The following is a 278,880-nucleotide window of genomic DNA, read 5'->3' as shown; positions in this document are numbered from 1 at the left end:
CCTCTTAGGAGTTTCCTGTGCCCCGAGGGCAGGCGTGTCGGGAGCCATGCAGACCTGAAGAAGGCTTGGGTGCTGGACACCTTTCAGGAAGCCATGTACCCAGTGGAAATGCTGACCTGAGCCATTGAGACAGAACCCTGGAATTCACAGTATGAGCACTGTTTTAAAAACCTACCTAGGAGACTTCCCTGGTGGTCCAGTGGCTAAGACTCTTGGCTCCCAATGCAGGGGACCCAGGTTTGATCCCCGGTCAGGGAACTAGATCCTACATGCCACAACTAAGATTCTGCATGCTGCAACTAAGACCCAGCTCAGCCAAATAAATATTAAAAACAGAAAACAAAAAAAAACACCTACCTAGAAAAGACAAGAAGGCCTTCACCCATTGCCATTCTACTGTGGCAATGGGTGACACTTCTTTAATTCAAACTTTCTTTATGGGAAAGCGTTACTCTCAAACAAGATGTTTAATGACAGACGACTGTCCTTCCAGTGTTAACACCCATAGTCTGAGTTCCTGTTGACGGGAGTGCCAGGGGGCTAGGACCCACCTTTTAGCACAGGCTTGTGGGTGAGGATCTGGGTCAGAGTATGACAGAACCACCTCTTCAGAGTCTCTGCTGAAAGTATACTCTGGCACATGGGTCCACTGAACACACCGAACCTGTAGACACAGCAGAGGCACTCAGGGAAGGGACCTTCTAGGTTTCCACTGCCGGGCAGCGACACCTCACGCACAAGGAGCAGTTCATCTGAAAAGCAGCAGAGACCTGCAGGACCCCCACTCCAGACTCCTGGTTCGGGCTTATGGGCTGGCCTTGCCCACACCCTGCCACACTTCTCTGGCAGGCCTGCAGCCCGGCTTCCATGCTGCAGATGGAAATGGAATCTAGGGGGGCATTACTCTACAGGACAGGATGAAAGGTAACAGTCACTGTCACAGAGAGAAGCTGGCAGGTCAGACTGGGGGCATGGAGGGCCGCTCCTCGCAGCAGGTTTCCCAGGCCACAGGAACCACAGCCCCGCCCTAGACCACAAAGCTCTCAACCACACCCATGTTCCTCAAGCCAAAGACACCATCTCCTGACACGAGAGGGAAGGAAAGACGAGGGCGCAGAGCATCACCAAAAGGTGAGGAGTAACAGGGGCCAGGCCTGACAGTGGGGCGCCCCTTAGAGGAGAGAACCCAGGGTCCCAGATGCCATGTGACCTGCCTGTGTCCCGCATGCAGTGAGGAGGCTCTGGGTGGGAGACAGGGCAGAAGCCACCCAGATAGGGAGGGGCCTCTGAGTTCACTGATTTAACCAGGGAGGCCGTGATCGCACCGAGTCAGCACATGATGAACATGCACACACATACAACCCAGCTGTGTGCTGTAGCTGCTTAGGAAGTGCTGAACCACACAGCAGGCTGAGGACTCCTGATGTCATCGTGGGGAACAGGAACCCGGAGCAAGGTAATTAAGAAGGGGAAGGAGGAACAAAGCACAGAAGCCTCCCAGGCAAGAGCCACAGTCTGGGTGGCCTCAGCCCATGATCCCCTGAAGCAGGTTCAGTCCCCAGGAGCGTGGGGCACGCCCCCACAGAAGCACATACAGGTCCTGCTGGGGCAGCATGGTAGGGAAAGGCCACCCTGGCTTGGACCCTGAGGACCCAGGCCTGCCCCCTCCTCACACCCAGAGGGGCACAGTTCCCACAGGAAGGGCCCCATCTTCAGATGGTTCCTAGCACTTTGAGCTGTCACCACGATGGTGAAGGATCATGGAGCCTTCAGGAGGGAGAGCACAGATGGGACGCTCAGCCAGCAGGCCCACCCCAGGAACTTACCAGCAGCTCCCTGCCTTGTGTGCTGGGGACCCCTCCTGTAGGCCGGCTACCACGGCTTCAAGAATGGCTGAGGCAGAAAACAGACATCAGCATCATATCGTCACATCTGTCAGAAACAGCCTTGACCAAGTGCTTCTGGGAGTCAGGTCATGGACCCCCAACCCATAATCCCTTCAAGCTCCCATGCATCTTGGTGGCACCAGACTCAAGCTTTGAAAATCCACCTAAATACACAGTGCTTTCCTAACAGACGATTCAGCTGTTACCACTGCTCTGGAGACCAGACATGAAGCCAGCAAAGCTGGTCTCCAGAGGAGACTGGAATGAGTTGGTCAGTTTATACCCCATTACAGCCATCAGAGGGCCTCTGGGGGGCATGACTGAGCTGGAAAGGCAGGAGCCGCGGGAACCCCAACCAGCCCGGCCCACAGGGCCACTCACAGGCCAGCATCCGCTCAAGAACAGCAGTGGCGATCTGTGGGGACAGAACACTGCAGTCACCTGCGTGCAAGCAAACCCGCCATCACCCTAGATCCAATCTCCAGACCCCCTCAGGGGGTCTGCCCAGGACACCCTTCCCCCGTTCCCAAGAACTGGCCCAGAGTCTGGGCGCTTCAGAAACCAGAGACGTAGGGGAGAGACCACTGCCCAGGCCCACGCCCTCGCAGCTGGACTCGGGGAGTCCCCCTATACGGATCTGCACACCCAAGCCCCTCATCCTGTACCCGCTGCCCAGAGTCCTGCTCCACTCGCCTGGCACCCACCTGGGCCATCTGCGCTGGCGCCCCATCTCCCCTCATACCCTCGCTTTTCTGGAATCCCCTCGAAACAAACATTTGCACAAGATCTGAAAAGCACAAAAGCAAAGTGTTTTCATGCACTGTGGTCTCTGGGCAGACCACTAGCTTCAGAGAGGCTGGGAGGGCAGGGTCTGCACGAAGCTGGGACACTGGCTCCAGGCCCGCGGGGCCGACCAACTGCATCCACCAGACCCAGCCAAGCCTTCCCTAAGCCCACGGCACAGAAAGGGAGACATAGCCGGTCGGGTTTATGGAAGGATGTTCTCACTTAAATAAATTTCAAGAGGGTTTCACATGTCCTTTCCCTCCTACACCAACCACACTAGGATGCTTTTAGGGCCCGAAAGTGTTAAACTGTGGGGAACAGGGCAGGAGATGGACTCAGAGCTTCTGACAAGCTTACCATCAAGGGACTGAAATTAAACAGTTTAAGCTTCATCTGGGAACAGACTGCAGGATAACTCACATCAGCAGGACAGTTTTAGGAAGAAGGAATGCCCCCTCCGCAAAGGAAGACTGCACAAGCCCCACAGGGAACCCTCTCGTCCAGGCTTCCATTTACTCATGGGCCGCATTCCTCGGGGAGGATGGGTGACTGCAGACCTGCTGACCTGCTGACCCGAGAGGGGCGGGGGCCAGGTGTCTGAGCAAAGGGCCACAGCAGGCAGCCCTGCTTACCCAGAGTCCCCACATTCAGAGAAGCTGAGGTTCCCGCCCAGTTTCCACTCTGCTTCTCCGGGGCACCTTCTAAAATCACCACTTGGAGCCGGGCCTCGGAGAGGCATGGATACTGCACAAGTACTAGGAGCCTACTGTCTGCCCTTTCCTGCCCGCTCGGGGCCTGGAAGGGAGGACAGGTCATCCACGGAGCCCCTGCCTCTGTGCTCAGAAGGTCACCATGTGCCCGTCCTCAATATAGCAGCCGGCCCACCCAACAGGCCAAGAGGCTGTCAGCCCAGTTTTCACATGGTTCAAGGTCAGCACACACCCTTGAGGACAGGTGTGACTGCACTGACTTCTGTTGGATCTCCACACCCCAAGTGCAGCCCGCTGTGCTTCCCTGACCATCACTGCGGGAAGCACCTGCCCGCGCTGTGCACTCACCGGCAAGCATAGCCCTGGCGACCTCAACGTGCTGACAGGGTGCCTCTATCTGCTCACATAGCAGGCCCAGGTCCTTGCAGAGCCAGACCACCATGGCCTGGGTGTCAGCGTGGCTGAGGGCACAAGCACAGAATTCCGTTGTCTTTCACACTCACTCTACCAGGGAGCTGAGGCCACAGGCAGCAAGCCGGCACTGCTCAGCCTCCTGCCCCCACCACTGCAGGGCCAAGCCAAGTAAAAATCATCACTTTTTCCACATAGTATATTTACTTGGAGTGGCTTACTATTGTTGGGGGAAAAGAAAAATCTTAGTAACAGTAATGAGAGTAGTAATAATGGGCTCGGGCTCTGGACGCCAACAAGGGAGTATCTGGCAGAGCAATGCTGGTTCAGGGGCATCGCAGTGGGTGGGCAACACTCACTTGCCGGGTCTGTATTTCCCTGGTAACTAATGATGGTGAGCATCTTTTCATGTGCTTGGCTATTGGTGGATTTTTTAAAATTTATTTTTATTTATTTGGCTGTAGTAGGTCTTAGTTGTAGCCTGCAAACTCTTAGTTGTGGCATATGGAATCTAGTTCCCTGACCAGGGATTGAACCTGGGCCCCCTGCCTGAGGAGTGCAGAGTCTTAGCCACTGGACCACCAGGGAAGTCCCTATAGATCTTCTTTAGAGAAATGTCTATTGAAATCCTTTATCTGCTTTTTAATTGGATTGTTCCTCTTCTTATTGTTGGAGTAGAGGAATTATCTGACTTGTAAACAGTTTCCTGTGCACTCTTTTCATTGTCCTGATAGTCGCATGAACTTTAGGTGTCACGTCCGAGAAACACCTGCCTGGTCCAAGCTCATGAAGATTTACCCTTAGATCTTCTTCCAGGAGGTTTATGGTTTTAGCCCTTACGTTCAAGTCTCGGATGCACAGAGTTAACTGCTATCTGTAGTGGAGGTAGGGGTTCAACTCCATCCTTATACATGTAGATATCCAGTGGTCTGAGCCTCACTGCTGAAAAGACCATTTTCCCCCCCATAGATGGTCTTGGCACTGCTATCAAAAACAACTGACCATAAATGTATGAGTTTACTTCTGGACACTCAATCCTTGTTTTTCTGTATGTCAACTGTTATGCCAGGACCCCACTATCCTGATAATGACTGTTTTGTACTAAAAGTTCTGAAAACAGGATGTGTGGGAACTTCCCTGGTGGTCCAGTAGCTAGGATTATGTGCTTCCACTGCAGGGGGCATGGGTTCCACCGCTGCTGGTTGGGGAATCCCACATGCCGCATGGCAAGCAAGAACTCAAACAATCAATACAGGATGTGTGACTCCTTCAGGTTTTCCCCTCTTTCTGAACAATTTTTGGCTATTCAGGGTCCCTTGCATTTCCATATCAGCACTGGGACAAGCTTGTCAATGTCTGTGAGCAAAGCAGCTGAGGCCTGAAGGACGCATACTGGGTGCACAGGTAGTGTGGTGAGCAGTGCCATCTTGATAATATTATGTCTTCTGATCCAGGAGCCTGTAGCATCTATTTAGGTCTTAGTTTCTTTCAGCATATTTATAGCTTTCAGTGCACTAGCCTTGTTCTTTAACTTTTTCTTTTTGATGCACTATTAAAAGAAATTATTTCTTAGTTTCACCTTCAGGTTGTGTGTTGTTATCATATAAAAACAAAAGTGTGTTTGTGTATTGGCCTGGTACCTTGCAACCACAGAGAATTCATTTATTCACTCCAGAACTTTTGGTGTGGATTTCTGAGGATTTTCTATATGCAAGATGTCATCTTGCAGATGTCATCCGCAGACAGTTCCAGTTCTTCCATTCCAATCTGGACACCTTTTTATCCCACTTGCCTAATTCCCTGGCCAGAAAGTCTGGTGATATTGAACAGAAATGTTAAGAATGTTCCTGATCACACAGTCTGCAGTCTCAGTACGATGTGGGCTGTGGGTTTTTCTCAGATGACCTTTATCAGGTTGACACATTCCCTCTACTCCTAGCTTGCCGAGTGTTTATCATGAAATAGTATCAGATTTTGTCAACTGCTTTCTGCTTCTATTAAGATGATCACTCTTGTCCTTTATGCTATTAATATATATGGTAATTAACATTCAGATGTTAAACCAACCTTGCATTTTGGGGATAAATCTCCATTATTATGATGTTTAGACCTTTTTTGGTTGCTGGATTCAGTCTGTAAATATTTTGCTGAGTTTCTGCATCTATATTCATTAGAGACGCTGGTTGGTAGTTTCTTGTCCTGTTATCTCTTTGTCCAGCTTCCCTGTCAGGGTACTACCGGCCTCATGCAGTAAGGTGGGGAGTATTCCATCTTCTTTATTTTCTGGAAGAATTTATGAAGGGACACTGCATTTCCTCTTTAAATGCTGGGCAGAGTTCTCCAGAGGAGCCAGGGCCTGAGGGTTTCCTTGTGGGAAGCCTCTGTATTATTTAATAGTGACTTAGTTTCCTCTCCTGTTACAGGTCTATTCAGTGTAATCTTTTGTATCTTTCTGGAAATTCATCCATTTCATCTGTTTTCTTATTGGCATAACACTGTTCACAGTATTATCTTACAGTGCTTTTAATTTCTGTACGGTCAGCTGTAATAACCCCCCTTTCATCTTGATTTTGGCCTTCTTTTCTGGGTAAGTCTAGCTAAAGGCTTATCAATTTTGCTGACATTTTCAAAGACATCTTCATTGATTCTCTCTATTATGTTTCTCATTTCATAGATTTCTGCTCTAATGGTTATTATTTCCTTCCTCCTTCTTGCTCTGGGTTTGGTTTGCTTTTCTCTCTCTAGTTTCTTAAGGCCAAACTTTAAGTCACTGACTTCAGATTATTCTTCTTCTTCTTTTTTTTTTTTTTAATAAATTTATTTATTTTAGTTGGGGGCTAAGCTTTTGCAGCTATAAATTTCCTTATAAGCACTACTTCAGTGGCACCCAATATATGTTGGTATGTTATTCTCATTTCCTTTGTTACGCTATTTTCTAGTTTCCCTTGTGTTTTTTTCTAGCCAACCCATTGATTATTTAAGAGCGTGTGGCCTACTTCCCAAATACTGTGGATTTCCCAAATTGTCTTCTGTGGATTCTTTTCAGCTCCTCTGTGATTTGAGAACACACTTGTATGGATTCCACCCTTTTAAACTTATTCCCACTCTCTTTAGGGCCTGACCCGTGTGGCCCCTTCCTGCAGATGGTTCCACACTTGAGAGCCAGTGTGCTGCTACCACTGGGTGGGACATGCTGCAGGTGTCAGGTATGTTGGCTGGTCATCACCAGTCTGACCAGTGGATCGACCCAATACCGAAGGCTCCAATTATTATGGTTCAAAGTCCATCTCTCTCTTCATTACTGTCATGTTTTGCTTCATATATTTGGCACTCTGACATTAGGTATGTATGCTAGGAGATAATGGTTTTCATGTAGTCAAACTAACCAAACTTGCATAACTTCTGGATGCGACCCACACGTCATGAAACCACTGGCTTCAATATGGCATTTACCACTGTGCCTGACAGTCCCCCAGACTAGACACTCTGTGTTTCTTCTGACCAGAGAATAAACACCTAAACCTCCAGCCTTCTGTTGACCAGAAGGCTGCCTTGAGCAGGGACGGCCAACCACTAAGCCTCCTGACGCTTCTCAGATCTGGACAGGTGGCAGACAGTGTGCACGTCCAACTGGCTCCAGCTGGGCCACCTCTCCTTCAGCCCCTCCACCTCCTGCCCTTCCTCCCCTTGTCTCTCCCAACTATATAGGGTTGTTCCTTTTGTAAAACCCCCTTTCTGACTCTTGGTGGCATTTCAGGAGGTAAACAGTTGCACACATTTTACCAGTCATATTTACCTGAAAAAAATACTTTATCACATTATGTAACTCATAAAAAAAATTACCAAGTCTGTGCATGATGAAGATTTCAATTATAACAATGTTCTCTTTAAATAATAAAGCAACTGCTTCTCTGGGTGATTTTTGGTTTCACGTATACATGAGTCATATTAGACTAGATTACAAAAATTAAATCATGTAAAATCAACTTAACTTTATGTTACATAAATTTTTCATTTTAGCTTATTTTAATGCTAAATAATCACTGGTTTACCTTTCCAGCAGCTCTGGGACGCTTACAATGTTTTGAACATGAAGACGCCACACAGCTTCAAGCAGCAAAGGATTCTGAAGAAAGTGACAGAACTATGAGTCCTTCACTCACACATTTTCTTCCAAGACGTTCAACCTATATGCCTAATGACGTGCTTTCCCGAAAACCAAGCCTCCAACACTCACGTGACCACCTGCACCCCCATCCCCACCACGATCCTGCATTCAGGCCCAGGCTCCAGCTTAACCCACCTCCAGGCCTTTCTCCACTGTGGCCAGCACAAGACCCCACGGTGTAGCTGGTCACGCCAATTTCTCCTTTCTAGCACCCTCCAGTGGCTCCTCTCCACTTTCAAGACAAAGGCCCTCTGGTTGTAGCCGACACGTACCACCCTGTCAGACATGGTGCCCCAGTCTGTCTCGGGCTCCCACATCCAGTGTGCCCTTCTCTTCACCCAGGAATTCTGACTCAGGCCCCACCCCTGATGAGCTTCTTCCTGGAAGCCTTTCCTAACCACCCAATCAGACACCCTCCCCACTCTTCTCTGCTGCCTGCAAACACCTGGACCATCACAACCCACATGCATTCAGCTCATTATCAGCAGGTGCTGGGACCATAGTAAAGCCTGACAATCACCTGAACTCTAGATAAACGCTGGATAAAAGTGGGAAAAAAACATGAATGCATCACCACCCCTGGGTTTCTTCTTTGCTACATAACTGATCCCGTTTAGTAACTAAGCGATAACTTTCAGCTGTAAATCAACTATGTGTGTGTTCTGTCACTCAGTTGTCTCTGACTCTTTCCGACCCCATGGACTATTCTACCAGGCTTCTCTGTCCATGGAATTTCCCAGGCAAGAATACTGGAGTGGGTTGCCATTTCCTTCTTCAGGGGTTCTTCTCAACCCAGGGATTGAACCTGTGTTTCCTACGTCGGCAGTGGATTCTCTACCACTGCACCACCTGGGAAGCCCTGTCAATCAACTATACTCTGTAATAAAGTCTGTTTAAAAACCTGTAGGGCTACTGAATTCATAACTTTTCAAAAAACAACAGATAAGGGAATTCCCTGGTGGTCCAGTGGTTAGGGCTCGGCCCTGTAACAGCCTTGGCCTGGGTTCAATCCCTGTACCAGGAACTAAGATCCCATGAGCTGCGCAGTGTGGCCAATAAAAATAACTTTAAATTACGTTTTTCTAGTTTACTACACTGGGAAATTGTTCATCATAATACACCTGAGAAGGTATAACATGATGTTTCTGTGTATAGTCTATTCTAATAAATATGACTCATGATGGGAGAATACTGATAAATACGGTAATTGAGGGTCCTTCTCCCCCATCCACAGAGACACTTGCTGAAAGCTTGCCACTCCAGTCTCTGTGACACTTGCTGGAAATTCTAACAAAACCTGAGGATTCTATTGGCTCCACCAAAATGAATAAGATACTGCTTGAAAATCCTGGAATCAGAGTTACAATCTCAACTTTACCTGTGCTTTCCATAATTCTTGACAGAAGTAGAGACGGGAGAACATGCTCTGTGCTAATAAGTTCTGAGTGATTTCCAACAAGGACGACAATTTCTTCTGAAAAGAGATTAAATCCTTTCTAAGAAAGCATATTAAACGTCCAGTTTTCCCAGACAGCCAAACAGCAACAAGCACAGTCCCCTCACTCACACTGTATCTTACCCTCTGCTCTGTTGTCAGCAGCACCTTGAGAGGGGGCCTCGTGTCTACCTCACAGATCCGCATGAAGCCAGATGCCACCACCTGGCTGGACAGGACAGCCGCTGGAACGCCCAGCCGTGTGGCTTGATCCCGCAAAGCAGAGCCTTAAAGACAGGACAAAATATGGAGATACCCAACAAAATCTACTACTGAAGGAGACTGGTTAAATGCCTTCTCTTAAGCTCTAGCACTACAGAAAACTGCCTTTTGAAGGGGAGAAGAGACCTGGGGGACACAACATATAAAAGTAAGGCAATTTCAGTCTGGTTGAAGCATCTCACGATGGTCTGGGGCCCCTGAAGCCCAGGGCTGCATACACATACACACACGTCTGGACGTTATGGGCGACACAAACACGGCGCCTGGCAGATGGATTCTTTTTCTTTTAATTTTTGGCTGTGCTGGGTCTATAATAAATTACAGAAATTGAAAAAAGAAGTGGAGTCTGAAGATGTGACTGATTTGCTACAACCTCATGATCAAGTTTGAAGGATGAGGAGCTGCTTCTTGTGTTTGAGCCAAGAAAGTGGTTTCTTCAGATTGAATATGGTCCTTGGGAATATGCCGAGAAGACTGCTCAGATGACAACAAAGGATTTAGACTACTACAGAAACTTAGCTGATAAAGCAGCAGCAGGATTTGAAAAGACTGACTCCAACTTTGAAAGTTCTACTGTGGGTAAAATGGTATTACCAACCATTGCAGGCCATGGAGAGAGTCTGTGAAAGGAAGGCACAGCGGACTTCACTGTTATCTTAAGAAATGGCCACAGCCACCCCAGCCATCAGCAGCTTCCACCCTAATCAGTCAGCAGCCTCAACAGTGAGGGAGACTCTCTACCAATAACAGAGATTACGGCTCTCTGAGGGCTTAGACAATGGTTAACGTTTTTAGCAATAAAATCTTTTTTAAATTTTAGCAATAGAGCATTTTCTTACTCAGATATGCACACTGTTCTTTTAGACATAATGCTGTTGCACACTTAGTAGATTACAGTGTCATGTAAATGTAATATTTTTATGCACCAGGAAACAAAAAAATCTGTGGGACTCGCTTGCCTGCAACACTGGCTTCCCAGCGATGGCCCAGGGCAGCCTGCATCTTCCCCACCCAGCACCGCCTGTTCCTGCCACTTCCAGAAACGAGGACCATATTTCTGTCCCATCTTTCCAAGGGTCACTTAGGTTCCTACTGCGTCTGAGCCTGATGCACAGTCACTGTTTTTAAACAAAAGCCTCAAAACAAGCCCCAAGCAAGTCACAGAAACTTGTCGTTGGTGACCACACATGTAAGTAGAAAACCATTATCCAGGGGAATTTAAACACATCTGCGTGTTAGAAGCACATCAAAGTCACCTTACATACAGCTCTGCCATAACTCAATATATTAAGAAAACGAATCTATAACTCACCTATCAATGAACTGGAAAGGTTAGTGTGGGCCTCAGGACCATCACAATCAATCAACTGGCGGAGACACAGCTGGTCACAGGGAGGATCTTCTACCTAGAAACCAAACACCAAGAACTCCACTTTAAAATTCAAGCCGTGTCCTGAAGACAACCAAAGTGTGCTCAGTGCTTGTCTACTGTGTGATTCCCAAATAATCTGAGGTAAAAAAAAAAACTTTTAAGGTGAAACTTACTGACACCTTTGAGAATTACCAGACTCCTCTCTGGACTGTTCTACCTCCAAATAGATAAATGTTCCTGATTACTTTTCTCACCTGGACAGCATTTAGTGGATGCTCCTCCCAGATACTCACGAGACTTGCCAGGTGTCTCTTCATAAAGGTGATGCCTTTGAGAGGCTCAAAAACCTGCAACCCAAGTGTGCTTACAAAGGCGAAGCCAACTGCCTCTCACCTCCAGAATGAGGTCACTCAGGTTTAGGTGGCTTCTCAGGAGGCACACGGCTGACTCTCTCACCTTCTGCTCCCCTTCGGGACTCAGTTTCTGCCTCTCGACTCTTCCCTCTAGGGAAGAAAATCAGTTTCACAGAAATTACAGCACTCCTTAAAAACTCAGGCAAGGAAACACTGTGACACGCTGTACCCCTGGAGGTGATGCACCCTGCAACGTTATGTCCATGGGACTCCTGCCAAAAACCGCACAAGCTTAAGCTAATCCTAGGACATATCAGACACACCCAACAGAGGGACACTCCTTCAAATGCCCAGGTCAGGAAGACCCAGGAACTGTCACCCACGCAGGGACCAAGGAGACGGGAGTAACTGCCATGTGGGAGCCTGGACAGGAAAAGGACTTTACGGGAAAAACTGATGAAATCTGAGCAAAGTCTAGTTCAGCTGGTTAGAATCGTACCAACGCTAGTTTCTTGGGATTGATCCTTTCAAAGATGTTAAGGTGACTCGGGCTGAGCGGAGCTGAAAAATTACTGTCATCCAGGCTACTGGGGGGGTGGTGGTGCGGGGAGGTGAATCTTACGTCTCTACCTTCTGGAATCGCCCCTCGTGACCGCACGTAGGACAGAGTGGACAGAGGGCTGCCAGAATGGGAAGCTTGGGTGAGCGTGGGGGGACCAGGGCCCGGGGATCAGGATGAAGGGGGACGAGGATGGGCAGAAGGAGGTTCGGGGGGAAGGAGTCTTGGGGCCCGCGCCCACCTACCCAGCAGCTCGGCCCATGCTCTCCTGCGGACCCCAGGCCCCTGATCCGAGGCGGCCACCCGGTCCCCGGGGGCTGACATGTTGCGAAGAGAGCGCGGGGCTAGGGCTCTAGGGGGTCCTGCCCGCGAAGCCCTCTCATTGGCTGAGGACAGACCCGAGTACCCATTGGCTTCCAGCTGCCAGGCCACACCCACCTCGGGGGCGGAGACTCGGCGGCCATCTTGTCCGGGGCTGAGGTGGCCATCTTGAAGGTGGCGGAGATCGGGGTCATCCGACTCTGTGGTATATATTTAGGTCCGACTGAAGGCGGAGGTTAGCGTTGCTGAGTGAGACGGCACCACCGGGAGAAGACTGTGCCATCCCTTGTGCGTTATCTCTGTCGAGGTGACCAGAGCTGGGCGTGAGGAAACAACCGAAACCCCCAAATTTCGGAGACGCCAGAACCACGCCGCCTGTAGGGAACGGAGGAGAACGAGTCTGCGCTCAGTACCCCGCGGCCCGGCGGCGGTACTGAGGCTGCCCCTCCCTCCTCCCCAGACTTAAGCGAAGTGTCACCGCGAGGCCGCGCGCGCCGGAGTCGCACAACAGGGGTCTCCTACGTGAAGTCCATTTCCAGGCCCCAGCTCCTCTCAGGAGGATGTGGGGAGGAGTACTGGAAATCTGGGCTTGTAACCATGGTGACCAGCTCATGTCCCGGAAGGTCCTCTTGTTAGAGAGAAAGATGCTCCCAGTATTCAGCCCACTTAGGAATTTATAGGGATTCGATGGGCATGTGCCTGGACTGGGCGCAGACACTGACGTGCACCCCAGTCTCTGTGTCCAGGTTTTCACGCAATGTGGTTTCCTCGGCCGTAAAGACGGGGTGACAGATGCCCGGAGACAGCGCTCACTGCCACTTGCTGAACCTTTTCCAGGTGGCTGGAATGTGCGTGCAGGCCGTGACCACCTTGCACAACTGCTGCTGCCCTCGCCACGGGGGCTGTTGAACTTGAGTAAACAAGGGTCCGAAGGAGATGGGCCTTGTGGGTTGCAAAATGTGGCCAGGAGTCCTCCCCCTCTGTCGCTGTCCCTTCCATTTGGGCTGGTGATGACATGCAAGTGACATGATGCAAACAGGAGTTTGAGAGGAGCTCATGTTGAGAGTCAGGGAACCCTCCCAGGGACCCTCAAAAGAACAGCCTGAGCCAGCCCACCAAAGACCAGGCACATGGAAGAGAGGCAGCCGCTCAGCCAGCAGTCCCTTGGCCAGCTGCCTGCCCACTGCCAGAACCTGCAAATTAGGCCATCACAGGCCATCCACCTGCCAGTGACCTGTAAACGAGGCAACAAGGCTGGATGACACCAGAACTGCCACAGGCACATGATCAGGCGCTAAGCACACAGCTGAGGAGGGGAGCACCCACGTGGCCTTGTAAGTATTGAGAAGACCGAGAAGACCGTGCCTCCAGGCCCAGTGAGCAGAACCCTGGCAGGTGCATGTCCCAAGTTAGGCAGCTAGTTGAAAAGAGACTGTGGGGAGGCAAAGGCAGGGCACAGAGGTGGGTAAGATGGATTCAGGCCATCATTCGGCAGTGGAACAGGGGCTTGACCAGAGTGGTGGCCTTGAGGTGAAGAGAAGTGATGAAATAGATTCCTGCTTGAAAGGTTGATCCCCTAGGTGAGGAAGAAGTGCAGAGTTTTCTAACCCGAGCCAGTAGGAATGTGGAGATACACATACATTATACACACAAACATCACACACATGCACATCATACCATATACTTGTACATCATATATGTACACGTACATCATACACACAAACATCGTATGCATGCATGGATTGACACCATATGCACGTGTATGTATAACATACATCATATTCACGTACACCATACACATGTCATATTCACATACATCATATCATATACTTGTATATCATATGTATACATGTGTTGTACATACAAACACATCATGCATACATACATTGAGATGCCATATGCATACGTGTATACATCACACACACATATATCATATACACACATCACATACCTGCCCACATAGATCAGCTGAGAGGTGGCAACACTGGGAGGACGGTTGAGAGACAATAACAGGACAGGCTCAGAGTTCAAGTGTGAGTGTGTCAGATTCAAGATGACAGACACTGGGTGGGGCTGCCAGGGAAGTAGGTTGTAGGAGCCTCAATACACACATGCACACCCCCCACACACACACACACACCAGGGCTGCCCGTCACTGCCCGTCATGGCAGTCCTCACCCACCTGCTTCAAAGAACAGTGGAGAGCAGATACCCAGTCATTTGAAGCACGTCAAACATGCCGCTGTCGTGACCCATGTGTCCTCTGTGCTGAATGGACCTTCTGTGGGGAAGGGGCTATAACTAAGCATTCCCAAAACATCGTCAGAGCCTGTGCCTTCACAATGTCCGCTGATAGTCTACATTATTTAGGGGCAATTTTCCTTTGTATTTATTCCTTTTTTCCTTCTTCCTTCCTTCCATTTTTGGCTGCCTTTGGTCCTCATTGCTATGCACAGGCTTTCTGTAGTTGGCGGTACTTGGGCTTCTCATTGCAGTGGCTTCTTTTGTTACAGAGCAGAGGCTCGCCAAGTAATTGTGGCTCACAGGCTCTAGAGCGTGCAGACTTCAGTAGTTGTGGTGCAAAGGTGTAGTTGCCCCAAGGCATATGGGATCTTAGTTCCCAGACCCCCTGCATTGGGAGTGTGGAGTCTCAGTCATTGAACCACCAGGGAAGTCCCTGACTGCATTTTATTTATTTTTTAAATTAATTAATTAATTTAATTTTTGGTTGTTCTGGGTCTTTGTTGCTGCATGCAGACTTTCTCCGGAGAAGGCAATGGCACCCCACTCCAGTACTCTTGCCTGGAAAATCCCATGGACGGAGGAGCCTGGTAGGCTACAGTCCATGGGGTCGCTGAGAGTTGGACACGACTGAGCGACTTCACTTTCACTTTTCCCTTTCATGCACTGGAGAAGGAAATGGCAACCCACTCCAGTATTCTTGCCAGGAGAATCCCAGGGATGGTGGAGCCTGGTGGGCTGCCATCTATGGGGTCACACAGAGTCGGACACGACTGAGGCGATTTAGCAGCAGCAGCAGCAGCAGCAGCAGATTTTCTCTGGTTGTGACAAGTGTGGGCTACTCGTCTTTGCAGAGCTTGGGCTTCTCCTTGTGGTGACTTCTCTAGCTGTGGTGCACAGGCCCTAGGCCTGCAGGCTCAGTAGTTGAGGTGCATGGGCTTTAGTTGCTTCTCGCCATGTGGAATCTTCCCAGACCAGGAATTCAACCTGTGTCCCCTGCATTGGCAGGCAGATTCTTATCCACTGTACCACCAAGGAAGTTCTCCTGACTCCGTTTTAAATGAGGTTTCTGTTAATTTTCACAACGTAAAGAAGCCCCAAATTTTGCAAATGACTGCCAGTGTCACCAGTGGGAAGCAAACAGTGTTCTTGAGTATTTTCTCAGCTGCTGATCAGGAATCCAGAGAAAGCACTTCCGTAAGTGCCCCCTCCTTGTCCCCTCCTCAGCAGAACAGCCCTGTCTGCCTCCCCTCCATCGTAGTCTTGTGGGATTTCCTCTCACCACCTTGGTTTAGCTCTGGGTCCCCACTTCCTGCTAGTACTAGCCTAGAAATCTGCAGCCACGCCCAGCCTCAGTGCCCTTCCTCCTGAGCCGGAGCCGTGTTGGCTCCTTTTAGAGATCAAGCACAGCCTAGCTGAATCCAGCACCCCTGGGGATTCATGGCCTTTATCATTATCCCAAAATAAACCTAAAGCACAAACCACAGCCTCTCCAGTTTCAGCTTTTCCTCCCAGACCCCTGAGCCCTGCCTCTCTGCAAGGATAGTGACAGAGAAGGCATTCAGGGGCCTGGTTGCTCACAGCGTCCAGTGTGCACAGATCCCCTGGGAGAAGCCGACCTGTTTTTCAGGCTGAAGTGAAATTCAGTGCAAGCTGAGAGTCTCTGCTTCCCTCACAACAGGTGAAGTGGCTCTCCCTGTGTCTAGGGGAGTTAACTGGCCTTTCATCTCATGTTGTCTGACGTTTAACTAAGTTGCTTATATGCCTGACTCACTCTGACCTTTGTCTCTAAACTCTCAGCATGCTCTCATTGTGGCACCCTGGAGCCCTGCACTCTCCTCCTGGAGTCACACGTGTATTCCACACAGCACTTGGACTTCCGGCGCTAACTTAGCTTTTTGGTGTCCAGGGGCCAAACCAGGATCCTTTAGTTTCTATTCTGCTAAGATGCTCAGAGGTATAATTCCTGGAGATTTTAACCTCAGGCCAGTGGCAGTTATGAGTCACCCACCCCTCTGATTGCTCTGCCCTGGCACGGGCACTATCTGTAATTCCCTTAGAGCATCAGACACAGAGCATGGGAAAAGCAGACATAACCAGTGGGGTTATGTAGCCATCTGTCCATTTCCCACCTGCAGTGACGATGTTTCCTGTGGCTGTTTGCCCCTGAGGACTTGGGGGATTCTTAGGGGGACCTAGTCAGGTTTTTCAAACTGGTCTTCCCAGTCTTAAGACATGAACACCTAGTGCTCAGCAAATATGTGTGAATGAATAGCCTACACTATAAGATGAATATCTGGGGAGTGTGTTTGCAAGTCCAAGTACTGTGGATTAGTCACTGCACTAAAGGTTTCAGTTCTGACCCCAAGCACAGCCCATGGTGACTGACAGCCTTCCTCGTGTACTGGACATGAAGGGTGAAGGACGCAGCTTCAGGAGTGGGCTGTTGCTGATCCCTTCATTGTAGAAATGACCTGGATCCAACGCTTTCTAGGTTGGTTTCATGACTGATCCATCAGTTTTTGTTTCTCGTTGAGACTCTGAACAGCTGGAAATACACTAAATTTTCATTTCTAAAATCCAAGGGGCAACTTCAGGTTATGGAAGAACTAACATTTCTTTGACTCAGTTCTGTGTAGTGTTACTGGTGGACAAAGAGCTCCATGTTTTGACTTGTAAGCCACTTTCTGCTGGGATGAACCCCATTCCAATCTTAACCAGGCATTGTCTGCCCTCCCTCGGTGTGCAGTTACCCACACCAGTTTTTATTAAAGTATGGGCGGGGCTTGGCGCTCCACTCCAGGAAGGAAGTGATCACCTTGACTCTGACTTGTAACCATTGTGTGCCCACCAACCAGATCAGAACCTGCTGCATCTGGTTGATCAGTTTTGGTCTGGTGGAGTCACTTCATTGCCCTTTACTGACTTAGAAGCCACGCTTGCAGTCCCAGGCTACACCCCTGACACCCCTCTCACTGCCACCACCTGCAGGCTGCTGCTTCTTGCCTGTGTCCATTTCTAGAGCTTATCTGGGACTTTTTTGGGAGATGTGTGAAAAGTGACCTGGCAGGAAAAAAAAAATGGTTTCTAGGAGCATCTCAAGAGCTGACTGGTGCTTCTGTTTCATAATTTGCTATGGCTAGAGGGACAAACCTTTCAGATACTGAGATACGGAAGTAGAACTAACTTAAATTTTTTTTTTTTTTTTTAGTAAAACCCCAGTGTTGTAAATCTTGCTGGCTAAAGTGCACAGGGGTCCCTGAAAAAATGATTAATGACAAATCAGAAATGGTCTTGTACCTTACATGGGTGATTGCAGGGCCCCTGGATCAGGTAGACATGAGTCATCACTATGCCAAGTACAAATTGGCACAACAGGTCTTCAGGTAGTTATTTTCAGATTTTTATGAGCCCAATTCTTATATGTCCTCTTGTCTAGAAAAGCACTAAAAGCACTGTGACATCTGCTTGTGACTAGCACCAAGCCTCTAGCAAAATGTGTTCCTGACTGCACATCCCCCTTCACTAAAATCATGTACATACTGACCTTCCCTGCCTCTTTGGGGCAGTTCTGTACAGCTGTCTGATGCTGCCTCCTCTGTTATAGCCCTCATTATATTCCAGATAAACTTAACTCACAGCTCTCATGTTGTGCTTTTTTTTTTTTTTTTTCCAGTGAACAACTAGGTCCTTACCAAGGCCTGTGCTCATCAAACAAGACCCTCAGGGAAATTGAGGCCCTTTGAAGAAGTACCAACCAAGGTACTTTTGCTACAACCCAAGCACCTTCCAGTTAGAGTACTTGCCACTTTCTGCCCTAGGGCCTGGGTGCCCCTCGTGAGAGGCTCGTGCCAGCAGGAGGCAGGGGGGTGGCTCTGCCTAAGGTAGGAGCAGTGACCCTAACTTACAGTGAGTTGGTGGCGATCTGAATGGAAGACTTGACCTGCACTGAGTCTGAAAGCACTCCTTGTGTGGGGCCATGGGGAACAGCCACGTGGGGGAGGACAGCTCTGTGTCCTGTGAGTCTGGGCCTTGCCTCACCACCGTCTGGGAACTCCCCACTGTGGTAAGACACACCTGGAGGTTCTCCCTGACCTCTACTGACAACCATGGGTGGGGGTTCCTGTGGGTGAAGATTAGGCAGAAGATTGGGTCTTAGCTGTTATGCAGGATCTTTCCTTGCAGCACAGGGACTCTAGTGGTATGCAGGCTTCATTGCTCTGCATGTGGAATCTTAGTTCCCTGACCAGGGATCAAACCTGCATCCCCTGCATTGCAAAGTGGACTCTCAACCACCGGACCAGCAGGGAAGTCCCTAGGCGGGAAGATTAACTTGAGGCCAAGTGCTTGCAGTTCTTGGAGCCCCCAGGCTCCACCTTCTCCACAGTGGTGGCACTGCCTGGTTTCTGCCTGCATAAGCGCCAAGAACCAGGAAAGCTGTGAAAGTGCCCAGCTATTGGGCGCCAAAACTTGTACAATTGATTCATCTGTACAAACTCCTTTTTTTGGAAGATGAAAATGCCAGATGGGGTTATCTGAGAGTAGGGCCCTAGGGGCTGCCTACACCCACCCCAAGTCTTCAATGAGGTGACATTGCAACTCTGTTGTGATTTCTGTCTTCAGCTGTTGAGAATTCCCAGGAACTTTCCAAGTCCCAAGTTCCACTACAGACCTGAGAGAATCGCCAGCGTGGAGAAATTCAGGAATCTGTAGGCCATGTGCTGCCCAGAGTGGAGACCGTCGCCTTTCTTGCCTCACCTCCCAGTGCATTTTGGCCGTGTCAGTCGGACCCAGTGCAACCAGGGAGGAAGAGCCCGCGGGGGCGCCTTTGAGCCGGTGCCCCCGGCTACGGACGGAGCGCTGCGCCGCGTTCCACGGAGACGCCGGAGCTCTCAACACTGACGCGTGTCTCCACTGGAAAAGGGACACTTAAGTGCTTCCTACCGCGGGTCTTCCTGGCTCTCCTCACGGAGTGGTGACTCCCGAGGTGACTTGGCCAGCTGGCTCTGCAGCACCGCCTGCCCCTCCGGGAGTCACTGGCCTCCGGCTCCCCGGCAGTCATCGCGGTGGGGCTTGGGCGGGATGTTGGCCTGACGCGTGTGAGAGCCTGATGTGGGTTCGCGGGCCAGGCGGGGAGGACCGCGTTTCCGTAGGTGCCCCCACCCCGGGCGCCCCTCTGCGGGTCGACCCTGCGCACCCCTGCTCCCTCCCCCGGACTCTCCCCCGACCTCCTCCCGGCTCTGCGTCCCCTGACCACCCCAATCTCGGCCCGTCATCCCCGCCTCAGGCCCAGCTCCGGGCTCTCTCCCGCCTGCCCACCCGCTCTGCGGGACGCCCCTGCCTCCCCCTCTCCTACTCTCCTTCCCTCCGCCCTCCTCCCCTCCTCTTCCTCCCTGCTGCCCAACCCCTCTCCTGCCCTCCTCCCCTCCGCGGCTTCACCTGCGGCCTCTCGCGCTGGGCGGGGCCGGGCGATGACAAAGCAGCGGCCGGCGGCGCGGGATCCGCCCCCCGCGCTTCGCGGGCGCGCCGGCCCCGGCGCGGCTGTTATGGAAACCGGCCGGGCGCGCAGGCGGCGATGATGGGGCGGCCATGGCCCGGGCCGGCAGCTTCAGCGGCGACGCGGCCGCAGGCGAGCGGGCCGGGGGCGCGGGGCGTTCGGAGCCGTGGGAGCTGTCCCTGGAGGAGGTGCTGAAGGCGTACGAGCAGCCCATCAACGAGGAGCAGGCGTGGGCCGTGTGCTTCCAGTGCTGCCGCGGGCTGCGAGGCGCGCCGGGCGGCCGGCGGCGCATCCGGGACACGGCGGACATCCTCCTGCGCAGGGACGGCTCGGTCAGCGCGCGGCGGGAGTCCGGCGCGGCGGGTGAGGCCGGGAGCGGGGCCGCGGGGGGCGGGGGGCGGCGCCCGCGGCGAGGAGGGGCTGCGACCCTCCGTTCCTCCTTCTGCCGGACCTGTCCTCGGACCCGGCGCCCCCTTTGCCGCGCCTTCTCTCCGCGGGACCCGCCGACCTCTCCCACTTCCGCGCCCCCTCTGCCGCACTAGGGGCCCTCCGGCTTCTCTCTGTACCGGACTGGAAGGCCTTCCTCCTCCTCTCCCTTTTGTGGGTTGGGAGCCCCCAACCCTCCGCTGAAGCTCGGACCTCAGCCCTTCGGCCCTGCTTGTCCTCGCTCCCTCTCCCTGACATGAAAGTCATTCTCTCTTTCCTGGACTTCCTCCCACACACACACCTGAAACCTATCTTACCATTAGGGCCAGTGCTGGCTGGAGAGGAGAGGGACTTGGCTCCTTGGCCGAGGACGTTGCGCAGGGAGACCGGACTCTGCTTCTCCTGCCCGCTCTCCCTACCCAGTCTGCTTCCTTCTGCTCTGGGAGTCGGTCCCACCCAGTGACTGGTGGTGTGGATCCTTGTTGGACTGGTATTTAGACAAGAAAGGAAACGTGTTTTCCTTGGGCTGCTTTTTGTGGGTCTGCCGATTTAATAGAGAAAGGAAAATGTAAGATTTAGGGAACAGCTTGCTTAGTGTTCGACTCTTAACCATCAGCAATGTTCAACAATGAAGCCCTTGAAAGATACTTGAAATCTTCGGAGAATGATGAGTTTAAGTGACTTTTAGCCTCTTTAAGAAAAAAGTTTTCTTCCCTGGAGAACCAGAGTGCTGGTGCCGAGCATATGATGATACTACCCCTAAAAGGGATATCCGTGGGGAAGTGCACCTGCTGGCTGTGTGTGCTGGAGAGGTGGATTTGCAGAAATCCATGTGATGGGCCAGGCCAAAGTTAGCCAGAGGACAGTTCCTTTGATAACCAGGCGGTCTGCTCAATGCTTGCCACTCCTGGGACCCTCAGTATTCTTCCACAAGCTCCCATCTCATCTGTGTGCCTTGTTCCCACCTCCCTAACACTGCAGTTGGGTGACACTTCAGAGTTGCTCTATTTGCACAAAAAGCTCTAATATATTTGACAGGAGAAGATAATAAGAACTGGACTCAAATGGTACTGTTTCCATTCTGCGTGCAGGTAATCTGAGGTTCAGGCTTCCCTGTCACACAGGAAGGGTTAGGATCTGTGTTCAGCACAGATGCTCTCAGTGCCTGTGTACATCATCCTCACAGGTGGGCTCAGAACATGAGACAGGGTGGCCTCTTCTCACCTGTGGGCCCTGGAGTCTGTATGTTCACAAAGAGCTTTTCTCTCATGACTATATTTCCTCCTTAAAAGACCTTCCTTGTGCCCCTGCTCATCCCTGGAGACAAACAACATAACCTAGGGACTGGCTTCTGCCACTGCAGAACAGGACTGTAAGGGGCTGCCTGTTTTGACCCTCTGATTTAAAAGGTGAGGAACTGAGGCATAGAGTAGTAAGTGGTCTGCTGTCAGTCCTGGCAGGTGGTTAGAACTGAGGGCCTGTCTTTGTAGAGGAGTCAGTATTGTCCACATGGGCCACGGGGTGGTGGTCTTCGGAACCTGTCCACCTCTCCTGCCCACCCCCTCTTCAGCCCCTTCTTCCTGGTCCCTGCTGACCCAGAAGCACTGACTTGTACCTGGAGGTTCTAGCCTGTGACACAGGAGCCCAATTTCATTTTCCATTAGATACGATCTTTGGTTCTGTCCATAAGTATGTCTTGTAAAGGTGGATGAGGTTTGTGACTTGCTGCCTCTTTAAAAGTTGAAAAAAAGACTACCCCGAACTTTCTCTTCTGTCCTTGTCACACTTTTGTCAATCAGCTGAAACTTTAGGCCGGCTGTCTCCTGTAGGTAGCTAACCCAGCATTTCTCTGGGACTTGGGTGCTTAGTAGATTCACTGAAAGAAGTGTGCTGTAATAGCCATCAAGAAAAAGGTCACATGGGCCCTCAGTTCCCATTCCCCCTCATGAAGTTCTGGTAAAGCTAGGCATTAAGTCAGTGTTCAAGATAATGGTAAAGAAAGCAACAACCAGGTACTTTCCCAGGGGTCCAGTGGTTGAGACTCCAGGACTTCATTGCAAGGGGCACAGGTTTGATCCAAAAGAGAAAAAAGAAAAAATTCAACAACCAAACTAAACTTTACCTGGGGAAGATGAACAATATTATCTTAGAACATGAGCAGGAATACTTCTCACTTTCTGCTACTTGGGGAAAGCCGACTTGAGTAAACTTCCTAATCTCAACTTCTTCATAACTGCTTGGAAGCCTCCCTTCTTCAAGTGGGGAAAATAGAGAAACATGTTAAGTGAAGTTATTTTTGCTGCTGCTGCTGCTGCTGCTAAGTCGCTTCAGTCATGTCCGACTCTGTGCGACCCTATAGACGGCAGCCCACCAGGCTCCGCCGTCCCTAGGATTCTCCAGGCAAGAATACTGGAGTGGGTTGCCATTTCCTTCTCCAGTGCATGAAAGGGAAAAGTGAAAGTGAAGTCGCTCAGTCGTGTCCGACTCTTAGCGACCCCATGGACTACAGCCTACCAGGCTCCTCCGTCCATGGGATTTTCCAGGCAAGAGTACTGGAGTGGGGTGCCATTGCCTTCTCCGAAGTTATTTTTAGGAGGCTATTATTAAAACTTCCTGATAGGCAAAGGTTTTGGTTTTTCTTTAATTAAGGCAAGAAACTCCATCAGGCAGCACATGTGCTGACCATTCCCTGAGACAAAGCTCAATCCTTCCATGCAGTGTGGTCGTGGTCAGTGACCCTGGGACAGTTTCAGTGGCATTTGTCCACCTGATGCCTCCAGGACAGGCCCTGCAGGACACTGGCTGCTCCCAAAGTGATGCTTGGCTGCCTCCTTGCTTGAGACCTGCCAGCCCAGCTGACATCTGCAGGGGAAACAGACATACTTTTCTCTTTGCACAGGCTCTCCACCATGAAAGCCCCGGGCAGGTGGAGGGTGGATGCGGGGCTTTCACAGGGCTGTGCCTCCTTTCACCTCCAACCTTCTCTGTTCTTATATGAATCCACACACTGCCCTACTTTTCTGTGTGTTTTTTTTTTTTGTCAGATTTGATGCTAAAATTTTTCACAGGACCCATTCTTCACACCTGGGTGCCTCACATGACCCATCTACCAGGTCACACCTGCAACTGCAGCCTTCCCTCCTTTTCTGCCTGTAGTTCTGTGGCTCCTCTGCATCCCCCAGACACCGGCCACCTGTCCCCTTGCCGCCCACCGCTACTTGGAGGCAAGACCTTTCCAGTCTACCTCCTTGGCAGCCCTGTGTCATGACCTCTGTTCTTCACCTTTTTACCTCCAGCCCAGCAGCTGGAGTTAGGGTGAAGTTTAAGGGCCCCCTTTCCTCCCCCATAAACTGGGGTGAGAGTGGCACGTGCTGGGGGACAGGGGAGGACTAATGAGGAAATGTTAGCATGAAGCCCATGTCCATCCTGGGCCCAAGGACCTGTGCACACAACAGACACATGGACACACAGACACATGGATCCAGACACATGGACATGTGGACACGTGGTGCTGTTGCCCCCACTGCTGCTGCTTTTCTATGCTGCTGGCACTATGTGTATAAGTGGGGCTGTCTGTTCCCATGGGAGGCACCCTTTCACGTTTCTCCTGGCCCAGGGTATCCCCTCCCAGAAGCTGAAGTGGGACCCCTAGCATTCCGGGCAGCCTTGCGTGTCCTGTGGGCTCTGGGCCCTCATGATGGACTTGCTGGGCCTCACTGGCGGGTTGCCTCCTAAGTGACCAGGGTTGTCTGTATCTTTTAAACAGCCTTCCTCACGGGGGGTTGTGTAGTGATGTGGGGAGAGTTTGGGATGGCTGCAGAGCTGGGATGCTCCTCCTGGAAGACAGGACACATCCTGAACAGAGCAGCCAGGGCCTTCACATGTGGCTCTTGTCTCCCACTTCTTGGCCCTCTCTGAAGCTGCTGGTGCCACCCACCCTGGTTGTCCCCCAGCTCCCTGCCGCAGGCCCTTTGCTCCTGTGAGAGTCACCCAGGAAGACATGGTATAGGGTTGCAGTGGCTCCACCTCGCCATCGAGGGAGATGGGGCCTTGCTCTGCAGTGTGCAGCCCGCTGTCTTATTCACGCTTCTGACGGGGAGGCAGAGCTGTGCGCCCATCATGCAGATGAGGAAACTGAGGTTCAGGAAGGCAGAGTGGCCGTGCAGTCACCCGCGGGGAGACATGGGGGCGGGGCTGGGGAGTGGGCTTGGCCGGCTTGCGCCCACCCTGTGCCTGACCTTGGGAAATTACTTAGACCTCTGGGTGCTTCAGTTTCAGTCTCTGTGGAATGGGGCTTTGATAGCAGCTGCCCCAGAGGTCATGTGGGTGTCTGTGGAACCTTGGGACATGCTGGCCCGGGGAGGCGCTGCTCCCATGCCCTGTGTGCACCTCACCTAGGCATCAAGGAGGCTGTGCTGAGCCCAGGGCACCTGTGCACATAACTGCCTCAGCTCCACCAGGAATCCCCCTGTTCAGTTTGTGTCAGGTTTATGAGTGTCCACTTGAGCATTTTCCTTGGAGATTGGAGAATCCAAGCAAGTGGAGTGGTTTAAAAAATCGGAGCTACCAAGGGAGCAAGTTACACAAACTTACTGCTTAATACAAATTTACCCTTGTAAAGCCATGATAATCCCTTTGCCTTAAGGTCATCTGAGTAACAACTGAACCTCCGTCTGGACTGCAAGACAGAGCTCTGTCTTGGGTCTCCCTGGGGCTTGACTTGCTTCCTGGGCCTTGCTGCTGGATAGGAAACCACACCCATGGTGATGTGTGAGTTTATGGCAGAAACGAACTGGAGGAGGAAGGACACACCACAAACACAGGGCGCCTTTGACCCATGTGCTGAGCAGACAGCTTCCGGGTTTGGAGCAGGTGTCTCCTCTTGGCTTCAGGTGGCTAAGTGAAGAAGTGAGGAGTGGAGAGGGGAGTCCAAGGCTCCTTCCTGTGCTGACCCCAAGCCCAGAGGGTCGCCAGGAGGACATCCTCGGGCTGAGGATGTCATTAGCGGACAATCACCCCCACCTCCCTGCATCCTAGCAGGGCACTGCATCCACGTCCCCCTGTTCCTGCAGTCAGGGAGGCAGGACGCCAGGATCTTTACTCACCACAGTGCTCCTCACCCGCAGACCTGCAGAAGGGGGAGAGGCTGCTCGGCACCCCATCCCACCACCCCTTGCTGGGCACAGGGAGGCACTTTTCCAGGGATTCCAGACTGCCACGTCCTCACAGAATTCTCTCCCACAAACGAAACCTGTTTCCTGTACTACCACAGGGTCATCTCAAAGAAAAGGCCCTCACCTTTTGACTTTTTGTCTTTTATTGTTTCCCAGAAGAAACCAAAAGAACTTTCCACCCCAGCACATCTCGGGGAGAGTGTCCTTTTGGGTGTGGGGGGGTGAGGATGCCAGGGAAACCAGGTGGCTGCGTCTAGCTCCTGCCTCACCGTGCATCAGTAAAGCCTTGCGTCTATCTCAGTCTCTGTTCTTCCCCAGGGAGCAGTTGGTTTGTAAATAAGTATGAGCTAGTGTGCAGGATGCCAGGTGAGCAGCTTGTTATGTCAAGCTTATGTCAAAGTTATGTCTACTCCAGGTATTCCGGGGGCTCGGGAGGGTGTACCTGGAGTCTGGCTGTGCCTGGTGGGGCTCCCAGCGCCACCATTTCTTAGCTGTGTGGTCTTGGTAAACCCTCTGTCTCTAAGCTCCAGCTTCCTCATCTGTGCAGAGGGAGCCGTGGCCCTGAACTTTACAGCAAAGCGCTGGGCACGGGACCACTGCAGGGCTCCTTGCTCTGCACAGCCCAAAGGTTCCCCAAGTCTGTGCGACTTTAAATACAGTTGGGTTGGTGAACACTCACCTCCACACCATGCTGGGCTTGTAAAGAGTTCTGAAGGGTTGGCTGCCCCCTGCCCTTTTATAGCAAGGTAACTCGGGGCCCTGGCCCCTCCGTTTCTCCCACTTTCCACGGTCTCTGTCCTTCACAGCTACAGACTTTTACTGAACCCTCAATACAGGCCGAGGTATATACCCAGGTGCTCACTAGTCTGTCAGCGCCACTAATGTTGGGAGTGCAGTGTTTTAATGGAAAAGTGTTTTCATGGCTCAGCGCTATGCAAACTCCGTTTATCCCTGGCAATCTTCCTGTCTCTTGATGGCATTTGGAAAATATTTGCAGAGTTAGCAGGTTCACTCAGTGGAGAATGTTATGGTTTGTGTTTTTATCCACCTCAATTAAGGCAGCTGAAATTCATACCCTCCCACAGCTCTGTGTGCTTTATTCAAGCAAGGCTGTGGAAAGAGGTGGGTTTCCTGTCTTTCCAGCCTGGCCTCTTAGAAGGCTGGAGGGTGGCTCAGGCAGTGACTGGAGCATGGATTCTTGGGTCCCCCAGCCTGGCTGCAGCCAGCACCACCACTTACTAGCTGTGATACCTTGGGGCACATGAGCTCATCCTCTAGAGCCTCTGTTTCCTTATCTGTGAAATGGGTACCAGGACCATTGACCTCCCAGGCTGTACACTGGCTGTGTAAGTGCTTGTAAACATGCCAGCTCAGTGCCATGTTTAATAATAAAATACCCAGAGCCGAATTCAGCACCTGGGCACTCTGTATGTCTGGCTGAGGTGCTGACAGTCTGGGGAGAAATTCCCAGTGCCAGAGGTGCAGCCAGATGGCAACTCACCCCACATGGCTGCTGGGAACCCTGGAGCAGAGCCTGCCCTCCCCACCGTACCCGGCTTTCTCATCTGACTCTGGTTTGTGGGTGCGTTGCTCCCCACGGTGCCCAGGTTTCTCTTGTGACTCTGATTTGGGAGTGCATGGCTCCCCATGGCACCCAAGTTTCTCATCTGACTCTGAGTTGGGGGTGCATGGTTCCCCACTGCACCAGGGTTTCCCATCTGACTGAGCTGGGGGTATACTGCTTCCCACCTCCAGGCCTTTCTTCAGGCCTGGCTGACCCAAGCTGCCCCCTTGACCCTTCCTCTCCCCTTTCACTCTTGTCCCGTACCTGCTTCCCCAGGGGGCGGGATGGGCTTTGAGGCCCTGTAGGCTGCTCCTGTCTGAGTGGTCACTTTGGGGTGTGACCGCTGTGCAGGGCGGGACCATCTGCCCCAGGGCAGGGCCACATGGCTCGCCTGACGTCCGGTGCAGAGCTGGGTCTTATCAGTGTCCATCCAGCGACTGGTGGCTCAGCGCCCTGGTTTCTGGTGGAGATCTTGGGAGATGTTCTGTGTGTTCCTGAGGGCTAGGTGGGGGGCCGGCCCAGGGGACGCTGAAGCTTGTCTTGACTGCTTCTTCTCTCCTCTTACAGAGCCCACAACAATGGTGTCACCAGCCAGCTCGGAAGCCCAGGTACTTTAAAAACAAAGTTTAAATGTACTTGATCTGAAATAACAGTTAGGTGTTTTGTATACTGTAAATTAGAAGCACATACAGTTGTGCTTCTAGAAGGACCGGGAGATAGTGAAGCCTGATGTGCTATAGTCCATGGGGTTGCAAAGAGCTGGACATGACTGAGTGGCTGAACAACAACAGTTGTACAGTTGTTCCTCTGAGGCAAGATGTGGATAAGTGCTGAGTGGCTTAGTAGAAGGGCTTGTGGGGAGATGATAACTGAAAACAGGCAGGACGGGGGAGCCTGTACACACAGTAGGGTGGGGTGGACTCGGGGGATCTGAAACGTGGGGTCTCCCCTGTGACCCCCGGGCTCCTGGAGGTGCCTAGAGGGAAGAGGGAGCAAAGGTGATGTGGTCTCCCTGGTCAGAGCGTTGGGCAGGTGTGGGGCTGGGGGACAAACAGGAAAAGCAGCTCATCCCCCGTGTCCCTGAGCTCTCCCCAGTACCTCATCCCTAGGACCTTTATCTGTGTCTCCTGTCCCATCCTCCTGCCCCCACGTAGTTTGTCCTGAATTTGATGTTTATTCCACTACTTTATAAAAAATGGTTTTGTGTAAATACGTATTTATATGTTAAACAGTGTTATAGAAAGGAGGTGGGCACAGCTGTTGGTCTGCTGTGAAAGTGAAAGTCAGTCAGTCATGTCTGATTCTTTGCGACCCCGTGGACTATAGCCCACCAGACCCCTCTGTCCATGGGATTTCCCAGGCAAGAATACTGGAGTGGGTTGCCATGTCCCCCTCCAGGGGTTCTTCCTGACCCAGGGATCGAACCCAGTCTCCTGCATTGCAGGCAGATTCTTTACTGTCTGAGCCACAAGGGAAACCCATTGGTCTGTTGTGGAGGATTTTTAAAAACAATAATAAAACCATCCCAAAGTTTTCTGACTTTTCTAGTCACCGTATGCTGGCAATTCTTAATTGTGTCAGTGATTAAGTGCACCCTCTGGCCAGGTGGATGCCCTGCTGTTTACGCAACACAGGTTCCCAGGGGTTGCTGTGAGCTCTTGCTACACAGCGTCCTGGAACCTGAGTAAGAAAAGCCTAGCCCTGTTTTCAGGACACGTCCATCTCACTGCTGTGTGCGGCTCCTGCTGCCAGGCTGCCCTGTCCCACAGCCCCGAGTGAATTTGTGTTCCCCACCCCTGTTCCACTTGTGTTCCCTACTGTCATCAGTCTTGAAAACACTTACAAAGAACTTTGTATATCGGCTCGGGAATCGACGTGGGGGCCCCAGGAAGTCAGTCAGGGCAGCCTCCTGGCCTGTGTGCTGAGATTCTCACTCGGGCCCTTCAGTGGCTTGGGCTGGTCCCAGGGCCTCCGCTGCCTGGTGCCCACACTGCCAGAGGTAGGGGGGCTCGGGGTTCTGCCTAGACTTTTCCCTGGGGGGAAGCCAGTGGTCATTCCAGTGTCAGGCTGGGGCGGCTCTCAAGAGGCTTGCAGTGGAGTTAACCCTTTCACTGATCTGAGGCCAGCACAGGCCAGAGACCAGAACCAGGGGAGGCAGGCCCAGTAGGGGCGCTCTGTGTGCCCTGGAGCCAGGAAGCTTTGGTGCTGGGCCTTCTGCCTGCCTGGCCCGAGGGGCAGAGCGATCTCCTTCGGAGAACGAGGGTCACCCTGGGGTCAGCGGGGGCTGTGGGGCAAAGCTGGGGTGAGGTGGAGTTCACTCTGCTTTTTTGTAAAAATGATTTTATTCGTTTATTTTTGGCTGTGCTGGGTCTTTATTGATGTGTGGGCTTTTCTCTGGTTGTGGAGAACAGGAGCTACTCTTTGTTGTGGTTCATGGGCTTCTCGTTGCGGTGACTTCTCTTGTTGTGGAGCCTGGGCTCGAAAGCACAGGCTCAGTAGCTGTGCCACTTGGGCTTAGCTGCTCTGCAGCACATGGGATCTGCCCAGACCAGGGATCGAACCTGCCACGTCTCCTGCATTGGCAGGCAGATTCTTCACCCCTGAGCCACCAGGGAAGCTCCATCTCTCTTCTTCCTGCATCTACCTCTGGGCCAAGAAAGGACTGATGGGAACTTGTGTGAAGTGAGGGGCTGCCCCAGGGACTCCACCAGCCAGAGCAGGCCCTTCACTCACCTTTCAGGCCTGGTTGGCCTTCAGCCTTTTTGACTCCTGATTCTAGGGTATGACTTGTAGCCCAACTGGCGCTCGCCTCCTGAGGCAGAGATAAGGTGCCTCCAGGCTGGAGCATTATTGACTTTCACTGGAACTTTACTCCCACAGGGCCTCAGCCTCCCCAGGCATCCCTGAGCCAGGCAGACCTCCCCTAAGCCCCTCCAGACTCAGGGCATCTTAGGAGGCACTTCTGTGGACAGAGAAGGCCTGTTCTTGTGCCCTGCCCTCTTCCCAGCGCTGACTGTCACACTTCCCTTCAGCTCTGCTCTGACCCCTTCCCTTGGGGTCCAGGGGTGACATCACAGGAAACAGAGGAGAGACCAGAGGGGCCCAGAGGCTGGGTGACCTGCGCATGCCTGGTGAGGGTGTGGCTCCGTCCAGGGGCACGAGGTCACGGCACAGGTTGCAGGCTGACCCCACCCCCAGGCCAGCACGGCCCCTCTGCCTGAGGCAGATAGGTGACCAATGTTTGTCCCACCTGTGAGGGTCTTGAGACTAGTGGCAAGGTTAAGTGGCAAAGAGCTGTTGTCATTTTGGTGTGTGTGTATCTCTTGTACTGAGTCGTGAAAGGAAACCATTAACACCCTTTCAAACACAAACACATAGTGCTGTCAGCACTGGAAGCAGCTTCCTCGTTCTTCTTGCTGTGCGCCACTGGCTGGCATCGAACCGCTTCCCCGGCGCCTCCCTCGAGCAGACCCAAGGCTGTGGGGTCAGACAGTACACAACCCAGATCTGAAATGCTAATGGTGGTCCCTGAAAGCTCAATTCCCTAGGGGCTAAGTAACACCAAAATCGGCGTTAAGAGGTCTGGAGTGCAGGACTCATCTCTAATGTGCTAATCCGCTTTTTAAAACCTTGTTGTGGAGAAAGAATTTTGAGCTTATGCAAAGCCAGCAGAATAGCATGGTGGCCCCACACCAGGCTCCAACAGCAAAGGACTCACTATTCCCTGCAGCGCCCCCCCCCCACCTGCCTGCTGGTGACCCTCACCCCCTCTCCCTACACAGGTACAATTATTTTTTAGGTTCTCTCTTTCAGGTTAAATTCACATACAGTGAAATTTACATGCAGCTCAAAATACTTGAGGGGTCTCACTTTTTGAGTTCCAGTGTCAAGCTTTAAATGTGTAATTAAGCAATTACTCCAGCAGCATTTATTGAATAAGCTAGTCTTTCTCCTCTGATTTAAAACATACTGTCATTGCACATGAAAAGCTAATGCTTCCTTAGGTTGCCTCTCCGTCTTTTTCTAAACACTTTTGTTGGGGGTAAACTGTACATCTGGTGAGCTCTGACAGGTGTGTAAGCGATACCACACACACCTTTCCCAACATGCTTCCCCCAACCCCCCAGGAGCCAGGGGCCTGCCCTCTGTGGCTGTGGACTGCTTCTATCTTATCTAGAGCTCCAGAGTCCTGGCTCTGGGCGGTGCTGGGGGTTCAGGGCTGTGCATGGCAGACTAGTATCCCTCGGATCACTGCCCCACTCCCGACCGGACTTTTGTGGATTCACATAGAGGGATTTCTGGTTTTCCTCTCTCTTGGTTAACCCCCCCACCCCCCCACCTCCCAGAGGAGCTGCAGTCCAGCGGTATAGCGTGTCTTGATTATAAGAACCTGCCACTCAGTTTTCCACGATAGCTGTGCTGCTGGGGAGCACCGTGTTGCCCGGGTGGGGGCGGTGGTGCACCCCTCAGAGGACAGCTGCTGTCCCATTTCACCAGTAGAAGCCACGCGATGGTGACCTCCTGCGGCGGCTGGGACGCAGCCCTCCTCCATCCCACCCCCACCCCTGCCCTGTGTGCCCCCCCTGCCCTGGCCTAACAGCAGGGCCCTGGCCTAATAGCAGGGCCCTGTCCCGCAGGTGGTGCAGTCGCTGGGTTTTGCCATCTACCGCGCGCTAGACTGGGGGCTGGCAGAGCACGAGGAGCGCGAGCTCAGCCCGCAGCTGGAGCGGCTCATTGACCTCATGGCCAACAGCGACTGCGATGACGACGGTGGTGGCGGGGCGGCCGACGAAGGATACGGGGGCCCGGAGGAGGAGGAGGAGGCAGAGGGCGGCCCCCGCACCGTGCGAACCTTCGCGCAGGCCATGCGCCTGTGCGCCGCGCGCCTGACCGAGCCCCGGGGCGCGCAGACCCACTACCAGGCCGTGTGCCGCGCGCTCTTCGTGGAGACACTGGAGCTGCGCGCCTTCCTCGCCAGGGTCCGGGAGGCCAAGGAGGTGAGCCGAGGGAGCGGCCCAGGACGGAGGGCCAAGGATTTGCCCAGAGTCGAGGGTGGTGGGTGGGGCAGGCTGAGCGAGGGGTGGGGTCCTGGAGGTGCTTCCACCCGCAGAGGTGGGGCAGGTGGGCAGGGCCCGGCCCTCTCCCTGCCTAGTTCCTTCTGTCCCTCCGACTGTCCACAGTGGATGTCCACTCTGTGCCAGATGGTCCTGAACACTTTGTAGGTTTTAGCTTAATCTTCAGTGTCCTGCTTACCTGGCTTTGCACAGGAGGGGACGGAGGCTCAGAAATTCACAAACTGGTGCCTTTACCCATGACCTCACTCGTGTTGTCTCTAAGTCAGTCCTTAGCTTCTCTGGTCCTCATGTTTACATCTGCAAAAGGGACTGTGTCTCCAGGTCTCCTGCGCCAGAACTGGTTCCTTCTGAAAACAGGGAGCAGAGGTGCCAACATATTGGAGCTTTGGGGAGGTGGGCAGTTCAGTGAGAGGTCACTCGTCCAGCTGTTTGTCCCTGGGTGACAGTCCGACATTCCTCTCCACCCCTAACCACCACCCCCACACCCCCGCGGTGTTTTTCACCCATTTCCCAGTTGAGCAGCTGGAGGTGCTAAGAGGTCGTGTTCTCGCCCCAGGTCACAGCTAGTACGGAGCAGAAGGGCCTGACCGGCTCCCGGCTGGCATTCTCCCTACAGCTGTTCTGCTGCTTCATGGTCTCAAAGTCAGGAGGTGACAGTCTTTGCTCGACTCTCACAGCCTCTCCCTTGGAGGGACCTGAGGTGTTTTGTTGAAATGGGGGTCACAGCCCACAGGGACCCCTGCCTTCCACCAGCATTTCACAGATGAGGAGAAAAAATGGAGACTTTGGAGAGGTCAGGAGGTGCTTTTGAAATTAACCGATGCTGGTCCCTGATTTTACCCTGACCCTTTGTTGGTGTGTGTCTCCTTCCTGCCCAGCTTCCCTGGGCCTGGGCCTGGGCAGACTCTCAGGGTTGTTCTGACCAGGGGCCTGGGATCCAGCGCAGGACAGGTTGGATGCTGCTTGGGTCACTTGGCCTTGTCTGCAGCCCACTCGTAGCCCAAAGTGTGTGGTCCCTCTGCCCACCCGCTGCCCCCTAGCCCCATCCCCCGTCTTCCCTCCCACTCCTGCTCGGCATCTCAGAGATGTCCTTCCAGTGCTTTAATTGTGGCTGCCCCTAATGCTTGTCTGTTTTTTCTTTTGTTTTGATTGGACTCTAGAGGATGGGTGGGGACTATGTCTGAAACTTATACCCCACTAGGGAGATGTCCATTCTGATTTCCCTGGGACAGCCTGCAGAGCATTGTCGTCTTCTTGGAGCTGCTGCTCTTGCTGTAGCAGCCTCTTCAGGTCCACTGCCGAGTGGATCCTCCCTGGAAGACAAGTTCCTCTTCTTCTTGAGGACCCTCCTGTTTCCTGACTCTTCAGGGTCACTGTGTGGTTCCTCTTTGGAGAAAGATTTCTTCCTCTTGGGAGGACCTCCACAGCCAGCTGTTTCTTCAAGATCACCACTAACCGGCTCCTCCTTGGAAAACATTTCTTTTCCTTGAGTTTGAGAAGGAGACAGATGGCTCTTCCATTCCATTCTTCTGAGGAGCCTCTTGGGCTTCTGTGTTTTCCTTCTTTGGGTCTTTTACTTGTCTCCTCGCGCTCCTCTGAGGCACTAAGGGTCCTAATGATTTTCAGTTGCCTGGCTGTTGCTGAGGTCAGTTCCTTGGCCAGGTAATAAAAGCTCTTTCTTTAGGCGTAAACAGCTCTGGACTTCAAGCAGTTGACCCAGGAGAAGTCAGGGGACTGGAGGAGGCAGTGAGAAGCGGGCTACTGGCAGTGTGTGGCTGGGCTGGCATTGGGAGCAGAAACAGCCTGCTCAGGGGCAGTAGAGCTGCTCCAGAAAGGACAGGGGACCCACCTTCATGCCCTTTGTCCACAGAGACGCAGGTCACACCCAGCTCTATTTTTAGAACCACACACCTTGTGCTTCTCAGAGACTTGGCTGAGTTTTCTAGAGCATCCCAGGGCAGTTTGGCAAGTGGCTTGGGAGGGAAGCCGGGGTGACTGGTTCTGTTTGACGTGGGGGATGGGGTGGCAGAGGCTGTGTGCTAAAGGCAGATGTTCCTCCAGGGTGGAGGGCCAGTGAGAGCAGAGCCCCCACTGCTGCCAGGATCCAGGGCAGTGAACCTAGCAGCCTCTTAACAAATTCTTGGCAGAGAGCAGCTCCCTGAGCATTCCCAACATCCTTCCTGGGCCCTCACCTTGCTGGTGGCGTTTTTCCCAGTTCGTGAAATAGACCTCTGTGATGTTGGGGCCTGCTGAGTGACTCGCCCTCTTGCCCGTCCATCCAACTATCCACTTAATGATTCATTTATTCACTCAAACAATGCTTAAGACCTAGCATGTGTCACGCAGTGCTGGGAGCCAGATTTAAAACAACCGCAAAGGTGAAAACATGGTTCTGACCTCATGGAGCCAACCATTCAGAAAACAATCGAGGAAGCATACGACTCTAGACTCCAGATAGGATGACATGCAGAGAAGTGGTTGTGGTGTCCACGAGGTTTTCCACGAGGGTGGATGTGCCCTGTGAGCAGCAGTCTGGAGCCTTTCCCAGATGCGGGAGGGCCTCACGGCTGCACTGTGGAGGATGGGGGCCCTGTGGGGGAGTGCGGGTCAGCATAAGGAGGCCTCGGGTTCTGCTGCAGCCAAGGGTTGCTGCAAGGGTGCTTCCCCCCACCCTTGCGTGGGAGGAGTGGCCACCGATAGCCAGCAGGACACGAGTGTTTCCATGTGGTTCTAAGGCTGATGGCTTGGTTCTCGCAGATACCTTTCTGTGCCCCAAAGCCTTGTCCAAAATGCCCACATGGTACTGAAGCATCCCCAGGGGGCAGACCAGCAGGGCACACAGCCCCACCACTCCCGTTCTCCCATTTCTCCCGGACTTAACAGATGCTGCAGAGGCTCCGGGAGGATGAACCGCAGGCAGAGAAGCCCCTTATGGAGCTGGATAGCCTGAGGCGCACAGACTGGGTAAGACACGTGGCCCCCACCCCACTCCCACCAGGGCACAGATGGGCACAGGCCAGGAGCCCTGCCCAGGGCTAAGGGCCATTTCCATCTTCTCGTGGGCCTAGGCCCGACTCTGGGTCCAGCTCATGCGGGAGCTCCGCCATGGGGTGAAGCTGAAGAAGGTGCAGGAGCAGGAGTTCAACCCCCTGCCCACAGAGTTCCAGCTCACCCCCTTCGAGATGCTCATGCAGGATATCCGCGCCAGGAACTACAAACTGCGCAAGGTCATGGTAAGCCACTCACGGTCATGGCAGGCCGGGTTAAAGAGGGTACATGTTCAGGCCCCTCTGCCTACTGGAGCCCCTGCTTGGTGCGCTGGTCACTGAACCAGGGATTCCAGTAGGAACGGGCCATGTAGCCTCGAGTCATACACCTCATGGTTCTTTCAGGGACACAGTGTGACACTGGCAGGGAGAAGGGGACCAGGGGCAGGAGCTGAGGCTGTGGGATTGTCCCACTTAACACTCACAGGGCCTCGTGGTGTGCCAGCATCGCTCTGAGAATCTAAAGGTGTGAGTTAATCTCACTCTTATGAAGACCCTGTGAGGTAAAGCCACTGACCTGCGTTTCAACATAAAGAATCTGAGATGCAGGGAAAGCTGGTGGTCAGGTCTTGGAGGCCACAGCCACACAGCCACTGAGGGGGAGGCTGGGTGAACCCCTCTCATGGCTGCAGCCCGAGCAGATGGTCCCTTAGCCTTGCTGCCCTCCTTCTCTCCCACAGGTTGACGGGGACATTCCTCCCAGAGTGAAGAAAGATGCCCACGAACTCATCCTGGACTTCATCCGCTCCCGGCCTCCACTGAAGCAGGTACCAGCCCCTCGGGGCGTCCGGAAGGTTGGTTCTGGGACGCTACCTGCCAGAGCATGCAGGGCTTCCAGGGAGCTGGCCCCCCACCTGGTACCGCCACACCCCCTGCAGGTCTCAGAGAGAAGACTTCGCCCCTTACCCCAGAAACAGAGAACTCTGCATGAGAAGATCCTGGAGGAGATCAAGCAGGAACGCAGGCTACGCCCCGTGGAGAGCAGGCGCTGGGATGGCCGGGGCGAGCGGGGTGAGCATGGGACACCCCTCCCCTGCGCCTCGTCTCCCCCCACACTGTCCTGTCCATCCTGCCTCACCTCCTGCCTCCCCCAGGGTTTGGCTCTCTGCCCTGCATCCTCAACGCCTGCTCTGGGGATGTCAAGTCCACTTCCTGCATCAACCTGTCCATCACGAATGTTGGGAGCAGCGCCCAGCGCCCAAGGCCCCGGGTCCTGCTCAAGGCGCCTACGTTGGCTGAGATGGAAGAGATGAACACTTCTGAGGTCAGAGCCCAAAGGTTCCTGAAGAGAGACTGATGAAGAGGGGAAAGGGTGGGGGAGGGGAGGGGGAAGGGGTGGGGAGGGGAGGGGGAAGGGGTGGGGAGGGGAAGGAGGGGAGGGAAGGAGGTTCTGGGGAACTGAACACAGCCAGGGTGCAGCATCCAGCTGTGGGCCCTCTGCTTTGGGTCCTATCTGCACCCTGCTGTGAGGCTGTGTCCTGCTGTGGGGCTGGGTCTGCCCTGGGGACAAGCGTGGTGGGGCTCAGGGACCCTCTCCCGTCTTGGTCACTCACAAGGGTGACTGAGACAGTGGCCTAGAGCCACTGTTGCCTCAGCAGATAAAAGGATGAAATGGAGAGCCACGTCCTCCTGGACCGGGCAGCCGCACTTGGAGGTGCAAAGCCTACCAGTCCCAGCGTGACTCCCCACCCTGGCCGCATGGCCCTCTGACCCTGGAGACCGGGCTGGGGGGTGTCTCCACGTGACCCCACGTGACCCCAGGCCTGTCATCTCCAGGACTTTCCAGGGACTTCAGGCCAGGGGCTGGTTTCTGAGGAATGCATCTCCCCTGACCTGGGTAGTGCATAGCAGTCAGCTTGTGCACCCCACACCTTGGTCCAGGGACAGGCAGGAGGCACTGGGGCAGAGCAGTCACAGTGATGCTGGACTAGAGGGTGGACAGGGTGTTGCTGGGCTGATGTGTCCACAGGAGGAAGAGTCACCGTGCGGAGAGGGGACGCTGAAGCGAGATCGTTCTTTCTCCGAGCACGACCTGGCGCAGCTCCGGAGTGAGGTGACCTCTGGCCTGCAGCCGGCCCCTCAGCCCCCTGGAGGCCTAGAGCTGTCCCGGCCACGAGCAGGCAGCATGCAGTCCTGGAGGCCAAGCCCCCAGGAGCCGGGTATGTGCCCCCTCCCTCCCTGGACGCCTTCCTGCAGGTCCCGCTGCTCCAGAGGGAGCTTGCACTGCAGGAGGGACATTTATCACCTCAGGCAGCCATGCCCCACCTTTTAAAACTCCGCTAAAGTAGTAATCCATATCCAGTGTAAAACTTCAGAAAAATCCCCACATTTCTTTTACCTAGAGATAATTACCTTTGCCATATTGGTCTGTAGAAAGACACCTGGACCAATGGATGGATTGACAGACCATTCTAATCTTTTTCTTTCTGTCAGTGGAAACGGGCCCAGAGAGCACGCACACCACTCTGGACCGGACTAGTCCCCTGGGGTTTGTCACAGCTCCGTCCTTTCCCGTCCGTCAGCCAGCCACTCTAGGTTAGTTGGTCCCACCATGCTGAAGCCTGGGGTTGCTATCCCGCCCACTGCCTCTTCATGCCTAGCACAGCCCTGTGACACCAGAGCTGCTGTGGGTTGTCCTGACAGCCCTTGTCTCTTCCACCAGGTTCCCTCTCCGTCAGTGTCCAGTCTCAGCCTGACCCCAGCTCACTACCACGCAGTGACATGGGCTCAGTTGAGGACAGGCAGGGGGCCTCCGCGGCCCCAGATGCCAGTCACCTGTGGCTGGTGAGTGACAGAAGCATTGTGGTGCAGGGTGGCCAGGGTAGGGGGCAGCGAGAGGGGACGGGGAGTGCCCCTGTCCGGCTCAGGAGTGGTGGGGGCCTTCCCAGTGGATGTCTGGGGAGGTTGGTCTTTGCTGCCGCCTCCTGGGTCTTCTGGGCACTGCAGCCCAGGCCAGAGAAGGACCTTGCTAAGGGCACAGCCTAGTCCCATCTCTCAGGGTCAGGGCACATGAGAAGGCAGCATGGTGACACCGGACAACACTTTCTTGTGTCTCAACTCTGGCTCCGGGCCCTTCCCTCTCTGTGCCGCAGTTCCCTCACCTGTGAATTTTGTCTGACTTGTAATCGTGAAGAGTTAACAATTGCTGACATCTTGAGGCTCCCACTTGGACCTGAGCCGAATGTCTGCAGGGCCACAGGGCACCTTGCTGGCATGTGGAGGGAGGTCCAAAGGGTGGCTGTCGTTACTGCTTCATTGAGGTTTTACCAAGAGGCTCAAGTGAGAACAGATGTTCAAAGGCTTCGAAAAGTCAAGGTCATGTTACTGTAATACTCCCCAACTAAAAGGCATGCTTTACCCTCTGAGTCCTGTATTAGGTATCTGGCCACATAGAAAATCACCCCTCACTCAGCAGCTGCAACAGCACACAGTTACCGTCTCATCATCTCTCTGGGTCCAGAGCCCGGAAGTGGCCTCCATGGGGCTGCAGTTGCAGGGCTGCGTCTCACCTGGAGGCTTGACCTGGGCTGGAGGACCCTTTCTTAGGAAACTCCTCCCCCTGGCCCAGGCGGGGCCCCAGCTCATCCCAGGTGAAGCACCCTCATGAGGTGGCTCCCCTGAGTGAGCCATCTGAGAAGCAGAAGGAAGCCAGTGTCTTTATGATGCATTCTCAGGACTGACACTGTCATTTCCACCTTATCCATTCCATACAAGTCAGTCACTAAGTCCTACTTAGGGAACTAAATCTTATTTATTTATTTGGCTGTGTGGGGTCTTGGGTGCAGCCCCTGGGATCCTCCTTGCATTATGCAGAATCTTTCCTTGATGCACGTGGCCTCTCTAGTTGTGGGGCAGGCTCCAGAGCACAGTAGTGGGCCCAGTAGTAGTGATGTGAGGGCTTAGTTGCCCTGTGGCTTGTCTTCTTTTTTTAAAGATGGATTCTTTATTAAAGATGTTATTATTTTTTATTATTTATTTTTGGCTATACTGGGTCTTTGTTGCTGCACACCAGCTTTTTCTAGTTGCAGTGAGCAGGGGCTACTCTCTAGTTGTGGTGTAAGGGCTTCTCACTGCAGTGGCTTCTTATGCTATAGAGCGCAGGCTCTAGGTGCATGGGCTTCAGTAGTTGCACCAGATGGGCGTAGTGACTCTGTGGCATGTGGGATCTTCTTGGACCCGGGATCGAACCCTTGTTCCCTGCATTGGCAGGTGGATTCTTAACCTCTGGGCCACCAGGGAAGTCCCAGGACCACCTCTTGAAGGGAGGGATATCAAGCAATCAAGGGACATGCGTTTAATAGCAAGTCTCGTGAGTCTTTCTCCAGCTGAGATCTTGATAGCTTTCCAAGAGGCTTTGCTATCAAACCCCTGATCTCTGATGACCTTGCCTCAACCCAATCTGCTGAGCACCAAACTTGAGATCTCTTGGCAATGTGTACAGTGAGTGTAACATCTGTAAGGTTAGAGGGGAATTGTTCATATATAAACAGCACCACCAGGCTACAGGAAACACTAATCAGAAGCCAGGAGACCTGGATGCTTCAGGTGAGAAGAGAGAACACAAGTTCCCAGACTCACCCAGTGCCAGATAGTAGCAGCTGGCCAACAAATGTAAATAGAAAATCTGACTACAAACACCATCCAACTCCTACATCCTCTGGTGCCTCCCATGCCACCTTGTCTTGGTAGCTAACATTTTGATTCTGGTGCCAGACATGGCATCTTCTTAGTGGAGCTGAAATACCCTACTTTATAGAAGAGGAAGTGACCCTTTGAGAAGTCAAATTCTGTGCTAAGAACACAGGACTGTTCTCCTGGGGGCAGAACAGGGTATACTCACCGTGACAGCCCAAAGGGCCAGGTCAGAGAGCTACCTGTAGGAGTGTCCCAGGAGCAGTACAGCTTCAAGGCATGGGCGTTCTGGGGAGCTTGCCTAGACTGAAGCCAGGAAGGTGCCAAGTCCTCAGGGAAGTGGGGAACTTGTGGAGATGCCCTGAGAGCCTGAGACCAATGCCTCAGGCTTCCTGCCCCAGGAGTTCAGCCACCCCGTGGAAAGCCTGGCTCTGACAGTGGAGGAGGTGATGGACGTGCGTCGCGTGCTGGTGAAGGCAGAGATGGAGAAGTTCGTGCAGAACAAGGAGCTCTTCAGCAGCCTGAAGAAGGGGAAGGTGAGGAGCTGGGTAGGGGGTAGGTGCGGGCAGGACTGGGCCTGGCGAGTTTGGGACAACACTGGGCTCCAACCAGGCTTTCCTCACAGATTTGCTGCTGCTGCCGAACCAAGTTCCCACTGTTCTCATGGCCGCCCACCTGTCTCTTTTGCAAGAGGTGAGCCTTCTGTACACACCTTGGCTGTGAATTCACATGGGAAGGAGGTAGGAAGCCTCTCAGTTTCTGTCTAGTAGAGCTTCCTGTGATTTGGGGCATGTTCCATCAGGCACTGTGACCAGTGTAACCAAGGAACAAAATTTTTAATTTAACAACTGAGGGGCCCCCACTTTCAGCCAAGATTGGGTAACAGGAAGCAGAACAGGCATTTTCCATAGGAAATGGAAAAAAAAAAAAAAAGATGCAAAGGCATGAAACATTGATTCTCAAGAACCAATCAGGTATGAAGCAAGCACCAGGAAGCAGATAGGGTAAGCTCTGTCCTACGACTGCCTCAGCTCTGGACTCAAGCCTGTTCAGCTCCTGCAGTGGAGGAGGTACAGCTGAGAACAGGGGCACCCGGGCAGCTAGAGTTCACAGCACAGATATCTAGAGGGGAGAGGGTTCTCCAGGAAGCAGGTCTCAGATACCTGCACAAGGTCCCCCTTGCATATTCAGAGTTCTGATCAGCACATACATGAAGGAAGTTACTGAGGGTGTGGAAACCTGGCCCACTGCCTATTTTAGAAATAAAGTTTATTAGAACACAGTCACACCCACTTTGGAGAAGGCAATGGCAACCTACTCCAGTACTCTTGCCTGGAAAATCCGCTGGACGGAGGAACCTGGTAGGCTGCAGTCCATGGGGTCGTGAAGAGTTGGACACGACTGAGTGACTTCACTTTCACTTTTCACTTTCATGCGTTAGAGAAGGAAACGGCAACCTACTCCAGTACTCTTGCCTGGAGAATCCCAGGGACGGGGAGCCTGGTGGGCTGCCATCTATGGGGTCGCACAGAGTCAGACACGACTGAAGCAACTTAGCAGCAGCAGCAGCAGCACACTCACTTGTTTATTATTCATTTACCCACACCTAAAATGTTGACTGTCTGAGCTTTTAGAGGAAAAGTTTACTGATATTGTCATACAGATTTAAAGGAGCAGTACCAGGAATAGTGTCTGTTCCCACCAAACAAGGTGGCAAGTTGTGACTCACGGGCTGCTGAGTGAATCACAGAAAGGTCTTGCCTCACTACCAGGAATAAGTGCCCCTAGACTGAGTGCTGCTCCAGAACTAACGGATCACAAGGTCAGACCAGAAAAGACCAAACTATTCCCAAGTATCTTAATTGCTTCCCAGAATAAAACTCAAGTCTATGTGTCTATGTATATTCGCTCAGGCGTGTCTGACTCTTTGTGACCCCATGGACTATACATGGAATTCTCCAGGCCAGTACTGGAGTGGGTAGCCTTTCCCTTCTCCAGGGGATCTTCCCAATCCAGGGTTTGAACCCAGGTCTCCCGCATTGCAGGCGGATTCTTTACCAGCTGAGCCACAAGGGAAGCCCAAGAATACTGGAGTGGGTAGCCCATCCCTTCTCCAACAGATCTTCCCGACCCAGGAATTGAACTGGGGTCTCCTGCATTGCAGGTGGATTCTCTACCAACTGAGCTATCAGGGAAGCCCATAAAACTCAAGAATAGGAGTAAAAAAATACCCAGCATCCAGCCAGATAAAACACCTTGTCATCCAATTGCAGATTATCAGGCATGTCAAGAAGCAGGAAAACATGACCCATGGTGAGAAAAACCAATCAAATCATGGAGAACTGACCCAGATTATAGGATTAGCAGATAAGGACATTAAAAATTTTGAACTGCATTTTATACCTTGAAAAAGTTAAAGACATGGAAGATATAAAGAAGTGACAAATCAAACCTCTAGACATGAAATGTATGAGATGAAAAAAATTACACTGGATAATATATAGCAGATTAGACATTGAGAGTAATGTGCAGAAGAAAAGATTAGTTACTTGAAGACACAGCAGTAGAAACTATTTGAAACAAAACACACAGAAAAAAAAGAATTAAAAATGAAAGTGGCATTGGCAAGCTGAGAGGTAACATTAAGAAGCCTAATACAGCTGTGAATAAAGTCCCTAAAGATGTAGGGGCAGAAAAAGTATTTGAAGAAATAATGGCTAAAAAGGTTTTCCAAATTTGATGAAAAGTATAAACCCAAAAGAAACTCAGTGAACCCCGAGCACAAGAAATGTGAATAAAATCACACCAAGACACACAATCAAATTGATCAATGATAAAACCAGTGACAAAGAAAAATTCCTAAAAGAGAGAGAAATTGCTAACATCAGTCAGCAAATAAAAGACATGTTATGTACAGAGAAAGATAAAGAAGACTGCAGATTTCTTATCAAAACACTGCAAGCAGGACATCAGTGGAACAACATCTTTAAGGTACTGAAAGAAGAAAAAAGTGGTCAATCTAGAATTCTGTACAAGAATATTTGTGTGAAAAACAAAGGCAAAAGTAAAGACACTTTGAGAAATAACGAAAGCCACCAGCAGACCCATACTGGAACAAATGGTAAACGAGGCCTGCTGCATAAAATTAAAATGATGCCAGATGGAGAGCTGAATGTACACAAAGGAATAAGAGCACTAGAAACAGTAGCTACTAAGATGTAACTCTCCTAACATAAAAGATTCTCTTCTTATTGCCTCTTTAAAAGGTAAACCAGTGCTTCCTTGATGACTTACTGGTAAAGGATCTGCCTGCCAGTGCAGGAGACATGGGTTTGATCCCTGATCTGGGAGGATCCCATTTGCCACACAGCAACTAAGCCCATGTGCCACAACTATTGAGCCTGCACTCTAGAGCCTGGGAGCTGCAACTACTGAAGCCCATGCACCTAGAGCCTGGGCTCCGCAAGAACAGAAGCCACTGCAATGAAAAGCCTGTGCATCAAAACTAGAGTGAGCCCCCACCCTCTGCACTAGAGAAAAGCCCATGCAGCAACGAAGACTCAGCACAGCCAAAAATAAATAAATGAGAAAAAAAAAAACCAAATGGTAAGCCAATATCTAGCACCCAGCAAGGTAAAATTCAGTCTGCCATCCAAACAAAGTTTATTAGGAATGCAAAAAAGTAATAAAAAATGTATTTTGGAGCTTCTAACAGATGTATAAGTAAAAATATCCTAACTATCATTAAGACTGAAGGTGAGGATCAGAAATATGCTGTTGTAAGTTTTTTACACTGTACATTAGATGGTAAAATATTACTTGAAGGAAAACTGTGATAAGTTAAAGATGATCCTGTGAGCCCAAACACAACCGTTGGATTAGCCTGTAAGTCAAAAAGAATATACTGGATTGACTGAAAAGTTCATTTGGGTTTTTCCAAACAAACTTTTTGGCCAACCCAATAAAATGGAATCATAAAAAAATCAGAAAGCAGAAAAAGGAAAAAAGAACAAACATGACAAAAAAAAAAAATCCCAAGATGAGAGACTTAAACCCAACTGTATCAACAATTACATTAAACAATAAATGGCTTACACAATCCAATTAAAAGATAGAGTTTCCCGTATTGATTAAAGAGAGCAAGACAATCTGCTGTCTATAAGTCATGTATTTTATTTTCTATTTTTTGGCTGTGCCATGCAGCTTGTGGGATCTTGGTTCCCCTACCAGGAATCAAAGGCACACCCCCTGCGTTGGAAGTGTGGAGTCTTAACCTCTGGGCCACCAGAGAATTCCCATGACCTGTAGTTTAAATAAAAGACACAAATTGGTTGGAAGGAGAAGGATGGAGAAAGATACCCCATGCCAATAGTAGTCTAAAGAAAGCCTGAGTTGATATGTTAATACCATACAAAGTAGACTATGGAGCAAAGAATATTACCAGAGTTAAAGGAGTTCATTTCATGGTGATAAAGGGAGGAAATAATTCTGAACACCTTATGTACCTATCAAGAGATTCAAGATACATGAAACAAAATGTTGACAGACGGCAAGGAAAAATAGCTAAATCCATGGTTATAATTAGAGAAATGAAAAACTAAGGGTATAGGAGATTCGAATGACACCATCACCAACTTGATCTACATGATGTTTACAGAAACTTAGTCCTTACAGTGGGATGTACATTCTTGTCAAGTGCACATGGAACACTCACCAACATGACTGTATTCTGGGTCATAAAATAGGTCTCAGAAATGTGGAAGGATTCATATCATACAGAGTATGTTCCCTGACCACAGTGAAATCAAATCAAATGAATACAGAAGTTTGTTGATGACAGATTAAGTATGAGTATATGGTCCCTTGTTTTAAAAAATGAATTTGGACAGTTTGCACTGATGTGGAGAATAACCCTGATGTATCTTTATAGGATAGTACACAGGATACCCCATTCCATGTATTTTGCTCTTATTTTAAATGTATGTTTTTATTCGTTTATGCTTAGATCTGGAGCATGGAAAGTTTGCTAGTAGGGAGCATCTCCAGAATGGGCTATATAGGAGAGGACTCATGACTGAATTAAAATTCTCTATAGTGTCTGAATTTTTACAACAAAAAGGCATGTACTTTCGAAATCACATATGGATGGGAAATAAACATTACTCACTGCTTAAAGCTGGGCATGTCACCCAGCTGCGGTAGTGCTTATGTGTGGGGGATATCAGGCACCCTCCACTGAAGATCACATGCTCCCCAGAAAGAGCCTGGAAGGAAGGAATGTTTTGGGTGTGGAGCTAAGTAAAAAGAAAAGCAAGATTTGGGAGTAAAATGAGAGTAAACCACTGATGTAGCCAGGGGGCAAGCAGAAGGCGGCAATAGTCTGGCCTGACCCGGGTGCTAGACCCCTCGAGCTGACCCTATTAACCCTCTTCTTTCCTCTCCAGAGCCGTCTGCAACTCCTGTAGCATAAAGGTGAGGACCACCTGGGGTCAGCGAGGCCCCGTGTCCTGAGCGTCTTGCAGCCTGGCTGGGTTGTCCGGGAATGAGGTGGGGGGTGGACAGAAGCTCTGCTATCTCAAGTCTGATGACCCCCCTCACTAGTCACTTCTTTCATCTCCTTCCAGGAAGAACCTACTCCTACACTGCCCAAGACTGCAGTGTAAAGACCCTGTGGATGGTTCTTTTTTTAAAAAAATATTGTTTTAGTAGGCCAGTGCCAAGAAACCCTTCTCTAAAGTCTCCTTCCAACACCACAGTCCTCGAGTGTTTTTGGAATGGCTCGTTTTATATACAGCAGCTTGTGGTGTCTGTGTACATCTGGGGTGCAATTTGGGTGTCACTCCTTTACCTCTCCTTTATCCCGGAGATAGTCATCTCTTTGAGGGTTTTTTGCCACCATGATTTTCAAACCCTTGCCTTTTATGACCCCTCTTCAATGTTAAGTGATGGTTACATACAGGCCACTGGGCTACACCTGGCATGTTAAAAAGGCACACTTTGCTCTACAAAGCAAGGGAGCCATGCCTCCAGATGCCAGGTGTGAAGGGGTGTCCAGTGAACATGTGGGAGCAAGTGACCTCAGGCAGGGTCTTCCTCTGCTGGCCAGGCAGATGGCCTTTTGGGGGGAGCGGAGTGCCTGGAGTGTCTCTCTGTATTGCAGATGAAGATGCCTTCTAAGAAGTTTGCTCACATCCCCGTCTACACACTGGGCTTTGAGAGTCCTCAGAGGGTGTCAACTGCCAAAACCACGCCAACACAGAGAAGAGACACCTTCCAGTGCGTGCTGCCCTTGGTGATGTTCCTGGTGGGCTGGGAGCTGGGTGGGGTTTCTCCGCTGGGGAAGGCAGTGATGGGGGGCACTGAGTGGTCAGAGCCCAGACTCCCAGTTCTTCCCAAGGAAGGGCTTTTGTGGGGTGGACTTTGCTCTGCCTGGCATGGGTATGGGGGACACAGAGGCTTGGGCAGGGCCCCCTGACGGCTCTGTCCTGCCCCAGATCCCTGCAAGGGCTGCAGTGGCAGAGCGTGGAGGAGGAGTTCCCACACATGTATACCCACGGCTGTGTCATGAAGGACGTGTGCAGTGACTGCACCGGCTTCGTGGCGGATGTGGTGCACTCCAGCCGCAGGAGCGTGGATGCCCTCAACACGCCACGTCGTGCCCGCCAGACCCAGTCCCTGTATGTCCCGAACACCTGGACACTCGACCTCAAGTGATGACCCGTAGCCCCCGGGCTGCCTGGCAGACGCTTCTCAAGGTGCCCCCAGACAGCCATGCCTCCAGTGAGGAGCCGGGCTAGGCCTGGACCAGGCTGACACGTCTCCATCCTGGGACACAACAACACCCGCCCTCCTGATGTGCATGTACATATATACATACGTTTATATAATATATACACACAGCCTATATATTTATATTCATGTCCCTTGGCCCCCAGAGCTCACTCCAGGACCCTCCCTGGGGAGACTGTTCCTCTCGAGATTCCTTGGGCGGGGTGGAGGGGTGGGAGCAGGTCTCACTGAGACAAGGAGGGGCAGGTGGGTACAAGCAGAGCACACTCAGAGGTGCTGGGGTGGTGCTGGTCCGGGGGTCCTGGTGATGCTGGAGGTCCTGGTACGGGAAGGCACTCCGTAGATTGTACCCATGGCCACTCCTGGCCTAATAAAGGTGGTCTAATAAAGGTGGTCTCACAGTCTCCAGTGTGGGGTGTGAACTGAGCTCTCTAGTTGAAGCGGTGGGCCTGTGCTCCAAGGGCAGAGGCTAGGCTCTGAGGGGCGGGGGCCGTCATGACACGAGGGTGCTCAGGCTCACTCCATGACCTGGCCATCTTGGTCTTATGGCCAGCAGGGCCGCGTGTGTGACAGCCGCTCAGCCTGGTTTCTACCACCTGCCAGCCTGGGGGACCCTTCGGCCTCGTCCCCCAGATCTCTACTGCTGTTCTCTAGGCAGAGGGTTCGCTCAGGGCCAGCAGAGCTGGGGGGAATGTGCAGGTGGGCACCCAGGTGCTCTGCAGTGGGCTTCTGTGGTCACCCCATCTTACAGATGAGGAAGCTGAGGCTCAAAGAGGTGAGGGGACTGACCAAGATGCACCCAGCCAGGCCTGCTGGATGCCAGGCTCTAAGGCCCGAGGAGGCCCCAAGGGACAGAACATGCAGCAGACGGGCCTTCAGGTGAAGTGCTTTCTTTCCCCAGCTGGGATCCAGGGACACTGAGTGACACAGAGAGAGCAGCCAGTAACAACATCCAGTTCCCAGACTTGTTCCAAGCACTTCCTGTGCAGGGAGTATTATTCCCATTTTAAATTGAGAAAACTGGCACAGAGAGGGTAAGGAATTGCTCCCAGTCACACGGCCAGCAAGGAGAAAGCACCTCAAGGGTGATAACATCCCCAAGGGCAGATAATAGCGCAGATGAGGAAGCAGGCAGGGGACACATGCAGGTCCATGCTCCCAATAAGGAGAGACTTGGGTTCTAATCCTCACAGGGATACCGTGAAATGAAAGCCACCCTGGGACAGCTGGGCTAAGCCAGGAGGGCCCACATGGCTCCAAGGTGAGGTCAGGAGGGAGGGTCTAGGGTTCCCAGTGCTCCTACAGCCTGGCTGCTGTGGGTTCACCTCCTGCTGAACCCAGGGGAAGAAAGCTGTAGAGTCCACCCAGCAAACCTGCCCCACCTCCGCTCACCTAATTGTACCTCCTGACAGAGGGAGGGTGCTCGCTCTAGAACTGTTCACAACCAAGCTTCCAGCTCAGGCCAGGCCTTTGGGAATACTGGAAGAGACTCATGTTCAGAGTTGCCTGTTCAGGGAGGGCACCCCTCACAGTTACCAGACGGTCGACTTAAGGACAGCAGAGCAGGAAGCAGCTTTAGGTGACACCCGTACGTTTCCATCCACAGGTGAGGTGACAAGCCTGCATAAGCTAGTCACATCTGGGACTAGCCTGGCCCTGCACAGTCAGAATTTTCCTGAGGAGTGTGGCCTGGAGGTCCTGTCTGTGTGAGCTTAACTCTTGGTGGCTGGATTGGCGCCTGTGGGGGGTTGAGGCAGCAGCCACGTGCCAGCCATGGTGAAGGAGTTCCAGATCCCAGGGACTAGCATGCATGTCAGGCCAGCGGTGCGGGCACTGGTACACACACCTGCCTCCCTTCTGGGTCCTCGCAAGCATCCTTCCTCATCTGAACTCTGGAACCGCAGGCAAGAAGAAAGAAAGACTACATTCTACGTGGCCCAGTCCCCTTATCTATAAACGGATGGATATCGACCTTCTAGGGCGACGTAATAACTCAGTACAGGGATCGGCTTGGTGCCGCAGTTGGGAGTAGTCCAACTGACCGCGTCCCTTTGCTCTTCTCCGTCAGGGTGAGAAGACCCATATCCACGGCAGATCAAGATTATCTTGCCCTGCTCTGCAAGGCAGGGCTTCTTAAATCTGCCTGCACATTCTAGTCCCCTAAAGATCCCACGTCGGTACTTCTAGGGGTGAGTCGTCGACCTTTACTGTAAGCCGCCCCCCCACCCCCTCCCCGCGAGGTTATGACACACGGCCAGAGTGGCGAGCCTCCATGTTAGACCACGGATTCCCCCCATCCAGACGTGCGGAAGAATCACCAGAGACTCACTAATGACAAGGGCAAATTCCCAGGGCGGACCCTAAGGATCGGTTTCAGCCTGTCCGGGGAGGGGAGTCCAGAGGACCTTCATCTTCAACCTGTCCAGTCCGCAGCTTTGGGAAGCTCCTCAGCTTGGCTGCTGCTGCTAAGTCGCTTCAGTCGTGTCCGACTCTGTGTGACCCCACAGACAGCAGCCCACCAGGCTCCCCCGTCCCTGGGATTCTCCAGGCAAGAATACCGGAGTGGGTTGCCATTTCCTTCTCCAATGGACGAAAGTGAAAAGCGAAAGTGAAGTCCCTCACTCGTGTCCGACTCTTCGCGACCCCATGGACTGCAGCCTACCAGGCTCCTCCGTCCATGGGATTTTCCAGGCAAGAGTACTGGAGTGGGGTGCCATTGTCTTCTCCGCCTCAGCTTGAAGGCGCCTACTTTTAAGGAAGACAGGACGATCTCGCGGGCAGCCTCAGAGGCGCCCAGCACAGGATGGCCCCGCCCCCGGCCCGCCCAGCCGACCAGCACTTGGGGCTGGAGGCTCAGAGCCCCACCCCGCCCAGAAGACCCGGAGACACCGGCCCGTGGAGACTCCCAAGTCGCGCGAGAACTCGCCCGGAAGTGTCGGAGCCTTTTCTAATACTATCAACAACAGAGAGGAAGTTCCGCAAGGCAGCAGGGCGCAGACGCGACACGCCAGCCTCGCGCCACCTCGCCTTAAATGCGCAGGCGCGCCGGCCGCTCTCTTTTCTGCTCTTCCTTCTGTCTGTCTCCGGACGTCAGCGGCTGTTGGGTCCTATGTCGCGCCGGGCCCTCCGGAGGCTGAGGGGGGAACAGCGCGGCCAGGAGCCCCTCGGGCCCGGCGCCCTGCAGTTTGTCCTTCATGATGACGATGATGTGGAAGAAGAATGCCCAAAGCGGGGTCCAGGTGGCCGGCGCCCCCGGGGCTCAGGGAAGGAGGGAGTCCGAGTCAACAACCGGTTCGAGCTGGTGAGACGTGGGGCTACCTGGGGTGGGGGCAGCAGGTGGGGGCGGTGTGCGAGGCGGGTCCATGACGTCACGGGGCGGGGCAATGAGGGTCTGGGCTGCAGTGGGGAGGGCGGGGCGAAAGAAGTGGGCGGTGGCCTGAGGCCAGGGGGCGGGGCTACGTTGGGCTTGTGCCGCGGTGAGGGGAGGGGCCATAGCATTCAGGGGCGGAGTAAGTAGGTCCAGGCTGCCGCGGGATGGGCAGGGCCTGTCATGGGGGCGGGACCGCGGAGTGGGGGGCGGGGCTTCATTCCCATAGACTGGGGGCTCCAACTCTGATTTCACGGTTAAGTATCTCTCCCCGCGGTGCTGTCGCAGGGCCTTCGCAAATGTTCTCACAACCCAGAACTCTGTGCCTCTCCCTTGCTCGTCGCTTCATTTCCCACAGTAGGTGCCAGACACCGAGGAATAACGCCCCCACCCTGGGTTCCCCAAAGCTCTCGCTTCAGACTGTAATTTTATTTTTCCTTTTGGCTGCGTGGCTAGTGATATCTTAGTTCCCTGACCAGGGAGTGAACCTGTGCAATTGGCACTGAGAGCTTAGAATCCTAACCACTGGACTGCCAGGGAAGAACCAGCCGGGCCTGTAATTTTGCATGTGCTAGTTCTGGCTCTGCCGACTGCCCTGTGTGGCAGGTAGCGTGTCTGCTTCCTGTACCCAGCACACACCTGGGGCTCCACACTACTGCCGAGCAATTGGAGGAGTAGCAGTAGGTCTGAAGATCTGGGAGAAAACACTGGCTTTCAACTTCACAGGAAGATGGCTCGTTAGGACCTATCCTAAGACAATGGGGGAGTGTAGGCCGCCTGTCCCACACGGGGAGTTTGGTTTAGAGGTTGTCCATGTCTCTCTAAGGTGAGAAAGCCTCACTCCAGTTTCTGCTGGGGGTGGCATGAAAGCTGTCTTCAAAATCTCTGAACTCTCTGTCCACCTCTTCTGAGCCTCCCTGCACCCTTGTTTCTTGTTATTTCTTTCTTTGTAACTTTTTATTATGGAAGATTTCCAACATATGCAAAAACAGAGTGTTAGAAGTAACCTTCACGTTCCCCCTACCAAGCTTCCCTGGCTCCTCACACACAGCCACATCAGGTTGTTTACTCCAAGGCTCTCATCACATCATTTATCCCTAAATTTTGCAGTTACTTTTTGACTTGTCCCAAAACCCTCAGGGCTTCTTTTCATCCCACTTGTTCACAGTCTGAAATGGGTTTGTGCTGAAGTTGACCGTTTTCACGGATCTTCTGTCAGGGTACTTTCTCCTTATTCTGACATCCTCCAGGTTTAGTCTCTTGTTTCTTTTTCTTTAAGTCAAACAACAAGTTATTTGGAGAACATTCACACATCCCAGGCACTGCTGTGATGTTGTGTGCCTTACTGTCTGCCCAGGTTATGTTGTCTGTATTGTACAAATGAGGTAGTAAGTGACACCCACTGTGCAAATTCAGGCTTGATGACTTACAGTTGTACTCTTAACCATGCCCTGGTATTTGTCTCTGAGGCATAGTTAGTGTCCCTTCTGAAGAAGAATGGCAAGTAGATGGACGGTAGGCCAGGGTATGTGGGATAAATGGGGGAAAAGGCAGGATCTTCTCTGTGTGAACAGAGGGAAAGGATTCTTACGTGGAGCCCCATGAACTCAGGTCAGGGGACCAGCGGCTGCGCCTGTGTGTCTGTGCTGTGTGTGTTCCCTTGTGCTTTCTGGTAGGACACTGATGTGGCCGGCACAGACCTGCATCGTGGTCTCTGGATTCACACCTCACCTCCCATTGTCCCCTTTAGATGTTCTACAGACATCTCAGACTTGGTATGTCCAAGCTTCAGCTGCCTTCTGCCTCCTCCAGCCCTCCCTGACTATTGAGGGAGCGCCACTCTCCTGTCACTAAGGCCAGCGGCCTGGAAGCACCCATGACCTTTCTCTCTCACACACCACATGCAGAGCCTGGTAAGGCCTGGACGGCTCCAGGTGCAGCACCTGCTGGATGGCCATCGCCTCTGCCCAAATCATTCTGACCACTCCTGCTCATCCTCGTGTCCTCTGCAGCCTGTCTGTACGCAGTAGCCACAGGGATCCTGTCAGGCCCACATCTGCTGTCAACCCTGCTTCCTTACAACCCCCGAGGGCCTGGGTCATGTTGCTCATCTGCAGGAGCCACAGGCCTGAAACACAGGTCTCCCGCCATCCCCTCTGCCTGGACACGCTCTGTTCCCCCGTTGCTCGCTTCTTAGGCTTCGCTCAGATGTTGCCTTCTGAGTCTTGCTCATCCTTCCCAATTTAAAATTACACCCCCCTCCCACTCCCGTCCCCGTTCTTCTTGTCTTTGTTCTTTTCCCATGGAGCTTTATCACAGAGCAAACCAGCCAAGTTATCTCCATGTTCTTTTTATCTCATGCTGCTTGCCTCCCTCTGCCTTGTGAGAATGGAGACTTCATTGTTCCCTAGTGTGTCCCCATCCCCGGAGTGGCGTCTGCCCCTGTGGGTGTGCAGGGAGGTCCACTGTTGCAATCAGAAGGACCCAGATTTGCATCATGGTCCACCTGTCCTTACCTGTGAGAACTCGGACGGCATTCCTAATATATGTGAACATACATGTCGGCTCCCCTGCTTCCTGCCTCATGGGGTTGTCACAAGGGGTCAGTGAACTCCATGCTAGACACACAGCACTCAGCAGATGTTGGTATTAAATGATGTTAAAAACCAAGAAAGGGTGTAATAGAACTTAAGTGGTTCCCCCACCATCCTTGGGAGTGGGAAGATCTCCAGGGTGTCTGTGACTGGGGCTGTCCTCTTTTCTGGCTCTTGAGTGAGTTTCCTTGGCCTTAGATTAGAAATCATCTGTCCTACCTCATTCCAAGTGGTTTTTGAAAATCCATTTTATTGAAATATAATTTATATGATAAACATGCCCATTTTTAGGGTATAGTTTGAATTTTGCAGCATAACGGACTGCACAACTGTTAAATAGTGTTGTGAAATAGAACTTATTAGTGTTTTGAGGTCAGGGACTACTTTGACAATCTGATTAAAACTACAGAAACTTTTGAAAACTGTCAAGTTTTACTCTATATCATTGAAAAGTTTTAGCAAGAAGACCATTTTGTTCCAGAGAGTTGCATGAGTCTGTCTCTCTGTTTTCATGTGCAATGCAGTGACCAGTCTCTGAAAGAAACCTCAATTATAAAGAAAATCTAAATTATGTAATTAAGTAAAAACAAACTTCTTTCAAAATAAGCATCATTGTTCAGGTTGCTGTTGTTTGAATGGAGTAAGAACTTGACATTGTTCAGTGACCGCCGACTTGCCAATATGTGTCACTTTCATCTTTGATGTCCAGTTCAGGAGCAAAACACCTGGCTTCATATTCACAAATGTGTTTAATATCAGATGGTGTTAGAACCTCTGTAGCTTTTTTCACTGGTCAAGGGCATATTTGGATGAGGATTACCATAGTTTTCTAAGATTCTTCATATTAACCTCATGTCACATCAATTGCTTTATCCTTAAGTCTGTGAGAAAACCTTAGCAGAGATGGCCTCACTGATGCCAGTGTCTACCTACAGTAGACAGTAGATGTGCCTACAATAGACAGTAGATGAGGCTTTGTCCTCCTTGACTACATACCATAGGAGTATTCTGTCAGTTTTGCAGAGGTTTAATGTTTTCTCTCTTTAAATGGGAAAAAGAACTAAAATGAAAGGCTTTTTGTTTTTTTCGACCTGGAGGATCTTAGTTCCCTGATCAGTGATCAAACCCAGGCCCCTGCAGTGAAAGCACCAAACCCTAACCACTGGACCACCAGGAATTCCCCAAAAGGCTTATTTTTGTAGAGCCAAAAATAATCTCTCAATAAACCAAGCAGTGCATTAATAGAAACAAAAGTAAGATTTTTACTTCCAGCACTGGCAGAATAACTGGTACTGAAATAGCCCTCTTGCCCTAAACAACTGTAAGACCAGCAGAATACTGAACTAATTGTGTTCAGACATTAGACAACAAACATTGCAAGTTTCAGGTCCTCAAGTCCCCCGTGCCAGCTTTCTGCTTGGAGACACTCTCCAGAGATTAGTACAGGGAGGCTGTCCCAGTAGATCGTGGTGCTATCAGTGAGTCAGGGTGGGGGGGGGTGAGGGTAGACTAGATTTGCGGTCTGCAGAGGTGGCTTGAGTTAAGGGAGAGGGAGCTGGAAAGAGGGAGTTCTAGAAGCCTGCTTGGAGTCTTGGGCTCAATACCTGGCTGTTTGGACATAGAACAGCCAGTGAAGGAGGGACAACACCAGAGACTGACCACCACTTGAGCTCACGGGCTTGGGAAGACATTCACCTCTGACCGACCAGAGCAGAGAGGCCTCATAGAGAAGCCTGGTGAAGGGTGGAGGCTTCCGAAAGGCCTTGCTGTAGGAGTAGGGCACAGTTACCCTCCAATGAAGAATACTCTATGCCCATCCTGCTGCTGCTGCTAAGTCGCTTCAGTCGTGTCCGACTCTGCGACCCCATAGACAGCAGCCCACCAGGCTCCCCTGTCCCTGGGATTCTCCAGGCAAGAACACTGGAGTGGGTTGCCATTTCCTTCTCCAATGCATGAAAGTGAAAAGTCAAAGTGAAGTCACTCAGTCGTGTCCAACTCTTAGCGACCCCATGGACTGCAGCCTACCAGGCTCTTCCATCCATGGAATTTTCCAGGCAAGAGTACTGGAGTGGGTTGCAATTGCCTTCTCCAATGCCCATCCTAAGATGGCCTAAAAATAAAGTTTGGAGGAATTGTGCTAATCTGCAAGTAAATTTACTGCCTGCCTAAACAAATGTCAACGCTTTGTTAAGGAAAACTACAAAATCCAGTCACTTGGCAGTGTCACATCATGACAATCAGTGCCCACTAAAAAATTCCAAACACGTGAAGAAGCCGGAAGATGTGATTTGTAATCAGGAGAAAAAGCATTCAGTAGAAACAAACATGCTGATGACAGATGGTAAAATTATATACAAGCCTAAGATGAAATATAAATATGTTCAAGGATTTAAAGGAAATCATGAACACAATGAGGAAAAAAAATAGGGAATCTCATTATAGAAGTAGAAACTATAAAAGAGCAAATTCCAGATGGGAAAATATTTACTATCTAGAATGAATAACTAACTCAATGATCTGAGTAGCAGATTAGATAATTGAGAAGAAAAGATCAATGATCTTGAAGTAAGAGCAAAAAAAACCCATCCAATGATCCAGAAAGGGGGAACATGCTGGGAAAAATTAGTCTCAGTACTTTGTAGAGCAGTATCAGGTTGTTTAATATCTGTAATTGGAGGAGCAGAGCGGGAGGGGTTCTGCAGAAAAAGCCATCGATGAAATTGTGGTATAAAAAGTCTCAAATTTGACACAGAAGAAAACCCCATAGATCCAAAAGGTTCAACAGACTCCAAGTGAGATATGATTTAGCAACAGTTTAAATCATAATTGCTAAAAACCCATGGTGAAGAAAAGTCATAAAAGAAGCTGGAAGTAAGAGAGAGGTTGTCTATAGGAAAGCAATTACTGACTCTGACTCAGAGTGGGTCAGCATCCTTAAAGTGCATTCTATATCCAGTGAAATGTTTATCATTAATGATTGTGAAGTAAAGATACTTTCATAAACACAAAAACTGAGAAAAATCATTGCCATAAGGCCTACACTAAAAGAAATGTTAAAGGAAACTTCATTTTGAAGATAAATGATACCAACTGGTAATGTGGATGTATGTGGCGGAATGAGGAGTGCTGGATATGGTAAATATTAGGGTAAGTACACAATGTTTTTTAGTGTTAAAATCTCTTAAAAGTAATTGGCTGTTTGCCTCTTCTTACTCTTTATTTTACCTAATGGGGTTTTGATATTTTTTTATTTTTCTTTCTGTGAATGTTGTCATGAAGTTCTTTGTGCATTGAGCACGAGGACATGGGTTTGCTTCTTGGTCTAGGAAGATGCCACATGCCAAGGGTCATGTAAGCCCAGGCACCACAACTGCAGAAGCTCACTCACTGTAGAGCCCATTCTCCACAACAAAAGAAGCTCCAGCAATGAGAAGCTCAAGCACCATACCTAGAAAAAGCCCTCGTGCAGCAACGAAGAGCCAGCGCAGCCAAAAGTAAATAAATTTTTTAGAAAAAGAATGAGACGACCCTCAGAAGCCGTACAGTGTGGGACTAGACACAAGAAGACACTGACCTGTGGGTGCAGCGTCCTGGGACAGGCAAAGTCATAGTGGTGAAAAGCCTAGGATTCGGCGGCCTGAGCGGGAGAGCTAGCCGCCAGCCGGGGTGTACTGTGGCCCGTGTTTCTGGGGTCACGGAAGGGCCTTGTCTCTCAACCAGAGTTTGTATCACACACCTCCTCCAAAACTTGTCCTGTACGTTCATTTCAAGAGTTTTAATAAAAAGCTTCCTACTCCCAACAGAGATCCAGCCCCTCCCGCGTCCTCCCTATTAGTGTGCTTTGTGCCCTGTCGCACTGTGGACCCCAGAGTGCACACCAGCAGCAGACAAGAGCCTCTGGAAGTTGGCATTCATTTGGGACCTTGAAGCTGATGACCAACCCGGAGGCTTCTGGACAGCGAGTCAGACACATCAGGGTGCTGGACAGAGGTGCCGGGCCGGCACTGGCCAGTGTGGGTAGCAGTGAAGCTGCCGGTGTGCAGAGCCCTTGTGTCCTGCGTGCACAGTCAGAGATTTTCTTTCCAGGGAAGTTGACCTTGGCATGGAGCTTGTTATTAATTGAAATTTCTCAAAACTTTCTCAGAGCTTCCAAAGGGGGCTCAAAAATGAGGCTTTGTTTGAAGAAAGTGAGCAGGACTTAAAAGAACCAGTCCCTAACTTCCTGGAGGTGCAGAATCCTGGCCAAAATGTGCGGGCCATTCCTCCAGGACCCCTGCCACAGAGAAGAAATATCACAAGACCCTTCCTGTACTTCCTCCCTTTGTGGCGCTGTTGTGGGGAGCAGCCCTCCGCCCCCACCACTCCCTGTTTCCAGTCATTACAGAGGAAGAGCTGTGAATTTGAGGGACAGGCAGCCATCACACAGCCTCACACTTTGTCCCTGCCCCACAGGAACCTCTACTGCTGAAGACAGGAAACCAGGGCACCCAGACAGGCGTGTGTCCCTCCCTGAGACCTTCCTTGGGAGCGTGGGCCTGTGGGAGCAGGCAGTGCACGGTCGCTGAGGACGTTGTCCCAGTTTTGTTTTGAAATCATCTTAGGGCTCTGGGGTTAGAGTGGATTTTATTTTTTATTTTTTGAGCTTTATGTTTTTTGGATGTTCTGAATCAAATGTGGTTTCATTTCTCTACTTTTGGACCTCAGCAAAGCAACGTGGGCCCCTCAGATCTGGCTCGTGGAGCCTGGTTGCTGCTGCGTTGCCTCTGGCTTGTTGGTTTGTTTACTGGCTGGAGGGCCAGGGCCAGAACTTGTCCCATGACTTGTCCCCGCCCCTCTCGAGAGCGAGGGTGTGCGTCGGGTGTGCGTCTTCCGGGACCTACCGTCCAGCATCAGGTCCCTGAGGTTTGCATGCGTGTGTGCTTGTGGCTTATCCCTGTTCACTACCAACTGAGGTCCCAACCTTAACTCGCGCATGTCGCCCACCTTCTCCCCAGCACTGGTCCTGTCTGCCAGTGTAGACTGGTTGGCTGGAGTCCAGGTGGGAAAAGGGAGCAGTGAGGCGTTAGCTGAGCGAGTATGTTTGCAAACCGTCTCTCTGGAGTGGTGCTCAGAGGGGGAACACTTGTCACTGCTGAGCACAGATGACGTGGCCACATGGCATCCTAGCGTTCTCTAGGGACCCTAGGCCAGTGATGTTCATGGTCCTCCTCTTTGCAACCTCAGTGACCTGACATGCGCCCGCCCCTCCAAGACATGTGTGTCTCAGGTTCATCTTTGTAATTGGTGACTAAGACTCAGCCCTAACGCCCTTGCTCCCCAATCTGTGTTTCCAGATAAACATCGAGGACCTTGATGAGGCACCTGGGGTAAACGGGGAGAGGACGGACTGTCTGCTCGACGCTGTGGTGTCAGGGAACAAGAGGAGGGCCCAGAGCGGGCACTCAGAGTCCACCAGGGGTGGCAACGCGGCAGACATGGCGGTTCCCTCAGAGCAGGTGTGGCCCACCCTCCATCCCCCCGGCGTGCTCTGAGGGCTGGTCTGTGACTTGCCCGGCTGCCTGGATTGCCTTGGGAGCCATGATCAGACTTGCATGGACTCCTCGAGACTAGTGGTGGCTGGGGAAGGGCCACAAGCAGGGACCCCTAGGCACATCTCCCTGGCACAGGGCCTGCCTCCCGCTTTCTGGGTGTGTTGTTTGCGACTGGGTGGATGCTCCGTGAAGAAACACATAGGCTAGGTTAGGGTTGGACGAGAAGGGGTCCCCATAGGAGGCCCCTCATCATTCACCTGGCAAGTGCTCACTGCAGGCCCATCTGTGCCCTCGAGGGACCTCTGGTGCAGCTGGGCACCCGACGGGTCTTGGGGTGTTGGGGGGCATCCTTGAGGACCTTTGCACTGATGGAAAGTGGTGGCCAGGTGAAGGCACGAGAGATCTTGAGGCAGGGGGCCTGCAAATGGGGGGGCCTGCTGAACGCGGTGGGGAGTGGCTGACACAGTGAGGCACGGCAGCAGAGGGCAGGTGGGTGTGTGTGGTCCAGAGCCCATGAGTTGTCAGGAACACCTAAGAAAGGTGGGGTGTGACCCGAGTCAGGGAGACTGGGGGAGGGTCAGCTGCTGGAGAGAAGTGGGTGTGTTCCTAGGGGATTCAGAAGGTGGGCAGCTAGACGACAGGCCTGCTGCCATGTTCCCCTCAGCTGACTCCGCTCCAGCTAGTTCTTGGGTTTAAGATGTCCTCGTCCCTCTGCATTGAGTGAAATGTGCTTCTTTCGTTAGTCCAATGCAAGTAGCAAACTCCGCAAGAAGAAAAGAAAACAGAAAAATAAGAAAAACGCAGGAGAAACCTCGGTATGTACAGCTGGCAGATTTCCTCTCTGTTCTTTTCTGTTTCTTGAGGTGGTGTTGAAAACAGGCCAGTGTTACTTGATATTTTGTTGACTATTCAGAGGTTGGGGGAAATTAGCTAACTTGTTCACTTAGATCCCAGAGGCTTGGAGCCGTCTGTGCTGTCCATCAAACATCTGAATCAGTGCAGACTGAGTCCCTTCCTGGTCCATGGTTCTGACTGTCCATCTTACGACACACCTCTCCTTTTTCCTCACTGTAACTGCAGTACATGGTGTTCGGATTGGACTGTCTTTCAGGAAGGAGACACGATATAATACTTGCTTTTAGTGAGAGTAGATTTTGCCATTGATTGCTCCGTGTGGTGATGTGTGTCATTTGGGACTCTCAGGAGAATGGCCTGGAGGACATTGACCGCATCCTGGAGAGGATTGAGGATGCCAGCGGTGCCAGCCGCCCGGGCCCGCCCCCCCTGAGCACCAAGAAGCACGTCCTGTACGTGGAGCACAGGTGCGGCCTCGCCGAGTGAGGAGAGGAAATGGACGGTGCTGACCTGTCAGGACCTTTCTCTAGCTCTGTGTGCCTGGGAACATTCGGAGTATATGACCTCCTCAGCTCCTGTCCCTACTGCCAACTGTGGCCTCCTTCCTTCCTAAGGCAGGGAAGACCCTTCAATCTCATGCCCAGCAAGTGGTGGCCAGCTTGGTCACGGGCTGTGTGGTTGCAGAGAAGGCCAGCTGGCAGGGGAGCAATTTTTCCTGTTGAGTTCTCATGTGACTTTCTGACATTCCCAGGATTGTTGTCAGAGCACTCATCTTCATTTTTTTCTCTAAAATTTTCAATTCTCTAGACACTTGAATCCAGACACAGAACTGAAAAGATATTTTGGTGCCAGAGCCGTCCTTGGGGAACAGAGGTAAGACCACTGCTGTGTTCTCGCCGAGGAGGGAGGAGAGGGGCTTTAGAGCCACAGTGACAAGCGGAGTCCCAGGGCCTGAGGGGAGTTGGGGAGAAGTCATGCGGCCTTGCCCATGGGAGTCGGGCTCCGTCCCTCACCGCCGCTGCCCACCAGGGTCCTAGTTTTACAAAGCCTTGAAATCTCAGCCAGATGCATTTTTGCTTTGCAGTCGAGAGCAACTCTGACCTGGAGTTCGGGTTCTGACAGAAGTCTGATCTTTGTGAAGTGGGTTCTGTGGCCGCAGCTGTGTGTCCAAGGCTATGGGAGAGCCCAGAGCACTGCGATCCCAGGCTCCCATGGCAGGGGCTTTCCTGCCCGGCACTCCCTTGCAGGCCCAGCCCCAATTGAGGGAGCTTTCCCTCGGCCCAGGCTTTATCTTTTCAAGCGCATGTGTTTCTGATTGTAGGACTCAGTGCTTCTGTGCAAAATAGCCGCTTATTCCAGCAGCTCCAGGCCAGCTGTCTGCTGTGCGTCCTGGGCCTGCGGGTTCTGCTGTCTTTAATGTACCTGGTTTGCACGGCTGAGCCCTGGGCACCGTATACCAGGGCACGGATGCTGGGGTGTGTTTGACTGCAGCCCCTGCTGGCACTTGATGTGGGGGTGCCACCCGCTGCCCTCTTGAGAGTTGAACCCCCACCCCCCGTCTGGGTGTGGCTTCCTGCTCCCATCCATGGCAGGCATGGGAGGCTTTAAAGCCTGTCCTGATAACAAGATGAAAAATAGTCATATGTTGAGTTTTGTTGGTTTGGGTTTTCTTGGCCTTGTTGCTCACCATGAGGGATCTTGGTTCCCCAGCCAGGAGTCAAACCCATGACCCCTGCAGTGGAAGCACGGAATCTGAGCCATTGAGTTTCTCATTGTGTTTGCTTTATAATTTGCTTTTATTTTTGGTGTTCAGTTATTCAGGACACAGGGGTCTCTGACTTTGTCTTCTTTTTTGTAATATTAAGGAAGAACGTTTTTAACTCAAAATGTTCATCTTTTTCACTTGGGCTCCCCTGGGCTGGACCTTACACCCTGCTTCCTCGCGTCCTGTTTGCCATCTGCCTGGTCGTTCTGTACCACATCTTTACATGTTTGCCTGATCGTATTTCTGTGCAAATTACAGTTGTTAGTATACTAGTATTTAATAGCTCTGCATTTATGTTTTCAGTGGTAAACTAGTTTTTATCCCATTTACTTCTTTAAACACTTAAGTCCTGTGTACAGGCTCCCCTGAGAAGCTGTGGTCTCTCCTGGGCCCCTGACCCTTTGCATCTCTGGCCATCTCGGGACCTCCCTGTGCCCTGTGTGCCTCACCTTCTCTGCTGCTAGTGTCTGCCCCGCCTTGGTGCACCACCTCCCAGGGCAGCCTCTCCTGCCTGGCAGCCCCCTGCAGGGCTGGACCTTCCCTCGGATTCCTAGACAGTTCTGAGCATCTGGTTAATTCTCCTTTGTACACCTTACCAATCACCCAGAACCATCCCACATTTCAGTTTCCTCCAGGTTTTGACCACTGTTTTCTTAAAGAGTTGTGTTTTCTTCTGTAGTTTTTTACTTTCTTTTTTTTTTGGAGTAAGTGCAATTTTTAAAAATTTATTTGGCCACATTGGGTCTTAGTTGTGACATGCAGGATCTTCATTGTGGAATGCTGGCTCTTTGGTTGTAGACCATGGGCTCCAGAGCGGGGAAGCTCAGCAGTTGTGACATGCAGGCCTGGTTGTCCTGCGACATGTGGGATCTTAGTTCCCCGAGCAGGGATCAGACGCATCCCCTGCATTGGAAGGCAGATCCTGAACCACTGGACCACCAGGGAAGTCCCAGTTTTTTACTTCCCTGTTGGTAGAAGGGGCATACTTTTTCATCCCATTCCTCACCCAATCCAGATTCTTACTCATTTTTTTTTCTTGATGAAATAATTCAGATAATCAAAGAATTATACAGAGAAATATTGACGAGTCCACTAGGCCACTGCTGCTCAGTTCAGTCATAGAGGAGAAAGCCTTTGGTATGACCATGGCTGAGGGGAGGGGCTGCCGCCTGCAGCAGAGAACACCCCCTATAAGAGGTTGGGGAAAGGCTCAGGAGGGAACCGGGCCACGGCCCACTCGTGCTCATGTGTGTGTGCGTGCCTGGCTTTCTTTCTCCAGAAGTGTGCTGGTGTTCGAACACCGATGCCTCATCCTTCTGGGGTTTGTCGGTGGCCCCTGCTCAGCGGGTCGTCGTCCAGGGAGGCCAGCGCATCTGCAGGTTGTTGCAGGCTCCCTCTCTCCTTGTCGTCTTCACGTTAGATTCCACCTTGTGCTGCTTTTTTACCTTTCCTGCTGCTTCACTAGCCCGAGTTTCTTGTTTTTCTTAACCTCTCCATGTGTGGTTTGGTTTTTTGGATCACAGTCTGCAGTCCCATCTGGCAGCCTGACGGCTATTGTCCAGGCAGTTTATATGCTGTCCTTGCCCTCTGAGGTAAAGCCATGCCCTGTCCATTCTCCCCAGGCCGCGGCAGAGACAGCGCATGTACCCCAAGTGTACATGGCTGACCACCCCGAAGAGCACGTGGCCCCGGTACACCAAACCAGGTGAGGGAGTGGGGCCACTGTGTGTGCATGTGCCGCCGGGGGCTCCAGCGTCTGGGCTCACACCCCACCCACTGTCTGTCTTCTCAGCCGTGTAGTAATCTGCTTTTCTCCACCTTCTCCCTTTGTGCTGTGGGTCCTGCCCCACAGGAACCCAGCAAGATCATTCTTAAACTGTGCTGTTCTGTGTTCTGTTGCAAACTCTCAAGTGCACAGAATTCAAAGAACAGTAGCAGAGCAGAAAGGTTTGGATGTGGGGTAGTGCCCTGCTGGGGGCTTGGCTGTGTAGCGTGAAGGATGGGTGCACCCTGGGGCCTGGGGGGCCCTGCGAGACCCCTTGTGCCCAGTGAGGACCTGGTGGGTGCCTCATCCCCCTTGCCCTTCCCTCCCACATTCCCAACAGTGGCCCCTGAGTGTAGGCAGAGGGGTAGGCATTGCCATGGGGTCCTGTTGGGCTGGAGTAGACTGTCAGAGACTGTGGCTAAGGGCATCCTGAGACCCTGACAGGTCTCACAAAGGTGCTGAAGGAGATGAAGTTGTCAGGCTTCTCAGACCCTGGATCCGGCGCCCAGCGTCAGCATAGGAGCAGAGGGTGTCATGACTTAGCAGTCCCTGTTGCCTTGGGGGTCGCATCTGGATCCTGACTAAGCAGATCATGTCCGGGGCTGACTAGGTTGGGTGAGGCAGGCGGGCTCTGCATGTCCCCCTGTTGTCCACGTTCCTGAGGGGAGAAAGGGTAGAAGGCGCGTCGGAGGTTTGGCCTGAGCTGTGGGCAGTCAGCTCTGGGCATCCTAACGTGGGCAGCCCCCACCCCAGGTCTGTCGATGCGGCTGCTGGAGTCCAGAAAAGGCCGCTCGGCCTTCGCCTTTGAGCACAGCGAGGAGTACCAGCAGACGCAGCACAAGTTCCTGGCCGCCGTCGAGTCCATGGAGCCCAACAACATTGTGGTGCGTGGGTGCCCTGGTGTGGTCCTGGGGGCATCCAGAGGCCCAGGGCCTGCCTGGGTGTAATCTTGTCAGCGCGCACCCCCCCCCCCCCCCCGCACTGTAGGTTCTGCTGCAGTCGAGCCCCTACCACGTGGACTCGCTCCTGCAGCTCAGCGATGCATGCCGCTTTCAGGAGGACCAGGAGACGGCACGCGACCTCGTGGGTAAGGCCGGCCAGCAGCCAGCGCCTGCCTGCATATAGGTGGGGATGCTCTGTAAATACAGCTTTATGGATCTAGTGTACATACAACTGTTCAGCCACACCCCTGCTGATTCTGGATCATTCCCATGGGGTGACAAAGAACCTTGACCATTAGCTGTCACCTCCCCTACCCCACCCCGGCAACCACCAGTCCGCCCTCTGTCTCTGGACTGCCCTGTAAATAGAATCACGACCCCCATGTCTCCGTCTGGCTTCTTTCATTTATCACGATGTCCTCAAGGTTTACCTCTGTGAGCCCTATGTCAGCGTTTCATCCCTTCATTCATTCTCCCAGCCGGTTCCCACCCTGGCTCCTGGGAGTTGGTCCCTGGGGGTGCCTGGGTTTCTTGAGGGGTGTGGCCAGGTCATGCCTCCCTTTTGAGTGTGACTGACGCCCACTGTGTGTCTGTTGGCCGGCAGAGCGTGCGCTGTACAGCATGGAGTGTGCCTTCCACCCCTTGTTCAGCCTCACCAGCGGGACCTGCCGGCTGGACTACCGCAGGCCTGAGAACAGGTGAGCCGACCGCCCAGGTATTTGTGGGCCACACAGTGTTCCCTTGCAGGAGTCGTAGGCATCACGACATGAGGGCTGGACAGTCTGTGAGGGGCACCACTGGGATCCTAGGGTATCTCACTGTGTTTAAAGCTTGGATGCAGGAGGGCTGGGCCCAGGGATGAACAGAACCAGCCAGCCTGGGGTTGACACTTGTGGGCAATAGGACAGAAACCATCAGCCATCTCACCACATGGGACCTGCAGTCATACTTCCTCTTTTGTCTGGACTCAGGATCCTCTAGAACGCCTGTGGGCAGGCGTGCATGCCGGCACTGCGATCGCAGTCATCATGTTCACGTGCAGTGGTTGGTCACACGCGCATGTGGGACCCTCTTCCTGCAGGTGCCCCTCCCCCGAAGCCCCCGCTCAGCAGCGCGGCCTCCCTCCTGGGCCTCTGCCTCAGGCCCCAGCACACGTGGGCAGGCTCTACAACCCGGGCTCCTTCTCCACCCTCCTGTTGTGTCCTACATGGGCTGTGTCCCCCCAACTGGGGGCTGTGCTGGGCCCCAGAGCAGAGGGCCAGTCCTGAACTTTCTCCCTTGCATCTAGCTGTGTGAGCTCTCTCTCCAGTGAAACTCTCTGAGAACACTGACATTCTTGGCATTAGCAGGCATTAACAGGACAGTGGTAACAGATGAAATTTGAGGATAAATGAAGATGGTGATTACAGTAGGAGGTGTTAAGTCTCTTCCCTTAAACGAGAGTTATTTTTAAGAGAAAGCCTGAGAAGATGGAGGTCTCCACTAACATACCAGCTTGGTTTTCTGTCCGTGCTCCCACACGTGACTGCAGACAACAAGCAGAGTCACCTTCTCTGCAGACAGGACCCTGGCGAACATTGGCGCTGATTAGGCCACACGGGATATGCCAGCGAAGCCCGCGGGCAGAGGGTGGACACGGTGTCGGATGAGGTGCCGGGCGACGTGTGGTGCGGCCTGCTGCCGCGCTCATTCACGAGGAACTGTCTTGGGTCTAGGAGCTTCTACCTGGCCCTCTACAAGCAGATGAGCTTCCTGGAGAAGCGGGGCTGCCCACGCACGGCGCTGGAGTACTGCAAGCTCATCCTCAGGTAGGGGCTGCCGCTGCTCCCCGGCCCGGGTCTGTGGCCCGTGGACGTCTGCGCCAGCCCACTCTGGGTTTTGTCTCCCTCTGCCTGCCCTGCTCACCATGCTGCCTCCCCCCGGAAGCCTGGAGCCGGACGAGGACCCCCTGTGCATGCTGCTGCTGATAGACCACCTGGCCTTACGAGCGCGGAGCTACGAGTACTTGATCCGCCTGTTCCATGAGTGGGAGGTGGGTGTGAGCACAGGCCAGGTGGGGTGGAGCCTCCAGGGAGGCTCTGGGGCAGACCCTAGGGCTCCTGCCTCTCCCTGCCTCGCCACCTGCTTACAGGTGAGAGCAAGCGCAGAGAAGGCCTGGGGGAGGGGACGGCCATCGGACTCCTGGACACATTGGTGCCGGAGGGGTCTGAGACCCAGCAGGAGTGAGGACACCAGCAGTCCCATTGATAACCTTCACGGTGGTTTCACATGCAAGTGTTGCTGTGTTAGGTGTGCTAGGTTACATGTAAGGTTTTAGCATCAATTTCACCCGTTTTCTTTAATTTGCTGCTAGAAACTGTATACTGATGGTATGCTCCTGTTGGGTGGTGCTGTCTTGGGGGACACCTCGAGTCAGGAGTGGGTAGAGGCAGGAGGTGACAGCTGTTAGTGCTCTTTGAACTTCCTCATAGCACCTGTTGGTGTATAATTGAAGGCTAACTACATCGATCCTTTTGAACTCTGGGTCTGTGGTGTAGTTGGGCGAGGATCCCCGCCCATGGGGTCTATTTCACACAAGTTCCTGAGGTCACAGGAACGCAGCTGCAGGGGCTGCCCCTGAATGTTTGGGGTGAGACCGTGGCTTCATCCTCACAGAGCATCATACATCATGTGTGTTCTGCCATGTGCCCATGGGCAGGGCGGTGAGGGCCGGGAGGTCAGCAGCTGTGGAGGTGGGGGGCAGTTCCACTGCCCAGATGACCCTGAGCCTTGGGAAGGTGGACATCTGGCCTTTTCTCGCCTACCTGGCCTGCCTCTGTCCCCATACCCGGGTCTTTTTATTTGCCCTTCTGCACAGAGGAAGGGACAGCTTGCCCATGGAAGCCATGTGCCCGTGAGCATCACCTTGAAGCCCCCAAACTTCCCCTTCCCCTTGTAGGCCCATCGGAACCTCTCCCAGCTCCCAAACTTTGCCTTCTCTGTGCCGCTGGCCTATTTCCTGCTGAGTCAGCAGGCAGACCTCTCCGAGCAGGAGGTGAGCTCCGCGAGGGAGGAGGCCTGTGTCCGGATCCAGCAGGCGCTCACCATGTTCCCTGGAGGTGTGTGTGCCCTGCAGCCACAGGCACGAGTGGGTCCCACGCTGGCCCAGCTCCCGATGATGCATCTGAAAGCCAGCTGTGCTCTCGGAGCATCTGCGGGGCGTAGGGCATCTTCAGATATTGACAGTTCTAGCAGAACTTGTCACCTGAAGTGCATGCTTCCAGGGAGAGGGCACTAGGCTGGGTGTGATGGGAAGCAGGGTGTCTGTCCTTGTCCTGAGGACCCAGTTTTTCCTGGGTGAGGAGCTCGGGGTCAGGGTTGCCCTGGGTTCTCTCTGATGACCTGCCGGTTTCCATGGGCCCCTGAAGTCTGGCTGTGTGGATGGGAACAGGGCCTGCCGCTCCATCAGGCCCTGGTAGGGTTGCGGTCCTGTACTGTATGTAGCTCCCGAGGGGCTCCCTCCCTGGTGGCGAGCCTGCCTGTGGGTGGCCTGGTTGCTCGGGGCCTTCTGCTCATCTCGAGCTGGCTCCATCCACACGTGGGGTTGCCTGACCGAGTCTGAGGGGAGCTGACCCTGCCCCGTTGAGACCCCTGCACAGGGAGGTCACCCGCTTCATAGGGAAGCCTCATTGGGCAGGCGGGCAGCAGTAGTGTTGCCCGTCCCAGAGAGAACGCTGGGGGAGGGTCTCTGATGACAGCGTCCAGCGCACGTGCTCTGGAGTCCTGGGTGAGCCTCCTCGGCCTCAGGCCCTCAGGGTGCCGCTCTGCTCCCCCACAGTGCTCATGCCCCTGCTCGAGTACTGCAGTGTGCGCCCCGACGCCACCGTGGCCACGCACCACTTCTTCGGACCCGACGCCGAGATCAGGTACAGACGGGAGATGCCTGGGGCCTGGGGAGCAACCACCCGGTGTCCACCTGGGGCCATCACAGCATGTCTGCTGGCCAAGCATAGTGTTGCTGTAGCTGTGCATGTGGTCCAGATGCCTGTGTTGCCACCTGCTGCCTTTTAAAATTTCTCATAATAAATGAAGAAAAACCTGTGACATGGAAGCCAGGCACCTCAAGGCTGGTCAGGACACCAAGGCGGGTCGTCAGGTCTATGTCCACAGGTGCACACGTTCTCCGAGTGTTTATGCTGTCATTGGGGAACTTGTTCTTAGTAAGGGTGCTCGCTGCACAGAAGGAAACGCCTGGGTGCCCCACCCTGGGGGCCATATCCTGGGGCAGCAGCCCCCTCGGGGCAGCCTCCTTCTGCTCCAGGTTGCCAACAGCCTGGGACCCCCAGAGCACCAGTGGGCCTGTGGAGCCAGCCCATGGGGTCTCACAGTCCCCACTGCCCACAGCCAGCCGCCCGCCCTGAGCCAGCTGGTGAGCCTGTACCTGGGGAGGTCACACTTCCTTTGGAAGGAGCCAGCCACCATGAGCTGGCTGGAGGAGAATGTGCACAGGGTTCTACAGGCGGTGGACGCCGGGGACCCTGCCGTGGAGGCGTGTGAGAGCAGGTGAGCTGGGGCGTGGGAGTGGGCATTGTGGAGGACCAGCCTGTCTCGCGGGGCTGTGGCCTCCTGCAGCGCCACCCTTATCTCCTGGCCCCAGGCGCAAGGTGCTGTACCAGCGGGCGCCCAGGAACATCCACCGACATGTGGTCCTATCTGAGATCAAGGAGGCCGTGGCTGCCCTGCCGCCGGTAAGGAGTGGGCTGACCGCAGGCTCTGTCCCTCCAGGAGCTCTGCCCCCAGGTCATGGTCCATGCAGAGCCTCCTGAGAGGCAGAGCTGTGCCTGCAGCTTCCGTGATCTTACGGGGTACAGAGCGGTGACCTGGCAGCTCAGGGCCCACGGCCTGTAGCCAGCAGCCCTGACATTTGGGGGGAGTCACAGCACCTGTGAGTGGAGGCCCCGTGATCCCCACACATGTGCTTGTCCTGGGTTCACCCTGATCCTCAGAGCGGACAGGCTGAGTGTCCTGGTGGAGGAAGCTGCCCCCCCCACCCCCGACTTCCCCGACAGGGAACGTGGTCCACTCCCCACAGAAATGTCTGGTCCAGAGTCATCAGTTGAAAGCAGCCCGTGCTCTTTGTCCTTTTCTGTAGGATGTGACCACACAGTCTGTGTTGGGCTTCGACCCTCTGCCCCCCCTGGACACCATCTACTCCTATGTCAGACCAGAGAGGTACTTCTTGCTTTGTTCCTGGGCTTGCACTGCTTCGAGGTCAGTGCTGGGGCTCCAAGGGGCTCAGAAAAACAGTCAGCCTCTGCAGGCCGTGTGTTTTCACGTATCTGTCCACCCAAGGCCGTTTCTCTGTCAGGTTCTGGAGCAGGTGGTGGATACAATGGGATGTGGGTATTGAATCCAGGAGTAAATGTAGTCTCTGTAGAGTTCTCTGTTCAGTTCTCTGTAGAACTGGTGCAAGAACCTAGAGGAGACAGCCGTGAGCCTGGGGTGTGAGGGGCAGCTGGTTTCCCGTGGGAGCCTCAACCCATTCAGGGCCCCAGGGAGAAGCATCTGGCACAGCCAGAGGCTGGGAAGGAGGCCCCAAGGCCCGATTGTCCAGGCTGCTCCAGAGTCGTGTCGGAGACAGGCTTTTTTCCCTTTCCTTATGGCCTTTAGCACCGAGTGAGTAAGTGCTTCACTTCACGCAGAGCCCACCTCACAGTCCCCAGCCTCGGAGACTCAGGCAGACTTTCTCACGTCCAGGGCTCAGGCAGATGTATTTTCTAGAGCCAAGTCTTTTTTACCTCTGTTGAAGTATAAAACTTAGGGTACACGTTCATAAGGAAATACAGTCTCCAGTTAAAATGTCAGTGGGTTAAGATGAAAATTATTAATGATGAGTATCAGAAGGCTCAAAACCAACTGGCATGTGGGATATGGTCCCACTAAGGACAGTTGGGGGCCATCCTGGCTCCAGATGCCCAGAAAGTGCAGGAGGCCCCTGAGACACAGTTGCTAGCATCGTCTCTCACTGCACAATTTGGAGGGAAGGACACTTGGAAACACAGCTTTTCTCAAGATGCAGTGGGGCTCGGCTGCAGTGGCCCCACTTTGCACTCTGCTCAACCAGCCTCATTCCAAAGGGCCAACCCTGCTCTGGATGCCTTTTCCTCTCAGGCCCCAGCCTCCATTGGGGCTGCCCTCCCGGCCCATTGGGCCTTTCTGACCATCCTGACTCCCTCCTGCAGGCTCAGCCCTGTCAGCCATGGAAACACCATTGCCCTCTTCTTCCGCTCACTGCTGCCAAACTACACCGTGGAGGTACGTGGCGTCAGCCCACAGGGCACCAGCCTGAGACCGGGCGTTGGGCCTGGAGGCCTGGCTCAGACAGGTCTTGTTTCCACAGGGGGAGCGACCAGAGGACGGGGGGCCCGGGGGTTTGCACCGTGACCAGGGCCTGAACAGACTGATGCTGGCCGTGCGGGACATGATGGCCAACTTCCACTTCCACGACCTGGAGGTGCTGCCTGAGGAGCACCCCGAGGGCGACGGGGAGTGGGACTGAGTCCAGCAGGGCGCATGCCCCAGCGCTGCAAAGTCGTGCTCCGGGTTCTGTTCTGGTTGGATCGGCCAGGTCGCCGCCTACTCTGCTCTTCTATAAACTACGAGGGTAGCACTATGCCGCGTGAACTCTTCTTTCCCAGGGCTGCAGTCACCGCCCCCAGCTGCCCTCACGGGCAGGACCTTGCCGCCACTGCCCTGCTGCCCCGGGGCATCACAGGGCCAGAGTCCACACTGGCTTCAGGGGACGCGGGTGGGTGTGGAAGCCGAGAGATGTGTCTTGGGAAGATTGCTCGTCCTGGCGGCTCTGGGGAGTGAATGAGGCAGAGACTGGGGGGCACTTGATCTGGGGGCAAATGGACTGAGGGGTGGAGAGGATGAAGACCAAGATGCTTCATCCAGGATGTGTCCTAGCACTCTTGAGTGACAGCTCAGAACCACACAGGCCACCCGTGACTGAGGACACTGTGTGGTGCTGGAAGGATCCAGGCCACTGAGGTTGTGAGTCCCACTGGGTACTCTTGTCTACTGAGCACCCTCCCAGACCTGACCTCTGCCCACAGAGGCTGCCTGTGTGCTCTAGGGCAGCATCTGGGCCCCAGGCCAGTCAGTGTGGTGACAGGTGTGACCCAGTCATCTCCCATCAACATCCACCCAAGTCTTGTCCATCACCCGTCTTCTAGGAAGTCCAAGGCATCCTAGTGACGTGAGCTCACCCTCCAGCCGTTCCCCGGTGAGGGGCACCTGAACACCTGGCAAGGACAGGGCCCTTCAGACATGATGCTGTGAGCTATACTTCCCACCATCCACACCTAGCTCCAGAGACAGGAGCCACACGGCCCCCACCAAGGTGGCCTGTGATGGACTTTGGCCAATAATACAGTCTGCTGGGGATCTTCTGGGAAGGGGCTTGTTCTCTGAAAATGACAGGCAAGCAGGGAGAGCTTGGTGCCCTGCCTCTTTCAACCTTAAATACATTTAGGTAGGGGTGTGATGTATGGAGCTACAGCAGCCATCTTGCAACCAGGAGTCCAACTTTACGATGAAGAGCCAGGGTCCTGGGATAGTGAAGCAGAGGCTGGGCCCAGGCCTGCTGCCCACACAGTGCTTAGCCATGTTGCTCTGGCTGCTATAGTTAGACAGCAAGGGCCCTTATATCTAGACATCTGTGCTATAAAGTCTCACCTGACCACTCAGACCTTGTGTTGCTCATGGATTCCTGTTGTACTCTTTCCCACCAAGTCATACTGTACCTCAGGTCTTTAGCACAAGCACCAAAGAACAGGCACAAAAGCCCCTCCCTCCCCCAAGTTCAAAAGAAAATAGTTCTTGAACCAAGACCCTACGACTCAACTCTGAGCCAGGCCTTCCTGAGATCTTCCTACGGGGCGGGGTGGGGGAGGGGAGTAGGCGTGTTGGCAGCACATTCCCTGTGGCTGCCCTTGGGTGACCCCTTGAAGGCAGACCGCTCTGGCGTGACTGTGACTGGATGTAGGCGCCCCTCAGCTCTGCAGGCAGAGGCACCTCAGTCTCTGGCTCCCAGGAGCCTCCCTCATGGGGCGAGCTTCTGTGTGCCCAGCCCTTTTCTGGTTCTGGGATTCCTGCTCAGCCTCCACATGCGGTCAGCACATGGTCTCACGTGGTGTGTCCTCTGAGGGGGTGGCCATGGCCCCCGCCCCTCCTGTCTCCCCTCACTCATTTACTCCCGGGGGCAGTGGTGGACAGGCTGCAGGGTTAGCTGTGGGTTCGCATGGATGGTTCCCAGGACCGTGACCAATTGCAGCTTGGCGGTCCTGCTGTCCCCCGCCCACGGGTGAGCACCAGATGGGGAGTCGCGAGGCCTCTCCAGGAAGAGGGCTGTGGCTCCTGGCAAAGGCGGCCCAGTTCTCACGGCCTTTGAAGTCTTAGGCTGGGCAACTGGGGGCTAGAGAGGCGCAGGCAGCTCAAAGGCCTCATTTATGGGGCAGCAATGACATGGAAGCTGGAGGCAGGACGCCACTCATCCAGTGGCCTTGGTTGGTGCCTGGGGAGTCCAAGGCTCGCATGGCTGGTTCAGGGCCAAGGTCCCAGCACAGGCCTTGCTGTGGCTCTTGTGTGGTCCTCTTCTGGGACCCTTTTCTCCTTTGGGGGCTGTCCACCAGTGGGGCACCCCGTGCCTGGTTCCTCTACATAGGGGTGGGGGGCTCGTGCTCGGCCAGGAACAGGCAAACAGTCCACCAGCAGGTAAAAGAGTTTCCCTGAATCTACCAAAGCTGAAAGTGTGGCTCTGACCAGGTGGCATCACCCAGCAGCAATGTTTGTGACAAACAGGAGTCGCCCAGATGCCCATGTGGGCTGTGCTTTCCCGACCACTGAGTGCAGCCAAGAGAGTGTCTCAGTGCTGAGTGAGGAAGGGCCCCGAGTCCTACGGATCAGGTTCTAAAACAGCAAAAACGATGGTCAGGGAGTGGCTGCTGGGCAGGAGGCGCCCCGGAGAGTCTGGTGTGGTCGTGTTAGATTGACTGATTACAGAGTGCTGCAGTCCTGAGGGTGCTGGGTGCGGCATGCACCAACGTGCATGTTTGTAACTTGTGTACTCTCTCTCACATACAATGTGCTTCAATAAACAGCACCAACAGAGCCACAGAGGAGAGGGCCGTGTGAGTCCTGGAAAGGGAAGGGAGGAGGACATGGGGCAGGTGTGGGCCTTGCCCGTCTGGCAGGAGGAGGAGAGACCCTGACAGACCAGCCTTTAGCATACCAGCCCCGTCGGCCCACCTCTGACTTCCCCCCTTGGCGGGGCCAGCCTGTCCACCCCACCCTCCGAGGAGAGGGTTTGTCGTCAGCACCATGCACTCCTCAGTGAGAAAGTGCTGGGGGGCTGCCACGAGGCTGCAGATAAAGGTCTGTCCTTGAAGTGGTTGCTGGCTCTGGGCCGACCGTGGTGACCTTTTGCAGAGGAAATGGGGCTGTCAGGGAAGGACTGGCAGCCCCCCCACCCCACCCCCAGGGAGAAGCCACAGTGAGATGAAGGGGCTGGGAGTCCTTGGGGCGGGGTTGCCCTCAGCTAGCCTTTAACATGAGTCGGGGGGAGGGTGGCTATGGCCGGGGTTGGGGTTCCTGAGGCAAGATTGGACGGCTTCAGGGAGGAGGTAATGGTTTTGTGTTGGGCCTGAAGAGGGTCGGAGGTCTCAGGCAGGTCTGCAGGACCCCCACCCCCCACTTGCATCGCCTGGAGCACTGGTTGGCTAAGCACCGACCGTGCAGGCCAGACTGCCTCGGTCTGACGGGCCCAGGCTCCGCCTGCGCCATCTGGTGGCGGACCTCGCTGCAACCCAGCACACCCCCATCATGTGGCCTCCCTCAGGAGGAGGGACTCCGTGACGACTTTAAAGATGCCAAGGAAGGCTCTGTTTTCCCTGGACTTCAGCTCAACGTGGCCCGGTAAGCCAGGAGGTCCCCACAGGACAGGAGGAGGCAAGCAGCCTAGAAATGTCTGCCTGTGGGCAACCACACCCCCAGGAAACAGGCGGGGAGGCAGACTGAGAGCAGAAGAGCGACGCTGTGCCCAGAGGGCTGGCCCCATGAGCTTGGGGCCATGCCTGGGCCGATATTTGTCCAGCCAGGGAAGGAGGGAGTGTGAGGCCCTTCCCAGGGGAGCCATGAGTTGAGCAGGACCCCGAAAGCAAGCACCGCTTCCTGCTCCCTGTGGGATGATGGCTGTGCTCGGCTCCCAGAGGCGGCTGCTGGGTTCCCTTAACTGCACGCCCCCAGCCACCCTCCCCCTCACGCTGTCCCCCAACCGGACGGGCTCCCAGTGCCTGGAGTTGTCCATCCCCAATGGGCTCTTTCTCAGCCTGGGGCTGGTGAGTCTCGTGGAGAACGTGCTGGTGGTGGCCGCCATCGCCAAGAACCGCAACCTGCACTCCCCCATGTACTACTTCATCTGCTGCCTGGCTGTGTCCGACCTGCTGGTGAGCGTCAGCAACGTGCTGGAGACGGTGGTCATGTTGCTGCTGGAGGCTGGTGCCCTGGCCCCCCGGGCGGCCGTGGTGCAGCAGCTGGACAATGTCATCGACGTGCTTATCTGCAGCTCCATGGTATCCGGCCTCTGCTTCCTGGGTGCCATCGCTGTGGACCGCTACATCTCCATCTTCTACGCCCTGCGGTACCACAGCATCGTGACACTGTCCCGGGCGTGGCGGATCATTGCAGCCATCTGGGTGACCAGCATCCTCAGCAGCATGCTCTTCATCACCTACTACAACCACACGGTCGTCCTGCTGTGTCTCATTGGCTTCTTCATAGCCATGCTGGCCCTCATGGCCATCCTCTACATCCACATGCTGGCCCGGGCCTGCCAGCATGCCCGGGGCATCGCCCAGCTCCAGAAGAGGCAGCGCCCAATCCATCAGGGCTTTGGCTTCAAGGGCGCTGCCACCCTCACCATCCTGCTGGGTGTCTTCTTCCTCTGCTGGGGCCCCTTCTTCCTGCACCTCTTGCTCATCGTCCTCTGCCCCCAGCACCCTACCTGTGGCTGCATCTTCAAGAACTTCAACCTCTTCCTGGCCCTCATCATTTGCAATGCCATCGTGGACCCCCTCATCTATGCCTTCCGCAGCCAGGAGCTCCGGAAGACGCTCCAAGAGGTGCTGCAGTGCTCCTGGTGAGGGTGGCGGTGCCGTCGTGTGCCCCAGGCCTGTGAGGCCGGGGTAGTCCCTTGGCAAAGAGGATTGGCTAGACCATCTCTGAAGGTGAGGGTCCACAGACCTTCGGGTGCCTGAGAGGGGAATTGCAGGACTCTCCAGGAGGCTGTGCGGAATGAGGAGCCTGGGGAGATGGGGGGGCACAGCCCCCCACACCTAGAAAGGAGGGCCCCCACTCCTCCATCCAGAGACCCACTCCGGGGCCGGTGCCCACACCCACCCCGCCCAGAGCTGTGGGAAGTGCCACTGCAAGGACTTCATGACCAGCACAGGAGGAGGTGGGGGCCACGGTGGGGGCTTCTCTCTTCTAACGCTCTGTGGTGATTGGGGAGCCGGGCTCAGCCTGTCTGTCAGCAGCACATGCATTTGGCAGACACCCCAGCCAGGCCTGCTCTGGGGAACCAGTGGCCAGTATGCAGGCTCCAGGGCCAGGAAGTAGTGCAGTAGTATTAATAAATGCGATGCTTGGTGCAACCTCCTTCCCATCTGTCTTGCCTCTTTCCAGAAACTGCCTGAAGCTTGGGGTGGAGGAGTGGGAGTGCGGTGAAGAGGGGAAAGACCTAAGTCCCAGGAGCCAGTCAGAAAATATGGCTCACCTGCCCAGATGATGAAACCACAGCCCCCAGTGTCAGAGGACCCACCTGGGGAAGGGCGAGGAGACCCCAGTCACACCCACTCCATCCTGTGTCTTTGCATTCTGTCTGTAGTGCAAACCCCAGCCCAGAGGTCCCCCGCCCCGAGTCACCTCCATTGTGACAAGACCCTGGCACTGCCTGGCTGCCCTCAGCTGCATCAGAGGCAGGACCATGGTGACCTGTGTGTGACTCTGGCCAGAACATGGCCCTCTCTCAGCCTCCGTATCTGCTGTAGGGTGGCCCGGGGGCTGGGGTCTGCTCTTAAGTTCCGTCCTGCTGGGAGAAGAGTCAGTGCCCCGCCAGCCCTGGGAGGTGTGAGACAAGCTGCCCAGAATAGGGTGTGGCTGTCCAGGGGCTACAGGGGTGCCCAAGCCCCAGGGGTGTGGGCTGGGTCCTCCCTCTGCCCCCGCCCCCCCGTTCCTCCACAGACAGAGCATATGCCCTACCCTCTTGCTGGGACAGGTCTGTGGACGAAAAGTGGGGGTACCAGCCAGCCCTGCAGCCCCCTAGCCAGTCCCCCACCCTGGTAGTGCCACCTGACCGTTGGCCTCGGGGCTGGGAGCTGGTTCCCGGCAGGGCCAGCCTTTGCTGGGAGATGGACGATGAGTCAGCCTCGAGCCAGCCTCAGTTCCTCTGGGGACAGAGGGGGAGTGGTCCTGGCTGGGAGCCATCCTGCAGGGCGGCAGGTGGGTGAGGGGTCCTGCTCAACAGGGTCCGAAGCGTCTTCCTTCCAGTGAAAAGGACCCCCTGAATGGGGACAGGGAGGGGCCCCAGGCAGCTGGAAGCCAACCGCAGGAAACCACATCAGAGACACATTGTGGGGGAGGGGCATCTCTTGAGAACAAAAGACCCTTTCCAGACTTGCCAAGTTGGGGAGCTTCATGAGGGGAAAGAGGGGCACCCACAAGCAGTGTGAGCACATGGGAACAGGCTACACGCTGCGGCTGAGACCCTTCCAGAGGCTTTTGTCACTGAAATGTAAGATGGGCTTTCTTGTAGGTGGTTTCACTCTACCCTCTGACCTCAGGAGACTAGTGGTGTCGTCCAGGGTGTGTACTGTGAGTCTCTTCTTTTCTGACAGTGACCTCTCCTGTCTGCAAACACCAACTCCCTACAGAGCCTCTCCCCACCCACTGAATTTCCTTGGCCTCGTTTGGACCAAAACTCCAGGGGTACGAGTGACAGCAAGGAGTGAGTCAGACAGACACCACCCCACAGGCTGATAGTTCTGTGTCTGGCTTGTTTGTGTCCTTATGACAATCCCGGACACCAGTGCTCACTAAGCAGCAGCTATATCCAGGTACGTGTCTGGCAGGGGTACAAAGCACTCAATCGTGCTAGGTCCACCTGGAATGTCATGGCAGTGCCCTGGGGCAGCAGGGGCAGGTGGCGCCCCACTGCAGAGATGAGCAGTGACAGAACTGCCATAGGAACCCACCCTCAACTCCTGCAGCCACCGCCCTTCTGACTCAGACGTCTAGGAGCCTTGCCCCAGCTTGCTTTCTTCTGGAGAGAATCTAGTGCCCGCTGCAGCCTTGCCTGCCTCCCCCACCATCAAAGGCTGCGGGCAAAGCTCAGAGTACCTGGTCTGCCCCTTCTCGACAAAGGAGGGGTGCTGGGAGGCGTCCCTTCTGGCCTTCCGGTGTGGGAACGTGGGGTTGGTCCCTAATCAGATTTGCACAAGAAAGACCCTCCTTGCTGCGCCGAGGGGTGAGGCTCCCCCTCACCCCTCGGAGCAGAGGGCAGTCGGGGCGGCGGCCAAGGGCCAAGGGGGGCTTCTATTGTCCTCCCTGGAGCTCACCAGCCCCGCCTTCCGGATGCGCGGAGCCCGGAGACCCGGTGGCGGAGGGAGGCGGCGCCGCCGCAGCGCGTGGTCGAGCGGGGATGCGCGGCGCGGATGCTTGCTGCAGCCGGTGCCGCAGTCTTCGGCGGCGCCCCGGGATTGGCCGCGCGCGATGACGCCGGGCCGGGCGAGGCGGGCGGGGCCCCGCCTATAAGAGCGGGTGGCGGGGGCGGCAGAGCCTCCGCAGCCAGCTGCAGCCGGTCCGCTCGCGTCTCGCAGCCGCCCGCCATAGCACCGAGCATGAGGGAGATCGTGCACATCCAGGCCGGCCAGTGCGGCAACCAGATCGGGGCCAAGGTGAGGCTGCGCGGCCCCGTGTGCCGGGCCCCGCACTGGGCGCGCCTCCCGCGTTCCCAGCGCGAGCGGGTCCCGGGGGAGGGAAGCAGCGGGGAGGCGTTGTGTGCGCACAGCCGCACCCCGAGCCCGGCTCACCACTGCGAAGCCTAGGAGAAACGCGTGGGATCGCCCCCGCTGCCGGCGGGCGGCCGGGACACCGGGTCGCCCCTCTGCCAGTTCGACCCCGGCCTTTCTGCTGCCCCGCCCGGGTTACCTGGGGCCTGCCGGAGGCACAGCGCAGGTCAACGGCTTCCGACGCTCCAGCCCCCGCCGCTGCAGGTGCCAGTGGAAGGCGCTGGCTGGGCGTGGCCCTCTTCTCTGGGGTCGCAACTCGGCCTCGGGAGAGATGGGTGGGGTGGATAGGCTCGGGTGGGGCTCCCCCAAAAGCTGTAACGGTTCCCTCTGCCCTCCCACGCCAGGAGTTTGATGTCCCCCGAGCGTTCAGAACCGCCCCCATTCCCTCAGCTAGCTTTGACAACCCTCAGCTCCCTGGCCCCACCCTGTTCCTTTGTTGGGGAAGGAACTGTGCCCGGACTCGGAATGACCTTGGTCCGGGACTGAACTCTCCCTCGGCGTAGCACCGCCCGGGCCACCCCTCCCCCAACCCCACTTAGGGACGACTAGTCTAGGGGTCGGTGGTGGGAACAAAGCCGGGCTGGAGGGCGCGGTCCAGAGCTGCTTTCCCGCTAGGCCCCTCCCCTCCATTGTTAGCCCCCCTCACAGATGTCGGGATTCAGGCTCGCAGGCCACATTCCCCTCAACCCCGCCCCCAACCCAGGAGGCAGGTGTCGTATCCCTAGGTCCAGAGACGCTGTTCCTTGCCCAAGGTCACACAGCAAGTGGAGACAGAGCCTCTCCGCCCTCCGGCTCTCGGTCCCTGCAGGTGCCCACCCAGCTCGAAGCTCAGGCTGGGTGGGTGGGGCCTGCTGCCCTTTGTCAGCACCAAGGCCAGGGGCCCAGCGGGGATGGTGTGGAGCAGGTTCCCCAAGGAGAAAGTGGGAGGAGACAGGTCCTGGAGGGGAAGGGACCAGGAAAGCCTTCCTCCGGAGGCTGTTGCCATGGAAACCAGGCAAGAACAAAAAGCTAATTACCACAGGGCTGGGGCAGCCACGTGGCTGACATTTAAATTGCAACTTGGGCTCTAGGGTGGTGGCGCCTCAGATGTGGGGAGGGCATGGTGGGGAGACACCATAATCACTGAGGAGACAGCTGTGCCTGCCCGAGGAAGGGAGTTGGGGGAGGGGAGGCCTGGGGGACCAAGGCCTCAAATTAAATCAGGCCTCTGGGGGCCGCCACTGACAGATGCCCTGGCCAGGCAGGAGGGGCCAAAGACTCATTACTGTGGCCACAGGGGCCAGGCCTGCCCTGAGCATCTGCTCCTCTGAGGGTCAGGGGTCACTGACGGGAAGGAGGGCCACCCGAGTCCCATCGTAAGCCTGGGGAAGTGTTGGTTGGGTTGCTCTGTTTCCTTCTGCAGCTGCACGGACACCGATCGGGCAAAGGCAGGTTCATACCCAGCTGCAGCCCCATGGGGCGAGGGGGTGGGGGTAGGGGGACAGGGGCGGCTACCTGAGTGTTGGGCAGTGTCCTCTGCAGAGATTTTTTTTCCTGCTTCAAGTTCAGTGACCTTTGGGTTTTCCTCATTACTTCTTATTCATTTGAGGTTAATTTCCTTAACTCTTGTTTGTTTTTAAAAGTAGGATCTGATGCTTTTTACCAGTTCAAAAGAGAAGTGGATTTGGGAGGAGGGGTAGCAGTGAGCAAAGGAGGCAGTCAAGTGGCTTCCTTCTGGCCGCCCTGCCCTGGAGCACCTCCACAACCAAGCTGGAAGAGCTCAAAGCCGGGAGGGGGCATTTGCCTGCACAGGCGCTCTACAGCGGCCTGTGAACAGGGTCTGGCCGTTTCCTGCTCCCACACAGGTGTGGGCTCTTGGTGAAGGGAGACCAAACTTTTCCCGCCGGTTGCCAGCGGCCGCTGACTGGTGGGGGCGGGGGCGGGGGTGCCGCCAGACTGTTACAAGTATGCTATTACCCTACTTGGGGGCAGGCTGCCTGATCTGGGGAGGGTCCTGGCTGCAGGTGGGGTTGGGATGGGAGGGGTTATGGAGGGAGGGGAAGTCTGGGTGATCAGGGCTAGGAGAGAATGCGACAGCATTTATGACAGTGACCACTACGTGTTGGGCACTGTGCCAGCTGCGTCCCGCACTGCGCCTCTCGAGGTGGCGGTGAGACAGGGTCCTGCCATCCCCCCAGGGCACGAGTGTGAATCCAGGCCTGCTAGGCACATCAGGATGGGCGGGGAACCTCCAGCCCCTACGACTGGGCGAGGAGTCCGGGTACCCCACCCCCCTTCCCGTAGCGGGTAGGGCGGTCCCGGAGCCTTTGTCTGCCCCCCCTCCTTGGCCGCTGGGCGGGGCCTCGGAGAGACGGCCCTGGCCCTGACAGCCAATGGGAGGAGGGAGTTTCTGGTTTCCGACCCCACCCCCACACGCCCCCTGCTGCTGTGTGCCGGGGGGGGGGGGGGGGGGCGTGGAGTCCTAGAGGGGCTTAAGCCTCGGAGTCGGCCAGCCCTCCCTCTGGAGCCACACACTCCGCTTGCTTTGGGCTCCTCTGTGTGCGCCCCTCTGCCTCCCCGCCCAGGGTGTGGACACGACGACCATCAGCACCACGGACAGCGCCGCGGGCGCTACAATTGCGTGTGTGAAATAGGAGCCTGGCCTGGACCCTGGGGTCCACGCGCCACTTCTCATCTGTGGTGATGATCATAATCATTATTTAATTTGTAATATAGTATTTTGTTGTTTATTAATGTTATATAATACATGTAATATATTCTGCTAAGCTTTTATTAATAATACTTTACATTGCAGTTTATATTCCTTTTAACTACTAAAGCTATTATTAACATATGTTCCTTCTAAGAAGTTGAGGCATTACAGATAAGGCTAAAGCGCCTGTTTAAGCACTTCCCCCTGGTGGTCCCCCTCTTCCGGGTGGAGCAATTTTTTCTTCCTTATTCTAGTCCATTTTCTGTGCATGTGCACCTATGCATAAGAATTACAGCATCTGTAGTGAGGTGTCCGTTTTTACCCTGAATATCCTTGCCATGTGCCTTTCTCCCCAAGGATGTGCCTCGGAGATCTGCTCATACCAGTGATGATCTTTTATTGTGCCACAATATTCCAAAATATATTGATTTTTTAAAGTACTTTTTATTTTATTTATCAGTGAATGTGCGTTAGACACTCAGTCATGTCTGACTATTTGTGACCCAGTGGACTGTAGCTCAATAGTGTCCAAGGAATTCTCCAGGCAAGAATACTGTAGTGGGTTGCCATTCCCTTCTCCAGAGGATCTTCCCAGCCCAGGGATTGAACCTTGGTCTCCTACATTGCAAGCAGATTCTTTACCATCTGAGCCACCAGCGAAGCCCTTATCAATGAATAAGGCTTGACAAATTTAAATAGCAACCTAAGGACTTTTAACTTGGTGAGACTAACATTTGCTGAATGCTTTTATTTGCCTTGAATTGACCACTTGAAGTGAGTACTGTCATCATGTCTACTTTACAGATGAGAAAATGGAGGTCCTGAGAGGTGGCACTCACTCTGGTCTGTTGCCTTCTGGAAGCCTATGCATTCCATACATGGGTTCCAGAGAACTCTCCATAGATGTACTGATGGCTGGGCGACTGAGTCACTCTCTGCTGCCCCCTCACCTGCCATCTCAAGCTCATTCCTTCTCAACAGGGGTTGTGAATGTCCCAGGGCTGTGGGGCCAAGGTCCTGGAGCCAAGCAGTGATTGAAAGCTCTGATCAGGCCCAAAAGGCCTCAGTGACACCTCTGATTACAGCATTAACACATACCTAATGCAGGGAGAAAGAAGAAAACTTATCAGTGACACAAATCACAAAGACCAGCTGAGAATTGACCTTTGCCAATAGTCTCTCTGGGTGAACTGCCAAGATTCCTCTGTGCATTTGATAATAATGACTCTTCATAATTTTCAGGTTTTGAATTTTTAAAGTCTTTTAATTTTTTACATATGTTTTATTTGGCTGTGCTGGGTCTTGGTTGCAACATGTAGAATCTGAGTTCCCTGACTAGGTATCAAACCCTGGGCTCCTGCATTGGGAGTGCAGAGTGTTAGCCACTGGACCACCAGGGAGGTCCCTAAAATTGAAACAAAAAAAAAAAGTTAAAAAAATTTTAACTAAATCGTTTTCTTTTCTTTTGAGAAGTTAACATGTGCACATGATAAAAATTAGAAACCACCAAAGGGTGTGCAGGGCAAAAGCCTCTCCTCCCAACCAGGACCAGGCTTCCCTGTGGCTCAGTGGATAAAGAATCTGCCTGCAATGCTGAGACCTGGGTTCGATCCCTGGGTTGGGAAGATCCCCTGGTTCTAGAAGGAAATGGCAACCCCCTCTGGTATTCTTGCTTAGAGAATCCCATAGATGGAGGAGCCTAGCAGGCTACAGTCCATGGGGTCACAGAGAGTCAGATATGACTGAGTGACTAAACAACAACAAACTCCATACAGCACTCCCCATCCACAGAATAACTGGATTTATTCTCACAGCAATCTGACTTCATCCTCAGGCCTTTGGGCCTTCAGGCCCAAGGCCCTGAGACACAGAATCTTCAGGGCTTGGCCAAGGTCACACTAGGAAGGGGTGATCCAGCTTGCAAGTGAGACCCTGTCCTGCCTTAGTCCTGAGAGAAGCTCTGTGGGTTCTGCCCAGGGCAAACAGGGCAGATTGCAGTGCGGTGAGTGAGCCCTTGAAACTGGGGCTGCGCCATCTCAGCTCAGACAGGCTGGGTGAGCCCAGGCGAGTCACTCCCCATGCAGGGCCCCTGTGGGCTGAGGCTGCTGCTGTGGGCTGCTTCCAGGCCCTGACACTGGATGGCCTATGCTCGACACTGAGGAGTTTGCATATCCTAGACCTGGTCTCCATCACTTACCCTCCTGGGCCTCAGCTTTCTCATCTGAAAAGAGGGGGAAAAAGAATACCCCAGGTGGGTGTTTGTTACTAACCTTCTCATGGAGAAGTGGACTTTCAAGTCCCCTGTCAGCAAGTGCAGAGCTGGGTCTGGGGCCCAGGTCTGTGTCAGTTGGACACTGATTCATCCTGAGGGCTCTGGTCTCCATGGACATGCATATTTTTTATTATGACAGTTCTCTTGATGACAGAACTTGGGGCTCTTTTTCAAAGTCACTCAAAGGGACTAGTGCAGGCTTTGGGTCCACACCCTTCATTTTGTACCAGGGCCTTGAGGCAACCGGAGGGCGGGTCTTGGCAGGGGTCATGACCACAAACTGGCCCTTCCTTTCCCTGCAGTTCTGGGAGGTCATCAGCGATGAACATGGGATAGACCCCAGTGGCAATTATGTGGGCGACTCGGACCTGCAGCTGGAGCGCATCAGTGTCTACTATAACGAGGCCTCTTGTGAGTCCCCCTCCTTGACCGAGTAGGGGTGGGGTAGGGGCCTTGACTGCTGGGTCCCAGCATCCCTGCCTTCCTTCCCTTGGCTGGCAGGTGTAACCAGAGACTCACAGAATAAAACAAGGAATCCTAGTCACCCTAGTGAGATGTAAGTGTGTTTAATGGCCATGAGACACACGTAGGGAAATGACCAAGGCTGGGCAGGGTCTCAAAGACCCTTCAGGAGGCCAATGGAGGGTCCAGAGCAGGGGTTATCTGGGGAGGGGTCAGGCAGGGGCCATTCCGAAGCTGATGTGAAATGGTGCTCTCAGGGACACCTGCGCACGTCCAGGTGTCAACCATGACTCCCTTGTCACATGTGGTCCCTGCCTCTCTGATCCCAGAGTCTAAGCTCTTAGGTGAGAGCACGAGGCTGGCAGGCCAGGGCAGGATTTAGGAGGCAGAAGGGGTGCCTAGCTTCTGTGATCCATGTAACCCACCCCTCTCCTCTTAGCACACAAATATGTGCCTCGGGCCATCCTGGTGGACCTGGAGCCTGGAACCATGGACAGCGTCCGGTCTGGGGCCTTTGGGCACCTCTTCAGGCCTGACAACTTCATCTTTGGTAAGTTTCCCCTGTCCCCACCTTCTTATGGTGGACCCCACCACCAGCAAACCCAGATCAACAGAAATGAGGGCAGAGTAACCTCTGCCCACAACGCTGCAGAGCATCACTGAGCTCTCTGATTTGCAGCAAAAGAGTCCCAGAGAAAGGGTTCTGTGCAGGAAAGAGACACTTGTGATTTCAAGCAGCGCAGTGTGTGCAACAGAGGTTTCAGGATGTTAGAGAGCTGGAAGGGATCTCCAGAGCACACTAACTCATGAGCACACTGCATCGCTGTGGTCAGGGGTCACCAATTCTCATGCCCATGATGGTGACAGGAGGAGGGCCTCACCCCACTTTCACCTCCTAGAGTTCAACACCTGATGCATGGGCATGACCCCCATCCCGACCCTGGGCTGCAAGGCACTCAGGGTTTAGTTTACCCTGCCAGCACAGCAGGCTAGAGGGTGGGTGGACCGAAGGGCTGGGTGGACCAACTCCTCCAGGAGCTCCTCCGGAGGCAGAGCAGAGCAGAAGCTCCAGAAGCTGTGTCTGTGTCCAGATCCCACAGCACTAGGTGCTGGGAGCGACATCCCTGGCATACAATGTGGCTGGCGTGAAGAGCCATGGAAGTGAGAGTTGCATGCCCCCACTTCATGGAGGGCAAACAGGCCCCAAGCTGCCTCCTCTGCTGCTTTCTGGGATGGGCTGTTCAGGCCGGTACTGGAGCTGTGACCCTGTCTGTATTCCCCCTGCCCTCCCCACCACAGGTCAGAGTGGGGCTGGCAACAACTGGGCCAAGGGCCATTACACGGAGGGCGCCGAGCTGGTGGACTCTGTCCTGGACGTGGTGCGGAAGGAGTGTGAGAACTGTGACTGCCTGCAGGGCTTCCAGTTGACCCACTCCCTGGGTGGTGGCACAGGCTCGGGCATGGGCACACTGCTTATCAGCAAGGTCCGCGAAGAGTACCCCGACCGCATCATGAACACCTTCAGCGTGGTGCCCTCTCCTAAGGTGTCGGACACAGTGGTGGAGCCCTACAATGCCACGCTGTCCATCCACCAGCTGGTGGAGAACACGGACGAGACCTACTGCATCGATAACGAGGCGCTGTATGACATCTGCTTCCGCACCCTCAAGCTGGCCACGCCCACCTACGGGGACCTCAACCACCTGGTGTCGGCCACCATGAGTGGGGTCACCACCTCCCTGCGCTTCCCGGGCCAGCTCAATGCCGACCTGCGCAAGCTGGCCGTGAACATGGTGCCCTTCCCGCGCCTGCACTTCTTCATGCCCGGCTTCGCCCCACTCACTGCCCGCGGCAGCCAGCAGTACCGGGCGCTGACCGTCCCCGAGCTCACCCAGCAGATGTTCGATGCCAAGAACATGATGGCGGCCTGTGACCCGCGCCACGGCCGCTACCTGACCGTGGCCACTGTCTTCCGAGGCCGCATGTCCATGAAGGAGGTGGACGAGCAGATGCTGGCCATCCAGAGTAAGAACAGCAGCTACTTCGTGGAATGGATCCCCAACAACGTGAAGGTGGCTGTGTGTGACATCCCACCCCGCGGGCTGAAGATGTCCTCCACCTTCATTGGCAACAGCACAGCCATCCAGGAGCTGTTCAAGCGCATCTCGGAGCAGTTCACGGCCATGTTCCGGCGCAAGGCCTTCCTGCACTGGTACACCGGCGAGGGCATGGACGAGATGGAGTTCACCGAGGCTGAGAGCAACATGAACGACCTGGTGTCCGAGTACCAGCAGTACCAGGACGCCACGGCTGAGGAGGAGGGCGAGATGTATGAAGACGATGAGGAGGAATCCGAGGCCCAGGGCCCCAAGTGAAGCAGCTGAAGGGGTGGGATGCGGCTGCAGCCAGGACCAAGTGGTCTGTTCCCCGAGCCATGTAGCCACTGACACACCCCCGATCTCACCCCCACGAGGTTCAGTCATGTCACCCTGGGGCTCCCGAGTGTTTGTCCTCCAGTATTTACAGCACCCCTGCCCTGCGTGAGTTCTCTCAGCTATCTTCCGCCTTAGGTCAGATCCATTTCCTGTCTCTGCTTTATTGTTAGCTCCAGGCCTGATGTTTCATGTTTTTTTTTTTACTGGTTTCTGTTTATATTTGGGGGGGGATATTTAATAAATTTATTGCTGTCAGATACTCATGCCTGGTGCTGGAGTTTTCCTCTTTTTCTAGAAAGATGGGGCCAGGAGAGGTAAGGAGAGCAGACAGGGAGCCCTGGCGGAGGCAGGACAAGTGGCAAGTGGGAGGGGTTGAGACGGGCCTGTGCTTGGAAACTGTGGGTGTCTCAAGGTGCTGCCCGTGGCAGGGGAGCTGCTGCTGGTGGTGTTGGGGCAGGTGGCCATGCCTGGAGGAGCCTCATCCTCAAACCCCAGACAGGCTCTCACGAGGCTCAGAACAAGCCCTCCTGGGTGACTCATGCTGGAGAGCTTTCCTCTGGCTTCTCTGTGTGCCAGATGTTAGAGGCAGGCGGGTGAGATCCAAACTAGTATGAGGAAGTGAGGAGCTTGAGGGTTCCCCCAGAAAATGTGGCGTGTTGGATGGTGGGGGCTTGAACCCTGGGGAAGGGCTGGTTGGGTCAGCAAGTTGTGGCCACCGCACCTGGGTGCAGGTGCGCTGGGAGTGAAGTTCCGGCCCACGTGCCTTCTGGCAGTCATTTCCCACAGCTGCAGGGCACCCAGGGTCCCACAGACAGGGGCAAATCTGGCTTCTCCCTCTTCCTACAGAGAGAGAAGTGGAACCCAGAGTTGCTGTCTGCCTGGGGCCCAGGTGAGCATGCACAGAGCTGGACGAGCCTCAACCCTGGTGTCCTGGGCCTCCTCATACCCCACCCCTGGAAGCCAGGACACCCCTCCACGCCCCACTCCTGGGTGGGTAACCTGAGCAAAGAGGCTGAAGGAGCTGATCTGGACCAGGGAAAAGAAGACCCGAGAGGGCCCGTATCCCGGGCTTGGGCAGGAGCAGATGCTCTGGGCACCTGCTCCATGCTGGGTGGCTCGAAGTCCACAGCACTGCTGGCCCTGGAGGCGGCCCTCTGACCCCACCTTCACAAGGGTGCAGCCTGCATGCCGTTGAGGGGAAGGGTGTCCACAGCCCAGGTTCTCCAGGCTCTCCGTGATCCCCAGAGGGTTGAGTCACCCACCGAGTGTTGATAAGGGTGCCCTGGGCTCTTGATATCCTGGTGCTCACGCTGAGATCTGGGTCCACGGTCTTGTGTGGTCTCTCCTGAGGGTTGTTTAAACCTTCACACTGAGGCCACCAGTTTCCCTGGCAAGAAGTGGGACTCAGAGAAGCATCTGCCAGTTGGCAGGTAGTACAGCGGTGGGCCAGGCCAGGCCATGTGTCTCTCCACTTTGCTTAGACGGCCGCAATCACACGTCCCTCCTGAGCACCTGCACAGCAAGAACTTTGTCCCGGCTCAGGTCACGGAGATGAAGCTGGTCCACTGGGGCCACCCCGCCTTCTCCCCTGGACCACACCCACTCCAGTCCTTGTGGGGGAGAGTCCTCTTTCGTCCTTCCTCCAGTCCCCCTTTCCTCCCCCTGCTGAGTCCCTCAGCCCCACCCCTTGAGGCTCCTGCCCCTTTCTGATGAGAGGCCATTTAATTCTCTCCTGTGTTCCTCAGTCATAGCCTCACTCCTCATCCTCACAGCACAGGTGTGGTGGAGTGGACATGGCCCTGAGCGAGGTGAATGGCTGTGCTCCACGTCACTGCATTTCAGAGTGGTTCGCTTTGCACCTGCAATGAGGAACACACACAGAAAGTGGCTGGGACAGCATGTGGCCCATAACAGGAGCCCTAAGTTTTAGTGCTTATTTACCTGTGACTATTGCTGAGGGGTGTGTGTTTGCAGGCACACCTGGACAAGAGGGAGGCAGCCCACTCAGGAGGTACTCTGTCTCACCTGAACCTCCCAGAGGGCTCTGACCAGCCCAGCACCATGCAGTGTTGATGGTGGGCACTCTTGGGCAGCCTTTGGGGCCACCTACCTCCTTGGCTATTTGCCCTCAGATCAGTTTGTCCCTTTCAGCCTGGTAATGGGCCAGGGGTGTCCAGACCTGGGCACACTCCTGTCCTGGCCTGGCACCCTCAGCCTGGCATGCAGAGCTGCTCAGGGGCCAGCAGATGGCCTCACACCCAGGGGCAGGGTGGCCAAAGCAAATCCAGGATGCCCAGTCATATTTCAGATGAAGAACAAATAGCATTCCTTCTGGGGACACGTTTGTACCAAGAGGTTACTCCTCAGTTACAAGACTGGGGTAATCCTAGGCTGGGGGCTGGGCAGGCCCACACTGGGCCTGTTCTGGGGGCCTAGCCACCTTGAACTCATCATCCACTATGTTACACATCCCCACAGACTTGTGAGGTGGATACTTCCAAGGAAGGGGCTGAAGCCTAGAGATAGAAAAAGCTGCCCAAGACCCCAGCTGCCGGGGACAGGAACACAGGAGGATACTGGAGTTGTCACTGCTTCCATCACTGTGGAGACCACAGCAGATGTGAAGGGGGACAGTGAGTGTGGGATGCAGATGACCCTCAACTCTGCCACACCACCTGGCAGGGCACATCCCCTCTCTAGGGCAGTTTCTCCAGTGGAAAAGGACATGTCCTGCTCATATTTTGGGAGTTGGAATTCCAGATGGACTCACTGGAAAGAAAACATCTTGCTTAGATAATAATAAATGAGCAGGTGCACATATGAATGATAAAACCCAGCATGCTGACTGGATGTGGAGTTCTCTGCCAGCACAAGTGTGGGTGGGGATGGGGGTGGTGGTCCTCCCAAAGAGGATGGACCAGAGTTACAGGGGGTCTGAGACTGGATAGAGTCAGGCAGAGCTGAAGGGAACTGAGTCACCATAGGCGGGGTATGAAGGCACCCTCCTCAGACCAGGACCCTGACATAGATGGGGTCTGCTCCCGGGGGCGCTGCTGAGCCCAGGTACAATGGGGACATGGGTGTGCGTGCTTCTGTGCATTTCCCTGTCTCCTTCTCCAAGGGCCTTTGGAGGAGGGCTGTATTCTCCTCCAGCAGGAGCCACTTATAAGGTAGCTTAGTGTCTCTCCAAGATTCTCACATTTTCCAGCATGTTTACAAGGGCCGGAAGCCCCTCCCACCTCCAGATCCGCTCTCATTTTGCCTTTCACTGAACTCTGGCCTCAGGAACCTGCTTTCTGTTCTGCAGTTGCCCAGCCTTTTCTGGGGTGCTGCCACTCCTGAACATTCCCCCAGCTGTCCGCCCCCCCTCATTCTTACCCTTGGGAGCAACTGGGAAATGAGATGTACTCCTCCCAGAACTTGTCAGCTACCTCGTCATCCTGTTTATTTTCTTGCTGTGTTTCATGTCTCTTACTGATATGTATCTTTGTTTACTGTCTGGCTTCTTGCATTCTGGAGCTGTGCCAGCCTTCTCCCTGATGAGTCAGAGTTGGGCTGGGCCCCTATTGGTGGTGGTGGGGCACAAGTGAAGTGAGGCCAGCCCTTCCTTGGTCCCTGAAACTAAGCACCTATGTGCCTAGAAACTGTTCTAGGCCCCAAAGCAGTGAAGAAAGCAAACAAAACCCTTGCCTGCAGCCTTTAGTTTCTGGTGCAAGTGGAGGTTGCAAGTGCTCATGGAGAAAGACAAAAATCAAGTGAAAAAGTACAAGATGTAGGACATTGGACAGTGACAAGAATTATGGAGAGAACCATAGCAGGGACCTCTGGAGAGCAGTAGGCTTCTCCAACATCTCTCCCATCTGCACTGAACAGCCCCTTGTCTCACGGTGGCTCAGTTTCCTCCTCTGTGAAATGGGTAGCATCACAGTAACCTCTCCCTCACCAGTGATGAACATGGTGGAGGCAAGCACAGCTGCTGCTCCCGCTCAGTGATCACCTATTCCATTTTCCCTGCAACTGCTAGGGTTTAAAAGAAAATCAAACACCATTTTTTTCTTCTCTCTCTCTATATATATTTTATTTGGCTGCACTGAACATTAATTATGATATGTAAACCCTTACTTGCAGCATGTGGGATCCAGTTCCCCAACCAGGAATGAAACCTGGGCCCCCTGCATTGGGAGTGTGGAGTCAGCCAGCAGACCACCAGGGAGGTCCCACCAGTTTGTAAAAGAGTGTTTGGTTTTGATTTAAATCAGAACTTTTGTGATTATGGAAAATCTAGTCAGTGCTGCCTGACCCCCACCCCCACCCCGCCACCCCAACCTTACCATTGTGGGCAAAAAATCAATCCGGTGATCTAAGAAAGAAATAGAAATTTTTATTCAATTCAAATTTGAGGATTATAAGCCAAGAACAGCATCTCAGAAAGCTTCAAGGACTGTTTTGCCATTAGAAGTTAAGTCACAGCGATACAAGTTTCTTGAGACAGAGCACAGGAGTGTAATCCACAGTTTACACAATTCAAAAGCTCATCATGGCCCTTCACAAGATCAAGAAGCTGTTCAGTTGCTAAGTTGTGTCCAACTCTTTGTGACCCCATGGACTGCAGCATTCCAGGCTTCCCTGTCCTTCACCATCTTCCCGAGTTTGCTCAAACTCATGTCCATCGAGTTGGTGATGTCATCCAACTATCTTGTCCTCTGTTGTCCCCTTCTCCTCCCGCCCTCAATCTTTCCCAGCATCAAGGTCTTTTCTGATGAGTCAGCTCTTCCCACCAGGTGGCCAAAGTATTGGAGCTTCAGCTTCCAAGGAGCATCAGCCCTTCCGCTGAATATTCAGGGTTGATTTCCTTTAGGATTGACTGGTTTGATCTCCTTGCAGTCCAAGGGAGTCTCAAGACTCTTCTCCAGCATCACAATTCAAAAGTACCAATTCTTTGGTGCTCAGCTTTCATTATGGTCCAACTCTCACATCCATACATGACTACTGGAGAAACCACAGCTTTGACTGTATGGACCTTTGTTGGCAAAGAAGTTCAGGAAGTGACCTTATCTTTTAAGCAGCTGTACTGGATTCCAGGAGGCGTTTCTGCCAATGGGGGTGGTTTGGCAGATGCATAAATGCAGATCAGATGCACAACGAGGAGAGAGGCGGGTAAAAGGCAGAGAAATTTTTCGTGTTTAAATTTTCCTTGTCTTCCATGAAGCGTGAATTTTACTTCACACCATCTTCAACAATTGGGATGAAGGGTCACCCGTTTCTCAGATTGGGAGGTGGAGGCCTGGGGCCGGGGATGGGACGCGAAAACTCCGCCGATGTCGTGAGCCTCCCGACCGCAGGAGGCAGCAGAGAGCGAGGCGGATACAGTGTATCCAGGGCGGCGGTGGATACGCTGTAACGAGCCGGGCGGAGCGGTTACAATGTAACCGGGGCGGCGGTGGTCGGGTGAGCGGCGGGAGGGGCGCGGGCGGGGTTCTGGGTGGCGGGGACTCGGACGCTCAGGCCGCCGCTCCCCGGAGCCCGGGAAGCCTCTCTCCCGACGCGGACACCGGGGCGTAGAGGGCGAAGAACCCGGTCGAGGCCCAGGTCCGGGCGCAAAGCAGCATTCGGACGCCCGGGCGCTCACCTGGGGGCACAGGGGCTTGGGGACCTCAGCTGTCCCCATCCCGCTTTGTTAAGGTTTAGCTGGGAAGGTCGCCCCCGGGCACACTGTCACCCCTTTCACCTGACACAGCGCGCGTCTGTGGGATGCGAGAGACTGGGGGAGACCCCACGGCTGTGCCACCCTGCGCTGGGGCCGGACCACTCTGAGCCTGTTTCCTCATCTCTGAAACGGAGGAGCATGGTAGAAGACACCTGGCCTTGTGCGGAGCCACTTAGCGAGGGTCCCGAGTGTATGTTGCTGTTGTTGTTGTTGTGGGTGAAGGTGGGGGGAGGCCCTTTTGGGGTGGCGTCACCCGGAGGCGGGGGTGGCTGCTCCCAAGCTTCAGTGGCAAGCAGTCCTTAAAGGGATAGCAGCGGCCCTGCTCCCGGTGGGGTCCCGGAGGCCTCCTGATGGGCGTGAGCAGCTAAGGTGCACCTTCGCCCTGTCCCCTCTGGGGTGAAGTTTAGGGGCCTCTGGTGGTAGCCGGATGATGACAGGACCTCTGGTGGCTGTGTCACAAGCAGAACAGGCGAGGCTGGTTCAGGCACATCTGAGCTTCAGCCCTGTGTTCCTCGGGGCCTGAGAGATGCTGGGCTTTGTTCTCAGTGTCATCTAATTGCAAAGTTTTGGGCTCCTCACCCTGACCCCCGTGAGAGGAAGTCTTTGGAGAAGGGGAGACAGTGGACTAGTGAGTTTCCTGCATGCTGCTTGCTCAATGTCCACCTTCCGGCCTGCACCTCTCTGAGGTCAGGCCTGAATTTGGGGTGCAGAGCTCTCTGTGGGGTGGACCTAGTGGGGTGGTGAGGGTTGCTATCGCTCTCCTCTAAGCCAGTTGCTGCGCACTGTATCTGCTGGGCCCCTGCGTTAGGACCCCTTCTGGCTGCTCCCGGCACCCCCTTCTCCCTGGGAAATGTGATTCTCTTAACTTTGGCAGGAGAGGAACTGAGGCTAAGAGGGGTCAGGTTACCCTAGTCACTCACTCATCCGTGGCCTCTCTGCCTGGCCTACCCATTAGGAACTTAATGAGAGATGCGATTTCCAGGAGGGCTGTATCCCAGAGAAGGGCAGCTGAGCAGTGTTCCTGCCTTTGAGTTCCTCAGGCCATATTTTATTTTCTTTTTGACTAAGGCCTAAGAACGTGTGCATTTTATGTATTTTTAAAAATTGAAATGTAGTTGATTTACAATGTTGTGTTAGTTTCTGGTGTACAACGAAGTGCTTCTGTTACAGATAGAGATATCTTTTTCATATTCTTGTCCATTGTGGTTTATTACAGGATGTGGAATATATTTCCCTGTGCTATACAGTAGGATCTTCTTGTTTATATATACTTTATATAATAGTTTGCATCTGTTAACCCCATAACCCCAATCCAAACCCCACCCCAACTACTTGGCAACCACAAGTCTGTTCTCTACATCTGTGTGTCTGTTTCTATTTTGCAGATAAGTTCATATGTGTCATATTTTAGATTCCACATTTAAGTGATATCATATGGTATCTGTCTTTTGGACTTAGTGTGGTAATCTCTAGTTGCATCCATGTTGCTGAAAATGGCGTTATTTCATTCTTTTTTTATGGCTAATATTCTATTGTGTATATCTGTACCACACCTTTATCCACACATTTGTTGACGGACATTTAAGTTCTTTCCATGTGTTGGCTATTGTGAATAGTGCTGCGATGGATGCTGGGTGTGTGTCTTTTTGAATTACAGTTTTCTCCAGATATATGCCGAGGAGTGGCATTGCATGATCATATTGCGAGTCTATTTCTAGTTTTTTCAGAAATGTCATCCTGTTCTCTATAATACCTCTGGCTGTATTGTAAAATGCTGGGAGGTTTTTGAGGAGAGACCCATGGGGGTGGCTCCTGACCCTCCAGTCTTTTGGGGCTGGACTGATTGGCATGTGATGTCACTGCCATGCGCCTGTGCTTACTCTCTACCCCTCCCCTGCCCCCACCGCAGGAGGCAGGCATTCTCCCTTATTTATAGGCAAGAAAATGCTCATGACCAGGAGAGGCAGCGTTGTATCAGGCCGGTCTGATTCTTAGTAGTTACAATGATGACCGTAATGTGCACCTGATATTTATTTCTAGCCAAGGGACTCAGACCTTTGTATTGACTCATTTAGACTGTAACTCTATACAGCAGATACTATTATTATCCCTGCTTGAAACATGACAGCTCAAAAGCACAGAAAGGTTTAGGCATTTGCCCAAGGTTACACAGTTGGAGCTGATAGTGTGGATTTGAGTAGGGCCAATTTGCCTGCTGATCACAGTCTGTTGGGGGTGATTAGTATGGATCTGTTTTGTCTGCAAGAGACAGAAATCCTCCTCCTGATAACAGTAGTTTAAACAGAAGTTTATTTGTGTCTCAGCTGAATGAAGCCTGGGGGTGAGCAGCCCAGGGATTCCTCACCACTTGGGAAGAAGGGGCTGGTGAGTATGGGGACAGCTGGATCTCCCCTGCATTCTGGAGGCTTTCTTGGGTGCTGTGGTTCCTGTCATCTGGGGAGGTGCTGGGCATTAGAGCCGAACACAGTGTGTGAGCTTCCCAGAGACCTCAGGTTATAAGGGAGATGGGGGTTTGAGCTCATGGCACCATGTCCTGCCCTGCTGTGACCAACAGGTAGCTAGTCAGCAGGTGCCAGTTCTACTGGTCCAGAACTTCCAACCCACATCCCTCCAGAGGCCAGAGAGGCAGACAGGTCCCACAGAGGTGTGGGGGTCCCCGCCCAGGTGCAGGGCAGCACTAGGGGGTGGAGGGTGGTCTCGGGCCATCGCCGCTGGCTCAGTTTTCCTTTCAGTGTATGTGTGGGCACACAGGAGTCATAGGATTGCCTTTTATAATTACAGATTATTTCAGACTGCAACCAGGTGTCAGCAGAACATAGCCAACATTCATGTCCTTCCTACAAAATTTTAAAAACATCTTTCAACCTCCTGTGAACTCATTTTGTAGTTGAAGCAGAGAGAAGCTAAGGAATGTGGGTCAGCTAGTTAAGTGTGGGCCTCTGTCTCAGGATCCACCAGCCCCGTGTGCCTGTGGTTTGCTGAGCTCCCAGCTGTGAGCTCAGCACTTGCTGCCTGTGTCCTTGGGTCCCAAGGTGTGGGGCCAGCTGTGGGCTCAGGCCGCCTGGTGATCATACAATATTCGGGAGGCCTCTCCACAGGGCAGTGTTAAGGTGGGTCCTGCCCTGGGCCACACTGCAGGTGGCAGGGCAGGCCTGAGCCCTGGCATCAGCACAGAGCCTTCTGCTGGCAGGGCTTTCTGGATGCTCTGACAGGAAAGGAGCACCCTGGGTCCTGGGCGAGAGGGAGGCACTGAGGGTTGGCTGGCCAGGCAATGTGGGCGGGACCAAAGGGGTCCCGGGCTGGAGGTCTGGCCGGGCACCCCCCAGCCCTGCCTGCCCCATTGGCAACTTGGGCATCACTCTTCTCACTGAGGGGCCAGCTGTGGGGGCTGGGTGAGCTGGCTGGGGGAGGGGCTGAGGGGGGAGGCCGTGGTGTGGGGATATTTGGCCTGGACCCTCCAGGGGAAGTGAGAGGGGCCAGGTCTCCCCTCTGATACCTCAGGCACTTGAAAAGGGAAGGGAATGCCAGTGAGCCTGGGTGCTGGACGCCCACCTCTGCTCTGCCCGGCTGTCCGCAGGTGGGGTGCCATGGAATATGACGAGAAGCTCGCACGGTTCCGGCAGGCCCATCTCAACCCCTTCAACAAGCAGCAGCATGAGCAGGGGGCTGGTGAGGAGGCCCCGGACATTACTTCTCAAGGTGGATACCGGGGCTGGGGTTGTGTAGGTGGTCTGCCCTGCTCACGCCAGCCCCCATCCTCTTAAGTGGTTCCTCCCTTGGGGCATGCAGGCGGCTTCTTCACAGTTCAGACTGCTTCCCCCTAGTCCATCCTCAGGAGAAAGAACACGCCCCTGGGCGGGGATGTGTTACTGTCTTGTCTGCCGTGTCCCAGGGGCCCGCACACAGCAGGCGCTCCTCAGGGAACACTTGGGGTGTGAACTCAGAGCTGAGACCTGCAGGGTGAGAGGTCAGCAGGATGTGAGCCCTGCAACTGCAGACCAAGCCCACAGGGTGCCCGAGTCCACACAGGGGCTCCCATGTTCCAGTGTGTAGCTCTCCAGAGGTCCTTCTCCAGTCCACAGATGCACACACAAGGTGTGAGCCTTAGAAACTGGCATGTTTCTGTAACCCTGGTTTTGCAGGGCTCTCTCCTGTCAGTACAAGGACACATGGTCCTCTGCAGATGCATACAGGGCTCATGTCAGGGCAGAGCTCTGCTTCCCTGGGCACCTCTATGGGCTCCCTGCTCCCCGAGGGCCCTGCAGCCTCCTCCTGGGGGTGGCGAGCCGACTCCTCTCTCTGCCGCCCTCCCCACCCACCCTGCTGCAGCGCACCTGCCCGAGCTGCCTCCCGGGGAGCCAGAGTTCCGCTGCCCAGAGCGTGTGATGGATCTTGGCCTGTCTGAGGACCACTTCGCTCGCCCCGTGGTAAGTTTCAGGGTCTGTGGGTGGATGAGGTGACCCCCCCTCCCAAGAGTATGAGGAGTTGGCCACTTCCATCTCAGCCAGGGCTCCTGGGCCTGGAGTCTGAGGCCTGTGTGACACCCACCTCCCACCCTATACCTGTGTGCGGCCTGTGGGAATGGGCTGGATGCAGTGCTCGGGAACCTGGGCTCTGTCGTCCTGGGCAGCCATTCTCTCCCCTCCATATAGGATCCTGCAAAGCAGATGTGGGAGCTGATTCCATCTGGGCTCCTGGGGAATCCTGTCATCCATTACAGGGTGAAGGCTAGGGTGGCCCCTGCCCACCACCACCTGCTCATCTAGGCAGGGCTACTCCTGTCTGAGCTAGGTGGTGTTCCATGAAAACTTGTGGGGTGGTTTGGTTTTGTTTTGTTTTTAATTAAAGGGCTCTAATAATGCCTTTAAAGTTTCAAAATCTTTGCAAACTATCTCCAGCTGTTGTTTGAGACAGATGTTATGGTAACATTCAAATACGACTTTAAGATTCGCCTGAGCCCCCAGTTCTGTTGTGCAGTTCATTATGCTGGTCACGTGGCCTTTAACTTTACATTCTGCTGGTACATACACTCCTCTCAGTTATGTGTTTGAACCCTTATTTTGCACTCCTGCGGGCAGTGACACCCCTTTCTTGGGGCCCCAGCCCCCAGCTCTGAGACCTGGTCTGTCTCCTTGCCCGAGTTTAGGGCTTTGCTGGACCCGAGCTTGGGTCAGCCTGTGAGGTGCTGGGCCCGAGGGCAGGTGGCAGCTAGGGGTGTCTCTGAGCTTGGCGATCGAAACAGAGGCCACTTCCTCTCCTTCTTGACAGACAAGTGTCATTTCCCCTGCTTTCATCCAAGAGGAAGTTCTGTAGAAGCAAGCGAGATAGCACAGCCAGAAAAGCAATCGGATTTCTAAAAGAGGGAAGTTGTGTTTTGAAGAACATCGTGAGTTAGGTCTCCAGAGGCCCATGGGTGGACAGGTCCAGGTAGCGGGCAGGTGGTGTGGGCTGGGGCCTGCCTCTGCTGCTGATGGTCCTGGGCCTTGAGCAGGTCTTTGGGCCATCGGGGCTTGAGATGGGTGGGGAGATCTGTTCTGGGCCCCAACGACACACAATCTGACTATCATCGTCCCCAAACTGCCCCCCTCCCATGTGAACAGGGCCTGTTCCTGGCCTCTGATGTCCAGCAGCTGCGGCAGGCCATCCAGGAGTGTAAGCAGGTCATCCTGGAGTTGCCAGAGCACTCAGAGAAACAGAAGGATGCCGTGGTGAGGCTCATCCACCTCCGCTTGAAGCTGCAGGAGCTGAAGGTGGGTGCCGGCCCACCCCCACCAGCAGCCAGAGCTGAACTGGAGGCTGGGGGAGTGATGGGCCCTCAGCCCAGCTCTGATCCTGCCTGTAGTCCTGGGTCATGTGTCCACCCACTGAAGCAGGTGGGTGAGTTAGTCCCACCTTGAGCCATGTCACCCAGAGCGTGGGCTGATTCCCTGAAGATGACAACAGAAGGGGTGGTGGATCCTGGAAGCCAATAACCACTGGGGTCCATCATGTAGTCTTTGAGTCTGGTTCATGAGTCCATGGAATTTGGACAGTGGTAGGTTCATTAGAATATAGGTAAGGCGATGGTATGGGCTCAGACACCCCAAAAGACAGTGGCTTAAAGGAGTCAGTTGTGTAGATTTACTCATGTGGAAGTGTTGCGGGTGTTGGAGATCACAGGTCCCGCTTTTCTGTTGCTCTGCTCTTCCCTGGCCAGAGAAGACAATGGCACCCCACTCCAGTACTTTTGCCTGGAAAATCCCATGGATGGAGGAGCCTAGCAGGCTACAGTCTATGGGGTCGCTAAGAGTTGGACATGACTGAGCGACTTCACTTTCATTTTTCCCGTTCATGCACTGGAGAAGGAAATGGCAACCCACTCCAGTGTTCTTGCCTGGAGAATCCCAGGGATGGCTGAGCCTGGTGGACTGCCGTCTATGGGGTCGCACAGAGTCGGACACGACTGAAGCGACTTAACAGCAGCAGCAGCTCTTCCCTGGCAAGTCCAGGACAGCCCCCGCCCCACATCTGGGTCTGCTCCCAGCCAGCAGAAGCAAAGCAGGGAGGGCATGAGCGCCTGTCAGTACTGCTCACGTGCCCTTGGCCCTAATGTGGCCCTGGAGCAGCACCTAGGTACAGAGGTAGTCTGTAATCTCAGTGGTCCAGGCCTGACTGGGCACCCTGTTCTATTGTAAAGGGAGGGGTCTGTGGTAACCTCTGCTATACGTGGTGCCTGGGAGATGCAGTCAAGGGGCTTGTGTGCCCAGAAGGAGCTGTGACTCCTCCCTGGCCTCCTCCCCAGGACCCCAATGAGGATGAGCCCAACATTCGAGTCCTTCTTGAGCACCGCTTCTACAAGGAGAAGAGCAAGAGTGTGAAGCAGACGTGTGACAAGTGTAACACAGTCATCTGGGGCCTCATTCAGACCTGGTACACCTGCACAGGTGGGCAGAGACCAGACTGCCCTTCTGGGCCGGCAGTCTAGGTCCCAGGGGAGAGGGGTTCTCTATTGTGTCCTCAGTACTTGCAGAACCCTGCAGTGTGTGGTGGGTGTAGCAAGAGATGAGAGACCCAGCTGTCTGCCTTCACTGGACTCAAGTCCACTAGCCACATGTGCCTCTTCAAATTTAAATTATTGAATATAGATAACTAGCTCCTCAGTTGTACTGTGTATGTTCCAAGTACACAGTAGCCATGCAAGGTTGGTGGCCACCCCGCTGGACACTGTAGAGACACATCACTGTATTGGAGGTGCTGAGAAATCAAATGAGTCAGCGACATGGTGTGTTAGAAATACTGAAGAAGGCTAGGGGAGGCACAAGCATGTCAGGGAGTGAGTAGCTGCTATTTTAGGGTGAAATGAAAAGGCTTCATGTGACATTTAATAAAAAAAACTTGGAGGTTAGGGGCAAACCAGGAGCATATCTGGGAAGGAACATTTCTGCAGGGGAGCTGTCTGTGCAAAGGCCTGTGGTCAGTGTGTGTCCAGTGTATTTGACAAGGAGCAGAGAGCAGCATGGTGTAGAGGTGCTTCAGAGGTGGCAGGGGGCTTTTCTCTAGGTGCACTGGGGCCACGTGGGTGGATATACTTAGGTTTTAACTCCAGCTGCTGAGCTGAGTGTGGCATGGGGGAGGGAAAATGATGGCCTCTGATCAGGGTGAGACTCTGACATTCAGATAAGAAGGGCCAAGTGCAGCTGTAGCTGAAGGACTGGACATGAGTGTAAGAGAGGAGTCGAGATAACTTCCCAGTTTGTAGTCTCAGGAGGTTGAAAGACAGAGTCCCTGAAATCTGAGATGGGAAGCTGGGGTGGATTTGGGTAAGAAGAGCTGGGTTTCACTTAGATGGCTTGGCCTTGATCCCCTTGGGTATCCCAGTGGGCATGGCTGGTAGGCCCCTGGACTTTTGAGTCTGAAACTGGGGGAAAGGTGTGCACATACCTTCAGGGCAAGGCTTGGGGTGGGGACATTTGAGGACCTGCAGTGGCATCTGGGGAGGCTCTTGGGTTGATCTGGGAAGCAGAATGGAGCCCCCTGGGGGTCCTGGAAGCCGAAGGTCAGCCTGGGCTGCAGAGTGGCCCTCCTCCTAAGAGGCATGCTGTTGGACCCCCATCCCAGGGTGTTATTACCGCTGTCACAGCAAGTGTTTGAACCTCATCTCCAAGCCCTGTGTGCGGTCCAAAGTCAGCCACCAGGCAGAGTATGAGCTGAACATCTGCCCTGAGACAGGGCTGGACAGCCAGGATTACCGCTGTGCCGAGTGCCGAGCACCCATCTCTCTGCGTGAGTGCCCCTGGGGTAGTGGGTGGGAGTAGGGCAGGGCCCAGGGCTGAGGGGAGCTGTTCTGGGCAGGGTGCCCTGCCATCAGCTGCGTGAGTAAATGGGAGGAATGCGCAGTTGAGCTCCTCTCCTTGGGAAGCCAAAAAGGACTGCTTTTGGCACCTTTTCACGCCCCACCCAAGCTGACCGAGGTTCCCCTAGGAGTCCCTGCAGGGCTAGGCTACAGTCTCCTTCCTGTGACCACATCATCACAGAAAACTCACCCCATAGGAAGACCACACTACACTCACGCTGTGTAAGGCCTTCTTCCTAGAAACATACTGACGTTGGCTCAAGGGATTCCCCACCTACTGTCCCATTTTACTGATGAGAAACGGGAGGCGGGGCGACTTAGAAGAGGACGAGTCAGGGGCCGGGCTGGGCGGTGGGGAACCCTTGGTGCAGCTGGGGGAGGGGACCTCTCAGGTCTCCCTGACTTTGGAACATCTCCTCCACAGGGGGCGTGCCCAGCGAGGCCCGGCAGTGCGACTACACTGGCCAGTACTACTGCAGCCACTGCCACTGGAACGATCTGGCTGTCATCCCAGCGCGTGTGGTGCACAACTGGGACTTCGAGCCGCGCAAGGTGCAGAGAGAGAGAGCGGGGAACGAGGGGTGCCGCCCTGGGGATTGGGTTGGGGCATGGCATGGCCGGGGGGCGTGGCGGAGTGCTGGGGCATGGGGCGTGGCTGCAGGGGCGGGTCAGTGCAAAGGCTGTGGGGGGCGGGGCTTCGGGGTGGGGCGGGGCCCGAGACAGAGCGGTGCTGCGGGGCGGGGCAGAGCGCAGAGGTGCCACCTTTCCACCCATCCCGCCCAGGTGTCCCGTGGCAGCATGCGCTACCTGGCGCTGATGATGTCGAGGCCAGTGCTCCGGCTCCGGGAGATCAATCCTCTGCTGTTCAACTATGTGGAGGAGCTGGTAGAGATCCGGGTAAGACAGGGGAGGGGCGGGGATGGGGCAACCCTGGTCCCTCTTCGCAGCTGTGTGAGAGGAGAGATGCCCTACTGTCCTTTAAGTTAAAGTCTATGGAGCAACTGTCCAGTCACAATACGAAATAGGACACGAGGCTCAGAGGCAGTTTGAAATTTTCTAGCAGCCACAGTAGAAAAATGAGGTGAAGTTCATCTCAGTGATATCTTTTATTTCGTGCACATTATTGAGATACATCGTGTGGCATTGCTGTCTTGTATTAGTCTGCGTCCCAGTGTGTATTGTCAAGAGCAGCCTCACATTGGCCCAGCCACGTCTGGTCGGTGTTCTGAGGAGCTGTGTGTGACTGGGGGTCCTCTCTGGCACTCAGCAGGAGGGCGGGGTGGGGTGTGCCTCAGGCGGGTGCAGAGAGGAACGGGACTTGTTGGCGAGGAGCTGAGTCACAGGGCCGCTGGGCTGAGGAGGGGAGCTGGGTTCAACTGGGCAGTCTGGATGCAAGCTCAGGTGCTCCCAAGGTGTGTGAGCGAGCCGGGCAGGGAACAACTGTGCACGAAGGAAGCTTAGGGTCCTGCCTGCTGGGGAAGCTGTGGCTTGACCTTGAGCTAGGCTGGAGGGCTCAGAGCTGGGACTGTCCTGGGGGGATGGGAATGCACTTACAGTCCTCTACTGACCCAGAGTGTAAAGTGACAAAGCTTCCCACAAAGCCAGCCCTGCCCCACCCCCACTGGCCCTGCAGACATGCCTGGCACAGCCCCTGCTCTGGCCAGAGATGTCCACCTGCCCCTCTTGTCCACAGAAGCTGCGCCAGGATATCTTGCTCATGAAGCCATATTTCATCACCTGCAGGGAGGCCATGGCAGCACGCCTGCTCCTGCAGGTCAGTCCACCCGCCCCCAGGGTAGAGGAGGGGTGGGGTGGGGAAGGGGTCCTCCAGGAGGGCAGGAAACAGATCAGGATCGTGAGGTGAAGACGATACCATGTGTGTGCTGTGCCATCAGCAGAGGGTCTCCGCACTGTCCCAGGGAATACCAGGTCTACCCACAAAAGCATTCTACCCACAAAAGTGTTCTCTGCTTCTGTCAGCATGAGAAGCGCTGAGAGAGTGGGTGTCGCCCTGCAGCCTTCACGGGAGCCTCCATGGAGTGGACCCAGGAAGGGCTGATCACAGAACACTTCAAGACTTACCTACTTACTTGTTTGCAAGCACTCACTGGGTGCCTGCTGCGGGCTGACGGTGTTCTGGGTCCTGGGGAGCAGCGAGCAGAGCGGGTGGGACCTGGCCCTCACCTCGGAGTGCACTCTCTGGGTTGGGCTGACGGAAAGAGTAGGAAGCAGCACATCGAGTGGTGAGATGTGTGGACAAGATAAAGCTGGGAAGAGGGCTCCGGGCAGGCGAGGGCCCTGGCCTGGCGGCTCCGGGGTCACGTGGCTGCGCTTGCAGCTCCAGGACCGGCAGCACTTTGTGGAGAACGATGAGATGTACTCGGTGCAGGACCTTCTGGACACGCACACGGGCCGGCTGGGCTGCTCACTGGCTGAGACTCACACGCTGTTTGCCAAGCACATCAAGCTGGACTGTGAGGTGGGCCCCCACAGACCAGGTGGGGAGGTGGGAGGTCGGCTCGGGAAGATGTGCCCCCCCACCCGGGAGTGGGCACTGACCTCCCCGCCTCCCCTGCAGCGGTGCCAGGCCAAGGGCTTTGTATGTGAGCTCTGCCGGGAGGGCGATGTGCTGTTCCCCTTCGACAGCCACACGTCCGTGTGTGCCGACTGCTCTGCTGTCTTCCACAGGTCTGTGTGAGTGTCTGCCTCTGCAGACAGTAGATGACAGGTGTGGGAGAGACAGGTGCTGGGAGAGTTGGGTGGGGAGAGGCTGGGGCTTGACCTTTGCCACCTGGTTTCAAATCCTTGTGCCTGGAGCCTGAGGTGTGAACTTAGACCCTGATATGTGAGACTCAGCTGTAGTTCCACTGGGGAGAAGCCCCCAGGGGCTGGGGAAAGTGCACAGCCCAGGCCCCTGTGTCCAGCTCCTTCCCTTCTCCCTGGGACTTAGGTTTACTGAGGCTGGAGCTTCCTAAGCTTTCTAGTTTTTGTGATTTTTTTCCCCCAAACGTCTCTAGACCACAAGAAATACCCAACAGTTTTATTTATTAAGTACTTAGGTTCAACAATGGAAGCATTTATGTTCTAAAGACTTGTGGATGTTTGGAAGAATGATACACAGAAGTGGGAAGAAGATATTTGAACTCTTTAAGTACACTTTCCAATAGGCGTGTGCCTGTGGAGCCCACATGGCTTGTCACACTGGGCTCAGATGGGACCCCACCACCCCATTTCTGTCCACACTGGATTTTCCTGGCACTTGGTGTTTCTCAGAGTGACCTGCAACCTCATAGGTCAGCAGAGCTGGACTGTGGTCTCAGGAAGGACTATAGCAGAAAGTGTTGTTGAAACTCTGAGCTCCCTTGAGCTGGCAGTTTGTGTGGTGTCCTGTCAAATGTTGCTGTGCGCCCTTCAAAAATTTAAGCTGCCATGGGGACCGTGTGCACCTCCACAGAGCCCTGGGCGGGGGTGGGGGGTGGCGGGCGCTTTACATGGTAGTGGGAACAGGTCAGGGAGGGAAGTCACTAAGAGGGTCAGAGGGTACCAGGTGATAGGTGTGGCCCCTTGGGATGTCTGTACAGAGGTATGGGATACAGGCCTGGCTGACACACCTGGGTGAGACTGCTGCAGGCTCCCATCTGTTAAAGGAGTATTGTGAAGACTCAGGGTTACAATTCTACTTGTGGAGCCCCCTCTTCATGGCCATTCCTGTCTCCCCCAGGGACTGCTACTACGACAATTCCACCACGTGCCCTAGGTGTGCGCGCCTCATCCTGCGGAAGCAGTCGCTCTTCCGGGAGCCTGGTCCAGACCTGGACGCCTGAGCAATGGAAGCCCTTCTAGGCCTGTCTGTCCTGCTGGTCATTGCCACCGTCAAGGTGTTTCCTGTACTTTGGAGACCTAGGGTCTGGCCCCTGGACTCCCCCACTGCTGAGCCAGCACCACCAGGGCCACCGTCCCCCAGTGTGTGTTGGGGCTTGGGGCAGCTGTGTTTTGGGTGGGCTACTGTGAGGGCCAGGACATGCACCTCTCCTCCACTGCAGAGCTTTGAGGGTCAGGTGGGGGGAGCATCCCTCACCTCCCCTTTGGTCAAGAGCCCCCCCACCCTACCCCGCCCACCTTGGGACCAAGGCTGCTGGGCCTTGGCTACCCTGGAAATGCTGGAAGCCTTCCGGGGAGTGCCAACAAGACTGAGGATGCAGTCTTAGCCTGATTTTTACCTGTGGTGGACGGTATGGGTTCTACTTGGAAGCCCCTCTCCCAGCCCCTTGCCTCTTTGAGGTCCCCTGGTTGTCCCTGGGTGGGGCTGTGTTCATCACTATCTCCTGAGGGCCCTGCCCCTGCCCCCGGTTCTCTCTCTGGGGCCTCCGCCAGCAGGACCATTCCAGAGGCTACTGGCTGCCGTGGAGATCTCACCTCCTAACCACCCCTGCCTTGGCCCAGCCCAGCTCACTCTGGTGCTTCAGGCTGGGTGGCTGGGGGGGTCCCATCCAGCGAGGATGTGTGCTTCAAGGTATTAGGCAGGACCATGCCCCTGGCAGGTCAAGGTTAGGTGAGAGGGCTAGGGGACAGTAGACCTGGACCAAGTGTGCCTACGGAGAGCTCCAGATCACTTGGAGACCCCCCAACTGGGGCCTTCTGTTTGGGGAACTGAGATCAGGCACTGGAAATACTTGCTCAGAGGAGCACCAGGCAGGACTCATGGGGTGTGGGAGGTCCTGCCACCAGCGGGCAGAGGGAGCCGGGCATGAAGGACTGACCCAGTGGAGAAGATGCATTTGTGGGGACCGTCCAGGGGAAGGCTGCCCTGGCCTTGCTGGCCTTCTCCTTGCCTTGGACTGTGCTTGGCTGTTGACACCTGGGGCTGACACACACATGTGGCGGCTGGTGGGCAGGAGGCAGTCACTGGACATCCATCACCTTTGACTGGGAAGCCCAAGGAGAGGCTTGGCCAACAGGAAGGCCAGCTGAGCCAATGTGGGGAGTGGGTAAGGACAGTGCCAACCCCTCCTTGCCCCTCAGCACCCCAGGGAGGCACTGCCCAGCGTCTTTAGGCCACCCTCTGACTGTGCTGGGCTGTTCAGTGTGTCACTGTGGGGGGTTGGTCCACATGGGGCCACCCTGCTTCCTATTCTTGGGTCTAGGGGGTTAAAGGCTAAGAGCCCTCTTCCTACACCTCTGATCTGTACATCTCCCTGCAGCATCGCATTTCTGTCCCAGGGATCCTGGCTTTTCCCAAATGGACTGTGTAATCAGCACCGTGTTATTCCAGTTATAGTCACTGTGTCCATAAGAAATGTCAGTAGCATTTGTCGGGCAAGGTTGACTCTTTTTTTTAAACTTCCTCCCACATCACGTCTTCTCCTCCTCCCCCTTCTCGGTGACAGATTCTTTAAACAGAATCATGTGTAGGTCTTTCTGAGATCATGTCACAGTAGCCAGAACCCACTGAGGAACCAGTTAGCATGGGCAGGTCTCCCAGGAGAGCTGTGTGGGCTGGGTGCTGGGGACAGGGCGGGGTTTGCTGCAGGGTTAGAGCCCACAGGCCCCCTCCCACAGGGACAAGTGTAAACTGGGCACCTGACCTTGGCCTCAGTGTGCTGACACCTCCTCTGTAGGCTGCGCTAAAGCACACCCTCTGGGGTTGTTTGGGTCCCAGGAAGTGCTGGGCCCAGCCTGGCTTCGTAACAGAACCTATGTCTTCTGAGTCCTCCCAGAGGGAAGACTCATGTTAACTCAATGTAAGCAGTGCCAGTCCCAGGTCTAAATCCCAGAAGCCCCCCTGGTCTTCAAGTTTGACTCACTGAAAGGGCCCTTGGAGCTCAGGAGAACACAAGACCCCCTCCCAAATGACATTCAAACCTCTATGTATGTATATTTCTCTCTGGAGATACAACCTCTGGTTTTGAGGATGATCTCAAAGAAACATCAGGGGTGTGCTGCACAAGGCCGGGGGTGGGGGAAGGGTGTGTGTGGGCTGTCTGTGGGCCCACGCTGGCACCTCCACTTCAAACAACTAAAGCCACACTTTGATATCAGAGGGAGCATGCAGTCTCCACCCACCCACTTCAGGTATGAAGTTGAGTTTTTCTTAAACTTTTAACAGCTGTAGGTTTACAGAAGTGCTGCAAACACATTCCCAGGTACCCATCTCCTGGATTCTGTGAATGTTAATATTTTCCCCATTTGCCTTACTCTTTCTCCACACACTTTCTTTTGAACTATCTGGTGGAAATTGCAGATGATGCCCCTTTGCCTCTAAGTGATCCTGTGTTACCCCAGCAAGGACATGCCTCCCACGGCTACAGTGTGGTCATGACATCAGGATGCTCACACGGATGCTGACCATAAAGCCTACAGCAAGCCGTGTTCAGATTCAGCCACTTAGTTGCCATGTCATTTTAGCCTTTAATCTGGAAGGGTTCAGGACTCTGACACAGAAAATCACAGATAAATTATTCTGAAGACTTTCCTTCAGTGTGGGTTTTTCTGACTGGACTCGGGCTTTGCCCTTTTGGTGGGATTTTCACAGAAGTGACGCTGGGTCCAGCTGTCCTACTCAAAACGCTCTGGTCCACCTGTTCCAGCTGACTGACATCTTCCTGGCACTCTTTAGGCACTTTCTTACTTTCTAGCACAGGAAAGTGTTCCAGGCTTAGTTGGTAATTGCCCCAGTCCCAGCCCTGACACCAGTCATTTCTCTGAGGAGCCCTGGAACCTTCTGGTGGAGGACGGACGTGATAGTTGGGTGTGCTCACTTCTGGGCTGATCACTGCCCATGGGTCCTTTCAGTAGTGTGGAAATAGTACTCCTTATCTATTTCTTTTCTGGTCTATAAACATTAAAAACCATGAGTTCACAGTGAAACTTCCAATTTCAAAACAACATGAGTCATTCTTTCCGTTTTTCATGTTTATTGTTTCCTTGCTCGACAGTGAGAAAGCTGGCTCCTTTATCCAGAGTACATTTATTTTGCTCAGTCCGACAGTACACAGAAAGCACCTTTGGGACTGCTCACTTACGCTGGTGAGAAACAAGGCTACTCATGAGCCTTTAATATTTGTCTATAGTCTGAGGGCATACAGTCAAAAAGTACTTGCTTTTGCTTCTTCATTGTGGGTGTGCAGTTCCTGTGAAATACGGTTCCGTTCAGGTGGTCCACTGCTTTATTTCCCCATCCTTGTTTACTTTTTTTGTGTGCAGTATTTTAACATGGTCCCCAAAGTCAGAACTTCACAAAAGGTACAAAAGTTACATCTCCTCCCACCCCTGGAACCAAACTCTTTAGTCTGATTTCTCCCACCTTTGTTTCTTATTGTACAAATGAGTATGATGTATGCATATTTTCTCACTTCCCCGTCTTTCTTCAATGAAAGGTAGCATACTCTACACCTGATGTTGCTTTTTTTCTATTAATAATATATCCTGGAAACCACTCCACATCAGTTGAGTTCTTCCTTGTTCTCTTATTTTTGTAGTTATCACAACTGTCTAACTATCCATTGTGTGCAAGCGCCATTTCAGATTTGACTTTTTACATGAGACTCTTCAGGCTGTTTCCTAGGTTTTGCAGTTACAAACAAGGCTGCAACAAAATCCATGCATCTGTACTTTCTTTTGTTGGAAGTATATCCTCTTAAAAGTGGGATTGTTAAATCAAAATAAATATATTTTGTATTACTGCTTGATGCTCCTCTGTAAGGGATGTACAAGTTTGTGTTCCCACCAGCAGTGAATGAGGGTGCCTGTGACCCCACAGCCTAACCAGTGGAGTGTGTAGCCATACTTTTGATTATTGCTGACCTCAGTAATGAGAAATGGTATGAGTGTTGTTTCATCTGCACTTCTGTTTGAAGAGCTAATTTATTTGCTTATGAATTATATCTTTTGTCTGCTTTTCTATGGGGTTTTTGGTATTTTCTTCTCAATCTTTAAGAGTTCTTCACATATCAGAGATATTAACCCATTATCTGTGAGAAATTTTCTTCCAGTGTGTCATCTGCCTTTGACTCTGTTTGTAGTGTTTTATCCCCATGGAAAAGTTTTATTACATTTTCATGTCATCAAATTGATTAATCTTAAATTTCACCTGGACTTTGAGTTACAGATCTTCTTGATCATCCATGGGGAAGAGGCATATATCCATGGGTTGTGGAGCACTTGTATTGTTTCAGCTTTTACATTCAGATCCCTTGTCTGTTTGTTTATTCTTGTGTATGCTGTGAGGCGTGAACTAACTAGCTTTTGCCAAATTTTATCTAGCTGTCCTGCACATTAAAAAAAAAAAAAAAAACCTATCTGTATCTACTTCTGGACTTTCTACACGTTTGAGTACCTCCTTGATTCAATCAGAGGTTTTATAGTGTGTTTCAATGTCTGGCAGGGCTGGTCTCCTCATTGTGTGTTTTAAATAACTTTTCCTGGATTTTCTTTCAATCTTCTTAAAGCACAAATTTAAGTACAATTTCAGTAACAAGATATGATGCTCTTTAGTGTCAAAATGAACGTACCAGAAGCAGGGTTTCCAAGGATGTTAAACATCTGGAAGCCTAGACTTGGCCAGGTGTCACCCAGGAGGTTGCCCTGTTGTGTCTGATCTTCCTGCCGTGGAGTGTGTTGTGCACAGAGATCGCCTAGGAGAGCTGTTTGGAGCTCTGCTCCTTCTCACTGTACAGCTCCCTGTAGCAGCTTATTGCATCATTGATTGCTCTTGAAACTTGCAGTTTCCACGCGGCATCAGGGCTGTTACTGGTAAGGACCTGCAAGCCGGCCTCAAAATGTGAGAAGGCTGCTGACAGCTCCCGTGTGGTTAGTTGGCGCAGGGCAGGGGCGGCCTCTTCACCCTCCTCCTCCTCTCCTGCCGGCTCCTGCTCCAGCTGCATCAGCTCCTCATTTGAGAGACCCTCCTCGTGGGACTGCAGCAGCTGGTCCACATCAGCTTCTCCCACCTCTCCAACAGCCACACTCTTGGCAAGGATCACAATATTTTGTTGAAGCTGTGCAATGCCATCTGTTTGGGAAGCACTCTCGAACTGAACACACTCAGGCCAAATCTTCTTCCACACACTGTTCATTGTTGCTGGTTTGAGCTCCCCCCAGGCTACTGCGATGTTGTCCACAGCATCCACAATGCTGTAGTTTCTCCAGAACTCCCTGATCTCTGCTGTATCCTCCCCATTTGTTGCTTCTAGGATGTGCTCAAAAGTCCTTCTCAGGTAATGAGCTCTGAAGGCAGAGGCTACACCTTGACCCATGGGCTGGATCGAGTCAGCTGTGCTGTCATGAAGATACTCCACTCTTACATTATCAGACAGATCGCTCAGATTGACTGGGTGGCATGGTGCCTTGTCTAAGATGAGCAGGGCTCTGTTGGTCAGGTTGTTTTGGGCACAGTATTTCTCAATGGCAGGGCAAAAAAAGTATGTGAACCATTCATGAAAGATACTCCTGGTTGCCCAGGCGTTTTTGCTTGAGCGCCAAATCACGGGCAGATTGGGCTTGGAGTACCCCTTCAGAGCCTTGGGGTTTTCTGAGTGGTACACCAATAGGGGTTTCAACTTGAAATCCCCAGCTGCGTTGCCACCAAGAAGCAGCATCAGGCGATCTTTGGATGATTTAAATCCTGGCTCAGCTCTCTCTTCTACTGAAAGAAACGTTCTTTCAGGCATTCTTTTCCAATAAAGACCTGTCTCATCCACATTAAAAACTTGCTGGGGGGTGTACTCACCTTCCTGAATGATGCTCTTCAGTATTTCTGGATATTCATCCTCCTTGGCAGGAGCTGCGATGTTCCTCTTGAAGTGGGGCAAACAGTGGCGTTCCTTGAATCTCACAAACCACCCTTTACTTGCAGTAAACTTTTCTGTTTGAGAGCTTTCACCTTGCTCACGCTGTAAGTCATCAAACAAACTCTTGGCCTTCTTCTGAATAACGGTGACACTCAGGGGCACGTTTCGCTGGCTCCGGTCTTCAAGCCACAAGCGCAACAACCGCTCCATGGTCTCCATGACTGGACTTCGGTGGCGAGTCAGCCGGGAGGCTCTCAAAGGAGTGGCTATTTGTGAACTCGCTTTGATTTTGTCTTTATTATCTCTGATGGTCGCCACTGTAGAGACAGCAAGGCCTAAGGCCTTTGCGATCTGGCTCAGCTTCTCACCCACTTCAAACCGTTTTAACACTTCTAACTTCACATCGAGGGTGATTGCTTTCCGTTCCCGTTTGGCACTCCGGATGACTGCGGCGTTTAGGGACCTTTTCCCAGGCATCTTTGCCGCCGGTATGTACTAAACTCAGCAGTTTCAGGGGCGAGAAAGCCTGTGGTTACTCCACGCCCCCTCGCAGAATTTGGGGAAGAGAAAGTGGGGCTTCCCGGAGGCGCAGGATGACGACACCGGGGATGTGACCGGGTCAGCACAGGCCGGCCCACGACACAGCCCAGGACAGGGACGGTTCCTTCTGGGTTCCAGGGAGCCGATCAGAGCGGCCAAATCCCTGGACAGCAGGACTGGGTTTCCGTGATGCAGAAAACAAAACTCCGTGAGGGGCGGTAATGCCGTACAGCACACGCCGCCCGGGGTCGTCGGTTCCTAGGGAACCGGTTCCCAGCGCTGTACCTGGACCACAAGGAGCCGGCGGGCAGGGCGGGGCGGTGTACGCCGCTTCCCAAGGAGGACTCCAGATTTAAAGTAAGTCTAAAGGCTGTCTCCTCAGCACCTCGCCCGCGTCTGCCACCGTAGTGCAGGGGGCAAACGTTCATCTCCGAGTCAGGCCCGATAGTAGACACCTGAGGCGAGGTCCCCACCTAGGCGCCTCGGCCTCACCGCGCATGCGCGAGACCCCTAGGTCCGCTGGAGGTGTGGTGCCCTATGACCTACTCGCCGCTGCACTGCGCGTGCGCGCGCCCGAGCGGCGCGAGGTCTGAGGGGGAATGTCGCAGCGGCTGGTGGCGGCGGCCGGCAGCAGGGCGGTGGCGGGGCCGCTCGCCGTGCTGTGGCGGTGCGGCCTTGGCCCACGAGGGGGCAGGACGTCCGGGGCAGGCGCTCGGGCGCTCGGAACCGCTCAGCAGGTGAGCGGGGAGGCGCAGCCCGCCGGTTCCGGGCGGCGGGGGCGGTGGTCGCTCTTGACGCCACGGTGACGCCATCCACGTGCGCCGCCTGCGTGGGGAGCGGTGAGGGAACCAGATGCGCGAACCCGAGCCCTAGAAGCGGAGACGCTTCGGCGGCGGCCACAGTTCCGGCCAGCTGGCTGGCCCCGGGGCTCCAGCCCTTCCTAGCGGCTGAGGCGGCTGCCGCTGGCCCGAACAGGTCTCCGTGTGCTTTCCTTCCTGTGGCCTCTTACGCCTTTTTCTCTGAAAGTTCCCGCAGCCTCTCAGTGCCCTGCCCACTGCCCCTGCATTCTTGTTCCCCGCTCCCAAGAGCCGCGTTGAGCGAATTGTGTTCAAGCCTTGTTCCGCTGTGAGCCTACCTTGGCTTCTCGGACTCTCGCTCCGACTGCGAGGTGGTTTCCTCCTGGGCTCAGCGGTGATATCACTTCTGCTTAGTGTCACAGGGTTGTTCTCTGTCATGATACAGTTTTGTAAAGTGTTATGTGTTTTTTATTCAGACAACATTCGTCGAGCCCAGTTCCACACTGTAATCATAGCTAACGTTGTTTGAGGGGTTTCATGCTGAGGGCTTTACAGGGACTGTCTCATTTAAGTCTTATACCCATCCGGCAGGTAGGCTCTGCACTAAACCCTGTTTTATAGGAGAGGAGAGGAGACGCTAGAGCATAGCCAGTCAGTATCTCTGCTTGTAGATACTTCTGTATTGTACGCCTTCCTTTGGGTTAGATTCTCTGAAGTAGACCATATTTTAAGGTTTATTTTTGTATTGAGCGTCCCAGGGGAACAGTGATCACGTTGATTTCTTTTGTGGCGGACTGATGTGGAGCCTCTGGATTCTGGTCAGAGAAAGCTGTCTTGGTTTCAGACAGTATTGAAAGGAAGAAGGGGGCCCATGCGTTTGGTTTCTGTCCTGTTTCCAGGAGTGAACTTTTCCTTCCTACCTCTTCATTTTGGGGACGGTGCACGTCAGTTTGATTGTTTTTGGCAATATCAGTAAAAGGAGAGCCTTTCATCTGTGGCCACGTGGCAACTCAGCATTGCAGGGGACTGTTCAGGTTGTTAGCTGGATGGAATGCAGTGATTGAGGGGTGCAACACAGGTGTGTCATGAGGCACTGAATTCCATGGAGCTCAGTGGTTTTAGCGCAGAAGGCAATGGCACCCCACCCCAGTACTCTTGCCTGGAAAATCCCATGGATGGAGGAGCCTGGTAGGCTACAGTCCATGGGGTCGCACAGAGTTGGACACGACTGAGATGACTTAGCAGCAGCAGCAGCAGTGGTTTTAGTTAGGAAGGGAGCAAGTTTGATGATCTTTGAGTTCCTTCCCAGACAGAGCTGTTCCTCTGTGGAGTCTGTTAGCCCCGGCATCTCATCTGGAACAGATATGAGCTCTCCTTTGAGGGACTTGAAGGCTTAGACCGGGCGTGGGAAGGCTGGAGATGAAGTCGCAGTTTGCCTTCTGGTTAAAAGAAGTGCCGGAGCAGTCAGCACTCCTCAAGGGGAAGCTTATGTTTTGGATGCTTCTCACAGTTACGTATTCGTTGATTGAGCTTCCTACATTGTCCATTCCACTCCAGAAGGAGAACCAGACAACAACATGTAGGTAGCGTGTTAGGAGGTATGAAGGAGAAGGAAACAGAACAGAGGGAGTAGACAGTGAAGAGAAGGGTGGAGGAGGATGAGTGCTACGCTATGAGAGGTGGGGTAATCGACTCCTGAAGGATGTGAGGCTTGAGCAGGAACTGCCAGCAGATTCGCCAGCGCCTGCTGGGGCTGCACCTGTGTGCATCTGAGACATAGGCTGGAGTCACCTGACTCGTGACCTGAGAAAGAAAGGACAGTGGCACTTTGCCTGTTACGGGAAGACTGCTGTGCACAGCTTTACATGCTGGCTTTGCATATCCAGACACCAAGAATGGGTGGTAGACCCCTGTCTTTGAGAGCTGCAGCTGACCTACTGTGGTCCTCTAAGCAAATCAAAACACTAAGTCGTGAAATAAAGGAATGGGATGTTTCTCAAGTTTTGAAGGCCTGAAGATCATGCTTTGTCTTTCTAGGGCTGGAGACCTCCTAACACCTCTAGGAGCCCCAGCTCCCTCTCTGGGGAGCTGCTTGGGAAACCCTGGGGGCTGGGCGCCAGAGCACTCATCCCATACAACTGGCTCCCAGACACCTTACCTCAGGCCCTCACCACCCTCTCCAGACTTGTGTGTTTTCCACCCCACACCGGAGGGCCTTGAGGAACAGAGGGGCCCAGGACCATCTTCTTCTGTGGGCCTTTGGCTAGGCCTCCCCTCACGGTGACAGCCTTTGTGACATTACGTTCTGGTCCCCTTGTGTGTGGTGACTTGCTGTGTGTGGGGAGGGGACACTACATGGAGCAAAGGCTCCAGGAGCCTCATCACTGTTACTGCTGTGTCTCCTTCCTGAGCCCCTTGTTTACGGTTTTCCCGGATTTCAGTATCATTCTCATGGCTTACCAGACTTTTTAGCACTCTGTGGCCTCTGATAAGGATGTGTGAATGATTGGGCTTATCAGCAAATTAATAATTGTTAGGAAATGGAGTTTGCACTGAGGAATAGCCTGCCACCTTGAAAGACGGCACGGTTGAAATAACACAAGAGTCGTCATGTATGGATCCGGTTTCATTATGATAAAATATTGGGAACAATCCAAATCTTTGGTTGGGGTGGTTTTTTTTTTAACCATTTGTTTATGGACCTTTTTAAAAAAGAATTTTGTTTATTTTTAATTGGAAGATAATTGCTTTACAATAATGTGTTGGTTTCTGCCCTGCATCAAGATTTAAAACAGTTTTTTAAAAAGTATTTATTTATATTGGCTTTGCTGGGTCTTCATGGCTGCATGGGGGGCTACTCTCTAGTTGTGGTGCAAGGGTGTCTCATTGCAGTGACTTCTCTTGTTTCAGAGCACGGGCTCTAGAGCCGGGTCTCAGTAGCTATCCACAGGCTTATTTGCCCTTTGGCATGTGGAATCTTTCCGGACCAGGGATTGAACCTGTGTCCCCTGCATTGGCAGATGGACTCTTAACCAGGGGACCACCAGGCAAGTCCTGGTTGAGGTTTTTTAGCTACAGTTAATACCAAGTGACTGTGCTTAGAGCTGGTTTTTTACTGTGGTAGCTTCTGTTGTGCTCGTTTTTCCTATAACGGCTTTTGACCTATGATAGTGAGAAACCAAAATTGTCTTTCATCCTGTCTTTAACTGATGTTAAGTATTGTTAGTAGCTTATGGTAATAAAAACTGTCATTTTCTTTTTTGAGAACTCAAGAAAATACAGGGTTTCTCAGGTGGTGCTGCCTGCCAGTACAGGAGACATAAGAGATGTGGGTTCAATCCTTGGGTCAGGAAGATCCCCTAGAGAAGGGAACAGCAACCCACTCCAGTATTCTTGCTTGGAGAATCCCATGGACAGAGGAGCTTGGCGGGCTACAGTTCATAGGGTCACAAAGAATCAGACACAACTGGAGCAAGTTAGCAGGCAGAAAATGTTTGCTTTCCTGACAAAACTGCTGACCTGTGGCTGATCAAAGATAAATCATAATACCCTTTGGTTTTTAAATTTCACATGATTTTAAGGTTAGAATAATGTTTGTTTTTAAGGGTTATTAATGTTTGTTTTAATAGCTTTAGTGACAAAAATTGCCTCAGGCAGGAAGTGATTACTTTGCAGGTTTTTTTGATAGCTGTAGCTATAAAAATTCTTCATATATTTCTGCCCTGAATGTAGTTTCTGTTTCTCCTGCTTGAATCATATTTGTTTTTAAAGATTTTTTTTTGATGTGGACTATTTTTAAAGTCTTTTGAATTTGTTACAGTATTGTTTCTGTAGTTTATATTTTGTGTTTTGGGGCCACAAATCTTAGCTCCTCAATCGAATTGAACTCCTACTCCCTGCATTGGAAGGCAAAGTCTGAACACCTGGACCATCAGGGAAGTCACATTGAATCATATTTTTAATGAGATAAAGCAGGTAAAGGCCTCAGGTTTATGCCTCCTCTTGAATCCTGGTCCTTTCCAACCTGGAACTGCCACTGTGAGAAGATGCTGCATCGGAATTTGTGGAAGCTAATTCTGTCTCCCGTTTCAGTGTCTCCAGGGAATCCGCTTTCAGCAGTCGGCTCTGCAGATAAGTCTGGCGTCAGTTTCCCAGTGGCTGTGTTCAAAACCACCTAAAGGTACATGTCTTTCTCCTGCCCTCATTAGCAGCATGAGGTCACAGGACCCGAGTGTGGCTTTCTTGGTGTCCTGTGTTGTGGGGAGCAGGGACAGGGTGCGTGATGGCCCAGGAGACCCAGCCGCCCCTCTTCTAGCTTCTGTATGTATTGAGTCACACCTAGCTCGTCTCCCATTTCTGGGTCACCTGCCCCACGTCTTTGCAGTGTTAATATATCAGTGAAGGTGGCAAGAGAGAAGGTGTTCCAGAAGGAAGTGGTGGGTGAATCTTTGGGGAGCCTGGGAGCAAGCCTTTGTTTCTGCACATCTGAGGGTTAAGCTGAGCCTCATGTTTTGAAAGCAGGACAGAGATCTCATGTCAACTGCAGTTAGTTTGGGGCACGTGTGCCCCTTGAGCACAGGCTGTGGGCTGTGCAGTAGGTCTCGGAGACCCTGTGTCGGCAGGCTTGCAGAGTTCGGACTTGGAGGTGCATGTCGATTGCACCAGGCTGCAGTCAGGAAGAAAATCGGCTTCTCCCTTACTCCTCCTTTCCTGTCGGACAGTCTGGCTGCTTGTGTGAGTGTGGTGAGTGCTTTTAAAGTGCCAGAATCTCATTGTTTGTCCCTATGGGTTTGAGAAATTCTTTAAGAGGAGTAGAAGAAACACAGAATTAGAAATGCAACAGCTCGTAAAAGGAACAGTTAGACCAATCAGACTGTCAAAATTTTATATTTGAGAATTTTTTATTTTTTTTAAACTTTAATTAATTTATTTTTGGCCATGCCACAAGCATATAGGGTCTGGGTTCCCCAACCAGGGATGGAACCCGGGCCCCCTGCTGTGGAACCACAAGATCCTAGCCACTGGACCACCAGGGAAGTCACACATTTGAGAATTTTTGAAGCATTCATTAGTTTGGGGTTAATCTTGGGAGGTGGCAAGCAGGTGGGCCCGTGTGCAGGTGGTCTCAGCACTTCCTTCCCTTCACTGGTTTGAGGACATGGCCTCACCGCCTTCCTTTGTCTTCGGGCCTCTGCACCTACATCCGAAGCCTCGACAAACCTGTCTTGGAAGTCATATCACAGTTCCATGACGTGGGGGGTGTGCAGTGGTGTCTTCCTGCTTGGGGAGCCTGGAGCAGCATGAGAGAAGAGTTGCGCAGAGCTCACTGGGAGGTGATTCGCTGTGACTGTAGGACTTTGTTTTTTGTCCTTCATGTTTATGCATGTGGATCTTCGCTCTACCCCGTCCTGAGTTTGGCCTTTCCTGGGGTCTTCTGGGCTTTGGGGCTTTGAGTTAATGATTGTTGCAGTGGTGCCTGTACGTCAGGGGCCGCTGCGGCCCCATTTCTCCTAGAATTCATGTGAGTGTCATGCTCACGCCCTGTGTCTGCTGCTGTTGACTGGGACAGAAAGTGATTTTTGTCTCACATCTGTCTTTCCACCTTTTCTTTTCTCAGGGGAATGATTTTTTTTTCTGTTTTAGGTTATTTTCCTAAGTTCTTGTGGGAAAACACATTCCTGTGTATTCTCCACTCTCAACTCTTTCCGTCTGGTTTTGCACCAGAGTAATGATTTTGTGTTATTTCTCTGTCATTCTGTGCATGCTGAAATGCCTTCTGGACGTTTTAATGGGAGGAATAGTTGGCTTAGTTGCCTGGCAAGAGGAGGGTTTCTCCTTGTCTGTGCCCAGCTTTGCAGGACGGTTCAGGCCACCTGACCCTTAGCTTGTACTTGGAGGTAGTGAGAGCTTTAGACCACAGATGGGAGTGTCCTGAGTGAGACCCATCCCCCCCAGTACATTCTTGGCACCTGATGGAAAGATGGGGGGCTCCAGGAATGCTTCTGGGGCTGCCCTGGTGTGATTTGAGCTGTTACTACTTTAAATGCACACATTAAGAAAAAGGCCTGGGGACTGGGTTCAGTCATCTAGTCTGTGCGTCGCAAATGTTCTAAGGGGTGGTGACGTGAGTGCCAGCCTAAGGAGTTCTCTGGCGGTCCCGTGGCTAGGACTTCACGCTTTCAGTGCCAAGGGCCCAGGTTTGGAGGGCTGAGATCCTGAAAGCCATGAGGCTCAGCCAGAAAAAAGCAAACCAAAAGGTAATGCCTCCTACATCTCACCTGGCACACACATACAGTCACTCATGATTTCAGAAAGCGTAAGAAACTTGTAAATTTCCCTTCTTGTCTGGAACTGTCTGAGGTTGGTGTAGGCTTGCAGTCTCCACTACTCTGGCCCCTGCCCTGATCCCAAGAGGGCACTGGAGGTTTTCCTCTGACCTTGAGAAGCTCTGCCCCTTGCCACACGCAGCACTTCTTTATGCTCCCTGTTTATCTCCAGAAGGCAGCGGTTTTGGGAAAGTTGTGTTTTGGAAGCGTTCTTCTCTTCTCTGAATCCTCCTTCTCTGGACAGTTCAGTGTGACCATTACCTGAGGTCAGAGTTTGTTTTTTCCTAGGAACTGGTGAACCAAAGGATGCTGGTCCTGGAGCAGACGGAGGGAAGAGAGGAGGAAAACGAGATGACTTTACCTGGTGGAAACGGATGCAGAAGGTTTGTGTGTGTCCATAGGGCCAATTCCAGACGGCCTGTGACTTTTCCGAGGAAGTAGTCACTGCGGGCTTGGGCTTGGTACAAACTAATTCAAAGATTCTAAGCAGTGGATTTAATTTCTAAAACTAAGATCTCCATCGGAGTTTTTAAAGACCCAGAGAAGCGATGGTCTCAGGAAGGCTGGCTGCTTTTCCTGAGTGGCCTGGGAGCTGCCGTGGCCTTACACACCGGCAGATGCTGTGCCCATGGAGGCCATTGTCGGCGGGGGGTTTGAGTGGAGGGCTTGGCGACTTCTCCTTTGTCTGGGAAAGGACATTTTTGTGAGAGAGCCGCTCTCTTTCAGTGTAGCCCGTGTTGTGTTCTCTCCCCGCAGGGGGAGGTGCCCTGGGACGACAAGGATCTCCGCAGTCTGGCCGTGCTGGGTGCAGGTGTCGCTGCGGGGTTTCTCTACTTCTATTTCCGAGATCCTGGGAAGGAAATCACTTGGAAGCACTTCGTGCAGTATTACCTGGCGAGAGATCTGGTGAGGGGATTTGCACACTGCTGGCCTTGGAAGGAGGTGGCCTGTCGGCCTCGGGGTGCAGATGTGACTACTCTGCTGCACCCCCACACCTGCCTGCTCCCTGAAACACTCACTCATTGTGTGTTAGCTCTGGCTTCTCATTTCACTTGGTTCTGTTTGTGAATCTTGACACTCCAGTCGTGAATCTGACTCAGAGCCTTTCTCCTTGAGGGCACCCCTGGCCTACTGCTAGGCCCTGAACAGTGGGGGCCAGCACTGGGCTCTAAGTCACACCAGTGGAGTCCCCCGTTCTCCCTGCACTCAGGCTTGAGCATATACCTTCACAAGCACAATGGCTTTGCTCCCCGTTGCGTGAACAGCGCACCGTAAAGGCTGGGCCTTCCTGCTGTGTGGTGACATCCGCAGGGAGTTCCGTTTGCCCTGGGGTCTGTCCACATTCTGTCCTCAGGGAGGCCCGTGGTGATGTTCTCTACGCGGTGGGGGAAGGGCTGCTGCAGCCCCCTCTGCTGAGGACCTGCCCCCAGCAGGTGTGGCCTGAGGGGCGGGGGGAGATAGGTGTCCTCCTGTGCTTGCGATCTGGACTGGTTCCAGATGTTCCTTGAGGTCTCATGTGGCTGACACTGACATGCTTGTTCTGGAACACAGCACGGCCTGGAACACAGAAGGGTGACATGTCCATCCTCCCACTCAAGCTCACCCAATGCCACCCTGGCCAAACCTGTGGTGCCTGATTGGGAGCTGACGCTCGCCTGGCCTAGATAGACAAGGACAGATCCGCTCGCTTAAGGAGACCTCCACATCACCTTGGAGAGCCTAGCACCTGAACCTGAGGACTGCGTCTCGTTCCAGCCCCTCTGAGCTGTCTGAAGAGGTCCCCTGATAAAATCTCAGGGTGTCACAGAAATAAGTGATCTTACACCCAGAGGTCCCTGGCCTGGACCAGTTGTTCTTTTGTGAAAGGCTTGTTTGGGAACAAAAAACTATAACAAAACCTCAGTAGCAGCCTTTGTTTTACTCAGTTCTTTTCTTATTGGCTGCGTGGTGGGGCATGCGGGATCCAATTCCCTGCCCAGGGATGGAACCCACTCCCTTGCAGTGGAGGCTCGCAGTCTTATACTGCACCGCCAGGGAAGTCCCTGCAGTCTTTGTTTCAAGAAGCATCGTTGTTTTTCCTGGTCACAAATGTAATATGTGCTTGCTGCAGAACATTTGGGGAAATAAAAGTATAAAGCAGGAAGTCACCGTCTGTGCACACCCAGGGGCCTTTTTCTGTGACCCTGTTGGTCACACTCTGAAGGCAGGGCTGCTCACCCTTCTGTGCCCTCTGTCCTGTTGCACACTGGCAGTGAACACTGCGGTTGGGGAGGCATGAGGGGTCAGCTGGCAGGAGTCTTGCAGGGCCAGACATGCTGCACCCTCGTCTCAGGAACCTGAGAGCTGATGGGCCTGGCTGGCTGGGGCTCTGCATGTTGGTGGAAGAGAAACCAAGGGGGCAGTTGCTTGGAGTCCTGTCTGCCATGGTTTCTGCAGTTGTGTTGGGTGGCAGTGAAGTTCCACACTGAGGATCGTGTCCTCACCATGCAATCCTGAGTGTCCCCGTGTTTTCCAGAAGGAGCTTTGTCATCGTGGTTAATGAGGTGGTGACAGCAGGCCGTGTCTGAAGCTCCCCAGAAGGTGTGTGGCTTCCAGGCAGTGGGCTGTAACCAGATGGATTGAGTGTTACGGGATCAGCTCTCCTGTCAGTACAAGACTTTCATTTGTGTTCCTTTTGGAGTTTTTTTGTTTTTGGAGTTTTTTGTTATTTTTTTTTTGGCCATGCTGCACATTTTGCGGGATCTCAGCTTCCCAACCCAACCAGAGTTTGAACTGGGAGAGCCTAAAACTTACTTTAGGATCCTAACCACCAGGGAACTCCCCTCCATTTGGAGTTTTAAGCCAGTTTGAAGGTTTAGTGCTCAGATATGCCACATTTTAATTCCTCTTCTTGAATCGGTTCCTGTTTATTGCAATAATCCCAGGCTAGAATTGTCCATGTTGGTAGGAAGACAGAGCTGAAACTGTCCTGCAGAGTGTGAGCTGCACTGGGACAGGTGCCGCCCGTGCATGTGGAGCTTGACTGAGACTGAGGCCCAGGGGGCTCTGCTGGTCCTGACTGGCTGTCTGTCTTCTAGGTGGATCAGCTGGAAGTCGTGAATAAACAGTTTGTGCGTGTTATTCCTGCCCCTGGGACATCACCCGAGGTGAGGGCTGGGGTCAAGGCCAGTGTTCTACATGTAGGTTTCGGTTTCGGTGTAAAGTGTAGTTTTCTGGGATTTTCCTGATGGTCAAGTGGTTAGTACCTGGTGCCCTCACGGCCAAGGCCTCTGGTCCAGGAACTAAGATCCCACAAGCCGTGTGACCTGAAAAAGAATAAGCAATAGTTTTCTGTTTTATTGGAGAAATGCCTCTCCTGGCTTCACTTTCCAGCACCCACCTGTGCTCATTTGCTTTGTGGGTACCTGTAGAGAACAGTCTTCCACGTAGCATAGGACTCTCATGAAGCTGTAACTGTGCTTCAGTTTTGCCCAGTACCATGGACAGTCACCAGCTGAGATCTGGGAGGAGAGACTAAAATGGCAGATAGGGGACAGAGGCAGACTCAGCCGTTGACGGACATTTATACTTTGACCTCAAACACAAGTCTGTGGTTTGGGGCCAGGACAGGAGACTCATCAGAGCCACTCAGGACTTTGCTGTGAGAGAAGCTGGGGAGCGGGTGGTGGCCATGGGGGGCGGCCCCCTACAGCTCTTGGCACCTTGGTTTCTGCAGAAGTATGCATGGTTCAGCATCGGCAGTGTGGACACCTTCGAGCGCAACCTGGAGACCGCCCAGTGGGAGCTAGGCATCGAGCCCCCCAACCAGACGGCGGTGGTCTACACCACCAAGAGCGATGGGTGAGCGGGTGTGGTTGGGCCCTGGTGCTGGACAAGTTCAGTGCTTCCTGCTGAACTTGTTCAGGCATGTTGCAGGTGTCTTCTGGTAGTCAGTGTCTGTGGTAAAGACAAATTTGTTAGCTGTGTTTTTACTGGGGAAAGAATTGGTGGGGAAATACTTAGCTTGGTAGCCTGAGGGCTGTGGTGCGGCAGCAGGGCAGAACTAGCTGGGAGGAGGCCGTGCTGGGTCAGGGGGTTTCTGGAGGCAGGCCACGGCTGCCCTGCCCTGCCCACAGGGGAAATCAGGCAGACAGATGCCTGTGGATGGGACCCTTTACAATGGGTGAGGCTGTGTGTCCAGACAAACAGTGCTCGCTCTTGTGTAGCAGAGCCAGGTCCACTGTTCATGGCCTCTCTCTCAACGGAATGTGACGGATGGCTTTCTTGGCCTTTCTAGGTCTTTTTTGCAAAGCCTGGTGCCCACCCTTCTCCTGATTGGCGTCCTCCTCTATGCCATGAGGAGGGGTCCGATGGGGGCTGGGCATGGTGGGCGAGGAGGGGGCCTCTTCGGCATTGGTGAGACAATAGCCAAGATCATCAAGGATGACATCGGTGTGCGGTTTGCAGACGTGGCTGGTTGTGAAGAAGCCAAGCTGGAGATCATGGAGTTTGTGAATTTCCTGAAGAACCCCAAACAGTACCAGGACCTTGGGGCCAAAATTCCAAAGGTACTGACTTGAGAGAGCACATGGTGGTGCCCGAGCCAGAACCAAGCAGCTTTTGGTAATGATTCTGTGTTTTATTAATTACATTGGGAAGTGGAAATAGCATTTGCAGAGTCGAAAAAAGAATCCTCTTACCTGATAACAACTGTAAACAGTGCACACCCACCTGACTGTGTTTATTTCACCTTCAAGCACAAATGTCTGTGCTTTGTTTAGAAAACAGGTCTTCCTTTGAGTGTGACACCAGCGATTAGATTCTCTGTTCAGTACCCTGTGCAAAGCACTCATTGTCTATAGTTTTGTCTTTTTTTTTTTTAATGAAAAGTTTGCATTTTTTGTTTCAGTTTATTTTAGGGTGTACTGGGTCTTCATTGCTGTGTGCAGGCTTTCTCTAGTTGCAGAGAGTGGGGGCTGCTCTCTAATTCTGGTGCAAGGGCTTCTCACTGCGGTGGCTTTTGTGCTCTAGGGTGCACGAGCTTCAGTAGTTGTGGTGCACGGGCTTACTTGCTTCTTGACTTGTGGGATCTTCCCTGACCATGGATCGAACCTTTGTTGCTTGCATTGGCAGGCAGATGCTTTACCACTATGCCACCAGAAAAGCCTTTACCTGTAGTTTTGTTTCTCTAAATTGAACTGAGAACTTCGAAGCAGTTCTAAGTGTGAAATCATGTATTTTTATGACATTTTCTTACTATTTCAGTTTTTTGTCTGTTCAGTTTGACAGCATTTTTTCTTCAATAACTTGCCTTGATTGCTTTATTATATAACAGTTTCAGCTTTGTTTTTGAAGGAATGACTTTCCGTTCTATTATTTATTGTTAAAGTATATAATTAAAGCAAGTGCAGGGAATTCCCTGATCCAGGGGTTAGGACACTGCACTTTCACTGCCGGGGTCTAGGTGCAGTTCCCGGTTGGGGAACTAAGCTCCTGCAAGCTGTGTGGTGTAGCCAGAAAACCCCAGAAAACAAAGAACCAACAAGTACAAACTGCCGTGAATGGGTCTGGGGTCAGCTGCCTATCAGAAAACCCACGACCCAGCAGTGGGACAAGTGTGCGGTGTGAACGCAGGTTGAGGCTCGGCACACAGGAAGTAGCACTGTGGAGACTGTGGCCGCTGGGTTTCCCTGTGGGTGCCTGTGGGTGTCATGGATGTTTGGCGGGCCTGGCAGTAGCTGAACCCCCTTCCCAGAAAGGTCTGCGTCTCACATGGAGGAGGCTCATGCCCCCCCCCGCCCCGCACCCCCCTGCCCCGCACCCCCCTGAGGCTTCTCTGGGTTCCAGATCAGGCTGTGAGCTCTCCAGGTTGAAGACTGAGTGCACTGACTTTCCTGATAGCTCTGTGTGCTTCCCTGAGACTGTCCTGAACAGCAGGAGAACGTGACTGACCTCTGGAGATTAGTGGGCAGGAGGCCTGTGCTTCTCTTTGACCACCTGGTAAGGTTGGCTGGAAAACTGGGGTTTGGTGGCCCCAGGGGTCCCCTGGTCCTATGGCCCACTGCCTTGTGGAGACCCTCTGTGAGTCCATATCCATGTTCATGGGGACCCAGGGCCTTGGCGCCTTGTGAGTTTGTTTTGAGGCTCCCTCATCCTCCCCACCTTTATGTTTTGCTTTTATTTTTACAGACTTAGAAAAAACAACTTTTTGGGTTTTTTTGAAATAAGTAGATATTAATATACTGTCAACTAGAAATGAAGTAGTGTAAGCCCCCTCTTTAAGTCCCTCCTCACTAAAGGAATACCAAGGTGTGTTACTGGGGTGTGAATTTCAGCCTTGAGTCAGCGTAGAACAAGGCAGGTTGTGGACAGTACCACATGCAGGTGCCACTGTCGGACCTGCTGAACAGAATCACAGGAGCGGGTATGGGGAGGGCCTCTTGCTCCTGGTGTGAGTCAGAGTGTTTCATAGAGCAATTTGACAGTAATTGTTAAACATTGGACCGCGAAATCCATTGAGTCCTGCCCTGGGAGCGTCACTTGAAGAAATAACCTGCTCAGTTGGACTGGGACTTTGGGGGGGTTTCCTCTACCCGTAGCATTTGAACTTTTCATGGTGAATGTGCGTTCGTTTTACAAGCAGGAAGTTTTAACCGGAAGGCACATCTTGGCCGAAAGTGTGGAGTAGGCCGAGGAGTCAGTGGAGCGGGACTCTCCTGGGCCCTGTCTCTCCCCTTTCAGAACCAGGCATTGCCTTTCTGTTTCAGGGAGCCCTGCTCACAGGTCCTCCCGGTACCGGCAAGACGCTTCTTGCCAAGGCAACTGCGGGGGAGGCTGGTGTGCCCTTCATCACCGTGAATGGGTCTGAGTTCGTGGAGATGTTTGTTGGTGTTGGCCCAGCTCAGGTAGGTAGAGGCACCCTTGTCCTTGCTCTGGCCTTCAGGTGGGACCCTGGGGACAGGCACAGAGCACAGCACAGATGTAAAGAAAACCTGGTGGGTGGACAGAACAGCCAAGATGGGAGTCAAGCCCCAGAGGTGGGGCCTCAGCCCAGGGAACTTAGTCCTGTCCTGGTGCCAGTGAGAGAGCACATTGTGTGGACTCCTGTTTCAGGTTCGTGACATGTTTGCAGTGGCGCGGAAAAATGCTCCATGTATCTTGTTCATTGATGAAATTGATGCAATTGGCCGGAAGCGTGGCCGCGGGCACTTTGGAGGCCAGAGTGAGCAGGAGAACACCCTGAACCAGCTGCTCGTGGAGATGGACGGTAAGCGGGCTTGCTCTCTGGGCAGAGCTCCCCAGGCAAGACCCCCGCCCGCTCAGTCTGAGGAAGGCTGTCTTCAGGCCCCATGGTGCAGGGAGCTGCCCTCTGAGCTTAGCGGCCGGATGAGGGCTGACGCCCAAGCTGTGTCCTCGCTGCCTCTCTCCTGCTGCCTCCTGCTCCAGAACCCTCTCTCCCCCTCGGGACTCCTGCTTGGGCAGGGTCTGGTCCAGGTGACAGCCGCGGGTCTGCTGCAGCCTCTTGGGGAGGGTCTGGGCGTTCATGCTAGCTTTGAATTTGGAGAAGCTTTGACTGGACCTTTGGCAGGTCCTGTGCTCACTTGGCTTTGCAGCTGAGTCAGGTACCCAACGTGACCCCAGGTTGGTCATTTGCTGGGAGGAGTCTTTGGGTCCTTGGATTCATAATCATGGTTGACTGCCAGGCCAGGACACGGGAGAATCATGGCGAGCAGATGCCTGGGCCGGGAAGGTGACCACGGCCTCCAGAGCTCTCTGCCCACTGAAGTCAGGGTTTCAGCTTCTTCCTGGCAGCCAGTTGGGTGACACTCAGGAGTGTCGTCGACCAGAACAGGGTTTCCCCTGGGGCTGGTCACATGGCAGTCTTTGCCCAGCATGGGTCACAACTGCAGCCTCCCAGGAGGATATATCTACACAGACGACTTGAGGCACTGGGGGTCCCTTCCTGAATCCCAGGTCTCGGGGTGGCCGAGGGCCCCAGCAGGCTTTTCTGAGGATGAGTGCTGGGTGAGTCAGGCCCTCACCCTGCTGGGCACCCCCATCCTCTCCCCACTGCATCTCCCCTGCTCTAGCCCAGCCTGGCTCCCTGGGCCCAGCAAGCCATCCAGGACCTGGGTGGAGGGGTCTTTGTGGCCCCTGCAGCTCACTGTGGGGTGTGAGAGGTTGGCAGGCATCCGTAACAAATTAAGATGGGAGTTCACACCCTGAGACTGGGCCATGGGGTTCCCACTTGGCTGAGGAAGGTCGGGTTACAGCCAGAGCTACGAGGACTGTGGGGACCAGAGCCACTGTTTCCTGCCTGTGACGGCTCCCAGGGTGGGCAGTGGTCCCAGAAAGTAGGGACCATGTGTGCAGGAGAGAGGAGATAGCTGCTGGCCGGGTCCTGCTTGGGCTCACCTGCTTCTCTCATGTCCAGGATTCAGCTCTACCACGAACGTCGTCGTGCTGGCCGGCACCAACCGCCCCGACGTCCTTGACCCAGCCCTGATGCGGCCGGGCCGCTTCGACCGTCAGATTTACATTGGTGAGTGTGCTGAGGGTTGAAAATTTGGTTCGATCATTAGCTATGTATTTGGAGGAGGTTTTGAGGTGCCTTAAAGCAAATAACCCCATTTGTGAAACAGTGGAGGTGCGGGACTGGGCCCCAGTTCGGGATGAAAAGGTGTGGCTGGGGTGGGGAGAAGGTCATAGCAGTCCATGCAGCTGGGAGTGAGGTGACAGTGTTGGGTCCTTCAGCTTTTCTTTTTTGTGCACTGTTTACGAGAGAAGCATTTACCCTGCCCTTTCCCACTTGTGAGCAGATCCTGGAAATTTAGGACCTCAGGCCTGCCCAGGTCCCCCGCTGCCAGAGCAGCCATTCTGGGGATTGAGTTGTGCAGACTAGAGGCCCCACGGGATAGAAGGTGTTTTGATACATTGGAGAGCTGAATGGATGTGACCTGTGGGTCGTTTCTGCCATGGGGAGCTCTGGCCCTGGTCAGGTAGTCGAGTGTGCAGTGCAGACATGCAGGGGAGGGTCCTCCTGGCCCTGGTGAAGCTTCTGCAGGTGACCCCACCCTGGCCACCTATGCCTCTCTCTCTCTCAGGCCCCCCAGACATCAAAGGCAGGTCGTCTATCTTCAGGGTCCACCTGCATCCACTCAAGTTGGACGAGAGCCTCAGCAAGGATGCCCTGGCAAGGAAGCTTGCGGCCCTCACTCCAGGCTTCACAGGTGAGTAATGGAGGCCGGGTGGCTGCCCTGGGGCTGGCCATGTCATCAGCAGGTGGTGTCTGGTTGTGCCATTTGGTCCTGAAAGTGTGCCCTTGTCTTTAGGACTGTGAACTTGGTGGGCACACCTGAGGCCCCAAAGCTGGCTTTTGTTGGCTTGTGCTGTGCCCCCCGCACCGCCCTGGGAATGTAATGTGGTGACGATGGGGATAAGGCCCTATCCCCTTGGTATGCTGCCCAGGGAAGAAGTCCTGGTCAACACTTACCACATTGCATAAGAGATCTGAATCTGCACATCCAGGAAGTGGGATAAAGCCTGAGACGCCCACACTGACAATATCATCCACATTGGTCAGATGTAGGGAGAGGTCTTGAGACCAGCAAGACCAAAGGATAGCAGATGTTCTCTTGGAAATGGAGGCCAGGAGGCAGTGGGTCAGGCAGAACTATTCTTTCATAGTGAAGGAGAAATTAAGGCATCCCGTATAAAGGCTGCTGCTGCTGCTATGTCACTTCAGTCGTGTCCGACTCTGTGCGACCCTATAGACGGCAGCCCACCAGGCTCCGCCGTCCCTAGGATTCTCCAGGCAAGAATACTGGAGTGGGTTGCCATTTCCTTCTCCAGTGCATGAAAGGGAAAAGTGAAAGTGAAGTCGCTCAGTCGTGTCCGACTCTTAGCGACCCCATGGACTATAGCCTACCAGGCTCCTCCGTCCACGGGATTTTCCAGGCAAGAGTACTGGAGTGGGGTGCCATTGCCTTCTCCCCCGTATAAAGGACAGATGTGTAAAACCATAATGACATATCTGTGTTAATGGGCACACAGTGTAGAAAGATGTAACCTGTAAAGATGAGAGGGGCTGTGTAGGAGCAGAACCTTTGTACATTGTGAAGCTGGATCCTCAGCTTCACGTGGAGCTGCCAGGGGATGGAAGAGCCGCACAGCCTGTAAGAACAAAGTGGTGGACACTTCCCCAGTGTGGCGCTTCTGAGGGCGGATGTAGACTAGTAGGATAAAAGTGAGAGGCCAGGTGTGGGCTTGTGCATCTCAGTCAGTTCTTTTGTCAAGGGTGTGAAGACTATCCAATGGAGAAAGAATAGTATGTTTGACCAGGTATTTCCACAAGCAAAAAGGACGAAACTGAACGTTAGACCACATATAGCAGTCAGTCAACTCAGAGTGGATAAGAGACCTGAGCGGTGGAGCAAGAACTGTAATAGGTTTTAAAATCTTTAGGACCTTGGATTTGGCAGTGGTTTCTTAAAGCACAGACAGCAAGTGAGAAAACAAAATCGAATTCTTCAAAACTAAAATCTTTTGTATGTCGAGAGACATTATTGATGTGATGAAAAGAGCCCACAGAAAGGAAGAGAATGTTTGGAAATTATTCATCTGGTAGGGTCTAGAATCCAGAATATATAAAGAACCCAAATTTAAAAATGGGAAAAGGGTTTGAATATTTCTCCAAAGTATACAAATGGCCAGAAACCATGTGAGAAGGTGGTCATGCTATTAGTTATTAGGAAAATGCGTATCAAAAGCACAGTGTGACACCACCTCACGCCCACCAGGATGGCTGTAAAAGACAGACGGAGGGTTGGCAGGGATGTAGGGAGATGAGCATGCTCGCATGTTGCTGGTGGGGATGTGAAGTAGTGTGGCTGTGGAAGTCGGCCTGGCACTTCTTCTAGAAATGAAGTACAGTTAGTATATGATCTCCAGTTCACTCCTACCTAGGAGAATTGAAAACATTTGTCTGCATAAAGGCTTGCACGTGGATGTTCACAGCAGCGTTACTCATAATAGCTAAACAGTGGAGACCACCTCAGTGTCCAGCAGTGCGTCACCAGTAGATGTGTGTACGGTGAGCAGAACATGCAGATAGAGCGGGCCGTGTTACATGAGTGACTCAAGCATCTGTGGAATCTGGTGCCTCCTCTGGCTGCCTCAGGGCAGATGGAACCTTATTCAGCCATGAAAAGGAATGAAATACCAGGACACGCTCCTGACAGTGTATGAACAGGAAAACACTGTGCCATGTAAAAGGAGCAAACACAAAAGACCATATATGTGTGATTGCATTTACGTGAGACTTCCTGGACGGGCACATCTGAAGACGTAGAAGGTAGAGTCATGTTCGGCTGAGCCTGGGTACAGGATCTAGCCCCAGACAGCACCTTTACAATGGGGATGTCTGAGATGAGATGACAGTAGTCATCACACATCTTGATGAAATTACTGAAAGTCTTTGAAATGTACACATTTTTAAATGGATAGATTTTATGTTAAATGAATCACACCTCAGGAAATCATTGAGCCAAAAAACTGGCTGAAAGCAGCTGTGACTGACAGAGCAGGTCCTGTTTGCTTCATGCCCTTGACCTGTTTTAGCTCTGGCTCCAGTACTGCAGAGTCCCTGTGACAGCCTGCTCTGGGCCCCTGACGGATGGTTTCTTCTTCTCTGGGTCAGGTGCTGATATTTCTAATGTTTGCAACGAAGCCGCCCTGATCGCTGCCCGCCACCTAAGCCCCTCTGTCAGGGAGAAGCACTTCGAGCAGGCCATCGAGAGGGTCATTGGAGGTAAGCCGGGCCACCGTGGGTGAGTTTCCACCCTGGGGCCCCAGGCTCACTTCAGGGTACTCCACCTAGGCAGCTCTCCAGACCCAGATCTGGGACGTGGGACCTACCAGCAGCTCTCCTGCTCTTCATGGAGCAACGTTCAGAATCTCAGAGAACTGTAACCTCCAGGGTGCTGAGTCAGACCTGGGTCCGGGTGCCCACTGTGGCCTAGAGGACGGCATGCTGGGTGCTTCCCTGGGAAGTTTGCTGGGGTCCCCAGTACTCCCAGTGGCCAGTGTACCCAGAGGGGGTGCAGGCTTCAGCCTGGAGGTCAAGGTCTCTGGAGTGCCATCCTGGGGATAGAGGTCAGGGAGGTGTCCATGTGGCCAGCAGCCATCCACGACCCCACCCCACGGCTGTGAGCACCAGCCCATCCAGATGGCAGGTAGCTAGAGATGCTTTGTCTGCTTATCTTTGTATTGAGGTGTGACACGTACACAGGCATGTAGTGTCAGGAGCCCAAGGCAGTTGCCACAGCTGTTTGGCACTGTCATGGGCCATGTTGAGCGGTGCTGTCGTGAAACTGACTCACACTAGTTGTCTGTGCCTCTCTGTGCCCTGTTCTGCCTGTGACTGGGTGTACAGGATATAGAGAATGCTCCTATCTCCCTGATTTGGCTTCACTACCAGTTGAGCCAGAGTAGCTAACCCTGCTGCCTAAGAACAGGTCTCCCTAAGCATATGTTGCTTGCACGGGAAGTGGAGTGGGGCGCGGGATGTCTGCAGAGCAGAAGGCAGCTTAGCGTCTGGTTTGCAGGGACAGACCCCTGTGGGCCTGAGCAGTGTGTGTGGAGCCGACAGGCTGCAGGTCTGCTCTGACCATCCCCTGGCACGCTGGAGTAGGGGCTTGGTTCCTACCTCTCCGCTGGCGTTCCTCCTGTGCCTCTCACCAGGAGTGTGACTTGCAGGCCTTGAGAAGAAGACACAGGTCCTGCAGCCTGGTGAGAAAATGACAGTGGCCTACCATGAGGCTGGCCATGCGGTGGTGGGCTGGTTCCTGGAACACGCAGACCCCCTGCTCAAGGTCAGTCCAGCCCCTTACACATCTCCTGTGGGTGCAGGGGCGGGGTGCTGGTTCCAGGAGGGGTCTGGATCCGGCCACCTGACACCTGGAGGTTCCTGGTTAAACTCACCTCACTGCAAGCTTCTCCCCGAAGGCAGGCCCCTCCACAGCTTCCTGGGGACTGCGGGACAGAGGGTGTTTCCAAGTTCACCTTCAGGGTGACCCCCTGTGAGCGCGGGGGCCCAGGGTTTCCTCTTCTCCCACACTCTTGTGGAGACGGGTGGTGGTCGGGGGCCCTGGGGATGACAGGGAGCCCTGCCGTGTCTGGCAGGTGTCCATCGTCCCCCGGGGCAAGGGGCTCGGCTATGCCCAGTGCCTGCCCAGGGAGCAGTACCTGTACACGCGGGAGCAGCTCTTTGACCGCATGTGCGCCATGCTGGGCGGCCGCGTGGCTGAGCAGCTGTTCTTCGGGCGGGTCACCACGGGGGCCCAGGACGACCTGAGGAAGGTCACCCAGAGCGCCTATGCCCAGGTAAAGCAGCAGCCGTGGGGGGTGGGGGGCGGGGGGCTCTGCACCGGGCTGACCCCAGCACTCGCCCGCTGCAGATTGTGCAGTTCGGGATGAGCGAGAAGCTGGGCCAGGTGTCCTTCGATCTCCCGCGGCCAGGTGAGGCGCTGGTGGAGAAGCCGTTCAGCGAGGCCACGGCTCAGCTCATAGACGAGGAGGTACGGCGGCTCATCGGCTCTGCGCATGCGCGCACCCTGGACCTGCTCACGCGCTGCCGCGAGCAGGTGGACAAGGCAAGTGGGTGGCCGGACCCCGGGCGCGGGCGAGGGGCACGGGTGGGGCTCTGCGGGCGGGGCGGCCGACTGACAGCTGCTGGGTGTGCAGGTGGGCAGGCGGCTGCTGGAGAAGGAGGTGCTGGAGCGGGCTGACATGGTAGAGCTGCTCGGGCCGCGGCCGTTCGCCGAGAAGATCACCTACGAGGAGCTCGTGGAGGGCTCGGGCGGCCTGGAGGAGGACACGGCCCTTCCCGAGGGTCTGCAGGGCTGGCGTGGGGTGCCGGAGGAGGGCCCAGCCTAGCGCACCCGCCTGGAGAGCAGCCTCCAGGATCCCCAGGAAGCAAATTAAAGCACATATAACCCGCAAACGGCTGTCTTCCGATCAGGGCCCTTGAAGACCACAGGCTTCCTGCTCCTTGCAGGCACCCTTCCACCGAGGAGGGCTGGGACCTGGTCAATGCAAGTGCCCTCACCTGCCCCAGGGTGAGAAAGCGCAGTTCAGAAACGCTCACAGGTCTGGAGGTCCAGCAGAAGTGTGTAAGCCCAGTATCTAGGGAATGGCAGTTTGGGTAGTGGAAAGCCAGCTGGTCCTCACTGATGGAGGTCACCACTCCCACAGGCATGTGGCCGGGGTGGGGAGGCCTTAGGGGGTCTGAACCTGAGAGGGAGGGGTTGCCCTTTTCCAAGGGTGGGGCCTTGTTGCTGGCATGTCTCTGGGAAGCTGTTCCTGGTGGCCTGGTTTTGTTAGAATCCAGAAGGCGACTCTGGGCTACTCCATGGGACTGGACAGCCCCTGGGGGTGCATCTAAGCTCTTGGGCTGAGGCTGGCAGTTGTCTGGTTGGACCTGGAGTGAATCTAGGGCCCAGTCCTAGGGAGCTGGAGTTAGTGGAAATGGCCCCACAGGTCCCTAGCACACAGCCAGAGGGCCGGAGTCATCAGAGGCGTGACAGTAGCAGCAGTTTCTGCCTTGAGGGGGTGGGGGGACAGGCATTCTGGGCTGACAGTGGGTGAAGGGGTACCACCCCATGGGCCCCCCTGTTGCCAGCCCGGCCCCCACGCAGGGCCTTGGGGATGAAATTTTCCACATGGTTTGATATGTTTGCCTCAAAAATAGAATTTCCAACTTGGGACAAACACTTTCAACTTTGCTCTTTGTAGAACATGTATTGTTGATTTTCTTGTCTCTGGGGCTTGCCCTGTATTGCAGCCTCTACCACTTAGCCTCTGTGCTGAACTGCTGGGGACCCTGCAGGGGCCTCTTCTGGGACCTTCTGATGGAGGTAGGATGTTCCCCTCACCCCAGCAAAGCCCCATGTTGTCCCGAGTCTGGGGTGCTGCCCCTCCCCAGGTCCAGGGCACACCCCTGGTGATAGCGCCCCTTCGTGCGTGCCCTGTCCCCTCACCCCCTCCTGTCTCCTCAGCTCCCTTCATCTGGCTGAGCACCTGGGCTGAGGCCTGTCTGAGTCTGTCTGCTCAGGGAGGCTCCACCCCGTGGGAGGAACTGCATGCTCTCTTCTCACTCTTCTGCTCACAGACTGGCCCTCCCTGCCGGCTGCCTCCAGATCCTGCCCTGGGCTAGGAGGAGCCTTTTGGGGCTGCTTCTTCCAGCCTGGGCTTGTGGGGGCAGAGCCAAATGCTAGCCCCCAGTGCATCACAGTGGAGCCCCCAGAGGCTTCAGCTGGGGGAGGACCAGAGCACAGAGCTCCTGGAGGTTCCTAGAGCAGCCAGCCCCCTGCCCCTGCCCAGCCCTCACCCCTGAGCTCCAGTGTCAGCTGGAAAGGAAGACACTGGTCTGCGAGACTGAGGACAGGGTGACATTTTAATTGCGCTTTTTCGAAACGAGGTCACAGAAGCTGCAGCAGGAAGGATGGGGGCTGGAGGGAAGACCCTGGGGTGAGCGGGGTGTGGCTGCCCTCATGGGGTCCCTTTTCCGTTAGACTCTTGGTTGTTTCTGGAAATCACCCCCGTGCAGCTGCCCCTCGTGTGCAGGAGTGTTGCCCCAGTCCTGGTGCAGAGGCGACCCTTTCCTGGCAGGGTATGCCCAGGGCTTCCACAGAGGAGCCTGTTTTCCTTCCCCAGAAATGTCTCAGTGAAGGGGTCAGGACAGGTGGCCTTGGGGACAGAAAGCAGACTGGACTTGCTGTCAGACTGGAAGCTGGTCTTGTCCTCAGCACATAAGCAGCATTGGGAGCAGTCAAGCCTGGCATCCCTGAATTGGGATTCAGGGGCTGTGCCCAGGTGCCCCTTCAGACTGCTGCACCCCAGACTGGGACGCTAGCCAGGGACACAGACCTACGCATGTGTGTGCCTGTGTGTGCGTGTGCCTGGTGGGCTGTGGGGACTGGGCAAGCCCTGCCTGCCCAGCCGTCTGAGGCCATCTTGACGGGCTTGGCATTCTGCGCTTAGGAAGGTGGGTCTGGCTGACAGGGAGGGAGGAGGACGAGCAAGTTGTTGGGGGTGTCTGGTGCTGACAGTGTTCCCGGGCAGCAGCAGGGAGCCGGGGGGAATCAGAGGTGATTTTGGGGACTCACTCCCCTATCCACTCCCTGGCCGAACAGCAGACTCCTGTGGGCTGGAGTTAGGCATGGCGGTTCACGCCCTCTCACCAGCAGATCCCCACTCACCCTGGCCCCACCCAGGATTCTGGTGACAGATGACAACACCATTCCTGCAGACAAGTCTCCTCTCATCCCTGGGCCTTGTCCCTGATCCAGGGACCAGGAAGGAGCTGATATAAGGCCACTGGGCTGTGCTTATACTGAAGTGCCTTGAGACCCCAGCCCAGAGCTGCAGCGGGGAGGGCGGGCAGTGTCCACGTGGCCACGGCTGTCCGGATCTGCCCCATCTCGGTCCCGGGCCAGCCGGCCTAGTCCTCCTTGGGCCTCTCCACAGTAAGAATCGTGTCCACAATGGCAGGCTGCCGCTCAGGGTCGCCAAAGGGCTGCTTCTCACGGTTCTGCTCCGCCCTGGTGCGCGTCCAGGAGGGTGAGCGCAGACAGCCGGCTCGGGGCGGCGGGTGTAGGCCTGGTGGGAACACAGGCTGGGTCAGTGTGGCTGACCAGTCACTCCTGCATCTACTGTCTGGCCTGTTTGTGCCTCCAGCACGGTGTCCGGTCACACCTTGGGGCCCCGTGGTACCAGCAACGTGTGCACATGGGTCTGGGTGCAGCCTGGGCACTGGCTTTCCTTATGCTGCCAGAAGGGTCCCCATGCAGCCAAGGTCCCACCCTGGGTGTGAGCCTGGCCTGGAGCCGGTGTGGGTGGGGAGTAGGGAGGGAGGAAGGTCTCTGGGTCTCCACACTCCTAGTGGCTTGCATGCCATTTCTTTGATCAGTGGGGTCCAGTGCTTCCCAAGAACTGAGCTAAGGAGCAGCCAGGTCTGGCGAATGCCATCCTTTTGTGCTCTGCCTTGTAATTAAATCTGTATAGTGAATTCTACTACTGGGGGGCCTGTGGCTGTGGCCTTTTGCTGGTGTTTGAAAACCGAAATTGAGGAGGGGCAGACAATTCCTTAAAGTCAGCAGAAGGGTGTGTAAAGTGCAGAAGCAGTGAGTGAAATGGTGCCACGTCAACAAACATGCATTAGAAAGGAAATCATTTTCCAGACCACGTCTTCAGGGAGCAGTGCTGGGTGGTCTCAGGCCCCGGGGCCTCCCCACAACACCCTCAGAGCCCAGTGGCAATCCCACCTGCATGCGAGTCACTGGCCACGTTCTCATCATCCGAGTCTGCAAAGACCTCGGCCAGCTCCTGGTCAGACATGTCTGTCAGCTCGGTGAGGTCCAGTAGGTCGAAGTGCACCTCCAGGGAGGAGACGCTGCTCAGTGGCTCTGGGGGCAGAGGGGCACGTCAGTGGGCCTGGTGATGGGCAGTGTAGGAGAACAAGGTGGTGGGAACGAGGTGGGGTCAACCCATTCCTGGCGCCTGCTCCTTGGGGCACAGCGGGGCCCAGAGACCTGTCCCCGGTCCCGGGGGGCTTGTGGGTCCCTATGGAGCATGATGGGTGGGTGGGCCGTACTTACGTCTCCTTTCTGTGACCTGCAGGAGCCCCGGTGCTGGTATTGGGATACCCAACTCCTCCTCAGCCACGGGAGACTGGCCACTGGTCCCTGTGACAGGGACGGGGGCGCTGAGGGCAGCCTGTGGCACGTTGACCTCCTTAACTAAGCCTGCAACAGAGAGGGCATTACCTGGGAGGGGCTGGGGTCTTCCACCCCCACTGCCGGACGCAGGTTGGGAGGACCTGAGAACCTGGCCCATGGGGCTAGCCCTCAAGGCTCATGTAGTGATGGGGGTGGTTCTGGGTCAGGAAGGTGGACAGGGCGCCAGGGGCTTCTCTGAGGAAGCTGACTTTCCCCAGCTCCTCGTTCTCTGGTTTCCAGACCCTCTGCCCTCATTACGCAAACGGAAATCACCGCTGGTCTTGCAGGGATCCTTGGCTGGTTCTGTCAGAGCCCCCAAGACCCCAGTACTGTCACCTGTCTACTTTTGGTCCCACTAGGGTTTACTGAAGAAGACCGTCTTGCAGCTGAAGATGAAGAAGCTCTATATGGTCAGCAAAAATTAGACTGGGATCTGACTGTGGCTCAGATCATGAACTCCTTATTCCAAGAAGAGTCTGGAGAGTCCTTTGGACAGCAAGGAGATCAAACCAGTCAATCCTCAAGGAAATCAGTCCTGAATATTCATTGGAAGGACTGATGCTGAAGCTCTGATACTCTGGCCCCCTGATGGGAAGAACTGACTCATTGGAAAAGACCCAGATGCTGGGAAAGATTGAAGGTGGGAGGAGAAGGGGATGACAGAGGATGAGATGGTTGGATGGCATCACCGACTCAATGGACATGAGTTTGAGCAAATTCTGGAAGTTGGTGATGGACAGGGAAGCCTAGTGTGCTGCAGTCCATGGGGTTGCAAAGAGTTGGACATGACTGAGTGACTGAACTGAACTGAGGGTCTAGTGGACAGTCATACATTTGCTTTAATCCAGCCTGGCCCCGGCTCATGTGTCTGTCGTATGTTGTGTTTGAACTCAAAATAACACATTCTCATAGTGAAAGAGTTACTAGACGGGGCACGTGGCAGACCCGTTCCTCACCAAGCTCACAACTGGGGATGTTCCCCCAGGGATTTTTTCTGCGCAAATTTCGTTTTCATGTAACAGCTGATCTCTGTCAGGTGAGAGCCGAGGCCCCTTGGGGATTTGCTTGGTGGGCACTGCCACCCAGAGGTGGGGCTTCCACCCCAAGGAGGGCCCTGTCCATCCACAGCTCACCCATTCCTCTGCTTCAGAGTGTTCTAGTGTCCCTCCCCCCACAGCCGGGGTCCCAGTCGTCTGTCAGGCACGTGCCCTGAGGCAGCTGGACCCCTCGGCTCCCCTGAGACCCCTCCACAGTGACCTGCCCTCCAGTACAGAGTGTGGAGTTCCTCCTCCATCGGCAGTGGGGCCTTGCCGACTCGGTAAGCGAGTGCAGAGTGGGGTGTGGATGAGGCCACAGGAGCAGCTGCCAGGGGGGATCAGGGGAGCCCAGCACCAACAGCTGCCTTCGAGGGGTGGGCCTGTGCAGCCAGCAGCCTGGACGTGCCTGGCAGGCCGCGTAGGTCCAGAGGGTCCTGGCTGAGTGGGAAGTGGGACATGGATTTGCAGCTGCAGAGCTGGCTGGGCTGCCCCAGCCTCAGGGGGCACCCCTCCCTGGGAAGTGTGGCTGAAGGCAGGTGGGCCTGCTGACTGGCAGGGCCTGCCCGGCTCTGCCCTGTGCTGGGTTGTCACTGGGGCCCGGGGCCAGCCCTGCCGGATGGGGCTCAGGATCTGGTTTCCACCTCACTGCCACATCTAGCACGTGGCGTCTGAGCATCCTCGGATGGCAGGGTTACACTCACTGGCGGCCCGGCCCGCCCAGCCTGACGGGGGCACCTTTCCTGAACCTCAAGAGTTCCTGCTGCAGCTTGAGGGCCAGGAAACCCTTGGGTCCTTTGTAGGACACGGTTCTGTTTCTTAAGGGGAGATGGCACAGCGGCCAGGTCCCCCTCCCCAAGGGCACATGCATGCCTGGAGTGTCCTGCTCCTCTTCCGCACACGTGGCCCATCCTGGTGGGTGAGCAGGGTGGCCTCTGGCTGGCTGGGGGCTCCGGCCAGGTGCTGCCATTTCTGTGGAGCCTCCCCATGGGGCGGGTGACCCTGGGTTAAGAAGAAGAAGAGTGACAGTGGCTCATGGTTTTCTGTGCTAGACAAAACCCCAGCAACGTGGTTTTCAGCTCATGTCACAATCAGCTACGAGGGAGGGACCGCGAGTTTTGTCCTGTAACACGGAGGGGCTTGGCTCGTCGCAGGCACATTAACACAGGGGCTCTGGAGCAGGAAGTCTTGTCCACCACCTGCCACCCCATGGAGGGAGGGGAGACCCTGACCTTGTGCCCACAGGAAAGCTCAGCCCTGGCCAGGCAGAAGGGGACTTAGGATCAAAGGTAGAGTGGAGGGCAGGAGAAGGCCTGCAGGGAGCCTGGCTGCTCTGAGTGAGCTGCATAGGAAAGCACCTACCTGCATGTTTATGGAATGGAACTTGGTCCAGGTGGAAACGAGGACAACTACAGCTTCTGAGATGGGGGCAAGGCAAGCAGATGTGCCTCCTTATAGACCCTGGGACCAGGGGTCCCACCAGCCCCCACAGGCACAGTGGCCTGTTGTATTGATTGTAAGAAGCGCATGTTATCAAATTTCAGTGTATTTGAAACAGCCAACCATTTAGCCGATGGTGTTGCAGGGCCAATGGAAAATGCTAACCGTGAATTTTTAAGTCACCTTCTGTCGACTTTTTTATTCCTCCTCCCTTTGGCAGTGGTCTGCTCTTTACTTTGTAAATCCTGGTGTCCTGGCCTGTGTCAGAGCTTTGGGAAGGGGGAGGGAGCAGCAGAAGACACAACTTTGGCCTCAAGGACGCTGATCTTTCAGCCAGAAGTGAAGGAAACAGGACCTTGGCTTGGTCCTCTTGCACAGCAGGTGCACCGTAAATGCTGGTTGAACGAATGAGCCCAAGACCCCACCCAGAGTTCCTAAGTGGCTGTGCTACCTGAGTCTGTCTGATACCCCCTTGATAGATCGCTGTAGGAAAAAGGGACAGATTCTCCATGGGTGAGACCCCCTGCTCTTCCTGGGATGTGAAGTAGAGCAGTGGCTGATTACACAAGTAGACGCAGGGGCATGGGTGCTTGCCTGTGGCCCAGCTGTAACCCCAGGGTTGCCCAGGCCAGGGCAAAGGTGAGGGGTGTTCCTAGTTCCCCAGGAAGCTCAGCACGGACCAGCAGCCCAGCGCAGGCCCCATTAAAGAAGTGCAGCTTATGGTTCCTGCAGGGGGACCTGCAGAAGCACTGAGGTTCCTGCCCTGACCTGTGGAAGCACTGAGGCAGTACCTGCATGGGGAGACAGGAGCTGGGGGGCCACAGTCCTGCCCTGCCCAGGGTCTGCTGTGAACAGATATGGTAGGGTTACCCTGTGCAACGCTGCTGACCTATTTTCCAGCACATTCGTGCCAAGAACTTGGCCCAGATCTCAAGTTCCCTGCTGTGTGCCCAGGACTGCCCCAAGCCTGGAGGAGGGGCTCTGCACACACCCACCACTAATGAGTGAATTAATGAAGTGAATGAATGAATAGCATAAAGCCAACATGGCTGCAGCGAGGGAGACCATCCCCTATGTTGAGGATGCCTAGTGGGCCCTGGCCCCTCTCTCAGATGGACAAGACTCGGAGATGGGTGGGCTAGATGCTTGGTCTCCCAATGGCACTTTCCAGAGTGTATCCCCACCTCTCCCTTCCTTGTCTGTGCATTTGATACTAAATTATTGATTTGTTTAGGTTTTAATTATAAAACCTTATAGAAGTAATTTCAGAGATACTTAAGGAAGAAATAATACATCTAGATTTGCCACATTAGTACTGAAGGAAGGCTGGTGGAAGCGGGTGAGCAGCTGGCCGGGGGCACGTGGGGGGCTTCAGCTTACTGTTCTACTTCTGTATGTGCCCCTCTCTCCAGTATAAGTTCCCAGAAGTCGGCAAACTCAGAGAAGGACAGTCACAGCCACCCACACGTGACCCCTGTGGGGTAGGATGTGGCTGTGGGGTAAGAAGCCTGTGAATTCTGTCTGCCGGCTTTGGCCCCAGACCCACTGTGTGCCTGCACAGAGTAGGCACCTGGTGAATACATGTCTGTGGGGCTCCAGAAAACTCCCCTCCCTCACGCCTGCTGTCTGCTCTCTTGCTCTGCAGGGAAGGGGGTCTGTCTCCACTGAGAGGAGTGGTCACGGAGCTCAGAGGGGTCTGGTTGCCCGCATCCCTAAGCCGTTGCTCTCCAAACCTTCCCCATCGAATCCTCATAAGGCCGCACCGGAAGCCCTGGGGTCCCGGTGCAGCCCACAGGAATACAAAACAAAGAAAACCACACCCACTGTCCCCCGCCCCCCAGCGTGTTCTTGGTCCTCAAGAGGAGGGTGACAAGGGCCCCCAGAAGGCGTCTGGAACGCACCTGCCCAGCTCAGACCAGGCAGCAGTGAGTGGACTGAGTGCTTCAGGACACCTCCACGGCTAGCATTTGGGTCTCCAGAGGTGGCCCTCGTGGGCTACGTGGCCCCCAGCGGATCCCTGTGTGCTCAGAGAGTGGCTCCTTGGGAAGGGACCTCCAAGAAAGCCCAGGTGTGTCTGGGGTCTGGCCGGGTGGGTGGAGGAGCCTGGCAGTTTGCATCCAATTTCTTAGGCCGACTGCACAGGAAAACCCTTCCTGAAAGGGGACGTTCCTAGAGTTGACCTCTTACCACCAGGCCAGGGTCAGGATAGGGCCAGACTCCCAGAGGAGAGACCCCGAGTACATCTCCACCGTCTGGACAGCTGACAGAGGCCCTGAGGAGGGGTCACTCCGTGCACCCCTGGCATCCCAGGTGTGTGCGCTCCTGGCCGCGCCCGGGCAAGCAATCCCTGCAGGCGTGGGAGCCCCGCAGGCCGAGCCCCGGACATCATCCGCCTCCCTCGCTCAGAGCCCATATCTCAGCCTGGTGCCCCGCAGCATCCCGGCTGCCGCCTCCCCGCCCAACCCCCAGAGAGGTTCGGCAGGGCCGAACAAAGCAGATGCGCGGCTAGGAGCGTAGCCTCCCCCCCTACGCCTCTCTGACTTGGACCCCGACTCTGGTCCCGGCACGCCCCCATCTCCAGGATCCCCGGCTCGGCTGGGAGGGGGCGCAGGACCAAATTGTGCGCCGCCCACTCAGGAGCGCGCCAGGCACCGCTGCCCGGGCCGGGAGCGCGGAGGACGAGGGGGCGGGGACGCGGTCCGTGCGCCTCTAGCCCAGCGCGGGGGCCGCTCCCGGAGGTTCCCCGGCCTGGCTTCCCCAGCACGGCTGGCTTAGGCTTCCCCGCTCCGGCCCGGCATAGGGGAACTCGGAGCTGCCGGCGGGTCTTGGCAGCCCTGGGGTGTGGTCGGTGAGAGGGCCGGGGGAAGGACTGCTGGGAGGCGCAGATCTCGGGCTCAGGGGGGCCACACTCACCTCCCGGGCTGGCACCCTCTGGGGGCTCCATGCGGCCGGTAGGGCCTGGGAGCCGCGCGCGCGGCGGCGGCGGCGTCACCCGGCCCCGGCGCCCCTGCAGCTGCGGCGGCGACTCGGCCCCGGCTCCCTGCGCAGCGCATCGGGGCAGCAGCCGGGGGACCGCGGCGGCGGGGAGGAGCCCGCGGGGCGGGGCGCGCAGCTGCTCCGGGGCCGGGTCCCGCCCCCCTACCCCCCCGCCGTCTCCTCCTCTGCCCCCGCAGCACAGGTGCGGCCCCGCCCCGCCCTGCGGGCGCCCCCTGTCGGCCCCTGCAGACCCTTCCCCGCCGTCGTCACCCTTCCTGTCCGGCTTCCCATCCGGACCTGCCCGCAGCCCCCGTCCCTGGCCTGGTCCCTGCACGCGCCCTCACTCAGCAGCCGCGCCACCGTGCGGGTTCATCCTCACGCATCTGAGGGACTCCAACGACGTGCCGGCGCTCCGCGGGGCATGGAGGGACAGGCACAACATCCTAGGGCTCGTAAGCCGAGAATTGCAGACCGTGGCAAATGCTATGGAAAGACGCGGTGCGGGGGTTGGGGTGCGGGGGGGGGGGGAAATGGGGAGGGAAGAGGGGAAGGGAGGTAAGGAGAGGGAGGCGGGTAGAGAGGGGGCGTCCCGGAAGGCAGGCAGGCAGCGTCTGGGCGTGCTGAGAGCTCCAAACAGTTCAGCGGAGTCCCACTTCCAGTCGCTGGTCCCCTGCAGAAGGCCCTGGAATGCAGCCCTCTGCCAAGTCCCTGATGCACAGTATCGCATTCATTCTCCTGGGGAATCCTTAGAAGACGAGGCCCTGATTTTCCTGGTGAAGCTGGACACAGTGCCGGGGAGGTGGGGGGCGGGGGCGGTGAGGGCGAAGGAGTGCGACCAAGGTGCACAGCCAGCCACTGGCAGCCAGAGGAGCCAAGTGCAAGCCCCTAGTCTACACAAAGACAAACCAACCAAAGAAGAGCATCAGGGAGACAGACTTGTTCCCAGCTGGGAGTGGAGAAATTCGCAGAGGAAGGTGTGAACTTAGTGTTTGCAGGAAAGGTACCCTCCCAAGGCATTTTCAGCCATCCGAGGCCTCAGTCCACTCCAGTCACCCCGAGCCCATAGCTTTTGCAACTGTCAGTCAGTGAGGCAGGCTAATAGTTTCTATTTTTCTTTAGCTTACAAAACAAAGAAAAACTGCTAAAATGATGTCATGACCCACTAGGACAAGCCGCTGCAGTTTGCACTCCAAGAGGCAGGTCAGCCCCTCTGGGACAAAGCTGAGCTACAGGGTGGGTGGTGGGGACATAAGCCTTGAGAGGTCAGGACAGTAAGTGGACACTGGCTACTGGGGTGGAAGTTTGTATTGTCTCACAATGGTCAGAGCAGTATCTCTGATTCCCCATGTCTTCCAGAACCTTCTGGTCCCATCCAGCCATACCCTGTCTGTGCTCCTGCTCGCACCTGGGCAAGGCTTGTGCTGCTCTGACCAGTGGACTGTGTCCAGCTGCTGCCATGTGATTCCAACGCTGGGTCTTAAGTAGGATTCAGGTCTCTCTCCCCAGGCTCCCCTGGAATTTGGCCACCCTGTGTGAGAAAGCCCAGGCCATTTGAGGGGCCACTTGAGTGTTGTCTGGCCCACAGTAGCCAATAAGCCAGATATAAGGTCTCAGCCAGGAGCCAGACCCTTCCTTTGAGCCACCCTCCCCGGGGTGGGGGTGGGGGTTATACATGGAACCAAAGTGAGCTGTCCCCACAGGGTCCCAGCCAAGTTGCAGATTCATGGGCAAAACAGATGTTGTCACTATATTAAGCCATTTCATTTCAGGGCCAACCTGTCACACAGCCATAGTAACAGTCTTGGTGTTTAATAATTATCCCCATTTGACAGATGAGTAAGTGGATACACAGGGAGTCTTGCCCAGCTGATCTGACTCCAGAGGCCAGGGTCAAACTTTTCATTCAAAACATTTTCTTAGAAGTCAACTATACTTTAATTAAAAAAAATTAGACTAAATAAAAAGAAAAAAACAATACTAGAGATTAGCATAATTAACTCACTTGTACCCATCATCCAGATTCAGTGATTACCAACTCATGGCTGATTGTGTTTCTTCTCTGCTTTCAATGCCTTCTTCCACTTCTGGGTTGTTTTGAAGCAAATGTTACATATATTATGTCATTTCTTTTGTAAATACTTCACTGTTGATCTCTGAAAATGTTTAGTCTTCTTGAGGACTCTGTTGTGCTAACATTCAGGTCTCCATCGAGTTGCTGTTGTGATCTGAGGCAATTTACCTGGATGACCATGTAGGTGGGTGTTAGGAAGAGCCAGATATTCGCCATAGGTCATTGGGTTTGTATTAACATCTGGTCTGTTATTTTGTAGGAATCTCAGATGTCATTTATCTGGGTTTCTGAGATGCTCAGCTTGATGCCAATCAAAAGTATCTCAAGCCACCCATGTGAAGAAAGGCTCTTTTCTATAAATCTGAACTCAAATTCAGTATGAAAAGCACAGGTCGCCATGGGCCTTGTGGGGAGCCCAGAGAGCTGGCAGCAAGGCCTCCCTGAACTCTTCATCTCTGCAGTGCACACTGATAAACCGTGCTGTGCTGTTCATTTGTGACAACTGAATACCCCGTGTCGTTATCCTGAGCTAACCCTCCTATTCTTGCCCTTTTTGTTGAAAGGAATTATTGTTAATGCATTCGTTTAATTCAGGACTCCCAGCCAGAATTCTAAAGCAAAAAGCCAGTCAGCATGAGGCACCTAGCATACAGAGTCTGCAAAGTAAGTGTTAAATAATAATCATTAGCACTCTGTGCTACTGGGCTGCACTGTCTTACTTGCCAGAACCCCTGTGGGAGGAGCCTACCTTAGGGGAGAAGACCCGTATCAGACCAGATGTGTCTGACACAGAGGCTCAGGCTGTTGTCAGCCCAGGCACAGTGACACCATCAGACCTCCCAGAGGCCATGGGGCTGATATAAATGTCACGCTCTGTGCAGGTCGGGTTTATATAGTCCTTCCAAAGGGCCATTCCTCTCCAGGAACAATCAAGGCTTGGGTGGGCAAATAGGAAACCCCCAGGCTGGTTGCTGTGGCTCTCTTCTTCCCCGACCTGAGCCTTTCTCCATTATTCACACTCTGTGCGCAAGGCAGCTCTCCAGGGAGAGAAGATTCCTCTCCATCCCAAAACTGACAGAAAACCTTGACCTGCTGCAAAACCACTATTTAGTAAGATGATAAATTTGAGAATGTAGAAAACAAGACAACAAATGTTGTTGTCTTGGGTATAGGTAGTTGGATGGTAGGAGTGATCAGAAATTCTCTCTGCAACTTGTAAAGCAGTTAGCAGTTTTCAGAGCAAGAGGTTAGAGGGAAGAAAACCCCTGAAGACGTTTTTCCTGCAGAGCGCGTCTGGAAACCTGAAGCAAAGGTTTCTAGTTTTTCCTCACCATGAGGACAAAGTCTTTTTAGGAAGAGCAGTTAGTTTTTGTTAAGGGGAGACTTGCTGATTTCAAAACTGCGGACCCCGCTGGAACATATTTTTCTCGCCTACTTTTGCTTCCTCTGAGGCTTTGTGGAAATCCAGCTGTCTTCCAGCCTCAGGTGGGAGGAATCGCCAAAGGAGGGCAGGGTGAGGTGAGGCCCAAGGGCAGAGGTTCCGCGAGAATTTGAATCTAATTTGGGTAAAGTCGCGGTGAGGCCGCCTCCCTTCGCTCACTCTTGGAGTTCATGCACTATAGGTCCTGTACTCACGTAGAGTACGTAACAAGTGGACGGAAACCGTTTCTCCAACCTCCGTGGAGCTTAAGTTTTAGTGGGGAAGACCCGTAGTAAACAAGACCTGTCCCGAAAGGAATGCGTTCCCAGGCGTCTTGGAGAGGTAGCTTGTGGACAATGCCCAGCTTCGGCCCAAATCTATAGCCTCCCCCTGGTTAGTTGCTAAGGACTCCCGCCGTTGCGAGGCACCAGCCCTGCAGGCAGGCTCTCGCGATGGTTCTCGAGACTTCGCGCGGGACCTTGCAGTCGTTGCCTGGAGACGGCGCATCCTGGGAAGGCCGGGCGCTTTGGTTTGTCCGTCCAGGCAGGCGGGAAGCCGCAACCATGGTGAGGCGGTCTCGTAGGGTCCGCGCCTGGGGCCTGGGGCTCAGGGGTCGGCGGGCCTTGCGCGCCAGGAGTCCCCGGGACGGGAGATTTGGAGCTTTGAGGTCCTGGAGCTGCGTGCTTGGTGCTCTGGGGTGGTCCTCGCGGGCAGGGCCCGGGTGCTGCGGGCGCCGGACGCGGCTCCCCCGTGGATCTGAGAGACCTGGTCTCCGCAGGATCCTGTGCACACCGGGGTGGGTGGTCAGAGAGCACCGTCTCTCCCGCCCCCAGACCTAGGGCCCGGTGTACACGTGTCCGGACCGGAAAACCTGGGTGGAGTGGCTTCCCTACCTGGAATGGAAGGCTCATTGATCAGATTCTTGGGAAACAGAGGTCCTCCAGTCTCTGGGATCGAGAGCCTGGGGTACACCAGGGTGGCCAGAGGGTCCTGACAGCGGTTCCAGCGCACGTAGAGCCCCCAGGGCAGAGCCCCATAGTAGAGGAACTGCAGTTTCCTGGGCAAACCTGCGAGGAGTCAGGCGGGAACTGAGCAGAGCAGACCGCAGACCGGAGCTTGCTGCCTCTGGGGTTCTCCATCCCCGCCCCCTCTGTGGTACGGCTCTCAGCTGCGCACTCCCCTCCGTGCTGTAAGGGCTGTAAGTCACCCAGTTTCCAGGCAGGTGTGGCAGGGTGGCCATCAGTGCGGGGACCCCTCTGTGTGTGGGGGCCCCAAGGGTTCTAGAGGCTCCAATCACTGCCTTACTCCCAGATGCTGAGTGGTGACAAGCCCCCCGGCTCTTCTGATGGGTTGGACTTCTTGGAGTAGAGGGTTAGAAAGAGGGCAGTGTTTTAGGAGTGAAGATTTCAGCGGCTCTGTCTTTTGCAAGTCAGCTGGAAAAAGACCACCAAAATACATCTACTTTCACTAACCTGTGGGAAACATGCGTGATTTTCCTTTTTTTTCCTCTTGTTACTTTGTGCTTTCTAACATTTCCTCATAAACTTTTTTGGTGATAAAAATGTTACAGAGACGTGTAGATGCGTGCATACATACAGACAAAAGCACGAGCCACAAAAACCTGGGAGAAGTGAGGGCAGAGGATAAGGCGTTAGTTTTCTTTGTGTTGAGTGGCCCCCGGAGAGGGAGTGGGACGGAAGATCCCCTCTGGCACCTTGGAGAAGTGGTTAAAAGCAGGCATCACCCCACTGACAGAGCCCACAGTGTGTGAGTGCCAGTCTGTACCAGCGCTCTCCACCCCAGATCTCTGAGGCATCCACCTTGCACCCATGGAACGATATATTGCAGGTTTCTCTCTGGCACTTGCCAAGCACTATAGTCAGTGTGGTGACATATGACACCATGCTGCTGGGGATACTCCTTTTTGAGGCTGAGTAGATTTTGCTCCACACCAAGGAGGTCTCTGCTGTATACAAGGAACAAGTTCTTCCTCTTCCTTTCTGAGGGAAAACAATGTTCTCTTCTGAGAAGAGATTTCTCCTTGCTGTTCCAAAGGTGTCAACAGAATGTGCCTGTGGTTAAGGATGGGAAACCTTAGGGCAGAGTGAGGTGGCCCGGGTGGAAGCCTGAGACAGTGGGCAGTCAGATGGAGGTTCCAGGCAGAAATTCCTCTCCCGAATGGCTCTGAGAGGGAATGAACCAGCCAGAAGTAACCCTAACCCAACCATGTGTTCTTCAATCCAAGGCGCCCAAAAAGAAAGGGAAGAAAGGCAAAGGCAAAGGCACTCCGATTGTTGACGGGCTGGCTCCGGAGGACATGAGCAAGGAGCAGGTGAGCGGGCTGGCCGGGCCATGACCCCTTGCTGGGTCGGGTGGGATGGGTTTGCTGCTCCGCGCTGGCCCTAGGAACTTCTTTTAGACCGCAGCACCCCAGCTCCTTGTCTACCTCCCCTCAGTCTGTCTCCTGCTGTCTGTCCACACCAGGACATGTGAAACAACGCAGCACGTACACATGGGTAAACTTTTCTCTAGGCTAGTAGGAATTTGGAAGGAAATGTTTTCTGATATAAAAGCTGTTTTGACTTTTCTTTCATTCTTACCCTTTTTAGGCCTCTGCTGTTTACAGAGATGTTATCATAGTACATACACTTACAGCATTCTCATTTATTTGATTTACCATTAAACATTGTGAGTTATTTTAGGCCGCTTGTTCATTTCAATGACATTAAGTGCTAGGGAACACGATTTGATTAATTACAGTTTCAGTTGAAAGGCTTCAGAAACCTGTAACCTGTGCAACCCATGAGAGCAAGTGTGGTCTGGAAGTGTTCATAACCCTTAGGTACTTTTGATGGTTTTAAGGTAAAAGAAATCAAAGGAGACTGAACGAGGCATAAGACCTGAAGATGGAGAGCTGGACGGAGGCCCTTGAAAGTGGTGAATAGGCTCTGTTTCTCACACATGGAAGCCATTGGCAGTGTCTGCAGAGGGTGGTGAGGTCAGGTTGTGCTTTGAGGGGGTCACTGGGGCTGCCTCATGAAGGTTGGCTTACCCGCCTTGTCGACCCAACTTCGGGGTGTTTCCTGCCTATGCATTTACTTCCTGTCCTGTGACACGGCAGGGTCAGTCTGCAGAGCTTGGAAGCTCCCAGGGTCCAGGCAGGAGTGAGATGAGAGATTCAGGGCAACTGTGGCCAGGTCCGGAGAAGGCAATGGCACCCCACTCCAGTACTCTTGCCTGGAAAATTCCATGAACGGAGAAGCCTGGTAGGCTACAGTCCATGGGGTCGCTAAGAGTCGGACACGACTGAGCGACTTCACTTTCACTTTTCCCTTTCATGCACCGGAGAAGGAAATGGCAACCCACTCTAGTATTCTTGCCTGGAGAATCCCAGGGACGGCGGAGCCTGGTGGGCTGCCGTCTATGGGGTCGCACAGAGTCGGACACGACTGAAGCGACTTAGCAGCAGCAGCAGCAGTGGCCAGGTCGCTGCATGGTTACCCTGTGGGCGTTGGGCTCCAGAGCTGTTTTCTGATTTTTGAAGACAAGTGAGAAATCCAGATATTTATAAGAAATCTAAATATCGAGTGAGGGAACATCCAGGGTGAGCCAGAGTCAGGAGGAGCCTGGTTTAGATGATTCATTTGAGTGACACGAAGGCAGCAGGCACTCAGGGTCAGGACTTTCTCCCCGGGAGCCAAGCCCCACCCCAGCCCCGGTCCTCCCAGTCTCCTGGCTGCCCTTCCTTGCTGAATTGTTGTCTTGGCCCACATGAAGTAAGACATGTGGTTTCCTTGTGGGGAACATGGTTATCAAAAGAGGGAAACTTTACATCCTGGGCCTGAGGTTATGCTCAGAAAATAACTAATTCTTGCAAGTGAGAGTCCCAAGAAACTGGAAATCTGTCCTTTTTTTTCTTTTTCTTTTACCTATTTGCAGATTTGCATTTGGCTCTGGATCAAACCCTCTTTACTGTTTCAGATCTACTGGTTTTGTCTGCTATTTTTTGCTTGATGTGTATCTGTAAAGATGAAAGGTTTTTACATTTTACATCATTTGTATGAAAATATATGCATCATTTTCATATCTTTGTATTGTAGGCCCATATGACCTTCTGGCTGATATACTGTGTTTCTCAATCATTCTATTTAGAAGCAACTTGGAGCATGTCCATTTTAGTTGTTTGCTGTTGTAATAACGGTGTTGCTAATACCTTAAAGTGGAACACTCCTGTGTTCTTTCGAGAAATTTCTATAGTGTAAATTCCCAGGGATGAATAAAAGGATATAATCATATTATGACTCTTGGCCAAATACAAGAGATTTCTACTGTCTGCTGGATGTCTCCTGTCCCCGAGCCTTCCCGGCACTCTGTTAGGTTCTCACTTTTCGCTCTGGTTTACTTTGAGATGAGAGTGGCACCCCCCACTGTCTTCCTGGCCTTTCTCTGCCCACTCTACCTTGACTGTGGGTGGGCCCTCTGGCTGCCTCACCCCGCTCTGCCTGCCAGGTTGAGGAGCACATCGGCCGCATCCGGGAGGAACTGGACCGCGAGCGAGAGGAGCGCAACTACTTCCAGCTAGAACGCGACAAGATCCACACTTTCTGGGAGATCACGCGGAGGCAGCTGGAGGAGAAGAAGGCCGAGCTGCGGAACAAAGACCGGGAGATGGAGGAGGCTGAGGAGAGGCACCAGGTGGAGATCAAGGTGAGAGAGGGCTGGCCCAAACCCATGGGATTTGCCGCGCGGCAGAGGAGCTGGCCTGAGGTCCAGGGGTGAGGTCATGCCTTTCTTTGGGTGGTCACCGCCCTTTGTGTCCTTTGACATTGGGAACTCAAGGGTATTTTGTTAATAACAAAGCAGGTGTGTCCTGGTGAGCATGTGAGCCTATGTGTGCAGGTGAGAAGTTGTGTAGAGGTAAGCAGGTGGGCATGTGTGTGCAAGTGAGCCTGGGTGTGCAAGTGAGCCTATGTGCGCAGGTGAGCATATGTGTGTGCAGGTGAACGGAAAGAGCAGGTGAGCAGCGGCACTCCCTCACCCCCCAGGTGTACAAGCAGAAGGTGAAGCACCTGCTGTATGAGCATCAGAGCAGCCTGACGGAGATGAAGGCGGAGGGCACCGTGGTCATGAAGCTGGCACAGAAGGAGCACCGTGCACAGGAGGGGACGCTGCGCCGGGACATGCGGGCACTGAAGGTGGAGCTGAAGGAGCAGGAGCTGGCCAACGAGGTGATGGTGAAGAACCTGCGGCTGGTAGGTGCCAGGGTGGCTATGAACGCGTCGGGGCTTAGCCACACCTGGGAATTCACGGTTCTGTATAAAAAGCCTGCAGGTGGGCAATTAATTGAAATGTTCGGCAACAACAACTGCATCAGCCAAACAAACCCCTTTGGAGCCAGGTTCAGAATTCTGTCTCAGACTTGAGCGACCGGTTGAGTTCCCGACAGGGAGATCCAGCCAGGGCCGCTCTCCATGTGCTGCCGACCCCAGGCCCCTGGAGTGAGCCGCCCGCCAGCCTTTCAGCTGCTGCAGCCTTTGTCCTATGAGCTGTGCTGACAAGCACCTCGCTGGCCTTGAAGATTCTTTGGCCCTTTCAGAGGGAGGCTGAGGGGCTCTGGGTGGAGGTTGGAATTCCTTCTTAAGCGCCTGTAGCACACCAGGCCTGGCTCTGATTGTGGGTTCTCAGAGGGTGGGGCTGACAGAATGCCTGCCTGTGTGTGGCTGACAGTCAGGACAGGCTACCCTGAGACAGAAGACAAAGTAAACTGTCAAACACGTCTTACAGGTCCGTGGGCATGAGCACTCCGGGAGATGTGGGAAGTGAGGTGGTTGCATTTTTTACGGGTTCTGTAAATTCATTGAGAAGGTGACACCCAAGCAAAGGTGGGAGAAGGCAGAGCTGAGCCAGGCTAGGGGAGACCAGGCCGTGAGAAGGGTTGGGATGGACCAATGTGAAGGCTGCAAGGAATGAGGAGGCTGGGGACAGAACTGGGGCTTTGACCACCCTGCCGCACCTGAGTTGGGGACCTCTGGAGGGCTTGGGCAAAGGGAGGATGTGTCCAACTTTGGTTTTCAAAGGTTCTCCTGGCTGTGGGTTGAAAGATTTTTGTCAGTACATTTGCTGTATGTCTGAACGTAGCCCAGCCTCAACTGAATGTGGGAACACTCAGTAATATTGCAGTTTTCCGTGAGGCTAGAGGGTGCTGAAGATGTGGATCCTCCAGGGGCCTGGCCATTTTGACAGAAGCACAGCATGGGCTGGCTTCCACCGAGTGCGGTCTCTGCTTACCCAAGGCACAGTATGGAATAGTTACATGCTCAGAGTGCCTCTCTGCATGAAAATAAAGTATAATTTAAGCCTTTTATTCAAACTTTATAGCTGTCAGAGTAATTTGTCCCGGTGTTCTAAGCCAAAGCAGGTCAGCACCACACGGGGTGCCTGCAGCTCTGGGTGGGTCTAGTCCTGGTGCCCAGCCTGTGTGCACGGCCAGGGTGTGAGTGTCGTCAGCATCTTCCCCAGTCCATTATGAAAGGTGGAATTTCCCAGAACCTCATTCCTCTGGGCTGGTCCTGAGCTCGGGGGTGAGGGCCCAACCAGAGCAGCAGCAGCACAGGCTGTCAGCACCAGTGAGGAGGGGGTCAGGCCGTGGAGCCGGCATCTGTCCTGTCCCATCTGGCCTCCAGTGACAGCCCGCTTCCACCTCTGCAGAAACACACTGAGGAGATCACCAAGATGCGCAACGACTTTGAGAGGCAGGTGCGAGGTCAGTGCTTCCCACACTCCGCTGCTTAAGGTGGCCTGAGAGCCCCTCCTGTCAGAAAGGAACTGCCCTCCAGTTAAAACAGCCCAGACATGCGGAGTGAGAGGACATGGTCATTTCCAAGGCTGGTGTCCGTGTGAGGTGGGAGGCTGGGAGGACCCTCCCCACCCCCCGCCCTGGCACATAGTGACTCCTGGAGCAGGTCGCCCAGCTAGGGGGTGGCATGCCATCCCTCCCATCCTGCAGAGGCACCGACCTCAGCCACAGTCTGGCTGGATGGCTGTGGTCCGTGCCCCCTGGCACCGGGTGACACTTGGCTGTTGGGATCCCTGAGGTAGGGACTAATCAGCAGTGCCTGCGACAGGAAGAGGCGGGCATGTGCTAGTGCCATGCAGCAGGAGAAGTGCCCCGCCCTGTCCCACTGTCTGCGGCCTCCATCCCCTGGGAGTTCTCCTGCCTTGGGCACAGCTGCCATCTGTTCTCGTGGCCACATCACCAGGGGTTCTGCTCAGCTGCTCCGTGTGCTTCTGCCTTTCAGAAATCGAGGCCAAGTACGACAAGAAGATGAAGATGCTTCGGGATGAGCTCGACCTGCACAGGAAGACGGAGATCCATGAGGTGGAGGAGAGGAAGAACAGCCAGATCACCACGCTGATGCAGCGGCACGAGGAGGCCTTCACCGACATCAAGAACTACTACAATGACATCACCCTCAACAACCTGGCTCTCATCAACTCCCTCAAGGTGCTGCCGGGGCTGCCTGCCACCTCGGGCCCACACCCTTGCTCGTAGACACACCTGGCCTTCAGCGGCCCCTGATTGAAACTCACAGATTGTGAGTCTCCTTGCGTGGCAGGGAAGTCATACGCCCATGTGCACCAGGGGTGTTGTTGCACCCAAGTACTGGCAGTGAGCACAGCGTAAACTCTCAGTTTGCATGCAGGCCGCATTACTAGAGAATTCAGAAACTATTCTCTGTGTTTACATACAGAACACATGCCCCAGGACCATCCTCTCTGGGCAGGAGAGCTCGCAGCCCCCATGCAGGCCACAGCCCCCAGTCCTGCCACCAACACCCCCCTCCCCTTCCTCCCCCCGGCACCCACAGGAGCAGATGGAGGACATGCGGAAGAAGGAGGAGCACCTGGAGAAGGAGATGATGGAGGTGTCCATGCAGAACCGGCGCCTGGCGGACCCCCTGCAGAAGGCTCGGGATGAGATGAGTGACATGCAGAGGAAGCTCGGGGGCTATGAGAGGGACAAGCAGATCCTGGTGGTGGGTTTCCGCTGCATTCCCAGCCCTCCCTGGTGTGAAGGGGCAGGAAGGTCGGGCAGGTGTCTCCCGAGTCCCAGAGTGGAGCCGGCCCTCAGGGCACCAGGGGAGGTGCTGAACCCCTCCGTCTCCTGCCTGGTGACCTCCTGGCGGCACATGGGGTTGGCACCTGTTCTGGGAGCCAGGTGGCCCCTGGCCGCCATGGTGGGGCTCAGTCCATTGTGTCTGGGAGCCATTCCCTCTGACGATCACCTCACCTGGTCATCCCTCTGGAGCCGCATCGTGTGGGTGCCTGACCTAGGGGTGCTTTCTGACCCTTTTTCTCTCCAGTGCACAAAAGCCCGTCTGAAAGTCACCGAGAAGGAGCTGAAGAGCCTGAGGTGGGAGCACGAGGTGCTGGAGCAGCGATTCATCAAGGTGGGCTCCCGGGGAGTCTGGGGGGCTCCAGAACATCTGGGGGCCTCCGGGGTGTCTGGGGGGCTCCGGGATGTCTGAGGGCCTCCTGGGGCATCTGGGGGGCTCCAGGATGTCTGGGGGCCTCCTGGTGTGTCTGGGGGTCTCCCGGAACATCTGGGGGGCTGGCAATTTGTCAAGGTGGGCTCTGGGATGTCTGGGGGCCTTCTGGGGTATCTGGGGGGCTCCCAGTGCATCTGGGGGGCTCCGGGGTATCTGGGGGGCTCCTGGTGTGTCTGTGGGCTCCCAGGGCATCTGGGGGACTCCCGGCATGTCTGGGAGCTCCTGGCACATCTGGGGGGCTGGGTCCCTGGCTCTGGCCACTCCCCGTTCTGCGGGGCTCTCAGTGGACAAGCTTGATATCTCAGCAGTTCCCCACTGCTGTCCCCTTGGGCTGGCCTCTGAAGCAGTGGTGACCTGGCCCATCTTTCATCCCTGTGTGTGTCTCCAAGACCTAACCCTTTATGTGTGTGTCGTAGGAAGCCTGTGGGTGAAAATGCAAGGCCTTGGGGCTGCACGCTCGTCCTCACACATGGCGAGAGCACCCCGAGTTCTTCCAAACTCTCGAGTGTGCTGGTGTAGGACCTTGCTTCCCAGAAGTGGGAGCACCTGACATGCGCCTGCCTACTCCTCCCAGCCCGCGTTTCTCTCCAGAGCAGCCTGTGTCCCCTGGTGAAAATCCCGTGTCAGTCCTTGCTGCTATAGGCACCCTGTTAGGTACATCTTTGTGCGGTGTGTGACCCTTTTTGGAATGGTGATTCCTAGCAGGGGAATTGCTGGGTCAGACGGCTGGTGTTGAGAATGTGGATGATCTGCCCGAGGGCTGTTCAGAGTTGTGGCCTCATCTGTGATTTCCCAGGGGGCCATCCCCCGCCCCAGGTCCTCACTGACGGGACTGGGTGGGTGTGTCTCACTGAATGTGCTTGTCTGCAGAGGGCCCCACTGCTTGCTTGGTTTCCGGGGTCTGGCCAAGGTCAGAGCGCCTCGTGTGTCAGCTGTTAGCACCTTTTCCACTGAAACATTCTCGCAGACTGTGATGGTGGAAAGGACCCAGTTCCTCGGGAACATCCCACAAGCAGCTGGATCTGGAGTCACCCCCAAGGGGCCTCCGAGGGTCCTGCAAGCACAGGGAGATGCTGCTCCCACTGGTCAAGGTGGGCATGAGTCGGGAGGAGGCAGCTCAGGCAGGCTCAGGCCATGTAGGTCTGCATTCTCTGCCCCTTGTCTTCTGTTTGCATGTCTATGCAGTATGTGACAGAGGCAGTGTCTTAGAAAACCAGGGTCATCAGGTTTTAAAGAGTGGAGGGCCTGAGAGTGGATGGAAGCAGATGTGAGATGTGACAGTGTGGTCAGAAGGATGGGGTGCTACAGGTTTGCAGCACAGTGCTCGTCACTCCTAGCAGTGCTGTGTGTTTTTTACAGGTGTGGAAAACATTCTGGAAGGAGTCCCAGCCAGTGCTCAGATGGTGGCCTCTGGGAAGTGGGGTTTAGGAGGGTCACTTTTTCCTGTTACACCTCTGCTACATCTTAACTTCTAAATGGTGCACAGTTAAAAGAAGACGTGGAAGCACGTTATCCTTGGTTGGCAGGCAGCTGGCTCTAAGATCTGGGGCAGACGGAGTGGACCCCTGCAAGGCCCCCCACCCCAGCATTGCTGAGTCTGAGGCCCTACTCTCCTGTGGGGATGATTGTGTTGGGGGTGCAGTCCTGAGCCTGCCGCCCAGACCCAGGGTAGGGCTGGCCCTGGCTTCTTGGTGGGAAGGTCTCTCTGCAGCTCATCCTGGGGGCCCTGTGCCTTCCTGCCACGCCTCCCAGAGGTGTTTTCTCCTGCCTCCCACGGTGTGGACACTGCACTCCTTTGATTTAGTTGCAGAGAGTGGGGCTTGGGCACAGACCCGCCTGCCCGTGGCCGGGCGCTGGGGAGGGCGGGGGCATGGCCCTGGACAGAGCAGGAGGGCGTCCTGCCAGCGAGGTATCCGTGCCCTGCAGGTGCAGCAGGAGCGGGACGACCTGTACCAGAAGTTCACCGCAGCCATCCTGGAGGTGCAGCAGAAGACGGGCTTCAGGAACCTCATCCTGGAGCGCAAGGTGCAGGCGCTGGTTGCCGCCGTGGAGAAGAAGGAGGTGCAGTTCAATGAGGTGCTAGCGGCCTCCAACCTGGACCCCGTGGCCCTGACCCTCGTGTCCCGCAAGCTGGAGGTAGGCCTTAAGGGCTGTGCTCGGGGCTCCATCCCTCCAGGGCAGACCTCAGTCAGCCTCGGGGAGGGGCGGTCGTGGTTTCCTGGGCAGAGTGCCCAGGCCCGTGTGTGCTGTGGACTCCCAGCCCCTCCTTGGCCTTCTAACCCTCCTAGTCCGAGTCCACTGCCTGCTCCAGCTTGGTCTCTTAGCTGAGGCCACAGCCGCCATCTGCCTGGACACTAAGCTGTGCTGGAAGAGACCATGGTGGGGGAAAGGCAGGCCTGAGGTGGCCTGTGCAGCGGGTGCCGAGAAGGTTTCCCTGGGAGGCACGCCTGAGCACAGGCTGAGCGTCTGTTCCCTTGAGCATCCACAGTTGTCTGTGGCGTTCCCCTGGGGCAGGCTGTCCTGGGGACTGGGCACTGCTGGGAAAGGACAGACGAGGCCTCAGTGCCCAAGAGCCACAGGGCCTGACCGCACCTGGCAGGGACCCCGCTCAGAGCTGGGCCTCGACCCTCTGCTCCCTGACCTAGGATGTGTCAGAGAGAGAGCAGGTGACACGGACAGGGGTCTCTGTTGTTGTCAGAGTGGCGTGGCCTGGCTCTGGGGTCCTGGCCAGCTGGGTGACCCAAGGCTGCTAGGTCCGAGGTTAGGTCCCCTTGGGGCCTGGGGGGCGGACAGACACACACCGGGGTCTCACTCTGAGGCCTTCCCACGGCAGTTCCTCCCTGTGTGGATGTCCCCGCGGTGGGGCCAGGCCGTGGTTCCCTGATGCCTTCCTCTCCCCAGGACGTTCTGGAATCGAAGAACACCGCCATCAAGGACCTGCAGTACGAGCTGGCCCGGGTCTGCAAGGTGCGGAGAGCCCCCCACCCCTCCCTCGCCCAGGAGCCCCCTGATCTTGACACTGATCCCCCAGATTAGGGTGCTGACCCAGTCTGAGGCCATCTGTGCCCGCCCGGGGTCACTGGACCCGTGTGTGGCCTAGAGTCTCTGCTGGCGCCTCCCATTGCATGGCCTGCCTGGTGTCCCGTGTGACCCTTGCTCTGGCACTGTGGTGCTAGCTCGGCCTCTGGGACGGTTGCTGGGGGGTTCTCTTTGCTCCCCCAGGTTAACGTCCACATCCTCCAAGTAGGGGCAGTTAGGGCTCCGGCCTTTCTCGACCGCTCATGGAGACTTCCTGCACAGTGCCCTGACCCTGCTACCATCTGTGTCCTGCACCGAGTGTCCCCAGCTCCCCGGCCAAGCCCACAGCTCTGTCAGGGCTTGGCTTGTGGGGACACAGATGCAGTGCTGCCTGCAGAGAGCAGACACCCCACAAGTGTGACTCAGACACAAGCCCTGGTCTTGGAGCCCTGGGTGAAGGCACTGCCATCGTGGGCACTGGGCTCCATGGTGACCAAATCCCCTGGCCTTCCCTGCCCATCGGGCCCTCCCCCGGTGCTCTGGCAACCGATACGGACTCGCAGAAGATTAGGGCCATGCACTGGGTGCGTGCGGCTCTCAGGAGAACTTCGTGACCCGCATCTGATTGTCGGGAGGCCTGAACCCCAGAGGAGGAGGAGGGCCGGGGCCCAGCCCCTGAGATCTTCCAGAGCCTGGTCCTTGCTTGCCCTTCTGTCTCAGCTCCCAGCATCTTCTCTTGATGATGCTGAGGACAAGGTGTCCTCAGCATCTTCTCTTGACGATGCTGAGGACAAGGTGTCCCTTTGAGCTTTTGTCCTGAGTCAGGCTAGGCTCTCAGCATGTAACGTGCTCCGCTCTTCACACCCTTACCACCACCTTGTGAAATGTGCTCTTTGAAAAACAGTAGGGGGAACAGAGATCCTGCCTGCGTTGGTCCTGCCAGCACCATTGCCCAGACCTCGGCTTTTCTGGGGAGGAAGGGAATAGATGCCAACAGACACAGTGGGTAGGGTGGTCCCCAGGAAGGCAGGTTCAGTGAGCCTGAGTGAGAAATGCCTGAGGAAACCGGGAACTCTGAGTGCACCCCCTCTTCAGCCTCCCCAGCCATGAATCAGGGATGTTACCTGAGGTCCCGCACGTGAAGTAGTTGGGTAGCACCCGATGAAGTTCTTGGACTTGGGCCACCCTTGTTCTGGACAGTCGGGAAGCCCTTGGTTATCTTCCAGCTGAGCTGGGAGGTGTCTGTGCATGGCCAACACCACCTGCTCACCTGGAACCGCACTTCCAGGGGGTGGAGACTCAGTGACTTCAATCCACTTGGCTTAAAACCATGGCTCTTTCCACGGGGCCTTTCTTGGGTGGGTTTGGTCTTAAGGATGCCAATCACTGGGGTTTGTCCTGCTTGCTTTAATCATCCCCTGGAGAGTCATGTGCTCTGAAAAGCTTTACATGCCTGTTTGCACCGCTAATGGTTGAGCAAATGCTCTCCTTAAGACTGGGACATTAAAAAGAAGAGGGGGCAATGACAGAACAGGGTCAGCACAGGCTGAGAGGCCACAGGTGGTGGTGGCTGAGAGCCTGATCAAAGGGGAGCTGTTAAAAAGCAACAGGACGCTCCAGTGGAGTCACTTGTGTGAGCCCGACCAGGGCTTCTGCCTGAACTGTCTGCCACCCCGACCCCTCCAGGAGTAGAGATTCTGACCCATCAGCCTGGGGCTTTCTGGTCAGCACTAGGGAGGTGACCTGCCAAAAACCCCCGCCTCCCTCAGGGAAGACACCGTTGCTGGAGGTGGCCACACTCTCCCCCTATGCCCACTGAGCCTCCGTCTTGTGCAGCTCCTTGGAGCACCCTTCTGTTTAATAGGTGGCTGCTGCCGACTCAGGAAGCCCCGAGTAGAGCTAGTTAAATCTAAATCTTTAAACTTAAGTAAACACGCGTGGGCCTGGGCCTGGCACAGTGAGCTCCTGGAAAAGGCACATGGGGCTGGGTGGCCTGAGCAAGGGTCACCCCGGCTACACCCCCCCCGACAACGCTGCTGTGTCCCCACAGGCCCACAATGACTTGCTGCGCACGTATGAGGCGAAGCTCCTGGCCTTCGGAGTCCCCCTGGACAATGTGGGTTTCAAGCCCCTGGAGACTGCTGTGATCGGGCAGACGCTAGGACAGGGCCCCGCAGGACTTGTGGGCACCCCAACGTAGCCTCAGCCTGGGTGAGGTCCCCCCACAGCAAGGACAGCAGGTATTTGTTCTGTAGATGTGCGTCGTCAGAGAATGAAGGTGTCCACGTGCGCTGCGTGTCCTCTTGTGTGGCTGTGTGGAGAGGTGCCCCCAGTGTTCCCCCCGTGCGCACGCCCGCCCCTCATCCCCCTGAGGCAACTCCCGCCAAGTTTGCTTCATGACCGCAGCCACCTCACAGATGTCAGCCGCAACTTTATTGAAGCCTGAGTGACACCTGCCCCTGCGACATGGGGCCAGAACGTCCCAGGGAAAGAGTGACCCTGGTGCCCATCAGGAATTTGCCCGCCCTGCTGCTCGGGGGCGACCCGGTCTGCTGTGGCGCCATGTCCACGCTCACAGGCTGACTGCCGGTCAGCTGCTAGCTCCCTCGGTATGTGGTGTAAGACCACGGGCTCAGCAGCAGTGGCACGTGGAACTTGTGGGTCTCATTTGTGACAGTGAAAACGACCTGCAGGCAGAGGGGGCAGAGTGGGCCAGGAGTGCACACAGCCTGGCCCAGTGCCACCTTGGACCCAGCAGCCCAGGGCTACAGTCGGGAAACAGGACTGTGGGTGGGGCTGGGGTCTGCCCACAGGAAGCACTCGGTCTAAGGGGCCCCTGGGCCTGAAGGTTCCCAGGGTTAGGACCACCCTGAACAGGTCAGGCGAAGGAGATAGAGAGCTGGAAGGGCTCGGGTGAACCTCTGTCTGCCCAGGCTGAGTCAGCCTGACCGTAGGGTGGGGTGGCGTGGGCGTGGTGTGGTCAAGGCCAGGAGCTCAGAGCAGGTGCTCGTTGGGATGGGGCGGGGGGGGGGGGCAGGACCAGCCTGCGGGTCACAGTGCATCTCGGGCCTCCACCCGTCTGGCCCTCACCTCCACGTATGGGTAGAAGCTCTCCTGGCCCCTCTTCTGCCAGTAGCCCTCGGTGTCAAAGGACAGTTTGTAGGTGCCCACCTTCATCTGGCCTGGCGGCAGGAGCCCAGGGCAGCGGCCGTCAGGGTCTGTGCAACTGGGGAGAGGGGGGTTGCTGCAGAGGGGTCCCCGCCTAGGTGTCCCGAGTCCGTGTGCCCAGTGGCCTGACTCGGACCTAGGTGAGCAGGGCCTGGGTGGTGCTGAAGCAGGGCAGCGTCCAGGACCAGGGCTATGTTGCCTCACTGTCCTTAGGGAACCCCAGAGAAGAGAAGGGAAAGAACCTTCCCTTCCCCCCACTTCATATCTGGCACAAAGACTTCACATTTTCTCTATGCATAAGCGTGCTTATTTACAAATTAAAAAAAATAGGTTGTACTAGCTGTACTGTTTCATAACGTGTTCACGTGTGCTAAGTCGCTTCAGTCGTAACCAACTCTCTGTGACCCCTGGACTGTAGCCCACCAGGCTCCTCTGTCCATGGGATTTCAACAGGCAAGAATACTGGAGTGGGTAGCCATGCCCTCCTTCAGGGGATCTTCCCAACCCAGGGATCGAACCCACCTCTCTTAAGTCTCCTGCATTGGCAGGTGGGTTCTTTACCGTTATTGACACCTGGGAAGTGTAAAAACCAAGTACTTGCGGTTTACTACATTGCGCTTTCTGGCTGAGTAACTGTCCAGGCTGCCATCTGCATGGCGGCCTGTTTCCAGCTGCAGCACCGGAGGCTCTGAGGGCCTCTGCTCGCTGAGAGGCCATGCTCTCAAGTGTCCTTGCTGTGATCAGCATAAGCAGCATTTACCAGCGAAGTTTAGGGGGGTTGGGAGTGGCTCTGTGTGGCTCCATGTGTTCCTCCAAACTCAGATGTGACCTGGACCCCCCTTTCATGAAGGGCTCCATAGCCTCAGGCCCCAAGCCTTTGAGGTCCACCAGGGGCAGGGGCCTTCTGCCTCACCCGCCATCTCGTCATGTGTGGAAAGGGTTCCTGTGGGGTCTGCACACAGGGTACGGTGAGTACCAGTGCTCAAGAGCTGCCCGGCACAGGTCACCCGCCAGTCACGGTGATGACCAGGCCTTTCTGATTCCTCCTCAGGCCTCAACTGGCCAGTGGGCAAGGAAAGACAGAGCCCTGTCCCAGCGCAGCGGGCACTCAGGGTGTGAGCTCTGCCAGCATGGTTGTAGCATGACCAGAACTATTCAGCCTGTTGAAACAGGCTCCGGGAGTCTACAGGGAGACTGTTCAGCTGGGTCAGTCCTGCCACTTGCCAGCTGTGCCCACACCGCTTGCCCCGGTGCAGGGCCCCTTGCGGGGGTGGGTGGGGTGGGGGGTATTCTGGATTTGAGCCCTGCCCCAGACCACCCTCCTACCTTTTCTTCAGCTCGGTCCACTGCTGGCCACGGTCCTCAAGCCTGGACAGACGGAGGTAGAGGCCTTGGGCCGGGAGCCCTGAGGCAGTGTCCAGCACGTGTGTGGTCAGTGGGCTGCTGCCCGGCTCCATGCCTCTGCTCTGGGCCACAAGAGGGGCAGGGATGCGCTTGTGGGGCAGACCTTGTGTCCCCACCCCTTGGTAGGAGGCAGTGCCTTGGAGTAAACAGCCCCTGATCAAAGTCCCAAACTGCCCTGGCTGAGGTTGGGTGGAGGGGCTGGGGCTGGGAGTGGAATTGGGTAACTCACTGCCATATACAATACTGACCCCTCCCCCTCCTCCCAGCACCCAGAGCACCTCCCCTCCCTCCAACCTCCTCAGGGCCTGGGTGGCCTCCGGGGCTTCTCTCTGAACCCAGCTCTGTCCCCTGATCTGCGGGCCACCTCACCTTAGCCCCAGGTGGAGGAGAGGTCAGGGGCTCCCGACCCAGGTCTGTCCCCCTACCTCCCGGGAGCCCACGTGTCGCTGGAGTGTCTGCAGCCGCTGGGCGGCCCCAGAGCTCATGCCGGCTGACCTGGAGACAGGCGAGGAGGCCAGAGGTCACACCACACCACCACCCCGAGAACCTCCCTGGGAAGCCCTGCCCTGGCACCTCCCCTGTGTCTGGCCAATCCCGGGGAGGAGTGGAAGGTGCCCATCCAGGGGTCCTAGGGGTCTTCTTGGTGGTGGTTGCGGTGGGGGGGGGCGGGCAACAGAGCAAACGCAGTGCACAGACCTGCAGGGGCTACGGAGGCTCCTCCGGGCGGAAGTGGAGTGGCCCTGCAGCTTAGGGGTGGGAGTGGGGGGTGGAGTACTGGGCGGGACCGGACGGGGAGGGGCGCAGCACGGGGAGGGGGCGGTCAGGGAAAGGCCTGGCTGGGGTCCACGCCCGCCGCTGGAAGTGGCGCAGGGTGAGCCCGATCACCCCCAGGGCCCTGCACCAGTGCAGTTTCTTTTCCTTCCTTGGATGGTCAGGATCTGCTGGAAGTCCCGACAGGCCGCGTGGAGGTGCCTTAGGCAGGACCGACCCCCGGGTTGAGAGTGACAGTGCGGGGTGACACCCTTGTGGTTGCATTTTACCACTTCTTACCTGCTCTGACCCTCGATCCCCAAGGTGTAGGGACCCGGCACACTGACAGCGTAGGGTGAGGGCTTTGCAGAAATGAAGGAAAAGACAAGTCTGAGCACACAGGCATGAATCCCGTCATTGTATTACAATATCACGTGATGTACGCACCGAACAGATTTTATGTAACAGATAAAAATAAGGGCATTCTGTATTTACAATCTGCATGACGTTGCCTGACGGGCTGTGTTGCTCTGGGTGTGGGGTCGTTTTTCTTCTCGCTAAACTGCATGTTCTAATGATCGGATAGTGGGCGTCCTCAGTTTGAGCCTTAAGGATCAGGCCCCTCTGAGGTGGGGCAGGAGACCTCTGGCAAAGTTTGTGCATCGGTTACAGCTGCTTTGGAGGTAACCAAGAAGTGTGTGTTTGAGATGTAAATATGATGAGGTTTGGCAGGGCTTATGTTTTTAGGAGGTGACCCCACAGAGACACACACACCTGTTTAGGCAAACTGCTATGGGGATGGGACCAGAAACAAGCTTACTTTCCCCAAGAGGGATAATTAAATCAATGAACTCCTCCGCACACTGGCAGCTGTGCAGCCCAGTACAGAGAGTGAGCCCAGTCTAGAGAGTGAGCCCAGTACAGCCCAGTACAGAGAATGAATCCAGTACAGAGAGTGAGCCCAGTACAGCCCAGTACAGAGAATGAATCCAGTACAGAGAGTGAGCCCAATACAGAAAATGAATCCAGTACAGAGAGTGAGCCCAGTGCAGAGTGTTCCTGTGTGAGGTGAGTGGTGAGTAGTGGCTGGTGACCAGGAGGAGAGGCAGCTCTAGCTTCATGTTTGAATCTGCAGCAGCTTTCACTCTATTACAAGGGTTCGCTCACCTCTTCACCGTCACAGGCTCAGGGTGCGGCTATCAGAGTCTCCGTGTCGCGGAGGATGGAGCTGACAAAGGGGCTGTGTGCTGGAACACTGTCTGGTGTGGGACACAGGAGAGTGATGCCAGGACCACGTCTGGGATGAGCAGTGTCAACAGGCTGATCATTTTCACTCTGTAAACTTTCCCTGTAAACTTATAGTCTCAAATGTCAGAAAGCAAACTAACAAAAACAATAAACCTTTTTTGGTGGCTGCCCTGTCACCCCCTCTGTCTAGAGCCCTGACACCTTCTCTGCCCAAGAGAGAACCTAGTCCTGGGAGAGGGCTGGGCAGGGCAGGGCATCGCCACAGCTGCTTCTGTGGCCTCACCAGGGCCCCTGCCTAGCCTGCAGGCTTCACCTGGAACCTGAGAGGGCAGCAGGCTGACTAAGAGCAGGCAAGGGGTCCAGCCTAATAGTGCCAGGGCCAGCCATGCCACGTTCACCATGTGACCCCTAAGCGGTAGCTGCCACACAGCACCTTAAGGCTCCTGGGAGCAAAGTGCAGCTCTGCTGGTGGGCCTGCCCTCCTCCTCCCACTCCCTTCTGACTGTGTGATGTGATGCTGGAGGCGCAGCAGCCCCCCAGCACCAGGAGGCACGACTTTCGACTTTCGGTAAGGAAGATGTGAGACCACGAGGAGGAGACAAGCAACTCCCTTTCTGGTGTTGCCTCTGGGCCTCCTGGCAGGTGCAAGGGGCCTTTTGTGTCTGGATTGTGTTTTCTTGAGTGACCTTAAACCACTCCTTTTGATTGTTCCAAGCATGTAGCCCGAAGCATTCTGCCTGAGGAAGTTGAGATCATGCAGGTAAAACGTGTAACAGCACACAGGGTGCTCAGTACCGTGGAACTGACAGTCCTTCCTGGGCAACTATGACCCTGAGCAGTGACAAGAAACGCTCCCTATTGTGGTCCCAGGGAGAAAGAAGCTGGTCTGCCTGCTGTCTGGCTCCGAGCTGGTGCTGGGAGGTCCCTGTCCTACCCTGACCACTGGAGTGGCCCAGGTGGGTGCAGCCTCTCAGGCTCCTCTGAGCCCCTGCTTCACACCTGTCTAGAGAGTCCTTCCAGGCCGCTGTGACGGGAATTTGTGGTGAGAACTCAACAGAAAGGGTGTGAAGGCAGCTGGACCTTCCTTCACCAAGCATGTAACATAGCCAGGTACACTGAGGTGATGCAGGTGTTGGGGAGGCCATTTCAGATGGCGGTACGTGCTGAGAAGGACACAGGGCATGGAGTGCCAGAGTCTGACGGGCAGTGAGTCCAGAGAGTCGAATTCTTGGAGGAGGGGAGATGCTCAGATAGAACTGTGACTGCAGGCTGGAGTTTTCAGGAGGGCCGGCCGATGGGCTGAGGAGTAGGAGGCCAGGGCCAGTGGCCGCCGGAAGGGTGCGTTTGGCCCCTGGCAGAATTTCTGCTCCCTAAGGACTGGGGTTATTGTCTGTCTCCTGACAGCTGTTCCTGTGCCTGGAACATGACCTGGCCAGAGCCAGGTGCTAAACAAATATCCTTTTGAATGAATGGACAGTCTGAGTGTGCAGATGCACAGGACAGATAGCGTCAGGCTACAGAGTTGGGGTTAAGTAGATTAGGAGGCAGAGAGAGGCATACAGGGTTTCTAAGCCCAACCTTCCAGCCTCCAGGGCTCAGCTCCACCCAAGCCTATCTGTTTCCCCAGACACTGTTTTTTATGGTAAACTCCCTCTGGCATTTGCTCACCTGTGTGTCCTGCTCTGCACATCTTAAAAAGTGGCTCTGAGTCTGTTTGCACCACCTGTGCCTGAAGCCTCTTTATTCTTAAGCCAGGGAAGCCCCTTCTCTGCCTGGGGACGGCTGACCTTGTCTGTGCCACGGACTCTGGTCTCTGCACTCTGCCCATTCAAGTCACTGCCTCGTCCAGGACTGGGAGCACTGATGGGTCAATGTGTCCCCGCTGATTCTAGCAGTCCGCCAGGCTGAGTCCCACTGGCCTGCATCGTGACACTGCTGCTTACCAGTGACACAAGGCCACCCTAGAGCACAGGTCGTGGAATGTGCGCTGGCCTCAGCGGGACTTCGCAGTCGGGCCAAAAGCTAGAGGGTCGATGCTGTTGGTGCCTGTGTATTTCTTGTTTGGAGACATGTCTGTTTAGTTCTTCTGCCCTTTTTTCGATTGGGTTGTTTGTTTTTTTGTTGTTGAGTTGTATGAGCTGTTTGTATGTTTTGGAAATTAAGTCCTGTTGGTCACATTGTTTGGAAATATTTTATCCCTATTCTGTAGGTTGTCTTTTTCATCTTATTTATGGTTTCCTCTGCTGTGCCAAAGCTTGTAAGTTTGATTAGGTCCCCTTTGTTTATTTTTGTTTTTATTTCTGTTGCCTTGGGAGACTGACCAAAGAAACCATTGGTATGATTTATGTCAGAGAATGTTTTGCCTGTGTTGTCTTCTAGGGGTTTTTACAGTGTCATGTCTTTCATTTATGTCTTCATTGCTGTTGCCTATTCTCATTGGCTGGTATGTCTGTCCCTCACCAGCTGGGACAAGTGTCGATTCAGTGGCTTCACTGGGTGGCCCCCTGCTGACCCCTGACTTGTGGGTCCATCCAGCAGTGGGCATGCTGGTGATCTCCATGTGCGAGCTGATGTGACATGGCACTGAGGGTGTTGGTGACGGTTGAGTTGTCTGTGCTGTCGGCTTCATTATTGCCACTCCTGTCCAATGCTGAGACTCACATCACAGAGGTTCCTGCGGGGACAAAGGGGAGGGGAGTTGGTAGTCTCAGCCAGTGTGACAAAGCAAACTAACATAAAATCTAAAATCAAATGTATCCCTTTTTAGTCTACTCATGATGGAGATGATAAAATGATATCAAGTGATACAAGTTCCAGTTCAAATACTTCACCACAGTATTTTAATAGTTTCTACATGGTTTATTTACTCTTCCAAAAATCTTTAGGGCATCCTTCAATGTGACTGTCATTATCAGGGAACAGGTTCCCCTTGATGTGATTAACTTCAGGGACTGGGAAACTGTTAAGTGCTGAAGGGAAGGGTGATGCTCCATACTCCCACCTTTCCATCATGCACTGCTCCCTTCTCTCCACCCTTGTTAGGGGAGTCTTGTCTCGACACTGGTCACGGGGCTGGAGCTGGGCCGAGCACACGAACCAGAGGAAGAGAAGTGGTTGCTGGCCCGAGGGGTTGGGGGCATGTGTCCTGGTTGTTGGAACTGAGCCTCTTCTGTTTGGTCCACTGTCGGGGCCTCAGACAGCCTTGGCCTCGCGTGGGTGATCAGAACACAGCTCGTCTGCCTGCTGAGCAGCACAGGGTCTCATGTGAGTGATCAGAACACAGCTCATCTGCCTCCTGAGCAGCATGGGGGCAAAAGAGGCAGCATTAGTGGCTGCTGGTTGCAGGTCAGAGGGGAAGGAGAATACCCTCTCCCGGCGTCCTTTCCTCTGAAACACCTGGTACTTTTCAGTCCTAGGTGTTGGTCAGAGACTCTGGGTTTGTGGACATGGCACCAACAGAAGCTTCCCGAGATGCTGCGGCCGGAGGGGGGGCCCTGAGTTTGAGAGCAGTACGGTGCCCCCGGAGAGAGAAGTTGGCCCTAGAATGGCCAGTCGGATTCCTGTTTTCAAGGGCAAGAGTTGGGAGCATGAAAAGACAACCGGCAGCTGAGCAGGGATGGGGGCAGCTGCAGGGAGGAGGGCCTGTGAGCAGGAGGGACACAGCAGAGGAGAGGCCACCAGTGGACGACCCTGGTCTGTGGGTGACCCCAGATAGTGGATAGTGGCAGGCTCACAATCCCAGAAGGGCCCCCTTGCTGTGAGATGCTGCCTCCCCTGCCCCGCCCCAGTCCCAACACTCTGGACCAGGGTCTCTACTGCTTGAAACGACAAAAGCCTTTGCAGTCCTGGAGCTGCCCCAGCTCATCTCAAGAGAAAACTTCAGTGCAGTTAAGATTTTCTTTGATGTTCATACTTCAGTTTCCCAGAGTCTTCATATTTTCACTGGTGGTGTTGCCATGTGTCACTAAAACCCTCCATTGTCTAACAGTGGGCTTCCTGTCACAGACCTCTCAGAGGCCATCCACTGGGTGAATGCAGGCTTGTGGTCATTGTGGTCTGTCACAGACCTCTCAGAGGCTGTCGAATGCATGCTTATCGCTCTGGCCTGTCCAAGACCTCTCAGAGGCCATGCGCTGGGTGAATGTGGGCTTATGGTCTCTGGCCTGTCACAGACCTCTCAGAGGCCATCTGCTGGGTGCATGTGGGCTTGCCAGACCTCTCAGAGGCTGTCTACCAGGTGAATGCACACTTGTGGTCACTGGTCTGTCACAGACCTCTCAGAGGCCGTCCACTGGGTGAATATGGGCTTGTGGTCACTCTGGTCTGTCACAGACCTCTTGGAGGCTGTCTGCTGGGTCATTGCACACTTGTGGTCACTTTGGTCTCTCACAGACCTCTCAGAGGCCGTCGCTGGGTGAATGCATGCTCATGGTCACTGTGGTCTGTCACAGATTTCTCAGAGGCTGTCTGATAGGTGAATGTGGGCTTGTGGTCACTCTGGTCTGTCACGGACCTCTCAGGAGCCGTCTGCTGTGTGAATGCAGGCTAGTGGTGGCTCTGGCCGCACAGTCTCCATAGGGCTGTCAAGAGGCACTGTGTGGCTGCCCCAGCTGGGGGCCCCTTATCCCACTCTTGCTGCCCACAAGCTAGGTCTGGAGAAGGCCGATCCCAGTGAGAAGCCACTTTCTGACATCATCTCACATCCCAGGAACTAGTCTTCCAGCCTAAGCAGGTCACTCGGGGTTTCCTGTGTTAGTGCTCATGGCTCACATCCCCTAGAGAGAGTGTTTAAGCTGGGGACACATGTCCCCTGCCGCTGCATGTGACAGGAGACCATGTTCCCAGGGATGGACCAGAAAGGGCGATAGGAGAACTTCTGCCCTACTTGCTTGGGGGCACTGTGCCCCCAGCCCCTGCCTTCTCCCCACTCAGGTATGGAATGTGGGCGAGCAGGAGGGGGAACCAGGGTCCCCAGTGAGACCCTCTCAGCAAAGCTGGGCCTTGGTCAGGCTTGGAGTGTGTAACCAAGAGTTTGCTCGACAGGATGCCACATTTAAAAGGCCTCCTGCAGTGTAGGTTTCAGGGCTACATAGCACAACTAAGTGCAGAGCATAGTGGCTGAGGTGGTAGCTCTGGATCCTGCAGGCTGAATGCTGAACCCTGAATGTTGGAAGACTGTCTGGAGTCACAGGATGTGCTTGCTGTCTCTGCTGAGATGATCATAATGGGGACCCAGGTTCCCCTTCCTACTCTCTAGCAGCCATCAGACTGCAGCCACTCCCCACTGTAAGCGCTGAGGAAACTCGGGAAGGAGAAGACAGGATACTGGCCCCAGATGGTGAGGTGTGTATCAAAAGGAATAATTTCAATGAGATAACTCTTGCATCTTCCCATACATAGAAAAGTGCTAAATTCCTTACCTTTAGATGCTGCCTAAGCCATGCCGTGTGGGGCCACCCAGGAAGGACGGGTCATGGTGGAAAGGTCTGACAGAATGTGGTCCACTGGAGAAGGGCATGGCAAACCACTTCAGTATTCTTGCCTTGAGAACCCCATGAACAGTATGAAAAGGCAAAAAGATAGGACACTGAAAGATGAACTCCCCAGGTCAGTAGGTGCCCAATATGCTACTGGAGATCAATGGAGAAATAACTACAGAAAGAATGAAGTTTTGGAGCCAAAGCAAAAACAACACCCAGTTGTGAATGGGACTGGTGATAGAAGCAAGATTCGATGCTGTAAAGAGCAATATTGCATAGGAACCTGGAATGTTAGGTCCATGAATCAGGGAAAATTTGAAGTGCTCAAACAGGAGATGACAAGAGTGAACATCGACATTCTAGGAATCAGTGAAGTAAGATGGACTGGAATGGATGAATTTAACTCAGATGACCATTATATCTACTACTGTGGGCAGGAATCCCTTAGAAGAAATGGAGTAGCCATCACAGTCAACAGAAGAGTCCGAAATGCAGTACTTGGATGCAATCTCAAAAACGACAGAATGATCTCTCTTTGTTTCCAAGGCAAACCATTCAATATCATGCTAATTCAAGTCTATGCCCTGACCAGTAACGTCGAAGAAGCTGAAGTTGAACAGTTCTATGAAGACCTACAAGACCTTCTAGAACTAACACCCAAAAAAGATGTCCTTTTCATTATAGGGGACTGGAATGCAAAAGCAGGAAGTCAAGAAACACCGGGCATAACAGGCAAATTTGGCCTTGGAGTACAGAATGAAGCAGGGCAAAGGCTAATAGAGTTCTGCCAAGAGAACACACTGGTCATAGCAAACACCTTCTTCCAACAACACAAGAGAAGACTCTACACATGGACATCACCAGATGGTCAACACCGAAATCAGACTGATTATATTCTTTGCAGCCAAAGATGGAGAAGCTCTATACAGTCAGCAAAAACAAGACTGGGAGCGGACTGTGGCTCAGATCATGAACTCCTTATTGCCAAATTCAGACTGAAATTGAAGAAAGTGGAGAAAACCACTAGACCATTCAGGTATGACCTAAATCAAATCCCTTATGACTATACAGTAGAAGTGAGAAATAGATTTAAAGGACTAGATCTGATAGACAGAATACCTGATGAACTATGGATGGAGGTTTGTGACATTGTACAGGAGACAGGAATCAAGACCATCCCCTAGAAAAAGAAATGCAAAAAAGCAAAATGGCTGTCTGAGGAGGCCTTACAAATAGCCGTGAAAAGACGGGAAGCAAAAAGCAAAGGAGAAAAGGAAAGATATACCCATTTGAATGCTGCTGCTGCTGCTGCTAAGTCGCTTCAGTCGTGTCCGACTCTGTGCGACCCCATAGACGGCAGCCCACCAGGCTCCGCCGTCCCTGGGATTCTCCAGGCAAGAATACTGGAGTGGGTTGCCATTTCCTTCTCCAGTGAATGAAAGGAAAAAGTGAAAGTGAAGTCGCTCAGTCGTGTCCGACTCTTAGCGACCCCATGGACTGTAGCCTACCAGGCTCCTCCATCCATGGGATTTTCCAGGCAAGAGCACTGGAGTGGGGTGCCATTGCCTTCTCCGCATTTGAATGCAGAGTTCCAAAAAATAGCAAGGAGAGATAAGAAAGCCTTCCTCAGCGATCAATGCAAAGAAATAGAGGAAAACAATAGGATCGGAGAGACTAGAGATCTCTTCAAGAAAATTAGAGATACCAAGGGAACATTTCATGCAATGATGGACACAATAAAGAACAGAAATGGTAGGGACCTAACAGAAGCAGAAGATATTAAGAAGAGGTGGCAAGAATACACAGAAGAATTGTACAAAAAAGTTCTTCACAACACAGATAATCACGATGGTGTGATCACACACCTAAAGCCAGACATCCTGGAATGTGAAGTCAAGTGGGCCTTAGAAACTACAAACAAAGCTAGTGGAAGTGATGGAATTCCAGTTGAGCTATTTCAAATCCTGAAAGATGACGCTGTGAAAGTGCTGCACTCAATATGCCAGCAAATATGGAAAACTCAGCAGTGGCCAGAGGACTGGAAAAGATCAGTTTACATCCCAATCCCAAAGAAAGGCAATGCCAAAGAATGCTCAAACTACTGCACAATTACACTCATCTCACACGCTAGTAAAGTAATGCTTAAAATTCTCCAAGCCAGGCTTCAGCAATACGTGAACCGTGAACTTCCAGATGTTCAAGCTGGTTTTAGAAAAGGCAGAGGAACCAGAGATCAAATTGCCAACATCTGATGGATCATCAAAAAAGCAAGAGAGTACCAGAAAAACATCTATTTCTGCTTTATTGACTATGCCAAAGCCTTTCACTGTGTGGATCACAACAAACTGTGGAAAATTGTGAAAGAGATGAGAATACCAGACCACCTGACCTGCCTCTTGAGAAACCTGTATGCAGGTCAGGAAGCAACAGTTAGAACTGGACATGGAACAACAGTCTGGTTCCAAATAGGAAAAGGAGTACGTCAAGGCTGTATATTGTCACTCTGCTTATTTAACTTATATGCAGAGGACATCATGAGAAATGCTGGGCTGGAGGAAGCACGAGCTGGAATCAAGATTTCCGGGAGAAATATCAATAACCTCAGATATGCAGATGACACCACTCTTATGGCAGAAACTGAAGAAGAACTAAAGAGCCTCTTGATAAAAGTGAAAGAGGAGAGCGAAAAAGTTGGCTTAAAGCTCAACATTCAGAAAACTAAGATCATGGCATCCGGTCCCATCACTTCATGGCAGATAGATGGGGAAACAGTGGAAACAGTGGCTGACTTTATTTTTCTGAGCTCCAAAATCACTGCAGATCGTGATCGCAGCCATGAAATTAAAAGACGCTTGCTGCTTGGAAGGAAGGTTATGACCAACCTAGATAGCATATTAAAAAGCAGAAACATTACTTTGCCAACAAAGGTCCATCTAGTCAAGGCTATGGTTTTTCCAGTGGTCATGTATGGATGTGAGAGTTGGACTATAAAGAAAGCTGAGCACTGAAGAATTGATGCTTTTGAACTGTGGTGTTGGAGAAGACTCTTGAGAGGCCCTTGGACTGCAAGGAGATCCAACCAGTCCATCCTGAGGGATATCAGTCCTGAGTGTTCATTGGGAGGACTGATGTTGAAGCTGAAACTCCAATACTTTGGCCACCTGATGCAAAGAGCTGACTCATTGGAAAAGACCCTGATACTGGGAAAGATTGAGAGCAGGAGGAGAAGGGGACGACAGAATATGAGATGGCTGGATGGCATTGCCGATTCGATGGACATAGGTTGGGTGGACTCAGGGAGTTGGTGATGGACAGGGAGGTCTGGCGTGCTGCGGTTCATGGGGTCACAAAGAGTTGGACACGACTGAGTGACTGAACTGAACTAGCTGAGATGCTGCCTCTGATTTTGAAGTCCTAAACGATTCTCACTGAATAAAACTTAACTCTCAACACCTAGGTTATAAATATTTTTATGTCTACACATATGAAGTAGACACTTTCCAAAGAACAACAAAAGACAAGTCTCAACATTTGGAACACTGGCACCGATGGTGGACACTCCCCAAAAGATGCAACTGATGGAGCAATTAGAACAACCATCATCCCTTTTTCCATAAGATTGTGGAATGGACACTGACAGTGGGGAATTGTTACAGGGAAGAACAAAATCTGACTCCATGTTTTAAAATTAAAAAAAAGAAAATTAAATCTTTTACTTTAAGCTTTGCTTCCTGTTGGTTTGTTTACTACAAGGACACTGTCCATAGGTAATGGCCTGCCTCAGGAAACCCTGCCCCTCTGCCTTTGTTTAGGACCTGTCCACCTGTGGATGGGTACAGGAAGGAAGAAAGTAACACATCTCCTCCCGAGGCTGGCCATTCCAGGAGATATTTGCCAGATTAATGGCCTTTTTACTTTATTTCCTTACCTCCCCAGCTCTGTGTTCTATAAAAGACACTGGCATCCAGACCCCAACAAGGTGGTTTCTTCAAGATATTAGTCGGCTATCTTCTTGGTCTGCCGGCTTTTCAAGTAAAGTCATATTCCATGCCTCAGCACCTCACCTCTGATTTATTGACCTGTTGTGCGGCAAGCAAAGCGAGCTTGGACTTGGTAATAATCCCACATGCCTTGCAGTCAAAAAATCAAAACATAAAATGGAAGCTATATTGTAACAAATTCAATAAGGACTCCAAAAATGGACCATATCAAAAAGACCTGAAGCCAAAAACCAAAAAGAACTCAGTGGTTGTCTGAAATATTTAGAAAAGGGGTTAGTACCCTCTTGCCAGTACCCCCTGAAGCCACACTGGACAGTTAGGCCCTGTCCATTCAGGACACCCTCTCCAGACCCCAAGTGCTGCTGCCCCCAGTGCTCACCTGGACCTCAGGAGGTAGAAGAGACACTACCTAGGGGGTCTCTTCTCTTGTCCAGGGGAGCGTCACACCAACCACCCTATCTCCCTGCCCATAATAAACACACCATAAGGAGCGTCTTGTCAGCACCTGGGCCAGTGATGCTGTGAACACTTGGACTGCCTTGTCCTTGTGAGATTTGATATGAAGACAACACAGAAAGAGAATCAGCCAAGGAGGATCTGATCAGGAGTAAATCCCTCTTCACAGGGACCCTGTGAGACCCAAGCACTTGCTCTGCTCACCCTGCACCAGCTTTTGGGAACTGGCCTTTGTCATTCTCTGGGCTGGAGGTGGGAGGGACAACCCAGTCTTTCTTCTACTTCCTGAGACTCAGGTGAGCATTGGGGGCAGCAGCACCTCCACCTGGAGTCCAGAGAGGGTGTCCTGAATGGACAGGGCCTAACCATTCAGTGAGGCCAGCCCTTGTCCATACTGCACTGACCTGCTGCAGGGTCTTGGGTTCCCTGGCATCCAGCTCACCCATCGCCAACCCCAGCTTGAAGTGTCTTGGGAGCCCCTCGCTGGCAGGCGCCCCGGAGTAGAAAGCTGCATACCCAGCGAGAAATAAAAATTTCCTCCTTAGTCTCCACATGAAAGGGAACTGCAAGCAGATAAGTCACCTAAGAGAGGGTCAAGTTAACACAGGCTGAAGAACTGTTTCATGTTTCCTAGGCTCACAGGCACCCAGCACTTCCTGTTACCTACAGTAATCAGTGCTTCGTAGTTCCTTTTCACATTCCTATATCAGACTTTCCCCCCATTATCCCATCTCTGCCCATTCTTCCTTGGAGAAGTATATGGAAATGTCTTTGAAAGCATCTTTGGCCTAAGAAAAATAGTAGGTTTCATCAGTGACTTACTAATATAAATCAGATTTAGAGCTGGGCCTTCTCCACCTTGGGTGTAGGGAGTAGCCTGAAGCTAGTGGATGGTCTCTGTGAGACAGGGATGAAGACTTTCCTTCCTGACTGTGTGTTGCTTAACTGAGCAAACACTGAGCCTCCTAACTCTCCCTGGACACAGAGCAGTTGACGATACTAGCATCCTGTTCTACCCCACTCCATCCCACCGTCTCAGACAGGACCAGGCACTCCCATCCTGTGTACGTTCAGAGTTTATTCAGTCGCGCAGGCAAGCAGTCTGTGGGCCTTCAGGGACCAACTCCGTGTCATTCCTATAGAGCTGGCTTAGAGTCCAGCTTTGCCACTCTGTCTCTCTCCATGGGCTTCCACTCTGTTCTCTCGGTATCTCCCTCGGTGCTCTCCTCTGGGGACTTGTTGGGGCTCGTGGCCATGGCACTGCCTCAAGGCCAAGGTACTTGTGGAAGAAGAAGATGCTGAGATAGCCCAGACCACTGCCCAGAGCCAGGTCTGTCTTCCTTGGGTGGAGTGTCCAGGGCAGGAAGGTGTGGGGAAAGTCGGGGTAGGGGTATTGGTGGGATGCACGGATCCTAACCAGCTGTGGCAGAACAGCCTAATGTGAACTAGATTTGGTTTCTTTGATTCCCCTACAATTCAGCCCCTCTGAGGAAAGGCAGTGGGAGGGTCGTGTCTGTGGGTGACGGAGGGAGTCCTGAGGAGACCTGGAAGCCCCTAACTGCTGGACTGGGGTCAGACTGAAGTCAGGGCTCTGTTCCAGTGTGGGAGAGGGAATATTTCTCCAAAAAGTGTTTTAGGGATCTCCACCTGGGTACTCTGGGAAAATCGGGGCATAACATGGGTTCTACATCTAAGGAACAAGTCACTTGGCTTGAGGAGATCTGGGTCACACTGGCTGAAGGAACTGGGGTCCCTCAGAAGTAGGGGATGGGGGGGTCTTTTGGCTGATGTAGAATGTACAGGGTGAGAGAAGTTGGGGTCTTTGAGGCTGAGGAAATTGGAGGTCTCTCATTAGGGGGCTTTAGGTTTCCAACATACAGGACAGTTGGGGTCTTGAGCATGACAGGATTAAGAGTTCCCAGGCTGAGGTATTCAGGGTCTCTGAAGTAAGGAAATTTGATCTCTCTGCAGGTGCGGTTTTTAGAGTGCCTCAGGCTGAGGGGAATTGGGGTTCCTCTAGGTATTTGGGGGTCGCAGCACTAGGGGATTCGGTGTTTCTGTGGGTGAAGGGACTGACTTGTAGTCCCTAAGCTGACGAGACGCGAGTTCCCTTCAGGTAGGACCCGGGTTCCTCAAAGTTGACGGGATTTGGGGTTTCCCAGCCTGGAATTGGAAGACGCCAGGCTAACAGTTTACGAGCGTTTCACAGGGCGCTTTTCCGTCTGTCCTCTGGCGCTGCCCACCCCGGCCCGGCGCACGCTCGGAGCTGGGCGGTGTCCAGCCGAACCTAGTCCAGCCCTCCCGGGATGAGGCGAAGCGAAAGGCGAGCAGCCGGCTTATACAGGCCTGTCAGGCACAAGCCTCCAATCGGCATTGCGACCGAAGCAGCCCGGCCAATACGCGCAGGAAGAGTGCGGAGCGCGCAGAAGGTCCCGCCCCACCGCTCGGGGATTGGCTACTCTGCGTCCCGCGAGTGTCTGTCAAGAGGCCTCCAGCGCGCAGGCGCGTCTTGGCAATTTTTGTTTGTTTTCAGGCGTTGAGTCTTGGTCCCGGAGCCTCAAGTCGGCGGTTGGTCCTCAGGCTGGGTGTTTCTTTCCAGTTCCCTGAACTAGACTCTCGCCTCCACCCGACTTGAAGTCTTGCTCTCGAACTCTCTCCCAGGCCACCTGTGCCCTACCTTGTCAAATCCAGTTTTGGCAAGAACTGTATGTGATGAGTACTGCATTATTCAGGGGAAAACTGTAATTAACTAAATTCAGATGAGACACAAGGTAAATAACATATGGTCAAAGATTTAAACGCAATTCATGGAGTAATAAGTATATTAGGAAAAACTTGGAGGATTTTTAACCTCAAAGTAGAAGTGGTACTGGTGCTGCTGCTGCTAAGTCGCTTCAGTCGTGTCCGACTCTGTGCGACCCCATAGACGGCAGCCCACCAGGCTCCGCCGTCCCTGGGATTCTCCAGGCAAGAACACTGGAGTGGGTTGCCATTTCCTTCTCCAATGCATGAAAGTGAAAAGTGAAAGTGAAGTCGCTCAGTCGTGTCCGACTCTTCGTGACCCCATGGACTGTAGCCCTTCAGGCTCCTCCATCCATGGGATTTTCCAGGCAAGAGTACTGGAGTGGGTTGCCATTTCCTTCTCCGGTACTGATGAGTAATCTGTATATTTAATGCAGGTATAGGCTTCCCTGGTAGCTCAGACAGGAAAAAATCCTCCTGCCATGCGGGAGACCTGGGTTCGATCCTTGGGTTGGGAAGATCCCCTGGAGGAAAGTATGGCAACCCACTCCAGTATTCTTGCCTGGAGAATCCCCATGGACAGAGGATCCTGGCAGGCTACAGTTCATGGGATTGCAAAGAGTTGGACATGACTGAGTGACTAAGCACAATGTAGGTATTAAAAGGCTTCAGAAATGAGCTATAAATAAAACCTCAAAGCTCTGCCAGTGTTTTCCATAAAAGGAGGCATTGAATTAGAGGATCATGGATGCACAGAAGAGAGTTTGCTTGACACCTACTGGCTTCACAAGATAAAATGGGGACACTGTTTCTGGCCCTTACCTAGCTTTGCTCGCAAAAAAATAACATGATTTCCATGTATTGGAAGCAAGACAACTGACTGTAGAATTATTATCAAAGGGGGCCAGGAGTGCTGGTTGGGAGTCTGGATGGAGAGATGTTACCAGAAAAGTGGATTTGCCTCTCGGGGGTTGTTAAACCAGAAGATACAACTCAGCCAAAGCTCATTGGAAGGAAAGGTGTATTACTTGAAGAAGTATAGAGAATATCAGGGAGCTTTCCAGAGCAATGTCTCTCCAAACTACAGTTGGGGAAGCTTTAATCTATTGGAACAGGCATATTCAGGCTTCCCTGGTGGCTCAGATGGTAAAGAATCTGCCTGCAGTGCAAGAGACCTGGGTTCGATCCCTGGGTTGGAAAGATCCCCTGGAGGAGGGCATGGCAACCCACTCTAGCATTCTTGCCTGGAGAATCCCATGGACAGAGGAGCCTGACAGGCTACAGTCTACAGGGTCAAAAAGATTCAAACACAACTGAAGTGATTTAGCATGCACGCTATCTCCATAGTGGCTGTTCCCAGTTTACTTTCCAGCATCGTTGGAGAAGGGTTCTCATTTCTCCACACCCTCTCCAGCCTTGGTTCTTTGTAGAATGTTTGACAGAGGCCATTCTGATCCGTGTGAGGTGATACCTCATTGTAGTTTTGATTTGGATTTCTCTAATATTCAGCAAGGTTGACATCATTTCCTGTGATTTTTTTTTTAAAGAGTATGAGTGAAACCTCTTGCAGCTGACTTCTTGAATGTCTGCCCTGTTTTTTTTATGAACACTCCTAGAACATTTCTTGAGGGCAGTTGTTTACTCAACCCCGCAGGCCTTCTGAATACTGTGTCCATCAGCACAGCTTTTAACGTTGTTGTTATGGAAAACGGCCACAGGGTGGCAGCATTTCTTCATGCCCCTTTCTTTTTTCTTTTACTTGCTCTGTAATTTTATTTTGATCGTGGAATAGAATTGATGTCCAATGCTGTGTTTGTATCAGGTGTACAGGAACTTAATTCAGCCATGCATAAACACATATATATTCTTTTTCAGGTTCTTTTTCTCATATACAGAAGATGCTAAAAAGTACTGAGAAGCAAGAGTCAGAGAAGGGAATAAAAATGCAGCAAGATGTGGTGGAGGTGTTGGAAACAAATGGAAAATCCAAGAAATGTAATCCTGTAGAAGCAGGGCTCTACAGTTTTTTTTTACATATTTATTTATTTGTCTGTGTCAGGACTTAGTTGTGACACTTGAGATCTTCATTGCATCGTGCAGTCTTTCATTGAGATGCAGGGACTCTCTAGCGTGGCTCACGGGCTAGTTGCTCCGAAGCCTGTGGGATCTTAGCTCCCAGACCAGGCATCGAACCTGACTCCTGCATTACAAGGTGGATTCTTAAACCCTGGGCACTCAGGGAAGTCCTAAAGTCTATTCAAATTTAAAGCACAGAAACTAGATTTTGGGATTCTTGACAGTGGGTCCATTTTGCCTAAGAAACTGCCAGAGAAGCCACTCACCATCCCTATTGGCTTTGATTTTGAAACAGAGAAAAGAATCAAACAATGAGAAGCAAAGAAAGTATAGGAAGATAAACACTTTAAATTTCATGCACAGCCTTGCCTTTCTTGTAGCTTGTTAGATGTTGTGAGTGTTCCTGAAAAGAAAGAAATTCCACTCATTGACCCCAGGTCATCTGCCTTTGTTTGGAAGAAGAGAACCCCAAAACCCACCCAAGAAGATGAAGATGAGGAACAGCCAGTAGTGATAAGAGCTCAACAATTGCCCCACTACGGAGTACCTTTTAAGCCCAAAATCCCAGTGAGGAGAACTACGGAAACAGGCCCTTTCTTTTTTGATTCAAAAAAGTCACTTACAGAAGGAGAAGAAAATAAAACAACTGCAGAAAGGGGAGGTGCCTAACTTCTAGGCACTTCCTTTGCTTCATTTTAACACCATTAACCTGCAGCAGAAGATGAAGAACACAACTCAGGTTGAGCCTTCTGCTTGGAGCCTGGCAGAAGAGGAGCCTGAAGGCACAGACTTGGGTTCTCTCTGTGCCCCGGTGACAAAGAAGGCTCCTCCTGGTGTGATGGAAAGAGCAGCTCTGGTTCCTAGATGGTGTCTGCAGCGAAGTCTAGCGGTGAAGTCAACTGAAGAACTTGGGTGGTACCCACATAGTCAAGGGCCGCTCACTTATGGTAATTTGTGTGGCTTCCATCCTCCTCCTCTGTTTTATAAATGTCAGAATATATAGTTGATTTAGTTTGTAATTTATTCACTTGAAGTGTAATTTTTACTGCTTTTATCCTTTACTTTTTATATTTAAATCTAAAAATAAAGATACTTGATTTAGTTTATAGTTTATGTCTGATTCTTTTCTCTTCTCTGTGGAAAATGAATTTGGAGTTAAGGGGCCCTTTGCTATGAGAGGGGAGCCTCGTTAACCGCCTCATGAGGAAGAGACTTGACTGATGTGTCCCTCGCCGAGGCTGTCTGTGGGCTTTGGGCGGAGCTGCTGTTCAGGCACCTTCTTCCCTTGTTGGTGTTGACGTTGAGGGAACGCTGAGCAGGACATGTTTTAAGTCCTCCTGTGACTTAGGCTGGAATCAATATGTTTGTCTTACTAAAAATTAAAAAAAAAAGACAGTTCCATCCTCCTCTCCACAGTGAGTCTTAGCATTTACATCGTCAGCACCGGAGGCATTCTCTTTCCTCCATGTTTTCTCCACCCTTTTCCTTTGTAGACTGAGGATGGCCTTTCAAACAGGTGCAGAGTGTTCCCTCGCTGTGGTTTTGATTTGCATGTCTCGAACAATTCCTGATGTGCATCTCATTTTCATGGATTTTGATTTTAACTAGTGTGTGTGGAATTAACTGTGGAAACTTTCTTTTTCACAGTCTGCCCAGTTTTTATTTATTTTCAATTAGTTACCCATGGAAATTTTTAAAGTGCCAGTATCATTTGGAGCCCAGCAGTCCTTGTGAATATGAAGTATTCATAAGTATGGCAGTGAAATAAAAAATAGTTTTCTCTTTCTCTTTTGCCTTTTGAGTTCTTCTCTAACTGTTCCTGATTTACAGTCTGCACTGATAACTGCTTCCTTCTTTACAGAAGACTAACCTGTTATGTAAGCTACATCCTGCACCTGTGTGTGTGTGTGTGTTAGTTGCTCAGTTATGTCCGACTGTTTGTGATCTCATGGACTGTAGCTCACTAGGCTTCTCTGTCCATGAAATTCTCCAGATAAGAATACTGGAGAGGGTTGCCATGCCCTTCTCCAGGGATATCCCGAGCCTACTGCCCTCTAACTCCGCATGAGCCATACTTTGTGTCTATTATCTTTTAATTTCATGCTAGTCACATCCTTAAGTGATGCTTAACTTTATGTTACTCTCTCTGCAAACCTTCCTTTGTAGTTTGTTTGTCTCTCTTTTTGCATTACAGAAAGAAAGCTGCAGTGCAATCCACAAAAGGCAATGGACCCAACTCCTGGGACTGCCTGCCAGACCCAAGTTACTGGGCTCTCTGACGCTAGCCTGTTGACTGTTTTGAAACAATGCAAAAAGAAAGAATACAGGATCCTTACATGTTTGTTCTTTATCTCCAGCCTCTGACTTTGAGCCCCAACTGTGTGATCCCCTGGATTCCCCATCACAGTTCTTGAGCACAAGCCTAGTGTGTTCTCTCCTCTGCCAGCTTGGGGATTAAAGCCATCTTTCTATTTCCTCCAGAAAACATTTATTTCCACAGAGGTACAAGTTTCCTATATTCTTGTTCCTTTCTGCATTGTTTCAAATAGTCAATAGGTTAATATTCTGAAAAGAAGAAAACTTAGTTATCAATGCAGACTGTAGATCAGGACAGCTAAAGTAGAGCAGGAATCAAAAGGCCAAAGAGAAAAAACTTTTTCTTATTTCACTGCAGCATAAGCAATAGCTTTAAAGTTTCTGTTGCCGGAAAAGGCCACAAGGAGACAGGATTTCTTCATGCCTTACTCCTTACAGTAACCAGAACCTTAGGGTTACTTCTGGTCCATGGTTTCTTCTGGCACATGCCAGAAGCCTGTGTCTCATTAATCCTCTTTTTTCTTTTTTTTTTAAACTTAATGTTTACTTCTTTTGGAGGATAGCTGACTTACAATGTTGTGTTTGTAGGTCGAGAGATTCTTCATCACTTATCCCCATACACATATTGATTCATCTTTGCTTTTTTCACATACACGTTATTATAAAGTGTGTAGTACACCACCTTTTCTAAAGTAGGTCCGTGTTGATTCTATATTCTATATGTATTTGAGTATAAATTAATCCCAACCTCCTAATTTATGCCTTCCACCTACAACTCCCCTTCGGTAACCTAAGACTGTGCATGTATTTCACTTTTATAAAATAGCTCATTGGTACCAGTTTCTCCTTCTGAAGTACTTCACTTACTATGATTGTTCTAGATTAATCTATGATTGTTCTAGATTATCCCTGCAAATGGCATTTTTTTCATGGCTGAATCATATTCCATTCTATGCATATATGACTTCATTCATTCATCTGTCCGTGTACATTTTGGTTACTTCCGAATCTCAGCTATTGTAAATGCTGCTGCAGTGCGTGCTTGTGTGTGTGTGTTGTTGCTGTTCAGTCGCTACTTCAATCTTGCAAAACCGAGACGGTCCCCACAAGACACTCAGTCCCCTTTCACCTCCCTCACGCTCTGGCACTCACCATTCTGCTTTCTGTGAATATGGAGCCGACTGCTCTTGGGGCCTTGTATGAGTGGACTCAAACATCATTTGTTCTTCCGTTTCTGGTTTATGTCACTGAGCATAATGACCTAGGGTTCATCCATGCTGTAGCCTGTGTCAGAACTGCCTTCCTTTCAGGCTGGACAACACTTATTCTGTGGATGGACCATGGTCTGCTTGTCCATTCTTCTGCTGAGGGACACACAGAGTATCTACATTCATCTCTCACGTCCTGTAATATTTGTGGAATAACTTCAGAAAGTCCCATGATGATCCAAAAGTCATTCACCATTAACTACTTTATAAACTTTTTTATTTTGAAACCCATCAAAGCTCAGAAGGGAATAATGCATGTGAGCTTCACTTGTGTTTAGGAACGAACGCCAAAGTGTATTCATTTTATTCCCCCTGTGTGTGCTATGCGTGTGTGTGCGCCTGTTTGCGGACATGTGCTGTTTGTGTGCATGGTGTAGGTGCACAGCACATATGTGTGCGACGTGGGTGTGTGTGTTTGTGTGGTAATGGGTCATGGGCTGGGGGCTTGGGGCCCGAGGTGGGCAAGCGGGCACAAGCGGGAGCTCCCTGTGGGTTCTCTGCTCTGGGGGCGTCTATGCCCCACCTCTGCCTGTATTCTCCGCTTGGATGCAGCGCGGTGCCCTGTGGGCGTCAACCCCGGCACGAAGTCACTTGACCAGGAGCCTAGGAAGTGTTAGGCTCCCCACCCCACCCACCCTGCGGGGAAGCAGGACTTGAGCGCGCTCCATCCCTAACTGACCATCAGGATGGATGGACCCGCTCTCCTGGCCAGACCGCGCAGGACTGTCCTTCTTAGGAAACCGGGGCAGCGCCTCCTGCTGGAAGCCTGGGACGCTGCAGCCGGGCCGCTTCCGGTCTGTCCTGCTGCGCTCCAGGAGGTTCCTGGCTCCGCCCTGGGCCCTGACCACCATGTGGCCACAGAACCTGGTCACAGTTTTGTTTTGCCCGTGGTAATGTTTAGTGACAAAGCTTTTGTTCCGTTTGCTGATGTGGGTGAAGTGTGGAGCCCAGTGATGATTTCTTCTTCAAGAAAGGTACATCTTAGTTCTCACATGTGGGTGAGCCCCCTGTCCAACGATGAGAGACCCCAGCTGTGTGACCTGTGCCTCCTGGGAGCGCAGCCCTAAGCTACTTTGAACCTGAACAAGTTCTGTCTACATGGTAGATTCAGACCTCTCCCAAGTCCTGTCTACACTGATTATGTTTAGATGAGACCGTGTGCTTCTACACTGAGAACATTTACACCTGACCGGGTTCTCTGTGCAGTAGGACATGGAGACCTGGGTAGAGACACGGCCTGGCCTCTGTCCTGGAAAACTCTGCCTGTGTCTGAATGTCAGTGCTCCGATGTCTGGGGTCTGGAGCTGAGGTGGGTTTCTCTGGGTAACTGTGGGGTTCCATGGCCCTTGCAGGGGTCAGTGCTGAGGTAGGGCTCTTAGTCTTTCCCTCTGACAAGTTCACCTCCCCTGGGGCTCATCGAGACACCTCAGGTAGGCTACCTGGTTGTTGTTGTTTAGTGTCTAAGTCGAGTCCAACTATTTGTGACCACATGGACTGCAGCACGTCAGGCTTCCCTGTCCTCCACTATCTCCTGGTGTTTGCTCAAACTCATGTCCATTGAGTCGGTGATGCCATCCAGCCATCTCATCCTCTGTTGTCTCCTTCTCCTCCTGCCTTCAACCTTTCCCAGCATCAGGGCCTTTCAAATGAGTCAGCTTTTCCCATCAGGTGGCCAAAGTATCGGAGCTTTAGCTTCAGCATCAGTCTGTCCAATGAATAGTCACAGTTGATTTCCTTAGGATTGATGGGTTTGATCTCCTTGCAGTCCACGGGACTCTCAACAGTCTTCTCCAGCACCACAGTTCAAAAGCATCAGTTCTTCGGTGCTCAGCCTTCTTTATGGTCCAACTCTCACATTGATACATGCCTACTGGACAAACCATAGCTTTGATCATATGGACCTGGCTTGGTTACACACTGGGGGCCCGCTGACCACAGCCATGGTGTCCTGACCAAGGGAACGTGTGACCCCAGGTGGGGGGGTCTGGGGACTGTGTGAGTCTCACCCCATCTGCATGGGTCAGAATCGTGTGCAGAGGGAGACCATACACTCAAAGCTAAGAAAAAGGGAAGATTACATGTGAGCTTCACTTGACTTGTGTTTAGGAAGTGCTTTACAGTGTCATTTTATACAGGCCTGTGCCTATTCCCTCTTTACCCCTGTGAGGTTCCCCATGCCTGGGGCTCCTGGAGACTCCTCGGGTGAGCTACCTGGTAATTATTCCAATTCACCAGCACAAGCATGGTGAGAAGGGAGCAGGTGTACCTGCGCAGTTGATTGAAGGGCACACGAATCAGGCAAAAAGCCAATGAGCTGCAGGTGAGGTTGCTGCTGTGATCTCCTTCCAGTAGACCATCCATGCTCAGCAGAGACCTGCCCTGCCCTTCATCTTCCAGCCCAGCATCTGGTGTGTTTTCACAGCACCTCAGCGGGACAACAAGAGACTGGGACTGCCAGCGCCAAGGTAGTGTGTTCAGCATTATCATGGCAGCTGTAAAAACAGTTAATATCACATAGAACCAAAGGGAAAAGAGGAGGACTTCTCTGGGACAAGTGTCGGGGAAGGAGACTGACCTGACACTTCTATCTACCAAGCCAAGAGCTTATAGGAACTCAATCGTTTCCACCGTAGGGGCCCAACTGGCAGAGACCTGGTGTCCTAACCAAGGGTCTTGCCACCCCAACTCCTGGAGTTTATTTAAACTCATGTCCATTGAGTCAGTGATGCCATCCCACCATCTCATCCCCTTCTCTTCACACCTTCAATCTGGGAAGGTGCTGGGAAACCAGCATCAGGGTCTTTTCAAATGACTCAGTTTTTTGCATCAGGTGACCAAAATATTGGAATTTCAGCTTCAGCATCAGTCCTTCCAATGAATATTCAGGACTGATTTCCTTTAGGATGGACTGGTTGATCTCCTTGCAGTCTGAGGGACTCTCAAGAGTCTTCTCCAACACCACAGTTCAAAAGCATCAATTCTTCGGCGCTCAGCTTTCTTTATAGTCCAACTCTCATATCCATACATGACCACTGGAAAAACCATAGATTTGACCTGGGCTGCTGCCACATCCCTGAAGCCTGGGCAGGCTTGGGTCCCTTGGATGGACTGTCTTGGGGCTAAGGGAGCTGAGGAGGATGTGCCAGCCAATGAGCCCTGCCCCATGGACCTGGTGAGCCTGTTCCCCTCTGCACCAGCCCACAACCTCCAGATCCTGGCGGGTCCTCCTGCAGTGAAACTACACCTACTGCACCCAAAGGATGTGGAGCCTCTGGGCTATAAGAGCTTTGAAAAGCCCCCTGGGTTCCAAATTTCCAAGTGATGGGGTTCCCACCTCCAGCTTCCCTCCTTAGGGTCACCCCATCTATGATGAAAGCACCCTCCACAGAGTGGTGTTGCAGGAATCAGGATGTGTGCAGGGGACAGGGTAAGGAAGGAAGAAGGAATGGGAGACAAGTCTTGGGTGCTTCTTCTGGCACATTCCACCCTAATTGACAATCCAGGAACAGGACTTTCCCTAAGGCTCTGGTTCCCCCAGTAACCAGGGTAGGGACATAAAGACATGCTGCCACCTTGTGGCCATTTATCATAACAACAACTTTAAATCCTTCGCTCAGTTTAGCTCAGTTGCTCAGTTGTGTCAGACTGCGACCCCATGTCCATCGAGTCGATGATGCCATCCAACCATCTCATCCTCTGTCATCCCCTTCTCCTCCTGCCCCCAATCCTTCCTAGCATTAGGGTCTTTTCCAATGAGTCAACTCTTCTCATAAGGTGGCCAAAGTATTGGAGTTTCAGCTTCAACATCAGTCCTTCCAATGAACACCCAGGACTGATCTCCTTTAGGATGGACTGGTTGGATCTCCTTGCAGTCCAAGGGACTCTCGAGAGTCTTCTCCAACACCACAGTTAAAAAGCATCAATTCTTCAGCGCTCAGCTTTCTTCACCGTCCAACTCTCACATCCATACATGCTGCTAAGTCGCTTCAGTCGTGTCCGACTCTGTGCGACCCCATAGATGGCAGCCCACCAGGCTCCGCCGTCCCTGGGATTCTCCAGGCAAGAATACTGGAGTGGGTTGCCATTTCCTTCTCCAGTGCATGAAAGGGAAAAGTGAAAGTGAAGTCGCTCAGTCGTGTCCGACTCTTAGCGACCCCATGGACTGCAGCCCACCAGGCTCCTCCGTCCATGGGATTTTCCAGGCAAGAGTACTGGAGTGGGGTGCCATTGCCTTCTCCGCATCCATACATGACCACTGGAAAAACCATAGCCTTGACGAGATGGACCTTTGTTGGCAAAGTAATGTCTCTGCTTTTTAATATGCTGTCTAGGTTGGTCATAACTTTCCTTCCAAGGAGTAAGAGTCTTTTAATTTCATTGCTGCAATCACCATCTGCGGTGATTTTGGTTTAGGTCCCATTTATTTTTATTGTTTTCATTTATTTTTTTTATTTTTTATTTTTATTTTTCATGATTCTAAGAGGTAGGTCAAAGAAAAACTTGCTGCATTTTATGTCAAAGTGTGTTCTGCTTTTTCCCTTAAGAGTTTCATATTATCTGTCCTTTTATTTAGGTCTTTAATCTATTTGGAGTTTATTTTTATGTATGCTGTTAGGGAGTATTCTAATTTCACTCTCATGACCATTTCTTAAAAATTCTGCACACTGTTCTTCATAGTGGCTGCTACTAATCCACCTTTTCACTAACAGTGTGGGAGGGTTCCCTTTTCTCCACACTTTCTCCAGCATTTATTGTTTGTCAACTTTTGGACAACGGTCACTGTTAACCATGTGAGAAAATACCTCATTGTAGTTTTTATTTGCACGTCTCTAACATTAAGTGATGTGGACATCTTTTCATGTGATTCTTTTCAAGGGTGTGAGTTAAACTTACCTCTTGAAATTGACCACTTGAATGCCTGCCTTGTTTTGAAATTTTTTTTTTTCAGTGACACCTAGGACATTTCTTGAAGGTATTTTTTACTTTCAGCCCCTTGATCCTTGTGCATATTAAATACCCAGCAGCACTGCTTTTCATGGTGTTGTTAAGTTAAAAGGCCAAAAGGGAGCAGCATTTCTTCATGTCCCACTCTTCTTTTTTTTTTCCTATAATTTCCTTGTTATTTTATGTTGGGATATTATTGATTTCTGATGTGTTTGTTTCAGTTGTACAGATACATGATTCGGTTTTGCATGGATGTTTATTTATTCTCCTTGGGTTCATTTTCATGTATAGGTGATTACAGCGTGCTTATCAACTTTCCTATGCTATTCAGTAGTTACTTTTTGATCATCTATTTGATATATATTACTGTATATATGTCAATTCCAAACTCTTAATTTCTCCCACTTGTTTCTGAAGGTTGGGGGCTCTGCAGAGGGCAACAGGCACTCCAGGTTCACTGTGGAGGTACACTGCCTGCTACATGCTCCCAGCTCCCTCAGCCCCAGGACACTCCAGCCTTGGTACCCAAGACAATCAGGCTCCAGGGGTGTGACATCAGCTCAGGTCACTATGGCCTGAGGGGAATAGAATCAACATTTCTTTTTCCATACTTTTCGGTTTTTACCCTATAATTTGAATAGGAGTGAATTACAATCTTGTGGGTTTTTTCTTCTTCTTTTCAATCTACTGCATCTTGATTTTCTTGGTGACCAGAAGTTTCTTTTCTAAGTCTGTGAGGCTGTGTCTCTTTGGGAACGAACTTCATTTGTATCCATTATTAGATTACACCTGGAGGTAACAGCACATGATACTCGTCTCTCCCTGTCTCCCTTACTGCACTCGGAATCATCATCTCTCCTTTACTTCCTGTGGCTGGACTTGGCATTTCCGATTTCCTTATCGTTGAGAAAGACTGCATTGTGTACAAGTGCCTCATCCTCTGTTTCCATTCATCTCTAATTTCTACGTTTAGCTTGCTTCCCAGACTAGACTCTTGTATCTTGTTGGGCCAAGATTGCAGGGGTTCCCATGTCTTATATTTTTTTAAAAATTTTCTCTGGGTTTATGCCCAGCTGTGGGACTCCTGGGTCCTAAGGTACTTGTGTTGCAGTGAAAAGGGAGTAAAGAGGAATTTGTTGAAGTAAAAAGAGAAAAAGAGAGAGAGAAATGAGCTTTTCTCTTTCCCTTTCCTGAGAACAAAAATGATAAAGAGAACAGTGAGCAGACCTGAATATTCCTAGTTTTTTTTTTTTTTTTTTTAGCCATTCCTAGCTCTGCATGTCTGTAACTAAGTTTGCTTTCCTGCCCCCTTACTCTTCAGGAGCTATACTTTGCACCTATTTAAAGTCTCCTCTATAATGGGAACAATTAAATCATACTAAGGATAATCAGTCTAATAACACTAGAAAACTAGGCTGAGTGCCTTATGGACAATGCCAGTATATAGTTTCCCTAAAAAATAAGGATTGGTATGGAACAAACTAAATCAGATGACTTAGGTATATATTGATCTATACATAATGGAAGTGCTTGACTTTAGTTCTTACTGATGACCTTATTATTATTGCTAGCTATATTGTTTTCTATATTGCCTCTTTCAAAAGTGTTGTCCCGAACCAAAGTGAAGTAAGTCAGAAAAACACCAATATAGTATACTAACGCATATGTATAGAATTTAGAAAGATGGTAAAATGATCCTATATGCAAGGCAGCAAGAGACACAGATGTAAAAACAAACTTTTGGACATTGTGGGAGAAGGCAAGGGTGGGATGATTTGAGAGAATAGCACTGAAGCATGTATATTACCATATGTAAAATAGATGACCGGTGCAAGTTCGATGCATGAAGCAGGGCACTCAAAGTTGGTGCTCTGGGACAACCCAGAGGGATGGGATGGGGCGAGAGGTGGGAGGAGGTTTCAGAATGGGGGACACATGTACACCCGTGGCTGATTCATGTCTATGTATGGGGAAAACCACCACAATATCGTCAAGTAATTATATTCCATGAAAATAAATTAATTAATCTAAAAAAATTTAAAAAGTGTTGTCCCTTACATTACCAAGTGTGTGACAAAATGGTCATGTAAGCCCCCAAACTATGGTCAGATTCATGACCCTAAAGGGGCTCTGCCATCTACCTCTACAAAGGTTAAATCATGGCCACTGAAGCCGCTGACCTTCAACACCCTCTGAAAGGAGTTCAGGGTGGAAATTAGGAATGAGGCACTCTGTGCTCTGAAAAAAAAAACTGCAGAAGAGGCCTTCAGATAGTTAGATACTTTGGGGAGGAGATTTTTATGACCCCTGATTCTTGTATCTTCTCAAACCTAGAGAAACACTAACATCACTGACAGTGACAGCCCCTTGGGCTATTAAGAAAAACATTTACAATTAAAGTCAAAATAGAGTAGCTATGGAAATAACTAGGTGACACTATGGTGTGATTTCAGATACGTCCTTGTATTGTTGAGAACTTGAGTTTTCTGAGCTGTGTCAGACTTAGGATGCCATCAGCCATTCTGAAAACCAAGTCTGCTAGCAGCGAGTGACTACAATCTTACTTTTTAAAGGTCTCTTATAACTGTTATATGTTTAGACAAGGAAATTGCTCTGGATCATATGTTGACAAGAAAACAAAATGTGTAATGACCAATAGCCACATTAAAGGATTAAAGGTTAAGATCTACATAGATAAACCTAGACAACTGGCTACCTGGCTTGTACAAGTCCCCTCAAAGTGTTAAGTCTAAATTAGGATTCAGGTTCAATTTCAGGCTTAATTTTTTCTAATTTGTCTATCAACGTTCAGGTTGTCATTCCTCCAACTATTTCTGAGTCCTAATGGCTCCATCCCTTTGGACAGGGTGACCCAAGCATTGACCCTATCTGGACCACAATCAAAATCGTCATCAAACGTACCTTGGTTCTTACTCATTCTTTGACCTCTAGTTACAATAACTCTTTTACTGATCTATGGCCTCTGTTTTCTTTCTTTTTTTTTTTATAAATTTATTTATTTTAGTTGGGGGCTAATTACTTTACAATATTGTAATAGTTTTTGCCATACATTGACATGAATCAGCCATGGGTTTACATGTGTTCCCCTTCCTGGACCCCCCACCCACCTCCCTCCCCATCCCATCCCTCTGGGTCATCCCATTGCCCCGGCCCTGAGCCCTTGTCTCATGCATCGAACATGGAATGGTGTTCTGTTTCACATATGATAATATACATGTTTCAAAGCTATTCTCCCAGAACGTCCCACCCTCACCTTCTCCCTCAGAGTCCATAAAATTGTTCTATGCATCTGTGTCTCTTATTCTGTCTCGCATATAGGGTTATCGTTACCATCTTTCAAATTCCATATATATGCATTAGTATACTGTATTGTTGTTTTTCTTTCTGGCTTACTTCACTCTGTATAATGGGCTCCAGTTTCATCCATCTCAGTAGAACCGATTCAAATGTATTTTTTTTAATGGCTGAGTAATATTCCATTGTGTATATGGCCTCTGTTTTCTTAAACTACCTGTTAAGACTTGTCTCCTACTGATAACAACAGATTTACATCAAGATAATAATGATTCGGAGAGAAAACACACTACCCCCAAAGAGATTACAGCCTCTCCTCCAAGCAAGATCCTGTGGCAATAACCACAAAAGTCACTCTGGGGCCCCCTAACAAAACAGGGCAAGAGCTCCACGACCCTGATTAGATAGGGTCTCTGAGTCCCATGTCAGCACTGAAGAAGTTACGAAAGATTGACCTTCTGTCCCTCATCACCCCAATGAAGATTTCTTGGGGTTCACGTCTCTCAAGGAAAAGTTGAAATAGGAGATAGATGGGCCCCTGGGCTGAACAGCTGGTGATTGTCAAACAGAGCAAAACTGAGGTTTTGTCCTCAGCTAGACAAGAACAAGAATGACACCTATGTCCCTTTCTCCATTGATATGGAGGAAATAAAATGATGGGGGAATTTGTTGCAGTGAAAAGGAAAAAAAAAAAGAGGAGTGAGTTTTTTTCTTTTCTTTCCTGAGAACAAAGAAGATAAAGAGAACAGTGAGCACGCCTGTGCATCCCTAGTTTTTTTTACTTTCAGTTCGGCTCAGTCACTCAGTCGTGTCTGACTCTTTGCGACCCCATGGGCTATAGCACACCAGGCTTCCCTGTCCATCACCAACTCCCGGAGCTTGCTCAAACGCATGTCCATCGCGTTGGTGATGCCATCCAACCATCTCGTCCTCTGTCGTCCCCTTCTCCCCCTGCCTTCAATCTTTCCCAGCATCAGGGTCTTTTCCAATGAGTCAATTCTTCTCATCAGGTGGCCAAAGTATTTTTACTTTAGTTAACTCCTAACTCTGCATGTCTGTAACTTAGTTTGCTTTTCTGCCCCCTAACTCTGCAGGAGCTACACTTCACACCTATTGTCCTTTGCTTACCCTTACAGCACCCTTCCCCTTGTAGTTACACATCAGAAAGAAGGCTGCAGAGGCATGGAACTGCTAGACTCAATTACTGGGTTACTGATGCCAGCCTATGACTGTTTTTGAGAAGGTTCTAACACATCTGTTCCTCCTCACCAACCCCTCACTGCAAGTCCTTGCCTTATATAAGCTCCTAGACTCCTCATGGCAGGGTGGGGGAGGGGGGCAGTTCTTGGGGCATGAGTCTACTGTGTTCCCCTCTCCACCGGCTGAGGATTAAAGCCACCTTTCTATTTCCACCAAGTTCGGTCTCCATATTTTTTTAATTCAGCTTTGGTGGACAGAGAAAGCCAAGATTTTGGCCAGCAACACTTGTGTGTTATTTTTAAGTGACCCTCCACACGTTCTCCTAAGTATCATTGTGAACAACAGTGCAGGAGGGTTCCTTTCTCTCTAGCATTTATTCTTTAAGATGTTTAGAGGTGGACAATCTGATGAATGTGAGTGCTTACCTCATTGAACTTTTGATTTGCATTTATCTAGTCATTATGAAGAGGAAAAATTAAAATTTTTACATAACCTCCTGCTCTTTCTGCCTCTGTAACTCAGCTTGCTCCTTGCAAAGTCTAGATCACGTAGGTCTCAGAAAGTGGGGACTCACAATACTAGAAACTAGAGCTTATCTCACTCACCCTTGTCCTGCTCTTTGCAATCGCCCTAGGCCCTGCAAACCTGCAAACCTACTTAATCATGCCTGTCCATGAATAAAAACTCTGTAACCCCTTTGTTCAGGGCTCAGAGCTTGGAGTGTTAACTCCTCTGGGCCCGCCAGCATAATAAGTTGAATTCTCCAACTTTCCAACTGTGGTGCTTGGTTTCTCGAGTTCTGGTTTCTACAACGTTTCTGGAGGCCCCAGTGAGATTTCAACCGTGCTGGCCCCTTGAGCCTCTGGACTGGTGGCTCGGCCGGGTCGGAGCAGAGGAGCCCCCAGCCGAACGAGGACGCGCGCCTCCTGACGGTATTCTGGGTTTTCTTTCCAGCTTGGCGTTCTGACTCTCCGGATGGCTGAGCCCAGACTGGACTCTTTGGAGGGATGGACCAACTCACCAGGAACAGCCACAGGATAAGGTAAGGCCCCGGGGCCGGTCCCCAGGCAGGAACCTACCCCAATGGCTAGAAGAGGAGACTGATCACCTCCTTGGGCTCCCAGGAAGGGGGCACCAGATAGGGAGACCTGGGGACTCGGGAAAAGGGAGGCATTGTGATAACCTCTGAGTGATTGTGTATGCATAATTGCTGATTGGAGGAAGTGAAAGTGAGCGCCACAGTCTTAGGACTACGGAGCCTGAGAAGGTCCAAAACCTGCGGTTCTGTGACACCCTCATAAGGCTGAAAGGTGGTGCCAGTCTCTGGGGGATTTGATCCCTCCCTGTGAGGCTGGTGTGGGTCAGGGGTTTATACCGACCTGCCAGTGCTAACAGGATCTTAAATCTCCCTCAGGAGAGGGGCCAGGCGGACGGAAAAATGAATGTGAATGAGTGTGCGGCTTGATTTGCTTGCGCTTCAGGCTTGATTGTGTGACTTCATGGCCTTCGTGGCTACAGAGTCTGAGTGGGATTTAGCTTGCGGTTCCTTGGTGACCTCATCCGGCTCAAGACAATGTCTGCCTCTGGGGGCCCCAGTCCCTCCCTGTGAGACAGAACCAGATCAGGGGTTTATACTTATCTGTCAACGCTAAGAGGCACCTAAGTTCCCTCTGGGTCCCTCCCTGAGAGACAGAACCAGATCGGGGGTTTATATTGATCTGTCGATGCTAAGAGGCACCTAAGTTCCCCCTGGGGATGCAGCTAAGCGGGAGCCTGAATGGCCTTCTCTTTTGAGGGGGCACCCACCCTTGTTATTCTTTGCGCCACTGACTCAGGGCAGCATACACAGGGAGGGAGAAATAGTTCAGTTCAGTCGCTCAATTGTGTCCAACTCTTTGCGACCCCATGGACTGCAGCACGCCAGGCCTCCCTGTCCATCACCAACTCCCAGAGTTTACTCAAACCCATGTCGATTGAATCGGAGAAATTTTTGGTTACTGGTTATTCTTCTGTCAACTGACTCCTTGAACCGACATATGAGATTAGGGTTTCCTCAAAACCCTGCCAGGTAGGTTACACTTGTCAACATGGGGGGAAATTCCTCTAAGCCAACAGTTTTAGATTGCATGATAAAGAACTTTAAGAAAGGCTTTGTAGGAGATTACGGAGTCAAGATGATCCCCAGGAAGCGTCATAACTTATGTGAGCTCGATTCGCCAGCCTTTGACGTTGGATGGCCGCCAGAGGGCACTCTTGACCTGCCCCTGTCCAAACAGTGCACCTGGTAGTCGCTGGGACTCCAGGACATCCAGATCAGTTTCCATTCATAGACTACTGGCTTCTAATAGCACAGACCCTGCCCCCATGGGCAAGATTTTACATGAACAGACAGGGACAGAGTAGGGTATTTGTGGCCCAACCACTCAGAAAAAGTGAAACAGAAAGCAGCCCGGCTAGCACCAGCATTGAGGAGCTCAGATCCAGTGAGACAGACTATTCCCTCGTGGAAAGGGGAAACTAAGAAGAGACCACCACTACACTATGACCAGTGCGCCCATTGCAGAGACTGGACACCGGAGGAATGAGCGCCCCCATCGCAGAGGGACATCGAAAGGGTCGAAGAAGTTCAGTCAACCCAACAAAGAAAGGTACCAGCCTGAGCTGGCTGTCCAAAACCTTATCAGCCTGGCTGGAGCAGAATCAGACTAGGGAAGACCGGGCTCCCTGATCCTGGACCCCTGGGAGCCCAGGGTCACGATGAAAGTAGGGAGCCAATCAATGACTTTTATAGTGGATACTGGAGCTGAACACTCCATGGTAACCACACCTGTGGTTCCCCTCACAGGCTGAACAGCACCTATAGTTGGGGCCACAGGGGACATGACAGCCCACTCATTTTGCAAGGCCTGTTCATGTCAGCTATGGGGCCATCTGGTGACACATGAATTTCTGTACTTACTAGAATTCCCCATTCCCTTGCTGGGTAGAGACTTACTGACAAAAGTGGGGACACAAATCTCCTTTGCCCCCAGAAAACCTGTGAGCCTCACCTTGGGGAGCCAATCAGCTCTGATGTTGGCTGTGACCGTGCCCAGGGAAGATGAGTGGTGTCTCTATTCCTCAGGAAGGGAACAAATAAATCCCCCCAGCCTGCTAAAAGAATTCCCTGATGTCTGGACAGAGAAGAGGCCCCCAGGTTTGGCCAAAAACCATGCCCCCATTGTAGCGGACCTGAGGCCATGAGCCACTCCTGTTAGACAAAAACAATATCCAGTATCATGCGAGGCATGCCTGGGAATTTGGGACCACTTCCAGCGCCTTTGAGATGCCGAGATCCTAATTAAATGTCAGTCTCCTTGGAACATCTGCTCTTACCAGTCAAAAAATCTGAAGGGAACTGCTACCATCCAGGACCTCTGCGCCATCAACAGTGCAGTGATCACCATCCATCCAGTGGTCCCAAATCTCTACACTCTCTTGAGTCTCTTACCCGCTCAGGCAAGCTGGTTCACATGCCTTGATCTCAAAGTCACATTCTTCTGTCTCCAGCTGTCACCAGCCAACCAGCCATTGTTTGCCTTTGAATGGGAAGACCCACACACTGAGATAAAGACACAGCTGACTTGGACTCGACTGCCCCAAGGCTTCCAAAACTCATCTACCCTGTTTGGTGAAGCCCTGGCTGCGGACCTTGCTGCCTTTCCCGGAGAAACTTTAAACTGCACCCTGCTGCAGTACATGGATGACCTGTTGCTAGCCACCCCCACCCAAGGGGACTGCTGGAGAGGCCCAAAGCCCTGTTGGCTCTATTGTCCATCACAGGGTACAAGGTATCATGGAAAAAGGCTCAGATCTGCAGACAGGAGGTCAAGTACCTGGGGTTTGTCATCTCAAAAGGGCATCGGGCGCTTGGACATGAGAGGAAGCAAGCCATCTGTTCAATACCTCAGCCGAACACCAAGAAAGAAGTCCGTGAGTTCCTCGGGGCTGCTGGATTCTGCCAGATCTGGATACTGGATTTCTCTGAAATTGCCAAGCCTTTGTTTAAAGCCACAGCAGGGTCTGGTAAGGACCCCCTGGAGTGGGAACCTGAACGGGAGAAGGCCTTTGAGGAGATAAAGAGACTCTTGACCCACGCTCCAGCATTAGGGTGCCAGATGTGACATGGGACTTCAACCTCTTTGTAGGTGAGAAAAGTCACACTGCACTAGGGTCCAACAAACAGTTGGGCCATGGCAGTGCCCAGTCACATACCTGTCCAAACGACTGGATCCAGTGGCTGCGGGATGGCCGCCAGGCCTCTGGGCATTAGCTCCCACTGTGGTTTTGGTCAGAGAAGCAGATAAGCTTACTCGAGGGCAAAATATAAATGTAAAGGTTCCCCGTGCTGTTACTGCCCTGATGAACAGCCAGGGACATAAGTGGCTGACCAACTCCAGGATGACTCACTATCAAGGACTGCTTTGGGAAAACCTACAGGTCCAACTTGAGACTGTGCGGATACTGAACCCCAGCACCTTTTTACCTATGGAAGCGAGAACCCCTGATCACAACTGTGAAGAGGTCATAGATGAGATTTACTCGAGCAGGCCGGACCTGATGGACATCCCCTTCCAGAACCCAGAACTGGAAATGTTCACTGACGGAAGCAGTTTCATCCAAGATGGGCAGCGCAAAGCAGGCTATGTCATAACAACAACTGACAAGAGAGTGAAGGCTGAGGCCTGGCCACAAGGAGGTCAGCACAATGGGCTGAGCTATGGGCATTCGCCCAGGCGCTAAGGCACACCGAAGGGAAACAAGTCAACATCTTTACTGATTCAAGGTATGCCTTTGCTACTTCACACGTACACGGAGCCATTTATAAAGAAAGGGGACCATTGACAGCAGGAGGAAAGGAGATTAAAAACAAAAAAGAAATCTTCAGCTGTTAGGAGCAGTCTGGAAGCCTTCCCAAGTGGCAGTCATTCATTGTAAAGGCCATAAGCGAGGAACTGATGCAATCAACAAAGGAAATCAATTGGCTGACCAGGCAACCAAGGAGGCAGCGACCCAACCGAGCCCCACAGTGGGCCCCGAGTCAATCTTTAAGGTCCTCTTGGCCCCAGAATTGACTCCTCCCCCAAGATACACCAAGGAAGAAGATCAATGGGCTCTAAATGAGGGAAGAATAAAAGAAAAAGAGGGCTGGAGGAAGGTCCCAGACCGAAGACTCTTTGTCCCCAGCAGTGTAGCAGTCCAGCTGGTAAAACAACATCATGAGACAACTCATTTAGAAAAAACCGCACTGGAGAGTTTACTGAGCTGCTACTATTTCATTCCTAAGCTCCCAGCCCTGTGTGCTAGATGTGTGACTTGTGCACAAAACAATGCCAGCCAAGGACCAAGACCCAGCCCAGGGGTGCAGACAGTTGGGACACTGCCCTTTGAAGATCAAGAAGTGGACTTTACTGAAGTCAAGCTCTATAGGGGCTGTAAGTATTTACTTGTGGTAGTTTGCACCTACTCGGAATGGGCTGAAGCCTACCCCACACGCACTGAATGGGTGTGAGAAATGGCCAAGGCCTCCCTTAGAGACATAATCTTCAGATACGGGCTGCTTCTCTTCATAGGGTCTGACAATGGGCCAGCTTTTGTGTTTGAGATAATTCAAACTTTATCCAGGACACTGGGAATCAAATGGAAGCTTCACACTGGTTATAGGCCACAGAGCTCAGAGAAGGTTGAATGCATGAATCAGGCTGTCAAGACTACATTAGCTGAACTCTGTCAGGAGACCCAGTTATCTTGGGTTGACATGTTACCCCTAGCCTTACTCCAAGCCCAATACACCCTGAGGTCCTAAGGCTATTCTCCCTTTGAGATCTTATATGGGAGAACGGCCCCAGTGATAGGAAAACTCAATGGAAACCCCCCAAAACTAGCTGAACTGGAGATGTCCTAACACCTCCAGGCCCTGGGAAAAGTCTTCCACCATATCGCCCAAGAAACCTTAGGAAGGACACCTATTCCTTTGGGCAATTGGGTTCATCCCTATTAGCTAGGAGATGAGGTACGGGTTAAGGATTGGAAAAAGGAACCACTTCAGCCAGTTTGGACAGGTTCTCACACAGTTGTCCTGGCAACCCCTACTGCTGTTAAAATTACAGGCAACATCCCTTGGATCCACCACACCAGAGTCAAGGAGACAGTGGCTTCCTGTAATGAGGACACGTGGAAAACGGTTTGGGATCCCCAAAATCCCAAGATCTGGTTCCAAAAACAACAGCCCTCACCCACAAAAGACACTGAGCCCTGCTCTAGTCACTCCAGAAGCTGACTAGTCAATGCATGGCAGAAGCTTGAGGATTCTTCAGCCTTGCTCCAGCCACACTCAAGCAGCTGGCTGGTCAACACATGGCGGAAGCTTGAGGATCCAGCTATCAAAATATCAATGGATTTTCATTGTCAACCCTGGACTCTATCCCTGAGAGGTATTATCGCTGTGCTCTTCACTACAGGACTAGCTTCAGTCACACCTCAGGACTGGGATTTGGGTCAGAAGCTGCAGTTAGCTGTCTATTATCTCACTGTAATGAGAAGCCTCATTCTTATTAGATGTCTCTTATGATTGATTCTTCCTACTAACTAAATTGCTCCACAGTATAGCTGACCCCCCTTCATGATAGGCTCAGTTGCTATAGCTGTGACAGCACAAAGATGGGGAGAAAACCTTTTGCTTGTGTTCAGTTATCTGTTATGTGGAGGCTGCTTCGCAGCCTTTTGGTGTTCCTTGCTGTAACAGATGGTGTTGTTCTTTATCCATCATGCACCTGTCAACATTACAGTCAACCCTTGGAAAATTGCTTACTTAACCATCAGCTAGAACAATGTATAGATAGCCAATCCTATAGGCTGATCACCTACTGCCTTCATAACCATGCGATATATATCCAGGTATATATATCCAGGGGCCTGGGGGCCAAAAATGTTTTCCGGTTATGCCTCCTGCTGCCGCTGCCTTTCCCCCACCAGAAGATCCAAACCCCAGGCGGTCTCCTGACACCATGGCATTGCCATCATGCCCCTGTGCCTCTGTCTACCCGCAAATGCCACACAGATGTTACAACCCAGAACAGGTGTCTGTCAAATAAATGGAAAAACCTACTGGACAGGGACAATAATGCAAACAAAATCACGGACCAACTCTGCCCTAAAAAATCAGGCTCTGCCTGTTGGCAGCATAACCCAGGTTACAGAGTTAACTCCCCCTTAGACCCTCATCTGTACCAGGTTCTCAATGCAACTCATCTTCTTCTTAATGACACCAACCTCCAGCTGGCCAGGGATAGCTGGCTTTGCTTATCCTTAGGAGCTCCATGGTACTTAGCTACACCAGTACCATTAAATAATGTAACAGCCATGGGAAATCCTAAGATCCATCCTTACCAGGGGCAGTCTTAAGGACAATTGAGTTAATTCAAAAGGCTCCAGAATGCTTTTCAAATGATAGAGGAACTGAACTTGTAGGCAATTTAGCCAGGAACCAATGTAATCAAACTTTAAAGATGAGCGGCCCAGTCATTCTCCCACAAACACAATATGGTGCTTCCCCCACAGAAACCTTTTCTTTGTTTGTGGGACAGATGCTTACTTATGTCTACCAGTCAATTGGATGGGTATCTGCACCTTAGCTTTCCTCACTCCCTAGATGAATATTGTCCCTAACAACCAGACACTCAACGTACCTCTGACAGCACATATGTGGTCAAAAAGAGCCATCCAGTTTATACCTCTACTAGTTGGTCTAGGAATCATGGGTGGGATAGGTTTGGGAATAGGAGGAATTGCTTCATCAACCATCTTTTACCATACACTATCCAAAGACTTTACAGACAACTTTGAGAGAGTGGCCAAATCTTTAATGGCCTTGCAGGACCAACTAGACTCCCTGGCTGAGGTGGTTTTATAAACTAGGAGAGGGCTAGACCTACTGACAGCTGAAAAGGGAGGACTCTGCCTCTTCTTACATGAAGAATGTTGCTTTTATGTAAACCAATCAGGAATAGTCAGGGACATGGCCCAACAGCTAAGGGAACGAATCATGAAAAGGAGAGAGGAACTAGCGAATTCCTGGGGTAACTGGAGCAATATCTGGAGCTGGGCGCCGTGGCTTCTCCCTTTCACCCGTCCTCTCTTCATCTTCTTTGTGGCGCTCTTGTTTGGCCCTGTGTTCTCAGTGTAGTTACCCAGTTCATAACCTCTCGGATTGAATCCATAAAGTTACAAATGGTAATAGCTCAACATAGCCCCCTAAACGATGGGGAGCTCCGAATGTCCTACCGAAACATGAGATGATGCTTTCTACAACAAGTGATAGAAGCATAAAGACGGGGGAATGAAGAGGAAAAGTTAAAATTTTACCTCTTTCTGCCTCTGTAACTCATCTTGCCCCTTGCAAAGTCTGGGTCATGTAGGTCACGTAGTCTCAGAAAGTGGGAACTTGCAATACTAGGAACTGGAGTTTATCTCACTCACCCTTGTCCTGCTCTTTGCAATCACCCAGCCCCTGCAAACCTGCTTAATCATGCCTGTCCAGGTCAGGCATCCCCCTCCCCATCTTGACCACTGTTCCCGTGTGCACGAAACCCTTTAGTTTAAACCAGCCTATTAGCAGCTAGTGTTGCCCACTACAGTCTGTCTATAGAAACTCTGTAATCCCCTTTGTTTGGGGCTCAGAGCTTGGAGTGTTAGCTCCTCTGGGCCCACCAGCGTAATAAACCTGAGTTCTCCAACTCTCTGAGTGTGGTACTCGGTTTTTTGAGTACTGGTTTCTGCAACAGTGCTAGAAATGGCTCTAAGAAGTTTACATTTAACCTCAGAACAATCCTATGAAGTATTTTGTGCATAAGAAAGCAGATGCACCAAGGGATGACATAGCTTTCCCAAGGTCATTCAACAGGGAAATGATGAATTTACTAAAAAGATGTGGAATCCCTGAATTCAGAGCACTGTATTATGATCATGTTCACTACAGACTTGAGGACAACAGCCCTAGGAAGGCAGAACCTGATACTCAGCATGACCTAATGAGGCCTTCCCGGGGCAGATCCTTTCCCCACATTCTCTGCTTCAGCTTCTCTCTGAAGTACGTAGATAATAGTATTTGATGCATATTTCCTGAGATCTTTTACAGATGTCAACCCCCGCCGCCACACACACCAAGTGGAAAATGTTAACTACTTGATGCCCATAACCTCCAAACTTCCTGGAGCCTAAAGGTTGATAATGGTAACCCCTGTGACACCACCTTGTTCCCTCACCATCAACCACTCGGAGAACTATGGCTGAGTTGAATACATACCCTGTAACTGCCCCCCTCACCTGGCCTTTAAAAATATTTTCTTGAAATCCTTTGAGGAGTTTGGGGTGGTGGTGGGCATGAACCCACAGTTCTCCTTGCATAACCCTCTGAAAAACCTTTCTCTGCTCCAGACTCCAACATATTGGTTTGTTTGGCCTCACTGTGCATTAGGCCCATGAATTTGCATTTGGTAATAGTAGTAGAATCATGTCATTTTATGAATGTGAAACTGATACTCTGAGAGAAGAAATAACTTGCCTAAAATCACACCACCAGTAAAGGCTGGGATGCAACTCAAACTCACATTTGAATAATTCATAGCCCCATGCTCCTAATTGCTCTGTTGTACTGCAGGAAGGCCAAGATATCTATAAAGTGGATTCAACTTGCTCCATAGAACTTAACAGCACATGATTAGTGAGTTATAGGAAAACTGAAATCACTTCACATGAAGAAAAATGGATTGCAGTGGTGTGAGTGCACCTCAGGTCTCATATAAGGTCTCTTATGTTGGTCTCAACATAAGACCAATGCTGACAGGTATGTTGAGGCTGATGAAGAGGGGACTCTTGCATCGTGAAAAAAGGTTCAGTCGAGGGCCTCTGAGGTCCTCTCCAACCTCCAGACTCAATGATTCACATGGCTAAAGCCCCTGTCCCTTTAATTCCTGGGAGCTTTATTCTTTATGCCTTACACTTCTTACATTAAAATTGAGAAACAATAATGAGTGAGAACATAAAACTCATTTTGATTTTTTTCTATTTTTATATCTAAAGAATTGGAGTTCAGTTTAGGTGATCTGAAAAATATAAGGAACTAGCCTTCAGTGTTTGATTCTCCAGGGAGTTAATATTAACAGAAGTCACTTTTGAATTCAGCAAGGATATTTCATTTTTCAGCTGCCAATGAGTTGATCTCTGTGGCAGACAGATTGAGTTGTGAGCAGCATAGTTATATGGTCCAATGCAGACTGTGTATGCTTAGCTTGGGTATAAGGTTTTGTTCTTGCTACAGATGAATTCCTTTAGAGTTTTGCAAATTTGACTCAAATAAGAAATCTTTGGCTAAGGCCTTGAATGTTAGACACCTGGTTCACTTCTTCTGATAAATAATTTAAACATTCCAAGTGCTGTCATCCTGTTCAGCTCGATGACATGAGCACAGCATGCTTTGAACATCATGCTTCTTTCTTTTTCAAGTACAGTTTATTTCTTCTGCCAAACTCATAAAAGGATTATTTCCAACAAAGGATAAAAGCCGAGAATAAGAGTAGTTGGCAATTTGCATGTGTTCAGCTCAGCTCAGTGTCTCCCCTTCTTCCCCTATGCAAACTGAACTCAATCCTTCCAGACATGTAGGCCCAGGAAAAATAATACTGGTCTTAGAGAAATATGTAATTCTCAGGAAAAATAGAAGCCGTCAGATGGAAATGTTCTCATCTTCCATCTACCAAATCCATAAACCTTACTGCAGCACTGCCTCTCCTCTTTCTGCCCTCTTGCAGTTGAGGAAGAAGGCCTTCCCAATATACATGAAAGGCCCACTCCTCTGTTCTGTGAGCCTCAACCCTTTTATCCTTCTAAAGGACCCATCAACACCATTGTTCTCTTCCCGCCCTATATCTCCATCATCCCCATCTTGGTATAGTGGGCAGAAATGTTTCCTACCATTCCAGTAAACAAGAGTCAAGCCATTAGCTACTATGGCTGCTTCCCAGCCCTGTTCCCAGGATGCACCATGAGTGGAATTCAGGCTAGAGAAATAGGAAGCTTTATGTGCTTCGGATACTGAACCTAGATAGTTCAAATGCACATCTAAGGAATAATTTCAATGACCTCAGAGTCTTGCATCTTCCCATACATACAAAACCACTGAAATCATTAACTTGAGATGTCTGGTTTTGTGATTAGCAGTAATCTTTTGATATCTGACTACAGGATGTTTCACTAGCAGAAAACTTCAATAGATCCTGGCTCATCCCTTATCTCTGGAACAGTTATCAGAGTTGAGAAGCTGTCTCCTGAGCATAATCTTCACTTAGTAAGGTCCCTGAATAAAACTTAGCTCGCAGCTTGTAAGTTGTGCATTTTTCTTCAGTTGAGAGTTACATTAAACAGATGCTTTAGTCTCTATCCTCTTTAAAACAAAGAAAACACAGTATACTGCACATTGACTCAAAACCTGTGCTATTCCTTCTCTCCTCTTCACAGTCAGTCTTCAAAAGCATCTGCGTTGTCTACATGAGGTGTTGCCGTTTCCTCTCATCCCCATTTCTTCTTCAATCCACCCCAAGCTGGCCTCACCATCACGACCCCACCAGATGAGCTCTTGCCAAAGACGGTAGGGGCCCCAGTGTTCCTCGATCCAATGGCTACATTTTAATTCCCACTTTGACATGGCCTCTTAGAAGCGTTTGCCATTTTTCTTAAAAAGCTCTCTATTCAGGCTTTTGTGACTGAATGTTCTCCTGGTTTTCCTATGATCTCTCAATCTCTGCCTTTTGGGTGCACCATCTTCTCCACCCAGCTTTACATATCACAGTTCTTCAGGGTTTAGCCCTAACTCTTTGTCTCTTCATATTTCTTCCTTGGGATCTCTCTCCCTCCCAAGACGTCAAACACAATGCAAATACAGAATCACAGCTATCTTGTTCACCATAATTCTTCAGCACCTACTCTCCATCATCTTTGCTTAATTAACTAACTTGAAGCCAGAAGTTCTGGATTCATCATAGAAAAGGGAAGAGCAAGTGACAGGGAGTAAAACACGAGGATTAAAGGTGTACTCTTTGGGGTCAGAGCTTTGTTCACAGCCCAGCTCTTGTTACAAGCTCTGTGATTTTGGACAAATTAATTTGTCCCCTTATTTCTAAAATACAGCTAAATATGATACCAATGATGGATTTTTCTGAGAATGAAATATACACTAGAATTAAAATTTCATAAAGGGCATATATTTATATTTTTTTGTTCAATGAATAATATATATCACTTAGAGTCTAGCTTGGTCAGTAAGTTATACCTGAACATCAAATCCAGCCCACCACATATTTTTACATGACTAAGAGTGTTTTTTAAATTTTTAAATAGTTGAGGGAAAGAAAGAAGAATATGTGATAGAGACAGTATGTGGCTTGCAAAGTCTAAAATATTTACTATCTACTGAAGCCAAGTCCCCCTAAAACTGTTGCCAGAGCTGCTCCAGGTCTTTGCTCAAAAATCATCAACCAATACCCCACCCCCACCTTTCACAGGCGTGCAAGCATGCTAAGTAAGTTGCTTCAGTCATTTGCGACCCTATGGACTGTAGCCTGCCAGACTCCTCTGTCCTTGGGATTTTCCAGGCAAGAATACAAGAGTGGGTTGCCATGCCCTCCTCCAGGGGATCTTCCCAATCCAGGGATCGAACCTGCATCTCTTATGTCTCCTACATTGGCAGGCGGGTTCTTTACCACTACTGCCACCTGGGAAGCCCTTAGCAGGAGGACCCTTGCTCAAGATCTGCCAACACCCCTTTACCTTTTAGCAGGAGTTAACATAAAGTGCTTGCAGTACACTTATGAAGTATTTTTAATATCGCCTCTGTGTACAGTACACAACATGTATGCCTGGATCTTACAGGAAACCAATTTGGAACCTCTGATTTATAACAATTTCCCTTATTTGGTAGTTAGGAGACCAAGGCCACCACAGAAGAAGATACTTCATGATTGAAGTTGTGAAGCAAGTCACTGACAGAGCCTAATAGAAACCAGGACTCCAAGCTGATAGGCCAGTGCTCTGACCTCTTTATCAAATCTCTACAGATTTCTTCCTTCTAACCCAACCTTGCCAAAACTCTGGAGTGGGCCAGGCATAAGAACTTCTTTTCAAAGCTCCTCAGATAATTCTGATGATCAGTAGATCTGCTAACACTGCTGCAAACTGTGCCATTGTCACACTGGTAAATTTTAGTCAGCCAGGTTCCTCTGTAGGAGAAATTTGGAAAGAATGTTGAAATTTCTATGAAGGCATTATTTAATTAATTCTTATTGGATTCTCACATAGAAGATGTATGTATATATCTTGGGACTGAAAAACAGTTTTTCACAAAGCCTCTAAATTCCATCTTACTGTTGTACTAAAAGGAAGAAAATAAAAGGAGAAAATGTTCAAATATTGATAATGATTGAGCAGTAGTGGAATGGGGATAACATGAGCACCAGGATCGGAACTGGACAGGCCAGATGAATTTCATCTCTATCAGTTACTAATTGTATAGCCTTAGACATCTCATTTTGAATTTCTGGATCTCAAATTCTCTATTTACCAAGTGAAGACAGAAATGCCTATCAGGCAAAATAATTACAAATTTCAAAGATGAAACAGTCAGTTCTGGATTACCTTGCCAGTGAGTTCAGGGACAGTAGGAGCCTCCTCCAGAGAACCAGGTAAATGTGCAGCTTCTGTTCTGCCCACTGGGACGGCAGTACAGCCTTATCAGCCGTGCCCAGTGACCAAACCCAGCCACAAAGGAAAAGACAGCCCAGGCTTATGTGGTACCTTAACCACTTCTGATGCTCACACTGATGAGTCCAGCTCAGGTGTCAATAATTGACTCTAGGAATTTGTTAGCAGTGAGTTGGAGTTACCTATGAATGTCTACTGGCACATCCTACATGTAACTGTAGAGCTGATCTTAGTCATAAGCCACTTTGCACAGGGCGTGACATACAGGGGCAGCCATAATGATCATGATAATGATTATATGACTGTGGCATAGTGACTTACAGTCCCACTCTAGAGCCTGACCAGCCGAGATGCAGCTATGTGACTTTGGACATTATTTCCAAATGTCTCTAAGTCTCAAATTTGCCATCAGTGAAATGAAAGTAATAATAGTATCTCCTTCTTTACATTATTATGCTAATTAAATGAGCTAATATAGAAAAGGGTTTAACATAGTACCTGGTATATAATAGATATTCAGTAAACATTCCTCCAATTGAGCTATTTCAAATCCTAAAAGATGATGCTGTGAAAGTGCTGCCCTCAACATGCCAGCAAATTTGGAAAACTCAGCAGTGGCCACAGGACTGGAAAAGGGCAGTTTTCATTCCAATCCCAAAGAAAGGAAATGCCAAAGAATGCTCAAACTACCATACAATTTGCATTCATCTCACAAGCTAGTAAAGTAATGCTCAAAATTCTCCAAAGAAAGCTTCAACAATACGTGAACCATGAACTTCCAGATGTTCAAGCTGGTTTCAGAAAAGGCAGAGGAGCCAGAGATCAAATTGTCAACATCTTCTGGAATATCAAAAAAACAAGGGAGTTCCAGAAAAACATCTATTTCTGCTTTATTGACTATGCCAAAGCCTTTGACTGTGTGGATCGCAATAAACTGGGGAAAATTCTGAAAGAGATAGGAATACCTGACCTGCCTCTTGAGAAATCTGTATGCAGGTCAGGAAGCAACAGTTAGAACTGGACATGGAACAACAGACTGGTTCCAAATAGGAAAAGGAGTACATCAAGGCTGTATATTGTCACCCTGCTTATTCAGCTTATATGCAGAGTACCTCATGACAAACGCTGGGCTGGAGGAAGCACAAGCTGGAATCAAGAATGCCGGGAGAAATATCGATAACCTCAGATCTGCAGATGACACCACTCTTATGGCAGAAAGTGAAGAACTAAAGAGCCTCTTGATGAAAGTGAAAGAGGAGAGTGAAAAAGTTGGCTTAAAACTCAACATTCAGAAAACTAAGAACATGGCCTCTGGTCCCATCACTTCATGGCAAATAGATGGGGAAACAGTGGAAACAGTGGCTGACTTAATTTTTGGGGCTCCAAAATCACTGCAGATGGTGATTGCAGCCATGAAATTAAAAGACGCTTACTCCTTGGCAGGAAAGTTATGGCCAGCCTAGACAGCATATTAAAAAGCAGAGACATTATTTTGCCAACAAAAGTCCATCTAGTCAAGGCTATGGTTTTTCCAGTGGTCATGTATAGATGTGAGAATTGGACTATAAAGAAAGCTGAGCGCCGAAGAATTGGTGCTTTTGAACTGTGGTGTTGGAAAAGACTCTTGAGAGTCCCTTGGACTGCAAGGAGATCCAACCAGTCCATCCTAAAGGAAATCAACCCTGAATATTCATTAGAAGGGCTGATGCTAAAGCTGAAGCTCTAATACTTTGGCCACCTGATTGGAAATATTGACTGATTGGAAAAGACCCTGATGCTGGGAAAGATTGAAGGCAGGAGGAGAAGGAGATGACGGAGGATGAGATGGTTGGATGGCATCACTGACTCAATGGACGAGAGTTTGAGCAAGCTCTGGGAGTTAGTGAAGGACAGGGAAACCTGGCATGCTGCAGTTCTTGGGGTTGCAGAGTCAGACACGACTGAGTGACTGAACTGAATGCAAAACATGCTGACTGTAGTTGATGACACGGTATTGTATAATTTAAATTTGCTAAGAGAACAGAATTTAAATGTTCTCATTAAAAAAGGATAATTATTTGAGGTGATGAACATATTAGTTAACTAGATGGGGGAAAACCTTTCATAAATATACATGTAGCAAATCACCACAATGTACACTGTAAATATCTTACAATTTTATGTATCAATTATACCTCAGTATAGCTGAATTTTTAAAGGCATTAGTAAAAAATATAATTGAATATATTTATTCTCTTAGGAAAAGAATAATAATTTTGATATGAAAATTAAAATTGATGAAATGAAACGCTGCTAATTTGATTACCCTAAAATGTTTAATTTCAGGGTAGTAGAAGCCAAAATCAAAATGAAAAACAAAAAATTACTGTAAAATATTTTCAACCCATGAAATGTATAAAATGCCTAATACACAGATATGTTTACAGATCAAAAAGAAAAGGCATTCACAGAAGAAAGAAGAAATAAAATAACAAAGAGCAAGTATGATGAGTATCACACATATTTAAAGATATAAAATTAAAACACAATGCAATGTCATTTTCACACATCAAATTACATTTTGTCTTCTTTGAGTCAGAGTATACAAGGATGTGGTAACTAATTATTGTAGCAATCATTTTACAATATATACATGTATCAAATCACATTGTATACTTTAAACTTACATAATGTTATATGTAAGCTATATCTCAATAAAGCTGGAAAATTAAAAAAATTTAAAGATGTGGTAGCTAAGAATAGCACAGTATAGCAATTTGGCAATTCTAAATCCATTTTTACAGCTTATACTCTTTGCCCCAGTATTCCCATATACCGTTCAGTCAGTTCAGTTCAGTCGCTCAGTCGTGTCCGACTCTTTACGACACCATGAATGGCAGCACGCCAGGCCTCCCTGTCCATCACCAACTCTTGGAGTTTACCCAAACCCATGTCCATCAAGTTAGTGATGCCATCCAACCATCTCATCCTCTGTCGTCCCCTTCTCCTCCTGCCCCCAATCCTTCCCAGCATCAGGGTCTTTTCCAATGAGTCAGCTCTTCGCATCAGGTGGCCAAAGTATTGGAGTTTCAGCTTCAACATCAGTCCTTCCAATGAACACCCAGGACTGATCTCCTTCAGGATGGACTGGTTGGATCTCCTTGCAGTCCAAGGGACTCTCAAGAGTCTCCTCTGACACCACAGTTCAAAAGCATCAATTCTTTGGCGCTCAGCTTTCTTCACCGTCCAACTCTCACATCCATACATGACCACTGGAAAAACCATAACCTTGACTAGACAGACCTTTGTTGGCAAAGTAATGTCTCTGCTTTTTAATATAATGTCTAGGTTGGTCATAACTTTCTTTCCAAGGAGTAAGCGTCTTTTAATTTCATGGCTGCAATCACCATCAGCAGTGATTTTGGAGCCCAAAAAAACAAAGTCTGACACTGTTTCCACTGTTTCCCCATCTATTTGCCATGAAGTGATGGGACCAGAGGCCATGTTCTTAGTTTTCTGAACGTTGAGCTTTAAGTCAACTTTTTAACTCTCCTCTTCACTTTCATCAAGAGGCTCTTTAGTTCTTCTTCACTTTCTGCCATAAGAGTGGTGTCATCTGCATATATGAGGTTATTGATATTTCTCCCAGCAATCTTGATTCGACCTTGTGCTTCTTCCAGCCCAGTGTTTCTCATGATGTACTCTGCATATAAGTTAAATAAGCAGGGTGACAATATACAGCCTTGACCTACTCCTTTTCCTATTTGGAACCAGTCTGTTGTTCCATGTCCAGTTCTAACTGTTGCTTCCTGACCTGCATACAGGTTTCTCAAGAGACAGGTCAGATGGTCTGGTAATCCCGTCTCTTTCAGAATTTTCCACAGTTTATTGTGATCCACCAGTCAAAGGCTTTGGCATAGTCAATAAAGCAGAAATAGATGTTTTTCGGGAACTCTCTTGTTTTTTCAATGATCCAGCGGATGTTGAAAATTTGATCTCTGGTTCCTCTGCCTTTTCTAAAACCAGCTTGAACATCTGGAAGTTCACGGTTCATGTATTGCTGAAGCCTGGCTTGGAGAATTTTGAGCATTACTTTACTAGCATGTGAGATGAGTGCAATTGTGCGGTAGTTTGAGCATTCTTTGGCATTGCCTTTCTTTGGTATTGGAATGAAAACTGCCCTTTTCCAGTCCTGTGGCCACTGCTGAGTTTTCCAGGTTTGCTGGCATATCAAGGGCAGCACTTTCACAGCATCATCTTTTAGGATTTGAAATAGCTCAACTGGAATTCCATCACCTCCACTAGCTTTGTTCGTAGTGATGCTTTCTAAGGCCCACTTGACTTCACATTCCAGGATGTCTGGCTCTAGGTGAGTGATCACACCATCATGATTATCTGGGTCATGAAGATCTTTTTGTTATTTAACCCTAAAGAAGCACATACCAAGTGTAAAAAATATATCCATTACAATGTTTATTACAGTGAAGTATTAGTGAAAAATTAGAAAACCTAAATGCCTATCAACAGATTTTGATCAGATTATCTATTATTGATGATGATGTTCAATATTGTTGTTGTAGCTACATGCTCTGGGAAACAAACTCACTCAAAAGACAATGCAGATAGTGGAGGGCAGTTTATTACACTGGTGGGCCCAAGGCAGAGTCTCTTCTTAGCCAAGGACCCTGACCAATTTTTGTGAAAACCTTATATACCCTAAGTGTACATGCTCAAACCCACCTCCCCAAATTCTCTGAAACTAGTCTGAACAAAGGAAAAGAAAGATACAATCAAAGTTAACTCGTGATTCGTATGCCTTAAACCCATGATTCGTTTGCCTTAAACCCATGATACGTATGCCTTAAGCCTAGGTAGTTAACAGTGGACAATTATCAATAAGTCTGTGGTCATACTTCAATAAGCATAATAGAATTTATGATTCTATTTGGTTACACAGATAATTAGGGTATTTTTTTTTTAGGCGATGGAGAGTCTAGGTACGAGTCCTGGGGCTCTTCCATCAGGGGGGTCTGATTTTCCAGTTTGTATGTCGTTTTCATAGATACAGGGCATATAGCTCAAAGTCCACAGTCTGGCCCAAGATGGAATCCTGCTTTCAAGATGGAACCTGTTCTGTCTGTTTCCTCCTTCATTATGTTCTCTGCATTTCAGTTCAGTTGCTCAGTCATGTCCAACTCTTTGCAACCCCATGAAGCGCAGCACGCCAGGCCTCCCTGTCCATCACTAACTCCCTAAGTCTACCCAAACCCATGTCCATCAAGTCGGTGATGCCATCTAGCCATCTCATCCTCTGTTGTCCCCTTCTCCTCCTGCCCTCAATCTTTCCCAGCATCAGGATCTTTTCCAATGAGTCAGCTCTTTGCATCAGGTGGCCAAAGTATTGGAGTTTCAGCTTCAACATCAGTCCCTCCAATGAATGCCCAGGACTGATCTCCTTTAGGATGGACTGGTTGGATCTCCTTGCAGTCCAAGGGACTCTCAACAGTTTCTCCAACACCACAGTTCAAAAGCATCAATTCTTCAGTGCTCAGCTTTCTTTATAGTCCAACTCTCACATCCATACATGACCACTGGAAAAACCATAGCCTTGACTAGACGGACCTTTGTTGGCAAAGTAATGTCTCTGCTTTTTAATATAATGTCTAGGTTGGTCATAACTTTCCTTCCAAGGAGCAAGCGTCTTTTAATTTCATGGCTGCAATCACCATCTGCGGTGATTTTGGAGCCCAGAAAAATAAAGTCAGCCACTGTTTCCACTGTTTCCCCATCTATTTGCCATGAAGTGATGGGACCAGATGCCATGATCTTAGTTTTCTGAACATTGAGCTTTAAGCCAACTTTTTCACTCTCCTCTTTCACCTTCATCAAGAGGCTCTTTAGTTCTTCTTCACTTTCTGCCATAACGGTGGTGTCATCTGTATATCTGAGGTTATTGATATTTCTCCCGGAAATCTTGATTCCAGTTTGTGCTTCCTCCAGCCCAGCATTTCTAATGATGTAATCTGCATATAAGTTGAATAAGCAAGATGACAATATACAGTCTTGACGTACTCCTTTTCCTATTTGGAACCAGTCTGTTGTTTCATGTCCAGTTCTAACTGTTGCTTCCTAACCTGCATACAGATTTCTCAAGAGACAGGTCAGGTGGTCTGGTATTCCCATCTCTTTCAGAATTTTCCACAGTTTATTGGGATCCACACAGTCAAAGACTTTGGCATAGTCAATAAAGCAGAAATAGATGTTTTTCTGGAACTCTCTTGCTTTTTTGATGATCCAGTGGATGTTGGCAATTTGATCTCTGGTTCCTCTGCCTTTTCTAAAACCAGCTTGAGCATCTGGAAGTTCAGGGTTCACGTATTGCTGAAGCCTGGCTTGGAGAATTTTGAGCATTACTTTACTAGCATGTGAGATGAGTGCAATTGTGCGGCAGTTTGAGCATTCTTTGGCATTGCCTTTCTTTAGCATTGGAATGAAAATTGACCATTTCCAGTCCTGTGGCCACTGCTGAGTTTTCCAAATTTGCTGGCAAATTGAGGGCAGCGCTTTCACAGCATCATCTTTTAGGATTTAAAATAGCTCAACTGGAATTCCATCACCTTCACTAGCTTTGTTCATAGTGATGCTTCCTAAGGCCCACCTAACTTCACATTCTAGGATGTCCGGCTCTAGGTGAGTGTGAGGGATCACACCATCGTGATTATCTGGGTCGTGAAGATATTTTTTGTACAGTTCTTCTGTATATTCTTGCCACCTCTTCTTAATATCTTCTGCTTCTGTTAGGTCCATACCATTTCTCTCCTTTATTGAGCCCATCTTTGCATGAAATGTTTCCTTGGTATCTCTAATTTTCTTGAAGAGATCTCTAGTCTTTCCCTTTCTATTGTTTTCCTCTATTTCTTTGCACTGATCGCTGAGGAAGGCTTTCTTATCTCTCCTTGCTATTCTTTGAAACTCTGCATTCAAATGGGTATATCTTTCCTTTTTTCCTTTGCCTTTCACCTCTCTTCTTTTCACAGCTATTTGTAAGGCCTCCTCAGACAGCCATTTTGCTTTTTTGCATTTCTTTTTCTTGGGGATGGTCTTGATTCCTGTCTCTTGTACAATATCATGAACCTCCATCCATAGTTCATCAGGCACTCTGTCTGTCAGATCTAGTTCCTTAAATCTATTTGTCACTTCCACTGTATAATCATAAGGGATTTGATTTAGGTCATACCTGAATGGTCTAGTGGTTTTCCCCACTTTTCTTCATTTTAAGTCTGAATTTGGCAATAAGGAGTCCACGATCTGAGCCATAGTCAGCTCCTGGTCTTGTTTTTGCTGACTGCATAGAGCTTCTCCATCTTTGGCTGCAAAGGATGTAATCAATCTGATTTTGGTGTTGACCACCTGGTGATGTCCATGTGTATACATATATAATTTGCTGAACCTTAAAGCCAACATTGAATTATTTTCTATTGAGTCCTGTTACATGCTTGGTGTACAGTATTACCCTGGAATTCAGAAATTTTATCCCCAGTCCTGTGCTTTCTTACTGTAGCAAGACTCAAACTGGATATTCTGTTCCTCTTGACAGCATTTTTCTCTCTGGTTCTTCCAGAAACAAATGCTGAGAAAAGGATTCAAGAATAAGAAATTTATTCGAAAAGTGATCCCGAGAAACACAGGTAGAAGAATAGAAAAGTAAGACAGAGAATATGGCAGAGGATTAGGATGGGGAGACCACCTTCTCCCCTACAAATTCATCAAAAGATCATTTGAATGCTGAGCAACTTCCACAAAACAACTTCTGAACACTGGCAGAGGACACCAGGCACCCATAAAGGCAGCCCATTCTCTTCAAAAGGAGGTAGGACAAAATATAAAAGACAAAAAGAGAGACAAAACAGTTAGGGATGGAGACCTGTCCTGGGGAGGGAGTCATGAAGAAGGAAAAGTTTCCAAACAGCAGGAAATCCTCTCACTGGCGGGTCTGTGGGGAGTTTTGGAATCTCAGAGGGCAACATAACCAGGAGGAGGAAAAAAAACCCCTACAGAATATGCATGTAATCGCAACTGCCAGAGGAGAAGTAGCCCGGACGCTCGCGTCTACCACCAGTGAGCAGGGGCTGGACAGGGAGGCGCGGGCTGCATGCTTAGGGTAAGGACCGGGCCTGAATGCCCCGAGGACAATCTGAGGGAGCTAACATGAGATAGCAACCCAAACTCATTGCACTCCAGAGAGAAGAGATCCAGCTCCACCCACCAGACCCAAACTCCCCTAACCAGGAAACCTTGACAAGCCACTAGTCCAACCCCATTCACAGGGAGCAAGCTCCACAATAAAGAGGAACCACAAATTTCCAGCCTACAGAAAGGGCACCCCAAACACAGCAATCTAAACAAAATGAAAAGGCAGAGAAATATTCAGTAGGTAAAGGAACATGATAAATGACCACCAAACCAAACAAAAGAGGAGGAGATAGCGAGTCTACCTGAGAAAGAATTCAGAATAATAGTATAGATGATCCAAAATCTTGAAAACAAAATGGAGTTACAGATAAATAGACTAGAGACAAGGATTGAGAAGATGCAAGAAATGTTTAACAAGGACCTAGAAGAAATAAAAAAAAGAGTGAATCAATAATGAATAATGCAATAACTGAGATCGATAGCACTCTGGAGGGAACCAACAGTAGAATAACTGAGGCAGAAGGTAGGATAAGTGAGGTGGAAGATAGAATGGTGGAAATAAATGAGGCAGAGAAGGAAAAAGAAAAAAGAATGAAAAGAAATGAGGATAACCTCAGAGACCTCTGGGACAAGATTAAACACTCCAACATTCAAATCATAGGAGTCCCAGAAGAAGAAGACAGAAAGGGCATGAGAAAATATTTGAGGAGATAATAGTTGAAAACTTCCCTAAAATGGGGAAGGAAATAGCCACCCAAGTCCAAGAAACCCAGAGTCCCAAACAGGATAAACCCAAGGCAAAACAACCCAAGACACATATTAATCAAATTAATGAAGATCAAACACAAAGAGCAAATATTAAAAGCAGCAAGGGAAAAGCAACAAATAACACACAAGGGGATCCCTATAAGCATAACAGCTGATCTTTCAATAGAAACTCTTCAGGTCAGAAGGGAATGGCAGGACATACTTAAAATGATGAAAGAGAAAAACCTACAACCCAGATTACTATACCCAGCAAGGATCTCATTCAAATATGAAGGAGAAATAAAAGCTTTACAGACAAGCAAAAGCTGAGAGAATTCAGCACCACCAAACCAGCTCTTCAACAAATGCCAAAGGATCTTCTCTAGATAGGAAACACAGAAAAGGTTTATAAACTCGAACCCAAAACAACAAATTAAGTGGCAATAGGATCATACTTATCAATAATTACCTTAAATGTAAATGGGTTGAATGCCCCAACCAAAAGACAAAGACTGGCTGAATGGATACAAAAACAAGACCCCTATATATGCTGTCTACAAGATATCCGCCTCAAACCAAGGGACACATACAGACTGAAAGTGAAGGGCTGGGAAAAGATGTTTCATGAAAATGGAGACCAAAAGAAAGCAGGAGTAGCAATACTCATATCAGATAAAATAGACTTTGAAATAAAGGCCACGAAAATAGACGAAGAAGGACACGACATAATGATCAAAGGATCAATCCAAGAAGAAGATATAATAATTGTAAATATATATGCACCCAGCATAGGAGCACTGCAATAGGTAAGGCAAATGCTAACAAGTATGAAAGGGGAAATTAACTAACACAATAATAGTGGGAGACTTTAATAGCCCACTCACACCTATGGATAGATCAACCAAACAGAAAATTAGCAAGGAAACACAAACTTTAAATGATACAATGGACCAGACAGACCTAACTGATATCTATAGGACATTTCACCCCAAAACAATGAATTTCCCCTTTTTCTCAAGGGTACATGGAACATTCTCCAGGATAGATCACATCCTGGGCCATAAATCTAGTCTTGGTAAATTAAAAGAAAACTGAAATCATTTCAAGCATCTTTTCTGATCACAGTGTGGTAAGATTAGATGTCAACTACAGGAAAAAAAAACTATTAAAAATACAAATGCATGGAGGCTAAACAAACACGCTTCTGAATAACAAACAAATCATAGAAGAAATCAAAAAAGAAATCAAAATATGCATAGAAACAAATGAAAATGAAAACATGACAACCCAAAACCTATGGGACACTGTAAAAGCAGTGCTAATGGGAAGGTTCATAGCAATACAAACTTACCTCAAGAAACAAGAGGAAAAATCAAATAAATAACCTAACTTTACACCTAAAGCAACTAGAAAAAGAAGAAATGAAGAACCCCAAGGTTAGTAGAAGGAAAGAAATCATAAAAATTAGAGCAGAAATAAGTGAAAAAGAGACAAAGGGGACTATAGCAAAAATCAACAAAACTACGAGCTGGTTCTTTGAGAAGATAAATAAAATAGACAAACCATTAGCCAGACCCATCAAAAAAAAAAAAAAAGGGAGAAGAATCAGATCAATAAAATTAGAAATGAAAATGGAGAAATCACAACAGACAACACAGAAATACAAAGGATCATAAGAGACTACTATCAGCAACTATATGTCAGTAAAATGGACAATTTGGAAGAAATGGATGAATTCTTAGAAGAGTATAACCTTCCAAAACTGAACCAGGGAGAAATAGAAAATCTTAACAGACCCATCACAAGCATGGAAATCGAAACTGTAATCAAAAATCTTCCAACAAACAAAAACTCAGGACCAGATGGCTTCACAGGTGAATTCTACCAAAAATTTAGAGAAGAGCTAACACCTATCCTAATTAAACTCTTCCAGAAAATTGCAGAGGAAAGTAAACTGCTAAACTCATTCTATGAGGACACTATTACTCTAATGCCAAAGCCAGACAAAGATGCTGCAAAAAAGAAAACTATAGGTCAATATCACTGAGGAACATAGATGCAACAATCCTCAAGGAAATTCTAGCAAACAGAATCCAACAACATATTAAAAATATCATACATCATGACCAAGTGGGCATTATCCCAGGGAGGCAAGGATTCTTCAATATTCGCAAATCAATCAATGTGATACACCATATTAACAAATTGAAAGAGAAAAACCATATGATTATCTCAATAGATGCAGGGAAAGCCTTTGACAAACTTCAACATCCATTTATGATAAAAGCCCTCCAGAAAGCAGGCATAGAAAGAACATACCTCAACATAATAAAAGCCATATATGATAAACCCACAGCAAACATTATCCTCAATGGTGAAAAATTTAAAGCGTTTCCCCTAAAATCAGGAACAAGACAAGGGTGCCCACTCTCACCACTACTATTCAACATAGTTTTGGAAGTTTTAGCCACACCAATCAGAGAAGAAAAAGAAATAAAAGGAATCCAGATTGGAAAAGAAGTAAAACTCTCACTGTTTGCAGATGACATGATCCTCTACATAGAAAACCCTAAAGATACCAACAGAAAATTACTAGAGCTAATCAGTGAACATAGTAAAGTTGCAGGATATAAAATTAATACATAGAAATCCCTTGCATTCCTATACACTAACAATGATAAAACAAAAAGAGAAATTAAAGAAACAATTCCATTCACCATTGTGACAAAAAGAATAAAATACTTAGGAATAAATCTACCTAAAGAAATGAAACATCTATATATACAAAACTATAAAACACTGATGAAAGAAATCAAGATGACACAAATAGATGGAGAAATATACCATGTTCATGAATTGGAAGAATCAACATAGTGAAAATGAGTATGCTACCCAAAGCAACCTATAGATATAATGCAATCCCTATCAAGCTACCAACAGTATTTTTCAGAGAACTAGAACAAATAATTTCACAATTTGTATGGAAATACAAAAAACCTCAAATAGCCAAAGCAATTTTGAGAAAGAAGAATGGAACTGGAGGAATCAACCTGCCTGGCTTCAGACTATACGACAAAGCTACAGGCATCAGGACAGTATGGTACTGGCACAAAGACAGAAATATAGATCAATGGAACAAAATAGAAAGCTCAGAGATAAATCCATGCACCTATGGACACCTAATCTTTGACAAAGGAGGCAAAAATATACAGTGGAGAAAAGACAATCTCTTTAACAAGTGGTGCTGGGAAAACTGGTCAACCATCTGTAAAAGAATGAAACTAGAACACTTTCTAACACCATACACAAAAATAAACTCAAAATGGATTAAAGATCTAAATGTAAGACCAGAAACTATAAAACTCCTAGAGGAAAACATAGGCAAAACACTCTCTGACATAAATCACAGCAAGATCCTCCATGACCCCCCTCCCAGAGTAATGGAAGTAAAAGCAAAAATAAACAAATGGGGCCAAATTAAACTTAAAAGATTTTGCACAACAAAGGAAACTCTAAGCAAGATGAAAAGACAGTCTTCAGAATGGAAGAAAATAGTAGCAAATGAAGCAACTGACAAAGAATTAATCTCAAAAATATACAAGCAGCTCATGCAGTTCAATACTAGAAAAATAAACGACCAATCAAAAAAATGGGCCAAAGAACTAAACAGACATTTCTCCAAAGAAGACATTCAGATGGCTAACAAACACATGAAAAGATGCTCAACATCACTCATTATCAGAGAAATGCAAATCAAAACCACAATGAGGTACCATCTCATGCAGTCAGAATGGCTGCTATCAAAAAGTCTACAAACAATAAATGCTGGAGAGGGTGTGGAGAAAAGGGAACCCTCTTACACTGTTGGTGGGATTGCAAACTAGTACAGCCACTATGGAGAACAGTGTGGAGATTCCTTAAAAAACTGGAAATAGAATTGCCATACGACCCAGAAATCCCACTGCTGGACATACACACCAAGGAAATCAGAACTGAAAGAGACACATGTACCCCAATGTTCATCGCAGCACTGTTTACAATAGTTAGGACATGGAAGCAACCTAGATGTCACTGGCAGACAAATGGATAAGAAAGTTGTGTTACATATACACAATGGAATATTACTCAGCTATTAAAAAGAATGCATTTGAGTCAGTTCTAATGAGGTGGATCAAACTGGGACCTATTATACAGAGTGAAGTAAGTCAGAAACAAAAACACCAACACAGTATATTAACGCATATATATATATATGGAGTTTAGAAAGACGGTAATCATGACCCTATATACGAGACAGCAAAAGAGATACAGATATAAAGAGCAGACTTTTGGACTCTGTGGGAGAAGGTGAAGGTAGGATGATTTGAGAGAATAGCATTGAAACATGTATATTACCACACGTGAAATAGATGACCAGTCCAAGTTCGATGCATGAAACAGGACACTCAAAGCTGGTGAATTGGGACAGCCCAGAGGGATAGGGTGGGAAGGGAGGTGGGAGGGGTTTTAGGATGGGGGACACATGTACACCCATGGCTGTTTTAAGTCAATGTGTGGTAAAAACCACCACAATATTTTAAAATAATTAGGCTCCAAATAAAATTAATTAATTAATTTAAAAAAACTACAGCAGGACACAAGACATGAGGAGTGGACCTGGACAGCCCTATGGCTGAGGATTGGAGATGGCAGTGTGAAAACAGGAGATGGCAGCATGAATACTGGAGACAGCAGTGTGAAAAATGGAAACAGCCCGCAAACCCTGTCTTAAGTCATCACCCCCATTTCTAAGCCCTTTTACTTCATACACATACATGACCTCCCGGCCCCTGAAAGCTTTTGAGTTTGTATAACTCTACCTAGTAGTGTGAGAACCAGTTAGTAGAGGGATGCAATAGGCAAGAGATGAGGGAAGCCTGAACCAAGGCAACAGCAGTGGGCCTGGATCGGAGGCCTGAATGCTGCTGCTGCTGCTAAGTCACTTCCGTCGTGTCCGACTCTGTGCGACCCCATAGACGGCAGCCTACCAGGCTCCCCCGTCCCTGGGATTCTCCAGGCGAGAACACTGGAGTGGGTTGTCATTTCCTTCTCCAATGCATGAAAGGGAAAAGGGAAAGTGAAGTCACTCAGTCGTGTCTGACTCTTAGCGACCCCATGGGCTGTAGCCTACCAGGCTCCTCCGTCCATGGGATTTTCCAGGCAAGAGTACTGGAGTGGGTTGCCAGTGTCTTCTCTGGGGAGGCTTGAATGAGACAGTTCAAAACAGAATGAATGGGATTAGGACAGAGGGACCTCGGAGGTGGGTCACTGGACAGACACAGACAGAGGTAATTTGGTTCCCTTGCTAATAACATCACATGTCTGCAGAGCTATTCTTCCTGTTGTGCTAAGTGAAAGTTCAGAGTTGGAGACATGGCTCAGAATTTTTGCCTAAAGATTGTATTTGAAGTTGTTTTCCTAGAGGTAACCAGCAAGAAAGCAGGTATCTAGAGGAAGAGCGCCAGTGACTACATGCAGCAGAAACAAGTTCCAAGTCTTTGGACCTCCTACCACATATCCTTTCAGGAGACTCCTTTCTGTTTGCTGGCTAAGGCAGAGCTGTCTGAGGGACAGAATCAGAGCAGCCCCAGAGACCTAGGAGCAGGGACTTGGATTATGCACCACCTTTGGGATGAGCAAATTCCCACCATTTTCATTCTTCAGTCACTCTGCTCAGAATCCAAGTTCTTGGGCATTTGACTGAGTGTGTGTAGCAATCTCTAGGAAAGCCTTCCTGAAAACATGGGAAAGGGGCCAATAATATTCCCATTTTACAGAAGAAAGTTAAGTGGTTGGGCCCAGACGACTTGGCAGGACCAGGGAGAACTCAAGTTCCTCTACCTCAGAAGTAGGTGGAGAAGCAATACCACCTTCCTGGCCTGATGCTAGGGACATTTCCACAGGCCAGTGAAGGGATCTGTTTTATACAGAAGCGTTATGACTTTTGTCTACATATGTGCATTTTCACACAGTTAAACACTCATTACTTTGCATCTGTATTTCTTTCTCTTCAATTTATTTTTTTGTTTTTGATTGTCCTTGTATATGTCAATCTCAGACCACATTTGGTCCTAGAAATTTAGACACTTTGAATTACATGCACAGCTCACAATCTCATCCAAATTAACATCTTTGACATGATTTGGAATGTAGCTACATGTTTTGAAATACAGCTTATTTTTAACATGATAATAACAATGATTGAAATACTGTCAGAAAAAAAGTCCAGGCTGTATTTCTTAACCTGAGCTTGTATCACCAGTCTAGAACAGGAAACCAGCAATGACAATTGCCCCAAGACAGCATCCAATGTGAGAGAGAGGGAGAGTTCCCCTGAGCAGAATTGGGGCATTTTACCATGTGATTTTAACACTCATGCAGAGACTACCGTGCTGATACTAGGGGAGGGCACTGCACCAGAGCTCATGTGTGACCACTCATTCAAGAAAGCAGTCTCAACAGATGATGACACAGAACCCAGACTGTCTTCTCCTTCCCATCTTCTTCTGAAATCCATGCAGAGACAATGGGGAGATAAATGTAGAGCAAACACTTAGGGAATGGGTTTGGAGCCATGCTCAAGGTTCAGTGCAATGTTCAAACAACTCATTTGTGCCTAAAAAGTAAAGAAGCAAACAACCAACCTTGAACTCAAAAACATTCTTCGAGAATTTAAAAATACCTCTTTCGGGTATGAGGGATTTCAAAAAGCCTCTGTCTGGAGTCAGAACCCTGTCAGCACTCCCTGTGTACCACAGCCATCACCAACAGTGATAAAGAATGACCACCTCTGTGAGCCTGGGCTGCCTAATGGGGCCTGGGAGAGCAGCTTCTCAGTCAAGAAGACCAAGACAGGGAGACTTAATGAGTTAATGTTTTCAAAAGCTTTCTGAGCACTTTGATGTGAGCAGATACACCACTACAAAGCAGCCTTTCATCTTTTCAAATAGTCTCTCTCTCTTCCTGCCTACTCCACCCTGCTAGTCCTAACCAAACCCACCTAGACCACCACCTGCAAGAGGAGAGGACAGCAGGAAGCTGGCTCACAGAACGCTACCTGAGCACCCCAAGGTGTCACATCCTTTTCTTTGCTTAATGTACCAATGTACATTTTGCCCAAATAGCATCCTCAGAGACACATGCAGCCCTCCTTTGATGCTCTATGCCATTTGAGGAAGCAAGAAAACCTGCTGCAAAATAAATGCAAATAGATTCTAATCAACAGGCAGAGCTCAGTTAGAGCCAACTTCAGCAATCTTCAAACGGGTTGCTACTTTTCCCCTAGCTTACCCCACACAGCCCTTTTGAAGTGGGTCTCTGACCTTGGGAGGGGCTGCAAAACATGACCTCTTCAGGAAACACCATAGGTAGACCAGCAAACTTCTATTCATCTTGGATGCCTTCTGCAAGCCAGAAAATATCTCCTTTTAAGGGCTCCTACTATAGATGGTTGAATTTAGAGCCACATTGACCAGGATTCTAGGCCTCCCCAATCACAGACCCTAGACATTGATTAGAGGCCAGATAAAAATTTCAGGCAAGGTTTTATTGATGGCCCTACTATAGTAGAGAGGAGCCAAAACCAGTAGCAGATTTCTTTGCTCATTCCCTGAAGGGGTGCAAGCTGGTTCCTTATATGTGGTGAGTGTAGGAGAATGTCCAGGGGTCAGGCTAGAGGGGTGGCTTAGGTCGATTGCCCACCCATTTGGTGGTGCTGTGTGCGGGGAGCTTTTGCAGTACCTTCCCTTTACTCCTGACACCATGATTTGCTCCTGGCTCTTGAGAAGTGGCACTTAGGTTGTTTTGGATTTTTTTGGGGGGGGTTGGTATTTTTGTATCTTGTCCAAAATTTGCCCCAACTCTGCATGCATGCAATTAATTTTAGTCCTTTATAATTTCTTTGTATTTTGTTGCTTGAGGAGACATTTGTCCAGGGGTAAGCATTTCAGCAAAGGGTGCTGAAACCATGTACAAGGCCCTGTGTCCTTGTCTTTGAAGTAAAAGTCTTACTCAAGAGTTAATGATTGGGAAATGTGAAGATGTAGAAACAAAGAATAGATGTTGGACTAGGGAACTGATAACAATTTAAAGTATAGTCAAAACTATGGTTTTTCCAGTGGTCATGTATGGATGTGAGAGTTGGACCATAAAGAAAGCTGAGCACTGAAGAATTGATGCTTTTAAACTGTGGTGCTGGAAGAAGACTCTTGAGAGTCCCTCAGACTGCAAGGATATCAAAATCAGTCAATCCTAAAGGAAATCAACCCTTAATATTCATTGGAAGGACTGATGCTGAAGCTGAAGCTCAATACTTTGGCCACCTGACACAAAGAGCCGACTCATTGGAAAAGACCCTGATGCTGGGAAAGACTGAAGGCCAATGGAGAAAAGGGAGGCAGAGGATGAGATGGGTAGAAGGCATCACCAACTCAATGGACATGAATTTAGGCAAACTCGGGAAGATAGTGGAGAACAGAGGAACCTGACATGCTGCAGTTCATGGGGTCACAAAGAGTCAGATACAACTAAGTGACTTCAGTTCAGTTCAGTTGCTCAGTCGTGTCTGACTCTTGTGACCCCATAAACTGCATGCAGCACGCCAGGCCTCCCTGTCCATCACCTACTCCCGGAGTCCACCCAAACCCATGTCCATGGAGTTGGTGATGCCATCTAACCATCTCATCCTCTGTCATCCCCTTCTCCTCCTGCCCCCAATCTTTCTCAGCATCAGGGTCTTTTCAAATGAGTCAGCTCTTCGCATCAGGTGGCCAAAGTATTGGAGTTTCAGCTTCAACATCAGTCCTTCCAATGAACACCCAGGACTGATCTCCTTTAGGATGGACTGGTTGGACCTCCTTGTAGTCCAAGGGACTCTCAAGAGTCTTCTCCAAAACCACAGTTCAAAAGCATCAATTCTTTGGTGCTCAGCTTTCTTTATAGTCCAACTCTCACATCCATACATGACTACTGGAAAAACCATAGCCTTGATGGACCATTGTTGGCAAAGTAATGTCTCTGCTTTTCAATATGCTGTCTAGGTTGGTCATAACTTTCCTTCGAAGGAGCAAGCATCTTTTAATTTCATGGCTGCAATCACCATCTGTGGTGATTTTGGAGCCCAGAAAAATAAAGTCTGACACTGTTTCCACTGTTTCCCCATCTATTTCCCATGAAGTGATGGGACCAGATGCCATGATCTTAGTTTTCTGAACGTTGAGCTTTAAGCCAACTTTTTCACTCTCCTCTTTCACTTTCATCAAAAGGCTCTTTAGTTCTTCTTCACTATCTGCCATAAGGGTGATGTCATCTGCATATATGAGGTTATTGATATTTCTCCCGGCAATCTTGATTCCAGCTTGTGCTTCCTCCGGCCCAGCATTTCTCGTGATGTACTCTGCATATAAGTTAAATAAGCAGAGTGACAATATACAGCCTTGACGTACTCCTTTTCCTATTTGGAACCAGTCTGTTCCACGTCCAGATCTAACTATTGCTTCCTGACCTGCATACAGGTTTCTCAAGAGACAGGTCAGGTGGTCTGGTATTCCCATCTCTTTCAGAATTTTCCACAGTTTATTGTGATCCACACAGTGAAAGGCTTTGGCATAGTCAATAAAGCAGAAATAGATGTTTTTCTGGAACTCTCTTGCTTTTTTGATGATCCAGCAGATGTTGGCAATTTGATCTCTGTTTCCTCTGCCTTTTCTAAAACCAGCTTGAACATCTGGAATTTCACAGTTCATGTATTGCTGAAGTCTGGCTTGGAGAATTTTGAGCATTACTTGACTAGCATGTGAGATGAATGCAATTGTATGGTAGTTTGAGCATTCTTTGGCATTGCCTTTCTTTGGTATTGGAATGAAAACTGCCCTTTTCCAGTCCTGTGGCCACTGCTGAGTTTTCCAGATTTGCTGACATATTGAGAGCAGCACTTTCACAGCATCATCTTTTAGGATTTGAAATAGCTGAACTGGAATTCCATCACCTCCACTAGCTTTGTTTGTAGTGATGTTTCCTAAGGCCCACTTGACTTCACATTCCAGGGAGTGCGGTGGCTGCGACGGTGCAGGAGCACAGCTGAGGGGAGCTATTCCACATCCAAGGTCGGGGGCGGCAGCCGAGAGGAGCTACACCATGTCCAAGATCAGCGGAGGCGGCCAAGAGGAGCTACCCCAAGTCCAAGGTAAGGAGCAGCAGCTGCGCTTTGCTGGAGCAGCCGTGAAGAGATACCCCATGTCCAAGGTAAGAGTAACCCAAGTAAGACAGTAAGACGGTAGGTGCCGAGAGAGGGCATCAGAGGGCAGACAGACTGAAACCACAATCACAGACAACTAGCCAATCTGATCACACAGACCACAGCCTTGTCTAACTCGATGAAACTAAGCCATGCCGTGTGGGGCCACCCAAGACGGATGGGTCATGGTGGAGAGGTCTGACAGAATGTGGTCCACTGGAGAAGGGAATGGCAAACCACTTCAGTATTGTTACCTTGAGAACCCCATGAACAATGTGAAAAGGGAAAAAGATAGGACACTGAAAGATGGAGAAAATGGCAATAGGAACATATATATCAAAAATTACTTTAAATGTAAATGGATTAAATGCTCCAACCAAAAGACACAGACTGGCTGAATGGATAAAGAAACAAGACCCATATATATGCTGTCTACAAGAAACCCACTTCAGACCTAAAGACACATAAAGACTGAAAGTGAGAGGATGGAAAAATATATTCCATGCAAATGGGAAGCAAAAGAAAGCTGGAGGAGCAATCCTCATATCAGTCAAAACAGACCTTAAAATAAAGAAGATTACAAGAGATAAGGAAGGACACTGCATAATGATCAAGGGATCAATCCAAGAGGAAAATATAACAATTGTAAATATCTATGCATCCACCATAGGAGCACCTGAATACATAAGACAGACACTAACAGACATAAAAGGAGAAATAGTAACACAATAATAGTAGGAGACTTTAACATCCCATGCACATCAATGGACAGATTATCAAAACAGAAAATTAATAAGGAGGCACATCTTAAATGATACATTAGATAAGATGGATTTCACTGATATCTTCAGGACATTCCATCCAAATGCAGAAGAATATAACTTCTTCTCAAGTGCACATGGAACATTATCCAGGATAGACCACATTTGAGTCTATCAAACCTCAGTAAATTTAAGAAAATTGAAATCGTATCAAGCATCTCTTGACCACAATGCTATGAGACTAGATATCAATTACAAGAAAAAAACTGTAAGAAACACAAACACACAGAGATTAAATACACGTTTCTAAATAACCAACAGGTTACTGAAGAAATCAAAAGGGAAATCAAAAAATTTCTAGAAACAAATTACAATGAAAACACGACAACTCAAAACCTATGGGATGCAGCAAAAACAGTTCTAGGAGGGGAGGTTATAGCGATACAACCCTACCTCAAGAAACAAGAAAAACATCGAATAGACAACCTAACATCACACCTAAAACAACTGGAAAAAGAAGAAGGAAAAAACCCCCAAAATTAGTAGAAGGAAAGAAATCATAAAGATCCAAGCAGAAATAAATGAAAAAGAAATGAAAGAAACAATACTAAAGATTAATAAAACTAAAAGCTGGTTCTTTGAGAAGATAAACAAAATTGACAAACTTTTAGCCAGACTCATCAAGAACAAAAGAGAGAAGAATCAAATCAACAAAATTAGAAATGAAAAAGGAGAGGTTATGACAGACAATGCAGAAATACAAAGGATTATAAGGACTATTATGAACAACTATATGGCAATAAAATTGATAACCTGGAAGAAATGGACAGATTCTTAGATAAATTCAATCTTTCAAGGCTGAACCAGAAAGAAATAGAAATTATGAACAACCCAATCACAAGCCCTGAAATTGAAGCTGTGATTAAAAATCTCCCCAAAAACAAAAGCCCAGGACCAGATGGTTTCACAGGAGAATTCTATCAAACATTTAGAGATGAGCTAATGCATATCCTATTAAAACTCTTTCAAAAAATTGCAGAGGAAGGAACACTTTCAAACTCATTCTATGAGGCTACCATCTCTGATACCAAAACCAGACAAAGGCAACACAAAAAAAGGAAATTATAGGCCAATATCACTGATGAACATAGATGCAAAAATTCTCAACAAAATTTTAGCAGAGTTCAGAAACACATCAAAAACTTCATACACCATGATCAAGCTGAGTTTATTCCAGGAATGCAAGGATTCTTCAATATACGCAAATCAATCAATGTGAAACACCATATTAACAAATTGAAAGATAAAAACCATATGATAATCTCAATAGATGCAGAAAAAGCCTTTGAGAAAATTCAGGACCTATGTATGATTGAAGTGAAAGTGAAAGTTGCTCAGTCATGTCTGACTCTTTGCAACCCCATGGACTATACAATCCATAGAATTCTCTAGGCCAGAATCCTGGAATGGGTAGCCTTTCCCTTCTCCAGGGGATCTTCCCAACCCCGGAATCGAACCCAGGTCTCCCACATTGCAGGCAGATTCTTTACCAGCTGAGCCACAAGGGAAGCCCAAGAATACTGGAGTGGGTAGCCTATCCCTTCTCCAGAGGATCATTTATGATTAAAACTCTTAAAAAAATGGACATAGAAGGAACCAATCTCAACATAGTAAAGACCGTATATGATAAGCATACAGCAAACATTCTTCTCAATGGTGAAAAACTGAAACCATTCCCCCTAAGATCAGGAACAAGACAAGGGTGTCCACTTTCACCACTATTGTTCAACATAGTTCTGAAAGTCCTAGCTATAGCAATCAGAGAAGAAAAAGAAATAAAAGGAATTCAGATCAGAAAAGAAGTAAAGTTCTCACTGTTTGCAGATGACATGATACTGTACATAGAAAACCCTAAAGATAGTATCAGAAAATTACTAGAGCTAATCAGTGAATTTAGCAAAGTTGCAGGATACAAAATCAATACACAGAAATCACTTGCATTTCTATGTACTAACAATGAAAAATCAGAAAGAGAAATTAAGGAATCAATCCCATTCACCATTGCAACAAAAAGAATTAAATATCTAGGAATAAACTTACCTAAGGAGACAAAAGGACTGTACACAGAAAATTATAAGACACTAATCAAAGAAATCAAAGATGACATAAACAGATGGAGAGACGTTCCATGTTCCTGGGTAGGAAGAATCAATATTGTGAAAATGACTATACTACCAAATACAATCTACAGATTCAATGTGATCCCTATCAAATTACCAATGGCATTTTTTCACAGAAGTAGAACAAAAAATTTCACAATTCATATGAAAACACAAAAGACCCTGAATAGCCAAAGCAGTCTTGAGAAAGAATGGAGCTGGAAGAATCAAACTTCCTGACTTCAGATTATACTACAAAGCTAAAGTCATCAAGACAGTATGGTACTGGCACAAAAACAGAAATATAGACCAATGGAACAAGATTGAAAGCCCAGAGAGAAACCCATGCATGTATGGGTATCTTGTTTTTGACAATGGAGGCAAGAATATACAATGGGGAATAGACAGCCTCTTCAATAAATGGTGCTGGGAAAACTGGACAGCTACATGTAAAAGAATGAAATTAGAACACATCCTAACACCATACACAAAGGTAAACTCAAAATGGATTAAAGACCTAAATGTAAGACCAGAAACTATGAAACTCTTAGAGGAAAACATAGGCAGAACACTCGATGACATAAATCAAAGCAAGATCCTCTATGACCCACCTCCTAGAGTAATGGAAATAAAAACAAAAGTAAACAAGTGGGACCTGATTAAACTTAAAAGCTTTTGCACAACAAAGGAAACTCTAAGCAAGGTGAAAAGACAACCCTCACAATGGGAAAAAATAATAGCAAATGAAACAACCGACAAAAGATTAATTTTCAAAATATACAAGCAGCTCATACAACTCAATGCCAGAAAAACAAACAGCCCAATCAAAAAGTGGGTAAAAGACCTAAACAGACATTTCTCCAAAGAAGACATATAGAAGCCTAACAAACACATGAAAAGATGCTCAACATCGCTCATTATTAGAGAAATGCAAATCAAAACCACAATGAGATGTCACCTCACACCAGTCATAATGGCTATCATCAAAGTCTACAAGCAATAAATGCTGGATAGGGTGTGGAGAGGAGAAGGCAATGGCACCCCACTCCAGTACTCTTGCCTGGAAAATCCCATGGATGGAGGAGCCTGGTAGGCTACAGTCCATGGGGTCGCTAAGAGTCGGACACGACTGAGCGACTTCACTTTCACTTTTCCCTTTCATGCACTGGAGAAGGAAATGGCAACCCACTCCAGTATTCTTGCCTGGAGAATCCCAAGGACGGCGGAGCCTGGTGGGCTGCCGTCTATGGGGTCGCACAGAGTCGGACACGACTTATGTGACTTAGCAGCAGTAGCAGCAGCAGGGTGTGGAGAAAAGGGAACACTCTTGCACTGTTGGTGGGAATGTAAATTGATACAGCCACTATGGAAGACGGTATGGAGATTCCTTAAAAAACTGGGAATAAAACCACCATGTAACCCAACAATCCCACTCCTAGGCATATATGCTGAGGAAACCAAAATTGAAAAACACACATGTATCCCATTGTTCATTGCAGCACTATTTACAATAGCTAGAACATGGAAGCAACCTAGATGTCCATTGACAGATGAATGGATAAAGAGGTTGTGGTACATATACACAATGGAATATTACTCAGCCATAAAAAGGTAGACATTTGAGTCAGTTCTGATGAGGTGGATGAATCAAGAACCTATTATACAGAGTGAAGTGAGTCAGAAAGAGAAAGATAAATATTGTATTCTAACCCACATATACAGAATTTAGGAAAATGGTACTGAAGAATTTATTTACAGGACAGCAATGAAGAAACAGACAAAGAATAGACTTATGGATGTGGGGAGAGGGGAGGAGAGGGTGAGATGTATGGAAAGAGTAACATGGAAACTTACATTACCATATGTAAAATAGACAACAGGAATTTGCTGTATGGCTCAGGAAACTCAAACAGGGGCTCTGTATTAACCTGGAAGCATGGGATGGGAGGGAGATGGGAGGGAGGTTCAAAAGGGAGGGGATATATGTATACCTATGGCTGATTCATGTTGAGGTTTGACGGAAGACAACAAAATTCTGTGAAGCAATTATCCTTCAATAAAAAAAATAAAAGAAAAAAAATTTGAGAAATAATATGCTCAATAAAGTGTGCAAATCCTAAGTGAACAGTTTGATGGATATATACATACACACACACACACACGTATATATATATATATATATATACATATCCAATGTAACCACTACACAAGTCAAGAGAAAAGAATCTCTCCAGAACACCAGAGTTTGCCCTCAAGCTCCCTTCTAAATAGCCCCTCACCAAAGGTAATCAATTATTCTTTCTTCTATCATATAAAATAGGTTCTCCTTTTTTAAAACTTTCTATAAGCAGAATCATAGATTCTGCTGTTTTATATGTATGGCTTCTTTCATCCAACATTACAACATACAAGTTGTATATACTAGTCTGCTGCTGCTGCTAAGTCGCCTCAGTCATGTCCGACTCTGTGCGACCCCATAGACGGCAGCCTACCAGGCTCCCCCGTCCCTGGGATTCTCCAGGCAAGAACACTGGAGTGGGTTGCCATTTCCTTCTCCAGTGCATGAAAGTGAGAAGTGAAAGTGAAGTCGCTCAGTCGTGTCTGACTCTTCGTGACCCCATGGACTGCAGCCTACCAGGCTCCTCTGTCCATGGGATTTTCCAGGCAAGAGTACTGGAGTGGGGTGCCATTTCCTTCTCTATATACTAGTCTAGTCTGTGAAAATACAATTACATATCCATTCTCTTTTGAGACATTTGGGTTGTCTGTAGTTTGGGGCTAGTATGAGCCAGGCTACTGAGACAGCTTGGGACCTGGGACCCTTTGCTGTGGTGCTTGCACCTGAAATCTCCTTGAGCAACAAAATACAAAGAAACTATAAGGGGTTAAAAATAACTGCCTCCATATCCAGTTGGGGCAAATTACAGACAAAATACAAAAAGACCAAAAATCCCAGCTGCCACTTCTGAAGAGTTGGGAGCAGGGTATCTGGAATAAAAGCACATGACCTGTGCACACATCACTGAAAGGGGGGGCAAACCACTTATGCCACTCCTCTGGCCCAGCTCCTGAACCTACCCCTACCCTCACCTGATGTAAGGAACAACCTTGCCCTGCTCAGGGAGTAGGCAAGGGAACATGTTACTTTTCACTACCCCCTGCTGCAGCAAGGTCTCCATTAAAGCCTTGCCTAAATTTCTTGTCTGGCTTCTTGCCAATTTCTGTTGATTAAGGAACCCACAAACCCTGGTTGGTAACACTGCTATGAACCCATTTCTTGTGGTTCTAGATAGCTGGAAGTTGGATCTTACACATCCTTTACTCGCCCACAAAGCCCAGCAGGATGCCATACATAGAGCAGTCTCCAGATAAGTCCCTGGGTCAATACTCAGACATTATATTAATACTTAGTCAAGAGACTTGGACATTAAAGAACTCTCCTGAAATTAACTCAAAGCAGGTCAGCAAAGCTGTATTATTTCCATTTCTCAAGTCAGAAAATGTTCAGGTGGGTTATTCACATGTTCAAGGTCACATGAATAGTTCATGGCAGATTTAAGAAAGGAATTTTCACACAACTCTCCACATTTAGAGTTCTGGGCTTTCTTGCAAACAACAATGTAACAGATGTTTTATTTTAAATTATCTATGCCTGAACTGACTTTAGATCAGTTTTCAGGATCTTGAGAGGGTGGTGGTGCCTATGTATAATGTTTTAAGTGCACCAAGTGACCCTAATGTGCAGCTAAGTGCTGAGAATCATCAGCTAATATCCCAGTCTTGTCATCTTAAAGCGTTGGCATAGAGAAAAAACACACACACACTCACATAAAGGGGATGAAATAGTGACCCTACATGCTTGGTCTCTAGAAATTGCTGGGCAATACTGAAGACACAGACTCACATGCATTCATAATCAATACCATGAGTGATGAACCTGAAATAATTCTGTCTTCGTGTTCTATGGAAATTATCCTTAGGCTCTTTTTCTAGAGAAGCAAAAGTGCTGGAAAAAATCGAGATATTCATACATTTCCATGATGTCTATCTAAGATAGTATTTTCTGAGAGCTTCCTGTACTCCTGCCATTTTCTACATCCTTAACATCTTCAAAATTTGGATGCAGAAAAGACCAAATCTCTTTCCTCAAGTACCTAGATGCCCTAAAACATGCTATAGAAAAATACCTGTAGTCCAACATTTTTGTCTTGGGAAAAATGATTGGCTTTACTAATGTCAATATTTGCTTTAATATTCTGATTTTTCCATATGATATTATGCAGTTAATTTCACAGTACAAGCACTTATCTAATATTACCAGTGCCTATCAGCACCCTCTCCAGAAAAGCTTTTAGGTGAGTGTTCTGCAGAGTAGATTTCCTCCCTCCCCTCCATCATAAAGCCATCAGCAAATTAGTCATTACATTCCAGAGCCAAGCAGAACCCTCCCTTGTCAATTGCTGAATAGTCAATTACAGTCTGGACAGACATGGTTTCTCACTGATTAAAAAAAGAATTACAGCCATTGTTTCTGTTTTTCAAACTAAGGGACAACATCTATGTAATACAGAATAAGAGACTTGGCTTAACAAAATGATTATTTAAAAGAACAGAAAATTGGATTTAGAGGGAAACTCTGTGACCAAGAGAGAAGGCACCAAGAGAGAAGGCACTCCAGTACTCTTGCCTAGAAAATCCCATGGACAGAGGAGCCTGGTAGGCTGCAGTCCACGGGGTTGCACAGAGTCAGACATGACTGATGCGACTTAGCAGCAGCAGCAGCTGTGACCAAGACAATGTGACTTTCCAGAAACAAGGAATTTGAAATCTGTTAGCCTTTCTAAACCCAGAAAATTGAAAGACCCCAGGGAACTGTTCAGTTCAGTTCAGTCGCTCAGTTGTGTCCGACTCTTTGCGACCCCATGAATCTCAGCACGCCAGGCCTCCCTGTCCATCATCAACTCCCAGAGTTTACCCAAACCCATGTCCATCGAGTCGGTGATGCCATCCAGCCATCTCATCCTCTGTCGTCCCCTTCTCCTCCTGCCCCCAATCCTACCCAGCATTAGGGTCTTTTCTAATGAGTCAACTCTTCGCATGAGGTGGCCAAAGTATTGGAGTTTCAGCTTCAACATCAGTCCTTCCAATGAACACTCAGGACTGATCTCCTTTAGGATGGACTGGTTGGATTTCCTTGCAGTCCAAGGGACTCTCAAGAGTCTTCTCCAACACCACAGTTCAAAAGCATCAATTCGGAACTGTAAACTAACCTGATATCAATACTATGTTGAAAAGTCAAAATGTTAATTTCCTCAAGCACTGGAGAGGATCTGTCTCACTAGCAAATTTTAGATATAAACACCAAATCAAAAATAATTCTCCAATGACTCTGAGCATTTTACAAATGACAACAGATTTGAAATGCATTTTAGAAGCAATGAAAGGGAATTAAATAGATTTCCAGTGCTATAAAGCTTAATATTACTTTAGAAAGTGTTAAACTCTCTCATCTTCCTTGCAATTTATTTGGTACCTTGTAAGCATTGAAGAAAAGCTAAGTGCAGGAGCACTTTATTAATGTACCAAAAGCCACACCAATGTTAATATGCCGAACACCTTCAGAAAGTTTTTGAGAGATCTAAAATAAAACATTATGTGAATTCCTAAAAGCCTTGATGGAAAAATATCACCAGCTATCACCTAGGAGAGCAGTCTTTAGCACAAGGACCAACTCTAAATTAGGGATACTTGATTTTGCAAGAACATTCACAAGTTAACTGCAATGTACTATGCTTCCTATGAAAATAATGCAAAGATTCTAATTAGTTTTTAATTGCTTGCTAAATTGGTCCAATTTTATTCAAAATGGCCTTTAAAGGGCTACATACCAAGATTATTTCAGTGAGAAAGTTTTCAGCCAAACTGGCCTTCAGGCAATAAAAGCTGAACTCAGAAAGCATGCATACATGCATGGTAAACTCCTAATTTTGGATATGAGCAAACCAAATTAGAGTTGGTTAAGATTCTAGAACGTGAATGTGCTCAATTGAAACAGTTAATGCCCTGTGACACCACCCCACCAATACTTCCTTTTATTTAAATGCTCCTAAAATGTTTTTATAGTCAAATACCAACCATTCTAGTAAATATTTCAACAGAAATAAGCTATAGAGAAACTCAGGAAACTGACCTGGTTATCAATTGGCTATCATAGAGTCTCCTAACAGAGAGAGTTAACACAGAGGACTCCATAACACAGAGTCTCCTAACTTCTCTCTCTACTAACACAGAGTCTCCCATTTCCTTAGGAAATGGTTCTGATCTCAGAAGGAGAGTGGTCCTGAAGAGAGATCTCAGTTCCCTGCCCAGGAACTGAACCTGGGTAACCTGTTTGAAAACCAGGAATCCTAGCCACTAGGCCGTCAGAGGCTAGAGGCTAGAAGCAAAGTGGCCCTGGCTCTTTCCCCCAGTTTGAAAACAAGAATGTTTCAAGGAGGCAAAAACTGTAAGAACAGGCACAAAGTTTATATTAGAGACACAGTACAATGTATGGGAGAGCACACAGGAAAACAGTCTAAAATCAGAAGCTAGGCAGAAATACACCCCAGAGAGAAAGAGTATGGGCATCTGCTTTGATGAGGAGGAGCCCAGTAAGGTGATTCAAACCACTTATATAGAACAGTCCTTTCAGGTCTTTGCTTACATTTGACCAAATATCTTGTTTCTTTCTTCACCTCTTGGACCTTCCCCAAGATGCATGTGCAACTTTTTCCCAAGGTGGATCCTACCACAGGCCTATGGGTGCATGTCCTCACTTGTTACGGAGTGGGGCCCCCTCCCTTTTCAACCCCAAAGAAGCCTTCCTGCACATGTGCAGACAGGAAAGTCTTCCTTGACCTCAAGAATGGGCATCTTATTGCTTTACTTTGGCAGAGCTCAACTTTTGCCACTAGCTTTGCCCTTGGAATGTCTGGGTGAGAACAAAACTTGAATTTCACTCCACTTGGCAAACACTAGGTGTCCAGCCCAGAGGCCCACAGTCTTCTACCTCAGTTCCAACCTGGAGGATTGGAGACTTCCACTTTTAGTGAAGATTGAGTAACAAGTTTCAGATTTACCCTCCTGCCTTAAATAACTAGAAAACTGGACAAAACATATGAGACAATGGTTTTCCAGACATTAGACAACAGATAACACAGGATTGTGATACCTGAGAAGGGAAACAAAATTATACCAGCTTTCTGCCTGGAGGTAGTTTCCAGGTCTCAACACAGAGACAGGGAACAGAGCACAGTTGATTCACTAAGATTAGGAAACAGAAATTGAGTTTAGAGGCCAAGGCATGCACAATTTGCAAGGCTGACTACTAGAAAAAGATGTACAGAAGGAGAGCTTCAGAAACCTGCAGTGGGTCCCCTTGAGTATGGGTTGAGTACTACTCTGCATATGTGTGAAAAAAGTTACCCAAGGCTGGGGAAAGGGTCACCAGAAAAGAATGAGCAGAAAAAACTTCACTCCTACCAGCCAGAGTGAAAAGACCTCATAATATATGGGGCACCAGATAGATTTCTGGAAAAGCAAAGACAGGTGTAAATTGGTCCCGGACTATAAGCTGCTCTGAACCTGCCCAAACAGAGCTTAAAAAGCAAACATTGAAAGAATTCAACTGATTCCAAGTAACTGCATTCCAGGAAAAAAAACAAAGCCAACACTGTAAAGGACTAAAACAAATTACACAATAAAAGAAAATTCATGATGCCTAGCATCCAATCAGAAATAAGCAACCAGCAAAGAAACAGGAAAATATGACCCATAACCAAGAGTAAAACCAATCAATAGAAACACACCCAGAAGCAACAGAGATGATAAAGCTATCAATAAGGATACTAATAGCTATTATAAATATGTCCTGTATGATCAAGAAACTAGAAGAAAATATAATCATGTTAAAAAGCAAAAGGAAAGATGTTATAGTCACCCAGAAAAACCATCTTTGGATTAAAAAATATATAATATCTGAAATGGGTGAGATTAATAGCAGTTTACACTGTTTGGAAGAAAATTTTAGTAAACTTGAAGACATAGCAATAGAAACTATCCAAAGTGAAACACAAATGAATAATGCATCAGTGACCTTAGGAACAAAATAAAACAGAGAAACATGTATGTAACATGTATGTAATTAGAGTTAAGGAAAGAGAGATGAGAGAACAGGACAGAAAAAATATCTGAAAAAAATAAACTCACACAATGAAGAAGTACAATGAACTCCATGCAGAATAAATAAAAATAAAATAAAACAAATTAAAATCGACACAAAGATATAGGATAATGAAACTGCTGACTACCAGTGATAGAATCTTAAAAACAGTCTGCTTGCCAGAAATAACAGTGAACAACATCTTGAAACACTGAGATACACTGTCAATTTAGAATTCTCTAATTAGAATTCTCTAAGCAGCAAAAAGTCATTTTTCAAAATTAAAGACAAAATAAAGGCATTTTCAAACAAAACCTAGAAGAATTCACTGTCAGCAGACATATACCTAAAGAAATGATAAAGAATATTATTCAGGTAGAATATGATACCAAATAGAAATTTGGATCTATATAATGAAGAATGAAGAGTGCCAGAAATGGTCCATACATTAATAAATATAAAAGACATATTTTTCAATCTTTCTGACAGCTAATAGTGTAAAGCAAAAATGACAGCAAAATATTGAGGGGCTTATAACCCATGTAACGGTAAAATGTTTGACAACAATAGCACAAAGAAAGAAGGGAAAATGGACCTTACATATAAGGTGAGAAGACAGTTTATGTCTATTGTAAACTGTAGAGCAAGGGTCAGCAAATTCAGGCCATAGGACAAATTCATCTTGCTACTTATTTTTGTTCAGAAGCTAAGAATGTTTTATACAGTTTGGAAGCGGGTGGGTAGAAGGAGATATAAGATCATGTATTTATTATCTGGTTCTTTACAGAAAAAGTTGCTGAGGATTGCCTGGAGCAGGAGCTTATCTTGATACAACTGACATTTTTGGCCAAAATGTCATTCCATGATGTGAGGGTACAGGTACACTGTCAGATTCACATGTTTACTGGCATCCCTGGCCTCTACCTAATAAACACCATTAGCACTCCACTCTAAGCTGTGACAACCAAAAATGTCTCCAAACACCATTAGCACTCCACTCTAAGTTGTGACAATCAAAAATGTCTCCGGACTTTGGCAAATGTCCTTTTGGGGTGGAGGTAAGAGGCCAAACTTGCCTCTGATTGAGAACTACTGCCCTGAAGCAAAACTATAAAATATGTAATATATATTTAACATGTGTATATATAATAAGCCAATGGTAGACATAAAATCACCCCACTCCAGTACTCTTGCCTGAAAAATCCCATGGACGGAGGAGCCTGGCAGGCTTCAGTCCATGGGGTCGCTAAGAATCAGACATGACTGAGCGACTTCACTTTCATTTTTCCCTTTCATGCACTGGAGAAGGAAATGGCATCCCACTCCAGGATTCTTGCCTGGAGAATCCCAGGGACGGCGGAGCCTGGTGGGCTGCCATCTATGGGGTTGCACAGAGTCGGACACGACTGAAGTGACTTAGCGGCGGCAGCAGCAGCAGAGATAAAATGGATCCATTTTTTAAAAAAATTAAAAAATCAATCCAAAAGAAGGTAAGTGAAAGTCACTCAGTCATGTTCAACTCTTTGTGACCTGATGGACTTACAGTCCATGGAATTCTCCAAGCCAGAATACTGGAGTTGGTAGCGTTTCCCTTCTCCAGGGAATCTTCCCAACCCAGGGATTGAACCCAGGTCTCCCATATTGTAGTGGATTCTTTACCACTGAGCCACAAGGGAAGCCCAAAAAGAGGGTAGGAAAAGAGATAAAAAGGTTTCCAGAGAAGGCATAAAAAGCATGGACCATAAAAAAAAAATATTGATAAACTGGACTTGAAAAAACTTCTGCTGCTTAAATGGTACTATTAAGAAAATTAAAGCCCATACCACAGGCAGAAAGGAAATATTTGCAAAACATGTATTTGATTAAAAATTTGCATCCAGAATTAAAAAAAAAAACACAAACCTTACAACTCAATAAGACAACCTTACTGGGGAGAATAAAATAAGCAAAAGATTTGAATAGACACTTCACCAAAGATATAGAAATGGCAAGTAAGTACACGAAAAGATGCTAAACATCATTAATCATAAAGTAAATGCAAATTAAAAACACAATGAGCTATCACTGCACATCTGTTAGAATACTTAAAATTTAAAAGAATGGCAATACCAAGTGTTAGCAAAGATGTAGAGCCACTAGAACTTGCATAGACTGCTGGTAGGATACTCAACTTCTACACAATGGAAAACTATGCAGCAATACAAATGAACTACAGACACATGGAACAATATAGATGTATTTTAAGAGTATTATGCTAAGCTTAAGAAGATGGACACAAAAGACTATATCCTGAGTCATTCTTTATTATATATAATTCTAGGAAAAAGCAAAACTACAGTGACTGAAAGCAGATCAGAGGTTGCCAGGACCCAGTAGGAGGCAGAGGGGATTGACTGCAAAGAAAAATGAGGGAACTTTTATTAAAGATGATGGGGACTTTCAATATTGTGATTGTAGTAGTAGTTACATAACTACATATTTGTCAAGACTCAAAAAAAGAGTTGTAGATTTAAAATTGATGATTTTTTATTATATCAAAGAAAGAGATAAATGCTAATTTTCAAGAAGATTTTGAAAAATACCTTCAAAAGAGGAAGTGAGGCTATATTTTCCTCTGGTGACTGGGAGGAAGAACAACTTGCTACAATGCAGGATGGCTAGAAAATACTTCTAGTCAAATTTCAGAATAAAATACTTAGGAATATACCTACCTAAAGAAACAAAAGACTTATATATAGAAAACTATAAAACACTGATGAAAGAAATCAAAGAGAACACAAACAGATGGAGAAATATACTGTGTTCATGGATTGGAAGAATTAATATAGTGAAAATGAGTATACTACCCAAAGTAATCTATAGATTCAATGCAATCCCTATCAAGCTACCAATGGTATTTTTCACAGAACTAGAACAAATCATTTCACAATTTGTATGGAAATATAAAAAAACCTCGAATAGCCAAAGCAATCTTGAGAAAGAAGAATGGAACTGGAGGAATCAACCTGCCTGACTTCAGGATCTACTACAAAGCCACAGTCATCAAGACAGTATGGTACTGGCACAAAGATAGAAATATAGATCAATGGAACAAAATAGAAAGCCCAGAGATAAGTCCACGCACCTATGGACACCTTATCTTTGACAAAGGAGGCAAGAATATACAATGGAGAAAAGACAATCTCTTTAACAAGTGGTGTTGGGAAAACTGGTCAACCACTTGTAAAAGAATGAAACTAGAACACTTTCTAACACCATACACAAAAATAAACTCAAAATGGATTAAAGATCTAAACGTAAGACCGGAAACTATAAAACTCCTAGAGGAAAACATAGGCAAAACACTCTTCGACATAAATCACAGCAGGATCCTCCATGACTCACCTCCCAGAATATTGGAAATAAAAGCAAAAATAAACAAATGGGATCTAATTAAAATTAAAAGCTTTTGCACAACAAAAGAAACTATAAGCAAGGTGAAAAGACAGCCTTCTGAATAGGAGAAAATAATAGCAAACGAAGCAACAGACAAACAATTAATCTCAAAAATATACAAGCGACTCCCTACAGCTGAATTCCAGAAAAATAAACGGCCCAATCGAAAAATGGGCCAAAGAACTAAATGGACATTTCTCCAAAGAAGACATTCAGATGGCTAACAAACACATGAAAAGATGCTCAACATCACTCATTATTAGAGAAATGCAAATCAAAACCACGATGAGGTACCATTTCACGCGTCAGAATGGCTGCTATCCAAAAGTCTACAAGCAATAAATGCTGGAGAGGGTGTGGAGAAAAGGGAACCCTCTTACACTGTTGGTGGGAATGCAAACTAGTACAGCCACTATGGAGAACAGTGTGGAGATTCCTTAAAAAACTGGGAATAGAACTGCCATACAACCCAGCAATCCCACTGCTGGGCATACACACCGAGGAAACCAGAATTGAAAGAGACACCTGTACCCCAATGTTCATCGCAGCACTGTTTATAATAGCCAGGACGTGGAAGCAACCTAGATGTCCATCAACAGATGAATGGATAAGGAAGCTGTGGTACATATACACAATGGAATATTACTCAGCCATTAAAAAGAATATATTTGAATCAGTTCTATTGAGATGGATGAAACTGGAGCCCATTATACAGAGTGAAGTAAGCCAGAAAGAAAAACACCAATACAGTATACTAATGCATATATATGGAATTTGAAAGATGGTAATGATAACCCTATGTGCGAGACAGAATAAGAGACACAGATGCATAGAACAGTCTTATGGACTCTGAGGGAGAAGGTGAGGGCGGGACGTTCTGGGACAATAGCTTTGAAACATGTATATTATCATGTGTGAAACAGAACACCATTCCATGTTCGATGCATGAGACAAATGCTCAGGGCTGGGGCAAGGGGATGACCCAGAGGGATGGGAGGGGGAGGGAGGTGGGAGGGGGGTTCAGGATGGGGAACACATGTAAACCCATGGCTGATTCATGTCAATGTATGGCAGAGACCACTACAATATTGTAAAGTGATTAGCCCCCAACTAAAATAAATAAATTTATTAAAAAAAAATACTTCTAGTCAAATTTGATTGAGTGCTAGTGATGTAGATCCTTGTAACAGAAAATATACACTTAGCTAGAGATTATCAGACAGTAGCTTTTAAGCCAGAGGGTCAACTATATGCAAACATGGGAATTTAGCATGATTCCAATTAAGTGGGGGAAAAAATGAAGTAGTCAATAGACACTATCAAGAGAACTTGCTAATCATTGAGAGAAAGAGTTCTACATCATAACATACATAAAACCAAATTACAGGTGGATTAGAAGTATAAATTTAAATAAGCCTACTTGTACTAGAAGATAATATAAAATATTTTTATAAGCTTGTAATAGACAAGCCCTATGTAAACAAGTCACAAGACTCAGAACAGTGGATTTGACTATATATTAATACTTAATCTCAAGTAAAAACTTTTTCCATGTCAGTATTTTCACCTCAACTGTCATAACCCCTGAGGGCTCTCTCTATACTCCCTAAACTAAGTCATCTGAGATGCTCAGTCCTCCCCAATAAGCAAGATGGACTCTGTGTAACTTAAATAAGAATATACTATGTCTATTCACTAACTTATCATTTGAACAAAAATTAATATATAGTAAGGTTAGATTTAAACTAAGATAGAAATGAAATCTGAAAAACCGTCATCCTATAATAAGGAACAAAGAAGGTATTAACTTTACTTACCTGGTCATTCTCTTGACACTCTAGTAAGTTACAAGAGAAAATAAACAAGATCTAAACTCTAAGATAAAATAGAAATTTAATCAGAAAACCAATTTGATCTTTTTAAGTTGAATAAATGGTTTTCAAATAAGAATTTAGCTCAAGTGATACAGAATTAATTAGTATTACTTTTGGAACAGGAATTAAAGGGTAAAAGAAAAATGCCTTGCAATGGTCAAACAAAAAATCTAACACAAATCCTTCCACACTTTTTAGCATCTGAAAAATAAAATGACAACTTATTCAAATTTAAGAAACAATTTCTCTGAGAAAAAATTTTAATACTCTTTCTGAAACACTAAAATGATGTCAAAATACTGTATGTACTTCAAAGGATCACACAAGTACTATGGCCCATAATGCATTTGAAAAAATATTACAAGAGTCAATTTTTTATTTCATCATTGTAATTTTAATCGGTAGGAATATTAATGTCACATATACTTTTTTATAATATAAATACTTTTAAAAGCTGTTTTTTACAATAAGATATCAAGAACATAGAGCTGATATAGGTTGATAGGTAATCATTTTGCCTATGTAAGAAATCTGATCAGAGTACTTTTATGGTGAAAGAAAAGCACCTTCTTTTTAATCATTCATATTCAGCAACAGGGAAAATGCTCTATGTACACACTGGCTCTGAATAACACATTTCATTCCTGTTTCAAACCTGCTATGCTATTATTGCTTTGATGATTACATAATTCAACATAAAAAGGCATTTCCACTCAAGATTCTCAATAATAAGTCTGATAAGGCAGGTCACCTCCCAATCACAAAACCTTTTATGCAAATATTACAAGTATTATGCAAAAAAAGCATGGATATCAGTCTCACTATAACTGGGATCAAAAAGACAGCTATAAGAATACTGCATATTGATACACACTACATTTTTGTGCACTCATTTTGCATTCTCTGCCTTTCTTCCTCATCTTTGAAGTGCTAAAGTATATTTATGCTAGAAAGTTATTAATAGACAATGTGGGAACTATGTATTTGAGAAAGCAAGAATTTCTGGATAAGAATCTCCAAATATTTTCTATTTTATGTTTTTATGACCTTATAAAACAAAGAATGTTTTACGTGCAACACTTGCAGAGAGAAATAAAGCTACATTTCACTCAAATCCAACTGAATTACCAGGTACGAAATATAGACATGAAGCAAAGTATGATAGCAGCAGTGATTCTTGGGGGCAATGTGCAAAATTCAATATTTTGCTATCTATTTACATCACAGTGGTCAAAAAAGAAATGTGCCAAAACTTCCTTTCCCATTCCACTTGAACTGGTTCCCCACAATTGAAACAAACATCTCCTGTGACATTAAGTTGTCATCAGCTTGTGTGATCCCCAGTTCACTCAACCTTTTTTTCTTCATCTGGCCTTTTTGTGTGGAGGCAGCAACTAGTTCATTTACAATTTCACAATTGCCTTCAACTTGCTCAGAAAGGTCAGCTCTCGCATAAAGCTCCATTTTACCAGTTGCACATTGAATCAGCTCTTCCAGATCCACTCTTTCAGCTACATCTGCCTCTCCACTTGTCAGAACTTTAAGTGCTTTATTTTCTGAAAAAACAAACAAATTATAACAAATTGAGTTAACTATACAAACTAACCCAACTAAAACATGTATTTCTACAGTCTATCAGAGCTTTCAAATTTTTTCTGTCAAGGGGTCCTGCATCGTTTGATTGGACTTTCCAAACTCTCTGCCATAAGTGTCTCAACAAGCCGTTGTCTTAATTGTCAAGGTTTCCTGACTCCACTCCAGTACTCTTGCCTGGAAAAATCCCATGGATGGAGGAGCCTGGTAGGCTGCAGTCCATGGGGTCACGAAGAGTCGGACACGACTGAGCGACTTCACTTTCACTTTTCACTTTCATGCATTGGAGAAGGAAACGGCAACCCATTCCAGTGTTCTTGCCTGGAGAATCCCAGGGACGGTGGAGCCTGGTGTGCTGCTGTTTATGGGGTCGCACAGAGTCGGACACAACTGAGGTGACTTAGCAGCCTGACCTTCATACAGGATTACCAACTTCGAATTTTCTCTTTTTATCCTAGATCTCATTCATTCAACAGACCTCTCCTGGATAGTTACTAAGCACTGTATTAGAAGCTAAATACAAAGATAAACAGAACAGTACTAGTACTTTAGTTTCCCTAAAGGAACTCCTAAATTTAGCAGCTTTATAAGTGATTGCCTGCGATAGGCAGAATTCTAGATGGCCCTGTGATGCCTGCCCCTTGTTACTTTCACGACTGTTAAATGGTAAAAGGACCTTGCAGATGTAATTAAGGTTACTTATCAGTTGACCTTAAGAAAAGGATATAACTCAGGTATTCCTAACCTAATCATATGAATCCTTTAACAGCAAGGTTTTCCCTGGCTAGATGAAGAAGAGGAAAGCATAAAGAGACTTAAAGCGTGAGAAAGATTTGAAGCATGAGAGATTTGCTTTGAGGGAGGTCCTCTGTTGCTGAAATGGAGGGGGTCATGGGGCAATAACCCAAGAGTGATTCCCTAAGAGCTGAGAGCAACCCCTAGCCAACAGCTGGCAACAACAACGACAAAAGAAATCTCTGTCCTACAACCTCAAGGAAATTGATTCTGCCAACAACATAAGGAACTTGGAAGCAGATTCTCCCCCAGAGCTTTCAGATAAGGGGCCTGCCCAGCTGATACCTCACTTTCACCCTTGTGCGACTCTAAGCAGATAACCCAGCCAAGCTCACCTTAACTTCTGACCTATAGAACTATAGGGAGAAAAAGAACTAACAGATAGCTGGAGTGGACCTTGAAGGATGAGAAGGACTACTCATTATCCTTTAAAAGTTCCTCACCCATGCCAAGGCATAATCCTTCTGCATGACTGAGATTTCATAGTGATCTGGGTCATGGCTTGGAATTCAAGAATTCCCTGCAAATCAAAACCACAATGAGGTACCATCTCATGCTGGTCAGAATGGCTGCTACCAAAAAGTCTACAAACAATAAATGCTGGAGAGGGTGTAGAGAAAAGGGAACCCTCTTACACTGTTGGTGGGAATGCAAACGAGCATAGCCACTATGGAGATCAGTGTGGAGATTCCTTAAAAAACTGGAAACGGAACTGCCATATGACCCAGCAATCCAACTGCTGGGCATACACACCGAGGAAACCAGAATTGAAACAGACACGTGTACCCCAATGTTCATTGCAGCACTGTTAATAATAGCCAGGACATGGAAGCAACCTAGATGTCCATCAGCAGACAAATGAATAAGAAAGCTGTGGTACATATACACAACGGAATATTACTCAGCTATTAAAAAGAGTGCATTTGAATCAGTTCTAATGAGGTAGATGAAACTGGAGCCTATTATACAGAGTGAAGTAAGTCAGAAAGAAAAACACCAATATATTAATGCATATATATGAAATTTAGAAAGATGGTAATGATGACCCTATATGTGAGACAGCAAAAGAGAAACAGATGTAAAGAACAGACTTTTGGGCTCTGTGGGAGAAGGTGAGGGTGGGATGATTTGAGAGAATAGCATTGAAACATGTATATTATCATATGTGAAATAGATTGCCAGTCCAGGTTTGATGCATGAGACAGGGTGCTCAGCGCTGGTGCACTGGGATGACCCTGAGGGATGGGATGGGGAGGAAGGTGGGAGGGGGGTTCAGGATGGGGAACACATGTACACCCATGGCTAATTCATGTCAATGTATGGCAAAAACCACTACAATATTGTAAAGTAATTAGCTTCCAATTAAAATAAATTAAAAAAAAAAGAAATTCAAGAACTTCCAACTGAGTTAGCTCAGCTTTGCTGCCAAGAAAGACAGCTGTCAGGGAGACATTTATTTATTATTTTATTTTATTTTATTTTATTTTTTAATATTTTTAGTTATTTTAGTTGGGGGCCAATTACTTTACAATATTGTAGTGGTTTTTGCTATACATTGACATGAATCAGCCGTGGATCTGAGACATTTATTTTTACAAATAAAAAATAGAGGCAAACTCTATGATCCCCTCCAGTCAAATGCAGCTTTCAACCTGGCATATTCATTTTCCTGCCTCCATCCTTAAATGCTAAAAGGATTTGTTAGCAACAGCCTCTATTGCTAGTATATGCCCATCCTTATTCTATAAATTTAGAGAAAACCAAACATGATAAGGGAACTGCAGGACTACAGAAACCACACATCAAGGCTTTGACCAGCTGACCGTGAAAGTTTCTTTCACACCTAGATTCCATATTACAGCTTTACCAAGCTTCTCCATCTCTGTGCCTAAGTGTATGCTAGTTATCTTTTTTAAGGAGAAGATTTATATCTTTAATCAGAGCTTAATCCTGAAATAAACTAGGTCGAGTTTTTATTTTGAAAATTACTAAATATACCATACCTTCAGTTTCATCTTGGGCATCTTCTTGCAAGTCAGAGAAAATTGTAGGTTTCACCAAGACAACACCATAACCTTCATTATTATGTATGATATTATTCACCATGGATATTTTGGGAATGTCATAATGTTCATCTAAGAAGTCCTGTGACATTGAAAACAAATGTTTCAAGGAACTGTCACATTCAACACTGCCTGCTTTAAAAATCTTCTCACTTTTTTCAGGCTATTCTAAAAATAAAATAGAAAGCTATGCTTATTAATATGCGGTAGCACAATCTGAGCTCCGAATGACACAGCATTCCTCTGTCATTTCTGCAGATCTATGGACAGCAAAGTATTCACAAGAGACTTTCAACCACCAACTACTGATATCATTAAAATTTATATACTGTTTATGCTTTTTAAAACAGAAAATAACAGAAATAACATGGGAATTTCATAAAACATAACTGTTTCTTAGGTAAAACCTAAATTCTAAATTAAAAATTCTAAAACCTAAATTTAAAACCTAAATTCTACCCTTTGGAAAGAGGGTGTCTCAGCAGGGGCTCACCTTAATGAGGATCCCTTCCTTGCAGTGATGGATCCCGTTATCACTCAGAGCGCACTTACTCCCAGGATATATTTCTATACCAGCACCCTACAAGTTACATTTTAAAGTAATCACAGTCAGTTTTAAATAGGCAGGACTATAAAAGAAGGTTTATCACTTCTTAGAATTTTAATGTAGCACAAATATAAAGTGTTTTATAGAAAGTTTTATTAAGTATTTCTAATCAACATTTCCATTTGCTTTATTTCCAGCAAGTTGTCTATCATTTATCATATTCAAATACCATACAGACCCAGACACAGGCACATACACACACACACACACATACACACACACACACACACACACACACACACACACACACACACACACACACACACACACACACACCCAACAATGGCTAGAAGTTTCAACATTTGATGACTGTTTCACTCTTTCATTCTGGACAAATCAGTTTTCTGATTCTGCCCCAAAAATGTCAGTTAACAATTATGTTGAAAGAGGCACATATTAAAAATAACCATTCTCTTAGATATACTCAATTAGTTGGAGAACAGTGTTCATATCCAGTAAAATATTGTTAAATTGTAGATAGAAATAAAGCTCTATATTTTGAAAAGCACACCAGTTCAAGAATATCCCAACATAACTTGAAAATCATTTCTGTGAATTAAAATAACTAATGCTCCCCACTACTACACACGTTAAATTAGTAGCTAATTCAAATGTCCTGTTTATATACCCTGAGAGTAACTAGAACAATCCATGCATGGCCCAATTCTCTCACATTGTCCCTTGGCACCAAATGGTACCAACAAAAAAAAGTAACAGTAATAGGAATAATTTATTTCCTGACACTCTGCTAGGCACTTTAGTAAGTAAAAATGTTCACTCAAACCTCTATGATTATTTAAAAATTCACTTTTAGAATAATTTCATACACAATATCCTAGAAGAGTTGCAATTAACCATTTATGACACATCTATTGAATGTATGTTGAGTTGGTTCCCTAGGAATGGTAGAATACCATGAGAAAACATTTATTATTACTTCTCCCTTTAGAGATTACTGATATGTAGGGGCATGGTGACTTCACACCAATCTAACTCTCTGTAGAAGTCGTAAGATCTATGAAATGAGCCTTCAGCTCAGACTTTCAGTTTGTAGCTATATACAGAAATAGATTTATGGGGAATAACATTAAAAATACATACACAATAAAACAGTTTAAATATCAAATTATCAGGAATCATGTAAAGCCTGAAAAGAACAACTTAAGCCAGCAGCTACCTAGAAACTGGAACAATCATGGTCAAAATATATTATGAAACTGAACAGATATTTAATAACTAAAAAGAAACTGAAAAGGCTGCCTCTTCTAAGATGATGGTACAAGTAAAAATCATGGACATTATATATAAAACAAATATAATGTGATTGAAAAGTGGAATAAAGAAGCCAGACCACCTAGACACTTCAACCCCTGAGGAATGACACCAACCTAGTGTAGACTGGGTTTTCTTTTTGCCTCACATTTCCAGACATGAAACTAAAGAAGCTGGCAATCCATAAACATCAGACACACACCAGAAAAGCCTCCCCCAAATCCCACTCTCTCTACCCAAAGGGCTAGGCAAGCCTTGAAGGACAGAAAACTTTGAAACAATAACAGCTCTATTCTAGCCAAACACCATAGTAAAAAAATTAGTCCACTTCATCCATGCTGGCAAGTGCCAAGGGGGAGCCTACACTTCTACCATCTCAAGGCTGTGACTAAGCACCCCAATACTCACACAGGGGTAGTATCACTTAAAGCCAAAGATTTGCCAAAGATTTTCATCCCCACTAGCTGGTAACAAGTCCCTCACCCTCATGGAGACTACATATAGGGCCTGGACTCATATTCTCAACTGATAACAAGATGCTGCACCCACTCCCTACTGGAGTGGTGTCAGAGCAGGCCCAGTGGGAGGTCTAGATTTTCATCATTGCCAGTGGTAACAAGCCCACTGCCATGTGCCAGAGTGTCAGTGGAGACATGTAAGAAACTAGAATTCTCACATTCACCCACCAGTAACAAGGAGCTTTCTCACTCAATTTGGATACCAATGAAGGCCAAATGGGGAAGTTGGAGACCTGGTAGTAATAAGGCAGTAGCCTTTACCCCATTCCCTCCTGTAGTAGTGTAAGAGAACCCCACCTAAGACAGAAGATGCAGATTCTAATAATATAATACAAAACATCCAGGTTTTGAAAATCACTTGTCATATCAAGTGCCAAGAAGATGTCAAACTTAATAAAAGGTAATCAATACAAATCAAAACCAAGATGTCAGAGATGATGGAATTAGCTGACAAGGATTTTAAAGCAGCCAATTATTTTAGTGAGCAATTATAAAATACTTAAATGAAAAATAGAAGATTGAATAAGAAAATAGAAAGTCTTATCAAAGAAATAGAAGATATAAAGAACCAAATGGAAATTTCAGAAGTGAGAAATACTATAACTGAAATAAAAAGCTCAGTGGATGGGCACAACAGCATAAAGGAAAAGAACAGAGGAAAGAATCTGTGAAATGGAATACATAACAATAGAAATCATCCAGTCTGACAGAGAGGAAACAATCTGAAAAAGAAAAAAAAAAAGAACAGAACCTCAGGGACCTATAGGACAATAACAAAGGATCTAAAATTTTTGTTATCAGTAAAAAAAAGAAAAATCAAAGAAGAAATAGCTAAAAAAATCCCCAAATTTGGCAAGAGACATTAAACTTACAGATTCGAAAATCTGAGAAAACAGGATAAACTCAAAGAAATCCATTTCAAGGTACATCATAATTAAACTTATAAAAGCTTAAGGCCAAAAGGAGAGGGGAAAAAAGGAAAAGTTATCTTGAAAGCAGTCAAAGAAAAATAATGTCTTATTAGAGAAAAAATTCAAATAAAGAGGATTTCTCATCAGAAACCATGGAGGCCAGAAGAAAGTGGCACAGTATTGTTCAAAAGAGCTAGCAGAAAAGAGTTGTCAACTTAGAATCCTATATCCAGTGAAAATATTCTTTAGGAATAAAGAGAAATCAAGACATTCTAAGATGAAAGAAAGTGAATAGCATTTGACAAAAGCCAACACAAATTCATTATGAAAATTCTCAGAAAACAGAAATAGAGGACAACTTCCTTAATTTGATAAAGAATATTTACAAAAAAACCCTACAGTTAGACTGGTGGCAAAGATGGTGAAGTGGGAAGACCCTGAGTACCTCCCCCGAGAGGCACACCAAAAATAAACCATTTACCAAAGGGACTGTCAATGAGAACAACCAGGTAACTAGCAGAAACTATTTCCCACAATTAAAGTTACAAAGAAGGAACTGCAAAGAGACAGATAGAAAGGGCAGAGACACAGTACAGTCAAGGCCTACACCCCCAGGGTTGGCAACCCACAAACAGGAATTAGGCAAAATGAGGTAACAGAGGAACATGTTCCAAAAAAGAAACAAGACAAAAAAATCCCACAAGAATTAAGTAAAGTGGAGATAGGCAATCTACCTGATAAAGAGTTCAAGGTAATGATCAAAAGATGATTGAAGAACTCTGGAGAAAACTGGATGAATACAATGAATTTAACAAAGACTTAGAACATATAAAAAAGAACCAAACAGAGATGAAATGCAATACCTGAAATGAAAAATACACTAGAAGAAATCAATAGTAGATTAAATGATGCAGAGAAACAAATCAGCAATCTGGAAAAGAGACAGAAATCACTGAAGCTGAACAGAAAAAAAGAATGAAAAGAAATGAGGACAAATTTAAGTGGCTTGTGGGAGAACATTCACATTGTAAGGATCCCAGGAGAACACCAAGAGAAAGGGGCAAAGAACACACTTAAAGACATAAAACCTGAAAACTTCCCTAATCAAGGAAACAAAAATCTAGGTCAGGAAACAGAGCAAGTCCCAAATAGGATCAAACCAAAGAGGACCACATCAACACATATTATAATTAAAACGGCAAAAATTAAAGAGAGAATATTAAAAGTAGCAAGGGAGGACTTCTCTGGTGGTTCAGTGGTTAGGAATCCACCTGCCAATGCAAGACACAGGTTTGATCTCTGGTCCAGGAAGATCCCACATGCCGTAGAGCAACTATGCCCATGCACCACAACTACTGAGCCTGTCTGCTGCATCTACTGAAGTCCATGTGGTTAAGGCCTGTGCTCTGCAATGAGAAGCCCACATACCACAACAAAGAGTAGCCTCCACTCGCCATAACTAGAGAAAGTCTGTCAGCAGCAACAAAGATCCAGCACAACCAAAAAATAAATAAAATTTTAAAAAAGGAAAAAGCAGCAAGGGAAAAGCATCAAGTTATATACAACGGGACTCCCATAGGATATCAGCTGACTTTTCAGCAGAAACTCTGAAAGCCAAAGGGCACAATATATTTAAAGTGATAAAAGGGAAAAAACTAAAATCAGGAATATCTGTGAAAATAATCTGAAAAATATATATATATACATATATATGTTTTAACAGAATCATTTTGCTGTACACCTGAAACTAAAACAGTATTGTAGTATATCAACTATACTTGAACAAACAAACAAAAAAGAAATCCCTTTATCAGACACCAGCTGATTAAAAGGCCAGCATATTTCATAGTCCACTCAAAAGAAGAGAAGGGCAACAGGGATGGCCAGGGACAGATCAAGACACTCCTGGCCTGAAATGTGGTGGGAAGGAAGATATTCTGCAGGGACAGTGAAGATAAGAGGGGTTAAGGAGAAAACTGGAGCCCAAAGGATGTATCCCACCATCCTGGCTGCTTCATTCCCTTTTTACTGAGATACAACTCACATACCATGCAATTCACCCAGTTAAGTTTAATGTACCATTTGATAGTTTTTAGTTTAGTACTCTTGCCTGGAAAATCCTATGGACAGAGGAGCCTGGTAGGCTATAGTCCATGGGGTCGCTAAGAGTCGGACACGACTGAGCGACTTCACTTTCACTTTTCCCTTTCATGCACTGGAGAAGGAAATGGCAACCCACTCCAGTATTCTTGCCTGGAGAATTCTAGGGACGGCGGAGCCTGGTGAGCTGCCGTCTATGGGGTCACACAGAGTCGGACACGACTGAAGCGACTTAGCAGCAGCAGCAGTTTATTCACAGAGTTGTGCAGCCATTACCACAGTCAATGTTAAAACACTTTCATCATCTTAGAACAAGACCCTGTACCCTTCAGCTATTACTCCAACCCCTCTTTCCCACTCTATGCCCAGCCCTAGGCAACCACTGCTTTAGTTTCAATGCATATAGATGTGGCTATCCTGGACATTTCAAATAAAATGAATTATATACTATGTTGAAAAAAAGAGAGAGAATACTTTATCCAGCAAGGCTTTCACTCAGATTTGATGGAGAGATCAAAAGTAAAGCAAAAACTAAAAGCATTAAGCACCACAGAACCAGCTTTGCAAGAAATCTCACATGGAATTCTCTAAGCAAACAAGAAAGGTCACAACTAGAAACATGAAAATTATGAAAGGAAAAAGCTCATTGATTGATAAAAGGAGTTATACAGTAAAAGTAGTAAATCAACCATGTACAAAGCTCACAGGAAGGTTAAAAGATATAGTAAAATCATCTATATGTGCAATAAGTAGTTAAGGGATATACAAAAGGATGTAAAATAAAATGTCAAAAGACAGTAACTGTAGGGGCAGGAGAGTAAAATTGCAGGGTTGTTAAAAATGCATTTGAAATTGAGATTAGCAACTTAAAATAATCACATATACATAAAAGTTGATATATATGAATCTCACTGTAACCACAAATCAAAAATATATAATAGACAACACTAAAAGATAAAGGAATCCAAACATAACAGTAAAGATAGTCATTAAATCATAAGGGAAGAGAACAAAAGAAAAGAAAGGAACAATAAAGAACTACAAAAACAACCCCAAAACGAAGAATAAAATAATAAGTACGTATCTATCAAAACTTTAAATGTAAATGGACTCCAATTAAGACACAGAGTAGCTGAATGGATATAAAACAAGACCCATATATATATACTGTCTACAAGAAACTACTTCCTGATCTGAAAACACACAAACTGGAAATGAACGAATGAAAAATGGTACTCCATGCAAATGAAAACTGAGATAGCAATACTTATACCAAACAAAATAGACTTGAAAACAAAAACTGTAACAAGAGATAACAAAGGACATGACATAAATACAAAGGAGTAGACCCAACAAGAAGATATATCAATTGTAATTATGTATGCACTGATACGGGTAATATAAAGAAACTGACAGTAACACAATGATAGTAGACTACTTAACACCTCCTCAATGGATACATCATCTAGAGAGAAAATCAATAAGGAAACACTGGCCAGATGGACTTAATAAATACCATTCCATCCAAAAGAAGCAGAAGACATCCTTTACGCATGGCAATTCTACAGCCAGAAAACAAATCTCAGAATTCTAGAAAACTGAAATCCTATCAAGCACCTTTTCTGATCACAATGATATGAGACTAGAAATCAACTACAAGAAAAAAAACTGCAAAAAACACAAACATGTACAAGGTAAACAACATGATACTAAACAAACAATGGGTCACTGAAGAAATCAAAAAATACCTGAAGACAGATGAAAACAGATGATCCAAAACACAGTGATGAAAATACAAACACAATGATCCAAAATCTATGGGATGCAGCAAAAGCAGTTCTAAGGGGCAAGTTTACAGTGAAACAAGCCTACTTCAGAAAACAAGAAAGATCTCAAATAAACAATGTAATGTTAAAGGAACTAGAAAAAGAACAAAGAAACTCCAAAGTCAGGATAAGGAAATATATAACAAAGATCAGAGTATAAATAAATGAAGAGACTGAAAAATAATAGAAAAGTTCAATGAAATCAAGAGCTGGTTCTTTGAAAATATAAACAAAATTGATGAACCTTGAGCCAGACTCACAAAGAAAAAAGAGAGGGCCCAAATAAAACCAGAAATGAAAGAGGACAAGTTACAACTGATACTGCAGAAATACAAAGGATCATCTAAGATTACAAGGAACAATTGCTGCTGCTGGCGCTAAGTTGCTTCAGTCGTGTCCAACTCTGTGCGACCCCATAGACGGCAGCCCACCAGGTTCCCCCATCCCTGGGATTCTCCAGGCAAGAACACTGGAGTGGGTTGCCATGTCCTTCTCCAATGCATGAAAGTGAAAAGTGAAAGTGAAGTCACTCAGTCGTGTCCGACTCTTCACGACCCCATGGGATTTTCCAGGCAAGAGTACTGGAGTGGGGTGCCATTGCCTTCTCTGACAAGGAACAACTACATGCCAATAAAATGGACAACCTAGAAGTAATAGATTATCTCTAGAAAAGTACAATATTTAAAGACCAAATCAGGAATAAATAGAAAATATGAACATATCAATTACCAGTAATGAAATTGAATCAGTAATTTAAAAAGCTCCCAGCAAACAAATGTCCAGGACCAGACAGCTCCACAGGTGAATTCTACCAAACATACAAAGAAGAGTTTACATCTACCCTTCTTAAATTATCCCCCAAAATTGAAGAGGTACATTCCCAAACTCATCCATGAGGCCACCATCACTCTGATATCAAAACCAGAAAGAGACACCACACATACAAAAAAAATCACAGGCCAATATTCTTGACAGTCATAGATGAAAAAATCCTCAACAAAATATTAGCAAATAGAATCCAACAATACATTAAAAGGATCATACACTATGATCAAGTGGGATTAACCTCAGAGATACACAGATGGTTCAATATCTGCAAATCAATCAACATGACACAACACATTAACAAATGAAAGAATAAAAAAATCATTTGATAATCTCAGTTGATGCAAAGAAAACTTTGGACAAAATTCAATATCCATTTATGATAAAAATTCTCAACAAAGTGCCCATTAATGGAATATACCTCAATATAATGAATGATATACAGCTAATACCATACTCAATGGTGAGAAGCTGAAAGTATTTTCTCTAACATCAGGAAAACATGACACGGATGCCCATTCTCATCATTATTATTCAATGTGGTACTGAAAGTCTAACCACAGCAATCAGATAAGAGATAAAAGAAATCCAAATAGGAAAGAAGTAAAACCATCACTGTTTTCAGATGACATGATACTATCCATCAAAAATCCTAAAGACATCACCAAAATCCTACTAGAACTCATCATGAATTTGGTAAAATTGCAGGATACAAAATTAACATACAGAAATCTGTTACCTTTCCATACATTAATTATCAGAAAGAGAAATTTAAAAAACTATCCAATTTACAATCACATCAAAAAGAATACTTAGAACTAAGTCTAATTAAGGAGGTAAAAAACCTGTATACTTAACGAGACTTCCCTGGTGGTCCAGTGGTTAAGACTGCACTTCACTGTAGGGTGTGTGGGTTCAATCCCTAGACAGGGAACTAAGATTCCATAGGCCACATGGCATAGCCAAGAGAAAAAACAAACCTGCACTTAGAAAATGTAAGAAACTGATGAAAGAAATCAAAGATGACACAAACAGATGGAAAGATACACTGTGCTGGTGGACTGGAAGAATACTGTTAAAATGACCACACTACTCAACAAAATCTACATATTCAAAGCAATTCCTATCAAAACACTAATGGCATTTTCCACAGAATTAGAATAATTCTAAAATTTGTATGGAAACACAAAAGACCCCAAATAGCCAAAACAATATTGAGAAAGAACAACAAAACAAGAGCTACCATGTTCCCTGATCTCAAGCTATACTACAAAGCTGTAGTAATCAAAACAGTATGGTACTGGCACAAAAACAGGAGAAATCTTTGCACCCTAGAGCTAGACAAAGAGTTCTTACACATAAAAGGAAAAATTGATAAACTAGGCTTCATCAAATTTTAAAACTTTGCTCTGTCTGTAAAAGCCTCATGAAAACAATGAAAAAACAAGCTACACACTAGCACATCTGTAAACGACGTACCCAACTGAGGATTCATATCCAGAATTTATAAAGAACTCTCAAAACTCTATAGTTTGAAAAAAAAAATACAATCAGCAAATGGACAAAAGTCATGAATTTTTCACTGAAGGTAAGGATGGCAAAAAAGCATATGAAAAAATGTTCATCATCATTAAGCACTCAGTTCAGTTCAGTTCAGTTCAGTCGTTCAGTCATGTCCGACTCTTTGGGACCCCATGAATTGCAGCACGCCAGGCCTCTCTGTCCATCACCAACTCCCGGAGTCTACCTAAACGCATGTTCATCGAGTCGGTGATGCCATCCAACCATCTCATCCTCTGTCGTCCCCTTCTCCTCCTGCCCCCAATCCTACCCAGCATTAGGGTCTTTTCCAATGAGTCAACTCTTTGCATGAGGTGGCCAAAGTACTGGAGTTTCAGCTTCAACATCAGTCCTTCCAATGAACACCCAGGACTGATCTCTTTTAGGATGGATTGATTGGATCTCCTTGCAGTCCAAGGGACTCTCAAGAGTTTTCTCCAACACCACAGTTCAAAAGCATCAACTCTGCGGTGCTCAGCTTTCTTCACCGTCCAACTCTCACATCCATACATGACCACTGGAAAAACCATAGCCTTGACTAGACGGACCTTTGTTGGCAAAGTAATGTCTCTGCTTTTAAATATGCTATCTAGGTTGGTCATAACCTTCCTTCCAAGGAGTAAGCGTCTTTTAATTTCATGGCTGCAATCACCATCTGCAGTGATTTTGGAGCCCAAAAAAATAAAGTCTGACACTGTTTCCACTGTTTCCCCATCTATTTGCCATGAAGTGATGGGACCAGATGCCATGATCTTAGTTTTCTGAACGTTGAGCTTTAAGCCAACTTTTTCACTCTCCTTTTTCACCTTCATCAAAAGGCTCTTTAGTTCTTCTTCACTTTCTGCCATAAGGGTGGTGTCATCTGCATATCTGAGGTTATTGATATTTCTCCCAGCAATCTTGATTCCAGCTTGTGTTTCTTCCAGCTCAGCGTTTCTCATGATGTACTCTGCATAGAAGTTAAATAAGCAGGGTGACAATATACAGCCTTGACGTACTCCTTTTCCTATTTGGAACCAGTCTGTTGTTCCATGTCCAGTTCTAACTGTTGCTTCCTGACCTGCATACAGGTTTCTCAAGAGACAGGTCAGATGGTCTGGTATTCCCGTCTCTTTCAGAATTTTCCACAGTTTATTGGGATCCACACAGTCAAAGGCTTTGGCATAGTCAATAAAGCAGAAATAGATGTTTTTCTGGAACTCTCTTGCTTTTTGGATGATCTGGCGGATATTGGCAATTTGATCTCTGGTTCCTCTGCCTTTTCTAAAACCAGCTTGAACATCTGGAAGTTCACGGTTCACGTATTGCTGAAGCCTGGCTTGGAGAATTTTGAGCATTACTTTACTAGCATGTGAGATGAGTGCAATTGTGCAGGAGTTTGAGCATTCTTTGGCATTGCCTTTCTTTGGGATTGGAATGAAAACTGCCCTTTTCCAGTCCTGTGGCCACTGCTGAGTTTTCCAAATTTGCTGGCATATCGAATGTAGCACTTTCACAGCATCACCTTTGAGGATTTGAAATAGCTCAACTGGAATTCCATCACCTCCACTAGCTTTGTTCGTAGTGATGCTTTCTAAGGCCCACTTGACTTCACATTCCAGGATGTCTGGCTCTAGGTGAGTGATCACACCATCGTGATTATCTGGGTCGTGAAGATCTTTTTTGTACAGTTCTTCTGTGTATTCTTGCCACCTCTTCTTAATATCTTCTGCTTCTGTTAGGTCCATACCATTTCTGTCCTTTATCAAGCCTATCTTTGCATGAAATGTTCCTTTGGTAGCTCTAATTTTCTTGAAGAGATCTCTAGTCGTTCCCTATCTGTTGTTTTCCTCTATTTCTTTGCACTGATCGCTGAGGAAGGCTTTCTTATCTCTCCTTGCTATTCTTTGGAACTCTGCATTCAGATGGGAATATCTTTCCTTTTCTCCTTGCTTTTCGCTTCTCTTCTATTCCAAGCTATCTGTAAGGCCTCCTCAGACAGCCATTTTGCTTTTTTGAATTTCTTTTCCATGGGGATTGTCTTGATCCCTGTCTCCTGTACAATGTCACGAACCTCTGTCCATAGTTCATCAGGCACTCTGTCTATCAGATCTAGTCCCTTAAATCTATTTGTCACTTCCACTGTATACTCATAAGGGATTTGATCTAGGTCATACCTGAATAGACTATTGGTTTTCCCTACTTTCTTCAGTTTAAGTCTGAATTTGGCAATAAGCAGTTCATGATCTGAGCCACAGTCTGCTCCCGGTCTTGTTTTTGCTGACTGTATAGAGCTTCTCCATCTTTGGCTGCAAAGAATATAATCAATCTGATTACGGTGTTGACCATCTGGTGATGTCCACGTGTAGAGTCTTCTCTTGTGTTGTTGGAATAGGGTGTTTGCTATTACCAGTGCGTTCTCTTGGCAAAACTCTATTAGCCTTTGCCCTGCTTCATTCTGTACTCCAAGGCCAAGTTTGCCTGTTACGCCAGGTGTTTCTTGACTTCCTACTTTTGCATTCCTCCCCCCCCATTAAGCACTAGGGAAATACAAGTTAAAACACACCTATCAGAATGGCTAAAATTAAGAAGTAGTGAAAATACCAAATATGGATCATTGGATCCATGATACCAAACGAAAAATTGGATCCAATACCAAAAATTAGATCAAAAATACCAAACTGGATCATTCAGACTTTGTTAGTGGGGATGTAAAATGGTACAACTAGTCCAGAAAACAGTTTGGCAGTTTGTTAAAAAAAAAAGTAAGCACACAGCTAACCACATGTCCTGCAACTATACTTCTAGGCATTTACTCCAGAGAAATGAAAATGACGTTCACACAAAAACCTGTACACCAATGTTTACAGGAGCTGTATTTTTCCAAAATCCCCAAACTGAAAACAACAGATATTATTCAACAAATGAACAGTTAAAAATGTGGAACAATCATACCCAGAATACTACTTAGCAATAAAAAAAGAACTTATTGGTACATGTAACAACCTATATATAGCTCCAGAGAACTGTGCTGAGTGAAAAAAGCCAGTTCCAAAAGGGTGTATACTGTATGATTCTAGTTACATAACATATTTGAAATGATGAAGTAACAGAAATGGAGAACAGATTAGCATTTGCCCGTGGTTAAGGAGAAGGTCTCAAGGAGAGGCACATAGACAGCTTTAAAGAGCAACATGAAGGATTCCTGTAGTGATGGAAATATTCAACTTAACTGAATTTTATCCTGGTTGTGATGCTGTACTATAGTTTTGGAAGACGTTACAGTTAGAGGAAACTGGTAAAAATTACACATACACGCTATTTCTGTATTATTTCTTACTACAGAATGTGAATTTATAATTATCTGAAAATAAAAATTTAATTTAAAAACAGCAACCAAGCCTCAATTACTACATCATTTACAAAGTTACAACTTAAAAAGTCTAACCTCTTTTTTAAAGATATGACAGAGAAACTGTGAGATGTATTATTGTCTTCCTGACTTGAAAATGCTAAACAAGAACATTATACGATTGAGTCTGGCCAACTTAATGCATGTAAGTATCTGAAGTTCTCTGAAGAAAGAGAACAGAAGTATGCATTTATATCTTGTCCCACATTTTATTTACCTGTTTAGAACTTAAACCTAAGCTACTCCCCAAAAGGATAAGAGATTATCATACCTTGGCACCATATAAATCTGAGTTCTTCATTAAAAATTCTGCTGATGTTCGTACTGTGACTCCTGTAGTTTCACACTGCAGTACACAGTTTTCCAATGTAGTCTTGCCACGGTGAATGACTATGATGAAAACATGCAATCAAATGCTTTAATAAGTAATGTGTCTTTTACAATATTAGAAATGGCCTAGAGTTGATATTAGATACAGTCTAAATAATTCTCATTTAAACTTCGTTACTGAAATCATGAATTCTTATTTTATAAAAACAATGACTATTTTGAGCTATTTTCTAAAATCTAAAAGCAGTATTGTTAAAAAAGAATGACTTGACCTCAGAAATGCAAAATCATGTCAAAAATCACTTCTCGTTACAAAAAAAAAATTAAGAAAGTAACTTTCATGACTATCTTACAAAAGAGAAGAAAAGGAGGCCCAATTCAAAATAGGGGATACAAATCCCAGGAAACAAGTACTATCACAATGTGAAGATAGCTGGTTTGAGTCCAGGACTAAATCAAAGAACACAGATCACATATTGGAATGTTTTAAAAGAAAAAAATGATCACTCGGAAACAAATATTAAACTAACAAATTTTCAAGAATACATTGAACTATTTTTCACTTTAGAGTAAGCTTCCTAAGTTGTCAAGCTATGTACATAATTATCAGCTTTTCATACTACTCAAAAGTGGTATTTCATTAAATTCTATCTTCCAGGGGAAGTAAAGTTTTTCTTCAAAACCTGGAACAAATAATAAATGAAATATTCAGATATTTACTTAAGATTCCTTCTACGGCATCATGCTGAACAAATTTTATGCTTGAGATTTTAATATCCGCACCCGTACAATCCACAAAAGTGTCTCCTTTGCCTCTCTTTTCTATCACAATATCATCTGGTAGACCGTATCCTAAGGAAGACAGCAAGAACATTTAGGATAGGGGAAGGGAGATGTCTAAACACAAAATTTCTATGACAGATTTCTTCATTATAAATGACTCCAAATGATATTTGAGACCAGTCAACCCAGTTACGTGTAAATAAAATCAAGGGACTTCCCTGGGGGTTCCGTTGTTCAGACTTTGCCTTCCAATGCAGGGGGTACAAGCTAGACCCCTGGTTGGGGAGCTAAGATCCCACATGCCTCATGGTCAAAAAACCAAAACGTAAAACAGAAGCAATATTGCAACCAATTCAATAAAAACTTCTTTAAAAAAAAAAAAGGTCCACATGAAAAAAAAGAAAAATCTTTAAAAAAAATAAATAAAATCTATTTCTCCACGTATCTAGCTTAAGTTTTACCAAGGTATACAATTTGTTAACAATTACCTGCATATCAAGAAGACTACCCCCATCAGTCATCTCATACCAGTTTTGGCAGTAAACTCACTTATAAAACTGCTATTAAAAAACATAATAATCTTAAGTTACTCACAGCTGGGTCAGAAGGCTTTAATGCATTTAGCCCTTATAAGTTTTTACTTCCCAATTCAAAGATTCTATTATTCTAACGCAGTTAGGTTTGAAAAAGCATAGGCATTTCTCAGGATTTTCTCATTTTTATATTCTCTTAACAAGATTTACCTAAAATTTGACAAACTGGCTTAGAACAGTTTTAACTATTGGAAAAATAGGTCTACCTTGTAGACCAATAAAAATAAAAAACAATAAAAAACATTGTTCTCTGCAAATCTTAATGAAACTAATAATGCAGGTAGACCTCTGAATGGGCTTATGAAAAACCGGAGTATCAAAAACTAGAAAACTTTTGCCTGACTTTATCATAAACCAGAATTACACAGACAAAGCTTTAAGAATTAACTCTCATTGTCTAAATGTCAAAGACTCATTGTTGAGTCTTTGCTTGAGGATATGAAAGTAGTAAAACATTAAACAGGCAAGATCTCTAAAGTTTTCTGCATTTGAAGAGGGTGGGGGCACTAGAGAATGCAAGAGGACTCCACCCATGGGAATGCTACTAATGCTGTATTCTGGATGACTAGATTGTAAAATTTTTCCCCTGATTCTTTTTATGTATCTATGTGTACTTTGCACATTTTTTAAAATAATAACTTTTTATCAGCAGAAAAATTAAAAATATAAAAAGAATGGCCATATTACATTATATAAACAAGTTACATAATCCTAGCAGTTTAAAACACAAAGCCTTCACTTAAGTGAATGGATTTTCTAAACAAGAAAAATCCTATTATAAGTACTATTAATACCATGCAAATAGTGGGTACTCAACATATATCTCTTGTTATGTGTTAGCTATAGCTCAGATAAGCTATCAAGCTTTAATCTACCTCATGAACAATTACTCCATATAGTCACACCAGAGATACCATCTGATTCCCCAAATTCTCAGAAATGCCCTATGTTCATATATTTATAGTCATTCTTACACTTAACTATCAGAATTTTATATGGTTATATTTATGTGTTTAGTTGCTCAGTTGTGTCTGACTCTTTGTGATCCCATGGACTATTGCCTGCCAGGCTCCTCTGCCCATGGAATTTTCCAGGCAAGAACACTGGAGTGGGGTGCCATTTCCTACACCAGAGGATCTTTCTGACCCAAGGATCGAGCTCTCATCTCTTGCATCTCCTGCAATGGCAGGTGGATTCTTTACCACTAGCACCACCTGGGAAAGTGAGTCGCTCAGTCGTCTCCAACTCTTTGCAACCCCATGGACTACACAGTCCATGGAATTCTCCAGGCCAGACTACTGGATTGAGTAGCCTTTCCCTTCTCCAGGGGATCTTCCCAACCCAGGGATCGAACCCAGGTTTCCTGCATTGCAGGCAGATTCTTTACCAGTTGAGCCACAGGGAAGTCCAAGAATACTGGAGTGGGTAGCCTATCCCTTCTCCAGGGGATCTTCCTGACCCAGAAATCGATCCAGGGTCTCCTGCATTGCAGGCAGATTCTTTACCAACTGAGCTATCAGGGAAGCCCTGGTTATTTATGGCACATTGGCACAATTACATTATAATTTCCTCACCAATCTAGGAAGAATGCTTATCCACCATACAATCTATAATATCAATGTTGTTTGCACTATGCCAAAAAAATTGTGTTTTTATTGCTGTGATTTATTCTGCAGATGTGTTATTTATAAAACACACATCTGTTATATATCAAATGTTGGAGAGGAAACAGAACAAAAATTACACACATAAAACAAAAAAGGGGGTAAAGTGATGTACTGGTAAACAGCAGGATATTAAACTCCCAGCCTAGCTTCTATTAAGAAGTTTTGACAAGATAAAGAACATAGCTTAAGCAGTTGGTGAACAGCTGCACCAATCCCAAAATGATAAATGATTTTTTGCTTACAAGTTTTATTGCTAACTTGAAGTTCTTTTGATAAATAGTTGAACAGGTACATCTAAATTTGACAAGCTATGGAAATACAAAAGACCAAGCTGAACTACTGTAAAGCAACCTAAATTTAGGAATCACTCTAAATGTACAATAAGATTATAACAGCTAAAAGCTATTTTTAATAGACTCTTTGGAATTTGTAACATTCAGAAGTCCTTAAAATAATTAAGATAAAGATTTTCAATCTACTTTCAAGTTGGACCTATAGGTCTCACAAAAATAAGCTAAATTTAAAACAAAAACCACACACCAATATATCTACAACATACATGAAAAAAGAGGAGACAACAAATTAAAAAATAGTAAACTTAAAAAAAAAATATTGCTGGGAATGTTTTTTTTATTCTAGAAATGAATTCATTTTCATCAACCACCTATAGTCTGGAATTACGTTTCTCCCTAGTGGTTGTTCCTCTATATTTTTATCTTCCCAACATTTATAATGTCGTAAAGACTCATACTTTACGTTGCTCAAACTCTGAGTCAATAACCTATACACTTCAAAAACCCTTAATGTTTCAAAGCAACTCATTTGAAATCAATTGGGTTGAAATAAGATTCTCAGAGCTTCAACAAGATCAGTGATTTCCTATTTTCTTAAGTGTCTCATGCAGGAGAGTTTGGTTGTATGATCTTCCATACTCACCTTCCAACTCAATGGAGTCAGCAATGGAGAATGCACCATGCACCACATAATGGCCAGGACAAACAATAACAGTGTCACCCTCATAGCAGGCATTTATAGCAGACAACGGATCACTATGGAACTAGAAAACAACAACAACATATTGCAAATATATACCCGTCAAATGCAACCTGAGTATTACTCCAGGTGCCTTCATGTTTCATTTTGAAAAGGGAGCCAAAACTGTATATTTATCTCCTTTACTATTGCACTGAGCCCAGTATGTGACTGATAAGTGACTAATGCTGCGGAAAGGCAGCGCTCTCACTACTTTCCACTCCACGAAAACCAGCTCAGGGAAACATCTATAAACTTTCTGTAGAATTCAGGAAAGCCTAGGGTGAATCAGACAAAAAAAACCAACCAGAAGAAACTCTCCTTTTACCTGAATCTCTATTTCTTCCTTACAAGGCTCTGGGCAAAGCCTATCCCTGAGCAGGGACCGCAGCAGACCAGTCATCATGGTGGAGGAGACCACATGGGTGACCTTCTGGCCATTTGGACGGATGCCTTTTGCTTGTATATTAGAATTCTTCTGATAACCAAATACATATCTTAAAGAAACCAAACAGACCTGTCAGTTCTCAGTAAGACAGCTGGTTAGAAAAGATGCTGACTAGTTGAGAATAATAAAGATACACATACCTCAACAAAGGATTCTCAATGAGTTTTAGCTTTTGTTTCAACTGTTCGATCTCTGAATACAACTTTAACCCTTCCACCATGGAGATGTTTTCCTGCTCAGAATCAGAGTTACAATTTGACAAACTGCTTCTCAGATTTAAAAATTTCCTGTAACTCTCCTCACATTGAGTCAACAGATTTTGGTAGTCAACAATAAGTCCTGAAGGAACTCGGTCTTCAAGAATGTCATAATGCCTGAAAGTTTAAAAGCAAATTGAAACCCATTGCCTTTCAGACACATTTTCCCATCATTAAGACAGCCATTTAGTCCTCAAAGACCCCATTAGAAAAGTGTCTCAGAGTATGCAACTCAGCAACATGTTAAGTCTTACTAAATAGGTGGATATTATTGAAAGTTTTAAAGACCACTTCATTAAGGCCACTAATTTTTCTCTTTTGAGGAGTTGCTATTTTTTTCCCCTTAGATCCAAGCATTTGTTTTTGAAGCACTGAAAGCTTATGTTGCACAATTTGTAATTATTATTTAATAAGAAATTATTTTCTCATATATTAAATTCAAAATCTTAATAAGTGGGTGGCAGTGGACAATCTGGAGGTGGGGTGGGGAGGAAAGCATCCCAAATAGTTCACAACAATGTTTAAGATTACCACATTTATAGGATTAAAAATTTTAAATGATTCAAATCATCTAGTCCTTTCCTGCATTTAAAGCACTATGGAGCAGAATTTGTTGAATATTTCTTCAGGAAGATTATTAGAGTATTTCAAAAACACAAGCCTTTGAGATTCTGAGAAAAAAAGTAAAGTTGTTATTACTAAACTAGAGAGTGATTAAAACAAAATAACCTTGTATTGGACAACACTGTTGGCACTTAAAGTTTATTATTGATTTATATACCTTCTCAAATATATAAACACAACAAAAAGTTCTTCTAGATGCAATAGTTTATAAATGTGCAATTAAGTTAATGGATATGAAATGGATTTGAAAATAAATTGCAATATTATTTCATTACCTATAGTTTTAAAATAATTGCTTTATTTCTCAAGTATATTGACTTAGGCCAGAGCTTCTTTTTTTAAAAACTAATTTATTTATTTTAATTGGAGGCTAATTACTTTACAATATTGTGGTGGTTTTTGCCATACACTGACACGAATCAGCCACGGGTGTACATGTGTCCCCCTCACCCCATCCTGAGCCCCTCTCCCACCTCCCTCCCCATCACATCCCTCTGGGTTGTCCCAGTACACCATCGGCTTTGAGTGCCCTGCTTCATGCATCAAACTTGGACTAGTCATCTGTTTCACATATGGTAATATACATGTTTCAATGCTATTCTCTCAAATCATCCCACCCTCACCTTTTCCCAGAGTCCAAAAGTCTGTTCTTTACATCTGTGTCTCTTTTGCTCTCTTACATGAAGGGTCGTCATTACCATCTTTCTAAATTCCATATATATGTGTTAATATACTGTACTGGTGTTTTTCTTTCTGTCTTACTTCACTCTATATAATAGGCTACAGTTTTATCCAACTCTGAAGAACTGACTCAAATCTATTCTTTTTTATAGCTGAGTAATATTCCATTGTGTGTATGTACCACAACTTTCTTATCCATTCGTCTTTCAGTAGAAATCTAGGTTGCTTCCACATCCTAGCTATTGTAAATAGTGCTGCGATGAACATTGGGGTACACGTGTCTCTTTCAATTCTGGTTTCTTTGTGTATGCCCAGCAGTCGGATTGCTGGGTTTTATAGGCCAGAGCTTCTTAACCTTGGCTGCTTATTAGAATCACTGGGGAACTTTAAAAAATACAGATACTCAGATCCCTATCCAGACCAATTAAATTAGTCTCTAGAAGCAGAGGAGTATTTTTTTTTAAATTCCCTGGAGATTCTACTGTACAGCCAAGGTTGTGCACTATTGTCTTAATGTCTTAACTTTGTCATGCTCTAAATAAGATAGGAGGACAAAAAAGAGAAAACCACATCCTAAACAAATTTACATCAAATTACAGCAAGCATTTAAATAGTATTTAAGATGAATAAAAAATACTTTTTCCACTTTTCAAGTAAATGAATTAGGTGAAGCTTGAAAAGTAAGGATTTTGTCCACTTCGGTTAATCCATACTTGTTTAAAAATATTGTAGAAATCGATTTTGCAAACAAGAAACTGGGGAACACAACCACTGACTGATTGATCAGGTCTATTAAGTTATGGCAATTAAGACTCAAATTTTAAAATAAGTTTCTTAGCACTTCCAATATCCATGCCAATCAGCTTATTCTCATTATAGTGATGCTTCATAGTCTGAAAGTAATGAACCAATACCTGTGTCTCAGACTCATAACCTTTGAAGCAGAGTGTTTTGAATTAGAAAGGAAAAATATTTACTTCACAATGCGAAATCAAGACAGTATAGTTTGATTCCCTTTAGCTCTTGCCTGTGAATGGCTCTACTCCTGTCTTAGCCCAGGGATCTTTAAGGAGTCTGTCTGTATTTGATAACATTCTGGTTTCCTCATTAAGTCCCACAGTTTCTTCTCCATGACTGAAAACAATTCCTCCCTTATGCTTGTCCATCTGCCAGTGAAGTATAAGATATGTATGTAAATCATTTCTTATTGTTTCAACATGTAAAGCTGTCAAATCGGAATATAGTATTTTCCCAATAAAGATCAAATTTGCCAGATATACGATATTCATCCACCATTACATTTTCCTTCAATCAAAACCAACCACTGCTCTTTAAGAGCAAGTATATCAAAACTAAAAAATATGCAAGCTTATTGAAAGTCTGGATTTTATTGACTACATTATGGAAAAACGGGAAATTAACAATGGAAAAATTGGAAAGACTAAACAAAAATCATAGCCTCAATGTATGGCAAAACAAATACAATATTGTAAAGTTAAAAAATAGAAAATAAACTAATTTAAAAGAAAAAAAGAAAAAAATAAAGAGTCAAACAAAAAATCATAGCCAATTTATGAAAATCTGAAATTAGACATTCATAATTCTAAGCAAGTAGAACCAACCTTAACCAAACTCCTCAGGTATTTTTTCCTTATGACTTACTATTTAAATCAAAGGAAACTTACTAAATCAAATCAGTTCTACAGAAATGTAACGAGTACTGCCTTATCTTAGGTAACCAAATCATCTTTTACACAAGGAAAAAAATTACCTTCTGCAATTTATTTTTGTCATGCAAGGTCTAATTTTATTCTTATTGCAGCACTGCCTATTAAATTACAGTGTGCAAATATCAAAAAATTATCTGGTCTTATAGCACCATCTAGTGGAAACAACATTTAACAAAGTCAGTGCAGGACAACTACTATTGCATGATTCATTTGGGGTATTTTTATAATGGAAGGGTTTTTCCCTATCAAAACATGATATATCAGAAGAATGTGTTTAGGTATTTTGTTTACTTACGTATGTGTTATGTTTATTTAGCTATTTTGGAAAGTTTTATTCACCATCAATATTAACTATGCAGTATTTTTATCTGTAAAATAAGATTTAAGGAAAACAACTTGACAAAACATCTGTTTAGCCTAGTATGTTTTACTTAGAGTAATCGCATGTCTTTAAAAGTACTCTTTAAAAAGAAGTCTTCTATAATTCAATTAATTTCACTGTTTTTCAAACAATTATCTTTGAATTTGGTTCTTTTTAACATACGCTCAACTGAGTTTTACTTAAATTCAAAAAAGAGTAAGCTGTTAACTTATATGTTCTTGAATTCTCTTTTAGATTCTAAAAACACCACAAGTAGGTTTATAAACAGAAAGTAGGTTTCTCTGCACTTATACAAATTTCATTTAATAACTTGTCAATGGGTTATACTATTTGTCTCTGTCTGTAGGCCCCTAGAGTATATATACAGTATACACAAAACATGGCTTAAATTAAACCATAAATAGCTATTTTTTCCAACATGTTCAGGCCACTAATAAATACTTACAATCTCAATCGAGGTTCAACACATCTGACAAAATAATCATACTCATCTTCCTCTTCTTCATCCCAACTCCTCCAAATTTTCTGATAGAAAAACCTGAAAAGTAAATCAGTATCACTCAAATTCAATCACTGGCTCAAAATGTTAGAGGGGTAAGAGTAAATCAAACAAGTCTACCAAGTATGGTAGAGAAGAATGCCTATTTGCTAACTTGACAATCATGAGTCCCACAAGAACCTCTTTGGATTGGCTAAAGAAGTTTTTCTACAACACTGGTTCTGAAGCAACCTTCTTTTTATCAGAAGAACTATTTATTGACCATCTGAAACTTGGTGGAAAGTAGTGCCATTTGTTTAGAAAAGACTGGGAGAGAAACAAGTTTAGGGCTAAAAATAAAGAGTTCTGTTTTCACTATGTTCAGGTTGAGATGCCTATTTGAACTCCAAGTGGATGACGTCAAGAGTGCAGATGAATATACAAGACCTGAGCTCAAGATAAAGGTCAAGGCTAGAGACATAAATCTGGACATTGTCAGCATATAGATGGCATTAAAGCAATAGATGAGATCATCAGGAGACATAAAGCAGTAGTTCTCAACTCTGGCTGCACTTTGGCGTCCCCTGGGAAGCCTTTAAAAATTGATTTGCAACCCTATCCCAGACCAATAAATCAGAATCCCTTGGGTGGGAGACAGGAGAGAAAGTGTACAGGATCCATATTTTTTTAAAGTTCCCCAAAGTAATTTAACAAATTTTTTATCATCGAAAATTTCAAACATTTACAAGAACAAAAAGTATCATGAATACCATGTATCCATGATCCAGCTTTGACAATCCAACTCATGGTAATCTTATTTTCCCTCTACTCCACCCACTTACTTCTCTGTTCTCCTACCCCCACCATACTGACACTGGATTATTTTAAAGCAAATTTCTGACATATCACTCATAAGTGTTTGCTTTGTGCCTCTGAGATAAATCTTTATACAAAAAAGTTTTAATTACTTAATAACCAAGTATCCCCAGTGTTTCGTTTTCCCTAATTATCTCTTTCTTTCATTGTTGCTGCTGTTGTTTTATTACATTTGGCTAATTTAAATCAAGATCCAAAGATCAGCCATTAAATGTAATTAAATCATTTTTACTCTATAGATTATCCATCCCTCTTTTTTACCTTGCAATTTATTTAATAGTTTCCCACACTTTGAATTTTACTGATTGCATCCCCATGGGGTCATTTAACATGTTCTGTTTCCTTTATTTCTAGTGAACTGACAGTAAGAACTAGCGACTTGATCATCTTTAGGAAAGACTTTTTGGCAAGAATGCTTCAAGGGATATACTCTCATCATTCTTTCTTCATGTACCAGCTGGAATACTCCTATAAAGAAAAGTCCCAGGAGATTCTAATGTGTTTCCAAAGCTGATTAGAGAGAGATAAGAGTAGATAGCCTAGCCCTAAGCCCTGGGAAATTAACATTCTGAAATTTGAGTATGAGAGGAAGAACCAGCCAGTCCAAGATTACTAAAAAAGCAAGCCCTGTGACACACCATCATAAGGCAGTGTCCCAGAAGCTGGGAGGAGAGGATATTAAGAAGATGAGAATGATCAAATAATTAGAATGTGACCAAGAGGTCAAGGCAAGATGAGAGCAGAGGAGTGATGACTAGATATGAGAATATAGGTGACCTTAAGCACAATTTCAATACTGTAGAAGTAGAGGCGTGAGTGAAAGCCAGTAAGTACAGACTATATAGCTGTCAAAAAGTTGAAAAGGAAGGAGCATTGAAAATGAAGCCATCTTTTGATTCATGTTGATGTTTGACAGAAAACAACAAAGTTCTATAAAGCAATTATCTTTCAATCAGAAAATAAATAAATTAAAAAAAAAAATGAAGCCATCTTTTAATTCTTATGGATTGGACTGCTAGTCTCTTCACCCTCCAGCGTCCATCTCTTAAAAACAAACAAAAAAAATAAAACAAACCTGAGCATGCCTTTGTGTGCGTGAATGCTAAGTTGCTTCAGCTGGGTCCGACTCTTTGTGACCCTATGGACTGTAGCCTTCCAGGTTCCTCTGTCCATGGGATTCTCCAGGCAAGAATACTGGAGTGGGTAGCCATGCCCTCCTCCGGGGGATCTTCCTGACCCAGGAATCAAATCTACATCTATTATGTCTCCTGCATTGGATAGTGGAGAAGGCAGTGGCACCCCACTCCAGTACTCTTGCCTGGAAAATCCCATGGACGGAGGAGCCTGGTAGACTACAGTCCATGGGGTCGCTAAGAGTTGGACACGACTGAGCGACTTCACTTTCACTTTTCCCTTTCATGCACTGGAGAAGGAAATGGCAACCCACTCCAGTATTCTTGCCTGGAGAATCCCATGGACGGCAGAGCCTGGTGGGCTGCCGTCTATGGGGTCGCACAGAGTCAGACACGACTGAAGCGACTTAGCAGCAGCAGCAGCAGCATTGGATAGCGGGTTCTTTACCACTAGCACCAGCTGGGAAACCTGAGCGTGCCTTTACTCAACCAAAAACTCTGCTGGCTCCTTGTTGTCCTCAAAACAAAGTCCAAATTCCTGAGACTGGTGATATTAGATGGACTTACAGTCCACTTCTAGAGCACCTGTCTTGCCTCGGAGCCCCTATATGCAAACTTCCAATTTCACAAGCTCTTTCAAACCCGCTGTGACATGCTGGTCAGGCTGCCTTCCACCTTTTCCACCTGGTGAGCTTATATTTGGGCTTCCCTGGTGGCTCAGACGGTAAAAGAATCTGCCTCCAAGGCAGGAGACCTGGTTTCAACCCCTGGGTCAGGAAGATTCCCTGGAGAATGGAATGGCAACCCACTCCAGTATTCTTGCCTGGAGAAGTCTACGGACAGAGGAGCCTGGCAAGCTATAGTCCATGGGCTGCAGAGTTGGACACGATTCAGCGACTAACACACAAGCTTATATTTACACTTCATGACCCAGCTCAAATATCATCCTCACCAGCTCAGAACTGGGCAATCACTTTTCATTCACATCTGTACTTCCACCAGTGTTTATCCTCTCAAGACAGAAACTTGGGAGTCATCCTTGCCTTCTCCTATATCCATTCCACCATCAAGTCTTAGCCATCCTCCTTTCTCAATAAGCCTAATCTGTACTTGCTGTATCTTCACTCTAGTCCACTCCGTCTCTTAACTGGTCTCTCTACCTGTTCCCCCTCCATTTACTTTCTACACAGCAGCCAGAACGAAACTTTTAAATAAAAAGCTGATCATATTCTCCCTTGATTGAAAACCCTTCAAGGATTTCCCACTGCATTTGAAGACAAAAATGATTCATTGGCTAACAAATCCCTGCATCTTCTGACCCTCTGAGCTGGCTTCCTAAGTCTCATCTATCACTGTCTACGTTCCAACCACTCTGGCCTTTTGGCTCCTTAAACTCAGAGCTTCCGAACATGTTTCTTCCTCCACCCTGCAGCAACAACTTTCACCTAGCCAACCCTTCAGACCCAAGTTCCAATACCATTTCCTCAGGAAATAACCATATTATGGAAACCTGAGCTAGTCTTAGAACACTCTGTAATCCCTCACAGTACTCACTGCAGTCTCCAATCACACACATATCTTTATGTGATTATTTCATCAAGGTTCCTCTCCCACATTTAGACTGCCAGCTCTCTGGTGATGGTGATTGTGTCTGTTTTGTGCACCACTCAAATCTCATCCTCAACTCAAAACACAGCACTGAAATACTTACTGAATAAAATGAACAAACGAAGACCCTCATAATCTGACCTTTTCTTGACAGTGATCAGAATCCGAGCCCTCAAAATGAAGGATTATTTAGCCAGGTTCTCCTTCAAATAATACTAATTCCAGATACTTGTCTTTCTACCAACTTCTATACCCATAAGAAGATTAACTCCCTGATTTCTAATTTCCTAAACACATCAATTATCCCTTTACTTTCAAATGCTTCAGTTGACAGCTTTTTTAAGTGAGAGAAACACAAGGGATTTTTTTTTTGGTTCTGGACATAAGCCAGTTCTTTAGATTTATATTGTTTGGCCTAATATTGAATACCGATGGTTAAATGTCCCTGAATACAATTAGATATCTTCCATGAAATGTCAGAGATAGGGTGCAAGACACTCTGCTTCTTTGTAGAGTATCAAATTAAGTTCAACAAAACCAGGTTAGCTCACGAATGGTTTAGAAACTGGAAAGTACTTTTTGAACTACAAAACACCAAGCAGCATTATTAACATGACTTTTATATTATCCAGTCTTCCAGTTTATGGAGGAATATAAGTCCATTTTCAAATAGCCAAAAATAAGCCTTCCTTAGTAAATAAACTTATAAAAAGATGATTCAAAAGAACTATCTGTATCAGGAAATATCTGACAAAAAAGTTATCTGAAACTAAAGAAAACATAACTTTTAATGCAGGTATGAGTTTTCCTTCTCACTTGAGGGACGAGGCATGCACCTGTACAAGAAGAAACCAACTCAGCCAAAAAAGGTTGAAAGGCATGCACATCCCCCTAAGGATCCCAGAAGTGGCCTGAGAAAACATCTTCTTTGGCCAGACACATCCTTGAAAACACTGTATGTCAGTCTTATCAGTGCACAGGTGATGGTATATCACTTTCTTCATCTTCTTTCTTTTCCTCATATTTAAGTGTATCAACTACAGCCTTAGCATCCAGAATTTTTAAGGTAGTTTCTAAACATATACAAACCAAATTAAGAATCCCCTATCTTTTGTTAATATTTGGGGACACTGAGAAAAGGCTATACAGGAATCCCTAGTACTATTTTTCTCAACTTTTCTGTAAGTCTGAAATTATCTCAAAATGAAAATTTTAAACATTGAAATCATTTTTTAATTTAAAAAAGATCCTTCTGTCTTTGAATATTTTAAAATATTGCAGAGACCAGCTTTACAGTTTGAGCTTTAAATCTAGGTATAATACAGACCAGAATTATAGCATTTCATCCAAAGTTTTTGGCCACAAGGTTACTTTTATCAACCTCTATTCTTACCTGACATGCTCAATTGCAAGTGCTGTCTGGTCAAAAAATCCAGAATCATCAAACACCACCCACAGCTCCTGCAGGGGCAACCGGTGTTCCTTCAGATCAAGGAGCTCTTTCATACACTCCAAAGTAAAAGTGCTCACTTGCGATTCACAGAGGTATGGATCGGCAAGCCTCACCACTGCCTTCAAAGCTGCGAAGTCTACGTCTGTGACCTGAAATTTAAAATGTGACTTAACATAAGCAAATCAAAATTAAGGTACATCTAAAACACTACTTACAGCTTGATTTCTTTTTAAAAGCATGAAATGGGAGTGGGGAGCCTTCTTCCATAACATAAAGACAAACAGGACAGATCTGGCTTGTACCCACATGGAGCTGACATTGTAATCGAAGTGACAAATAAACAAATAAGGTGGCAGCAAGTATGTGACAAAGACTAAGTAGCAGGGGTGGTGGTCTGGTTTTACTGGGAGGGTTGGAGAAGTCACTTTTGAGCTGGAATGAAAAGGAAGCAGTGTTTCAAGAGCAGGAAAGATGAAAAGGCCCTGAGGCAGAGATGAGATTGGCAGCTAGAAGAACAGAGAAGCAGTTTTTCTTGCGGGAACAAAAGGAAGGAAATGAGGTAGAGGCAGCAGGAGGTAACAAGAGAGGCAAGGAGATCAGGACAGAAAGGGCACTGAAGGAACTTGGCTTTTACATGTTATCCAACAATGAGAGGCCATAAAGCCAAAACCAGACCTCTAGTAAATGCAATGCACTAGAGGAATGCAGGGGAATGATACATTTCTCTTTTAAAATAATGATTTTGGCTGCTTTTAGAGAACTGAGGTATGTTGAGCGGAGGGTGTTACTATCATAATGAAATTAATGGCCTGAACTGCAACCAAAGATATTGGCATAATCCAAAATTTAAAAATCCATGAGGAGCAGCTGCTTGCAAACCACTGCCTCATATAGTCACTCATATAAGTGATGTCATTTTCTAAAGGGGCTGCAGGTACAAGTTGTACTCACACTCCCTGGTTTACCATTTTAGTTTGCTGCTGCTGCTGCTGCTAAGTCGCGTCAGTCGTGTCCGACTCTGTACGACCCCATAGATGGCAGCCCACCAGGCTCCTCCGTCTCGGGGATTCTCCAGGCAAGAATACTGGAGTGGGTTGCCATTTCCTCCTCCAGTGCATGAAAGTGAAAAGTGAAAGTGAAGTTGCTCAGTCGTGTCCGACTCTTCGCAACCCCATGGGCTGCAGCCTACCAGGCTCCTCCGTCCATGGGGTTTCCCAGGCAAGAGTACTGGAGTGGGGTGCCATTGCCTTCTCTGACCATTTTAGTTTAATGGGGTTTTTTGTGGTTCAGTTAACAAACACTGAGAAAAATTCACAGCTGTAATTAGAGTGCAAATTTAATGTAAAAGGCCCAGCTAGTTGAAAAATAAGATTGTTTTTACTTTCTGCAGTGGAAAACAATATCAAGAGGTTAACTACATACCTACAAATCTCTTAGGCAAAAAATAGGGTAGTTTTAAAATGCCTACTTGGCTTGAGCTACTTTAATGGGCTAGAACTAAGAAGATAAAAAATTAATTCAAACACCACTGACTTTATAATTGGGCCTCTTATTTTTTAAATGGTCTCAAATACCTCCCCCACTTCATAGGTTTCTAATCCATTTCCCTTTTTTAAAGGACAGTGAAACTTAAACCACCTCAATTCCCTCTTCAGTTGCCTTTAAAATTTGTAGAACACTTCTTACACCACAGCAATTAGATGTGAAAAACACGCCATTTTCAATCAGCTCATAAATCTTAATTAAAAATAAGCACTTTGGTTATAACAGTCTGAGGGAAAGTGTTTTTAGGTAGAGATAAATGTCTTAACAACAGAATTAAATTTACCTCAACTAGCACCTCAAACACATTAGTGTGCCAGACTGCCCGCCATCCAGATGGTTCAAGGACCTTCTCTAAGAACTCAGCTGTGAATTCTTTTACCTCAGAGGCCTTGCAGTCAGCTACAAACAAATTAAACACAATAAGAATTGAGACAGCATAAAGCAGAGAGAAGTTAATAAATCCTTGTAAATCTACTTTCTCAGAACCAACAAATGGCAGTCTGAAGAACTGAGACAATCTACCTGTAAATTAAAAGATAAAAGAAGTGAAAAAAAGGAACTACTCACCTAAAATGTAATCTTGATAAGCTCTGAATCGCTCATAGAACAAAAGTTGACTTGTCTGGAACATTTCTGGGAAATGAGTTTTTCCTTCTGGCACAAAACTTTGTAAACTACTACCTGGTTTAACCTGATCACTACAATCACTGCATGAATCTTCATTTTCAAACAAACCTAAGAGAACAACAAAAACAGTCAGGCTCAACTATCCCAGACACTTTGAATGCTTATAAACTGCTTCTATTTTCATATATTTGCTTAGAAATTTCAAATAAAATATAAATAAGGATTTGGATATAATGCTTTACTTACCTCTATCACTATCAAAAAAAATTTTTTTTCTAAATTTAAAAATATCTCAAAACTCAAGTTCTACTTCAAAACAGTAAGAACTTAAAATCTTCCATGGGTTAGGTTTTTGTTGTTGTTCTGTGAGGCAAAGAAAGAGGGTTGTTTTTTAATTCAGTGGAAATCCCCCAAGTTCCCCTTCAGAAGATATAGCTATGATTATTACTAGAGCTAGTAACTTATGTATATATATAGAGAGAGAGACAGGAAGAAAAACAATGACAAACCTAGACAGTGTATTAAAAAGCAGATATATTACTTGCCTACAAAGGTCCGTATAGTCAAATGGTTTTTTCAGTAGTCATGTATGGATGTGAGAGCTGGACAAGAAAAAAGGCTGAGTGCAGAAGAATTGATGCCTTCGAACTGTGGCGCTTGAGAAGACTCTTGAGAGTCCCTTGGACAGCAAGGAGACCAAACCAGCCGGTTCTAAAGGAAATCAACCCTGAATATTCATTGGAAGGTCTGATGCTGAAGGTGAAGCTCCAATACTTTGGCCACCTAATGGGAAGAGCCGACTCACTGGAAAACACCCTGATGCTGGGGAAGATTGAAGGCAGGAGGAGAAGGGGGCGACAGAGGATGAGATCGTTGGATGGCATCACTGGCTCAGTGGACATGAGTTTGAGCAAACTCCGGGAGATGGTGAAGGACAGGAAAGCCTGGTGTGCCACAGTCCATGAGGTCGCAGAGTCAGACACGACTGAGCGACTGAACAACAACAGCAAAGCAACTTATAATGGTCAAATATCTTACATTCATTTAAAAAAAAAACAATTCCATAAAGCTGTATTAAATGTAGATGTGGTTTCCAATATGTCGTCTCAAAACAAATTGAAACGTCCCTTTAATTTCTACAGTATCACCTGTCAATATCACTCAATAAACATGGATATGCGTTCTTAATAATGCATAATGTCTATCTCTTTTATACTTTAATAAAACTTTTATTACACAAAAGCTCTGAGTGATCAAGCCTCGTCACTGGCCCCGGATTGAATTCTTCTCCTCTGGAGAAGGAGGCCAAGAATCCTGGCATCTTTTGTGGTTCAGCAGCAACCTTTTATCTTGGGGGCCGGTAGGGGATTCTTTAGGACAAGGTAAAGATGCTTGGAGCTCTAGTTCTTTGTTCTCCTAGCGAACTTGTTTTCTGCTATACTTTACTAACTTTACAGTGTGCCTGTGTGAATGAATGACATGCCCTGCACGAATCAAGTGAGGAGCCCTGCTTTGCGGTTCGCGGTGACCTCATAGGGCTTATGGCAGAAACCCTGTCGGGGGTTTATACTGACCTGCCAATGGACTCCCCTGGTAGCTCAGATGGTAAAGCGTCTGTCTACAATGCAGGCGACATGGGTTCAATCCCTGGGTCAGAAGATCTCCTGGAGAAGGAAATCGCAACCCTTTCCAGTATTCTTGCCTGGAAAATCCCATGGATGGAGGAGCCTGGTAGGCTACCGTCCATGGGGTCCATCGCAAAGAGTCAGACATGACTGAGTTACTTCACTTTCACTTACTTCACCAAAGCTACTAGGTTCTTCCTCGCTAATTTCAGTGCCTACGTCTAACAAAAGGATTAGACAATGCTAATCGAATTAGGTTTGAGCTGTATGTAATTATGTTTCACAAGGCATGATTGAGCTAGTGGGATATCTAATTCTGTGTAATATGTTTTTAATAGACAAAATGACTACTATAATAAATAAACATGCTGAGGGTAGCATTTAGACCAGCTAAGTCCTTTCCAGTGGTTTCAGGAAGGTTCTCTGAGACTTTTAGCAGGAGTCTCTTTCTCTTCCCCCACCCCTTCTATTTCTCCCTCCTTCCACTTCTTTGCCCCAGTTTAGGGCAACAGAATTACACGACCCCACGGACTGTAACAGGGAAGAACAAATCTGCCTCCATATTGGATCTGTTTCTTATGGCAGAAAGTGAAGAAGAACTAAAGAGCCTCTTGATGAAAGTGAAAGAGGAGAGTGAAAAAGTTGGCTTAAAGCTCAACATTCAGAAAACTAAGATCATGGCATCCGGTCCCATCACTTCATGGCAGATAGATGGGGAAACAGTGGAAACAGTGGCTGACTTTATTTTTCTGGGCTCCAAAATCACTGCAGATGGTGACTGCAGCCATGAAATTAAAAGATGCTTACTCCTTGGAAGGAAAGTTATGACCAACCTAGACATTATATTAAAAAGCAGAGACATTACTTTGCCAACAAAGGTCCATCTGGTCAAGGCTATGGTTTTTCCAGTGGTCATGTATGGATGTGAGAGTTGGACTATAAAGCTGAGAGCCGAAGAATTGATGCTTTTGAACTGTGGTGTTGGAGAAGACTCTTGAGAGTCCCTTGGACTGCAAGGAGATCCAACCAGTCCATCCTAAAGGAGATCAGTCCAGGGTGTTCATTGGAAGGACTGATGTTGAAGTTGAAACTCCAATACTTTGGCCACCTGATGTGAACAGCTGACTCATTGGAAAAGACCCTGATGCTGGGAAAGATTGAAGGCAGGAGGAGAAGGGGACAACAGAGGATGAGATGGCTGGATGGCAACATCGACTCGATGGACGTGGGTTTGGGTGGACTCCAGGAGTTGGTGATGGACAGGGAGGCCTGGTGTGCTGCGGTTCATGGGGTCGCAGAGTCAGACACAACTGAGCGACTGAACTGAATCTTTGTATTCTATTACTTTTGATACAAGTTCAAGAATGTTGCCTATAGCCTGAAATAAACAGGATAGCCCATTCTCAAGCCTCTGACCTTTAAAGGCATAACACCCCTTTCCCATTCATATATAGATAAAACATTGAAGAACAAAGAATAACATTTGCTTTGTTGAAGAAACATCATGACTTGACCTACCTGAACAGCTGCAAGAATAAAGGCTTCTGAAACAAAGAAGTGTGCAACAACCAGCCACACCCTCGCCCCTTTCAGTATAAAGGAAAGCTGAATTCTCACTTTGGCAGGACGGTTCTTTGGGACACTAGTCCACGATCCTCTCGGCCTGCCGGCTTTCCAAATAAAGTCACTATTCCTTGTGCCAACAACTCGTCTCTCAATTTACTGGCCTGTGGTGCAGAGAGCAGGAAGTGAGTTTGGACTTGGCAACAAGATAACCAAGGTGTACTCTAGGGTTTCCTGCTCGCAGATACCAACGCACCTGAGCTTCAGAGGACATCAATACCTTATTTAATGTGTGAAAATCTCTCTGAACCTCGGGAAGATGAAAATAGTATGCCAACTTCAACTGAGAGAATAAACTATTTCACACCGACCATCACATAACATCGATGTTTTTTAAAGAAATAATACTTCATCTCACACCCATTAGGTGACTATTATCCAAAAACAATAAGAGAAGCTACCAAGAAAACAAGTGTTGTCAAAGATGTGGAGAAACAGGAACTCTTGTGGACTGTTGGTAGGCATGTAAAATGGTATAGCCACTATGGAAAACTTACGGTGATTCTTCAAAAATTTAAAAACAGAATTACCATATGACCCAGCAATTTAAAGCAGGGTCTCCAAGAGATATTTGTACATACATGTTCACAGCTAAAACTCGTTAGTTTTAAAAAAGGAAGAAATTTATGATTATGCTGGATGAACATTATGCTGAGTGAAATAAGCCAGTCAGTCACAGAAAGAAATACTGTGTAATTCCACTGATATGAGGTACTTAAAGTAGTCAAAATCATAAAGGCAGAAAGTATAATGGTAGTTGCCAAGGGTTGGGGAGAGGGGCGAGTAGGGAGTTATTATTCAATAGGTATAGAGTTTCAGTTTACACGATGAAAAGAATCATAGTAACAGATGGTGGTGATGGCTACACAACAATGTGAATGTGTTTAATACCACCTAACTGTACATTTAAAACTAATTAGGTACTCAGTGGCTAACCAACTCTGCCACCCCATGGTCTGTAGCCTGCCAGGCTCCTCTGTCTATGTGATTTTTCAGGCAAGAATACAAGAGTGGGTTGCGATTTCTTATTCCAACCCAGGGATTGAATCCACATCTAAAATAGTTAAGATGGTAAATTTTAAGTTATGTGTGTTCAGAGCCAATTTGAAATACTTTTCACACATTATTTCACTTAATCTTCACCACTCAGCAGCACTACTACCTGTTATGCAGATGAGAAAACTGAAGTCACCTGTCGCCAGATCACAAAGAGGAGTTAGTAGTGGAATTAAGTCACACTTAAGGTTTTCTCACTTCTCCAGGACTCTTTCCACTACACAATACAACTGAAAATGTTAAAGTAAAAACCTGAACCACCTTAAAATATCAGGGGGAAAAAAAGAGTCTCCATGAAGAGACAGAAAGGACTGAGAATTAGACCTGGGTTCTATTTTTTAATACTGTGTCACAAATTGGCTCCCCTACCTTTGGGCACGTCACCTGCTCTCAATGCTCAGTGCTGCTATCTAGGCCAAGCGTTCAAGGTCCTTTTCTTTCGGGAAAGGGGACAGTGGTACGTGATCTCCTTTGAGATGCAAATAAAAAAATATGAGTCCACTCTGCACACACAAACTCGCGCACAAAACCGGGGTGGCGGGGCGGGGAGGGGGGGTACCCAGACAGCAAGAGTAGGGATCCCCGCCCAGCCCAACTCCCTCCAGTCTCGAGGAAGCTGAGGCCAGATTGGGCGAGGAGGAGAGGTGTCCCGGGTACCTCCCGATTCGAAGTCCTGAGAGTGGGTCGGGGCCTCGCCCAGTCACAGCCGCCACCCAGGCCAGCCAAGTCCGGAAGGCCTGCGCCCCAGGCGCCCTCGGAGAGTCCCATCGCCCCCCGCGCGGCCGACACGGTCTGTCGCAGACGGCGGCTCCTCCCGCACGGCGGGTGCTCACCTTTCTCCAGGCGCTCCAGCTCCTCCACGGCCGCCCAGGCAGGAAGCTCAGGCTCCGGCGCCATCGCTTCCGACCCCAGCCCACCACCCGCCAGCAATCCGTCAGCCATTTCAAATTTCCGCGGGCGGCCTCTCTGCCCAGTAATGTGATGACGCAGCCGCTTCTAATTGGATAGTGGGCCGAGGCCCTCGGACCAATTAAAGGAAGGCTGGAGTGGCCGGGGTATCCGCACGAGCCCCGCCCCCTTCAGCCTCCACCCACCCTGGGGGGCAGTGTCTGGGCGCTATCTACTGGCTCGGCGGACTGCTCTTTTCGTCCAAGACCTTGCTCTTTTTGTTTACTGGGATGAACTTGGATAAAGTTAAATTAGGACATAATTTGGGATAATTTCCGAAAAACTAACAAGCCATACATGGAATGGGGTAGAGTGGAAAAAGCACTGGCTTGAGAGTCAAAAAACAGTATTTAGACTTGTTTCTTCCATGGACGGAGGAGCCTGGTAGGCTGCAGTCCATGGGGTCACGAAGAGTCGGACAGGACTGAGCGGCTTCACTTTCACTTTTCACTTTACTGCCTTGGAGAAGGAAATGGCAACCCACTCCAGTGTTCTTGCCTGGAGAATCCCGTGGAGAAAGGAGCCTGGTGGGCTGCCGTCTATGGGGTCGCACAGAGCCGGACACGACTGAAGCGACTTAACAGCAGCAGCAGCAGCTTCAATTACCAGTTCACCTCTCAGAAGAGCATCTTCGATTCTAATAATATATTGACCTAGATGGTTCCAAACCTTTCACCACCGAAAATCTGTTGCTCTCTGACTTTCTCTTTCTCCTTCTCTTTCTTTGACTATCTACACATAGAGGATATTTTCAAAAAATATCAAATTATATTTAGTATGTAAAAGTATGTTTTACCCACATTTATTAATCAACACGGAGAAGGCAATGGCAACCCACTCCAGTACTCTT

At 49.0% G+C, this 278,880-nt stretch overlaps 11 protein-coding genes, 3 long non-coding RNA genes and 1 other non-coding gene across 140 annotated transcripts in view; 8 read left to right on the top strand and 7 right to left on the bottom strand.

Moving 5' to 3' along the window:
• FANCA (FA complementation group A) overlaps positions 1-12,827 on the bottom strand; it is a 39,276-nt gene extending 26,449 nt beyond the window's left edge. For 9 of the 15 annotated variants that reach the window (XR_014059056.1, XR_014059058.1, XR_014059057.1 and 6 more), the window contains exons 1-11: positions 12,208-12,291; positions 11,444-11,553; positions 10,991-11,084; positions 9,541-9,683; positions 9,340-9,435; positions 7,846-7,919; positions 3,731-3,843; positions 2,591-2,673; positions 2,268-2,301; positions 1,827-1,893; positions 552-664 (exon numbers count right to left, since the gene is read on the bottom strand). Coding sequence is in view for 9 of the 15 variants with exons in the window: in XM_081508071.1 (XP_081364197.1) it covers positions 552-664; positions 1,827-1,893; positions 2,268-2,301; positions 2,591-2,673; positions 3,731-3,843; positions 7,846-7,919; positions 9,340-9,435; positions 9,541-9,683; positions 10,991-11,084; positions 11,444-11,553; positions 12,208-12,286 (1,006 nt within the window). In the remaining 6 variants the exon portion in view is untranslated. Of the gene's footprint in view, positions 1-551; positions 665-1,826; positions 1,894-2,267; positions 2,302-2,590; positions 2,674-3,730; positions 3,844-7,845; positions 7,920-8,096; positions 8,107-9,339; positions 9,436-9,540; positions 9,684-10,990; positions 11,085-11,443; positions 11,554-11,902; positions 12,084-12,207; positions 12,292-12,400; positions 12,741-12,761 lie in introns of those variants that run through there. The other 6 variants (XR_014059062.1, XM_081508078.1, XR_014059061.1 and 3 more) reach the window with 4 other exon arrangements.
• TRNAR-CCU (transfer RNA arginine (anticodon CCU)) lies at positions 4,309-4,381 on the bottom strand. Its single transcript has one exon. It is a non-coding gene; the product is annotated as a tRNA-Arg (tRNA).
• On the top strand, positions 12,404-47,132 carry SPIRE2 (spire type actin nucleation factor 2). 17 transcript variants are annotated; one of them, XM_081508098.1, is made up of 18 exons: positions 12,404-13,617; positions 18,201-18,286; positions 19,148-19,511; positions 27,753-27,793; positions 31,823-32,182; positions 35,144-35,224; positions 35,329-35,493; positions 35,988-36,074; positions 36,186-36,318; positions 36,402-36,571; positions 37,277-37,466; positions 37,741-37,842; positions 37,970-38,091; positions 40,341-40,475; positions 40,565-40,632; positions 45,384-45,411; positions 46,100-46,215; positions 46,434-47,132. In XM_081508098.1, the coding sequence occupies exons 4-18, from the start codon at positions 27,764-27,766 to the stop codon at positions 46,651-46,653; spliced, it is 2,007 nt and encodes a 668-aa protein (XP_081364224.1). In that variant the 5' UTR covers positions 12,404-13,617; positions 18,201-18,286; positions 19,148-19,511; positions 27,753-27,763; the 3' UTR covers positions 46,654-47,132. The 17 variants fall into 17 exon arrangements, 7 of the variants coding, with proteins under 7 accessions (XP_081364224.1, XP_081364221.1, XP_081364223.1 ...); XM_081508095.1 differs by lacking the exons at positions 12,404-13,617; positions 18,201-18,286; positions 19,148-19,511 and adding an exon at positions 20,035-20,384; XM_081508097.1 differs by lacking the exons at positions 12,404-13,617; positions 18,201-18,286; positions 19,148-19,511 and adding an exon at positions 20,035-20,384 and having other exon boundaries at positions 46,100-46,231.
• Positions 44,093-50,059, bottom strand: LOC145513044 (uncharacterized). The gene is made up of 2 exons (XR_014059074.1): positions 48,121-50,059; positions 44,093-44,241 (listed from the first exon to the last, which is right to left on the bottom strand). It is a non-coding gene; the product is annotated as an uncharacterized LOC145513044 (long non-coding RNA).
• On the top strand, positions 49,814-70,198 carry TCF25 (TCF25 ribosome quality control complex subunit). Its single transcript, XM_081508081.1, has 18 exons — positions 49,814-50,029; positions 58,023-58,184; positions 58,964-59,035; positions 59,424-59,542; positions 59,883-59,948; positions 62,463-62,545; positions 63,359-63,489; positions 63,593-63,692; positions 64,151-64,244; positions 65,262-65,354; positions 65,473-65,578; positions 66,485-66,644; positions 67,364-67,451; positions 67,930-68,088; positions 68,183-68,273; positions 68,678-68,757; positions 69,768-69,840; positions 69,926-70,198. The coding sequence occupies exons 1-18, from the start codon at positions 49,838-49,840 to the stop codon at positions 70,082-70,084; spliced, it is 2,028 nt and encodes a 675-aa protein (XP_081364207.1). The 5' UTR covers positions 49,814-49,837; the 3' UTR covers positions 70,085-70,198.
• Positions 60,870-75,470, bottom strand: LOC145513046 (uncharacterized). The gene is made up of 2 exons (XR_014059076.1): positions 75,407-75,470; positions 60,870-63,263 (listed from the first exon to the last, which is right to left on the bottom strand). It is a non-coding gene; the product is annotated as an uncharacterized LOC145513046 (long non-coding RNA).
• Positions 73,773-74,808, top strand: MC1R (melanocortin 1 receptor). Its single transcript, XM_081508129.1, has one exon. It carries the CDS (start codon positions 73,773-73,775, stop codon positions 74,727-74,729), a length of 957 nt encoding a protein of 318 aa, XP_081364255.1. The 3' UTR covers positions 74,730-74,808.
• Positions 75,471-77,422: 1,952 nt separating the features above from the next.
• TUBB3 (tubulin beta 3 class III) lies at positions 77,423-85,774 on the top strand. Of its 10 annotated transcripts, XM_081508120.1 has the most exons (6): positions 77,423-77,540; positions 82,921-83,029; positions 83,520-83,630; positions 84,380-84,470; position 84,575; positions 85,078-85,774. In XM_081508120.1, exons 1-6 carry the CDS (start codon positions 77,484-77,486, stop codon positions 85,453-85,455), a joined length of 747 nt encoding a protein of 248 aa, XP_081364246.1. In that variant the 5' UTR covers positions 77,423-77,483; the 3' UTR covers positions 85,456-85,774. The 10 variants fall into 10 exon arrangements, with proteins under 10 accessions (XP_081364246.1, XP_081364237.1, XP_081364244.1 ...); XM_081508111.1 differs by having other exon boundaries at positions 84,380-84,405; positions 84,478-85,774; XM_081508118.1 differs by lacking the exon at position 84,575 and having other exon boundaries at positions 84,380-84,491; positions 84,834-85,774.
• A 5,103-nt stretch (positions 85,775-90,877) lies between these two features.
• DEF8 (differentially expressed in FDCP 8 homolog) lies at positions 90,878-104,895 on the top strand. 17 transcript variants are annotated; one of them, XM_081508035.1, is made up of 14 exons: positions 90,878-90,963; positions 91,253-91,412; positions 93,547-93,607; positions 94,821-94,942; positions 95,573-95,670; positions 96,844-96,993; positions 98,025-98,166; positions 99,341-99,505; positions 100,000-100,127; positions 100,359-100,472; positions 101,269-101,349; positions 101,920-102,054; positions 102,154-102,263; positions 103,297-104,895. In XM_081508035.1, the coding sequence occupies exons 4-14, from the start codon at positions 94,831-94,833 to the stop codon at positions 103,397-103,399; spliced, it is 1,338 nt and encodes a 445-aa protein (XP_081364161.1). In that variant the 5' UTR covers positions 90,878-90,963; positions 91,253-91,412; positions 93,547-93,607; positions 94,821-94,830; the 3' UTR covers positions 103,400-104,895. The 17 variants fall into 17 exon arrangements, with proteins under 17 accessions (XP_081364161.1, XP_081364156.1, XP_081364168.1 ...); XM_081508030.1 differs by having other exon boundaries at positions 101,914-102,054; XM_081508042.1 differs by having other exon boundaries at positions 101,914-102,054; positions 102,154-102,267.
• A 5,592-nt stretch (positions 104,896-110,487) lies between these two features.
• Positions 110,488-131,007, top strand: LOC145513020 (mitochondrial inner membrane m-AAA protease component AFG3L1). 19 transcript variants are annotated; one of them, XM_081507989.1, is made up of 17 exons: positions 110,727-110,878; positions 114,569-114,675; positions 114,793-114,880; positions 117,315-117,409; positions 117,783-117,932; positions 120,104-120,172; positions 120,742-120,866; positions 121,303-121,573; positions 123,773-123,910; positions 124,119-124,272; positions 125,440-125,547; positions 126,110-126,235; positions 128,704-128,814; positions 129,762-129,877; positions 130,188-130,388; positions 130,463-130,657; positions 130,749-131,007. In XM_081507989.1, exons 4-17 carry the CDS (start codon positions 117,401-117,403, stop codon positions 130,938-130,940), a joined length of 1,965 nt encoding a protein of 654 aa, XP_081364115.1. In that variant the 5' UTR covers positions 110,727-110,878; positions 114,569-114,675; positions 114,793-114,880; positions 117,315-117,400; the 3' UTR covers positions 130,941-131,007. The 19 variants fall into 19 exon arrangements, with proteins under 19 accessions (XP_081364105.1, XP_081364104.1, XP_081364109.1 ...); XM_081507984.1 differs by having other exon boundaries at positions 117,315-117,413; XM_081507979.1 differs by lacking the exons at positions 110,727-110,878; positions 114,569-114,675 and adding an exon at positions 110,488-110,640.
• An 840-nt stretch (positions 131,008-131,847) lies between these two features.
• Positions 131,848-135,641, top strand: LOC145513030 (uncharacterized). Its single transcript, XR_014059055.1, has 2 exons — positions 131,848-131,920; positions 134,685-135,641. It is a non-coding gene; the product is annotated as an uncharacterized LOC145513030 (long non-coding RNA).
• Positions 132,442-144,119, bottom strand: DBNDD1 (dysbindin domain containing 1). 16 transcript variants are annotated; one of them, XM_081508057.1, is made up of 10 exons: positions 143,052-144,119; positions 142,235-142,471; positions 141,615-141,760; positions 140,577-140,715; positions 139,158-139,409; positions 137,440-137,651; positions 136,690-136,818; positions 134,663-134,809; positions 134,330-134,470; positions 132,442-133,664 (listed from the first exon to the last, which is right to left on the bottom strand). In XM_081508057.1, exons 7-10 carry the CDS (start codon positions 136,784-136,786, stop codon positions 133,507-133,509), a joined length of 543 nt encoding a protein of 180 aa, XP_081364183.1. In that variant the 5' UTR covers positions 136,787-136,818; positions 137,440-137,651; positions 139,158-139,409; positions 140,577-140,715; positions 141,615-141,760; positions 142,235-142,471; positions 143,052-144,119; the 3' UTR covers positions 132,442-133,506. The 16 variants fall into 16 exon arrangements, with proteins under 16 accessions (XP_081364183.1, XP_081364184.1, XP_081364187.1 ...); XM_081508058.1 differs by lacking the exon at positions 137,440-137,651 and having other exon boundaries at positions 139,158-139,273; positions 140,577-140,902; positions 141,638-141,760; XM_081508061.1 differs by lacking the exon at positions 137,440-137,651 and having other exon boundaries at positions 134,663-134,803; positions 136,682-136,818; positions 141,638-141,760.
• Positions 144,120-144,217: 98 nt separating this feature from the next.
• Positions 144,218-267,406, top strand: DRC4 (dynein regulatory complex subunit 4). 13 transcript variants are annotated; one of them, XR_014059048.1, is made up of 17 exons: positions 144,218-144,289; positions 145,969-146,055; positions 148,233-148,430; positions 148,769-148,975; positions 150,432-150,486; positions 151,022-151,227; positions 151,592-151,759; positions 152,087-152,173; positions 154,199-154,408; positions 155,174-155,239; positions 157,341-157,530; positions 190,613-190,700; positions 195,808-196,131; positions 211,050-211,298; positions 222,451-222,590; positions 265,922-266,000; positions 266,767-267,393. XR_014059048.1 is itself a non-coding variant. In XM_081508024.1 (12 exons), the coding sequence occupies exons 1-11, from the start codon at positions 144,287-144,289 to the stop codon at positions 157,488-157,490; spliced, it is 1,437 nt and encodes a 478-aa protein (XP_081364150.1). In that variant the 5' UTR covers positions 144,218-144,286; the 3' UTR covers positions 157,491-157,530; positions 176,415-177,716. The 13 variants fall into 13 exon arrangements, 7 of the variants coding, with proteins under 7 accessions (XP_081364150.1, XP_081364149.1, XP_081364154.1 ...); XR_014059053.1 differs by having other exon boundaries at positions 150,432-150,490; XR_014059047.1 differs by lacking the exons at positions 195,808-196,131; positions 211,050-211,298 and having other exon boundaries at positions 266,767-267,406.
• LOC145513029 (5-hydroxyisourate hydrolase-like) lies at positions 157,705-174,110 on the bottom strand. Of its 6 annotated transcripts, XM_081508067.1 has the most exons (9): positions 172,620-174,110; positions 172,202-172,360; positions 171,269-171,419; positions 161,780-164,534; positions 160,913-160,974; positions 160,232-160,357; positions 159,785-159,924; positions 158,381-158,516; positions 157,705-157,977 (listed from the first exon to the last, which is right to left on the bottom strand). In XM_081508067.1, exons 7-9 carry the CDS (start codon positions 159,913-159,915, stop codon positions 157,888-157,890), a joined length of 357 nt encoding a protein of 118 aa, XP_081364193.1. In that variant the 5' UTR covers positions 159,916-159,924; positions 160,232-160,357; positions 160,913-160,974; positions 161,780-164,534; positions 171,269-171,419; positions 172,202-172,360; positions 172,620-174,110; the 3' UTR covers positions 157,705-157,887. The 6 variants fall into 6 exon arrangements, with proteins under 6 accessions (XP_081364193.1, XP_081364191.1, XP_081364194.1 ...); XM_081508065.1 differs by lacking the exons at positions 160,913-160,974; positions 161,780-164,534; positions 171,269-171,419; positions 172,202-172,360; positions 172,620-174,110 and adding an exon at positions 160,559-160,605 and having other exon boundaries at positions 160,288-160,357; XM_081508068.1 differs by lacking the exons at positions 160,913-160,974; positions 161,780-164,534; positions 171,269-171,419; positions 172,202-172,360; positions 172,620-174,110 and adding an exon at positions 160,559-160,598 and having other exon boundaries at positions 159,785-159,998; positions 160,288-160,357.
• SHCBP1 (SHC binding and spindle associated 1) lies at positions 239,442-278,054 on the bottom strand. 21 transcript variants are annotated; one of them, XM_081508013.1, is made up of 17 exons: positions 277,916-278,054; positions 275,922-276,130; positions 274,353-274,442; positions 273,324-273,561; positions 273,025-273,141; positions 272,719-272,886; positions 272,435-272,550; positions 270,547-270,755; positions 265,504-265,596; positions 261,525-261,758; positions 261,265-261,433; positions 260,841-260,961; positions 257,582-257,713; positions 256,803-256,921; positions 244,015-244,101; positions 243,462-243,603; positions 239,442-240,626 (listed from the first exon to the last, which is right to left on the bottom strand). In XM_081508013.1, exons 6-17 carry the CDS (start codon positions 272,780-272,782, stop codon positions 240,301-240,303), a joined length of 1,812 nt encoding a protein of 603 aa, XP_081364139.1. In that variant the 5' UTR covers positions 272,783-272,886; positions 273,025-273,141; positions 273,324-273,561; positions 274,353-274,442; positions 275,922-276,130; positions 277,916-278,054; the 3' UTR covers positions 239,442-240,300. The 21 variants fall into 21 exon arrangements, with proteins under 21 accessions (XP_081364139.1, XP_081364137.1, XP_081364136.1 ...); XM_081508011.1 differs by lacking the exons at positions 275,922-276,130; positions 277,916-278,054 and adding exons at positions 277,452-277,551; positions 277,740-277,855; XM_081508010.1 differs by lacking the exons at positions 275,922-276,130; positions 277,916-278,054 and adding exons at positions 277,452-277,551; positions 277,740-277,815 and having other exon boundaries at positions 273,324-273,600.
• Between the last annotated feature and the right edge of the window lie 826 nt (positions 278,055-278,880).

Source organism: Giraffa tippelskirchi, chromosome 7, assembly GCF_054371585.1.
Source record: "Giraffa tippelskirchi isolate mGirTip1 chromosome 7, T2T-mGirTip1v1.2.pri, whole genome shotgun sequence".
Lineage (NCBI taxonomy): Eukaryota > Metazoa > Chordata > Mammalia > Artiodactyla > Giraffidae > Giraffa > Giraffa tippelskirchi.
Note: the sequence above shows the minus strand (reverse complement) of the source record. Positions and strands in the feature narration are given on the sequence as shown.

What these genes read in the sequence shown, in the direction of transcription:
- DRC4 (XM_081508024.1), top strand. An exon ending in GGCACCAGGTGGAGATCAAG is followed by an intron (nt 148,431 to 148,768) that starts GTGAGAGAGGGC and finishes CTCACCCCCCAG; the next exon opens with GTGTACAAGCAGAAGGTGAA. An exon ending in AGCTGGCCCGGGTCTGCAAG is followed by an intron (nt 155,240 to 157,340) that starts GTGCGGAGAGCC and finishes GTGTCCCCACAG; the next exon opens with GCCCACAATGACTTGCTGCG.
- DEF8 (XM_081508031.1), top strand. Translation starts at nt 94,831, where the DNA reads ATGGAATATGACGAGAAGCTCGCACGGTTCCGGCAGGCCCATCTCAAC. An exon ending in ACCACTTCGCTCGCCCCGTG is followed by an intron (nt 95,671 to 96,843) that starts GTAAGTTTCAGG and finishes CCATGTGAACAG; the next exon opens with GGCCTGTTCCTGGCCTCTGA. An exon ending in AGGAGCTGGTAGAGATCCGG is followed by an intron (nt 100,473 to 101,268) that starts GTAAGACAGGGG and finishes TCTTGTCCACAG; the next exon opens with AAGCTGCGCCAGGATATCTT.
- SHCBP1 (XM_081507999.1), bottom strand. Translation starts at nt 278,024, where the DNA reads ATGGCTGACGGATTGCTGGCGGGTGGTGGGCTGGGGTCGGAAGCGATG. An exon ending in GCTGGAGCGCCTGGAGAAAG is followed by an intron (nt 274,443 to 277,915) that starts GTGAGCACCCGC and finishes TTCCTTCTCCAG; the next exon opens with GAGATCTTCTGACCCAGGGA. An exon ending in TGTTTGAGGTGCTAGTTGAG is followed by an intron (nt 270,756 to 272,434) that starts GTAAATTTAATT and finishes TTTAAATTTCAG; the next exon opens with GTCACAGACGTAGACTTCGC.
- TCF25 (XM_081508081.1), top strand. Translation starts at nt 49,838, where the DNA reads ATGTCGCGCCGGGCCCTCCGGAGGCTGAGGGGGGAACAGCGCGGCCAG. An exon ending in GTCCTGTACGTGGAGCACAG is followed by an intron (nt 59,543 to 59,882) that starts GTGCGGCCTCGC and finishes TCAATTCTCTAG; the next exon opens with ACACTTGAATCCAGACACAG. An exon ending in TACTGCAAGCTCATCCTCAG is followed by an intron (nt 65,355 to 65,472) that starts GTAGGGGCTGCC and finishes TCCCCCCGGAAG; the next exon opens with CCTGGAGCCGGACGAGGACC.
- LOC145513020 (XM_081507978.1), top strand. Translation starts at nt 110,503, where the DNA reads ATGTCGCAGCGGCTGGTGGCGGCGGCCGGCAGCAGGGCGGTGGCGGGG. An exon ending in CACCCGAGGTGAGGGCTGGG is followed by an intron (nt 120,185 to 120,741) that starts GTCAAGGCCAGT and finishes TGGTTTCTGCAG; the next exon opens with AAGTATGCATGGTTCAGCAT. An exon ending in GCTGCTCGTGGAGATGGACG is followed by an intron (nt 124,273 to 125,439) that starts GTAAGCGGGCTT and finishes TCTCATGTCCAG; the next exon opens with GATTCAGCTCTACCACGAAC.
- DBNDD1 (XM_081508047.1), bottom strand. Translation starts at nt 140,309, where the DNA reads ATGCGCTGCGCAGGGAGCCGGGGCCGAGTCGCCGCCGCAGCTGCAGGG. An exon ending in AGGACACTCCAGGCATGCAT is followed by an intron (nt 134,804 to 136,681) that starts GTGCCCTTGGGG and finishes TTGCAGGCTTAG; the next exon opens with TTAAGGAGGTCAACGTGCCA. An exon ending in GCAGGTCACAGAAAGGAGAC is followed by an intron (nt 134,471 to 134,662) that starts GTAAGTACGGCC and finishes CTCTGCCCCCAG; the next exon opens with AGCCACTGAGCAGCGTCTCC.
- SPIRE2 (XM_081508095.1), top strand. Translation starts at nt 20,114, where the DNA reads ATGGCCCGGGCCGGCAGCTTCAGCGGCGACGCGGCCGCAGGCGAGCGG. An exon ending in ATGCCAGTCACCTGTGGCTG is followed by an intron (nt 38,092 to 40,340) that starts GTGAGTGACAGA and finishes TTCCTGCCCCAG; the next exon opens with GAGTTCAGCCACCCCGTGGA. An exon ending in CAGAGAAGAGACACCTTCCA is followed by an intron (nt 46,216 to 46,433) that starts GTGCGTGCTGCC and finishes GTCCTGCCCCAG; the next exon opens with ATCCCTGCAAGGGCTGCAGT.
- TUBB3 (XM_081508110.1), top strand. Translation starts at nt 77,484, where the DNA reads ATGAGGGAGATCGTGCACATCCAGGCCGGCCAGTGCGGCAACCAGATC. An exon ending in GCAACCAGATCGGGGCCAAG is followed by an intron (nt 77,541 to 82,920) that starts GTGAGGCTGCGC and finishes CTTTCCCTGCAG; the next exon opens with TTCTGGGAGGTCATCAGCGA. An exon ending in GCCTGACAACTTCATCTTTG is followed by an intron (nt 83,631 to 84,379) that starts GTAAGTTTCCCC and finishes TCCCCACCACAG; the next exon opens with GTCAGAGTGGGGCTGGCAAC.
- LOC145513029 (XM_081508065.1), bottom strand. Translation starts at nt 160,347, where the DNA reads ATGAGCTCTGGGGCCGCCCAGCGGCTGCAGACACTCCAGCGACACGTG. An exon ending in TGGACCGAGCTGAAGAAAAG is followed by an intron (nt 158,517 to 159,784) that starts GTAGGAGGGTGG and finishes CCCTCTCCCCAG; the next exon opens with TTGCACAGACCCTGACGGCC. An exon ending in GCTTCTACCCATACGTGGAG is followed by an intron (nt 157,978 to 158,380) that starts GTGAGGGCCAGA and finishes CTCTGCCTGCAG; the next exon opens with GTCGTTTTCACTGTCACAAA.
- MC1R (XM_081508129.1), top strand. Translation starts at nt 73,773, where the DNA reads ATGATGGCTGTGCTCGGCTCCCAGAGGCGGCTGCTGGGTTCCCTTAAC.